This window comes from Hirsutella rhossiliensis, assembly GCF_020360975.1.
Source record: "Hirsutella rhossiliensis strain HR02 chromosome Unknown scaffold00016, whole genome shotgun sequence".
Classification (NCBI taxonomy): domain Eukaryota; kingdom Fungi; phylum Ascomycota; class Sordariomycetes; order Hypocreales; family Ophiocordycipitaceae; genus Hirsutella; species Hirsutella rhossiliensis.
In genome coordinates this window covers 428,553-674,950 of record NW_025408682.1, presented here as the reverse complement: position 1 = coordinate 674,950, position 246,398 = coordinate 428,553, and the positions used below count along the sequence as shown (strand labels likewise).

Below are 246,398 nucleotides of genomic sequence, written 5' to 3'. Positions count from 1 at the left end.
CCTCGCTGGAAGAGCACAAACGTTCTACATTGACAAGATCGAATGGACTACCACGTTTAGGAAGGCATACGACAGCATCAAACAACACTTTGACACGGAAGTTAACCATGTCCATTACTATACAGATTGGACCACAACCACTTTCAACTCGATTCGTGCCCAAGATGCTTCCAAATCCCTCCACGAAGTCCTTCAACTACTCTTCGATAAGCTACAACTCTGTCAGAGAGCCCTTGGCCCTGACTACGCAGGAAACATTCCACTGCGTACTACGCTTATCATCGCATGCCGTGGTGTACCCGAACTTGAACACGCCCTCTTCAAACCTGCAGCAAAGATCGAGACCTCTTTGCAGATCTACGATCTTCCGTTGAGACCCACCTTGCCCGACAGACAAACCCTCAGTATTTGCAAAGCCCTGACGGATCATTTGGACCAACGAATCCGAACAATCAGTACTACCTCGATCGCCGATACCATAACAACCGCGTACGAGGAAGATACGGATACTCAGGACAACGACCCAATCGCGGATATGGACAAGGCTACAACCGTGGAAGCTACAGGCCCTCAAGCCATAGCAACTACACCCCTAGCCACACCAATCGCAATTGGACCAAAAAGTGCTTTGTTTGTGGACAAGAAGGTTGCTGGTCAACCAAACACTCTGCAGAAGAACGACAAGAGGCCAAGGACCAATATGTCGCACATTGTCAATTCACAGGCATACAACCTCCAAACTTCATAGCCTATCTTATAGACTACGAAGGTCATGAGCTTGATGAACTCACTACCGACGACATATGGGAAGAACCTGACAATGGCACCAACAATCACCCTAGACAATGGAGAAGTCTACCGGACGGATCAAACCATTGTTCCCGCCTAGCAATTCGTCATTGAAGATCAATATTCAGTGGACAATTTCCCAGGCATCATGATTGACACAGGTGCAGCAAAAGTCTCTACAGCCGGTCACTCTCAGTACATTGCTCTACAACGAGAAGACCCTCTGTAGCCCTAGACAGCTCAACCTCCGGCCAGGCTACCATCACATTTGGACACGGCGAAGCCACTCACTCGATTGGTTCCATCGCCCTCAAAACACCAGTCGGAAGGATCACGTTCCACATCCTTCAGACCCCTACCCAGGAAGAAGAAGAACCCCCAGACCGGCATGAAACCCCCGCACCCCACAAGAGAGGACGCCCGCCCGGATCAAAGAACAAGCCCCAGCCCGCAGCACACGGAGCCTCGAGGACCGGCCGGCACACAAGAGCAAATAACAATATGTGCCTGTAGTCCCTAGAGGAGCCATATGCCCACAAAGAAGAAAAGCTCGAGGAAGCACAATTTCGAGCCAAGCCAAAGACCTCGATGACCACAAGTACAACGGTTGACTCCAACGCATTTGATTAGCACCAGCGCTACGTTCAAGCATCAGCGCTACGTTCAAGGTATACACAATCAAACAGTTCCTGTCACCGACAAGTCTTCCAAATCTTCTTCGACTGTTCACCTCTTTGACCCCAATACACTCTTTTCCCCTCTTTTCATTATGGCCCCACTTTTTGGGCCTGTTGACATTTTGCCAAAGCACAATTTCGAGCCAAGCCAAAGACCTCGATGACCACAAGTACAACGGTTGACTCCAACGCATTTGATTAGCACCAGCGCTACGTTCAAGCATCAGCGCTACGTTCAAGGTATACACAATCAAACAGTTCCTGTCACCGACAAGTCTTCCAAATCTTCTTCGACTGTTCACCTCTTTGACCCCAATACACTCTTTTCCCCTCTTTTCATTATGGCCCCACTTTTTGGGCCTGTTGACATTTTGCCACCACTGCAGCTGGTCTCTCCCTCTCTTTCCCTGCTCGTTACAGCGATTGCAACCACAAAGAAAAGTTGCCAGTGTGGGAATTGTAGTAATCCATTGTACCCATCTAGATAGGTCACGTGCTCTCACGTGTGCAGTTGAGGATAGCGGAGGACACATAGCTAGCTCCGTGCCCTTTGCCCCCTCTTCCCCCTTTCTAGAACAGACATCAACGATTACACATACCATTGCGATTTGCACGCAGGCCTGTGTAGAGACCTACCGACAATAACGTTAATAGTTATTATACTAGCGGTTGCCGCCGAGCAACCGTTGCGGTATCGCCTACGTATCGGCCGCGTAACTATAATATAAAGAGCGTACGTATATATCTCCTACTTCTTCTATTTTCTTTTCTTCTTTAACTCTTCCGCTTACGATTACCGTAGAGTTTTACGCCTTTTTTTATTAATCCCTTATACCTTTTTATATTACTTTTTATCGACGATTTATTAACGATAATACCTTCTACGCCGAAGAAGATAAAGAACCGTAACGCCGATTTCCTACGCCGTATACGGGAGTAAGTAGCGGCGGGTTCGCCCTCGAAGCGTAAGCGATCGGCCTAGAAGTCTCGCAGCGACGCTAGTTCCCCCTTAGCGAAGAGAGCTAAGAAAGGCATAGGGGAATCCTAGTCCTAGGAGACTTTTAGTCCGGGACCTAACGTTAGCGAGGGTCGTGCCCCCGTTACCCCGCCGAGTGCCCTAACTCCGACCGCTAATAAGCCTACCTCTATAGGCCCGGAAACTTATAAGTCTATTACCCCCGTTAGCGATACTAATACTAGCGAGGAGATCGTGCCTAGGCGCTCCTAGGTAAGTGCCGACAACCTAGCTACTCCGTCTCGATAAGGCGGCTCTAGCTAATAGGAGATTATCGCCTAGGCCGCTTCTTAGAATAAGTAGGCCGATATTAACGATAAGGCCTAGCTAAACGAGGGTTAAGACTATCCCGATGCCTAGCCGAATAAGGGCTAAGATAACGACAATGGTAATAACGGAGACGGCCGCGATCTAACTCCTCCTACCGATGAACCTAAGAACGGCGGCGCCGGAGATAAGGGTACCTAGGCGGCGGCACGAGGCGGTTACGCTCCTACGAAGAAGCGTACCCGATCTAAGGCTAAAGCCCGCCCGGTTAGGGCCTATAGGGTTATCCCTTATAAGCTCTAGTATATATATTATTTTAGGACGGTCGTTAAGGAGTATAGTACGACCGAGCCTAAGCCTATCGAGGTGCTCTTAATTAGCTATATTTTCTCGGGGGTTTCCTTAACGCGCTATAAGTAGTGCTATAAACGTACCGCGACCTATAACTAGGTAAGTTTCCCCTTAACTTTAAATATTACGATTAATAAGCTAATCCTTCTCGAGGCCGCTACTCTTATATCTAGTAACCGGGCTAATATAGTCGCTATCGTTAAGTACCTACGCGAGCTTAATAAGCTAAAGACCGGCAATAAGGATACCGAGGACGATAGCTCGGACGCGGGCGTGCTCGTTTTCGAGGAGGCTAATCGGCGCCGTCTCGCTATTACGGTATAGCATTTAGCCGAGGCTTTCGACGCCGCCGAGACGGCCTATCGTAAGTCCTTCGGGACTATAGGTATATAGAAGTCTACTATCGTAAGTTTTATCCGACCCTTTTATTAGCGACCGCCTAACGATATACTAGGTCGAGCGTACCGACTACCGTACGCTAATTAATAAGCGCCGCGAGCTTATTATTCGCCTTAACCCCGCGCCCCTATTCGATATCGCCTATATAAGCCCGGAGTACCGGGCCTAGGAATCTTAGTTAAAACTCCGCCTTATCGACGGCGATATAGGCTATACTTTATAGTAATACGCCTTACTATTTACTAAGGCTAAGGTAAGTGCCGTGCTAATAAAGATAGGTCTTAACGCGGAGGATAAGGAAGGAGCGAAGGATAGGGTAGTTCCGGTATTTCCGGAGGTATTTAGTATAGCGGAGGGGGCGCCTTAGTTAGTTCCCGCTACGCCGGCGAAGAAAAGGGGTAGTCGGAAGTAATAGATAGGTCTTATCTTTCTTTTATTTAGCTACGACTATCCTTCTCTCCTTTATTATTAGGGCCTTAGTAGAGTTACGGTTTAGTTTTATTTTCCTTAATAATATTTAATAGGTAGTATAGATAGTTTTCCCTATTCTCCTATTTTACTATTTTATATATAGTTATAGGACGTTCGGGCGTACTAATACGTTAACGAGTTAGTAGCGATTTAGTAGGGATTCGTTACCGATTTAGTAGCGTCTCCCTACGCTAGTAGGTTTCCCTACCTTACTTAGTCTTATACTTCTTTTTCCTAGTTAGGCGAGCAGTATATTCTTTAATAAGGTCTTAGCTATTTACTATATCTTTAGCCTCGACCTATTAGTTATACTTAGCTAGCTATCCTTTCTATTTAATAAGGAAAAAGGTATCGCCCTTAGATCTCTTTTAGTCTTTAATCTCTTAGACTTCCTATTCGCCTTCGTCGTCCTCTAAGTCTAGTATCGGTAGGGTTTCGCTATCTTTATAGGTGCCTTTACGCTCCTTCTATAGCTCTAAGAGACTAATATAGAAAACGTTATAGAGGCGTAAGTACTTCTTAGGGAGTATAAGATAATATACTTACTTTCTAATAGCTTATAGGACCCGAAACGGTCTAATATACTTAGGTAAGAGTTTTCTTTTTTCGTCCTTAAGGTATAAGTTCTTTATCGATAATACTATAAGGTCTCCTACTTTTAGTATAAGCGGTTAGTGCCTTAAATTATAGTATTTCGCTTATAATTCGATAGCCTTTCCTTAGTATTCCTTAAGCCTCTTTCGTAGCTCCTATAGCCTAGTAACTCTTACTCTTACTTCGGGTACCTCCCTTTAAATAATATCGTCCTCGGTATTAATATAGAAGTTTAGTTAGTAACCTATTAACGCTTTATTAGGTAATAACCTAGTTATCGCGTTCTTTGCATTATTATATATAAATTAAGTAATACGTAGGAGTAACGCTTAGTTAGTTTATTCTAAGTTAGTAAAGCATCTTAAGTAGTGCTATATAGCTTAGTTTATTCGTTCCGTTTGCCCGTCGGTTTACGGGTAAAATACTATCGATAGCCTACGTTTTACTTATAAGATAAAACAGAGATCTAACTAGAACTTACTTATAAATAGGGACCCTCTATCTAAGATAATGCCTTTTAGAGGTCTATATACTAATTTAATTTAGTAATAGAACAATTCTACTAGCTCTAGGGCTATTATTATCTTAGAGATAGGAAAGAAGAAGCAATACTTAGTATATCGGTCTATAATTACTAAGATCGCATTAATATCTCGTCTATTATACTATACTTTAGGCAGACCTATAGTAAAGTCTATTAATAATTCTTCCTATAGTCGTATAAGATATAGTAACGATTATATAGTACTATAGGGGCGATGCCTCCTAGATACTATACCTTAATATACTAGGTATAACTAGACGTATTTATTTACGTCTTTTATTATTCTATCCTAGTAGAAGTTCCTCGCTAGTAGTTCGCTAGTGCGTCGGGAGCTAAAGTATCCTACTAACGGATCGTTATAGAAGAGCTATATTAGCTCTTACTATAAGGCTGCCTTTAGAGGCACTACGATACGACCCTTCTATAGTAGTAGTCTATCTAGGCGTACTAACTAGAAACCCTTCCCTTTTAAGAAGTCTTTAGTCTCCTTTAGCCTACTAATCGCTACGTTAACCGACTAAGTGCGTTTTAGTAACTCTAGTAACGGTTCTAGAACTTCTACTATATAAACCTTTATATAGTAGGCCGCTTCTTTAGCGGTCTTCTTTAAGAGTAACTATTTATAACTAGCTCTCTCTTTAGCCTAATCGGCTAATCGTTTAGGTCTCGCGCCTAAATTATTATAGTTTCGCTATAGATAAGCTTATATATTTTCCTTATATAAAGGCACTTTACTACGCTTATATTAACTCGAGGTTAAGTATCTCTTTGCCTATAAAAACGCCTCGTTATTTCTCTATATGGATACGGTATTAATAGTAGCTAGCTTCGCTTATAGCTCCGGTAATAGTTCTATAGATAGGGGCTTCTCGCCCTTATATCTAAGTATTCTTAATAGCGCGTCCGCTAGGTTAAATTTGCCTATATAATGCTTAATCGTAAAGTTAAATAGTGCTAAATATATATACTATCTTACTTACCTCCTATTTAGGGAGGTCTAGTATATAAACGTCTAGAAGTTATAGTAGTCCGATAATACCTCTACTTTATATACTGCCCCTTCGACGTAATATCGCTAGTATTTAAATAACTTAACGATAGCGAAGAGTTCTTAGTTTAGAATACTATAATTAAGTTCGGCTCTAGTAAACTTCCTTAACTAAAATACAATCGGATAGTAACGCCCTTCGTTATTGGGTTAAGAGATAATCCCTACTATCGCGAATTGCGATATATCTATTTCGATGCGAATACGTCTTTCCGGATTATAATATCGGAGGAGTAGGGCTCCTTAAAAAGCATCCTTAAGAGCTTAAAACGCTGCCCTTTTAATAAGGTTTAGCTCTATACTCCTATAAAAGTCTTTAACTATTATAGGTGATAGGCTTAGGCCGCGGCCTAAGCCGTGTAGTCACGTATAGAGGGCCGGATCCCGTAAGTATAGGGGCGGGCCAGCCGCGCATAGAAGAGCTCTATATAGCTTATTAACATTATCCTACGGACGGCACCTACGCGCACGCCTCTGCTTACTCCGTGATAGTATAAGCTATTAATTAATAGATCTAATAGATGTCTCTCTAGAGAGGGCGCCTCCCCCTCGAGGAAGCACTCCGCCCCTCCCCGGACGGATAGGAAGTATCGCAGCTATCCTAGAAGCGATTAGAAGCGCGACGGCTAGCGAGAAGGACGAGGTTCTCGCTGCACTAAGGGAGCCGTCTACGAGACCGGCTTTAACCCCTACGGCCTCCGCAACGCCGGTTGCGGCGGCGACACCACCGACGAGGAAGCCGCTCCCTTAGCCGACTTAAGACGGCAAGCCGGAGTCCTTTTACTTCTTCCTTAGCCGGCTATAGATAAAGTTTATAACCGACGAGAAATAGGGCCTAAACGGCTATCGCGATATAGCGTGGTATTCGCTCCTCTATACGCTGCCGGAGCCCTAAATGCGGCGGATCTCCGGATTCTAGGATAAGGGCGGCCCTAGGGGTAGACGCGACCTATAAGACTTCTTCTAACACCTTATATATACGTTCGGCAACGTATAGGAGCGGGAGAAGGCGTAAGATAGGCTGCGGACCCTTAAGTAGAGAGACGGATAAACCTTTAGCGAATTCCTTCCCGATTTCGAAGAGACGCTCTCACGGGCAGCGGGGACTACGGTATAGGAAGATAGCGCGAAGCTTATATAGCTACGGAATTCGATCACGCCGGCCCTATGGGAGCTACTTATCCCCGTGATTATGCCTACTAACTACGGCGAGTACGTAAGCCGGTTAATAAAAGTAGCTTAGGGCTACGAGCAGACGCCGCGTTTCTAGAAGCTCCGTAAGCGCACGCTATATAGCGGCGACGGGATCACCGCCCCTCCGTAAGATAAATAACCGGCTATCGATACGGACGGGGACACCCTAATATTAGCTACCCGCACGGACCGGGCCAGACGCGGTAAGAAGACACCGTCGACTACCCCCTATACCGCCCCGCACTCTAAGTAGCGGGCGAAGTAGGTAACGAGCGAGGAAATCGGGAAGAGGAAGGCTAACGGCCGCTGCCTATATTACGGAGTATCTACGTACTTTATATTAAAATGCCCCTTCCTTTTAGCTAAGCGGCCCGTAGCGGTTCGAGTAGCGAAGATAGAACCGCTCCTCGCCTTAGACGATAAGGAGGACTCCGCCCCCCTAGGCCCGGAGGAAAAAGAGTAGCTCCGGAGCAAAGACGGGCTCTAGAGCCCTAATTGCTAGCACTAGCAAAGGAGAAGGAAGAATTATCCGCCCGTATAGAAGAGGAGCCTACTTTAATATAGGTTATAATTAATAACTCCTTGCCCGTTGCCGCCCTTATAGACGAGGGCTGCTAGTACTACGCCGTAGTTAACGAGGCGCTTATGCGAGAGATATAAGTGCCGGTAGAAAAGATCGCCCTAAGGCGAGTAAAGGGCGCCTTAGGCGCGATAGAGGGTGCGGTAATTAAGGGCATTACGTAGCTAGCTATAGAGGTCGACGGTTACTATAAGCTTATCGTGGCCTATATAATCCCCTAACTAGAGTTTCCCCTAATCCTCGGGAAACCCTAGTTATTATATATAGAGTTATACTCGGTTCCGCACTAAAGGAAGCTATAGTTTAGGCCTACGTAACGGTAGGTCCGCTACGACGACGGTTCCGTAGGCATAGGACTAAGCGTGCGAGCTTTATGCTCAGCATAAGAAGTCCTTGCCTCTATCTTTATAGGAACCGTGCGACGGGTAGAGCGGGGGTAAGGCCGGGTAGCGGCTAATGTAGCGGTCTACGTAGTTAGCTTAGCGGACATCGATAAGGCCCTCTAGACGAAGAAGCTAAAGTCGCCCTCTAAGCTACGGTAATAGATACCGGAGCGCTTTTATGACCTCCTACCGCTATTTAAGTCCTAGGAAGCGGATAAGCTTAACCCGTATAAGCTAGGGGTAGACTATAGGATCGTACTCCGCACCGATAAAAAGGGGTAGGAACTACCCATACCGTTCGGACCGCTATATAGTATATTATACGCGGAGCTGCTAGTGCTAAAGAAGACGCTAAGGGACCTCCTAGATAAGGGTTTTATTTAACTAAGTAGCTCCGAAGTAGGAGCGCTGGTCCTATTCGTGCGTAAACTAAGGGGCGGGATACGGTTCTATTACGACTATAGGGCCCTAAACGTAATCACGAGGCCGGACCGCTACCCCTTGCCCTTAATCTCGGATACGCTCTATAACCTTTCGAAGGTAAAGTAGTTTACGAAGCTAGATATAAAATAGGCGTTCTATAAGGTATGGATCTTAGAGGGTAACGAGTAGAAGACGGCGTTCCGTATACGCTATAGCTTATTCGAGTAGCTTATAACGCCCTTCGGCCTCTTAAGAGCGCCCGCTACCTTCTAGCGTTATATTAATAACGTACTTTAGGACTTCCTTAATAAGTTCGCCTCTATATACGTAGATAATATCCTTATCTATACGAGCGGCTCCTACGAGGACTATATATAGAAAGTACGGAGGGTCCTAGAGCGCCTCTAACTTTATAGGCTCTACCTCGACCTAGATAAGTGCGAATTCGGGGTTAAGAGGGTTAAGTACCTAGGCTTTATTATCTACGTAGGCGTAGGCATATAGGCGGACCCCGTAAAGATCTAGGCGATTTAAGACTAAGCTGCCCTAACTACGTAGATAGGCGTACGGAGCTTCCTTAGGTTCGCGAACTATTATAGGATGTTTATTAGGGGCTTCTCCCGTATTATAATGCCCCTAAATAAGATTACTAGGAAGCGGACCGCCTTTCGCTAGGGGCCCGTATAGGAAGGAGCGTTCCGTACGCTTAAGGACCTATTCTCTTAAGCCCCGGTACTACTCTAGTAGGACTTCGACCGGTCTACGTTAGTTAAAGCGGACTATAGCGGCTAGGCACTCGGAGGAACGCTCTTCTAGGAGGTAGACGGGCGGAAGCAACCGGTGGCGTTCTACTCCCGTAAGCTAACCCTAGCGGAGCGGAATTACGCTATTTACGATAAGGAGATACTAGCGATTATTAGCTACCTCGAGCAATAGTAAGCGGAGCTCCGGAGCTATAAGAGCTTCGAGGTTCTTATAGACTATAGGAACCTCGAGTACTTTATAACTCGCTAGCACCTCTCGGAGCGGCAAGCCCGCTAGGCGGAGTATCTCTTACGCTTTAACTTCTCGATTAAGTACCGCCCCGGGCGGGACTCCGCGGTCCTAGACGCGCTTTCCCGGAGGGATTAGGACCGGCCGACGGGAGCGGACATCGAGGCCCGGGATCTATAGCTTATCCCGTAGGAAGCACTACGGACTTATATAGGAGCTTCCCTAGTAGAGGAAGACGCGGTGCTAGCGAATAAGCTTCCCCCCGCGCCCTTGCCTCGGTCCGGCGAGGAGGGATAGACCGGCCTAGGGGCGCGCGCGGCGAGAGTGTTCTAAGATAAGGCCCTGCAACGCTTATAGGATAGGATGGCGGCTCTAGACCGCACCTACGAGGGCGTGCGCCGCGCCGTTAAGTCCGGCGCTCGACGCCTAGATCCGAAGCTAAAGCTAAAGGTATAGGTAGCCGACTACTATATCGACCTACGGGGGCATCTACGCTAGCGGGGGAGACTATAGGTACCGGGCGCACCGTATACTACGGAAGCTAAGGAGAAGGAGGGACCGCCGGAGCTAGACGAACGGAACGAGCTCCGAGGGAGGCTGGTTTAACTTATCTACGACTCTAGCGTCGTGGGTTACCTAGGTAGACAGGGCATAGTAGCAGGCCTTACGAGGGACTTTTACTAGCCCCTCCTATAGCACCACGTTCGTCGCTTCCTCCGCAACTACGATATCTACGGCCGCACGAAGATCTAAAAAGCGTAGCTTAAGGGGCTACTTAAGCAGCTTCCGGTACCCGACCGGTTCTATACGTATATATAGATAGACTTTATAACGGACCTCCTACTTATAGAGGGCGGCAACCGCTATATATAGGTAATTAAGGACCGACTTAGTAAGTCTATAGTATTAGAGCCGATACTATCTATAGATACGGAGTCCTACGTAGAGCGCTTCCTATAGTGCTAGGCCCGCTCGTATAGCTAGCTAGCCTCTATTATAAGCGATAGGGGATCGAATTAGACTAGCTGCTTTTAGTAGCACTTATGCTAGCTACTTTAGATTACGTAGCTGCTTAGCACGGCATATTACCTATAGACCGACGGAGGGCCCGAGAGGGTTAACTAGGAGGCGTAGGCTTACCTACGGGCTATCGTGGCCCGTAACTAAGTAGACTAAGACCGGTAGCTCCCCGCGGCCTAACTTACGTTAAATAGTAAACTATATACCTCTATTAGGATAGCCCCTTTCTTTGCAATATATAGCTTCGAACTACCCTTACTAGTTCCCTTTACCGTAGATATAGTAGCGGAGTAGTATAGCAATGCGTTACTAGAGGGCCGCGCCTCTACGTTCGTACGAAAGCTATAGGAGACCACGGATTATTGCTAATCCGCAATAGCCGCCGCGGCGTAAGATTAGGAGCGGCACGCTAATAAGACTAGGGCCCTAGTAGATAGGTTCGCGGTAGGAGATAAGGTATAGCTAGACCTCCGTAACTATAGGTCGGCACGACTAAAGAAGAAGCTTAACTAGCTATACGCGAAGTTTATAGTACGGAGGGTTATTAGCCTATAGGTTATAGAGCTCGATAGTCTCCTAACGGGGGTCTATAATAAGATTAACGTAGACCTCCTTCGTAGAGCCTCCTCTAACCCGCTACCCGGATAAGAAGTAGCGGACGCCTAACCGCCCGTAATCGAGGTAGAGGGAGAGGACGAGTTCGAGGTCGAAGAGATACGGGCCGCGCGCTAGAAAAAGGTCGGTAGGGGGAAACGCCGGGAGGTCCTCGTTAAGTAGCGCGGGTATCTCGACCCTATATAGGAACCCGTACGTGAGTTTACGGGAACCGTAGCCCTCGATAAGTTCGAAGCCTTATTCGGAACGGTAGACGAGAACGACGGACTAGTAGACCACTAACAGCAGCCCGGGCTAGGACCACGAAGTAGGCATAGCGGAGGGGGCAGTCACGGCAATATAGGCAATATAAGCGCAATAGTATAGGCGGAGATAAAAATAGCGTTTATTATAAGGCGAAGCCCCTAGACTACCCGGGCCTATTCCTTATCGTTATTATTATTATTATCTTCGTTATCGTCGTCCTCGTCGGCCTCCTCCTTCTTATTAGCGGCGGCGGCGGTCTCTAGGCGCTAAGGCGGCCCTCTAAGCCCGCAAGCTAGTCGGCGGCGGCGGCCGGGGGCAGAGGGGCGGCTAGCGGCGGCGGCAGGGGCAGCGGCGGTAGCGGAGGCGGGCACGGCCAAGGGGACCGCCGATAGGGCGACGGAGGCAGTGTCCCTAGCGCCGGGTACGTTAGAGGCGGAAATAAGGGAGCGGAGGAGTAGGACTTACTTAGGCATAAGGCCCTATCGCTCGAGGGCGCGGAGGTTACGGTAGGCGGCGGCGGCGGCGGTAAGGCGCTTCTTAGCAGCCCCCCGCGCCTGCCTATACGAGCCGGCCTTCTAAGCCGACGCCGCAGCGAGCAGGACGGGAGGCGCCGCCTCATAGGCGCGGCCGGCTCGCGCGCACTAGTAGCAGCTGCCGCCGCGGCGGCGCCCGGCCTAGTCGGAGCAGTCGAGCTCCTGCGACGCATAACGCACATAGGGGGCCGAGCGGGCGGCGCCGGCCTGCACTTAGCGCTTATACTATAGGAGGTTAGCGGACAACGTCTATTACGCTTGCCTAACTGCGGACTTACGGGGGTAGCGGAGACGGAGGCGGGGGCCGAGGGGCCGGGCGTTACGGGTAGCGGCGGGGACGGCGTCGTTACCCTAAGGGGCGACGTGAGCGAATAGCGTAGTAGAGGCGGCGGCGGCGGCGGTGGGAGCGGTGGCAGCGGCGCGGGTAGGAGCGGCGGTAGCGGCGGAGTCGTCGTCGGCCGCGGCCAGCACGGCGTCGACGAACGACTCCGCACGCTCCGAGAAAGAGGAGGTAGGAGAGGGAGAGGCGGATATATCTATCGCGGAAGTTAGCACGACGGAATACGGCCTCCCGCTCTATAAGGCGCGGAACTTACTAGTTAGAGTTATTGTTGTTATTAGGGCTATTATTGCTGCTACCGCTGCTACTACGAGCATACGTTAATAGAGCGGCCCGTATAGCTAGGAACGGACTAACGCCCTAGGTAGAGCGGAACTTACCTATTAATACTACTACTATGGTTAAAGAAGGGAGAGAAGGAAGGGAAGGGGGAAGGGGGGGATGCCGCCTTATATACCCCTTAGTAGAGGATGCTGCCTAAGGCAGAGGGGACGGGCAACCTAAGGCTTACGTAGGTCTAGACTAGCCGCCGGCCACCTAGGGGCGCATATAATAGGTTACGCCCCTATTTAAACGGCTAGCCGGCCGACGAGTATAGAGCCGGGTCCCGGCTGCCCGGGCTAACGGGCGCGGGGATAATAGGGCTAGTAGGGCCGGCCCTATTAATAGGAAAGGGCAGGGAAGAGCCCGCGGCACGGGCCTAATTATGCGGGAGCCGTTAATAGGGCAGCACTACGCCGCGCTCGAGGGAGGGCATTATATAAGAGTCTTTAACTATTATAGGTGATGGGCTTAGGCCGCGGCCTAAGCCGTGTAGTTACGTGCGGAGGGCCGGATCCCGTAAGTATAGGGGCGGGCCAGCCGCGCATAGAAGAGCTCTGTATAGCTTATTAACATTATCCTACGGACGGCACCTACGCGCACGCCTCTGCTTACTCCGTAATAACTCCCTAGCTTCTTCCTATTCTTACTCCCCTTTAGCAATACCGTTAAGGGCGCTATAACTCCTAAGTACCTATATATAAATCGTCGGTAAAAATTATAGAACCTAAGGAAAACCTAAATATTATAGTAGGTTATAGGTTTAGGCTATTAAGCTATTGCCTCTACCCGTCGAGGGTCTATCGATACCTTATCGATAGATAATATAAACCTAAGGAACTCGACTAACTATTAATAGAAGATATACTTCGATGGTTTTATATAGAGCTCTATAGCCCTTAGCCTTTCTATTACTTATCCTAAGTATTTAGTATATTCTTCTCTCGTTTTAAAGTATATAAGGATATCGTCGAGGTAGACTACGTAGATTATATCTACGAGCCCCTCGAGCGCCTAATAGATATAGCTCTAAAACGTAGTTAGTACGTTAGTAAGTCTAAAGGGCATTACTAAGTATTCGAAATATCTATAACGCGTTTAGAAAGCGGTCTTCTATTTATCTCCTTCCTAAATTCGAATACGTTAATATATATTCCGTATATTAATCTTAGAAAAATACTTAGCTCCTTAATAGCGGTTAATAATCTCTAAAATAAGGGGTAAAGGGTACCGATTCTTTTACGTAACCCGGTTAAGTCCTTAGTAGTCTATATATAGCCGTAAGGTACTATCCTTTTTTAGAACGAAAAGGATAGGCGCCCCGGCTAGGCTCTTTAACTCCTAGATTATTTTCCTTTTTATCGCGTCTTAGATCTAGTCGCGTAATACTTAGAGTTCCCTTTACGATAGAGGGTAAATCGGTCTATAAGGAGGTTCCGTATTAAAGATTAAATTAATTAAGTAATCCGTTCCCTTTCTAGCTAGTAATAAATCGGATTTATTAGCCGAGAAGGTATCTTTAAACCGGTAGAGAGTCGGTAGGATTTCGGCCTATTCTTCCTATAAAATCCCTTTATCTTTATCTTTATCTAGTAGCGGGATTAGCTTAGGATTAAGCGCTATTATATATACCCTTACTTTATTCCTATATTCTTAAAGGAATCTACGGGGATTCTATAGGGTTTCGCTGCTTAGTTAATACTTAAACTACTACTATCGTTTCTATAGGATAATATAGATACGTTTATCCTTTAAGGTAATAACTAATAAAAGGATTAGTACCCGATCGTTTAGCGTTAACTTATCGGTACCGATATAGAAATAAGTAATTATCTTTTTAGTGCCCCTTATATCTATTATTTAGAGCGGCACTAACTATACTCTATACTCCTTTGCCCTACTATTATTAAGCCCTAATAACTTAGGGTATAATAGCGCTACTTATAGTAATCCCTACTATCGGGTAAAGTATACGTCTACGAGGTTAATAGTACCGTAAGTATCTAAGTGCACGGGGACTTTAGTAGGGTTTCGCCCTAATATCGTTATAGGAGTTTTAAGTAACTATCCTATAGGTATTAAGTTTACTAAGGGAGAGGCGTTTACCCCGATATCTTACCTTTTCCTTATTTTACGGTATCGAGTCTAAGAGTCTTCGCTAGGGTTTCTACCTTTAGAGAATTAGTATATTTTATAGATAGGTGTCCCGGCTTATTATATTAGAAATATATAATTCCCGATTAAGTAGAAGATCCTCTTCCTCGATAACATCCCTTAGTTCGGCCCCTAGTAGGTATATCGCTAGCTTACTAGTTATCGGTCGAATCGGTAGTATTTCCTTAACGATTCGGCCTAGCTTATCGGCCTCTCTAATTCCTTCCCCTATACGTACCGCCTTAGGGTATAGCACTACTTCTATTCCCGGTTCCTCTAGGGGTAGAAGTAGTATTAGTACGTCGCCTCTTATTAGTAGTAGTATCCTAATATCGTTAGGCGACTTATATAAGCTCTTCCCGTTAGTAGGTATAGATAGGTGTTAAATAAAGGTTAATTTAGTCCCGAAGTTATAGCTCTAGCTTAGCGAAAAACGTAAGAGTACGCGCCTTTTCCGATAGGCGTTCGAAATGCCTCTCTAAGGAGTTAAGGTATAAGCTAAACTCTAGGGGGGACTAGCCTTCTCGTTAGCGAGCCTCCTTTAATTACGTCGCTAATAATATCTCCTTATTCGTAGTATCCTTAATTAAGACGAGTATTTATTCCTTAAAGTATACCTAATCTATACTATATTTAGTTCGGTTAATCGGCGTCTATTCTTTAAGGTATCGGCGCTATCTCGCTTTATAGTCGCTATATATATAATCTACCGCGTAGAGGATCTTCGTTTCGTCGCGACGAAAGCGTCTAGGCGCTGCCCTAAAGGCGTCCTCTAGATCGTAAGTCTAGTCTAGACGTTTCCGTGTATTAGTAGGTTAGGATAATTAAGCGATATTTTTAATCTTAACCTCGCTACCGCGACTGCCGTCCGATTTAAGGGAGTAGGACTATCGACGCTTCCCCGAACGGATAGCGATAGCACCGGCGCGTTTAGTAATTTCCTCCTCTAATTATGCAACGCGATCTTATAAGCGTTTCGTCTCCTCTAGCTCCTTAACGCGCGCTTATAGGGCTATAAGCTTTTCCTTACGAGACGGTTATCTTACGCCTACGGGTAGCGATATCTTCGATATAGTTATAACGCCGTCCGTAGTAGGGGTCTATTCCGAGGATATATCTTCCTATTCTTCGTCTCCTAAGTAGATACTCGATATACGTAACGAAGAGGCCTCGACTAGTTAACTACTACGTCGCGCTATAGGAGCGTTACGTAGTCTTCTCTAAGTAGCTATCTCTACTAGGTAACTAAAAAGGGAAGCTTTAGAAATTATAAGGGAATACGTATTACGGTACGATTAGTTAGGTAGTAGAGATAGCTAGAGGTACTACGCTATATATATTATATTCTCCTCGTCGTAAGACTAAAGCTTACGAGAAGAGGGATTTCTCCTCTTCGGTCGGAGTAGCGAGTGGTCTATAATATGCGAGCGGGGTAGGCACGATTCCCTGCTAATACCCTACCGATATATTAGTACTACGTACCCGAGTGCTTTATTAGCCCGTACCTCCTAGTAGCGCTCTTATAATAAGTTAAAAGTAAGGTTTAAACTTCTAGATATTTATTCTTTTAGAAGCTAATTATTTAATAGAATAGCTAACTATATAATATATAGGATACGCGGCGCCTACTCTTATTATTTAAGGCAATTTCTTACTATTAATAAGTCGCTATTAATAAGTTATATAGACCTTTTTATAAAAAGGTTAAATATAATTATAGATAAGCTAGTAAATATAACTACTATAATATCGCTTATAATATTCGATTTAATAGTATAATTATACTTTAAAGGACTACCTTAGCTCTCTAAAGATAGTACTTAGGTAATTATAGTAGCTTAAAAACTAAAAAGCTTAGATAAAAGGATCTATTATCCTTATAGGCCTATTAAAGCTTTATCTTACTACGCTAGTATTTAAGTTAATACCCTTAGCTTTTTTTAGATAAATAAAGATATTCTTACTTTAAATTAAAAAGCTAAAAGATTAGCTAGTAGGTATAAAATAAAAGAGAAAGGCTAGATATTATTAGATTAAGTCTATAGTCTAATAATTACTATTGACTTTCTAAATATAATCTTAAGGCTAACGCCCCTTTTATACTAAATATAGGTATCGAAACTATAGCTTTATATCTTAATAGCCTTATAGTATTCTTACTTTTAAAGTAGGAGTATTTATTTTATTTTACTAAAGAGATCCGCGGGGTATTTTAATTAACTCTATCTATTAACCCTAAGTCGGCCGCTCGATTAATATACCTTAATGCCTATATTAAGGAATCGCTATAGGTATACTCGCTAGTAAGTGGTTTTTTTCTACGTATAATACCCTCTCTTAGCACGACTATCGTAGAAAGCTAGGTACCCGGTAGTACTTATATTTTAATATCGCTATTCTCCTCTATGCGCTCTCCGGCCTATATTTATACCGCTAATTCGTTTGCCCTTAAACGATAGTTAGCTAGTCTAGATTTATTATTTTTAGGCGATCGGAAGGCTGCCTTTTAACCCTTTACTACTAGCGGCTAAAGTTGCATAGGTTAAGAGTAAGGTTTAAACTTCTAGATATCTATTTTTCTAGAAGCTAATTATTCGGTAGAATGGCTAACTATATAATGCGACTCTTTATATATAAATTATTATTCTACTTTGACGTTGAGCTCTGCTTAGAGCTGTCCCACTGGTTTTCGAGACAAAAATCGTGGTTAATTTGGGATCAGCCGCCGCAGTTTGTCATGTTGAGGCTAAGAGACTCGTAGCAGTCGCTGCCGCCTGTGCACCGGTTTTATTTTTGTTCATATAAAGGGCTGAAACTGTATCATCGGGCCTACTTATCATTCCCGGGACCATTAATATCTGTCGTCATCTATGAACATTGCAGAGTTGCTCAACCTCAGGCGATCCGAGACAAATTGTAAAGTGGGAAGACATCTCTTTCACATCTATCTACCAAGACTTCAGTCCTCCAACCGTAAAAACCTGGCCATATAAATAATCCTTGTACGTGCTCTTAAAAAGGCGTTTAGGAGCAACTATAAAAGTACAGGGCTGCCAGGTAATACACCGAAATAACGATATATATTTAATTACTACCCAAGGGGGAATAGGGCTATATTTATATGAAGTCTCCCCTATCTTACTGTGCCTTATATACCGGCTTGAAAAGAAGGCCATTAATAAGATTAATGCCCTATCACTTAAGCGATGTTTATATTTATATCATAGGAGGTTCGAGTCTTCTGTAAAGGGGTCTCTATACGAGGCCTCCGCCCCTATCCCTGCCTTATGCCTGCTCCACGGGTGTAGCTGCTGCACGGCTGTTACCGACACGCATCCATACATCATATCAGCTTCATTAATCAATGCATAATACGTAACCAGGGCCTCTCTTTTGCTGCCCTTACCTTCTAATCCACATGATCCCTGTACCTGTGCCCCATCAGGCAAATCTCCGAACCCTCATTCTCACAGTATTACTTGCACTGCATTTCTAGCACTTGATCGTGTTACGTACGATTTGCGCCCTGAATTAAAGTCTAAAGTCATACGATGCTGCTCCAATATAGGCATGATCGGATACGAAGATGGCAAACCGGCAGCCAGATGCCAACACGTGCTATCTTGCAGGTGCCAAAATATAAACATCATGAACGCCAGGGTATCAGTTTGAGAACGAAGTGATACCTCCACCATGTCTTACCTATTGTCTCTTTGCATTTTTGCCATGGTCGCTGTGGCGTTTACCGATTCTATTCGTCCATCTGAGTCGGACTTGGCTTGCAGCGCCAACGATCCGAGCGAGAAGCTGGTAGCCATTCACCAATACATTTATGCTTGGGGCTCGATCGGAAGACGCCAAGTGGATGAAATAATCAACGTAGACACCTACATCCACGTTTTCGCCGATAACAAGACATACGAAGGTGGCTGGCTGAATGTGACTATATTTGCTTTATTGGGCGTATTAATCGATATTCTAACTCTTTGTACAGGACACCATTATTCAGAGGCAGATGGAAGTGCTTAACGATGGCTTTGCTCAAAGTAATATCCACTTCATCCTCAAAGGCACAGAGAGAAACATCACGTCTCCCCCAAATTTTGGCGGACCCCCCGATCCCTTGACAGCGTTCTATGGAAAGATCCGCAAGGGCGACTATCGCTCACTTAATTTATACTATATGCCGAGGATGTACGGAGGAGAATGCAGCTTCCCCGGCATGCCTGGTGCAATCGATCAGTTTTCCACCGAGTTCATCTTAGATGGCTGCAGAATGGGTTCGGACACCACACCAGGCGGCAAGGAACCATTCAGTAGTGGCAAGACAACCATTCACGAAGTTGGTCATTGGTTCGGACTACTCCATACCTTTAAAGGCGGCTGTAACGCAACTCACGGCGACTACATTGACGACACACCGGCTGAGGCCGAGTACGTGCGAGAAAACATGGGCGACTGCCCCAAGGGCCGAAACAGTTGCCCTCACTTGCTCGGCCTTGACCCCATCGATAACTATATGGGCTACACATCTGAGTGAGTTTCCGGTGTAATTGTGCCTTACTAATTGATAACTGACGGAACGAACGACAGTGATTGCAGACGGAAATTCACAGGCGGCCAGATCAGCCGTATGAGGAAGATCTGGAAACTGGTCCGCATAGTTTGGTAGACATGAGTTTCGGTACTTTCTATGGATTTCAATTGTCACCAGGCAGCCGGTAACTGGCTTGGTAGGAAGAATTAGACCGCACTTCATGTAGCTCTAAAATGGGTCGACGCTGATAAGTCACCAGAAAAAAATGCATATGAGAATGAGCTGATTTTCACCAAAATAGAATACCTAGTATATGCAGTTTGATAGAAAAATATGTCCTGGAACTATAAACCTTATTACCACCAGACCAATACTAGCCAGTACTAAGCATCTCTTCGAAACCCTTAACAACATATGAAAGGATCTTTTGTTCTTTTGTTTACGCTCCTAGCCGCCCTACCAAGTTAGAATAGCTCATAACGTAATATATCTTCGAAGACGGCGTAGATGGAAATCTAATCCTTTAGCATGTCGCCGTCGAAATCCCCATTCCTTGCGAGCTCTCAAATCATGCTGTGATGCAAAACCCTGGTCGTTTATTCGCGAAACTGCAGCATAATCCATGACGCTAGACGATAGCAAAAGATGATGGAAATCATAATGCCTACGTTCTTCCCAAGATGGCCGGGCTCATAACCGTACTGGTCCAAGACCGCCTGTCCGGCAATCGAGCACTGATCTGCGAGTGGCGACTCATACATACAGCGACAGCCCTCTCCACAAGAATAGACGCGATCTGAAAACTGACTGATCATCATGCCCTCGAAGACGTACTTTTGGTAGTCCCAGTACTGGAAGACATACTTATAGAAGGCATTAAGGGCCGTGGGCGGGACCATAAAGCCGCTGACCGCCATCCAGAGGCCGTTGGCAAGGGCTACAAAAGCAAGGGAAATAACAAAGCTCGGGATGATCGAGGCGATAAGTACGATAAGTGACTCTGCCGCTAGTAGCTCGAGGAATAGCCACATAACATATGTAAAGAAGGCAGTTGCCGTCGGCTGGAAGTTGGAAAGCCAATAAGATATAATAGAAAATGAAATTGAAAAGATAAAAAGATATGGCGTGCCAATAAGAAAGTTGGAGATGATGAATTCCAGAGGGCTATAGAGGCCATTTCGATGTTCCTTAATGTATTGGAGGCGGTCTTCGAGGAATGCTGGCACGTAAGCGACCGCCATGAAGGACATGAAGGCAGAACCGAAGAAGAGAGCGTTTATACGTGGCTGGATGGAGGATTGTGCCAAGCTGAGTCGGACCCAGACCGTACCGATCAAGATGGCGAGGGCGGCGTACATGATGAGGCGGATAGCATAGACAATGCTGTCGCGGTAGCTTTTAATGAAGCCTCGGTGTAGGAGAGAAAGGTAGCGACTAGTCTTGCTGGGCGGTATGCCATTGTCGCTTAATTCGAGCGTAGGATCGCTGCCTGATTTTTCGATTGCTGTGATCGTGTCGTGAGTCGTTATAGACTGCGGAGAAGTTCTCCACGATTCGTGAAGCTCGTTGAGACGCCGAGCCGCCATAGTTTTATCGCTCACGAAGTCGATGTTCATCAGCTCCAATAGAAATTCTGCCGGGTTAATACGGTTCGGGACTTGTGTACCAATTGACTCAAAGTGCGACACGGCTCTGTCTACAGGACCGAAATAATATGTCTTGCCTTTGGATAAGAGGATCAACCTGTCAAATAGATTAAATGTTGCCGTCGAAGGTTGATGGATTGAGCATATAACGATAAGCTTGTTATCTCTCGCCACCTTCCGGAGGTAGCTTACGATCTCCCAGCTAGCAGCTGAGTCGAGTCCACTGGTTGGCTCATCGAGAAATAGGATCTTGGGGCCGGTGATGAGTTGGCTGGCCACGCCAACGCGACGTTTCTGTCCTCCAGAGATACCTTTGCGCATTGTCGTGCCGATGATGGTGTTGGCTTGATCTGCAAGGCCGAAAGAGTGCAGGAGGGCGTCGATTCGAAGAAGACGTTCTCGCCGGGACGGGAAACTAGCATTGAATTAATATAAGTTGACGATTTCGAAAATGAAGCATAGTGGCGACACACCGTGTACCTGCGAGACGCGAAGAGAAATCCAGCGTCTCTCTGACTGTGAGTGCCCCAACAAGAGAATCCTCCTGCTCGACGAAGCAAGTGATCTGTCGAAAAGTAGATGGAGAGAGTTCACTTCCATTGACGAGGACGGTGGACTTGACGTTGCTCCCATTTGGAAGCCGTCTGGCTAATACCTTCAGAAGAGTTGTCTTGCCGCATCCAGATGGTCCCATGAGAGCACACATCTCGCCTTCATTGCATACGTTAACGTTAGCTTTCCACGGCAGAAAGCAAAGAGAGCATGCCAGTTCATACCTGCTTGCACAAAACCCTCGACGTTGTCGACTATTGTCTCAATCTTCTTGGTCTCGCGGTCCTTCGCCGTGACACTGACGCCTCTCCAGGTGATGTTCTTGACGGTTGTGTTGCAATGGGCGTCGGTCATGGACCCCTGCTCCGAGTCTGCACTTGAGCTTTTGTAGGACTTCATTTTAAGATGGATATTTTTTTGAGGGTGGAAGGAAGTAGTAACTTGGAAAGACAAAGCAAGCGAGCTTTCTCTTTGGCAATTGTAGGTGTACGGACGGGATGCGGAGATTTATCAGGTGTCGAATTCGAGGTGACAGTTCACATAGGGCCCTCCTACCAGCACGCAGCCTTCGAGTTCATGTTACTAATTAATATCCGGCACACAAAAGTGGGGGATTGTGGCACGCACCCCTAAAGGGGGAAGGTTGGCAATGTGAACTAGATAGAGAGTCTGTGAGGAAACCACTAGGTTGTGCAGGCAAAAGTGAAGTGACACTCCTTGGGCAAGAGGGGGTAGCCGGTGCCACGCACTCAAAAGGCGCCTGGCTCTGGCTACCGAATCAGACCATCTTTTGCCTTATTTATCTTCTTTTTGCAGATACTGTCAGGAGCCCCCATCATGGGCCAGCCTCCTTGAACAGACGAAGTAGCCGAATTCAACATCGGAATAGCCTCACATTCATTAGATCGCACGCTCCTCTGCTTATTGCCCCACCACCTGCTGTAAATAGCTGGAAGGCAGAGTGGGCACAAGAGGCCAGAGTCATGCCCAGTGGACCCAATAGTCATGCACCAACATGACTCCCCTAGCCTGAGGACATGATGCAGGCCTGACTCAAGTATCCCTATCATCCCAATGCCCTCTTCTGGCTCGCTATTTGTGGTCACTGCACCTATATCAGCCCCTCTCTTGTCCCAATAGATAGACCAAGACATGGATCACTAAATTCACATTTCTGAGCCCCTATACCTTCCCTTATGCTCTCAAGCCCCTGCTTGAGAGAGTCCTTATAGATAAAGAGACCACATCAGCGAGGGCAAACCCTCGCTTTCCAGTAAAAGAGAGGAACGTATTATCTGCTTCGGCCTGCAGAGCTAAAAGGTCAATTGTCACTCCAGCGCAGATCATGCTGTCGTGCCGGACTTAAAGGGGCTAAGTTGGTAGCCAGGCAACATCATAATCCTCCACCTTTTGCGTGCCAGATAGTGTGGGCTGTTTGCTGTAAAGGGGGCCTTCACATACTAACCTTGACACATAATCTCAGTAAGACTTCGCCGACATTCCTACTCCCATATATTGATCGCAGCGTTTAGGAAGATGCTCCAACGTGGATCATTCGTCAGCATGCCGCAGCACTTCCACTTGGAGGCTTAAGGTGGAACATGGGGATTCCAACTTGCAGTTAGGAAAGGCCATTGAGTAAGCAGAAGCAACCTGCCATTGACGATCATCTTAAGTCAGGTTCTTACTCATAGCCCCTGTCTCATTAAAACGCATGAGGTGCCATGCGGCATCGCTCTTCCAGAAGCTCCTTGGCGTCTACCTCACCCGCCTCCGTCTCGTCCGTTGCCACCTCGCACTTGCCCACGACACCTCCACCTCCGCCTCCGCCTCCGCCTCCACCAATACATCCAACCCGGACTCGTGCGACAGTGACAGCCACGGCCAACGCCAATCCTGCGTACCCCTCGAAAACGGCTCGGCCCTTCCGCCGCCCGCTCCCTAGCGCGAAGCCGAGCCTGTCCCCTCAGAGTTGCAGTTGAATTCTCTGCGCGGGGCTGCCGGTTCCCCCGGACGCCTCCCGGTGCAGGCCCCTCTCTCCCCTTTCGTTCCGGTGCGAAATTCGGATCGCAGGACTACTTTGTCGACAGCCTTGTTGGTAGGTTTGCCGCTCATGTTTCTCAGACGCCTTGATCCCATGCTTAGTCCTTTTAGCAGACGCATCCATCCAGATCGCCGAGGCCATCTGGTTACATTCAGTCGTCTACCGCAGAGAGCCTAGAAGCAAGACCGCTGTTCCGTTCCGCACCTTCATCCAGATACTCCTTTGGCGCTCGCGCATCAGTCACTCCACGCAGCGGGTGGCCCTACCCATTCCCATCAAATCTGGTGTAGTGGGCACCAAGACAGTACCGGTACGCAGCAGCAGTTCCACTGAACTAGACCACTTCGTGTATTTTCTGACAGCATATTAATTTCTCGAACAATGATGTCGTGAGGGTGACAGGGTGCCCATTACCACGAAGGTCCAAGAGCCTGCAAAGTATGTGCGATTTATATGACTGGGACATGATGTTGCTACCGATGGCCAAGATGATGTTACCAATTTTGTTTGATGACTTTCTTCTCGTCCATCTCATTGATCGTCCCAAGGTGCCTCTGCCCCTTGTTAAGGAACATCGCCCGATATGCCGGCTCGAAGCTTATATCAGCGTTGAACACTGCCTTCTTCAGCTGGTGCTGGAAGTCGCTGCAGTTGAATGACATCTCGATCAAGCGAAGATTCTGCTAGTAGGAGCGTGTGTAGTATATCGACCGAAAGCCGCCAGAGACGTCTCCTTCTTCATCTGTGGCAAAGGCAAGCTGATTCTTCTGGTAGCCCGATGTCGGCTCTGCCCAGAGCCTAGATTTGAAGGTCGTCTCGTAGTGTCTGTCGACATACCTAGCTTCTATCACTGTGAGCCACGGCTAGATCGTTGTAGAAGGTGGCTAAAGGTGAACAATATGCAGGTTAGATAGTAGGGCCATAGAGTCATATTCCCATAGTTTTAAAATTAGACTTGCAAAAGTGACGTTTCACAATGGTAAGGGGACGTAAAACTCGATGCAGTTGACAGCAACACTTGGTTGGACTGGCAGGGGCGTTTCAATCTCTAGTTAACCATGATATCAGTTAGGCTTTCTTATCAATGTATCGCTACTTATTAAAGTCTTCTTCGTACTGGTCCGTAGATTTGTTAGCCTTCGTGGTGTTTCTCTTTTTGATGGCTCAAGTTCTGGTGCAGCTTCAACGTAGCAAGTCCGGCCTAGATGATTCTTTCTTCATCCGCGCTCGTAATAGGGGCTCTATTCATCGTCTTTTAGCCGTTTTGGCCATTTTGTTCTTACAGTACTTAAACTCTCACCCGACGTGAGAGCTGTTCTAAAGTACTCGAGTGATCCGGAGGGAGTTTGTCACGTGGAATAGCCACACTATACTCATGCCACGGCGTGCAGGAAGGCGTGCTTTCCTTGTCGATCAAGGGCCGATCCGCTCTTATTGGTTTCTCACGAATTAGGGTAACAAACCCGAGTGCAACTTGATGCTGCCGAGAAGAGAAGACATGTTTGACGGAGAATATGATTATCCCGAAGTCGCGACAGCTTTAAATCGATGAGAATAATAACAATAACCTACAATTCCTCTCCACTGTGGTATAAACGTGAACCTATCGGTGCAGAAGTTTAGAGACGATATATACTCCTACCACGCCAACTCGAAAGCCCACAGCTGTGGGGCTCCCCTGGACCCCAACCGTCCCTTAGGAGATTTCCAGTCTGCACGACGATGCAGAGATCATCCCCATCGTGAATCCAGAGTGCCAGTTTTCGGTGAAATCTACTCCGTATATGGTGGAGTCTGCCAAAAGGTTTGCCCCTTAGCGAGCAAACCCTAAAATCGTTGGGACGGCACCTACCTGACTAGGTAGTCGCCGCTCCGGTTGGGACTATTGCTTCTTATGGAGAGCACACTCCTTTTAGAATGTCTCTCCGGCGGTCGTTTCGGTGACCGAGTCGTTTGGTAGCTACTGTATGCTCTTTGAGGGCCTACAACGCACTCTATTGTTTCTATAAATCTGAGCGTGCGCCATGCATATATGTTTATACGGCTGTACCAGAAAGATTTGCTGGGCCCTGGCTTATGTCGGAAACTGCTCATGGCATCCCGTGAAGTGGTTATCCCGCGTTGCGTAGTTCTATAAGGTCCATCTCGTGCTACTCGAGACTCGAGTCGATATGCCACCGTCACCTTGATTTCTCAATCGGCTCGCATAGCCTTCGCGCCCGCATTCACATTGTATTACGGCTGGGCGCGTTTCTAAGGCCATTAAAACGCAATGTCTGCTCCTCAATGTGGGCACGTACCAAAGTCGTAGCCCTTTACGCCGAGCCGCGCGCTCTGGACCATCGTCTGTGAGAGGCACCTGATGTCTGGGACAAAGTCGTCGGCTTTTTAACGGCCCTGTAATTTGGTGCACCAAATTATATTGCCGCACGACGACCGCTCAACTCAACGCACGTAAGCTCGCACATTCCAGAGTCTCCTAATCCGATGGCGTTCGATACCCCATTGAAAGATGCCCGACGCGAGGCAGGGCTCTAAATAGCATGGGCGGTGCCGGCTTGGGGTTGTGATGATGAGAGCGTCTTTCCTTCATCATTTATGCCTCTTGCTGATGAGGGAGAGACTGAAAGAGCATTTCAAAGTAGATCGCAAGGCCTTTCTGAAACCGCCCCCCTTATATTAATATGGCAGCTGTACATGGAGCACGGCCATTGAGCTTCGGCACGACGTCTTGGCAGCCGAGGCGGGACGGGCATCCATCGGGCCGATGCGGGCCCCGGCAGATGTCCGTGCTCCGAGCTTGCCCACAATGGTGCCGCGGTCTTCGCGGGGGCATTTAGGGACCGTTCGCGGCGCTTGTCGACCGCTACAAGGCCCCGTACTCAGACTAACTCGGATGCTGGCGGCTGCACCAAACTTTGCACGCGCCCCCCCTCTCCTCTCCCCGTCAACCCTCGCGACGCCTCCAAACGCAGCCCTGCGTCGTCGATGGCTGCGAGGCTGGACCTTGTTTTGCGTCTTTGCCCGGTGTCGTGACGCCGTGACTCTTCGTCATGCAGGCCGTCAAAACCCTCTTGCCTCGGTGGCCGGGCGCGTCGTCGTCGCCCTCGCCCGCGACATATCAACCACTGCACCAAACCGAGGACGACGACGACGACGACCATCCGCACGGAACAGCGTCTACAATGGCCTCGCCTGAAGACGGCCCCGACATGCCCGCGAGGCACCGCGACGCCGCTGCTCTGCTGCTCATCAGACTCGGCCGCTCGCCCGACGAGCGCATCCACGTCTCTGCGGACGACGACGCCCGCATCTTGCGTCAGATCGACCTCGCCCTGCTGCCCCTGATGCTCGCCGTCTACTTCCTCCAGGCCCTGGACAAGGCAACGCTCTCCTATGCGTCCATCTTCGGCCTCATCGAAGACACCCACTTGGTTGGCAACCAATTCTCGTGGCTCGGCAGCATCGTCTTCCTGGCCCAGCTCGCCATGCAGCTTCCGATATCCTTCGCTCTCGTCAAGCTTCCCATCGGCAAGTTTACCAGCGCCATGGTCCTCGCTTGGGGCGTTTCCCTCACCTTCATGACGTGGGCCCACAACTTTACCGGCCTCATGGTCGCTCGTTTCTTCCTCGGTGCCTTTGAGGCCAGCGTTGGGCCCAGCTTCATTGCCGTCACCCAGATGTGGTGGAGACGCAGAGAGCAGACCATGAGGGTTGGCTCGTGGTATTGCATGAATGGCCTCACCTGGGTGGTGCGCTTCTCCCAAAAAACCCTCGCGGTAGCCTTACGCCTGCATCGGTGCTGACTCTGAGAAGTTTGGTAGTCTCATCACATATGGCCTTGCCAAGATCGATTCGGATATGAAGCCTTATCAGGTAAGCAGTCGTTGCCCGCTGTTGATTGCATCACCAACGAACTGCTCGTCTCGACGAATCCACGTGTCCATGGTTGGGAGTTGACTGACACCAGACGTCATGGTAGATCATCTTCCTCTTTTTCGGCGTCATCACCGTCGGCGTCGGTTTCCTCATGCTCTATTGGATGCCAGACTCGCCAATCGAAGCAAAGTTTCTCTCCGACAACGACAAGGTGCTTGCAATCTGGCGCCTTCGTCACAATCAAATGGGCGTCATGTCTCGCGAATGGAGGTCTGACCACTTTTACGATGCCCTGAGAGATGTCAAAACGTGGCTGTGGTTCGCCATGATGTTCTGCATCTCGGTCCCGTCCAACGGGCTCTCAACGTTTGGTCCCCTCATCATCAAGTCGTTTGTTTCCGATCCGTTTCACACGATGCTCTTCAATGTCCCCGTCGGCATCTTGCACGTCATTTCCGTCTCCTCCAGCGCGTACCTGTCCATGAGGTGGAAGTTCAAGGGCCCCGTCATCATAGCGCTCTGCGCTCCACCACTCATTGGCTTGGCAATTCTTTTTCACTTCCCTCACGATGAGGCTCACCGAGCTGTGCTATTGACCGGCTACTTTTTCCTCTCCACCTTTACCGGCATCAGTGAGTTTAGACTTCGCTTCGACTTGTTTTGCCGTCACACTAACCGTCCGTAGCGCCTCTCATCTACGCCTGGTCATCTCAGAACACCGCTGGCGATACGAAGCGCAAGACCACCTCGGCCATCGTCTTCATTGGGGCTTCTGCGGGCAACGTCGTCGGCCCTCTCCTGTTTCGGCCAGACGATGCACCGGAATTCACCCTGGGCATCCGCTTGAACATCCGCTTCTTTGCCGCCATCAGCTTGTTGGCAATCGTGACCATGTGCTACATCACGACTCTGAACCGCAGGCAGAGCGCACGCAGACTCTCCGTGGGCAAACCCACCCAAACTGTCGACTTGAGTCTGGAGACGGCTGCCAACGCGGAGCGAATAGAGAGGCGTGAGCGAGAGGCACAGGCTGTTCTGGCTGGGCCCAATGGGCACGTCGTAGACCATACCGACGGCAGGGGTGACAAGACGTTTTTGGACAGAACCGACCGAGAGAATGAGGATTTTGTCTACGTAAGCTAGAATCGGATTGCAGACGGGCAGCAGCAGACTTGCTGTACCGACGCAATCTTTGGGAGTGTTTCACTTTTTGCTGGTGCAATGGTTACTACATGTACTTCCTGGCAGTTCAAATATTGGACATTCTCAAAGTCGCGGGCGATTTCCCTAGCATGTGATGGCCTGTTATGGGGGGACGGTTGCCCTGGGTCGACAGGTGCTCCTGTCGAGGCGCTCGGGCATGGATCAACACAACCTACAGGATCCTGAGGGCCCAAAGTGAAAACACGTTACAGCTAGATGCCTACCTATCAAGGCTTCCTTGAACAAAACCCCGTCTACAATGATATACCCGTCGAGACTCAGCCCTGTCATCGACGGCTTGAGCAACGGCAGATAATGAGCGCCACACTCGAGATCAGGCGTGCTCTCAAAATCCCGACATCGCCAGCACCGCCGCAACTGACATCCAAAGGATCCAGATGGCGACGGGCCTAGGTCATCGGCTGATTTATTCCATGCCTACCTGGAAAAGACGCCGATGATTTGATGCCCGTAAGCCCCAGTCGTTGGTCAGCAACCCGGACTGAGGAGAATGACCCGGCCGCTGTATACGCGGTTGTCCGCTCAACTTTAGGAGAGTTGGATCGAGCCCGCTTCTTATACGCTACGATTTCTGACCATACATGAACGAACGATACAGTGCGCATACATGTCCGTTGTGTCCTCGGGGCGGAGGAACAGGAGGTCTAGGAGAAGCCCAGGGCGCCTCAAAGTTGCCGCCAGCCTCGGCGGGATCCAGCGAGGCCATACTATGTGTTGCACTCGTCATCAAGTACAGTACTAGAAAGATGCTCTGCTTTGTGTCGCGAACACGCGTCATTACACGGCCTTCCTCCCACGCCGTTACAAGCTCATTTCGTGCATGGACGGGGCTTCTCTCGCTCTATACCGGCCGAATCCCACCTGACAACCTCATCACCACATGACTTGCAGACCCAAGTCATTGTCCATAATTACAGCGTGGTCAGGTGGAAAAGGAGGGGAATCCTGGAGAGCGTCATATTCTCGGCATCCCCCAATTGGCACATCCATTCATTTATCGGCCCAGCCTGTCTCGGGCGCCCTCTCATTGCAATACCAAAGGGCTTACCGAGTCGCACACTTGACCGGGGTCTCCCAATCTTATGCTGAACAGGCCATGCCCGGGTGAGATGGCGAGCCAGGTGGCGCAACGTTCGGAGAAGGGGGGCTCTCACGGGGGGGGGGCGAATGGGCTCTGCGGTGTTACTCCTTTCATCACAAGGTTGCTTCCATGATGATTACGCGTTTTGCTTGGTAATCACGTAGCAAGACGGACAGGAGAATAGGCTGGAGCAGAGAGGCATATGAACTTATGAAGAGAGGGCAATTCTTGGCAAAGGAAGCTGGGCATCATCCAGGCTCAACGTCTTGTGCAAATGCCGAGCACTGGGCACGCTAAAGAGCCAATGCCGAAACTAACGCATCGTATTCCGGGAGCCGGGTTAAAGCTGGCCAGCGCGGGATATTCCCTCGATCGATATAGCTCCGTGTGTCACCCTCTGCTGAGGGCGAGTTGCGACCAAATGGGCCTGTCGTCGGGACCAGACGTCTCTCAACATGTACACCCAGTAACGTGTGCGCGCGCGTGTGTACGAGGCAAGCATGCATGGCCGGGGGAAAGTCGTCAATCCTGCGCGATCGACAGCTGTGCGCGATCCGAGCCGGCATGAGCATCGATCTTGCTGGTCGTCTCCCACAGAGACGACGGACGGTATGACGAGCATCTGCCGCATGGTGACACGATGCGTATCACGGCTCTGCCAGCGTCGGCGTCAATGGCTGTGCGATCGTGGCCCATTGGCACATCCCCATGCTTCTCTGGCGCGCGCCGTCACACGGCCTTTTGATGTTCCAGGCTGACGCCCTGTCACGAGTTTGCTGGGGTCCTCGTCGTAGCTCGACATTGGGAAATACGAGAAGCACGGCGCGAGCATGTCAGGCTGACCGCCGTCTTCTTCAGGCGGGACGCGACGGGCTTTGAACGACTGCGGCTTGAATGTGGCGGGAGGCTGCTGAGCGGCCGAGCCGTGCGGGACCGACGGGAGGACCCTTGTCTCGCGAGAGCGGTCGACTGCTTATCTTCGCCCGGGGCCTAAGGCTAAGGAAGAAGAGGGCGGGAAAAGAAAGGAGAGAAGAGAAGGGATGGCAAGGGTCCTTCAGCTGTTGGACCCAACAATAACACCAAACACACGGCAAGACATCATCATCAGCCTCGACGGGTCGAGAAACACACACGACCACGAATCGACAGCCGTACATTTGAGAGCCGGGTCAAAGCCAACCTCGTCACATAAACGTAGTCGTCACAAGCGCGTACGCTGCATGCTGTATGTAACGACATGCATGCAAACCAAGGCGTTGCATGGGCCTGCTCGCCGACCTTTTTTCGTTGCGCATGGTAGGTGATAAATGCTCCGTCCACCTCCCTCTGTCTCTCCTTTCTCTGCGGGACATGGCCCTGCCTGCGTCCCTCACCGCGGGGGCGTGCAGCTCGAGAGAGGCGATGCTTGGCAAGCGGCGATGACGGGCTCAAATCGGCCGCCGACGATGTTGTACGTGGACGCATGGGCTTGTTGATTTCATCAGGCCGCGCATTTCGTCGTCAAAGCAGCGCCTCTCCGTCCGAGGTCCATGTCTGTGTATGTAAGTGCCCCTGAGTGCGATAGGGGGGATCCGCGGCGGAGACATAACGGGCCAAACAGAAGAAAAGAAGCAAAGGAAGAACGACGGCCAACGTAACGTGCGCTCCTCGCTCGGGAAAAGACTGTGTGCACAAGCCCGCCTGAATACCCATTGTGTGGTTGGCCGCCTCCCGCCAATCGGCCTTAAGCTGCCTCCCCCATCTCTCAAGCCCGTCCCGCGTCCCAGCGTAGAGGGCCGCCGTCCGTCTGCCGCCCGGGCTCCTTTATGGCCCTTTCGATCCAGACGCATTCTCTCCATGTCTCTCCGTGCGTTTGTGCAGGGGTGGCCGGCGCAGATGGGACCGGCAAGACAGGACGGCGGTAGGTACTCACGCGTCTTTGGCCTTTCCTTGTTCAATTCTTTCTTTTCTTTTTCAACATGTACGGCCCAGTGCCCTGTACATGGCCTTCTTGCTGTACGTAGATTGGTCCCTCGTGCTCACCGGGACGCATGCCGGCAAAGGCCCTGTATAAAATGCACCACAAGCTCGACCATTTGGCCCGCCGTTGCTGATCAGGCATAGGTGACGATGCATGTCCCCCCCTCCTCCTCTTCGCCTTCGTCCTATCCCGCTAGGATACGAGAGATTCATCCAGGACGACATGAGGCCATCCCTCCTTTCCGTCGCCAACCGGATCGCAGCTCGCTTCTCCTCACTCGCCCTCCATCTCCTCGCCATCGTCGATGCCCTCAGCGGACCGCTGGTGGTTGACGGTCCCCGGACCCGTCCTTTCCAGGCCTACTCCTTGTCTCGGGCCTACCCTTGGTCTTGTAGGCCCTCGTATCTCCTGGGCGGACGTTGACCCGGCTCGACGACAATAAAAGTCGACAACAGAAGTTCACGACGACCATGGCGACCATATTGGCCGCATCTGCCGGCCATTACCTCCTGTCGCACTGGCCGGACGCGGGTCCGAGTGTGGGCGGGTGCCTGCAATGCCACCACCACTACCAAGACAAGATCCGGCCCTCGCACAACCAACAACAAACCCCTCTCGAGACGGCCCCTGGAACCCGCTGCGCCGAGCTCGGCTTCCCGACTCGACCTTCTTTCCAATCCCCCGACGTTGTCCTCGCCCAGGTCGCAAACGATGGCGGTGCCTTGCCTATGCAGCAAGGCGGCTGCGGCCTGTGTTGTCATGACGAGCACACGTTTAGCCCTCGCCTCTCCCTCTCACGTGTGGCCGCCTATCTCCTGTTGTCGTGTCACCCGAGCATGGATTCGAAAGACGGCCGCTTCGATATGGCTGTTCTGCTCGAGGCTCAATGGCGCGACTTGCTGCTCATCGGGCTCTTGACCATCGTCGCCGCCCTCCTGGCCCTCGTCTACCTCTGCGCCCTTCCGAAACCACTGCCCGGGATTCCCTACAACAAGCGCTCGTCCAGGCGTTTGTTTGGGGACGTCGGCGAGATCCGCCAGTCGACCTATAGGCGGCAGTGGATATGGAGCCAGCCAAGCGTCCACGGGGCACCCATTTCCCAGGCCTTTCTCTTTCCCTTCCGGAGACCGACCGTCATTGTCTCCGACTACCGTACCGCCGTCGACATTTGCTCCCGGCGCGTCAAGGAGTTTGACCGAGGGACGCGAAACAGGGAGTGCGTCGGCTTGACCGCTCCCAACTTCCACTTCACCATGCAGTCGAGCGACCCGCGGCTGAGGCGACATCGGGAGCTGCTGCGAGACCTGATGACGCCGTGGTTTCTCAGAGAGGTAGGATTCCAGATCTCAGGCGCGTGCAACATGTGCTCATCGTCGGTTCAAGGTCGCAGCCCCGCGCATATATGACAGAGTCGCTCTCCTGGTCGACCTCTGGAGCTTGAAGCAGTCCAAGGCACACTTGCGACCCTTTCCTGCCGCCCGGGACCTTTCCCTGGCGACTCTGGATATGATTTCGAGCGCTGCGTTTGGCATGGAAAAGTCCAAGGCCGCCCTCAGCAAAGAGGTGCTGCGGGTTCAAAGCTTCCACCCCGAAGCCGCTTTCGAGACAAACGAGCCCGTCGAATTCCCCCGTGCCACCCAAGAACCGGACATTGAGGCCCTGCTCGACATGGCCGACATGATGGCCATTGCGCAGGGCAGCCCCTTTCCGACTCTCGCTCAGTGGCTGGCTTTGCTCAAGCCCAGGCACGCCCGGGCCCACTGGCACCGACGAGCTCTCCTCCGCCGACAGACGGCAAAGAGCCTGCACAGGCTCGCGTCCGTGGGGGATGAGAGCGTGCCGGACAGCGCCTTGGACGAGCTCCTCCGGCGGGAGCAGCGCGCGGCAGCCAAGATGGGCAGGGTCCCCGACTTTTGGTCTCCCGCCATTCGAGACGAGGTAGGATCGTGCCCGCTGCGGGGGACTATCTTTGACTCGTGCGCCTTGCTAATACCGCAACTTAGGTTCTCGGCTATCTTCTCGGGGGCCACGAGACATCTGCCACTGCCCTGGCGTGGTGGGTAAAGCAAAATACTCGCCACCAACACGTTCAAGATCGTCTTCGGCGCGCCCTCTTTGACGGTCACCCTGAAGCCGTTGCAGAAGGTCGCTGCCCGACCATGGCGGAGATTGTCTCGGTTTCGATCCCCTACTTGGATGCGGTACTGGAAGAGGCGCTCCGCTGCGCCTCGGTGGCCACCTTGATCGTTCGGCAAGCAAAGTGCGACACGCATATCCTGGGCTATCCGATTCCAGAGGGGACCGACATCATCATCCCCTTGACCGGACCGTCCTTTACAGAGCCCGCTCTGGCGATCCCCGAGTCCCTCCGCTCCGAGGCCTGCCGCAACGCCAAAGAGCGCGTCCCCGCCTGGGGCGATGACATTGCCGAGTACAGGCCGGAGCGGTGGCTGAAGCGTGAGCGCAACGCGGCCGGAGAGACGGTGGAGGTGTTTGACGCGCTGGCCGGGCCGAGCCTTGTATTCAGCTGCGGTCCGAGAAATTGCTTTGGGAAGAAGCAGGCGTATCTGCAGCTGAGGACGACGGTGACGCTGCTGCTGTGGAACTTCGCCTTTGAACCCATCGACAAAGCGCTGGATGGGTGGGACATTACCGAGAGCCTCGTCAATCTTCCCAAGAGCTGCTATGTGAGGCTCAGAAAGCTATGACGGCCGAGGGATACCCGGGCTGCATGCGAGGGGGACGTGTTGGGAAGGGGAGATGCATGATGAACATACGATGACAGGATGATGTGAAACTGAATACCCCTTGGGCAGGAGGCAGTAATTGTAAATGGCATGCAAGATGCAGCAACTGACGGATGTGAGTCGGACTGCCCCTGATTATCGCAGCTTGTCCATGTCTTTTATTTGCGAGTTAATTCCCCGTCGTCGTGAACCGCGCGTAAGCGAGAAGCCCGCGAGTCTTCATTAGGGCGCAGGAGCTCTTGCAGCCAAGGCCCTTGCCTCGTCGCGCAGTTCAGCCTGGCGGTTCAGGTAGCTGAGGTACGTCTGCCAGCCCACGGCGACGAAATTGGAGACGAGGGTGCGGTACTCGAGGGGCAAAAAGGCGAGAGTGATGAAGACGGTGGCGGGCCAGACTTTAAACGAGTTGAGCCAGCTGGTGGGCACGGCGTCGCAGACTCGCTGCAGAGCGGCGTCGAGTCCGTCGCCGGCGAGGAGGGCGTGCGAGCCAAAGAAGTAGACGTTGAAGGTCGGGGTGAAGACGAGCTGGTTGACGGCGACTTTGGTGACGAGGGAGCGGACGCGAGAGGCGTAGTTGAAGTTCTTGGAGAGGAAGACGAACCTGCCGAGGGAGAAGTGAGTATGCGCCGAGGCAAAAACGAGTCGATGGACATGCATGCACGGCTCACCACTTATAAAACGGCACGGCGGCGACGAAGCCAATGACGAGGGCCCGGGCCGTCCGCGCGGCATCGTACTCGCGGCCTCCAATGTGCTGGGCGCTCAGGTCGGCACAGAAAAAGACGACGAGGGCGCCGACAATCTGCGTCCTGTACGGATGCGCGCGCTGCGCCCGGCCGTAGGCCTCGGCGACTGAGCTCACGGGCCCGAGAGCCCACCGGAGCCGCTCCTTGAGCGTCTTGGCTGGGGCGCCCCCCGATGCAGGGTGCGGCGTGGCCCGAGGCAGCGGGGGGGGCGGCGATGCTGGCGGAGACGGCTTGGCTTTGGCGTTGGGCTTGGCGACGGGGGGTTTGGACGAGTAGGCGGCCGAGGAGAGGACGCCGCGGCGACATCGGAGCACGCACCCGGGCGGCGCGGCGCGGACGAGCAAGGGCAGCGGCATTGCTCTCATGGTGGACGACGAGGGCGTGTGTGGTGTTGGGGCGATGATGTTGGAGGAGGCAGTTTTTCTCATGCCCCCTTTTTCCCTAGTCCTTCCCACCCAAGGGGCCCGCTGCACTGGATGGCTGACGGCCACGGCCAACACCCCCTGGTGTTTCGGCCTGGCTCCTCTGTGCGACTCACCCGCATTGCGCTTCTCAAGGAGAGCGGATGATGGAGAGCAGCATCATCATTCCGTCCAACAAAACATGCAAGTTGCCCTGTCGCTGCGAGGACGACACTGTGGTTTAGAGTTTAGACGATGGACTCATGGAGCATGCTGTCCTGCACATTGTCCAAATCAATCCACCATGTGCTGCTCCCAATCGCCTGCGGCTTCCAGCATTCCCCTTGGCCATGTCCTCCTTCCGGAAGAGGACTTGTCTAATACCACGTGTCCATAGCAAAGGCCTCATCAGGCCGGCATCAGGCGGCTTCAACCGGAGCGGCCAGCGCTGGCTTCCGTCGGCGAATGCTTGATGCTACGGCGTCAACCCCTCTCCTCCATGCCAGCGCCATGCTCCCTTGCTCGACATCGTCAACACAGCAGAGACTTGCATCACCATGGCACAAAGCCCGTCTCGAGACTCGCAAATGGATGGCACCTGGGTCACGCTGGCACACCCCGGCAGTCACCGGCAGGCCGAGTCTTTGCCCGACCGCGTTCGCCGCGTCGAGGCAGACCTAAACGACATCAACACCTTCTACAGCATCTCCATCTCTCCCGCCCGACACGAGCGTCTGCAGCGATTCTACGCCGACGAGGCGCGGTCGCTGCTTCGGCTTGACTTTGACGCCCTTGGCCAACAGGGCAAAGTCGACTTCATCCTCCTGCGGAAATATCTGCAGCGGAACACTCTCCAGCTCAGGGCCGAGCAAGATGGCTTTGTTCATCTGAAGCCGCTGCTGCCCTTTGGAGACATCATAATTACCCTCTGCGAGAAGCGAGAAAGGGTCGAGCCCATGGACGCCGAGCGCACCGCGCAGCAGCTCGACGACATCAACACCATGGTCGGCCGTGTCCAGCGAGACGTCGAGCAGGACAAGATCAAGATGGGCAAGACCAACGCCTTCAAGGCCTCCAACATTATCGACGAGCTGCGTGGCCACCTCGCCGAGTTCTTCGCCTTCTACGCCTCCTACGACCCCTCGTTCGACTACTGGGCAACAGTTCCCTACCGGACAGCCGACGGCGCCCTAGGCCGGCTTGTGCCGCTGATCCAGACACGCCTGGCGGGCGTGCGCCCCGGCGGTGCTGGCGATATCATAGGGGAACCCATTGGTCGCGAAGCCTTGTTGCGCGAGCTCGAGGCCGAGGTGGTTGCCTACTCGCCCGAGGAGCTCGTCCGGATTGCCCGTGACCAGTTCAGCTGGAGCGAGGGCCAGATGCGGCGAGCCTCGCGCGAGTTGGGCTACGGCGACGACTGGAAGAGGGCCATGGACCAAGACGTCAAGACGAGCTCCGTCCCGCCCGGCGAGCAGCCTGGCTTGGTGCTCGAGCTGGCGCGGGAAGGGGCGCGCTTCGTCGGCGAGCACGACCTCGTCACGGTGCCAGAGGTGGCTGAAACGTATCGCGCTACAATGATGAGCGCGCAGCAGCAACAGACGGCGCCTTTCTTCCTCGGCGGGCCTTCGATCCTGATTGCCTATCCGACTGCCGGCATGGCGCACCAGCTAAAGACCATGGTGATGCGAGGAAACAATCGCTACTTTGCGCGCGCAACCGCCTTTCATGAGCTGATTCCGGGCCATCGGCTGCAGCTCTTCATGCTGGAGCGTCACCGCAACTACCGGCGCCTCTTCACCACGCCCTTCTTCGTCGAGGGCTGGGCCACGTACTGGGAGTTGCTTTTCTGGCAGCGAGGCGACTTTTTCGTCTCGCCACGCGACCGCATCGGCCACCTCTTCTGGCGCATGCATCGTTGCGCCCGCATCCTCCTCACCGTCGGCTTCCATCTCGGACAGACGACGCCCCAGGAGTGCATTGATTTCCTCGTCGAGTCGGTAAACCACGAGCGCCACACGGCCGAGGCCGAGGTCCGCCGCTGGCTCTCGGGCCAGTACGGCCCTCTCTATCAGATGGCCTACATGGTTGGCGCCCTGCAGCTGCTCGCCCTGCGCTCCGAGGCCGTCGACTCGGGCCGCTGGACGGAGAAGCAGTTTAACGACCAGGTCCTGACCCTGGGCGCCATTCCAAACGAGCTGGTGAGGGCCTTGGTGCTGGACAAGGAGCTTGAGCCCGACTACAAGGCTAGCTGGAAGTTTTACAAGCTGTGAGGCTGGCTGAAGATGGGCAGTGGACAGGCTAGCTGGTTGTGTGCCAGAAGACCGCGTCACAGGGAACATGGATTGCGGAACAGGCTTGAACACAAGGGGTCCGTATTGGAGGGCCGGTACCGGCCATGCTGCTTGTTCTCTCAAAGATGTCGGTATCTGTGGTTATACTTGGCACTTAAATGGCACAAGGAAATGAAGAATGAATGAAACCTAGCCACCCAGCCATGTCAACGCCAAACCCTGTGGACAAGGGGCATCCTCAAATGTCGACCTCGTCCTCGTGCAGCAGGCCCATGCCGCTGTCATGCCTCCTCGCCATCTTCTGGCTGCCGCGTCGGACCGGGGCGGCAGCGAGGAAGCCTCCCGGGCGAACCACCGTCCTCGGCCCGCCGACAGACGAGCAAGCATTGTCCGCGGTCTTTGTCGAGCCGCTCTCCGCGCCGGGAGCCTCGCCCTCGGGAGCCTCGTCAAGAAACTGGCTCATCTGCAGAACGCGCTGTAGCTCGCTCTTGACGGCGTCCATGGCCGCCTTGGCTTTTTGCTTGTCGCCCCGCATCTGGGCCTCCATGTCGCCCTTGCCAACGCGCAGCTCGCGGATGATATCATGAGCGGCTCGGAGGGACTCGTTGAGGCGATCAATCTCGCCGCGCAGCTCCAGCACCCGCGCGTCACGCAGGGCAAGGGCGGCGCCGTGCTCCTTGTTGAGCGTTACGACGTGCCGCGTGCTGCTGTCCTGGACGTTGCTTATTTCCAGCTGCAGGCTCGTCGTGCGCCGCATCGCCGAGGCGAGCTTGCCCTCGAGCTCCGCGATGCTCGCCTCCTTGACCCCCAGGGTCTCGCGATCCGACTGCTGCCGGGCCTGATGCGCCCCTTTTATTTCCTGGCCTTCCTGCTCCATGCGCTCAACGAGCTTTTCGAGCTCGGCAATGTCGCGAACATAGCCGTCGACGGCGCCGCTTAGTCGTTGGTTGCCCACCTGCAGCTCTTGGATCTTGGCGTGCTTTTCGTTGAAGAGATGCTCGGCCGTGGACATTTCGAGCTTGAGCCCTTCGATGACGGATACTCGTGCGTCGAGCTGCTTGCGCAAGGACTGTTCAATCTCGTGGTACTCGTCAATGGTCGCTTCGTCTTCCTGCACCTTCTTGGCGAGGACGCGCAGGCGACTTAGCAGCAGGTCGAGGACCTCGGCGCCATGCGAGCTGAGCGGCAGGACAACCTCGCCGGGCGTGAGGTACTCGAGCTCGAGCCGTGCGGCGCGGAAGCCAGCGGCCAGCGCCACCACCATGTCACCGGCGTCGCTGCCGGGAAAGCCAATGTCGGCGATGGAGGAAGTCAGGAGGGCCAGCGCCGCGGTGCGGTCGGACATGGCCTGGACCAGACCCTCGACCTGCTGCTCCAGGCCGTGGACGCCCGAGGCCGCTCCAACAGCCGACAGTGTCACGGACGACAGGCGGTCAGCGACGCGTTCGCCGAGGCTTTGGTATGACTCGAGCGTCGCTGCTAGCTTGCGGACCTCGAGCCGCAGAGACGCCAGCTCCTCCTCCAGCTGCTCCTTGGCCGGGTCGGGAAAGCATGCTTGTACGCCAGCGTGGGACGGACCGGGAACCGCCAGTGGAGCGCGCCAGCACGGCGTCGCGGGGAGAGCAGGGCTGGTCGCGGGCGGCGTGGGAAAGGACGACCGTGCCCTCGACGGTGTACTGGCCGCGAGCTGGGCCATGGTGGCGTCGCCGAAGTGGTCCTCGTCGGGCGCCACGTCGGTGACATCGTCGTCGTCGTCGTCGACAAAGGGATCTCGCGCCGCCAGCGTCCAGTCGTAGCAGGTCCGGCCGGCCTGGCTGTCGCTGCGAGGAGTAGCCGGGACGTCCGAGCGCCGTTGAAGCTCATCCCTGAGCTCCTCGACCTGCTGCTCGAGGTCCCATATGCGGTCTGTGTCGATGACGACAGTGGCATTCTGCAGCTCGTAGATGTCGCGGTCCCGCATCTTGATCTCGGCCTGGAGGGCGCCAATCTCGGCCTGCGCCACCTTTGCGCTACGCTTCTTCTGCTGCTCCAGCCGGTTGAGAAGGTCGCGCAAGTTGCTGCGACGGATGCGTCGCTCCACGCGCCCGTCGGCGGTCTGGCGGAGGCACGCCGGCGCGGCAGGGGCTTCGAGGCGCGCGGCCACGGCGGCGTGCGGCGAGGGTCTGCATCTGCTCGGCGTCGAGGCGCGACGGCCGCGCGGGGTGCCGAGGCAAGTGCGCCGGATGCTGGGCGTCAGGCCGGTGCTCGGCGAAGGGCCCGGGTCGGAGAAGCGGACGGCCTTTCGGAGTCGGCGGGGCGTTCTGGGGTGGCGGCTCGGCGGCAGGGCGGCCGTCTCTTCGGCTTGGCTCGTTGGGCCGACACTGCGACGGGGCCGCCGGAGGGCAATGGGCATGTCGAGATCAGCCATGGCTGCGTCGCGAATCTCACACAGACGCAGGCTGACGGATGAAGGCTGGGGGCCAGAAACACGAAGCGATCAAAGCGAGGGCAGCCTGCAGCTGCCGAAACAAGTACGGGCCAGGCCTGTGTGAGGTTTCCTTTTATCAAAGGGGGACAAGGTAAACAAGCCCGTCTGAGGAGGCGTGTTGGCGAGACATGGCAGCTCCTGAAGCTCGACTTGTTTACTTACTTCCCATTTAGGCCTAGCCGCCGGTCGCGCTCAGCAGAGTGGGTCCCGCCCCGCGCTCTTCGGGGCCTGCTTCAGCCAACCGTTCGCCATGGTCCGGGTCTTGGCTCCGCGGCCGACGCGACTTGGCCCCTGTTTGTCCGTCAGGTGGGCCAAATCGGCACCTGCGGAGAAGGTGACCGTGAATTTCGGCATGCCAGCTCGGGCCAAAAATTCACGGTGGACCCTTCTCCTTGTCTGACCTCAACAAATCTGACAACAACCAACTACAAACGAGGCAGCCTGGCAACGAATTGATAGTGTCTCGACCGGATGGGCATGATCTACAGTCGATGACCATTCTTTCTTTCTTTTTCGCCAAGCAGCATGTTTTTGCTGTTGATAGTTGCTTAGCGATGCTCCGATGTCTCGTAGGCGCGCCCGAAGTCGAAATACACGCGGGCCTCATCATATCGAGCAAACGACTGCTCCAATTTTGATAGATCACGCCCAAACCTGACATCAAGGCTACTGTATAATTCTTTTCGGTATGATTAAAAACGGACAGAGACGCATCCGCCAGTCCTCCCATCGACCACTCACCCACGTCAACGCTCACCCCCACGCGTAGGCATCAACGACCCCTGCGCCCGCCACGTCCAGTCCTCCGTGTCCAGCCTGTAAATGTACACGTCGTCGCCGGCCGCCGCAAACAACACGCCCTCGTCCGTCGTCGCAATCGTCCGCGCCGCCATCTTGGTGTCGAGCCCGCGCCCGGCCTTCCTGCCCCGCGCGCCGGCCCTGATGCGGTTCTCGTCGACGAAGCGGCCCTCGGCGTCGAGGCTGACCAGGCTGAAGTCGTAGTCGGCGTCGGCGCCCGCCAGCTTGATCCAGCCCAGCTGGCGCGGGGGCGGCGCGAAGCCCATGTTTCGTCCCCTTTCGTCTACGTGTGCAGTGTGTCAGTGCCTTCGCTTTGTGTGTCACGGGAGAGGGCGGTGGCATACCTTGAAACGTGTCGTTGAGCTGATGGCAGGGCGCCTTGGCCTTGGGCGGTGGCCAAAGGTCGAGCGAACATTCCCAGGCAAAGAGTCCATCCTCGACCAGCACTGCCATCAGCACCCCGCTGGATAGCTTCCCCCAGTCTCCGGCCACCGAAAACAAGGGCGTTTCTGTCATTCCAGGGACCGGGTCCGGCAGAGACGCCACCTCCACAACCTGCCACGTGCTATCCTCGTCGGGCTTGTCGGTCATTGCCAGGCGCAGCTTCTGGGAGCTTGCGTAGGCGACGCCGAGCAGTTCCCTGCCCACGCTGCCCCGGTGCCAAACAGCCGACAATGGCGAGGATGACGAGGCAACGATGGGACCGTTGTTCTTCGTGAGCATGCTCCTCCTCCACTCTCCCTTGGTCTCCTCAAAAATGTGCGAAAGGGCGCCCTGGGTATCTAGGAAGAAGACATGAATGACGCCAGAGCTGCTGACCGTCATTGCCAGCGGCGTTCCGAGCTTTGCCTCGGGTAGGCGAGACTCGGCTTGATCTCGGATGCGGTAGTGCACTCTGCGACCGACGGACCACTCCGTGGCAATGAGGTCGTTCTTGTCGTCCTGCCAGACCAGAACTCTGCGGTGCAGCTCCGACGCGTCGCTCTTGAAGTACGCCGAGGCAAGCTGAGAGCTTTCGGAAAGTGTGAAGATCTCGGCCGCCGTCTTAGCTGGCTGCACGCTTGTCGAGGTTGAGGAAGATGACGATGGAAGGGAGACCGTCGACGTGGACGAAGAGATGCTGCTAGGTACGGACGACGAAGACGACGAGGACGACGAGGACGACGAGGACGACGAGGACGACGATGAGCTGAGCAATTTCTGTTCCGTGAAAGTCGCGAGAAAAGAAGACACGATTCCCATAACGGTCTCGTTTAATCGTGACGCCGAGTCAGTCGACATAGGCCCGGAGCTGGATCCCGAGGACGTCAATGAGGATGTCACCGAGCTGCCACTGCTCGACGAGGACGTCTGCAGCTTCGGCAAAGAAGAAAACGTCGACGACAGTTGCGTCGTCCCCTCATGAGTCGGGCTCGGGGAGGGAGTGCCAGCACCAGCGGTGTTTTCCTCGGAGCTCTGCGCACGCCTCTTGCCCAGCTCCAACTTGAGGACGACGCCAAGAATCACAGCCGAGGCGACCACAATTATGACGAGCACCAAGACGGCAAGCCAAAAGTGAAACTTTCGCCGGCGGTACCACGGGACGGCCGTTTGATCTGCCGCGTAATAGTGGTTATGGACGATTTCGGGGTTCAACGGCGGCGAGCTCGTGCCGCCGCCGCCGTTGAGCGTCGACGACGGTGCCCACGTGCCGGGCTCGACACCGTGGGTCATGCTTTGTTCTCGGCGTATAAGCCAGGGGATATCAAGGGGCATCTCTAGGTCGCATCGAAGGCGTAGCTCGACAAGGGTTGGAACCTAGAGAATAGAATAGTAGGGGCAAGAGTTCCGGCATCCATCTCGCTACAAGTGCTCTGTCATTTTATAAGAGGGGGTAAAGGCCCGGGAGGGACGCTGTGATGAGGACCTTACCATCGCCGGCGGATGAGCTGGGGTCACGCGGCATGCGGCGATGTGACTCAAGGGCTCGGCGCAGTGGGCCTGATCAGGCGTCTTGAGCAGTGCTTGTGTGTCAGTTTTGCGAAGCGTCGCCTACGGATATGTGATCAGTGGCGAGGGTTTTGACAGTGGCGGAGTGCATGGATATATCCGCGGCAGGCTGCACGGGCAAGAGGTTGCCTTGTGAGTTGGGACAACAGAAGTCCCGCAGGGAGCAGAGTCTGGAGAGCAGAGATTTGTATCTGAGACGTGTTGTCCCAACACAGAGCAAGCATCGTATGTTGTTTGTCCAAGCCGCCGAGGGAGTCAGTCGCCACGATGGCGCCTCTCTTGTGTCGCTGCAAGCACCTCAGTTTGTTTGGCATTCCCATTCGGGTTTTTCATCGTCGTCATCAAGGGTGGGGGCTTTCGAGGAAATGTCACTTGGCCATCCTCGAGGGGTCTCAGCCTCTAGGGCGCCGTTGGCAACTGGGTATCTTGCCACTGAATCGGGGAATACACCGAGGTATGCACTGCATTTGGCGATGGAAAGCTTGGCTGGCGCGGTTACCAATGTTTCTTCTGCAGTCGCCGGAGAGGTTTCGGCACGCTGTATAGACTTGGGGCTGAGAAGCGAGGTCGTCAGGCCACTTCAAGCGGCCCAGTTCTTGATATGTCAAATGGTTATCCTTCTCTCCTCACCTGAAGAGTTGGCTCGTCAGCGAATCAATCAGTAAGCTGGGGCCGTTGCTTGCCGCCACAGTCATGATCAACAACAATGCTTCGGCTGTTCATCCAGGCTAATCCCATCAGAGTCGCCGGCGCACATCCTGTGACAGGACTAGCTGCAACGTTGACGTTGCCTTTTATCAGCCCTCTTTTTTTGGGGAAGGGGGGGAATGTTTGCTCTCTCGGGGCAAGGAGCCTGCTTTGGGAAGCCGAAGAATCCGACTTCGAGGTTTCTGGGGCTTGCTGCCTGCAAGGTGGGAGGCAAACATTGACAACACATGCTAGGTACTCCTTGTTGATAGCGAATCAATAGGTATGGTTTGGACTGTGACTCCCAAGAGGGGATTCGAAGTAAGGGACTGGCCGAGCTTTGTCGCACCGCCAAAATCAAGGCTGCCCAGGCATAGGTTATCGACTGAGCAGCAAGCCACGGTCGGAGTGACAAGGCTTGGAACTCAGGACACCGGATCGGCGTGATGGTGGGCTGGCCGGCAAATCTCGTGGCCATCAGGCACAGTACATGGCTTCTATCCGTTTGCTCGCCAACAAGTGCTCTGAGCCAACCCTGCGATCGTTCTCGCGATGATTCGAAGCTCCCCAATCTGCGAAATGTGCGAGGCGTCGCTGGGCAGCGGAGTGCGATGCGTACAAGCCGGCAGTGCACAAAGCGACGAGCAAGTTCAAGTTCCTGCGGCATTTGAGGCCGGTCGGTCGGGAACGGCCAATCCTCGCGTCGGGTTACTGGATCGATTCGTTGAGCTGGCGGTCGTTGTTTCCGGCGCTCGTGATCGGGTGCTGACTAACCCGATTCGACTCCAAGCTGCGGCCGGCAAGAGTTGAGCGATGAAGTCAATTTCTCACGCCACTCCCCTTTGGTGGACGACGAGCGAATCAAGAATCGTCGGCATCTCTTCCCCCAAGGGCACCATCATGTTTCATGGTCATGCTCTCTTGGCCGGTCCAGATCGAAGCGCCTCGTCCACTCCCGCGACCGCCTCGGGCTGCTGAGCCACGGCCTCGCCCTCTCCGCCCTCGCCTGCCCGAGGACAAAATGCCACATCGCCAACCCCGGTGATGCCGCCATGTCCACGTCTGGAGCCGCCTCGACGCCTGCGCCACTCAAACAGGTCAAGTTTGTGGCGTCGGATCCAACCCGTGGTGGACTGCCCGTGAAGCGCAAACAGATATCGCAAGCCTGTGATGCCTGTCGACGAAAAAAGGTAGCGACTTGATCTGTACCACAGACAACAGTGGCTTTGTTGGCTGATTCACCCGGTGACGAGCAGAGACGATGTCTTCATACCGAGCAACTAGCGACAGACGATTCAGTCTCGGCCGCCGATGATCAGCACGGTCACAACTCATCCCCATCTCAAGCATCGTAAGTTTCATCATGCCTTCGCTTTCTTTCCTGTCCATGCCCAATGACAAGTCAGTCCCGCCACTTTGTCATCGCTCCCCACGCCTCGTGTTCGCCAGGCAGCCTTGCCGGCTGGGCATGGCATCAACCATACTAGCAGCCCGTCGGACATGGCGGCCGCGTCATCCTACGCCAGGACCCCAAGACCGCCTCACGACGCTTCCATGAAGCCACAGTCCTCCCGCTTCGTCGGCGACCTGAATCCCGAGGCCATGTTCGTTGAAGCAGCCCACCGGCAGCAGTCTCAAAATGGCGATGTCGGCATATGGCTTTCATCTGCCGCCTCGGGCACCAACGGCCAACTTTCGCAGTTCATCACCTCTCGACCGCCCCCCATGATGGACCGGTTCTTGCTCCCCTTTGTCAGGGAGCATTGCCTGTCATTTTTGCCCCCCGAGGAAGACTTTGCCAAGATCAGAGCCATTTTCATCAACAAAATCCATCCAATCTTCCCCGTCATATCCATCAACGCACTTGGCGGGAGCCTCGAAAATCCTTGCAACGTGGTCCTGCGCCAGCTCGTCTGTATGTCCGCTTCTACCGATCCAGAGTCGTCCCAGTATCTTCGCCTTCGGAGCCGGGGACAGGATCCACTTCCGTCCAACGAGTACTCGCAATCGCTCTCGTCAGCTGTCCGAGCCATCCTCGAGACGAGCATCATCACCGACAGGGTGTTACACATACAGGCGCTCGTCCTGCTGTCCCTCTACACCCAGCCGACTTGCGCCGAGGAGGCGGATCTCCCTGCACAGTTCGCAGGCAGGGCGATTCACCACATCCACACCCTTGGTTTGCACCTGCTAAGATATGACGCCCCCAACTGCGACGACCTCAACAACCTCTTCTGCGTTGTCTGGGCCCTGGACCGCATCAATGCCGCCGTATATGGGCGGCCGTGTCTCATACATGAGCGAGACATTGGTGCAGATCTCGAGGCCTGCATCAAGAAACGCCCGCCATGCTTCCGCCTGTTCTTGTCAGTCGTGCAATGGCTGGACCAAGTCATCGAACTCTACCGGCCGGGCCCGAGCGCCGAGGTTTCTGGACTTAACAAGATTGCGTACATTGACTTGCCCGTTCTCGAAGCTATGATTGTCGATGCCGATGCTCTCAATGTTCCGTCCTCGCTTATTTCTACCATCGAGGTATTATATCATGCCGTCGTCGTTTTGTCGTGTAGGCTACCGAGGCCTGGTACTATGCCGGCCGCCTCGACTTTGCCCCCTCCCTCGGCGAATGCTCGCCGTTCACTCGCTGCTGAGCGAATCGCTTGCGCCGTCCCGCGGGATCACCTCAGCCCGATGCCCTTTGTGCCATATGCCGTTTCCCTTGCGCTGAGCGTCGAGTATCGCAAGATGAGGCACAGCCGGCTGCCCATGTTTCGCGCAAGGTCGATGAAAGCCTTCAAACGCAACTGCGAGCTGCTGAGAAAATTCGGTGGCTTTTTTTGGAGCGCAAATGTGGTCGCCGGCCTGGGTGAAAGGGTCCTCAGGGAAATGGAACGGGCCGCTTCCAGTTTGACCAAGGAAGCGAGCCCGCCGCGATCAGATGCGGAGTCCCGGCCGCCTCTGACCAGTCAAGAGGACGCCGCACCCGCTCGCCAGCCCGAGATGGCTGTCAATAGCTCAACGGCAGTCAATTCGATTCCGGGCATGGATAATGCAGTTGACTTGATGCTTGTTGATGAGATGTCGGGGCAGGATGTCTTTAGTCATATCGATCCCAACTTCAACCTGGACGCCGTGGAAGATGCTTTGGAGGCAAATCTCGACATCTCATTGCCACTGAACTGGGGAGACTGGAGCCAGTTTGCGACTTGATATGCATGAATTCGACAAGAGGCCAATTATGTCAGTCGAGCATGGTGCTGGTCTATTACGGATGCAGGAGGAGGCTACGGCTCGGAATGTACTGTACAGTACTGGAAAAACCATCAGTCAGCAAAATACTGCTCTTGCTGCTGTTGTGTTTACTCACTGCCGTCTTGGTTGTGCCAGTCTTCCCTTCAGGGATATAGGCGCTGGGTGTCGACGAGCAGCTTCCCCGGAGCGGCAGGTATTTTCCCAGACTCGGAAACCTTGCCCGGGCGGGACCCACCCCGGGGCCTCGGAGCGTCGACGGAGTAAGCGCGGGCGGTGATGTAGAAACATTTCCCTTTTCGGCCTGCTGTCTGAAAAGCCTGGCGCCTTGGCGGTGGTCAGCAGTGGCGGTGTAATTGCTGCTCTAGAGAGGCGACGACGCGGCGGGTATGAGGATGCGAGGCTTCTATCGGGTGGTTCTTAAGGTCATTATCGGTGATCATTTATGTTCTCTGGATGTGTGTATATATATATATATGGCTTGTCAAGTCGTCTGCTTTTGCGCAGTCTCTCGATTTGGTTTCTCACAAACAATATACATCATACGTCAGTTGCATCAGACTCGAGGACCGCGGGCAATCAACCTCTGTTTCCTTTAACGGCCTGACCTCACGATATCTCAATCGCCTGCCCCAGCCAGCTCTCGTCAATTCTTACAGCCGACGTTGCAACGGGATCTCCCTCCACCACCTCATCCCAGCCTCCATGGCGGCACCGACGACACGTCCGCCCCAGCAGAGCCTGTGGCATGGGCACGCGCAGACGCAACACCCTTCCCCGCTTCCCCGGGTGACGCCCGAGGCCCGGTCCAGGTTCGAGGCGCTGTTCCGTGAACACAGCGGCGGGAGGCCGTACCTCACGGGCGTCGAGGCGGCTGCCGTGGTTTTTGCAGAGCGGCCTGGACAAGGCTGATCTGTCGCGCGTGTGGGAGCGGGCCGACGTCAATCAAGACGGACGATTCCGCGTGGAGGAGTTTGTCGAGGCCATGTGGTTGATTGATCTCCAGATGAGGAGTCATCAGCTTCGACCTGTTTCCGCGCCGCCGGCCTACAGCTCAGAGCCACATTATCAGTCCTTGTCATATCATAGCTCCGCCGGTTCTCCCCAGCCATGCCCGCAACCTCCATCCTCGTCATGTGAGGGAGTCAATACATCTCCATATCCCCCAGGCTACACTTGCGAAAATACTTCAGCTCGATATCGCACGCAGCAATATTATGTTTCCCCTCAAGCATGCGGCACGACGTCTTTGCTCCCAGCCCCGCCTTTCGTTCAGGCGAGTTGCCCTTGGGACAGACAGTACGCCCCCTCGAGCACTGCGCCGGCTTACGCTGCATGGCACCCTCAAAGCCTGTGGCAGGGTACAACGAGTCCCAGTATTCCCCTTGAGACGCCCGATGCCATGGCCATGTCCAAAGCCATGATCTGCCGGGGCTGCGAGGTCGGCATCCTACCGGGCGACGTCATCTTCCACTGCAAGCGGTGCAAGAGAGGCGGGCTCAGCTACTGCGAATCGTGCTACGCCCCCAGCAGAGCATGCGGCCACGGCATGAAGCGAGTCAAGCTCGAAGACGACAAGCTTCCCGTGCGCGACAAGGACGGCAGCCTAGGACTAGGGCTCAAGTGCTACAAGTGCAAGACAAAGATGGTGAAGAAGGAAATTTGCTTCAAGTGTAACAGCTGTTGGGATCCCGACCTCTGCGCGAGTTGCTGGCGGCAGCCGGGCAAGCGATGCAAACACGCGGGCAAGGGAAAGGTGAAGATGTGCAAGGTAGGGAGGAAAGGCGATGACGATGAGATGGCGGATGTGGTAGACGGCATCATATCTGTGTTTATTGGTTAATAAGAGAAGAACTTGAGAGCCGAGGAACGGAGAGCGTCACAATTTGATGAAGCATAGTCAGGAAGGGTATCCACGTCCTCTTCCCAAGGCGAGTACAGAAGGTCTCTGTCCAGCTTAGCCTAAGCCACCTCTCCAGACACGGCCTTGAGGCGCATGCCAGAGCCATGTTGTTGCGGTGCGAAGCATTTCGACTCGGTCAAGCCTGTGGTGGCTCGGGCTGCGTTCCTCGTAGAATGGCTGGAGTGTATGTTCAACTGCCCGCCGCTTTCATCGCCCCCCAGTCTACCACAGTCATGATGGGGGACCACTGGTATTCGCTAGGGTCGGGAGCAGAATTTTTGAGAGTAGCATCGTGACGGGAAGCCCAAGTGCAGGTGATTCCGGGCGGACAGGTGCGTCTCGGCAAGGTGACAGTAGTGACGGCATCAATCCGCCAGTGGCGTGCCTCTGACAGTCATTCACTTGGGCGGTTTGTCAGACAGGTCCGTCGGCTTCCCCCGAAACTGATTCCTGATCTCCTCTGCGAAGTGCTTGAAGAAGCCCCTGCTGGTTCCGGCAGGGGTAGGGTCGGCCGTGGCCTCTCCCGGGGCCAGCGGCTCGTGCGGATTCGAATTCCGGCCATGCTGCTTGTCATGGATTGCTTTGTGGATACGGCCGACGGCACGATGGAACCCGGGCTGTCGGAGGATCTGTACATGAAGATGGTCAGCCTGAAGATCGCTTCAAACGTTGATTCAAGACGGTGAGGCGCGTACGAGTGCGATGATGCGGTCCTGGATAGATTGCAGTGGTTAGCGCACGGAGTGGCGAGAGGAGAGACGGAAGGGGGCGAACCTCAAAGGCCATGATGGCACGTAGCACCCACATTTGCGGCGACATGATGGACACTGCCGGTGCGGATGTTATAGGGCGCTGCTTGCCTGAAGTTGGGAGTTGACGGTGATGGAGAGTCGTGATGACGGAGGTTTGTCGGATTGCCGGCAAACGACGTTGGTCAGCCATCAGCGGCTAGAGGCGGGCCGCACTAACAATCATTTGCCTACCCGGGAGCTACACCACACCTTGGGAGTCCACCTCAACCTGGCTCTTTAGACAAAAAGTTACGGAGAACTGTTCCCAGGTCCGATAGAACATACAATTGCATTTTTCGGCAAGGACGGTTAAGGGTCGGTGGATGAGATGATTCAGATGGGGGTTCCAACTTTGAACGTTGGATCTATCATCTGGCCAGAGACATGGAGTCGAGGTAACGGATTCGTTGGACGGATCGCAATGGAAAAATTACCAGAATCCCGCCCCAGAGCATTGACCGTGCTATTTTGATGTTGCAGCCTCCAACCCTCGTGCTGTCATTTGCTGCAACATACCCAGCTCTTTAACCGATATAATGTCGAGCAAAGGTCCACAAGAATCGACTCGCAGGGCCGAGACAGATGACATCCTCGATGAACTCGATGCGATTAAAGACAAGTTGACGAATTTCTGTGGGGAGATCGACTAGGTGAGAGCTTATGGTGTCGCGGTGAGCCGGCAAGCACTTTGGTCGCTGTCGACTTTTCGCTTCGCTTGTCCGCCCATCAGGATATCCTGGAGCGAGTCGCCAAAGGCCGTTTAGGTGGCACAACAGCCACTTCCGGACTCTGCTTGTATAGATAGCCTTGTGGATGAGGTAGGACCATCGCCGCTCGGGGCACAATTGGTACTAGGCCACTTCGGCTAAGAGTCGTCCTGCCGCGAGACCAGCGCGCGGGACGCAAAGGGACTTGGTGTGGACAGGGTTAATAAGAGGCGGGTCGAGCGGCTTTTGCCAGCCTGCGGTCTGCTCAGTCCGGCCCGACATGTAATGGTCGTGGCTATCTACTCGCGCCACCCCAGCGAGAAGGTGGACGGCAGACCACGTCATGGTGAAGCTGTATTCTCGCAGTGCTACCTGCCAGGAAGCTTACAGCTAGGCGATCAAGTAGCACTTACTTGTGTTGCATTGGTCGTGAAACCTGTCATCAGTTTCGCGTGGCAGAGATATCTCGAAAGTCAATGCTACGGCTCACACCTGACACAAGCCATGATCTCCAGACTGAGTTTGTAGCAAAGCTTGCGCGTACATCTCGCATGAATCATGCTTACTGGGGTGGTCAGGACGATTGTGTTTCGAAATGCTTCTTTTCATTCTATCTTGGCGCACTTCAGACCACGTTCGCCCTGTGTATGACGCAAGCTTTCCACACATTCAGGAAGAACCCACTCAGTCGTCCCAAGCTCATGCGGGGAATTCAAAGCCGGGCACGTGCGGGGCGAGGTAGGGCTTGAGGTAGTCCAGCTTGCCCAGGGGCACGCCCTCCTTGCGCATGATGTTGTAGGCCGTCGTGACGTGGAAGAAGAGATTGGGCAGGGCATAGCCGTTTGTGTATCCAAGGCCCGAGACTTGAACCTCCTTGCCCGGGCCCATCCCCAAAGGCACCTTTTCCGTCGTGTAGTTGTTGATGGCATCCTTGTCTGTCTTGCTCAGCATCTCCTGGACCTTGTCGATGCGGGCGTACATGTCCTTGAACGTCTTGAGGTCATTTTCCATCTTCTGGGGCTCCTTGCCCGTCAGGCGGGCCTGCATCTTTTGCGCCAGGTCGGTAACGATGTGTATCTGGAAGGTCAATGGCAGCATGTCGTCATAGATCCTGGCCTCGGGCAGCTTGGCGGCGTTGGGGTGGGCTTCGCCCTTCTTGAGGATGGCCGTCAGGGTGTTGAGCGAGTCCTGGGCCACTCGAATGGAGGCATCGTACAGCGTGTATTGCATAATGGCGATTTTGGTGTGGTGGTTTTCTTGGTCTAGGTGGGAAGGCCAAGTTAGTAATATTCATAAGACGAAATGGGAGCATGCAGCCGAGACAGACTGCTGGGCTAACAAGAGTCCAAGACGTCACCTTGCGCAAGCTAACCTTGTCTGGTTCCCTTGGGGGGTTGTACGAAGATGGCGCGATTGTTGCGTGATGGCAAGAAGGCCAAGTCTTGTCTCTTATAAATTCACGGCGTAGGCTGATGTGTCTGCGAGGTCTTTCATCACTGCTTCACGGGCGAGCTTTCTTCCTATATATACTGAAGTGACGCACACTGCATCGTCCTTCGGCCCATGATAACCTTGTTTCCCCTCCGCCTGCCACATCATCCACATCATCCACATCTCCGCCCTCTCCACCAGCTTTGACCCTTTTTTGTTTCCTTTTTGGTCTACACTGCTACAGGAGAAACTGGGCTAAACACTCGCTTACACAAGCCCACAGCACCCACTGCCACCCAATGTCCGACCCCTTCCCTGTCAACTCCTCTCTCCGCTTTCTCTCTTACGGCAAGGTGTCCGTATGCGCAGCTACTCATGTTGGTCGTGAAGCTAACGAACAAGCCGGCCAACGTCACATCCCGAGCTGATCTGGCCAACAGGGGCATGGTTGGGTCCAGTTCCAAGACCACGGGCTGACTAATTGCGGGCTCGTCGGGCATCGTCCATGAATTCAAGACGCAAGCGGCAAGGGCGTGTAGCTTTTCGCTCTTCGCTGTCAACGCTGATGACAAACCGACGAGCGAAACTCTCCGACAGGGCGGCGTCAGCTTACGGCACGGACGCATGAGCCTCTCACTCAGCCTCAGGGGCAACCAAAGTCCGCCTCCAAGAAGCTACGACAGAGACATTGAATATTGAGGCGGTCAGTCGGCCAGAAGAAACGGCTCGTCGGACACGGCTCGTCGGGCACGCCTCTCCACATTCAACAGATCGGTCATGGCATTGGGAGCCAGCCTTGTTACTCGGCGTGGACGGCGGACTTGCGGGTCTCGATTCCCCAGGTCATTTGCTGTTCCTGAAGTTGACGAACACCACCCCTTCTGCTTCTCGGGTTGTCGGCACTGCAAAGTCCACGTCACACTGGTCCCCGGGAAGGCCAGTGGGTGGTGGCATGCCGACAAGTCTTGGAGTCTTCGATAATGATCCCCCGGCCCTAGTCATCAAATCCCCGCCCGATCTAGTGGCCGCAAGGACCTTCAAAGGCCTCAATATCCGCTGCTGGGCTGACAAATCCGGAGCTGCGGTCTGGTGTCTTTGTCGTCATCCTACATGGCGCTTCTGCACTCAACTCCGCGCTATGGGACGTCAGCATGGGGCCTTGATCGTGTGGTGAGACTCGGCCCAGCATGGACAGTCCCAGATGGTCCTTCTGCGGGATTCGGATTTTATGCCGGACTTTAAGTGACGAGAAAAGAGAACTTCGTTATGGACGCGAGAGGAGACTAGAAGCCCAGGATTGCGTTCGCCTTTTCCACCACGTCCCTCTCTCCCGGCAGCGCACCCTCCCTCACGTCAAATTTCTCTAGCCCAAACGCCTGCCGGCCCGCCGGCGTTGTCCAACCCCGCATCATTTCTTCGGTTGGTCGGCCGACGTGCCGGGCTTCTCCTTCTCCACCTGGGAAGTCCGGGCCCGGCGTGCCCCGCCGGAAGGCGTCCCGCTGACGGGCCAAGTACTCGGCGTTGAGGGCCGTGACGGGGCACACGGGGATGTAGAGCACGCTGGAGTCTGAGCCGCCTCCGTGGACCTTGTCGACCGAGTGGATGGCTGCCGGCCGTGTTAGACTTGCGTCGCTTTAGGCACTCCCGATGTTGCCGGACGCAACGGGGAAAAGAGGCACTCACTATCGCAATGCCACGCGACGAAATCGCCGGGCTTGATCTTGGGCACGTGGATCATTGTTCTTTCCAGCTCCAGGTGCGGATGTAAGTCGTCGGTGAGCTCTTGGCCGTGGCCCGGCGACGCACCCTGAAGCTCGCTCGTCATGTCTGCCCTGCCGGTAAAAGCCCAGTTGCTCTCGTCGAGGAACCGCGGCCCCTTGGTTGCGTTTAGGGGTTTGAAAAAGGGCCGCAGCAGGACATAGGCAGTTGCCATGTGCATTAACGGATTGACGAGGAGCGTGCCCTCGTGAGGCCCGGATCGTGACATACTCATCCAGCCTTGCCACATGCGAAAGACGGAGCAGGCGCCGAGGCCGTCATAGAGGTTGTTAACGGCGTCGACGCGGCCACTTGCATCCCACGGATCGTGCTTTTCCCAGTGGCCCTCGAGGACGCGGTCGTACACGCCGCCGCGCCCATAGCCGTCCCGCTCCCAGCGCTCGACGCTGCCGCCGTCAATGTGAGGACCGAGGGCGAAGCTGGCATCCCCGGGCTGGCGGATGCGCAGCCTGTCGGCGTAGGAGAGGGGGTGGTCCAGCGATATCTGGGCCGTGGGGGATGACGTGTGCCACAGAAAGGACATGAGGTGCTTCTGGACCCGCAGGAGCGAAGGGTGAGAGCGTGCCTTGAGTTGAGGGCCTGACCAGTAGAGCTCGTAGACTTGGGGGTCTCGAGGCGGGAAAGCTATCAAGGGACGTGTTAGCACGGCTTGCTTGAAGCACAGAGTGACTTTGACCGAGACTCGAGAAGCTGGAATGCGCGGAGACAAGGCATGGATGGATCTGGCTGACCTCTGGTGTGGGGATTCTTCCTGACATAGTCCTCGATCTCGTCCTTGTACCCCCTGGCCTCGTCTTCGGGAATGACGCCTCGAACGACCAAGGCGCCGCGCTTCTTGATCTCCCCCTTCAACCTCTCGCAACCGGCCTCCAAGTCGGCAAAGTCGACCTGAGGGATGACATCAGAGCCCTTGGCGGCAATAATGTCATTCTCCCGCTTAAGTTGGCGCAACAGTCTCGACCAACTCTCGACAAGCTTGTCCTCCCGCCCCCGCACCAAGTCACACTTGAGCTGCCGATACCGGTCCGGAAGGGGCGCGCGCTCGGCTCCCGACAGAGACACGAAGGCGTCCGAGATGTCGCCCTCTTTCTTGGACGACGACTGGGCGGCCGCAGCGGTGGATGCCGAGCGGCAGAACTGCGGGCTGGCGCGCCGCGTCAAGTTGCTCAGGCCGGGGCGCAGCATGGTGCTTTGCAGAGAGTACGGAGTTGTGTGAGAGATATCAAGTCGTACAAGAAATATGTGGTGATAGGAGCATCGTCGAGTCGGAGCTGGGTGCCGTTCTGTTTATAACCCCCTCACCCTGGTGTAAGTTGGGCGGGGCTTCCCCTTTTAGGAAGTCCGCTTCCGCCTCCACAACCGGTTCAGTTCAACGGCGCAACGAACTTGCCACGCGACGCGACGCGAGACCTTGAACTCACTATTGAAGGAGACATGTGGCACGGCAATGTTCATGCGCAGCTTGGCACGCCTCCATCAACGTACATCATCGTCCAGCGGGTTGGAAATTGGCCATTCTTCACCACGTGCGACCAACAGACCCGAGGTCGTGGCGACTTGCATCGCATCGTCCAAATGCGGCGAGGCAATTTGAGATGAGAGCGCGAGTTGACTTTGGTGTTACTGGATCAAACGGTAGTGACTTTTCTGACACCCAAGCCGTCTTCAAAGCGGTTCTGGCATGCCTTGTACAAGCCGAGATCCTTGCCAGTCCGAGTCCGAGTCGCCAATGCGCAGCTCGCCCCTTGCAGCTGGCCTTCGAGGGGTCAAGACGTAGGACACAGATAAAGCACCGCATCCTCTGTGAACCGAGGCCACAACTCTAGACAGCTCGAACCTGCAACCCCGGAAACGAAAGGCCCATCCACCGAGTCAGTCGCCGAAACGGCGGGTGTTCTTGGGCGACGCCTAAGCCAGACCAACGAAAATCGAAGCCGGCCGGCACCAGTTGGCCCAGAGTGCCCTTTGCACCCTCAAGCGAGCATCGATGCCTCGACACGATAACCGCCCGGCGCTGATAGGCTGTTGGCAGTGCCGTAGCTCAACCGCAACACCATCAATGCCGCGATGAAGACGGCAGTTTGCACAATGCATCTCGTCAGGCCTGTCCGCCTGTGCGACGTTACCCGGGGCTCGGGCCACAGTTGTTAGGAGCCTGTCCCATTGAACGCTGTCAAACTTCGATTGGATCTGATTTTTGGCGGTGTGTAGGCCATGCTCCTTTGCCGTTCCGTTTGGTGGTTGGGTTCCGTTGAGCGGTCTGCTGCACTTTTCGAGAACGATAAGAAGCATGAGTAGAAGCAACAGGGCAGTCCTGTTGTTTGAGACATGTACTTGAAAACGGGAACAACGAGGCTTTCTAGGCAACGATTCTGGGCTTTGTGGTACCGACACCATCCGGTCCATGCTCTGTACGATAGACTCGCTCAACACTGAAACAATTCAGCATAACATGAGTGGGGAAATGGACTCTTCAACTACCATCCTGGCGCCGCACGCTTTGTGATCTGGGCTCTTCGATTGATGTTGGAAGGCAACGGCGTGAATCCAGGACGCGTTCAGTGTTTGTGACGCGGAGGGCTTCACCTCGTGACCAACACACTTATATCAGCTCATTCACCTAGCCATCGACAGAACCACGGCAGCAAAACTATAAATCGAGCTGTTTCCTCCTGTACGTACCGATCACCACCTCTCGCTCAAGCTTCACCAATCCGAAATCAAGGACGAGAAAAGAAGTCGCAAAGATGACGGACCGCAGCGTGGTTGAAACAGAGTTCTACTGCTCAGAGGATGAGGACGCAAAGACCCCGACTGCCAGATCGGGAGTCCTCCCCGACGGCGAGAGGCGACGACAGCTCGTCCGCCAAGGAATCGACAGCGACATCTTGGCCATCTTGGACCACAAATTCCTCGACGGCCACAACCGGTGCACCATTCTGAATTCCACGGGTCCCGATTTTTGCAACCCCCGAACCGGCCAGCCTGCTTTTGTGGTTATAACCGCCCTTCAAGATGCTCTTGACCGGCATTTTCTCAACCTGGACAAGAAGAGGACGCTATTCGAGATCCTGGGATGGAAGTTTGAGTGCCTCGCATGCCATGAGATCAAGGCACCAGCCGACTATCAAGGCACCTCGTACATATTTTGGGGGCCAGAGGTGCCCGGATCGTGCTATCTACGCAGCGGTCCTTGTGTGGCCTGCCAAGAAAAGGCGAGGAAGAGCAAACACCCGCAAGCAGGAATCGTGCCTTACAAGGTCGCTTATCCCGAATAAGCCACCACCCTACAGGGGCCTTGATGGGAGAGGGACGACGGTAGAGCTCATGTGGGCCCTTCCTCCGAGCAGTTGAGGTAGAGTTGACAATCTCATCTGACAGGGGCACTTCGGGAAAGCGGGTGAAACCGAAGGAGGGCTCGGTGGGTAGACTGGAAGCGTTGCCGAGGCAAGTAGTGCACGCATCTCCCAGCGGCGAGGCGCAATTTGCATCGCGCCAGACATGTCATGGGCTGGGCATGTTCCATAGCCCGACGATCAAAAGGTGATACTGCCAGGCGGCAAGAAGTAGAAACATCAACCAAGTAAGTCTATTCTCAAAAATCGTCTATTGCTAGCCAAGTAGCCCTAATAAAAGGCACCAGCTTTGCGTTCCTGGAGACAGTCCCACCTTGCATAGCCGAAAGGCTTGCAGCCTCAACAGCTCCTCATGTCCAGGGCATAACGTCAAACGACTTCTTTTCATAGTTTCCAATCATCTCCACGGTGTCCACGCGACAACATAGCCCAATCGCCTTTGCGGCCCTGGAACGAATCGACCGTGGCAGCCCCCGGCATGTTGACGAGGGGGGAATACTCGGGCCGCCTCCACCGCCGGGCGATGTGCTTGATATTCGCCTTGTAAGGCCAGATGACGATGACATGGGCGTCCAGTTCGGTGCGGTTGACAAGTCCATGATTCGAGCGCAACTTTGACTCGGCACAGGTGCTTCGAGACAGATTCGTCGGGTTCGCGAAGCAGGACAGCCCCTCTACATCCCCAGCTGCACCCGAGGACGGTAGACCACCCAGACGATCGAACTGAAGAAAACAAGCGTTCATTTCTTCGATGTTGGTGGGAACGTTCGAGCACATTCCCTGAACCGCACGAGCGCGCGGTTCAACAAGGAGACAGCCGGCAAGGCGTGACTCGAGCTCGGGACGACAGAGAATTTGAGGAGGTGCATACACGCACGCATCTCGTCCCTGCCGACCTGGAACCGGTCACAGAGCTTGCCGGGACCCAGCCAGGCTGCATTACGCACGCCCCGATGTCGCGCCCGTTGTTGTCCGCGGCTGCCGGCACCACCAGCATATCCGACCATATTCCATCGTCCGCCTCGCCCTCTTCCGTCACCCACGTCCATATGACATTGGCCAGACTTCTCGCGTCGCCCCGCTTCCGAAGCTCTTCTTCGCGCCAGCGTTTGATCTTTGGGCTCATGGCCTAGTCTTGCCTGGCGTTTCTGCGGGGTTATTGGGTTTCTCGCTCCCTCTTGGCCGCGCCGCTTTTCCTTTTCCTTTTCCTTTTCCTTGTCCCTGCGAGCTAATGGGGCTCGAGAGAGGGTCCTCGCCCTCGGACTCGGCGTCATCGGAAACAATCACTTTCGCCGTGTCGTTCTCGCGTTCGACGGCGGCATCGTCAATGAAGGAATTGTCGGCCGAACTGTTTCGGTCTGCCTCGGCCTCGGCCTCACCCTCGGACTCGGACTCGGGGGCAGGTGGGACACTTCTCGGGGGCGCGCCTGACCCACGAACAGGCAGCTTTCCGGGCGCCATGCCCGGGAAGCAGGCGTCTCAATGTCGTCGTCCTCTTCGTCGACGTTAGTTTCCGGTTCGGCGCCCTTGGCTGTCGCCGCTCGTTCCGCTGTCTTTCGGAGGGCTTCCACCTCCCGATAGAGAGGGAAGATCTCTCCAGCCGCAATTCCAGCGGCCACCAGGGAGCCATAACCGCCGGCAAGCAGCTCAGAGTAGCGCTCACGATACATGCGATTCCCGCCCAACCAAAGGCAGGGATCGGGGGTTGGAAAATACTCGGGGCCTGACGGCCGTGTAGTTGACGAATCGCTGGGCGTCCGACCACTTGTGTTCCTCGGTCGCTAACACCTGCTCAACGAATTCCTGGGCGACGTTGCGGGACTTAGCCCTGCCCCATCCCTCGGCGACGAGGTTGTCGAATTCCCTGGTCACGGCCGCCTTGCGACAGACGATATTGCGCAGTTTTGGCGGAGTAGGGAGGACCTCGGTTCTGCGGGGAGAGTAAGACGCGGGCCGAAGCCCCGTTTCACTAAGAGGTCGACGGGGAGAAGTCGGATGAGGCAGAGGCCTCTCGGCCTTTTCAGGCGCAGTGCGAGGGGTCGGCTTGGTCGAGTCGAGGCGGGGGCGCCAGGGAAACTATGCCAGGGGTCTTAACAGCCGTCTGACGTGGAAGCGCTCCCCGGCAGCAATACCAGCGGCTTCTCATCATTCCGGTGCTCTTTGAGACATGAAAGGGTCACCCTGGGGCAGTGACCTGTCCTGTGGTCATATACCCAACGACGTTTGCTTCGGAGGCGTCGGAGCCAGCGCTGGCCTGGCTCTGGTCACTGTCGGAAGAGCTCTCCAGCTTGTCTCTAACGTTTTTGGCGCTGGTACCGCTTTTGTTGGTAAGATACTTGGATTCAAAGCGCACTTTCTTGCCCGAGTTATCTTTGTCGGCCATAGTGCTGGGCTTCTTGGCGAGTGTTATAGTCATTCTGGCGGTCAACTTTTTAGTTATCTTATATACTCTGTGGGTCTTGCTTGTCCTTGTCGCCGGGCTTGTCCCCGTCCGTAGGCTCGGCCGGTTTCAAGGACTCTTTAATGGCCAACTCCTGCAGGCGCTCCTGCTAGTTCTCGGTAGAGAGGTCTTCGTTCTCGAGGATGGCATTGGCTTGGCTTTTCGTGAAGGTCGACCATTCCGGTTCATGGACAGGCGGTATATCCCCGTGGTGTAGGTGGTGCTGACCACGGCGCGTCCAGTCCAGACGGAATTTTAGCGCGGGTGCTCGACATGATCCGGGAGTTGAGGCCTGCGGCGGGCTTTGGTGCTGCGTCACCCATTCGTCGAGTTTGAGTTGCGGCTGGGGGGTCGAGTCGATGGTCTTTATCTTGCGGCCCGGGTTGGGACATGTCGTCTTGCTGCTCTGATACAGAGACCAGAGGTCGAAGATGCCATAGAATAAGTTCGAGATCTCATCGAACGCTTGGTTAACCGTGGCCGACGGCACGAACATGATACTGGGGGTAAACGTGCGCTCTCCGGGCATAAGCTGGAAGTCCGGATCCGACACCTGCTTTCGCGGTCGTCGCGCGCTGACGTGGCCTTTCTCATCGTGACTGATCCGTGTACCCCGAGGAGCTTGTAATGGAGACCTGCGAACACGTCCAGTCTGTTCGGCGGCGCGTCGGGGCGAGCGAAGGAGAACTGGGCGAGCGCCGAGTAGAGAAGCCCCTCTCGGTGGACGAGCTCGTCGTCCATTTTCTGGAACGGCACACGCGAGCGCGGATAGTGAGAGACCTGTCCGAGCTGCTGTCTGATGATCTCGGGTGCGTACACGATGCCGGGCTCGCCCTGGATTCGGTCGTCGATTTCGCCTCCGGTGGCGAGCGTAATAGCGTGGGCATACATGAGACGACCCATGGTCGGGTGTTCCATCGTGGTTTGGCATGCAACAAAAGACCCTGACGTCTTGGTCCCAGCGTTGCAGGTGCTGTTGAGGTTCTACTGTAAGACTGGGAGTAAGAGCTTCCAGTCTGTTTCTGGGTGTGATGAAGACCATTGCAATCGCACGCATTGGTCGGTCAGGGACGGGCACTGGCCTGTACAACCCTGCTGGTTGCTGCCTGTCTGTTTGCCCGAGGCAGCAGGATTTGCATCCGGCGATGTGATTCTGGGCAAATTTGGTGACTCCACGAATTGAGTAGCCTTCCAGTTCCTTAAGCATGCGTACCAACCCGAGATGGCTTTTGCTGTCATGCGCCGATTTCTCCTCATGGGGCATCTGGTACTCTCCGTTGATCCGATTAATGGGTCAATAGTGCGTGATGGAAGTATGCATAATGCATTACAAATGAGTTAACTTGTCCAGATCGACGGCCCTCAGAGCCTCGTCAATCTGATGCTGCCTACTGGCACGCAGGAACTCCTTGAGAGCGGCCATGTCCCCCGGGACAGCCAAGTCTTGCACCAGCAAGATGCAGCTTCCACGGACTTGGCCGGAGCTGTTGCATTTGGTTTGAAGACCTTTCAGGTCATCTATTTCCCGATAGCTCCAGTCGATGGCATCGCGAAGAGGATAACGGATTGAGGCAGGTTGGCAGTTATACGCATCGAAACCCACCAGGGCCGCGATGGGCAGCAAGGTACGATGGCCTTCTGGGCCCCCAAAGGTATACTGTTCCCGCAAGTTGGGGCGAGCAGTCTCCGCGGTCGAGCAGATAGAGCCCGTCCACAGGTTGCAGGCGCGACGACAGACCTTGACCTTCACCCACTGACCTCTGGGCTTGGGTAACCGGTGGTCGTCGACAAAGAAGGTACCAGCCCCGCTGGCCCAACCGAGAGTCTCTGCGTAGACCACGTTGTCCTCTCCCTTGGGGATCTCGCGATGGTCGACAGTTCGGATAGCTGAAAGGCTAGCAACACGGAAGGTCTTCATGTCAGGGTAAAGTGGTTCATCGAGCCCTGGGTGAGGGCCTGGGCCCTGGCTCAAAGGAGGGGGCTGGGGTTCCTCCTGCATGGTTCTGGGAAAATGAAGATGTGAGGTTTCCGCCTATTGTCCCAAGGACTTGGTTTTTGCAGCGCTTTCCTTTCTCCCCAACCACATAGTATTTGTATGCGGCATGATTGCGCACGCGGTTTGCCACTGTAGATGAGTCGAGAATGGATTGATGGTGAATTGGCAATGAATTATACATATGACTTTCGCGCTGCAAGAAAAGCTTTATCGAGGAAGAAGCAACCCCGGACAAGCGCTTCTGGCGTGCCGCCAATGTAAAGGAGGAGGGTTGAATCGTGTCGGCCACGTCGCTATAGTCGAATGGGAAGTCTTCGTTCCAGGTCCGCTCTTATGGTCCCAAGTGTGTGTGTTCTGGTGTTCTACTCCTCCACTTTCTCCTCCGTCTGGTTAACGGACGTCTCCAGGGGCTCATCCGGCTTCCAGGCCGCAGTATACGAGAAGCTTCTCTCCTCGGGCCTTACACTCCAGCGCCTGACGTAGGACCTCCGCATACTTGGTTGCGTCATGCACGACGTAGCGAATTTGGTTGACTCGGTCCGCATACCAGCTGAACCGTTTCCCGGGCCGTGTGGCGTAGAAGAGCCACTTCAGACCGCCGGTTGGGTCTGCGTCGTCGAAATTTTCCGCTTCGCGGGTGCCGGCGGCCGGGAGCGGCTTTGTCTTGCCAACACTGGCAGCCTTGTGGCTGATGGTGTCCTTGGTCGGGGTTGCTGCCCGATGTCCATGTCGTTGGCGTCTGGCAGAGTCTCAGAGTCTTCTGACTCCCCTTCACTGGCGTCAGAGGCGGTGTCGTCGGTGTGACTGTCCCCTTCTTCCTCCGAACCTTCCTCTCGCTGGCGCCGCCGCCGGCGACGGGGGCTGGGCTTGGGGTCACCGCCGAAAAGCTGGGCGGTTCCTAGGCCGAGCAATGCCTCGTCTTCGTCAACGCCGCCGCCGAGGTCACAAGGCGTCTGACAAGCCTGGCGGTCGGATCGGTGAGGCTAATGTTGGCTGAGGTCCGCGGACGCATTCTTGAGCCGGACGACTGACGCCCTCGATAATGGCGTCGTTGTTGTTGATCCACCCCTCACTGGGGTTAAAGGACATGCCGAACTCTTCGACCGTGGTTTTGGCCTCCCTTTCAACCGCCAACCCGGCCTTCCTGTCGACCGTCGCTCAGGCCTCTCCCTTCAGGCCAACCTCAGTAACGGGGATGTCTTTGGGCTCCGCGAGGAACTTGAGTCTTATTGCTAGGAAATGGTTGTTGGTCGCGGACCTTTGCAACAGAAATGGGGGTAAGCTACCGTCGGGCGACGGAAGATCCCGCCCAGTCCCTCTTTCGCTGCGTTATTGTTGCATGAGGAGAACTTCTATGGCACAAGACGCCTTCACACCCAAAGAGTCGACGAGACGAATGCCGCAATGGAAAGCGTAGAGACAGCAGGAAGAAGGCGAAACCGCAAAAGCTCTTTCTCGGTGAAAATAAAAGAGAGCATTCGAAGTATATGTAGGTGAAAGTGAGTTGATGAAGAATCTCGTTGAAAAAAGACCAAGCCTTTGCAAAGAGAAGAAGAGAAGTGCAGCTTCGACTTTTGCCTGCTTAAGAGGAGGTTATGGATAAGTAAATGTAGAGGCAACAAGATGCGAGAGATTTTGCGTTTAAATGAATGTCACTGGCGGCCTGACAGCCGCTGCTGCCTCGGAAGTAATTGGCCGTAATAGTTGGCAGTGCAAACCGAATGGATCAACGAGAACAATAGGCCGGAAGCTGCCAACTGATTCACCGACGCTCGTTTGCACGCTGAGACACTGCGCACGTGCCAATGCCTATTGCTTTCCAAACGAGCTTGGCCAAGGTATGGGGAAGGCGGAGGGGGATTGTTACGATGGCTCTTTTCCACCAAGGTTCCAGCAGCGCTGTTGAGCGGGAAGATGTTGGCTCTTTGACAATACGACCTTGGTCTTGCAAATGGAGGGAGTCTGGAGACTCGGCTAGGCGGATGAGAGTAACTCAAACGAATCCATGTGCGCGGTGATCAGGGGCAACTCACGATTTGACGCTGGTGTGAATTTGTCAAGAGGGGCTGTGAAAACACCATCCTGTGCACCCAGCGTGTTGCCAACGATGCCCGTAAAGAAACACTTGCTACCCTGAGTACCCTCAAGCGTCATGTGCCTTGTCGGCTCAATGAGAGTCCATCAAAGTCAATGTCCCCTCACCTACCCCCCCGTCTTCTCTGCCACGCTTTCGATCCACCGCGTGCTCAAATCCGGACTCTTGTCAAACGTTTGGTCAAACGGCCACATGGGTCGTTGTATCCGTTTGTGCCCCAGCCTTTGCAAGTCCTGATCCACGCCGCCGGGGGTCAACGCAAGCATCCAGCCCTTGGCCATGTCGAACAGCTCTGGCTCCAAGTACCCAATCTTGACGACGACAACGTCTGCACGTCGAGGGTCGAGGCGCAGGTCAGTGAAGTCCCTTTCCTTGTGATACGGCTTGCGAAGGCGGGTGAGGATGGCGTGGACGGATCCGACTTGAAGGACCACTTCTACCTCAGCGTCTCGATCACCGCGCTTGATTGCATGCACAACGCCCGTCATTGTCAGCGGAGGCGCATGGATCTTGTCAGCTTCCGCCCCTGCCGTGACCGTAACCGTGGCACCGACACCTGCTGCGACAGCTGTCTCGACGGCTTTTGGTCCCGGTAAGCTGGCGTAGATGACGGTGTAACCCGAGTCCGGGGCCTTGAACTCGGGGCGATCCAGGAGCTTGGTCAAGCCCCATGTCACATCGCCAGAACCACCGGCAGTAGGGTTATCGCCCGAGTCGGAGATGAAGAACGGCCGTTTTTCCTGGGGAGACTTGACGGCGGCGTCCAAGCATTCGGCAAGGGAGCCCGTGGGCGCGACAAATTTGAACTCGCCGCGCGCATCCCAGAACAGCTTCGCCAGTCGCTCTGCGCCCCAGGATACAGGCTCCTTGTCCCAGCCCGTCACCATGACCACCGCTCGATTCCTCGGCTCGTCAGCCCAGGCGTATCCAACCCAGATGGCAGCGTCAATGACGCCAGGACACGCCTCGACCTCGGGCACGGCCGCGTAGATGCGCTTGGCCGGCTCCATCCGAGTAGAGGTTTGCTCGCCAGGAAGCAAAATGGGGATGGGGATCCAGGCTTTCAACGGCCTGCGGTCGGACGAGGCTTGGATTAGGTTGACGAGATTACGACAAGCTCGCTCCTTGGTTTCTAGCACATCGGTGTGTGGTGCAAAGCGATAGCAGGTGATGAGGTCCGTCAAGCGAGCCAGCTCGCGTGACACATTGCCGTGCAAGTCCATGGAAGCCGAGACGAGGGTCTGGGGACCGATGGCTTCTCGGATACGCCTCAGCAGCTCCGCCTCGGCGTCGTCCATGCCCTCAACACACATGGCCCCGTGGATGTCGAACCACAGGCCATGGACCTTTCCCTTGGACATGATGCCACAGAGACGAGAAACGATTTCGCCCGCCAAGGCCTCGAAGGCGTCTCTTTTCACAATGCCCCCCGGGATGGCATGCCCGATCAATGCACCCTCCCACTTGGCATCTCGCCCGAGCGGCTGATCGGCGTGGAGGAAGGGATATCTGTTGATGATGTCGTCGCCGCGCTGGGGATGGAAAGCGGCGGCAAGCGTCCTCGACGGGGTAAAGGTGGACGTTTCGCAGCCTAGGCCTGCGACTGCTATGACAGGACGAGCAGACATGGTCTTGGCCGTGAATTGCAGAGCACGTAGGATTGAAGTTGGGAGGTTGAGCTGGCGCGGGGTTTGGAAGCCGATTGGATTTCCCGCCAACTAATTACATACAACCGCAAAGCTCTCCCTCAACTGCAGCCAAAAGGGGCCGAGTCAAGCCCATCCCATAATAGCATGTAGTAGGTGCGCCTTTGACGAGAACCGGAACCTCCGTCACACTCTGTTGACAAGAGATGCAGGCGGCGGCAAAGCATGACCCCGAGTAGGTAGGAAAGCAAACCCATTTCGCCAGAAAATATATATACACATAAACTGCTCGAGAGAGTTATGCTAGAGTACAAGTATGTTACATTATAAAATCATGTTTTATGTCCTGGAAGCAGCTGAGCTGCGCCATTCCCGCGCTGCCAATTACATGTATGTAGTCATGGAAGGACTTACTCTACCAAGGGAACATTCCAACAATTCGGACATTAATCTTCAATCGCTTCATCGCCATCTCATCCGCTCCTTGTCAGCGGTTCATGTCGTCGTCGTGGCATTATTCGAGTACAAGCTCATCCTCACGCCAGCGCCGCAGTAGACCTTTTTGTCTCCCGGGCACAGCATATCGCACTCCGTCTTCGTCACATTCTTGCCTGGCGTGGCGCCGTCGATGCCCGCAAGATTGAGCTTGTCGCCGCACCAACATTCCCGGCCATACTCAACCCCTGCCCACGAATAGCTCCAACACTTTCTCAAGCACCGGTCAATGGTCATGTTCTTTCCGTCGTCGAGAACTTGGAGTTCCAAAAGACGGCCATTTGAGGGCTCCAACACACAAGAGTAAAAGGTGAAGTTGGCATTCCCAGGCCAGACGATGGGGCCTGTCGGAGTCGCTGAAGCCAGCTGCGTGGTCACCTTTGTCGAGTTTGTCACCGTACTGGACGTCACAGTGGGCGTATCCGGTAGACCCTTTGAACTTCCCGACCCGGTGGACGACGTGTCGGGCGCCGTTGACGGAGATGGCGTTGCACCTTGGGTCCCTGAGCTGTCAATGGTAGCGTCGCTGAGCACGTCCCCAGCCAGGGAAGGGCTCGGCGGCGCCGTGGTTGCCGAATCACCTATTTTGTAAAGCTGAATTCTGTTTCCAGCGCCGCAGTACTCGGATGCATCGCCAGCACAGGGAAAAGAACAATCATTCTCATTGCTGGCTTTGACGCTTCCTTGCTGAAGGCTATTGCCACAGTAGCACTCCCTTCCATATTCGGTGGCAAAATACTTGAAGCCATCGCAAAACTTGGCGCATGACTCGAGCGTCATCTTGTCGTCGGCAGAACCGCTTCCAAGCAGAGCTCGGCTGTTTGTGGCTTCTGTCCAGCATCCTTGGGACTCGTACTTTCCGACCGTCTTCTTTACGGCCGGTCCAGTAGGCGTCGGACCGGCGGAGCTGCTGCTTTTAGTCGTGGGGCCTGGGCCGGCATCAGTAGTAGTCGTCGTCAACCCAGGGGTGGTAGTCGTAGAACTGGACGGCAGCGGGGCACCGAGCCTATAGACATTGAGTCTCGAAGGGCCACCGCAAAACTCGGTCGTGTTGTCTATCAAAGTCAATTTCTGCCAAGAAGCCGACCTCGAGAGCATACCTGTGCAAGTCATGCCACAATCCACGTCGGGAGCGTGCACCGAGCCGGTCCCCAGCTGGTTACCACACCAGCACTCCCCTCCATATTCCAGTCCTGCATAAGAATACGTCGCTCCCTTGCAGGCATTGACGCACATAGCCACCGTCTTCTTCTCCGTGTTCACGCCGTTGGGAAGCGCTCGGGCGTTCGGCGCTTCGGTAAAGCACCCCATACTGATGAAGCCCGATACGCCGGGGTTCACGACGGGCCCGGTGACTGGGGGCCTGGTGTAGTTGCCGTTCCACCGAAGCGAGTCGGCAAACAGCGACATGTAGGTCCCGCCGGCTGCGTCTCCTGCCCCATTGCCGCCGCAAATCTGGTTGATGTCTCCCGCACAATTGTAATTGCAATTCTGGTCATCAACCTTCTGCAGCGGAATCTGGTTTCCAGCCCAGCACTCGCGAAGATACTGTGTACCACAGAAGATGTAGCTGTTTTTCGCGCACGCCGCGATGCACTGCGCGTTGGTGAGTTTGTCGGCGTCGATGAGCTGGTTTGGCAATTGGCGGCCTGGAGTGTTGTCTTTATAGCATCCAATGTACCGAAACTGGCCTTGTCCGCTGGGCAGCAGAGGAGGTGCCTGCTCAGCGACCGCGTTGCAGAGGAATTGGATGAACTGCTTGCCAAAGCCGGGGTCATTGGTGTTCATGGTCCACTGCGCCGTGCCGTTGTAAGACGCCACGTTCCATTGGGACTTGGGCGCGGCGCAAGTGAGAACGGCAGTGCCGCTTTCGCCGGGTCCAAAGGACGAGCCTTCGGCCAGATCGACCTGGTTGGCTGCTCTCACTATGCTAGCAACGCCGAACGGAGGCTTCGAAACGGTCAAAGATAGCTTCACCCCGCCGGGAGGGGCATTGTTGGTGACTCTGAACTTGAGAGATCTCGACGTGTTCTCAGTCACGTTACCAAAGTTGAAAGGAGTGCCAGACTGGTACTTGACCCAACCTTGGCCATCGGGTGTCTGAAACTCAAGAAGCGCGATAGCTGCTGGCCCGGAGGAGCCGGCAATGGAGACTGTGCCATTGCCGCCGTCGGTAACAAACTTGACGAAGCCTGTGAAGGTGCCGCTGGTCGTTGAGTTGAAGGCGACGCTGACGGTCACGCCCGAATTGGCCGCGACGGCTGTCGGGACATTTTGGAGCGTAAACTTGCCGACGACAAGGTTGCCATGGCCATCCCAGGGCTGAAACGGTCCCGTCGAGTTACCCACCGAGTACAAGATGGATATAACGTTAAGCGGCGAACTGCCCCTGTTGGAAACCACGAGACTCTCCGATACGCCGCCGGGGTCTTGTCCGGTGACGATGCCTTTGAACGTGATGGTTGTTGGGCTCAGAGCCAGGAGCGCACCAACGCTGCGTCCCGTCCCAGTGAGCCTCGCGTGAGTCTCGGTGCTATAGCCAGCGATGCCGTTGGTGGTGTTGATCAGGAGGTCGACCGACTGAAAACCGACGCCCGTCGGACGGAAAACGGCATCAACGCTAAACGATTGTCCCTGCAACAGTTGAAGCGGCAACTTGGGCGAGTCAGAAATTCCAAAATGCTTTTTCTCTCCCAGCCCGATGCCTGTAACGATAAGATCGATAGTGGCCTTGCAGGTGACAGACTCGGTGCTGCTGCTGTTCTTGATATTGACGTTGCCAAAGTCGACAGGTGAAGAGCAGTTGAGCGGGGCATTGACTGGGGCACCGAAGCCGTAGACGTACCCAAGCGTGGTGCCGACATAGAGCATACCATCGCCGAAGACTGGACGAGTAAACTTGGTGATGCCTGGGACGTTGAAGGAGTTTAGCAGAACGAGGTTACCATTTTTTGGAACGGCATTGTAGACTTTGACCCCAACGCCCTGCACGTCTGTAACCCACAAGAGTCCTGTTCCCTCCTGTCCGTCGAGGGAGGTGACGGTTCCGTGGGAGACACCGAGGATGTAGGCGTTGGGCGTTGGCGAGACGGCCACCTTTGTGAAGGCAGGAACGCCGTCATTGCAGGAGAATTTGAACACGTTAGTTGGGTAGCCGACCACGTTGATGTAGATCCATCCCCCTTCTAGCGGGTAGACACCCGCCCCGGCATAGACTGAGTTTTCGTTCTGAAACACCTGCAGGACATCGTCGAGACCGTCTTTGCCGTTGCGATAACCACCCAGATTGTCCAAGTTGAGCCAGTAGGTTTTCCCTGTCTTTCCCGTAACCACACCGACGCGCTTGACATCACCGCACGCAAACTGGCTGGGGAGCATTTCGAGGGGCGAGGTGCCAAGGTCCTTGTCAGCCCCGTCCAAGGCCTGCTTCTCCCACGGCATGAAAAAGTCGACGAGGTTGAGGCTGCCGTCAGCGTTCATGGTCATGTGAAGTGCTGCTTCCTCCAGGGCTGTGGGCGGGTTGAAGCCCTTGACAGGAATGTTGCTAAGCTGGGACGCGTATCCGTTTCCCGTGGCGAGGTAGATGGAGCCGGCGTCGTCCGAGGAGAGACCGCCGCCACTCATCCATATGCCCGCGCCCGGAACAGTGTTGGGGACGCCCTTGCCCTGCGTGGACCAGCGTTCAATAACTTTGCCGGTGGCCTTGTCCCAGCCCATGATCCAGCCAGTGAAGTTGTACTGGACACAGTGGGATGCGAATCCGGCGTAGATGTACTGGCCGGTGAGCAGCAGGGCGGGTCGCTGGAGGTGGATGCCGCCGGTAAACATGCGATTGTCGCCGTTTCTCGATAGAATGCCCTCGAGGTCGACGGGGAAGTTGGGGCGCTCGCTCAAGTCATTTACGTCTAAAGCATGGAGATAGTAGCGACCGGCGGGGCGCCCCTGAGGCTTGTCGCCAAACTTTTGGTTGACATAGGTTTTGGCCATGAGATAGAGGGTATCTGAGCCGTAGTCAATTACACCCGTGGATGTGACTCCGATGGTTGGGTTGATGTCTACACAACCGTCGAGGTCGGCAGTGAGAAAGGGGATGTGGAGGTTTCTGGACGCGAGAATCTCGCCTGTTTTCGAATCAAGTCTGTAGACGTTGTTCTGCGTCGTGGCAAAATAGACGTATTGCTTTGTGCCGCCGTTGGGGGTGTACACGAGAGGTTGGGAGAAGATCTGCTCGGGCTGTCCTACATAGGTGCCGGGGAGAGGTGTGCGGAAGACTTGGCCAAACTGAGAACTGCCAACAATGGCAGGATCCATACGATGGTTTCTGGAGAAGTAAAAGTCAGCAGATATTCCAAGAAGAAGGATGGGCCACTCACGTCTGAAATCCTGAACGTGTATTGTCACCTCCCCATGTGATTGTGTCGGTCGAGGCCAGCGCGCCGACCAAGGCCACCAGGGCCGAGGCGACGACGGCGCCCAGCGGCTTCATGGCTGCGACGGCGACGGCGACAAGGTGGACGATTAGCGGTTAGTGAGACGAGGCAAGCTGTCGTCGACGACGGCGAGCAGTCGCTGGCCAGGCAGGGGCGGAGTGGAGGACGAGAGGAGGACTAAGAGAGCGAGAGGTGGCCATGCTGTGGTTGATATTGTCGCCGCCCGGCCAAGGTACCATTGGATCCGGCTGCAGGACCCTTGTAGCTGTCTTCCATTCTCTCTCTACCTGCTCTTCCAGCCCGGTCAGCACGTACCGTCAGGCCCTGGCACCGACATGCATGTAGATGGATACCTACCTACCTGAGGCTGGCGTGCTGTCGTCTCAAGACGGGCTGCCGAGTGAACCGCGGACACTCGAGGCACCCGATGAATGACGGACCGCTCGGCACCCAGACACTCGCTGTGTGGCGCCGAGCACCCGGTGTGTTCGTCATGTCGGGCTGCCTGGTCGAGGCAGAGCAAGGCCTAATGTCCTGCTTGGGCGGAGGTTCTGGAGACCTGTTCTAGAAGGCGAGCGGAGAGCGTCGGCAAAACGGCCGTGAAAGCGTTGCACAAGGGTCGAGCAGCCACCAACAAACAGACAGGCCTGGGCCGGTCCATCAAGCCAATTGCATGCATGGCGCCTAAAGGGCGGCGTTGTGATGGATGGATGCGGGAAAATGGCACCAAGAATAGGTCGACGTCTTTTTTTCTTTTGCCTTGCTCGGCCGCAAGGCACCCCGGCAAGGCCCCGCTGATCAATCGGGGCGGGGTGCGGTCCCTGATGGCTCAGCGGGCAGATCCGCTGAAGAAGTCCGCTGAGGAACCAAGCTGGCGCCTGGGTAGCAGTACCCAGCTTGCCTCGCACCTACATGCAATGACTGCCCCGCAGCTCTACCGTGTTCTGCTGGTTATAATAGGTAGGTAGTCAGGCTTCTCCTGGGATTAAACGAGGACCCGGTAACATCCAACCCCTGCACATGCTCTGCCTGATGCATGGCGCCGAGGACCGAGAACGCAATGCAGGGGTCATCCATCACCGTAGCCCAGGAAATGCCCGATGTCATGTTACGTGCACATGGGAGCAAGCCACCTTTTGCAATCTCTTGCCTGCCTCAGACCGGCCCGGACCTGGCGGCATGATGCAGCCAACTTGAAGGTGGTAGCATCAATTATTGTTATATTTTTATTCCCGGCTCTGGACTCGATGCAGCATGACCCGTCAGCCCTCGGCACGTCGTCCATCTGCCATCCTCACATGCCCAAAGTCCAGCCCAAGGCTATCGTATTGACTGGCTGCATCTCAGGTCCGCACTCGGCGTAGTTGCTCATCTTCTTTTCTCGTGCCTTGCATCCATCACCGCATCTTCCCCTTCCTGTCATCATTCACACCATTTCGCAATGGTGCTCGACTGCGCATACGAAAGCTGAGGGTAGGAGGGCAGCTGTTTATGTAGTATGCAAGCCTTGCTGCTCGATCCTGATCAGCTCTGCAAGGGGTCATGCCCTTTAGTGCCCCCCCTGGTTCATCAATGCTGTGTAACGTACGGGAGCAAATCTGGCATTTCAGCTCTACCGAACGTAGAGGTCAGCACTTAAGCTCTCACTCTTGATGCATTCACTTGACTTGGCAACTTGGGCCGTCAATTTTTTAGGCAAAATGCCGAGTGCCAACGAGTGTCAACGGGCAGCCTGGAGAAGGCCATTGATGGCACTTTCGGTGGCCTCGATGATGCTCAAAGGGAGGCAAGGCAAGGTAGACAGTTGGCTGGCTGTCTGTCTCGCAACAGTGACCATGTAGACAAGTGTCTTAATTCAGATCTCGGGTGCCACTGCTTGCGACATCAAAACGGCGGGTTCCGCACATACATCGTCTTGGCCTAATGCATCCCGCAGCGAAGACGCAGGTGACTGATGCCCTATCTTTGCGGGTGACCAGCCTCTTGGAACAAGGAGAAGAACACGGAGCACAACTGCAGAACATGAGGGACAAGCATTTTCTTCTTCACACCGCCCGACATGCCGGCGAATGCAATGAAAAGAAAAGGAGAGGCGTGCCCCCTCGAGGGAGTGTAATACCAGAGACACAGACGAATGTTGGACAACCAAAAATTGTGCCTAACGGACCAGCAGCACTCTGAGGGGCTAGTGGCCTCAAGGAGAACCTCGGAGATGCCAGTCCGTGTCCCGATCTCTTGAGCACCGGACTGGAGAAAGAAGGCACACGTCAGTGGGCTAGGAGAATCGGCAGGCACCTCTCCATGTACCAGGAGAGTTGGGCAAGCGGGTTGCTTGACAACGACCATCACAGCAAGTCACTCGCATCATGACGAGGCAGTCACGGGGCTGTCTCACTGCCTACAGTGTCTTTTGACAGGGAGAGAAGGAGACACTGCATTGCGACCGAGTAAGCGGGAGGAGCCAGACCGAAGCTGGGCAAGCTCCAGGGCGATCCTTGGTCAGCGACCGTCCTACCAGGCAAGCACAAGTCCTGACGACAACATCATCAACCTCGCCTAGCACGCCGCGCAAAGGTAAGCGAAGGAAAGAAACCGGGCCTCGCTTATCAGGCACTCCCACGGTGGAGCAAGAGAGGGTGATGCCATGGCCAGGAAACCAATCAAGCAGCATCCGAGGATGGAAAAGTGGCCCCGTCTTGACGGCCATCGAACCACACAGCGCCGACACGATTGTCATTCGCAGGCCCCTTGCTTGGCCGCACCCCCTCGCAGGACCCCTCTTTCTGCAGAGTCTCATGATAAGGGAGAGACCGCGGCAGTGGGCTCATGGCCCCAGGCCAAGCCGATGCTGGGCGGGCATCTCCTCTTTGGTACCAGCAGCCCCCATGGGTCCTTGTCAACCAGACTCTGTTGAGATGTCGACCCGCCACGGTTGAGTACCAGGTATCCGCGCATCACAGAGGTCCTCCACTGCGTCGTCTTCATGGCACAAGCTCCATTACTACTTGACATCGACCGCTCGTGACTATGAGGCTCCCAGTCCTTGGCCTTCGAGCCCTGCGCCGACCTGCCTCTGCCTGCTCCTCGCCTCCCCCATTTTCCTCGAGGACTTGTTCTGCCGGCCAGCCGCGTACAGGTGCTACCCTGGTCGACTCGCCCACGGCCACCCACGACCTCGCCCCCCCGCCCGAAGCCAAGCCAAGTCCCCATCGCGAGGCAGAGGCCGACAACATCTTCCGAGATGCAGTGGCCGCCAGAGCGCCGCGGCAGGACTGGACACGCGAGGAAATATCTGCCATCTACTATCAGCCGCTTCTCGAACTGGCTCACTGTGCCGTCAGTCTCCCCTGATCTGGAGCGCCTTGGTAATGCTGACAATGTGGAGCACAGAGCACCGTCCATCGGCGATTCCACAAGCCCGGCGAGGTTCAGCTCTGCACCCTCATGAACATCAAGGTAGGCGGCTGCACCGAAGACTGCTCCTACTGCGCCCAGTCCACGCGCTATCAAAAGGGCACTGGGCTCGAGGCCAAGCGCGTCGAGAGCGTCGAGTCGGTCCTGGCCGCGGCAAGGCGTGCGCGCGACAATGGCAGCACCCGCTTCTGCATGGGCGCGGCCTGGCGAGACATGCGAGGGCGCAAGAACAGCCTCTCCAACATTACCGAAATGGTCCGCGGCGTGCGCGCCATGGGCATGGAGGTGTGTGTGACGCTAGGCATGGTGGATGAAGATCAAGCGAGGCAACTCAAGGAAGCCGGCCTGAGCGCGTACAATCACAACCTGGACACAAGCCGAGAGTTCTACCCCTCTGTCATCACCACGCGCTCCTACGACGACCGCCTGCGGACCCTGGGCCGAGTCCGAGACGCCGGCATTAGCGTCTGCTCCGGCGGCATCCTCGGCCTCGGCGAGTCGTCGAGCGACCGCATCGGTCTACTTCACACAGTCGCCACCCTACCTGCTCACCCGGAGAGCTTCCCGGTCAACGCCCTCGTTCCTATCAAGGGCACTCCGCTGGGGGACACGCCCCCTCTCGCCTTCACCAGCATGCTGCGCACCGTTGCGACGGCCAGGATCCTCATGCCCGCCACCATCATAAGGATTGCAGCTGGTCGCAAGAGTATGGAAGAGGAGAAGCAGGCCCTGTGCTTCATGGCCGGCGCAAACGCCATATTTACTGGCGACAAGATGCTCACCACCGACTGCAACGGCTGGGACGAGGACAGCGCCATGTTTGGCCGCTGGGGGCTGACTCCAATGAAGAGCTTCGGCAAGACGCCGCCTGGCGAGACTGATGCTGCTGGACAGTAGGGGCTGTTTGTACGGTCATGTCTGATGATGAAGCGGAACAAGAATCAACAACAGCAACAAGCGGTCCCGCTCTTGCAAGTTTGCTTGGGATACCATGTCGTGATGGCTCTTGAATCTCTCTTCAGCAGTAAATGATCTACAGCTTGGGCGGCTCCAGCCGCTCCGCGCTCACCGCGGCCATTGTCTCTGCCACGGCGAGCGTCTTTCTTCCTGCCAAACACTCGCAGATCCATTCCTCTATGGCCTGGCACAGGCCCCGTATCTCTTGTGTGCTATTTCCTGCGTGTAGGCAAAGCCTTACTCGGTCAGTGCCAGTGGGGACAGTTGGCGCGACGATGGGCCGGACCATGAACCCCCTCTGCTGGCAGTGCTGGGCGAGGCTGCGAGCGTGGGCCGTGAAGAGGGGAATGATGGGCGACTCGGGCTCGTTGGGGCTGATGCGAAAGATGTGCGGTGGTGGCTGGTGGCGGGAGCAGAGCGAAGTCAGGAGGCGATGGACATGGCGCATCAAGGAGCGGAGATGACGTGTGTGAGGCTCGGCCTGGCCGCTCATGAGATACTCGTAGGCCGTCTGGATGCCTGCGAGAGAGTGGTAGCCCATGGCTGTGGTGTAGATGAGACTGCGGGCGTAGTTGATGAGATAGGAGCGAGTTGTAGGCGAGCAGAGGACGATGGCTGTTTGGTGAAAGTTGGTCGTGTAAGCCAGAGCAAGCCGACAGCACAGAAGGAAACGCACCTCCAGCACAGCCCAGGGATTTCCCAAAGGTGTGTACTCGCGCCCACACTCTTTCCTCCAGCCCGAGCTGACTGACCAGCCCCCGGCCGTGATGCCCAAGCAAGCCGGTGCCGTGGGCCTCGTCAACAATCAGCTGCCCGTTGCCGAGTGGGAGTCGCCCCTCGACGCAGTCGACCATGTCCCGCAGCTTCGCGACATCGCCATCCATGCTATACACGCTCTCGACGGCGACGAAGACGCTTGCCTGCCCAGTCCGGATGCAGCGACCCGCGTCTCCCTCGGCGAGCTCAGCCAGGACGGCATCGAGGCTTGAGACGCAATTGTGGGCAAACGGCACCGCGCGCGCTCGCCCCAGCCGTATGCCGTCGCGAACACTGGCGTGTATAAGCTCATCGAAGACGACGACGTCGCCGGGCTGCGGCGCGCAGCTAAACAGGCCCGTGTTGGCGGCGAAGCCCGAGTTGAAGAGCAGGCCGGCCGGCGCTCCGTGGAACGCGGCGATTTCTCGCTCCAGCGCCTCGGCCGTGGCCGAATTGCCGTCGAGGAGCCGGGAGCCGGCGCCGCAGCCCAGCAAATCCGGAGAGGCCGTCGACGACGACGCGTGTAGGCGGGCGAGGTAGGCGCTCTGGACGTCGGGATTGGTCTGCAGGGAGAGGTAGCTGTTGGAGGAGAAGTCGACGGCGCCGGGGGCGGGGAGGGTCAAGCGGCGGAGGCGGCCCTGGGATGCTCGGCGGGCGAGCAGAGAGGCGTAGATGTCGTCGAGGCGGTTCCGCCGGGGGGGCATGGTGACGATGGCACGTGCAAGGAGTCCATTAATTCATCCTGTATCTGCTTCAATTCTCACAAAACACGGGTGGCGGGACTACAAGATCAGGAGAAAGCTGCAGGCTGCTTGGAGGGCCTGCCTACAGCTGAGGCAGCATGGTATACTTGCTCTATACTTGCTCCTCGGCACAGGCTGTGGGCCGGGATATGGACCCGGCCCTGCCTACTTGGAGCGATTCGGAAGGTGGTGAAATGGGATCGCCCATGCGGATGCGCACACGAAAAACCCCTCTGCTTGGACTCTCCCGCGTCTGTGGTCTTTGGTCCCGTCCCGTCAGACTCCGAGGAAATTGCGCGCCTTGCTCCGCCGACGTGGACCTTGCTGAGGGAGCTAGTAGGTTGGGTGGAGTCGAGCAGGTAAGGGAGAAGAAGTCTGACTTCTTCCCAACCCAAAGCCTCTGACGAAGCAGCCCGCGTAGATCTATCTACTTTAGCCTATTGCCCTCCTGTGAGGTGGAATGGGCCTGACCACGGTACTATGCCCCTCATGTCTTGGCCTCGAAACCCGGCCATTTCGCCACGATTGGCGGCCCTGGATGTCTAGTCGACCTGGATAAAAATCGGCGGCAGTTCCCCGAGGACGTGGCCATGGCGTTGTTGAAGACAAGCCAGATCTCAACGCGCTCTATCCGAGTCATATCTTTAGCAGATCGGGTGCGCGGTGAGTCGAGCTTAACGGGGTGTTAGACGCCGTCGAAGCTTCGCCGAGGCTCAACCTATACCCATCCGTCGCTGCGCAGCCAAGTGAGGCCAATACCACGCGTATATCACGCGCATTTTGTCGTCAACGCAAAAAGCCAACTCATGCCGTAGAAATTCACTAATAAATTCAACCTGTCGTAACAGTCTGGGGCTGTGCAGGCCTGACGAACAGCCCCGCCCACAGGCTACTCAACCGCCTAGTGTCGCCTTAACAGGTCCCACTCAATTCCGTGTTGTCGAACAAGCAGCGGCGAGTGTTAGTTAGGGCCGGACTACTTCCAGTAGGCAGCCTGATGCGGCGCCATTGGGGGCTTTACCTATTGAGACTGCTAACTCTGTACTCCATACGGTATTCGTAGAGGTCTCCAGAGTCTCGGCGTATCTAGTGTCTTTCCATGGTTTCACTGCAACAACCCAACCACTTTAATTTAAAGAAGGGTCCAATAAACCCCAGATATGATCCAGGGGCTCATTCCTACTCCACAGAAGAGTTTTCCCGGGAAGAACCGCTTTCTCTATCGCGATGCGGGCGAAAGTATGTACGAATGAGCAATGGCTTGAGTGTACTGTACGCAATAGCTCGCACATGGAGTTCGTTTGGTTCGTGCATCACTAAACCAGCGGCGAGGACAACCCTGATGGAGCACCGGCCAGCCGAGATGCAGTGCAGAACAGCCTTATGCTCCATCCGCTGGCTGGGAATTCCAAAGGGCCATGCTAGAGTGAAGAAAAGTCGCCGCACATTTCACGGCCAATGGCAATTGGACAGCGCCAGACAGGAAACGGGAGCGCCCACCGACCACAGCAGCAGCTAAACCACGGTATTGGCAGGGGCCAAGTGGCCGCAACAAGTCATAAGGACCTCTATAGCACCTCTTATCTCTCTCATCGGGAAGTCGGAGGGCATTCCAGTGTCTCTACTACGAGCAACACATGAATCTGGGCGAGTCTGAGACAGGTCGAAATGTTGCCGCCAGGCCATGGGGTGGAATGGAGGCAAGCGGAAGCCCAATGGCACGGCGTATAAATTGAAACGCAGTTGCCGACGGACTTTTTTCGCGCGGGTTAATCAAGTATTGCCCGCGCCGTCTACAGCTCGCCAAAACCACCCCGTGTCGGCTTGGCCAGGGATCCTCTCCCGTGCGGAACAAGAAAGAAGGATAAGATGAAACTACAGCCAGGTTGGGCCAGTACATTATGCCTCTTGACCTCTTCTGCTGCGGCAGCCATAACCCAACCGAAGCTTGACCTAAAGGACCCGCGCTTTCAGAGCTGGTCCCGTCCTGGGGCCGGTGACGGTAAGATTTTGTTTTACTTCATCTCTCACTATCACTCTCACTCTCTCCCTTCTCTAGCAGTCTCTGTCGTCCTCGGTGCCTTGCTGATATAAACGCTTCCATAGTCCGCTGCGCGTGCCCGGCCCTCAACTCGCTCGCCAACCATGGCTTCCTGCCTCACTCCGGGAAGAGGATCAATTCGACGAACATCATCATTGCCGCCTTCAATGCCTTTGGTTTATCGCCCGACACCGCCGCCGTCATCATCACCGACGACTTGCAGAACGCAGGCGCCTCGTTCGACCTCGTCTTCGACCTCGACGACGTCCAGCGGGACAGCTGGAATCACGAGCACGACTGCAGCTTATCACGCCGTGACGCCGCGGAGGACCCCAGCTTCGCTTTCAACCAGGGCTCGTGGAACGATACACTCAACGCGCTTAAGACCTGTGACAAGATAGATGTCAACTGCTTCGCCAAGGCAAAGGTCGCCCGCATCAATGCCCAGAGGAAGAAGAGGCCGGCCACAAAATACAACCCTATCGCCGCCGCTCACGGAGCCACGGAGATCGGCCTGCTGCTTGGTGTCTTCAAATCGTCGGCGGAGAATATGCGGTTGGCACACATTAGGTCGCTTTTCGAATCCGAACGCATTCCGGTGAACCTGGGCTGGGTGCCCGTGGAGTTCGCGGCTGGAGTTGAGGACGTCTTGGATATTGGCACCCAAGTTCTCAAGGCGGACCCTGCCGTTTTGCAAAATGCCGGCGGTGTTAAAGTGATCAGCCGAGACGCAAGTCCTCCCCAAGCCTCGCATGTGAAGAACCGCGTTGACTCTAATGAATCACCATAGGATATCGTTAATGCCCTCGCGCCCCCCACTAATGTTCCCCAGGATCAAGTGAAGGCACTCATCCGTGCCGCCGGCTTCCCTGATCCTGACCATTTAGGGCCGCCTGGTGGTGGTACCACCACCACCACCATTGTCGCCCCCAAGCCTCCCGATAAACCAAAAATTCCTAGCAAACCGGCCGACCCCAAGGATGTAAAGCATTCCGATGACGATGGAGACGATAATGGAGATGATGATGGAGACGACGATGGAGGCGATAATGGAGACGATAATGGAGACGACGATGGAGACGACGATGGAGACGATAATGGAGACGATGATGACGACGATGGAGACGACGATGGAGACGATAATGGAGACGATGATGACGACGATAATGATAACGGTGATGACGACGATGGAGACAACTAAGACTCTTCCAGTGATCAAAATTCTTTCGACAAAGATTCTTTCAACGATTAAGATTCTCTCGGCGACTAAGACTCGTCCGGTAGACTAAAAAGAGTCAACTCTATTGCAAATCAATATGAGCAATAGTTCACCTTGTCCGCACACACGGACTGTGAAGAAGTGGATGGATGATATTGATGATGTCTCTCTAGCTATAGAGAGGTGAAGAAGACTAAGTCTTATATAGACGTAGTTGACAGGCATCGACATGACCGATTAGCCTTCTAGAGACAACCAGTCTCTTGCAACAAATTATAACGAGACTGCATTGCGACGGCGACATCAGGGTAAATAGCGGTCAAGACAGGATATCGAGAACTTGTGTAAGTCATGGCTGTCATAATAATAAGAACGGGATCTTATTGCCTTTATTCATAAGCTTTCGTCTTATGAGATTGCCCCTATCCTACCTATGATCAAGAACCTCGCTCAGGGAATTGCGAAAGTAGAGGTCGGGAAGGGTGATTGATTGAATGATATGCGTATTTTCCCTTGATGTCAAAAAGCGAGGCAAATTACATGCTCGGTGTATCGCAAAATGGCAAGCGATAAGTAGTTTGGTCCCGATGTCTCCATACGCCGCGGAGGGCGGTTCGTTGTCGGCCACCAAACACCATCGGTGTAGGGTAGGCGAGGTGGACTCGGAGGTATAATTATAGCGCCAAGCCCGGGCAGAGGTCCCAACAAGGAATCCCCACCGCACAGACTTGGCACGGCGGAATGAAGAAAAAAGCAGGGGGCCTCATCTCACAACGAGCAAGAGACAAAAAGACTGCGGCCAGTGTGACTCGAACACACGACCTTCAGATAGGTATCCGTAGGATTGAAGTATTACTTCAGTCTGACGATCTCCCAGCTAATCTATGGCCGCAGAGATTGGCTTGGTGACGGGGCAACTCGCATATGCCTTAGATAAAGGGAGCCAAACCCGTGTCTGCTCCACGTCGGCATCGATCACTTGTGGTTACCGAGAGACTGGACGCTCTGACTTGAGCCACTGCATATGGTAAACCTGGGACAGTTCCCGTCCCCCTGGTGAGTGAACTACGGTACGGGCCTGGACATGCACGCAAGCAGCCTGCAGGTCTGATCTTCTTCTCACCGTGGCTGTAAGCCCTCTCTGCACGGCTCATGTGCCTCTTGTAGCCGAGCCAGCGGGGTTGTATTAATTACTGGGCGTGCCATTGGTCCAACCGGCACTTGTTGGCCCCTTGGACTGGAGTACTGGAGCCCGACAGGAACCCCTTCTCGAATACTTGTAGCGCGGGAGACTCGTCCACGGCTTCAATGCTACGTGCGATAGCACCGAATGCTCCCGCGCAGCTCGAGTGCCATGGAGTCGCCCCTGGCGTCGCTGCTCTGGCGCTCACTCCGCGTCTACCAGGTGTTTGGCGCAAATACCGACGTTGGCAAGACCGTCTTTGCTACGCTGCTCGGCAGGACCGCCAGGAAGCTCTGGCGAGACGAGGCCGTGACGTATCTGAAGCCCGTGTCGACGGGGCCGGCCCATGAAGCGGATCATTGGTGTAAGTCGTTGAATCTATCCGTCTCTCATTCGACCCCTTCTTCACCTCAGCCTCGCCAGTACCTGGCTCTCTGCTCATGTGCTCTTTCCTGGGGCGTCACATAAACGCTGCGTGAAGCTGACTTGATAACAGACGAGCATCTCCTTGCGTCGCCTAGGTCTCTTCATCTCTGTCCGAACTGCCTGGTTAACACCCGTTCTCCTCTCTCCCTCCCACAAGCCACATAAATCGCTTCGTCCCTGGCGTCGCCTACAAAACGCTATTTCAGTATGACATACCCGTCAGTCCGCACAAAGCTGCACTGGCCTCGGGCAAGGCAAGTTGCTCAATGGCAGGGACAGACCTGGCCGAGTTGGTCTCTGACATGTTGCGCAAAGCCCGTCCCCTCAGAGGACGCCTTGCTAGCCAAGTGCCGCGAGTACGCCGCCGATTGCAATGCCCGGCGCGGAAAGGGCTGGCTGTTTCTCGAAACCGCCGGCGGTGTTCATTCACCCAGTGTCTCAGGCCGCACGCAGGCTGATCTTTACATCCCGCTGCGCATCCCAACCGTTTTGATAGGCGACTCTCGCCTCGGCGGCATCTCGCAAACCATTTCTGCCTTTGAGTCCCTGCTGCTGCGCGGCTATCAAGTCGAGTCGATCCTGCTATTTGAGAATGCCCGGTATGAGAATCACCGCTATCTCAGTGACTACTTCCAGGAGCATCACCGAGTCCCCGTCACCAGCGCGGCCGAGCCGCCCCGTAAGAGCGACGATGCTCGTCTCGACGCCGAGGCCATGGCCGAGTACTATGACAGGACGGGTTGTCGTGAGACCGCCGGCAGTGTCCTCGAGCACCTGCGTCGCCGCCACAGCGAGCGCATCGCTTCACTCGAGTCGCTACCCGAAAAGGCTCACCGGCACATCTGGTACCCCTTTACGCAGCAGAGCTTGCTCGGCCCGGCAGACATCATGGCCATTGACTCGGCACACGGCGACCACTTCCAGACCCTGATTCCCCAAGCCGCCACCGAGGACGCCGCGTCGGGCAAGTCGCTGCTTAGGTCCTCGTTCGACGGGTCGGCGTCTTGGTGGACGCAGGGCCTGGGCCACTCCAACCCACGCCTGACTCTGGCTGCCGCCTCGGCTGCAGGGAGGTATGGACACGTCATGTTCGCCGGAGCAGTCCACGAGCCAGCCATGGAGCTTGCCGAGACGCTGCTGCAAACCATGGGCAACCCTCGCCTCAGCCGCGTCTTCTACTCGGACAACGGAAGCACCGGCAACGAGGTCGCCCTCAAGATGGGCCTGCGGGCCGCGCGGCTGCGTTACGGGCCAGACGACGAGCAGCAGCTAGGCATCCTCGGCCTCAAGGGTGGTTATCATGGCGACACCCTCGGGGCCATGGACTGTGCGGAGCCGTGTCTGTTTAATGACAAGGTTGAGTGGTACGACGGCAAGGGTTACTGGTTCGATTACCCGACAGTTCTGTGCTCGAATGGCGAGTGGTCTGTCAAGATCGACGGTGGCGGGTTGCGAGCCGAGTTGGGCGACGCCAAGCGCTTCAGGTCACTCGATGAGATATTCGACATGGAGGCCAGAGAGAAACGTGGCGAGCACCAGCCGTACGAGAAGCACATTGTGGATATTCTAGATCGTCTGCATAAGCAGGGCCGCAGATTCGGCGCCTTGATCCTCGAGCCCATCGTCATCGGCGCAGGCGGCATGGCTCTCGTGTAGGTCGAGAAGTTCTCGCGAGCCCTTCGCCAGAGCTAACAGAACAATGCCAGCGACCCCCTCTTTCAACGCACGCTGGTCAACGTGGTGCGACGGTCAACCCGTCTCTTCAGCGCGTCCTCGGGCGCCGCCTCGCCTCCACCAACGACGGGCCCGCATGACTGGGCCGGCCTGCCCGTCATCTTCGACGAGGTCTTCACCGGCTTATACCGCCTCGGCCGGCGCACGCCGTCGTCCTTTCTCGGCGTCCACCCGGACATTTCAGTGCATGCCAAGCTCCTGACGGGGGGGCTTGTCCCCCTGTGTGCCACGCTGGCTTCCGAGTCCATCTTCGACGTCTTCAGCAGCCCAGACAAGACGGACGCCCTGCTGCACGGCCACAGCTACACGGCGCATCCCGTCGGGTGCCAGGTCGCGCTCGAGTCGGTGCGCGCGATGCAGGCCATGGAGCGGAGGGGGGATTGGGACTGGGCCAAGAATCAGGGGTGGACGGGGGCGGGGAGGCAAGAAGGCGACAACTTGAGCGAAGGCGTCTGGTCTGTGTGGCCGCGCGACTTTGTCGAGTCACTCTCGCGCCGGTCGCAGCGCGTGGATGGAGTATGGGCTCTGGGAAGTGTTCTCGCGATCCATCTTCGAGATGGGGCGGGCACCGGATACAGCAGCAACGCCGCCGCGGGACTCCGCGAGGCCCTCGGCCGCGGACGAGACGAGCCCGGCGTGCGAGGGCCGTGGAATGTGCACGCCAGGGTGCTGGGCAATGTTCTGTATCTCATGACGAGCCAGACGACGACGGAGAGTAGCATCAGACAGCTGACGGAGCTTGTCGAGGAGAGCCTGGCGACGTAAACGACCAAGCGTCGTACGTGTAGAAACCATTCCTCTTCCTATACTTTAGCCGAGGGCCTGTTCAAGGACTTCGTGCTCCCGGAGCAGAACCATGAAGTGCGCCTTACGGGGTGACGTGGGATTTACGCCACCCTTGCTGTTGCACACGTCCTCTGGTCTCGTCCTTGTTGTGAATTTTGCATAACCCAGTCTCGGGTAGATGCACAGATGCCATCGTTAGGCACCCATGTGGCTCTGATCTGGGATGGGCTGGCAGCCGGCTCATTGTCAGTCCACCTTTCTGATCGGACGAGACACGTCCTGTTCAGCGAACACGGTTGGTTAGCCTTTGTCAACACTTTCTTGCTGTTTGCTTGTCGCCCCTGGATATAAAGCTTTCTGCTCTTCCAATGTTGTCTATGAAGCTTCCAGTCGCGACATGACTCTTCTGCAACAATCTGCACCTCAATTTGTCGCCCTCGACTCACAAATCTGCTATTTAACTGCTCAAGACGTATGAGCCCTCGATCGCAAACACGACTTTGAAGCGAACTCGATGCGAGCCAGAGGGCCTGTGAAAGAACCTCGACGATTCAACAGTGCCTGCGGTCACGCCAGGGTATTGCATCTTCTCAGAAGCCTCCCCGGATCAAAGCTAATCAAATATTCGGAAGAACGCATGGATGACTTGTGAACTACGCCAGTCTACGCCCTTGTTCAGTGTTTGAGTTGCCCCGGTGCTTGCTGCAAGCATGCACGTACAGGAAGCAGGGCATGTCGGCCATGCAAACAGCCAGAGTGCCACAGCAACACGCCCCGTCTTCAAGAAGTGGTCGATTTTCGCCTCTTTGTCGCGCCTCGTCTGGCCGACGTGGAGTCCAAGACGACAAGACGCAGCGGCCAGCAACGTCAACACTCGCACATCAGCAGCTCACCGGCGTCCTCCGACCAGAGGGCTGAACTGGGTGACGGACTCTCGTGACGATTTGTTATATGACGAGTCAGAATTCGCAGTCGCAGCCGCGGCCGACGTAGACACTGTCCTGGGGACCTCGACGTGGGAACTCGTCATGGCGCCCGAGTCGGAAGAGCTTGATCGGTTGACGGGCTCCTTCTATCCGTCGGTTATCCACATGGCAAGGCGCGGCCGGTGCCGCTTTGAGCGGCTCGGCTGGGGGAGAGAAACGACGGGCGGAGGGGAGGAGACGGGTGCATAGGCTGTGCAGCTGGTGGTGGACTTGGTACGGGCATAAGATCGGTTCGATGATGCGATGGTCTGGTGAGAGTCAAGATGGCCGCAACGAAGCGGTTTTGCTGCGCTGACCGGATACTCGATAGATGGCTCCCGTTGTGAGTAATTAGCTCAACCTTCCTCAAAGAAGCCCGGCTCTACGCCGTTGCCATCAAACGTCTTGTGAACAAGATGATGCATCGTGTGCTTGGCGACATTGACGTCCGGTGACGCTGTTGGCCACCCGATAGCCTCGGCATGGCATCACGGCCGACTTCCAGCACTTGATGAACTCCCGAGACGCGTTGCCGCGATGATGAGCTGCTGCATGCACAGTGAGTAGTGGATACATACATGCACGAATGCATGTATGTGGCTGTCCGAGACAGCAGAAAGCAACGCCGACTCCCCGGGCCTGAGGTTCGGCAGCCGTCAGTCTCACGAGAACTGGCCCTTTCACTCAGCTCATCTCACCATGTAACGCCCCCTCGGGCGCATACAGCTGCCGGCTAGTTATGTTAAGTCGTCTCTACACGTAGTGCGTAGTCCTCCTGTCTCACTTCCCCGCCCTCCGGCACATCCGCCCAGGCATATTTATTCCAGCAGTCGCCAGCCGCCCTGTTGTCCGTCCGTCATCTCAACGTTGGGCTTAGCAGCTTGAAGCGCGGACCCAGACAATGGCCCTGATCGAGTACGCCCTGTCCTGGTGGACTGTTGCCGCTGCCCTCGTCGTCCTTGCGGCGTCCTACGCCTACGACCATGTCGTGACGCATGCCCATCTGCGAGGCATTCCGGCGCCGTGGGGAGCGCAGTTCTCCAACCTGTGGCTGTTGGCCACCTGCCGCCGCGGCGAACGCTACCGGCGCGTCGACGAGGCTCACAGCAGGCTGGGCAAGGTGGTGAGGATTCAGCCTGGGCACGTCAGCATTGCCGACGACGGCGCCATTGCTGCCATCTATGGCCACGGCAATGGCTTCTTGAAATCGTAGGCACATTACGGCGGCGAACCCGGCTTCAAGGGACTATCCTGCTCACCGTTGTTTGGCCACCAAGGGACTTCTACGATTGCTTCGTCTCGATTCAGCGCGGCCTTTTCAACACGCGCGTCCGGGCCGAGCACACTCGGAAGCGCAAGCTCGTTTCCCACACCTTTTCGGCAAAGTCGGTCGCCCAGTTTGAGGCATACATCCAAGACAACCTGCGCATCTTTGTCCAGCAGCTCGATTCACTCGTGGAGCAGAGCCGGGACCGCAACAGCGCCGGGCAGAAAGAGGCCCAGGTCGATTGCCTGCCGTGGTTCAACTACCTCGCCTTTGACATCATCGGTGATCTTGCCTTTGGCGCCCCCTTCGGCATGTTGCGCGCCGGTGCCGACAGGGCCGAGATCAGGGTGTCCCCGGAGAGCCCGCCCGTGTACGCGTCGGCGATCCAGGCCCTCAACCGCCGGGGCGAGGTCAACGCAACCCTGGGCTGTTTGCCGGGGCTCCGGGCCTATGCCCGCTGGCTGCCGGACCCCTTCTTCATCCAAGGGGTCGACGCCGTCCGTCAGGTGGCGGGAATTGGGATCGCGCGCGTCAAGAGCAGGGTGGAGAGCCCGCCGGACGAGCAGCGCAAGGACCTCCTCGCCCGGTTGATGGAGGGCCGTGACGACAATGGGGAGCCGCTGGGCCGCGACGAACTGACGGCCGAGGCACTGACTCACACAATCGCCGGCAGCGACACCACGTCGAACACGTCGTGCGCCCTGGCGTATTACCTCGCCCGCTACCCGCGGACGCTGCAGAAGCTCCAAGCGGAGCTGGACGCGGCCCTTCCAGATGACGTGCCTGTCCCGACGTACGACAAGGTCAAGGACCTCGAGTACCTTGGCTGGGTCATCGACGAGACGATGCGGCACCACTGCACTTCGGGCATCGGCCTACCGCGCGAGATCCCGCCCGGCTCGCCCGGCGTGACGCTCCTGGGCCGACATTACCCCCCCGGAACGGTCCTGTCGGTGCCGACGTACACGATGCACCACTCGAGGGAGATTTGGGGCGACGACGCCGACGACTTCAAGCCCGAGCGCTGGGCAAAGGCGACGGCGCGGCAGAAGAACGCCTTCATCCCCTTTAGCATCGGGCCGCGGGCGTGCGTGGGCAGGAACGTGGCCGAGATGGAACTGAGGCTCATCGCGGCCACGTGGGCGAGGCGATATTCGGTCGAGCTGAGACAGGGGGACATGGAGACGAGGGAGGGCTTTTTGAGGAAGCCCCTGGCGCTGCAAGTTGCTCTGTCTCGGAGATGACGGGGCATCATCGACCGCGACGCGTTGATGAAGGGCCGTTTGATTGATGAGAGAGAGAAATGTAGGAGGAGCGGTGAGCCCAGTCCGGGACGACAGCAAGCTCCATAGCAATGCTACTGATTAAAGTATGACACCCAACCCGATGAATTAATGGGGCAGGCGGTCTCATGATTAGCCTAGCTTAACAAAAAAGATTTGCCCCAGCAGATATTATCAAGTTATATATTTATCATGCCAAAAAGAAAGTGATCTATAATCCCACGTCTTCGAGGCAAAAATTACCATTTTCATGGGTGAAACATGACCCTGCCTGCCCTGGCTTCCTGGGCAAGGAAGAAATTGAGAGGTAAAAAGATTGACAAGACAGGGATTCGAACCCTGGCGGATTGCTCCAGCAGAATACAGACTCAGGTATCCTGAGCAAGAGTCAAGATCTACGATCTATTTCTTGAGTCTGCCACCTTAACCACTCGGTCACCTTGCCATTCAATTCACGGACTCCTCCGCTTCATTGTACCTTTCGTTGTCTATACATACTTATGTACCGTTAATTTAAAGCTGTGAGCAAACCCTGATGTATTGACGCCGTACAGTGACGCCTGCAGGCCATCTTGCCATTGCATCTACTGTTCACTGTACAGACTACAGCATATATACCTCTACTACAATCAATGCAAAGTCTTCGCATTCACAGGCTGAATATTTGAGGCACTCCTACCGACCATTCTTGGACGGTGCCGAGGGCATCAAGCCAAGATCCTCCATCCGTTGTCGTCAGCTTCCGTTCAAAGGCCACCCCAGGGGATGACACACATGCTGCATCTCTTTGTGGATATTATCAATCTTGCCGGGCTCATCACTGGCATGGCTCAACATCTTATGCCCTATTTCCTGCAGTCTAGCACTGCATTGGGGTTCTGTCAGCAAGGGGAGGATATATACCGCACCAATGGATGCGAGGATGGCAACCGAGACTCTGGATCCCGGTATCAAAGTTTGGCATTCGAGGAAAGAGTTTTCGAATGACGATGACACTCGCAAGTTGGGGGTGCTTGCGAGATTGCTGACTTATGGCCTGCTCTTTCTATTACAATGCCTTCCTCGATGCCCAGCCACCAGGCGGGCAGAATCGGCTAGACAGGAAGACGAAGTCCCGACCAAGGTCACCAAGCGAACACACCAACTCTCCGACGACGATAGGGCATCAGGCCAACGACACCGCCACGAGGCCATCTAAAGGCGCGAAAAGGCTTGGGGGAGAAACGAGCAGGACAGCAAAAGGTGCCAGAAGTAGTCGCCCTTGATGAGGGGGGCCGTCGTCATCCTAACCAGGCAGAAGACCGCAGCTTGCCACAAGACGTGATTCCCCTCGGCGATGAGGATCGCGAGATTGTCACAAGCTTCGTCGCTGTCAGGAAGCGCACGACGAAGGATTCGTCCCGGATGAGATGACTGAGCTGGCGAAGCGTCAAGTGGAGCTTGAGATGCTCGATGAGGATCCCGAGGACATCGATGCCACCGGGGACGACGATAAACTCAAAGAATCTTTGACAGAAGGCTGCACCAACATTGACGGTTCAAACGAGCGAAGAGCCTGCAGCGAAGTCGCATCATGCCGAGCCTGGTTCCAGGAAGATGCGACCGCTCTTGCAGCCAAGGTCCAGAAGGGAGGAGGCGTTCAACATTTTCCCGAGGCAAGCTGTATCCTCACGTGGTTCCTAAGTCGGCCGCCAAGGACAGTCTGAGGCAGATTTGCATGTGGCAGCTTTGCTTGACGTTTCCTGATACCTAGTCTGGCCATTCGGTCACCTAAAAGAGGGGGATTGTGATATAGCCAGACTGGGTGGCCGATGATTCTCACGACAACCCTCCTAATCGTCCACATCGGCGCACTCCCGTGGCTCGCGCTCCAAAGTACTCACTGTCTCGGTCGTGCGTTGCCTCTTACGCCGCTTTTTGCGCTGATTTTATGCTGCGATGTTTGCTACCTGGCGCTGCACGCGATGAGTACTTCAAGAATGTGCTGATGGTTGCCGGGGAGAGAGATATAGTTATGGGAATACTCGGTAGCATTTACTCTTAAGATACTACTTAGGGATTGGATCCAGACCTATCTTTAGTACCAAGTCCATTAGCCTGATCTTCTTTCAGGGCGTAACATCTACCTATAATAATGCCGGCCGTTGCCTATAGAGGGCAGGTGTGGGTTCTGATCCGACTCATGTCCTAGTTGCCAAGTTTCGCGCCAACGTTGCATGAAGAAGGAACTGACTTTATTGAGGTCCACACAGGCGGATTCCTTCGCCGCGCGCCCTGTCTCCCCCCGTCCATCTCGGGGCTCGACAACTTTTGAACTATCCTCGTTGACTTGTCGCTGAACGACGACTCTATCCTTCATCCAATACCACAGAAACGAGACGCTCAACATGGCGCGCGACGCCAACGCCCTTGTCAAGACGCCGGCGAGCGAAGCCGACAGCCTGGACCTGCCGGCTGACCAAGGCCAATGCCTCAGCATACGCTGCGAGCAGTGCCAGGGCCGCGATAGCCACATCCGGCTCGAGTTTACCATCGCGGACAAGACAAAGCTGCTGGCCAACGGCCTCGAACTGTTCCCGAACCCCGGCACAGAGCACGGGCTGGAGATGACAGCCTCGGTCAACGACGACGACGCAAAGAAGGAAGATCCGCACGACCAGCTCATCAGCTACGGGCTCAGCGTCGCGCTCGAGGACAAGGACGCGACAGAAAACGTTTCGCTCATCAACGTCGACTACAAGATCCGCGAAGTCGACGGGGCCGTCGTTCAGGGGGTTCCCGTCGTGCATCTGAAGCTCATCGAGCTCGGCAGCGACGAGCTTCTTCTCGGCAGCATCACCACCATGGAGAATGACGACATCAACTGCGGCGCGGTCCAGTGCTGGGCCTACAAGCTGACGGGGGCGACGTTTGGAGGGCCCGGCGAAGAGGCCCTGCTCCGGTGCTGCAATCTGAGGAAGCCCCAGAGTGAGCCCTCGAGGAACACGACGGCCCACGATGCTCACGATTGGTACGAGACGGTCAAGCTAAAGACTCCGCAGTCTTTTCAGCCCATGCTGCTTGGCTTCGTGGCTTTTGCCATGCTCGCCGTGTAAGTTCCTTTTTTTGTTTCGTTGCCTCCGCGCCATGTACGCTTTCTACAAGCAACGACTAATGCGACCGGGCTTAGATTTGCCGTAACTTGCTCCAAGGCCATCTGCAGGCGCAGGAGTCGCAGAGCCGGCGGTGAATTCGGCAAGAAATACGCGTTGTAATGAAGTGGACCGGTCCAGCTTGAGCCGAGAGTCCTGTCTGCTACGCGTATTTAGCTTTCCTGGAGCCCGGAAGACATCTATTTCCCGTTCTCCGACCTCTCTTCCTTTTGTGTTAATTGGAGCTGGGCTGCCAGAGTCCTGGCCGAGAAACATTTGACCGCAAGTTAGCATTCGGACCTCCGTTCATCTGCATTTTGCAATGGAAACGACGCTCTGCGGATGCACATCATGGAAGGTAGGATGCCTTCAAATTACGTACCGATGCGATGCAACCAAGAGACAACAAGACGGTCGGTCATATGGGACCAGAAGCGTCCCAAGTGTCTAAATGTCGAACGGTGCAGTTTTCATAGAGTTGGCTCTAAATGAGCCCTGCGCAGCAGTACTCTTGTCGATGCCAAGGTGCAGAAATCCTGCGCAAATATGGAGGCTTTCAGCCATCTTCGGCTTTACGAGAGCCGTGCTTTCAAGGATTGGATATTGTGGCAGATTCCTCAAGTTTGGATACAAGAGGTCAACGTGAGGGCAACATGTATCCAATAGAGAATGACCAGAATCAGCGAGCCCGACTTCGGCGAAACTAATATATACGGTTGAGCCATTCAGACTGAGGCAGCGGAAGAGATGAGGGCTGTGATATGTGCCCATCATGAGTGCTTGTCATGCTGCCCCCAGTAGTGTTTGCGTGTGGCTCAGAGTGAAGATTGAAGCTCTCATGCCCTCGACGTGTGACCCGGTGGCGTCCACCCTCCGAGTTAAGGTCGCGAAATTCCAAAAAGCCCCCAGCGGGATTGTACTTGAACACACAAAGATCATGCCTTGGGTGCTTGGTCTGCGCTGGTCGAACTCGCCAACAACGGACATGGCCTGAACTGGACTTGGGACACCCGCGCTTTATATGGCGGTGCTCGTGGTCAGTACTTGGCCTGTGTCCGAGTCATCTGGGAACTGTCCAGTTGAGCGACTCCCGACCGAATCATCGACGGGCAGCAAAGATCTCTTTGATGTCTCGCCTCGGCCTTCTTAACTGTCGGCCCCATCGCAGTGAAGCATCCTATGCCGGGACCAACACCCTCCTGATGATTTCCTGCAGAGTTAGGCAGCACAGCTTGCGATGCAGGCGTTATCACACGCGCCTTTGTGCTGCATATGAGTCACACTGCCAGCCTACTAGCTGCAGTGCTGGGGGCTGCGAAGAATTCCACGGGACCTCCTGCATACATCAACATGTAGAGGGCATCAGCGCCGTATTTCAGCCTGAACAGCTGCAAAAGAAAACACAGGAGGAGTCGTTTCACGTTCAGCAACGCACTGGATCGTGTGTGAGAGCATCGGACAAGGCACCGAAACAATCAGCCCCCTTTTGCCGTGACGCGGATTGGGCTCTCGAGCAATCGCCTCCCTCCACGGCTGGCCCGAGAACTGAGTTGAAAAGAGCCAGTCCTTATTCGCACGACTCAGTCCAAGCTTGCACTCGGTTAAACACCATTGTGGTGGCCTTTACGCCGTATTGCCAGACGGCTCCCGTCGTCTTTGTCCCGGAGAACAGCAGCAGCCCACGCCTTGAACCATCCAGCTGAGCGCAAACATACGAACAGATCGCGAAGCCGCCCAGAAAGCGTCTCGAGACGAAATGGAACAGAGTCGAACACAGGCGACCCAGGGCCGGCGCTGCGATCCGTGCTTGTTTGTTGTGTGTGTGTGGCACCGGAACACAAAGTGAGCAGCAGCTTCATCGGACCGTCGTAATTCACAGCTCCGATTCAGTTCAATTTCCGCGGTGCTTAAGTAGCCAACGACTTTGGCGGCCGCTCTTCACAGAAATTCCTGGCTGGCTCGTTTTCCGTCCCATCTGTTGCCGATGTGAACCTCATCCTCCATGTGCAACGGTCCACTTTGATCCTGTTCCTGCGCCCGAACAGCTCTCTGTTCTCTCACCCTTTCTCTCTCTCGTCACACCCCTGGTCAGTCGTCAAGTACAAAAGGGCAGCGGCCCGTCACCCCCCTTGAAGACGAGAAATGCCACCAGACGAATATCGGCGCGGCGACAGCACCAGACGCAAGAACGTTGCCAAAGACCATCTGAGTCGAAAGGCGAGAAAGACCAAGCGACTAAACAGGGCGGCCACCATGAAACGCCTTGCAACCCTGCGTAAGAAAGACCACGCGCCGGCCGTGCCGTCGCCCCTGGGCAAAAAAAACCTTTCTATCGACAGCGTGCCGACGCCGACACCCCCGGGGAACGACTCGAGCGCAAAGTCTCCCAGTCCGACGCCTTCGCCGGCTGTGCCCTCGCCGCCCGGTACGCCGTCTCGCGAGACCTTGGATTGGGACAAGTGGTATCGTTCCCAGGGGCCGCGGGCGGAGAATTGGGAGGAGGACATTCGCCGAAGCATCAGTGAGCTGTGGAACGATACGGAAGCGGACGACAACAGTGGCCGATCCGGCGATGTCCCTACCGTATTGCAGCCCCCGGTCGGGTCGCAGAGGCCTTCAAGCGGACCGTCGAGCTCAGAATCGCACCACACCGAGTACGCGGCTGCGTACATGGCTTCCGTTGGCGGCCGTTCCGCCTCGCCGCGTCTCGGCAGACAGCAACAGCGGTCAAGCTCGGACTCTCGCGAGAGACCATCGCTGCGACGTACCAAGACTCGTCGTCCTGATGCGATGGATTGGGAGTCGGACGCGCCCAAGGAGCCGAAAAAGGAGTGACGCTTTGCCCATGGGCGGTGAAGCCGAGATTGTTCATCTAGTCGGGCGCATATCTCTGTGGATCTTTCTTCTTGAAACAATGGAGACTCGGTCAGCGGCGCCAGGCATAGCGAACAGAACGCCGCCAAAGACGGAGAAAGTAAGGGTTGGTTGGTTGAGAGCATGCAGAGCAGGAACGATGAAAACATGAAAACTGATAATTCATCCGAGAGCGCCGAGTGAGATTCGTCTGTGGTTGGAGTAGAGTCGCCGGTAGAATTGTTTTGCAAGTCAGGAGATCTGGCGTAAACACTCCGCCCTGAAGTGATCCTTATGGCTCGAAGCCACAGGCTGCAACGGGCAGAGGACACGACGTTTCTTGCTCTTATCAGCTAAACATGAGATATAATTCGGGGACTAGAGGGAAGTAATTGCTCCTCTTTCGGAGCTGTTCGGACAGCCTGTTGTCCCTTGACTGTCAGAGACCCAACCTTATGTGGCGATTGTCGAGTGCTTCAATACTAAGCTGTAAGATGGCGCAAGGACCTTGATTCGCTTAAACTCTGTCTATTGTCGCAGAGCCCGTTGGCCGGAGCCACGATGGCGCTGGGGACAAAGTGTCCTTGTCCGTCTAGTGACAGAAACGACGTCTCGGGCGACAAAGATAGGGTCTGGTTGCGAGGCAGAGGTTCCGCACTGCCTGAAAGCAATCCATGGCTTCTCGTGCCGACGAGTATAGCTGTATACAGCGTTGTGCCGTGATGACAGGGCATATGTACAGACAAGGCCTAGACTTGCCGGCGCAAGATCGACTCTCAACTTCATCTTTGCCCTTTACTTGTCCAGATTCGGTAACCTGCCGTGGAAAACGTTGATTCAATAGTCAATGCTACTTCCGAGAGCAAGTATGTCCGTTCTCATGCATGTATGGCCCGCAGGTTTTCGCGGTAGGTAGGAGTCAGGTCTAGGTCGATTCGTCGTTCGACCGAGAGCGCGTCGACAAGGATCCCGCGAGAGGTGCGGGCATGAATTCGACGAGCTCTAAGTTGGGATTGGGTCAAATAAGAGATGATGGTGTGGATATTGTGGCGCAGGACTGCACCTGAGTGAATGTTGGACACAGCTTGGTTGCTCAGGGGCACCAGGCCAGACGTTGTTGGAGAGAAGCCCCCCGAGTGTGCGAGGGGGTAGTTCTTTAGATTGTCGTGTGGGCAAAGTCAGGGAGGGAACTGTCCTTTGTCATGGCCTTTGACTGGACAACACCGAGGACAATGAAAGACGCATTTCGACCTGGCCCCCTTTCATCTCCTCGAGTGTGGAGTGCGGATACTCGCCCATCCAGTGCCCGCCGCCATGCATATCGATGCTTGACCCCTTGAGAAAGAAGACAGTGAATTTCGACATGCATTGTGAGACACGGCGGTGGCTTTTTCATTCACGGTGCTGTCGGGGAAGTGAGGCGGTTGAAGGATGGTTTGTCACAGCACGCACCGTGGCTATACAACTCGTTACCTGACTTTAACTCCAGATGGCTTCGTGTCACTTTCATCATAGCCTGCTGGATGCTTTGAAATTCTGCAATCTTTGGCTCTCTCACATTGCTTTGGAATTATGCTGAGGCTCACCAGGTGGCTATAGCAACGACAGTGAAGAAGGGAAAGAGTGAATAGCCAGACAAGGAGTGAAAATCGACTATAAATCCGACACGCCAATCGCATTTTAGATGGCCTCATGTCTGCAGCAGTCGGAGAATTTTACAAATACAATTTTACCATTCGTCATGTCCACATGATGCAACTCCCAAGCTCCCATGTCGTCCGCAAGACGAGCCAGGTCAGGCTTCTATGCTCGCCTTCTTCTCCACGTGCTGCTGGGTGACGTGCTCCCCCTCGGCGGCGCGCTGCTTCTCGTCGTGGGCGCGGTCCTGCTCCTCGGCGTGGCGGTTGCCGTACAAGCCGACCTTGTACCAGGGCAGATCAAAGAGGCGGTCCATGCTCTCGAGGCTGCGGCCGCTCGTCTCGGGCACCGAGAACCAAACCCAGATGCCGCCGAGCAAGGTGACGGCGGCGAAGCACCAGAAGGTGCCCTTGGGGGAGATGCCGCCCTGGGGGACGGGCAGCAGCATGTTGGGCACGGCGCGCGAATTGCCGTACTGGTTGGCAAAGTGCAGCGTCATGGCCCACGAGGTGGCGAGGGCGCGGATGCGCAGCGGGAACAGCTCGGCCGTCAGGATGTACTGCATCGAGTTCCAGCCCAGCGCCCAGCCGCAGCCCGAGAGGTAGATCATGGCAATGGCCCCGCGGCTAGCGGCCCTGTTCGACTCGGGCAGGACAAAGTCTTCCTCGACGCCCAGCTGGGGGACGGCCGTCAGGAACGAGGCCACATAGATCATGGCCACGGCCTGGAGGACGATGCCCGTCAGGAGCGAGCGCTTGCGGCCGATGACGTCGACGAGGAAGAGGGCGCAGACGAGGGCGGAGACGAGCTTGACGATGCCAAAGACTGCGGTGACGAGCAGGCCTTCTTCGCTGCCGGTGATGCCCAGGATGCGGAAGAGATCGGGGGCATACTACGACACGGCTCGAGTTACTAAAAGGGTCTAGGGGGCCTTGACAATAGACGTACAAGCGTGATGCTTCCCGCGCCACTCCATTGGGAGAGCAGCTGCACCATTGTGGCGAGATAGACGCGATACAGGTTGCTGCGGTCGAGAAACATCTCGCGCAGCTTGCCAAGCAATCCGACGCCGCGGGTGGCCTCGAGCTCGTGGTCGAGGGCCGCCTGTATGGCCGACACCTCACGCGTGACGTATTCGCCGTCTGCGGGAAGCCGCCGCAGGTGAGCCATGACCTCGGCCGCCTTGTCGGGCTGGCCCTGCTTGACGAGGAAGCGCGGCGACTCGTATTGCAGAAAGGTGAGGATGAAGATGATGCCGGCCATGGTGATGTGCAGGCTGGTCGGCACCAGCCAGCGGTTGTGGCTATTGGGATCGAGGTTGACGGCGCAGCCGTAGTTTGTAAAGTAGGCCAGAACTATTCCGAGGTAGACGAAGCCGGTGAAGATGGCTGTGCAAAGGCCTCTGATGGCCGATGGTGCTATTTCCGAAATGTAGACGGGGCTTCATCACGATGAGTTCAGTCGTCCTCTGTTCGGTGAAGGAAAGGAACAGACTCACCCGACGACAGGAGTCTGGCCAACGCCCAGGCCGGCAATGAAGCGCCCGGCATAGATGGCGCCCAGGCTCCCGTTGACGCCGCCGGCCATGAAGATGATGATGCCCGTCACCCAGAGCACGCAGAGGAAGCGCGTGGCCATGATGCGGCCGATGCGGTCACAAACCAAAAAGGCGCTGCGACATTAGTTTGGGTCAGCTGAATCCACTGGAGAGAACGGCGACAAGGAAGGCAGAACGGAGAGACAGAAGGACGCGCACATCAGAGCACCCGCGACGGAACCAATCTGGACCATGGCCGAGACATTGGCTTTGATGTTGGCCTGCTCGACCGACGAGTACTCGCCATAGCGAATCGTTTTCTTGAAATCGGGGGAATTAAAGGCCCCCGAGATGAGGCCCTCGTCGATGCCCCGTGCCGCCCCGAGCAGACCAAACGACACGACGGCGAACCACAGCCGCCAGTTGAAGACACCCTTGGGCTCGCCCAGGTCCTTGAGCCGAAAGATGTTGACGGGCTTCTTGACGCCGCCCGCCATTTCTGCTGCGTTTTCTTCTTTGTCGTCTTCGTCCCCAGGTCAAACGGCCTTCGCTAGGTCTAGCTCTTCTTCTCGTGCCTTGAGCTGACGGTGTCTTGATCTGTTGCAGATGGCGGGGTGAGATGAAGCAGCATGCCCTCGCAAGCCACAGGCGAAATCAGGAAAATATCAAAGACACACAGCCAGTCACAGGATCGATGGCTGTATACACCGCAGGGGAGGGGAGGGGAAAGGGGGGTTGATGAGGGGTATGCGACAGAGCAGATCATGTCTCGCCTCAGCGCGTTCATGGCTTCTCATCCTTTTTATCATTTTTTCTCCATCCCCACCAACGCCCCGAAACCCGAAAGCCGTCCTTTTAACACGAGGCTTGGGAAGGCGCCTCCCTGCAAGGCGGCTTACTAGCAGCAATTCGAACCGAGGCTCTGAGTTCCGGTGAGTGGGAAAACCGACGTGCGGGCACCCATCCACGAGCTAGCAACCGACGGCTCAAAGCCAATTTTTCGGCAATCGACTGGCTTCATTGGCTGCCGTCGACTTGTACATGGAATTGCCTCCTCCGGTTTACGCCGAAAAGGAGAGGACCTCTCCTTGCTCACTCCCCGCCTGGGTGTTGACTCGGGGTCGTGCGTGTGGGGGTCCAGGTGACCGTTAAAGCGCTGAAAGACAAGCCACTGAGACCAAAGATGCAGGTTTTTCGGGCTGGGGCAGCTTACTCTCGGCCAAGGTGTATGGTGTTAGAGCCTTGGTATGAAGACAGCCCAGAACGTTGCCCGCGGCGGCATGGCAGCGTTATCCATGCACCCAGCACCCATGCACGCTTTCTGGGGTATAGATGGGGAAAACGGATGATGAAAATTGGAGAGAACAGTCTCGTGACTCCTCTCCCCAGGAGACCGTCTCCCCATATTCATTCCCCGGATCTCGCTCGACCTCTGGTGCCGGCAAGGGGAACCCCTGTTCCTTTGCTTTCCCCGCGCTCCGCGCTCCGCGTTCCGCGTTCCAATCCTTGTTGTCTGCCGCCATCGGCCTTTCCTCGATTAGGCTTCTCCGCTCGGCGTCGTAGTTGTTGCCCTTGCCTTTCCGGGCCCGGTTGCTGGCGGTCCGTTCGCGATATCCGGAGGACGGGTTGCAAGGCTCGACCCCTCAGTCTTGCGTACTCCGTACTTCAAGTCGCCTTTCTTCTTCGCTGAAGGTTGCCTTGCCTGGCTTGTACTCTGCTTTTCTTTCTTCCTCTCAGTCGCCAAGTCTCCAGAGTCCCAGGAGCGCACCAACCTGCAACCCACTCAGCCGCTGGCAGCCGTCGGCTAACCTCCGACGGGGCGTTCCGGCTCTGTCTCCATCCCCATCACTCGGGGAGGTGCGCGGCAAAAGTGGGCTCGACCCCGGAATTAATTAACCTTGTGCGAGGCACAAAGAAAAACGGGGTCGCTCTCGTCAAAATATAAATTTCGATAGTTGATTTGAATGGGCGTCGGTCGGCGATGCTCAGCTGCGCCCTTCTCCGTTCGAAATAGTCATCCTATTTCCAGATGCAAAGCAGGGATCCATTGGTGTAATTCCCCCGACGCTTCGACGGATAATGCCCGCCACGACTCATGCCGATTCGCACGGCGCCGGGCTTGGCGAATTGTCAGCTGGCCCACTGTCTCCCTCCCCCGCTGCCGAGTCGAGAATCCGGGGCAAGGTCGAAGCAACACCGAAGCGAGCCCGTGGTCTCGACGCACCACTGCCCTCCTTTGCTGTGTCATGGACGCGAGAAAAAGGGAGATTAGGCAACCCTCCCTTCACAGCCGCACAACACCGCCCAATCAGACGGCATGCCAGTTCGCCCAGCCGCGGAATCCTTGCCGCTTGCTTCGAGCTGGCGCGGTGGCTGTCACCCGCCATGTCATCAAGGTGCAACGATGACTCCCGGTGGCAACCCCCGCAGTCTTCAGGCCAGTCTCGGGCTCGTGTTATGTCTGCCGTGCAGGGCCTTGTGCGCCCCACGGCCGCGGTTCGCCCGATTCTCTAATCCAAAGAGGGTGGTTCGCCAGCCCCAGAGCATCTGTGCATGTCCAGAGTCGCGCGGCTGCATGCAGGGTCTGCAAGTCGCCATTTTGGCCCTCGGAGATGCAGCGCAAGTCTTGAGGCTTGGTAATATCTTCCTCGGTCGGGCCCAAGTCGACTTGGGATCCCGGAGGAAGCCAGCTCCCCGAGTTCACGTAGTAGACTGATCTGATGCCTGCCCCGCGTCTCCTGGAGGGTAGCCGGCTCAATGGAGGGTGTAAGTTTGCTGTTCATTCGAAATGTGTGGGTTGGGCTGCAGCAAGGCGTTTCCCATGTGCGCCGAGCAATCGTCTCGCCCGTCTCGTGGTTTACCAACATATCCAGCAACAGGCCTATCGTATCTCTCCAAGCTCCCGAGCTGGCGACCGTTGCGACTGTGCTTGGCCCATGCTCAACGCCAGTCCTTCGGTACTCTTCTTCGGTACCCACTCCCTCACGTCCAATATCGTCCCCATGTGTCAAACTCTTCACGTGTACCCCGAAACTTGAAGTGAATCTCGGTGACATCTTGAAAGCCTTCCTGCACCTTGGGCTCCTTGAAGCGTGATGCGAAGCCCGTAAACGCCAGCTTCGGCAGCCCTTGCCTCGCCTCCGGGTTCAGCACCTTGTTGTGTGCCCGGACAGCGTCGTTGTGCTCGCAGAGGTGCAGCGGCGTCCTGAACCACAGGCATCGGATTGGCAGCTTGGCCTTCTTGGCCAGGTCCACCCACACCGCTCGCACGTCGGGGTCGGGGTTCGTATTATCTGTCTTTCAGTTAGTTCCATGCCTCGCACCGTAGCCGGGATGGCAGAGCGAACCAACGACTATTGAGCTGCCCCCGGCCATCAGTTCCCTGGCTGCCTGGACACACTTGTCCCGAGATTTGAGCGTGTCTTGGTTGACCCTTTCATAGCCCAGCGGCTTGAGATGCCTCCAGTAAAACGTGCTCTTTCCGGCTCCAGGAGGACCGCAGTACAAGACGATGTCTTGCTTATTCTTCTTCTCGAACAGACCCGATGCTCCCAGTGATGCCTCCTCGAATGGATGACTAGCCAGGTCAAAATCTCGATGAAAGTCCCTGGGCTTTTGCCCCAGGAAAAACTCCTCGGGCGTTTTGTAGGCGATTCCGACGTTGTGGGCAAAGTTCCTGTCCGAGCAACTAAAGTCTTTGGCAATAGCCTTGACGTTGCCGCCCCCAGTGCCGAGGCCCGCGATTCGGCCGCCAGCGTCGCCGACGAAGAAGCTGTTTGCCAGGTCTACCTCGTCTTCTGCCAGGCCGTAGTCGTCGCACACCGCCCTCCACATCCCTGGTCTTGGTTTCCTGTACATGTCCCTCCCCGTAGCTGCGTATACGCTTGTCGGCAGATCCAGGCTGCTGAGAACAGCGCTGCATTTTTGCTTGAATTCGTTGACACGCTTTTGCGCAGACGCCTTGGGGCCCTTGTAGCCGGGTTCAAAGTGAAGCATCAACCCACCCTGGTTGGAAAGAATGACAATTTGATAGCCTTGGGCTTGGTGCAGCTCGCGAAGTCTGCCGGGCACGCAGCTATCCCACCATTTCCAGTCGGTCGCGTTGCCTGCATGTTTTTTGCCCGACGACGTGGCGATCAGGGTTGAGTCGAGGTCGAATGCGGCTATCTTGCGGCGCACCGAGCCGTTTTCATCATGCACATCGGGTAGATAGCGGCCAACGAGCAGGGTGGCCGGGGCGGCGTCGTTCGGGGCCCTCTGGGACCATGCTGTGCGGTCTTTTGGCTTCTGCGATGTCGGCGTGAAGAAATTGGCGACGGCGGTCTCTAGCAGGCGGATCAGCACTTGCACAGTGATGCTTGGGGCCTGGGACTCACTTGTGGTGCCGCTCTGCAACGTGCGTTTAAGTGGCGGCGGAGAAATAGGGACATCTGTGGCATTTCGCTTCCCTGGAGGGCTCGAGGGTGGCATTGTGCGTCTGTCAACTACCTGTGTCGCAAGCTCATCATCGAGAGACGTGGAGCTTAAGGGGCGCGCGGGTCTCTCGGCGGAACGCGGTGGAGAACGCGAGGTCACGTGCCTGTCTGCAGCCTCTCCCAGACGCGATACTTATGCTCGTAGACGGCTCGCTAGCAAACACCTTACCAGCTCTTGGTCTGTGGTTTTCTCCAACGACGGCAACAACACTCTCGGCTTCCTGCCATTGAACAAAGCTCTTCTACCTGGCCCTGACGCCTCTCCCCGGGGCACATCCCTGGCTTCTCCTCGCCTCCAACGTCTGAATCCTCCACGTCTGGCCAGCATGTATGAGCTGTTCCTCACGGCCCTGGTCGAGCAAGCCGACTTTCACGCGGCCTGTGCCGTCTTGAGCGGCTTCTGCGCCATGCCGCCGTGGGAGACGGTCGGTCGCGTGCTCTACTTCCAGGGCCCCCCCCGGGCGTCTGGCATCTCCAACCAGACCTCCATCGACAAGCCCATGCGCAAAGATGTAGCCTTTCTGTGGAAGGACCTTCACCAGAGCCTCAGTCGTCAGTCTTTTGTCCTTCAAGCCCGGTATGAGGTTGCCAAGGAACGAGACATGGGCCCATCCGGTGTCGCAGTGGAACTCGACAGCACGCCCGGCATCTTGCGGTGGACGGACTTTCCCGATCCTCCGCATGGACGGCCGCTCCTCACTCAGCGCAAGATTGTCGAGATCTGGGAGCAGAAGAAGCTGCCGTCGGTGATGCGCGACAATCACTACCAGTGCGTCGTTGCCCTCCCTGGCCTCCGAGGCGACCGTGACTGACGCGACCCAGGTTTAAAGCCGAAACCGTCGAGGAAGTGTACCGCTTCTTCCGGGATGACATGGAGTTCTCCTTGACCAAGCACTACTTTCTGCAACCCATTAATGACTACACGCCGCTCGAGTCGAGAGCGCAGCCGTCTGGGCCGTCGACGACGCTGCCAGCCTGGGACTCGTTGACACCGGTGGACATGCAGAGTCGATGGATCCTCCACGTCAAGTCGCATGTTCTCCAGGACAACAAACCAGACGAGATCCGCAAGGCGCAGGACCGGCTCATGTCCATCCGCAGCGAGCTCGAGGGCATCTTTGACTTTAAAGCCATCGACCGCAAGGTGCACGACACGCGGGTGGCAATGCAGCAGCAGGGTATCCAAGCTCTGCCTCAAAAGGTCATGCTAGGAAAGACTTGAGGACTCGAGTGTCGAGATTGTATAACCATCGGGCAGAGTTGAGCGCTTCGAGCCGACTCTACCGCCTGTCCAGGCATATTTGTTTGTCTTTAGACCCGGCGTTGGCGATACCCAAAGGACGATTCAATTTCAACGCAACCTGCTTGCTCATCCTACGTGCTTTTCTGCGCCAGTGCCGTCAATTCTCATGCGATGCCTTACTCTGAGCTGTCTCTGCCATGTACCTTATGCGCAAGACTTGGTACGCCAGTGGCGGGTGCATCGAGGGTAACGAATCTCCCAGGCCGCCTACATGACACCTACGGACTTGAATCAGGTTCGCTTCCATCTCATGAGCGACTGTCCATTTCAAGGCGGCTGTGTCTGCCTGGTTCTGCACATCAGGAGCCCGGGTTGATCGACGCCCGTCAAGCCACTTCGCACTCCGGAACAAGTGTACCATGGGGTAAGCGCTTGAGCACCTTGGACGTCAAGTTGACGATGCCCAGATCAGTAATTGAAAGTGGTTTAGTGTCTGCAGAGGTCGCATACGATCCAGCCCTGCGGCATTAGTTCAACTCGGGTTTCTGACATGGGTCCTCACATCCGCCGGTTTATGCTCAAGTCACTGAATCACTCGCATGTGATGAGCAGATGGTTCTCCCCATCTGGGTCAGATCCGGGCTGTACGTAGCCGAGCGTAAGCACTCAAGACAGTGGCAGAATCAGAATCACGCAGTCGATGTCAACTTAATCTACAATGCAGAGGCTACAGATCAGATCTGCAAGGTGTCTGTAAGTGGCCCGGGGTAGCCGGGCAAGATCAGCGTGAGGCCACGTGGGTTTCGTCTTTTTCTATGAATTACCGAGGACGGCTGCCTATCTAGACCTTGACCATTGCTTGCCTTTGCTCACTGGCATCTTCACGGGCATCCTCATCGACGTTGCTCGATAGGGTTGAGGGAGCGAAAGCGTCGATCTCTACGCCTAGAGAGCTTTAGGTAGGATCCATCTGGACCACGAACGACGCTGGCAACGAGGGTCCATGTCTTGCCACGGTTAGCAGATCCCGCAGGCTTCGAGCATCCTGAATTGGAGCGCCAAGCCATGGGCGGCAGCTTTCCTCCAACGCCTCAATCGAGTACAAGATCGAGCGGCGACAGCCCTCACCATGACGGCACCGCACATACTCGCCTTCCCTCCCGCCCACCATCGTAGGTAGCGACGGCCCACGCATGCGCAGCCGGTCAGTCGCTGCCTGGGTGGCACTCGCGCAAAGCCCGCAAAACGACGTCTTGGCCCCTCTCTCTCTCTCTCTCTCTCTCTCTCTCGCCATCTGTGCATGTACATGCGCCAAGCAACACGGAGGGGGAAGGGAGGGGGGGATCACCAAGTAGAGGCCGGCTTTCGACGGCCGATCGATCGGCTACATGTGATGGGAGTGGAATGACACGAAGGAACACAGGAATGGAGGCGCGGGAGCGGGAGCGGAGCGGGAGAGCAGGGAAAACACTAGACTGGGCGAACACAGGGAGTAAGTGGGTGAGACACGGGCTGAGTCTGTGTCTCTCCTTGTCCGTTTCCCCCATCCCCCTTTTGCGCTCCCGACAAGAGTCAGTCAGTCCCGAGACGGAGCAAGACGGCGATGATCCCGGCCGGGCCACGCGGCGGAGGAGCCGGGTGTGGGTGGGCAGGTGGGGAGTGAGGGAGGGAGGGGCCGGACCGTCCCGTGCTGGCCGGAACGGGAAAAGGGGGGAGGCGGAAGCCAACCAGTTGGAGGTCGCTCAAGCGTGATATCGCCACATCAACGATGGCGGCTCGCGAGGAGGCGCGGAGTGTCCAAGAAGTGTTTTATCGAGCGGCAGACGACTGAACTTGAAAGGACGAAAATGAATAAAATGGTTATATACATGCACTTCGTATATATGTGTACTGTGCCTATGACATCGGCATAGACAGAGGAGAGAAACGGTCTGCTTCTCCAAGGAGAGCGCGCATGCATATACATACAACACACACACACAACACACACACACAACACACACACACAACACACACACACAACACACACACACACACACATGCATGACGCCTCAAGCCTGAGAGGCAGACGCCGACGACGAGAAAGGAGGAGGCGTGGGCCAGCGGTGACCTATCGCCATGCCGTGCTCGATCCTCCCTCACACCCCCGCGTCACCAGCCAGGCGGTTGCACATGCATACTGACCCTTCAGGCCCGGGCTCGTCCCACCGACGAACTGCATGCGCCGCCCCCTTCGTTTTCTGCGTTGCCGTGTTCCCGAGCAAAAAGGACCCTGCACCAGAAAAACGCGGCCATCGCATCGTTGATGCTTGACGCGGCGCACGTCCAGTACGTGCCTTGGCCGAATAGAAGGCGACTGAGAAAGGGGAGGGGAGGAGAGAAGAGGAACAGAACACGCCATTTTTTTTGGGGGGGGAAGGGCTGCTTCCCGTGTCAATGCCGTGCTCCGACCTGTTCAGTCGAGTCGCCGAGGCCCGCACGGGAGAGCTTGTTGAAGCAGAGGTCAAGGAGAGGTCGAGGATGCCTTGTCTCCTTTCCCATGCATCGTCGCCTCGTCCAGCAAGCAACCCGTACAGTCATCTTTCATATTTCCGTTCCTCTCCTGTTCAAAACACGGTCTCTCCCGCGGCACAGCCACTGCCGACCCCACGGCAAGGCTGAAGGAAGCTGAGCGAGCAAAGTGACTGATCACGATGCACCTCTTCGCGACGGTGCAGTGCAGCATAGACCAGTAACCGTTTCCGTCACCGCCAGCCTCTCCTCCTCCGCCCCGGCCGCTCACAAGGACACAACGACGCCGTCTGTCCATCTCCCTCCCATCGCCACGTGGTTTGTTCAACCTGCCTCTCCACCTGCACACACCGCACATAGATACACGCGCACGGCACACGTCGTGGCGGTTGTAGCGAGAGGTCGGAGTAGCAACAGCAGTCCTCGTAGCATACACGGCTAACGACGAACAAACACTTTGCAAACCGAACAAAGAACCTGAAACCCGTTCCTCTGCAACCAGATGCCGTCTCCCTCGTCGGCGGTGCTACTACCACCACCCCCTCCTCCCACCCGTCGTCCGATCCCCATGCTGCAGAGAAACAAAGGAAAAAACCTGTGAGACACGGGGCGTACGGGGTACATACATGGCATCGAGGCCGCGGCACCGCCAGATGGAAAAATAGAACCGTATCCCGGCTTTATCCCTAAAATAAATCTAAATCGTCTGCCCCCCCCGCGCGGGGAAGTCAAGCCATGCCATGCCATGCCATGGATCAGCTTGTGCCACCGACCAATCGCCTCGTGCGACATCGCCTAATTGGACCGCGTGGCCGTGTCGCGTACCGTAGGGCCCTCACCTGCTCAGCCTCTCTCCCTCTCTCTCTCCCTCTCTCTCTCCCTCTCTCTCTCTCTCCGGAGCAAGGGGGCCCATGTTGGACTGGGGAGGAGCAAGGACATTCACGGGCTGATCTTGGAACCCAAGTGTTTTGTCGTCTTTCTATTCGTTCTTGCCAGCGCTTCTCTGCGCCGGAAATATTCTGCACCTGCTGCCACCTCCCTGTCATCCAACCCGCTCTCGTCTCCCTCCCGCCCTTGGGCTGGACAAGCTGTGCGAGGTCAGTGCCCAAAGACCGCCTCCACAGCTTTCCTGCGCTGCAGCAGCGGGAATTCATCCTCCTAACCACGTCCAATCGCGGGCAAATCATGCATGTGCCCGTACCGTTCGTGACCCCTTCGGGGTGCCTCCAGCCCGGCCAGCAGCCGAATAGAAAGCATGTCATTCGTGGCTCTCGTCCCGAATCCACAGGATCCATTACCAGCCCGGACGCATCCTGTTGCGTCGCGCAATCCAATTCCTGGTCTAAACTTTTGTTCCTGAAGGGCCCCTCGCGAAAACAACCAGGGGTTCTTCGGGCACGTTCAACGCCGTAAACTGTGACATGTACAGATGTGTCTAGGGCGTGAGATGAAGTAAATAGTCGTGCGGCGACCCGCAGCCCGCTGAGATTTCTGAATGCCGTTGAGGCTTCAAAGATCCGGACAAGTACATGAAGGAAAAAAAGGAGTGACGGCGGTAGGGGGTATCTTTTCGCATTATCGCATAGAAAAAAAAGGGTACTTTTCTTGTCGAATAGTTGAAGACAAGTCGTGCGTCGATGTCGTGAAACCTCGTCGGGGCGGAGGCCAGGTCGCCCACGGCTTGCTGCCGCGGGCGCGTGCCGCCCAGCATTCGTCACTTGCGGAAACCGACCTTGTCGGCCAGGCTCCTCCAGAAGCGGCCCTTGGCGTCCTCGCTTCGAGTTCGAACCATGACGGCGTCCCGCTGCATGGGGCCGACAATGTCCTCGTCGCCTCGGCAGGGGAACTTGCCCTGCGCGTCCAGGGACTCGAGCATCCGCGGCACGACGCTAGGGAGGCAGTCTTCCACGCGTCGCCACTGCAGGTCGTCGAACGAGTCGTCGTGGGAATGCATGCGCCCGACGACGCCCACGGAGCTGCTGGAGCGGCCGCGCCCACGACCCCGGCTGTGACTGCGCGAGTGGCTGGCGGAGCCCGGGGCGGAGCGGCTGTTTTGGCGGACAATGTCGCTGTAGATGGTTTTCCACCGTCGCTCCGTCTCGGCCCACTTGGCCTCGGTCAGGGCATAGATCTTGCTCGTCTGGCCGTAGTGCTCGCCTGTCCGCACAAGGTGCTTGGTATAGTTGACCCGCGCCGCGTCCCAGTCCTTTCGGAACTTGCCCACCGTTTCCGCCGAGAGAGTTTCCAGCTCGTAGGGCAGGGGCGTGATGGTGAAGTTGGCGTGGCCCAGGCGGTCGGACCATTCGTCGTGCTCCTGCAAGATGGCAGGCAGCGGTAGGGGGAGCTCCGTGCCCGTGGGCACTTGGCGCAGAGACGTGGTAGACGGCCGGCTGCTGAGCGACGGGCGCGAGTAGGGCGGCGGCGGCGGCTGGGGCGTGGTGGGAAGCGCCGTGGCCGACACGGGCGCCACAGTGGGTGACTGGAGGGGCGACTCCTGCGGTGGCTTGCCGAGCGGATCGGTGAGAAGAGGGGGAAGAAGAGGCGTCGTGGCCAAGGAGCGGTCGCGCTCGAGGCTCGACTGCTCCTCCAGGGTCATCTCAACCATGGATGACCTGCTGAGGTCCTCGGCACTGCCATAGTAGGACATAGTAGAGCTGGAAGCCATACGGGGGGCAATCGAAAAGTCCTGGAAACGGTCGGGACTCTGCTGGTTCGAGGCCGACATGGACGAGGAGCGGCTGGACGAGAGCACGTTCTCGAGGCTCAGGTCGGCAGTGGGCGAGGATTTGAGATTGGCACGCCTACTCGACCGCCAGCGCTTGATGGTGGGCAGACGCGAGCCGAGGCGAGACGTCAGGCCGGCAAAAGGCGAGTTGTCGCTTGACTTCTTCTTGGCGGACTGGCGAGGGTCGGTTGAGCAGTCGCCGTCGCTGAGAAAGCCCATGTCGTAGTCGATGTCAAAGTCGCCCGTCATGTCGTCGGAGAACAAGCCCTCGGAGCTGTTGCGGTGCTGGCAGTCTGCATCACCTGCGACAGCAACAGGTTAGCGGGGTAGGGGTCGAGGGTACACGGCATCGACTTACAAAGACAGCTGTAGAGGCCAAAGTGCTCTGACGAGGGGCTGCTGTCGTCCTCGTAGAGCTCCATGGGGTCTTCCTGGACGTCGGGAAGCTGACGCTTCTCAGACTTGGCCGAGACATATTGGGCCGAGGGCGACGACGCTGGGCTCTCCTGCGGTGGCTGCGGCAGCAGTTCGAGCGACGACGAGGAGCTCGGGAAGCGCTGGTGGCCTCGGGGGGAGAATGTCGGGGTGACGGGCGAGGCGACATCGGACGAGGAGGAATTGGTCATGTAGTAGACGTGCGACAGGTCGGCGGCGTCGGGGCTGGCCTTGCTGTCGAATTTGCGGCGCTCTTCCACGAGCTGCGGTAGCAGCAACGGCTTGAGGTGCGGCGACATGCCTCGCGCGGGAGGGTCTGCGACCGCAGACTGTGGCCGACAGAAACAGTATGAGCGAGAGACGGTAGGCTAGGGCGAGTCGAAGGGGGAAGATGAGGTCGAGGTTGAGATGGGGGAGAGGCGAGGAGTAGAAAAGAAACGGAGACTGGAGCGGACAGAGGTGGTGGTGGTGGTGGTGGTTGGCAGCAGGCCAAAAAAAAAAAAGTACTTCTGGGGACCTGGCCCGTAGCTACCTGTAGAGGATGTGCTGGAGGTGCGGGAAAACAACAGCGGCGGCGCCTCAGGTGGTGGTGGGTGGGGACAGGACGAATGGTGGCAGGGGAGGGGGGTGCAGGGGGGTGCGGGGGTGTTTGTCAAGTACTGGCAGGTCGTCCAGGTGAAAGGCCGTACTTTTGTTGTCCAGGGCCCAGGTTGGGTATCGCCAGTACCGGGCTGGGGTAGGTACCTGCTGGCGTGCTGAGAACCGCGCGCCTCGGCGGTACCGGTACCTGGCGTTTGTAGCGGGGTGTTTCTTTCTGTGTTTCGTTTCGCGCCCCACCGGGGGCTGGTGGGTGCAGGCGGCGTGGGGCCCTGTTAGCGCCAATCGCCGTGGAAGCAACCTGACTGTATCCGACCCAGCAGGCAGGCAGGGCTTCGGGAGGTACCCGGGAGAGCTAGTGCTCTGGAGGACCTGGAGGGACCCCAACCGAAACTGGCTGACGAGGCACCACTTGCAAAGGCCCACGCCGCTCAAGCGCATTCAGGGTGGTGGTGGCCGTCGGGTACGGACGGTGCTGTCCCGTTGATAAGGATGAGGATGAGGATGATGTCTGCGGTGCCACCAAAGGACCTGGCGATGAAGGAAAGCCCGTGTCTCGGAGCCAAAGTCGGCCGAGGGCTTCGCGGAGGCTGGGGCTCTGATTTTCCTTTTTTTCTTGGTTCTTTAGCCTTGCGCCGACGACGGGACGCGGGAGGCTTGGCCGGGACGGACAGGGGCGGCGCTGAAGAGGCAGACTGCTGTGGGATATATAGTAGACAGACACTGGGTAGCCAAGGGGGGCTGCACCGGGACTGTGAAGTCGGCCGATTTCCCGGCATGTCTGGCCACGAGCAACGCCGGCCCGGGGGGGGTAATGATATTATAATATCTGACGACATTCAAGGGGACGGGGGCTTTTGATATGTACCCGTTGCTACTGGATGGGCGAAGACATTTCACGTAAGGCGCAAATGTATGTACAGTATGTATGTATGTAGATATGCAGGTGCCGTCGAGATGTGTCGACACGCGTTGAGACAGCGGGGTTTGGGTGGTGCGCAGTTACCCCGGGCAGGTTCCAATAGGCCCGTGGGGAAGCAGTACGATTGACCTCTTTTTCCTTTACTGTGCAGACAAACGAGCAATGGGTCCCTTGTACGGCAGTCGGCTGTCTGTCTGTCTGTCTGTCTGTGTGCTCGGGAATGATTGCACCACAGTTGACTTGGGATGGCAGCCGCCCTCTCTGCACACTGTTGGGCGCCATGGTCGACGAAACGGTCCACGTGTGGTTGAAGCAACAGCAGGTTGGGCGCCAAGCGGTCGGGATTCGACAACAAAGCCGGCAACGAGTGCCAAAGACGGCTGCTGGACAACAGCACCGCCGTTGCTGGTCCCTCTGCCGGTGCCTCTCGCTCTGGCTGTCTGGCTGTCTGTCTGTCTGTCTTTGCCTCGATGCACACGCGCGGAAAGGCTGCCTAGGCCGCAAAGGAAAAGCTCGCCACCCCGCGGAGGGGGGGGGGCTTGGCTTGGCCGCGTTACTGCTGCTGCTGCTGCTGCTGCGGTTCCAACGAATCTGGACTGCCGCTCGGCCACCTTTTTCTGCTCTTCTGTCGATTCCAGGCGATTTGGCTGCTGCTGGCAGGCCGTCCCAGGAAGCAAATGCGACGACGCGCGGCACGTGAGCTGGGGCCGAGGCTTGCCAGTCTGACGTGGTCTCGGCGGGCTTGGCTAAGCCTAGTACTTTGTACCTCGCGCACGTGCCGAGTCTGCGCCTCTGCCCAGGTTCCCGATACCGGGAGGACGAGTCATGTTTTTCTCTTCAAATCCATCGGCCATTGCCGATGCTGCTGCTCGACGAACCGCCCGGCGCAGGGTCTTGAACGGCGGCGGCGACACGACGCTGTGGATGAAAACGCTATGCATACATGGTCCGTTCATTCGGGCCATTGCTGGCAAGTTGCATGCAGCGTCGTCCTCGACAAGCACACACAGTGGCAGCCCATCAGGCCGTCGCACATATTCGTCTCGGACGGGCATCACGCTCTCTCGCGGCGAGTCACGATGGCGAGCCCAAGCCCGAGCGAGCGAGCGAGAAGCCTCTGGCCGGTCCCGGCTCCTTCTGACTGACTCCTCTCCGGCCTTGTCAGCTCCAGCGCAGGACTGCGGAGGCAGGCCAGCCAATGGTCGGGCGCGGGCGGGCAGGCTTCTCCATGCGGCCGGCCTCCGGGGGAGCTAGCTAGTGCGTAGCTTGTCGAGCTTCCCTGATGCTACCGATTGGGAAAGGCGAGGGCCCGGGGAGCAGCGAGAGAGGACTGCAACATGTGCGCTCCAAGTCCGCACGCGAGTGACTCCGCGCATGCACATACGGCACATGTCATTTTCCCACCTGGCTCGGGGCAAGCCGACCATGATGCCAGCACTTGGTGACAAGGAGAAGCGAGAGACGACGGCCTCGGCCGACCCAGCAGTCGTCTTACTAAACTCGTGCGTCCAAACAAGGGCCAAGGGCATCTAGGTAGGGCAGAGCCCCAGGCGAAAAGGTGCTTACAGCAACAAACTAATGTACAGTACATAGCTAGTAATCATCACCGCAACCCTGGCTGCAGTGTCCGGACAAGGAAATGCTACTCATCACTCATCCAACCTCGGTGCATGTGCCTCCTGCTGTATACTGTTCAACTATGTTAAATCCTTTTCACTCCCTGTCTTTTTCTTCTCTCTGCGCCAATTGGGAACCCGTTGCCCTCTGCAGACAGTACGTCTCCCCTCACGCGGAGGGGTGGGAAAAGCAAAGACATGGCTCATGGTTGGCCAGTCCCCAAAAGAAGACAACACGTTTCAATGCCCCATCATGCCCCATCATCAATAGGGCTTGGTTGTGCGTGATGGATCTGGCGCGGGCGGGCTACGACCGAAGAGACAGTGGCCCCGCACGCCACGCTCGGCTTCCCCAGGCGCCTCCTTTGCTTTCTTTCTTTTTTTCCTTTCTTCATTCATCTGCTCTTGCTTCTTTTGTTTGTTTTACTTTCCGCCCTGCCTTTCGTAGACGTCAATTCTTTTCCATCAACGTCAGAGCCTGCCGCTTGCCTGATTGCTTCTTCTTCCCCAACCCCACCGGCCTGGAACCCTGGTCCATGTCAATGTCAATATGCCTCTTATTTATTTTTTAGAGAGCTCCTGATGGCCGTGTTTCCTTGCCGTGCCCTGCAGGTTCATGTTCCCTTGTTCCTACGCATGCTCCCAGGTCCGGGCCCAGACGAAACAAAGAAAACACCGGGCGGTGTCAGTACACGTGGTGGCCGAGACGTAAAAGCAACATATTGCCGAGTCGAGTCGACAAAGAGGCTGTTGGTTGGCCGGCCCTTTCTTGTCTCGACCGTCGACCGCCGTGTCATGATCCTTCTCCCTGCCTCGCCCCCTTTCTCCCCCCCTCTGCCCATCTGTGCGTTGGGCAAGGGTGCGGCCTCGAGCCACGTCCGGATTTGACCTGTTCGTTGGTGTTCAAAGAGGCAAGCAAATACGAAGCAGGGTCTACTGTACATACCGAGTACGGATAGCTACAGTGTGTGTTTGGTACGTGCACGCGGAACCTTGCAGTTGCCCCGTTTGCTCTCCCAGGACAGGACTCGCGGGAGTCGACCAGCTTTGCAGAGACTGCCTTCATCCTCCGCCTACTTTCTTCTTCTCCCCGTTTCTTCCCCTTGGAACAGAACTTGTAGGGAAAAGTCAATTGAGCGAAGAAGGAAGACCGTGGGGAAGTCCCTTGGTCAAGGATACACGACATGGTGGCGCCACCGTCGACAAGCGTCGGGCGTTTCTTTGCCCTCTGCTCCGGGTGGTTTCACTCCCCCTTCCGAGCCTGTCTGGTTGATTAATTGCCATCACCCTCTGTCCCTTGCTTATATTAAGCACAGCACGCTTTCCTCGCTTGTTTCGTACCGCGATTCATTCATCGCTACCGAATGGAATCAGACAGTCCGTGTCGTCATGATCCCTTGCCCTGCCCCATCCTTGTCGGGATGGATGGGGCCCTCACGGGACCCCCCGGGCGATCTCTGGTGACCTGACACACACCCCTGGACGCTTTCTGGCACCTTCGGTTTGCGTAGGACCAACAGGCCTGGCCGGGACGGGACGAAGGAGAGTTGGCCTTGACCTCCCCTGGCTTGTTTCGTCTCGCTTGCCTGGACCATGGAATTTTCTGCTCCGTTGACCTTTGGCAACACTCGCCGACGGGATGAGAGAAACCAAAAAGAGGCGCGACGCGATCCTGGGGGGCATTGCCTGCCTACTTGAGACCGGGGGGCTTGTTGACTTCTAGCAAAGCGGAGATGGACGGATCCAACGCTTTTCTCGGGTAGACCGCACAAACCCTGGCGCCTTTGCTGACTGAAGAAGAGGAGGGAGCAAAACATGGCTCGGCAGTTGTTGGCGCCATTCGAGCCCACAGCTTCACTTGCCTTGTCTGGTCCTCGGGATCCGTGCTCGATTTTAGAACATTCTTCTACGACCGTCTGATAGACAGCGGATAGCTCTCTATCCTAGATTCCGGAGGTACTTGGACAAGTGGAGAGGGTGGTGTCTGCGTCCGGGAATTTTCCTGCTCAGATCGAGGCCGGAACTTACCGTAAGTTCCTCGTGCTGACGAAGTCTTTGTGCCCTAACAATTTGTCTGTACCTAAAGGTAGCTACGGATGTTACACCCGTGTGGAAGAGGATGAGTGTGTCTTCGCCGCCGCGCCAGTGTCGTCCTCAAGGCCACCTTGTCACCAGCAATTACCCGCCCCAAGAGCCAGGGTTGACTTTTGACATCTTGAAGCCTTGTCACCCAAGAGCTTACTCGTTAACGAGCTTCCCCGTTGAGCAATTGACTTTCTTCCGCGTCTCGGCCCGTTTAGCAACACCAAAAGAGTAGCGCCAGCGGCCCCAACTGGGAAGCTCTTCGCATATTAGCACGCTGAAGGCGGGCATGATCACTTCAGCTGAGCTCCAAGGTTGGCATGGCGTTTGCCCTTGGTGTCTACTTTGCGATGCACCGGCAGGAAACAGGTAAGGTCGGCCAGTAGATCCATCATCCAGGCCAGACCGCTCGCTCCGTGCTCAAGATGGTTGAGTACAGTACAGTAATTGCCTACCTGTCTGGCCAACTGTACCCAGCGGCCCTTGCTAATGCTTATGTACGAGGAGGGTCCTTGCTCATCAAGGATTTGACGGCGGATGGCTCCGGTCATCCTGGCTGTTCGCGATAGATGACCTTGCTGTGGCCTGTACAGGTCACTGACACGTGTGCGGGTGTTTCTACCGAAAACAAAGCAGCAATTGCAGCAATTGCCCGTACAGTACATACTGTACAGTGCGTTGGCGCTTTTCTCGTGTGTCGCCAACGAATCGAATTCATGATTGCTTCTTCCATTCAGCCTGGCAAGCGTCGGAGTCGGCATCCAGCCAGCTGGCTCGTGGTGCCTGGGAAAGAATATATCCGGCTGCTCGCTCATTCGTCCCTCGACCCAAGACGTTTCTTCTTTTAATTGATTAAAAGCAGGCGGGAAACAAGGGCGCCGATTGGGTTCCGTCTTCCCCGGCCTTGCCTTTACAGCAGTAGGGCCCAGGAAACAGGTTTCTCTCTCACCTAGCACCCAACCACCAGAGACTGGGGAGGGAACCCTGAATGCTGTCCCTACGTCAATGGGAGGAGGTTGGCTCGTCCATCAAGCCCGTACGGTGTTCCTTGACTGTACTCACACACGAACCATCGAGCTGCGCGTTTGCTTCGTTGGCGGCGGCGGTGTTGCTGGCCGAGACCTACCACCCCAAGCTCTCTCGCTCCCTACTGGACATGGACAGGCGCAGTATCATTGGAGAGGGTCGGCGACACCAACATCTCCGCGCACTGGACTTTTTGTTATCGACCAGCAGTTGGATGCTGCGCCTCCCTCGCCGCGGTACGGCCCGCCAGAGCCACAGCGTCTGACGGGAATCACGAGAAGCATAGCGCTTGCCGGTAGGTATGGCGTGCCGGGGGAGGGGGGGACAAGAGAGACGAATGGGCGCCACACACACCCTTGGGAAGACTTGCACAGCGCGTGCTGGTTCCACGGCAGCAGGACATAACACGAAGGCACAACTCGGCACGCGGGGGAGGGAGAGAGACAGGGCGTGGGAGATGGTTCGTAGATGATGATTATCTGACAGATGGATGGGCAATATCCGCAGGCAGTGCGACCTGCAGGGACAGGAGAGCGGCATGTCCAGTCGACAGCCAGCGTAGAAGCCCTTGACTGTCTGTCCCCTTGTCCGTACTCCCGCACGCACGCACGGCCAATCTCTCATCCCCTCCTCATTTGCAGAAGCCGACATTCGCCGTCCCGGGAATGCCGCCGCCGCATAGGGACAGCCTTCGGATTTGCTGTGTCCTGGACGGGACGGGAGTGAGCGGTGCCGCTGCTGCTGCATCGCCGGTAAGAGATGGGACGGGATGGCACTGATACATGTCTTGGTGCAGGCACGGCGTCATCATGGCGTGCCACCGAGCCGCGGAAAACGGCCGCGAGGCTCATGAGCGAGCCGAGTTGAGCATTCCGTTTTGTTTTCTTGGCGGGCTTCCTGCAGGACGGGAGATGCACAGGATCCTGCCCAGATGGCGATCTTGATTGGATCCGGTGCTTGGCATTCTGCTCGAGCCCAATGCGCCACGATAAAAGGGGGCACTTTCTGGAGAGGCATTCCGGTGGGTAGCTTGCATACATACAGTACAGCCCTTACGTGCATGCGCGCGTACGTTCTTGTAGATGCACTCATACATGCAGACATGGAGCGAGAGAGGCGGCCCTTTCTTACCTACAGCACTCTCAGGGTCAACAATATCTACACTGCTCCGTGCTCCTATCCAGGAGCTCCCGGCCTGTTCAGGCCAGGTCAGGTTTGTGTTTAAGAGCAGCACGTGTCTCGTCCTCCGTCCAGGATCGGCGAGTTTGTGTCCATGCCGTACAATGGGCTCTTGTCTCGGCGGCTAAGGGATTGTCTAACTGTGTCCTGTCTAATTCCGCCTGACACGTCTATTTTGGCACTCCTTCGGTGCGTTTCGGCCGCAAGTCTCACCTTTTCATGCTGTCTCTGTGCCTCCGGAGAGCGGCAAACAAACGCAAACCCGGCCGTCGCCCGAAAACCCCGAAGACAGACTACTGTAGGGGAGGCAATGGCTTGAATCCGATCGAACGGGCAGCAGGTCCTGCCGGGAAGAGCCCTCCATCCCATCCGGCCGGCGAGCCTTGCCAGGAACATGGGCGACCGGCCGCGGACCCCGTCCCCCGACCAACAAGAGGAGCGGGAAGGAAGAGGGAAGAAAGGGGAGAAGGAAAAAAACTCCGCCGCGAGGCATTTTCTGCTGCGTACCTTGCATTAGTGGCCCACCCTCTTCTTGTCCTGGAGGAGGGATCGTTTGCCGCGCGGCGTGATTTGCGATCCACGACGGCCGGCCAAGAACGGTGGGCAAGGCCGAGTTTAAAATACAGTAGGAACGGGTCATGTTTACGGCTTTTTCTACTGTACATACATGCTGCTGGATTGCTGTCGATGGCAACCCTGGCCTCCGTGTTAATGGGTGGGGTGTTGTGGGGGACGGGAGGGAGGGAGAGCCCGGCCACGCTTCGAGGCCCTTTGTCTCGGCTGATTGTTCAAATTACCGCTCCTGTGGGCTGTCGTTGATCCCCCGGTTGTTACATGCAGCTGACGTTGAGTTGATGACTTTCTTCCACACGCGGCCATGTCAATCAGGGCCAAGAGAAAGAGGCCAGAGAGTGGCATCATCTGCATGTAAGTCCATCTTTGTCGTGCTTTATCACGACGTTGCATTGCCATCTCTACCCACTGTTTCCGTACCTACATACACGGGCGTATGTCGGTACGCATGCGAGTAAGTATGTAGATGCAGTCCATCACCCCTGTACTCCGTACAGTAGCTGTAGATACTGTCGGGTAGTGGCAAGATGGATGGGAGACAGTGTGCCTCGAAGACGTCATTTATCGCAAGTCTTTCGTCTTTGCTTTCTTTTTCGGATTCTTTTCAGCTCCACCGTTGCTGGGTTGGTTAGTTGCTGCCGTGGACGTTGCACCGTTCTTCCTTTCTCACCCATTACTGTACAAACGGCTTTAGCTTTCCGTCTGAAGGAGCAAATCTGGCCAAACGGGATGGCGGGCCGATGTGGTAATAATTACAGTGCGCTCGGTTTGGGTGTAGGGAGGTTCCGTAGATACAAGCACATGCAATGCACGCATCGCATCTTGAGAGCCATCGTGGACCGGGCCGCGGTGTCCGTGTCGACGGCAGCACGTGCAGTGCATTACACACAGACATGCCTTGGGCTCGTACTCGTAACCAAGGCTGGGACAAGACAGGAGGGGCCGTTCACATGTCGACGATGCTGAGTGGGATGCAGCAGCAGGCCGATGAGGACGGCGACGTGGGTAAGGTATGGACGAATCGTGTCTGTTATCTGCTCTTCATCTGGTTCCTGCAGAGCACGCAATAACGAAGGGTGAGTCGATGGCTAAGAGCTGCCCGGAAAGTGGGCCGGATAGTGTTGTTTTTCTTCAATGCATGTTGTGTGCTTCTTGTCTACGAGTAGCGGGCCTCTTGTTTCCACCGCGCGAGAGAAAAAGAGTGGCGACGTGTGTTGTTGCTCTTTGGCCAACGGTGGAAAACCCTTCAATATTGGCGATCGAGACCGTTTGCTCGACCACACGCCCCCTCCACCTATCTTCCACCTACCCTCCACCTACCTCGGCCAACGAAAAGCAAGCCAGGAAACAAAAGAGAGAAGAATAGAAGACGCCAAAGAAGACGCCAAAGAAGACATGCTCCAGCCATCCACCCCACGGCTAGACCGCTCGACACAATGCTCTTGTGTTGGGAGGGCGCCAACGTGAGCAAGCAGTCACACGTGGGCATGTACACACATGTAGGAACGAAACGTCCTCTCGGTCAATTGAGTTTAGGCGTGGATCCGTCTCGTGGACGTTAAACTCGTAGACGATGGCGGCAGGCTATGCGTAGAGGCACTCTCGCACCCGATGACAAGACATACAGTCCGGCGTGGGACGAGGTGGGCAGCATTCATCCTGAGTTTTGCTTCACCGAGGCTGACCTGCATAGAGCTCGCTGCCGCGAACGTCGACGATCCATTCCAAACCATCCGGCCCATCTGGGGCCAGCATTGGCCAGGGGAAAAGCTTTTCCCTAGGATCTGCCCCGTGGTTAGCGGCCGTTTCCTTCCTGGACCCCGGACAAGCCAATCGTTTGGCCGACCACGTTGAATGCCAAGGCGAACTGCTCTGGGTCAACTAACTCTCGCTCGGTCTCTGGCTCTCGGCACTTTTCCTCCATGGCCGGAGACGTTTCTGTGTGAGTCTCGACGGCAAGCCAAGGTTCAATACGGGGGGACTTGTTTAGAGTACCAATGAGTCGTTCCCCTATGGCCGTGCTGCATTGTCGAGGCAAATGCCACAGACAAACACCAATATATGGGCCACCCCGCCCAATAAATCCCCTCCTTTGCCACGCCGCGGCGCCGCAACGGCTCTCGCTCGCTCGGGCGGCCGAAAGGAAGGATGGAGGCGAAGCCCGTCACGGGAGGCGCCGGTGTGGCCGTCGCTCCCATTCGTCGGGCCGGGTCTCATCTTTGGGCCCAACGCCGATTCCGGCCTTTTGGTCCATTGTGCGCCCGTCTTGGATTTTTTTTTTACATCGGGTTTCTTTGCATTGTCGATAGACTTTCTTTTTGTTGTCTTATTTTAGGTTTCGACGGCTCTGCTTTGAGTCTATTCTTGCTTTGGCCCAGACAACATACCCAACCAGGTGATGAGGAGGACGAGGGAACGATCGCCTGCCGGCCTTTGCCCCCTCCTCGCTCTTGCTCACCGAGGCTAGGAATGTGTCAGGCTCGGCTCGGCGGATGCGGAGGGGACGCCCAGAGGGCCGAGCAGGCAGACTGCCGTCTTCACCGATGCTGCCCATGACGGGCGGTGTGCGGTTTACGTGCATACGTAGGCCAACGGCGAGCTTGGACTTTTCCATGGATGCATGGACTGACTAACCTCTCGCTTCACGGAGCGACGATGACGAAGCCAGCTCGAGGCGTCTGTCTGTCAGATGCCTCGTGCCCAGGCACATGCTATAAGTGCCAATGTACTACTTGGGTTGGCAAATCACCAACCGACAACATCGAACCAGAGCCGACATGCATAAATACATACGTACAGTGCAGTAAATACGTGGATGCGTGTGGTTCGACCGCACCGTCTCCCTCGTGGCGCCAAGTGGTTTGGGATAGAGAGAGACCTTGGACGTGCGGCCTCTAAATCCAGCGGGCATTTTGAGCTGCCGCCGATGAGAGCGTGCATCTGAGACAACAATGACTTGGCGGTGGCTTGGATCGCACAGCACTGACTACTCCGTCCTACTCCCATGGCATTATCGCCGGCGGTCAGAGGACAGGAGACACGGTGCGACATGGCCCTGGGCAGCGGGCAGGGCAGCGGCTTTTCTTTGAGATGAGAGGTCACTTTCCTTCCGTCCGTCTCTAACTGGTGCGAAATACGGCCGTGTCTGCTGGAAAGCACCGAGTCTCTACCCGTGGGGGATCAACAAGCCTTGTGCTCGGCAGACGTGATGTTCTATGACGGGCTGACCACTATGCTAAGCCTGGCTTGCTCGCTGTTACCAGAACCTCATGCTAACTTCCAGATGCCAGTGGCAGAGATGAGCGGCATCTGGCCCAGCGGCTTACGGAGGCTCGGCTCCAGGGGCAAATCATTCATTCTCACCACGCTGCTTTGCAAGCGCCTGTTTGCAGGTCGATCCGTACTATCTACCCTTTCCACTAAAGAGATAAAAAGAATCGTCCTTGCAAAGTATGACCGGTGCCAGAGCCTCGTACGCACCAGAGAGTGTCTCGCAGTATCTGACTGAGGCTGCATTGCCGACACGTCTCGTAGGTCGACTCACCTTTGTCGCCATGTTAGAATTGTCCATTATAAATGAAATTTGTTCATCACTCTAGCACATACGGTCATACCTGCAAGAAAGTACCCGCTCTCGTCTGCTCGCGGTTAGTTAAGCTTGTAAGGGGCAGATTAGTAGTTGGATCGGAGACGGCCAGCGAACACCGGCTGCTGTATGTTTTTTTTGCCCATCTTCCCCTTCGCTATGACGGGCTCGAACCTCCTAGCAGTAAATCACCAGGCTGCAGGCTGATGAGTGTACAAAGAGCCTGAGAGCCAATCTTATGCCACTCAAATGTTCTGGTCCCGTTATTTTGGTCGCTTAGAACTCCTTTCTCGCTCCGTCCATAAATGTACATAGAACCACCGAGGGGCTGATCGGGTCATGGATGTCGACACTCACAATCCCATCAAGATTCCCCATCAGACTGCTGCCGATATCTCTCGTGTTCCGGTTTCACGCGCCGCAATCTTACTGTGCCGGCTGACGGTGTTCAGCCATGAAGCAGCCAGATTGCCGTGACGCCTGCCAACCACCCAGACATGCAGCATGGGTGGGAATCAAAAGGCTCATTCGATTTCCTATTATGGCCTCGAAGAGTCAGAGAGGACAGACGAGGGTTCAGCCTTTGTTTCTCCTCCGTCTGGTTCGTGAGAGGCACCGCCAAAGCAAATATCGAGACATCCACAGCTCAACCTTGTCGGCGGCTGGGCCATGCCTCGGATGCCTGGCCTCGCGATGCTTCACAGCCGGTACCAAACAATCTTCCTCGTCCTTGGTGAGACACCCGAGACACCTCATCGAGCGCTGCCTATAAACGCCAGCCAGTCGACAGCAAGGAAGCAAGCATCATGTGGTTGAAGACGCCATCCATGGCCGGTTCCCTCTCTTCAGTCCGGTCTTGTCCATTCGCATCTCGCGTCGAATGCTATGACTAACAGGGAAAGGCGACTTTGCATCTCACCGCGATTCCCTTGGCTTAGACCGGCGCACTTGCATAGCGCTCGCTTGTCTCCCAAGCATGGCCAACCGCGGCGTCTGCACAGCCCAACGGCGAGGCCTGGAAGCAGCTTCGTCACCAATTAGGAGCCAACCCGGTTTGGCTACCAGGTGCTGGGTACTATTCATGCCGTGGCACTTGGTCGTTTCCGCGGTTCTCGGCCGCGACATGGGTCGCTCACCTGGTGCCAGCTATTGGCAGTTGGTGCTACGAATACCCATAGCCCAGGTGAGATGGTTGGGTATGAAGAGAGCTGTTGGTTGCACACACACCCGTTTCTACCCCCTTGGAAGGGAAAGACGCTTACTGGACGAACACGCCGCCAAGTGGCCCATCTGATCGACGAGACCTGTGACGTCAAGTGGATGTCACAGGTCCGGCTTTGGTGGGCGGTCAGCGGATTACCCCGCAGATTACCGCCGATTACCCGCTTGCCCTTGACATCACCTCTGCCGGGTTGATGTCATCTTCGGAGCGCCATAAAGCGCGAAAGCCGGGACCGACGACGAGAAAACCAGTTCGACTGGATAGCCTGCGTTTGTGCGATCAGAATGCACCCTGTCTAAGGTCCTACATCCTGTCGGTTGCGAGGTTGCGGTGATTTGAAGCATTTTCTAGCCTTGACGCACTGGAGCTACAGCGGCGCTTAGCGGATGCATACCCTGTCTACAGGCCACTACCGCTGACTGTAGCGACGCAGCCCCTGACGGCCTGGGGCACTTTCGCCGCCAAGGTCCTCGTCATTCTATCAGACGGGTGTTCAAAATCACTGCGCCATCGACTTTTCGCTACCACCGACGTTGAATTGCCCCGACGCACGTTTGTGTCCTTTTTCGCCTTGCCTGTCCTTTCGGATGGCCTTGAACAACTTATCCAAAGAGCTGGGTCCACGTTCTTCGTCCATTTGCCTCGCCACGATATCTTCAGTTAAGCCGTCCGACTGGGCCCGCCTCCGAACCTCATCGACGATGATCTTGCGCGTGGAAAGGTAATTCTTCTCTGCAGATGGCCGCCATCGAGCACCCCAGTCTCGCTCAAGAGAATCCACAGAAGGCATTTCGCCCCAGCCCTGCCGCCAGAGACGCAGCAGCTCCTGTACAGATTTGACAGAACGGGGAGCTTGAAGCTCGGAGGTTCGCGCGGCCCAGGCGGCTCGCCATGCGCTCTTCCTGGGGGCTTGCCCTGGCCCGCTTGCACCATTCCTGCTGCTGCTCTAGAGAGCGGAGCGTATGTCGGACCGCCCGCTTGCGAAGGGCCTATCTCGGACCTGAGGACCGTCTCTCGTGGAGCGCGGCGCCTCTGTTGATGAGCTCCGCGATCTCCGCATGTTGACCTGCAGCACCTTGGCCGGGGCTGAAGGTGACGGTGTAGGTGGCCTGCGCAAACTCATCCAACTTTGTGCATAGTTCGTAAGAAGCCCCCAAAAGGTCTAGATGTCTTCGCTCAGCTAACTGCTCGGCTGCGACCTGTTGAGTCAGTACTGTGCGCAGCTTCTCCGCAACCACCGGGATCGCTTTTTGAATGACCGTGGTATGGCTGTCTTCGTGGTCCCGTGTGCATGTGTCTTGAACTTTGCTGGCGAACGCTTCAAACTCGGGGCAAGAGAAGACCGGATCCTGAAAGATAGGATGGTCGGGGTAGGACTCGCGAAGGAAGACAGCGTCCTGCAGGAGCACCTCTCGAAGCCACTCCAGGAGTTCCAAGAAGGCGCCGGCGGCCATGTTCTGCTCCACCCGAGATCTGAGAAAGGGCTACTGTGGGCCTCTTTCCATTTGTCGAGTTGAGGCCAGACCTGCACGAGTAGCACCACAGGCGGCCTCACGGTGGCCCGGGGCACGAAATAAGACCCCGACCATTCAGGGTCAAAGTCGGCCACGGCCTCCTGAATTCGAAAGGCAGGAAGTCAGATAGCAGCCGGTCATTTGGTCTCCGTTATTCCAACGACCGGCTCGGCGGATCTGTATAGTTCGGGTCAGCCCAGGCCAGGGGTTGGCGGCTTGCCTAGGGCAGATGACATGCCTGGCCTTCATCCACCCGGCCATGTCGGCGTTTTGCGTCGCGGCCACTCTAGGCGCGTGGCTGACCTTGGAGACCTTGATGCCGGCCTTCTTGTAGAACCTGGACGTCCATTCTCGGGCAGTCTGGCCCGACAACGGAGCTGTATATTCGGTGAGTGAAAGGGTCGATGCACCCTCTGAGTTATGGGATTCCGGTGAATGCCATCACGCTTACCTTGAGGCTCCTTCGCCGATCGGCGGAGCACCTTCGTTTCATACCAGTCTTCGCTTCTTTGGAAGACGGAAACCTTTCCGCCTTTTCTACCTGCCAGCGCCAGAAAAGCCAGAACGCGAGGGCGCCGATGAGACAAGATCGCGGATCTCGATGCCGCAAAGCAGATCCATACTCCATGCGGCCGTGCTGGTTGGTCTTCCCACAGTTCATCACGACAACCAGCGCCTTCGTGGTATACCCTGGGCCTTGAAGCCCTCGTTGGGTAAGTCCAGGGAAAGCAGTCTGCCAACTCCATCGGCAGGCGGTTGCCGGACCGCAGCAGCATGTGGTTCCCGAGCAGAAAGTCCACCTGCGTCCTCAGGGCGCAGGCGATCTCTCCTCTCGGACCATGCCACGTTGGTGTGGTCGGGCATCTGCGCCGGCGCATACACATCTCTCAGAGTTCCAACTCCCTGTCCATGTATTCCTTCCTCTTCCGGCTCCAAGTCGTTGCAAGAATGCTGCGTTTGAGCGCCTTCAGTGCCACCCCGTGGCCGGGCCGCAGGATTGACTCCCGGCTCTTCTGCTCGTCGTAAAGCTTCTGTATGGCCGAGACGTAGCCCCGTACAGTATTATACTGTAGTTTGAGCGTGGACTCATACAACTCCAAGTCGGAGTCTGACTCGTATTCGCTACCTCCGCCGCCTACAACGATGGTATCTGCTGGGGGAAGCTGGGTGTTAGTATGATGGGCTGGCTCAGTCCGACGACCACATCCCGTGATCAACATCTGTTACCTGATGGTGCTCTGCGTCTTTTCACGGCCCTCTTGGCTTCCTGAGCCTCGAGGTGTCGTTTTCTTTCATCGGCGACCCTCTTTCCTTTCTTTGGAGGACGTGATGCCACTACCTCCTTCATGAAGAGCAAGAGCTTTCCTTCATCGACCAGGTCTCCCGGTAGCTGTTGGCCCTGTGGTACCGAGGCCGGCCAAACGTCCGGGATCGCAGGCCAGTTGGCTTGACACCACTCCTGTGAGGCAGTCAATGCATGGATCTACATGAAGATTGCAGGGCGCGCATGCGGGCTTGCCTTCCATTCTTCCTGCTTGGGACGATAATTTCGCTTCGTATTCTTCGGCTGGGTGTTCTCCAGATCTAACAGGTAGTGCTCAATGGCCGCCCTGACCCGGGGATCCTCTATCGCGTTCGACATGGTGCAGGCGGTCGCCGTCGCGACGGTGGCAATGGAGGAGGTGGTGGAGGAGGTGGGAGGAGGGAGGTGGAGCGCAACGCGCGTGAGCGAGACCGAAATCGAAGGTCTCGCGCAGGGCCCCGCGGGCGTGGACCTTCGATTTTGCCGTCCGATGGCGGTAATCCGACTAAGAAAACGCCAGCCCCGCAGGGCCGGGCCTTCGAAAACGACATGGTTTTGCGTGGGGCGGGGCGGTAATCCGATTACCGGATGACCGGTCAGCCGGCCCCGGGACCTGTGACACCACCCGTTACTTTTCTGGGTCCCCCACGGGTACCCGTGGGGCCCCAATTTACAAGTCTAGCCCTGACGCAGTAGGCATGGGGATCTGAGTCTCGGTCTCGGTGCAGAGCGCAGTGTCAAGGGAAGAACCACACCATCCAACTTGTTCCAAGACAAGGGCTGCCTTCCAACCCATGTCTCTCATGCGCGTTTCAGCTCTATACGAAGCTGACGTGGTGAACTGCGACAGACCGCTATTTCAGCCTGTTACACAGCTCGTGCCGGGACATGAGCATGCTTAGCCGCGTCTTGGGTATTTAATCCTTTCAGGCACGTCACTGTCACTACTCAGTTTCGTCGTTACTCCATGTTCCAATAACAGCGTTTAACAGTTGAAATTCAAAGAGTGACAGACTACAAACAGATCACTCAAGCCCGCTAACATGGACATACGTACCCTAGGTACAACATTATTTTCGCTGCTCCTGGCTTACAGGGCAGCAATTATTTTCTACAGGCTCTATTTGCACCCCCTGGCCAGATTTCCCGGTCCGAAGCTGGCGGCAGCCTCAACCCTATACCGCGCATACTACCAGTGCTGGAAGCATGGGAAGTTGCTACACAAAACCATTCACCTGCAAAAACAATACGGTAACTCCATATATCACTCAGATAGATCTTGTCTAAGAATCATTTAGGGCCAGTTATTCGCATTTCTCCAAACGAGGTAACCGACCGATGCACGGTTTGTAGTATGGTATTTTGGGCAGCTACTTACAATTGGTAGCTGGAGTTCTGCAGTCCGGCAGCATTTTACGATATTTATTCTAGCACATTCAATGGAATTAAAGATCCAAACTTTTACGCTCACCTTCGTGGCGAGACCGACTCATTCTTCAGCATGAGTGACCCGGCACTGCACAGAGCACGCTTTGACCCGTTGTCCTCATTGTTTGCAAACAGGCATGTTGATCGGTGCGAGCCTAGTATCAGAGAAAATGTAAGTTCTTCCTGAGCGGCCCTGGATTGACCTTGTCTTGCTGATTCTAAGGAGGTGGAGAGGTTCAGCAGCCTCCTCTCACTGAGGGCGCAAAACGGTCTGCCCTGCAATCTGGCCAAGGGCTATCGTTCACTTTTTCTGCGCATAATTAACGAGTTCATTTTCAGTTACATTCCTATAGACCTGAGATCCTTAGCAAGCGAGGACTTTGATGATCCGGTTACTGTTGCCATTGGCAACGCAATCAACTGGACACTGTGGTTTGCCAGGAACTTTCCAAGATTAAATGCTGCTGTTAATCACCTACCCCGCTCATTAGTGTCATTGGCAACTGGCGCTTTTGACGGGATGTATCAGGTGTCCGACGTAGGTTCTTCAAACCTCAAGGTGTTCCACAAGCACTTACATCTCATACAGATTGTGGCAGATCTTGTCCGCCTTGAGAAAAGACAGACCGCACAGAAAAATGCGGACTGCATAATGCAGCGCCTCATTAACGCTCATTTGAGAAGTGAGTCAAAGATGGCCACGCCTCTTTCGGATGCGGTCCTGCGGTCTGAGGCTTTTGGAGTTTTGCTGGCTGGTGGCTTTGACCAAGCAAATATTCTGGCTTTCGGCACGTTCATGACGTCGCAGGACCCGCAACTGCAGAAACGTCTGTATGAGGAGCTCCAATCTGCTTGGCCCGACGTTCGCACTTCTGTGCCGCCATATGAGATTTTGCGTCATCTTCCCCTGCTTGTGGGTATTCGCTGTATACGACGCACAAATGCATTTCTAACGAAAGAATACAACGAACACAGAACGGAGTAGTTAGAGAGAGTATACGTCTAAATGGTTTAGCAACTGGGTTTGCCCGATTAGTCGGCCCAGGTGGTGCCAAAGTCGACGGCCATAGCATCCCTGCAAAGGTAAAAGCCCACTGTCTCGGTCACATCGCTGTTCGCCTTTTATAACCCCCTACAGACTGTCGTTGCCGCGTCTTCGTATTTTGTACATATGGATGCGGCAGTATTCCCTGATACGGATAAGTTTAAACCCGAAAGGTGGACCACCGCGGACCAACCTAATTCGCTCGTGGCCTTCTCGAGGGGACGAAGGATGTGTCGCGGTGAACGGTATGCCGTGTAATGAATCGTATTTTCCTCTACCGCAGCTAACTTCCACGGTAACCTGACAGCTTCGCACTTATTGAGATTTTCACTACATTTGCCACTGTTTTTCGGAGATTTCACGTTGATCCACATAACATGTCGTCAGTACCCCAATTGTCACTTCGAGGATCTTGCTTGACACGTCTCAACAGGGAAGAAGACTTCGCATGGGACCAATACTTCGCCATAATATATACAGGGAAGCCCCTGGAAGTCATTTTGAAAGAAAGGATAGACTAGAGGCGAATTGGGAAGCAAGCCATACCAGCGACATTCGACGGTGTGCGTCTGGTTATAGCATTTCTTCGGTTGCGGCGGCGAGTATCCACAACGGTTCTAGTTCCGAATATAAATTGTCGTTACTGTTACTCTCAAGCATAGGCTTGAGAGCACAGTAGAGGAAATAGGGGCATAGAAAGGTAAATTTAGTAATATATATCTTTGTTGAGGAGAGAGAGTGGGCATAAGAGGCCACAGTCATGCTCAGTAGACCCAATAGTCATGCACAAGGAAGCCTGCCTGAACAACATGACTCCCCTAGCCCAAGGACACTATGTAGGCCTAACTCAGGTATAGGAATATCCTATTGCCCTCTTTTAGCTAGCTATATATAGTCACTGTACCTATATAAGCCCCTCCCTTGTCCCAATAGATAGACGAAGATATACATCACTAAATTCACCTTTCTATGCCCCTATTTCTTCTACTATGCTCTCAAGCCACTGCTTGAGAGTTATAAGCCCGGCCTACACGGCTAGACTATCTTTTGCCCGCCGATATTACCTTTAAAGCTATTTACGAGCTATTAACGCCGTTATAACGCTTAAATTATAGTATTAAGGCAAGGAACCTAGCTATACTAAGGGGCACTACTAGAAATACACGAATTATACGAATTACGTATCCCTTAAAGAAGGATATTACTTATTAAGCTAGAACCCCTTATTTTCCTAAGATAACGTTAAAGGAAGTAAGAGGGGATAATTATATCGTAAGACTAAAGGAAAGCCTTAATTAGACCCTATAGATTAGGGGGATTAAATCGTGGGCCTAGACTCACGAGATTTAGGAATATACTAACCTAGACGGCATAAAGGAGCTTAAATAGCCCTAATAGCCGGACTAGGAGCAATTTATTGTTAACCTTAGAGGGAGACCTTCTTAACGAGAAGATAAAACCGAGGCTACGTTCCTAGCGAGCGAATAGCTATAACGAACGATACTAGGATATAAAGGACTTTCGCAACCTTAAGAAAAGGTTCTAGCTATAATTCGATCGCTATAAGGTCTAGTAGAAAGCCCTAATCGCACTCGAAGAATTAATTAAGAAAACGATTAGTAAAGGGCTTTAGGGGATAACCCTAATATATAATAGCCTAAGAGAGAAAATTATGGAATTAAAGAAGTAAGCCCTACCTTTAGGGGTAAAGGAGAAAAAGCTAATTTACGAGAGATATACGACCTTTATTAATAAAAGAGGCATACGAGACTAGAAAGCATAGGTAGAATAGCTCGACTAAATTATTATAGATTTACGAGACCTTAAGGTCGATATACTTAACGATATAAGAATTAGATAAGACTTTCTTATAGCGGTAGACGAGTAGGACCTATATTAGTCCATAATAATAAGGGCTCTCGACCTCTATAATAAAAGACACGGTAAAGATTAACTTCCCCTAAGGAACCTAATCGCTAACTTTAAATAAGAATATACCTATAGAAAGAAGTCGTAACTACCCGTAAAAAGGGGAAGCGCTAATTAAATTTCTAGGAAATTAGACACCTAAGCTAAATGCGCTAGCTATAAGTAGCACGTTAATAGCTTAATAAGCTAGTAGGAAAATTGCTACTTACTATAGGTAATATATAATAAGAAGCCCTTAATAGGCTAGAAATATAGTGATCTAGCTAAATAGAATATCGAAAAACGGCTAAAGGACTATTTAAACGAGAAAGTAAAATGCATAGCCTAGACCCCTAATTCCTACCCTAAAGGAAGAGAACTAGCAGATACTATTATTAGCAATAACGGGCTAGGAAAGACTATTAATATAGTTACTTTATCTAGGGTAAATACGGCTATAAAGGGAACGCCGTTACTTACCGATAAATTAATATATAACTTAGGGGCCGATATTAACCTCTTTAATAACCTAGGTTAGTTCTAGGAAGGAACCTTTAAGTAGGGTTCTACCGACGAAGTCTAGGTTAGAGACTAAGCCTTTAGGGTATAAGGAATAGGAATAGCAGTTATCCCTATAATTAATAGTAGAAAGATAACCCTACTAGATGCCTACTTTATCCTAGAAATGCCGATAAGTGTCTTCTTAGCTAGGCTAGGGATAACGGTAGGGATATTCTAGAACTAGCTCCTAGGATACCTTTATTTAGAACCTATAAAGGAGGTTCGTATTAAACTAACCGACTTCGAAGGTTAATTCGTAATAGGAATACTCCTATAGCATAAGCGGGTATTCGCAGTTATATAAGCGCCTAAGCCGCTAACTAGGGGGGTAGGTAACCTATAGCATCGCCGCCTTAGGCATCCTAGTCTAAAATTACTAGAGAAGCTATTAGAAGCCTGCTTAGGTACTAAGCTTTAAGGCCCTATAATATATAGCTATTAGATATACGCAATAGGGAAAGCTAAGAGGGAAGTCTTAAAAAAAACACTATCCTTAAGGCCTAAAGGTCCGGGGGTATAAGTTAGCTTCGACCTTTACCCTAGCCCTATAATAGTATATAACGGGGAAAAGAACTTCGCTCTATTTACCTATATAGATATATCTATAAGGTTCTATTACCTAATAGAAAGAAAAACGGGTATTAGGGATATCTTTAATAACTTCGTAGCGTTACTTAAGACCTAGTACGGAGTTAAAATAACTATATTAGTTACTAACGGGAAAGGGCTCTTTTAATAATAGAATAAATAGATTATATAACTAATAGAGGGATACGAGTTATATAGTTAGCCCCTTTAACGCCTACGTAAAACGGTTACGTAGAGAGATTAGGGGCAATAGTAAAGGAAAAAGTAAGGGTTATAAGGCTTAACTTAAAGCTTCTAGAAGAGCTATAGCTAGAGATATACTATATAGCGGTATACCTACTTAATATAATACCCTTCGAATTATATAATTATAGCTAGCAGAGCCTATATAAGCGTTAGTAGACCTAGATAAAAGAAAATAATCTACTATATTACTATATTAAAGATATTAAACTAGATATTATATATTTAAGGGTCTTTAGCTATATAGCGTTCCTAATAATAATTACGGTATTAGAATATATTAAGTTATATAAGACGTAATTACCCCTTAAGTAGAGAGCTTATATCGGCTACCTAGTAAGCTATAGGTCTACTTAATAATACGTCGTATAGATACTATTAATTAGATAGAATAAACTAATAGTATTAGCTAATATATAGTTTAACGAGTCTATAAGCTACGATATAAAAAGAGAAGAGTAAGCCTAGCTAGTCTAAATATATAGCTACGATATCCTTAGAGATATAGCCGTAACCGACGTTATAGATAGCGGGGAACCTAAAACCTTTAGGGTACTAAGTTTATCCGACGATAATACGGATAACGGTTAGACGCCGGAAGAAGTAATTACCCTCTTATAGGACCTATTGCCCCTATATACTCCGGAAGATTAGGGATTAAAGACGCCCTTATAAGGATTACATAGATATATATATCTTTCCCCTCTAGAAATAGTAGGCCTAGGGATAGAGATTTTAACGTTACCCCTTCTACCTAATACTATATTTAACACGGAGTTACTAAGCTCTATGCCTCCTACGCCCGCAATAGATACTATAGCTAGCAACCCCTCCTATATCTCGTTAGGGAGATAGCTTAAAGATACGATACCTATATTAATCGACTCGTCTCCTTAAGACGAACGCAATAATATACCTCTTAACCTAGGGGGTAAAGGAACGATTATAGTATAGGTTTAAGAAGATAACCCCTAGTCCGAACCCCGCACCCTTAACCTAGCGGTTAGTAGGGCCGGCTTAAGGACATTATAAATATAAGAATAACGTAGACGAAAGGATACGTTATAAGGGATTAACCTAAGCAACGTTATTAAAGGAAAACGGGCTCGTAGGCCTAAGAAATCCCTTATTAATAATATTATCGTAAAGGTAAGTAAGTATAAGCTTTACGTTAAAGATATACCGCCTCCCCCTACCTCCTTTAACGCGGTAATAGCTTTAGAATTCGTATACGAGTAGAAGGAAGCTATAGACCGCGAAATAGAGGAAAACCTAGTAAGGGGCATATAGAAGACTATCCTAAAAGCTATTATTAAATAGAAAGGTTACTTCCTAATCCCCTTACGTTAGGTCTTTATATATAAGACCGATAAATAAGGGTATATTATACGCTTTAAAGTATATATTATAGTTCGTAGAGACTTATAACCCGAAGGTAACGAGGATATATATATAGCTACCCTATAAGTACGAATATTTCGACTACTAATAGCCTTCTGCTGCCTCGAGGACTTCGAGACGGAATAATACGACGTAAAAACAGTATTTCTATACGCAATCCTACGCTAAGAAGTCTATTGCTAGCTCTACCGGGATTCTTAATGCCTAGGCTATGCCTAAAGCTATTAAAAGCACTATACGGGCTCTATATCTCTCTAAAGCTATAGTTTAAAGAGATATCTAGTTTCTTTACTAAACTAGGAGCCTAGCAGCTAGTAGAAGACGCCTACGTACTAGTCTATAAGGGCGTTATTATCTTTATCTTCGTAGATAATATCGTTATAATATATCCAAAAAGGCAAAAATAAGATTAGGAAGAGCTATATAAGGCTATTATAAAGAAATATACCGTTGCGTATATAGGAGAGCTACGCTAGTCCCTTAGTATCGAGATTATTAGGGATAGGGATCTTAAGAAGATATAGCTCTCGTAAGCTTCCTATATCTCTAAGACCGCAAAGAAATATTATATCCTTAATAATAATATCCTTCGTAAGCCTAAGATCCCGCTAATAATAGAAGAGCTTGTCCCCTACGAAAAGTAGGCCTTAAAGGAAGAGATATATAAATATCTCTCTCTAATTAGGTCGCTTATTTATCTAGCAATTTATACTAGGCTAGATATCGCATTTATAGCCGGAAAGCTAGCCTAATATAATTATAACCCCGGGCCGCGCTATAGGCACGAAGCACGTAAGTGCCTAGCTTACCTCTATTATACGAGAAACCGCTATATCTACTTTACTACGATAAACCTAATAAGGCGGCTAATATATATATCCGACTCTTATACGCCGATAACCTAGAGACTAGGAAGTCCTTATAAGGATACGTATTCCTACTCCTTAGTAGGCTAATTAACTAGAAAGCTACTAAGTAAGCTACTATAATAACGTCCTCTATAGAAGCTAAATTATTAGTACTCTTATAGATAGCTAAGGAATAGGTAGTATTTAGCCGACTAATTAAGGAGCTTAGTATTAGTATTAAAGGGACTATAGAGCTCTAATATAATAACCTTTAGACTATTAGTGTTATGCACTAGTCCCTCAGTACGGGGCTAGTACGTTAACCTTGCCGTCTGCCCGGATCCGGTGCGGGTCTAACGGGTAATAAAACGGACTGGCTACCGTACGTAGGTTTTAAACGTGTTATACGGACTAGCTACCGTACGTTGTTACGCGCGTTGAATACGGACTGGCTACCGGTCTTGCGAGTTAAAGTGAGAGTAGTAATGACTGTCTGTATTCTTCTCTGCCCGCCTAAAATCTAGCGGGTTCTCTATCCTCTATATATACCATAGCGAGCGTAAGACCTTACTCGGGGCTTTAACCGAGTAATGTCTTAACCTTGTGATCGTGCGACAGTGGTGCGGTGTCTTAGTGGCATTTCCCGGTGTTTTCCCCGGGTAGGCACGGGTATTTCTCTATAATTTCCCCGCTATGTTCTCGTGGTAACTTCTTAGGGAAATATCGGTGCAGTCCCTAAGGAACTTATTATTACTCGGGAAATTATAGTGCATTCCCCGTGCAATGTGTCCCTAGGGGAAATCTCCGTGAAATGTCCGTGCAATCCGCTTGGTTGTCGTTTCCGGGAATTCCGGGTGATTTCCCGGAGTTTGCCCGGTGGCTTCCGGGTTCCTTCTTCCGCGGGGAGCCTTAGGGAGTTAGGGGTGTCTTCCTTAGGGGAAGCAGATGTCGTTCCGGGTACCTGGATTGTCGACCGTAAGGTGTCCCGTAATAATTAGGCTTCTAACTAAATTAAGCGCGAAGCTTAAGACGAACCTTAAGCACGTTAACGTTTATAGATACTAGCTTCGTTAGGAGGTATAGTAAGATCGGATATAAGTTAGCTAGATCGTATTAGCAGATAACCTAGCTAATAATATAACGAAGGCGCTTATATACTAAAAGCATTAGAGCTTTATTAAGCAACTAGGACTAGTAATACGGCCGGAAGATATATTAAGAGATAATATATATAACTACCGTACTAAGGCGTGATATCTCCCTACTATAGCGAACCCGATAATCGCCGGATCCCGATAATAAGAGCACTACTATATATACTAAGATTAGGGGATTCTAACAGCGTAGTTAGATCTTAATTTAGTTAAGAAACTATAAAGATCTAAGGGGTAGAAGTTAGCCCTATTTACTACTAAGAAGTAAAGCTATTACTAGACTACCCCTTAATTAGAATAATACTATAGCGCTTAAACTTACGATAATCGCGATAGCTTTACTAAATTAAGACTAATTAATATAAGGAATATATTATTAGAAAGCCTACCTTTAGGATTACTTTTATCCTAAATAATAACGTCGCCGGTAAAGGTACTACGGTACCTAGGCCACCTAAAGGGATGCCCCGCTATCCCCCCTCCTTATAAGGAAGGTTATAAATATAACTTATAACTACTAGTTAAACGGTAAGAGTAGGTTATATAACCCTATTAATCGTAAGTTCGACTCCCCCTAGGGCGGAAGAGTAGGTTATATAACTACGCCCTAGGGGGGGCGCGGTTAACGAACTTAGGGGCCCGAGGAGATAGGATATATAGAGGAGGGTTCTCCTTATATCCTATCCTCTCGGGTCCCGGCTTTTGCCTTTTGCTGTATTTACCTTCCCTTTTTTTTTATAGGATATAATTAGGAGCCTCCCCTATTTTTAGACAACCTCCTTAAATAGACAATAAAGTAGCCGAATTTAATATCGGAATAACCTTATATTTATTAGACCGAACCCTCCTCTACCTATTGCCCTACTATCTAGAAGCTAGTGTAATAAGGGGGTGTATTAAGGAGAGAGAGTAGGCATAAGAGGCCACAGTCATGCTTAGTAGACCTAATAGTTATACACAAGGAAGCCTGCCTAAATAATATAACTCCCCTAGCCTAAGGATACTATATAGGCCTAACTTAGGTATAGGAATATCCTATTGCCCTCTTTTAGCTAGCTATATATAGTCACTATACCTATATAAGCCCCTCCCTTATCCTAATAGATAGACGAAGACATATATCACTAAATTCACCTTTCTATGCCCCTATTTCTTCCACTGTGCTCTTAAGCCACTACTTAAGAATCTTAGTCTATCTATTAGGATAAAGGAGGGGCTTATATAGGTATAGTAACCATATATAGCTAGCTTAAAGGGGGCATTAAGATATTCCTATACTTAAGTTAGGCCTATATTATATCCTTAGGCTAGGGGAGTTATATTGCTTAGGCAGGCCTCCTTATATATAACTATTAGGTCTACTAGGCATAACTCTAGCTTCTTATGCCTACTCCTTAACAGGACCCTAACTCGTCGATATCGTGGGCAACCCGTAGATGGAAACCGACATACATCTATGTTTGAGGCTGCCTGCGAACGATGCTGTTTTCCGGCGCAAAGATGAGCGCCGAGCTATCTAGCTGCAGAGGCGCTTAATCGATGTTGAACCGGTTGTGGCGGATAAATCGCTTCGGGTCGTCGACAAAATCGTAAATCTCTCGGCGAGAACCACCCTACATCTCCTTTAGCCGACAGTCGGGCTGGCATAGGACCTCGAGCACTTGGTTTAGCCCCGGAGAAATCGCTAACAAAAGACCTTAGAGATTCTGCATCATCAGAATGCTGTCGGGTATTCGCCGCATCAAGCATAGCGCCTCGATCTAGTGCAAAAAGTACTGCTTCAAGAAGACGTGGATCTGCTTAAAGTCTAAACCACGCATCAAGGCTCGGGCGCCCTGAAAGTGGAATACCTCATGCAGGCAGGCGTATTGGACCTCGGCCGGAATGTGTGACTCGACTTGCTGCTCGTTGATGGTGGAGTCGAGCACTCCTATTCGCTCGAGCCCGTAGATGTCTTTACGGAGGAGCTCCGTCATGAGTTGTAGAAAGCGAGTTGCTAGCTCGAGGTGGGTCTTTTCCTCATCAACCAAAAGGGACTCTGACCCTTCTTCTCGGCATTGATAAGAAAGTCGCAAAACGAGAGATGGAGGAGCCTTACCGGAGACTTGGCCGACTGCGGGACGCTTAGGACCGAGTGAAGCATGCGCAGCTAACCGTCGACGGTGCCCTGGCTAACACGGAGGATCCGCGAAAGACTTCTCGTGGAGAGGGGGTTCGCGAGGATAACAATGGAGCCAACGATGCTGCGAAACTTTTGGAGAACCCCATCTCTCATCTTAAAGCTTAAACCCGCAGTCAAGCTGGCTAGCATAGGGCGATATGTTTTGTCTAGTTCTGATTCCTGACTTAAAGTCCGATAGCGTAGCACCTCTTGCAGCCGCTCGTCTGGATTCCCGCGTTGAAATCTAGCGAGAAATTGACAGATGGTGGCAGCAAATATGAAGAGGGGAATGGCCACGTCCACCAGGCATTGCACCTGCGACGGCTCGGGCCAATCTTGGGCCAAGCGTCCCTCTTCTGGTGCTAGGACACTCTAGTCTCTGCTGATCCTCTCCAACTCATTTCGGAAGTAGAGGGCCAGGTCGCGCCTGATTGAGGCCTGAGTTATTTCCTGGAGGATTATGTCCTGGTACTTGCTCTTGATGGAGACGAATCTAAGACGAATTGGCTCCTCTGGCCGACTGGTGATGAAGAGCTGCAGCCCTAGATTCTGGTAGCTGCGAAAGATGCGCAGGACCAGCTTGGCCCTATCCGCTACGTCGCACTTATCCAAGGCATCAACAAGAAAAATGATACGTTTGCTCTGTCCGGGAGGCGAGCCTGCCAATAAGGGTTGTCGAATAAGCTTTTCAAACTGCTCTTGAGCCATTTTCTGGGGGAGAGAAGGGTCTTTGTCCATAGCGCTCTTTATATAGGGCGCAACAGCCGGTCGTCTTGTCGCTAGCTGAGAGGCCATTGTCGTGAGAAGTTTGGATGGGTTATCCCGATGCTCCTCGCCCCTCTTGAAGAAGAAGCTGGCACCTAGCTTCCCCGCTTGATCAGGGGCGTCAGCGACGGAGCGAGATATGGTACACTTGCCGGTTCCTGCCATGCCGTTTAACCAGAAAACTGACTCGGCGTCTGGATCTCCGGCCTGTGCCATAATCTCATCGAGGAGCTCGACGCGAGTATTTGGCAGGCACCTCGGATTGTGCTCGTCGGCGTAAGATATAAAGGCGGCTTGGGGGGCAACTGGCAGGCGCTCTAATACCGTCTTCTGGTTGTCATCGAGCACTGCCTGGCTAGAGAGTCGAGAGTTGATGAGCCGATAGAGGAGATAGCATGAGGAGCACGACGTATCTCACCGCAAAATCTCAACCTCCTTCTTGGTTCCGCTCGTCGCCGTTCCGAGGCCTCGGAGGTCCTCGTCAACTTATAGTCGGTTAACAGCGCCGACGCCAGTACGCGAGATATAGAAAGGTCTAACTCTAGTCGAGCAGCTGGCCAATGCCCTTGCCAGCTTCCACCTGGTCCGGCATCATCTCTTAGATCAGCTCCTTCGCATCCGCGGCAGCTTCCATAGCTGCGTAGCCCTGCCACTTCTTGAACCAATGCATGTCGGCATAGTCGCATATGCCACGCACTACGATGCATGGGAAGTTGTTTATCAAGCCCGCTGCCTCCATCTCAAAGCACAGGACGTTTAATTCCTTGGCCAGAAGATCCCGAATCTCTGCGTTCTCTATGAAGTTGTCGGCCGATGCGATGAGGCCGTAGTGGACAGTCGGGTCGTCGTCGGACGACCGCCGTGGACGAGTCCCCCTGGTATTGGGATCCACGGCTTGCGTAGAGTCTGTCCGTCTCTGGGCCCGGCCGGCTGTATTCCCTCCGCATCCTCGGCCTTTGCTGGAATATCTCCTCAATGGTCCTATTGATGGTGTTGCCCTTTCTATTATGTCTTATGTGGATCCCGGGCGCTGCGCTTAGGAGGGCATCGGGCGGTCGACTCAAGTATCGCATGCTCTGGAACCTTTTTGCCTGCATTGTCCTCGCGTGGTCATACTGGATCACGCCGCCGGGGTTGCGGCTCTCGGGATGGAAGCTCGGCGTGCTGACAACGACATCTCCAAGGCGAATATCATGATCCTCACTAGGTGCGCCGCCTCCGATGCCCACCATGAGACAGGCTCGGACGTTGGGGAAGGTGTGCCTCATGTCCTTGGCCACCCTCGCCGCAGCCGCAACGCCGTGCTCTCCCGAAGGCAGGACCGCCATAACCACGTTGTGCTTGCCAATCCTGCCTAACGTATAGTGGTTCTCGTCGTGGCGATGAATTCTACATCGGCGGCTCGTGCTCGTCGTCGAGAAACTCTTGTGCAGCGGCGTATTCGACATCGATGGCGCTGATCCATCCGATGGTATAGCTGTTTGGATCTGACATGATTGCTCCTGTCTGTTGCTTGTATATACTTTCCGCGTTGATGTCTGGTCGATAATCATCGGCGGAAGGGGACGAGACGAGACGAACAGACCGAGCCTCCGCCGTCTCCAAGTACGAACGGGATATAATTGCCCTGACTTCCGTGGCCGCTTGGTTGAGCCGCTCAGCTGACAGGGATCATCTAGGCAGCCATGCCTCTGTTATTAGTCCGTAGGCTGAAACAGGCGACGAATAGCGAGCTTTGGATGAGCACAAAGTCAGCGAGAACGAGAGTGGCATTAGGTCGCCCTTCCACTTGCTTTGCTTGGAGGCATAAGGTTGAGCCACCCATGCATGACTTTGATGGGAAACCACCACCAAGTTCTGATCTGGATAATCATGAGCACGGCAATGTGTTCAAATCCTAACTCCCACGCCAATGCGGTCGTCAGCGGAGCGGATGGAACCTTCATGTTGGTCACTGTGGCCGCCTCCACAAGAACGACCCTGGTATCAATCATGCGTCATGGTTTTACCCGTTCATTGGTCAATCTCCTCGCGCAACAGCAACAGCACAAGTCCGCCATAGTAGAATTGGGAACCACTCACTCCCATTGGCAAAGACGAAAGACCCTGACGGGAGCAACCCCGCTCCATGGCACGACGCAAACGTCTCCAGGTAACGTTGTGCTACGTGCCGCCTGCAGGCCGCGGCTATAAGTGGCCATTCCCCTCAGCAAGACTTCGGTATCACCTCATGGTGCATATCGTAGGGGAAGTCATCATGCTTGGACCCACGGTTGTGACAAGCCTCTTCATCGTCGGCAGTGCTTTCAAAGAAGCGGCGACTTCCAAAGGACCCTCTGCGCAGCCCATCACGTCGGCGCCAGGCCAGAGGGGCGTCATCCCTCACTGGGACTTGCAGTCTTCGTCCCTTGTCGAGAAGGACCTCGCCCGGGTGTCCGAGCCTGGCCATGATACTTCGGCATGGTACCGCATCGGGACTTCGCGATGTACAATCATGGGGTGCCTGTTGGCTGCCGGCATCTACAACGACACGGACCTTTGGTACTCTGACAACCTCAGTAAGTTCGACGCGCGCCAGTTCTCGGTGCCATGGGTCTATAGAAACGAGTTTTCGCTCGCGGCCAAGGACGGCCAGCACTTTATGCTAGAAACGCACGGCATCACGTCGAGGGCGGACATCTTTCTCAACGGCAAACAGGTCGCCCTTCACAAGTGTCAGGCTGGCTCATACGGGGGCCACACGTACGACATTACCAGCCTGGTGGAGGATGACAACGCCCTCGTCATCAACGCTCATCCCGCTGATTTCAACTACGATCTCGTCCAGGGCTTTGTCGACTGGAACCCGCCTCCGCCGGACAATGGCTCAGGTGTTTGGCGGGACATAGCCGTCAAACAAACCGGTCCTGTGTCCATGGGCCGTGTGAGTGTGTCGATAGACATGGAGCCACCCGTGGAAAAGAGTCCTGCCAAGGTTATTGTGCGCGCCATGGCACAGAACTTGGAGGATCATGCGGTGCAGCTCAAGGTCAAGTCGACTGTCACGGGCCCTTCTGGCTACGGCGAGTTGTCGAGTTGCCAGGATGCAGTGGTGAATTTCGGTCCCGGAGAATCGCAACCTGTCGAGATAGCTCATATGATCGACAAGCCGAGGGTATGGTGGCCGAAGCAATGGGGCGAGCAACCTTTGTACGAGACTAAAATGACCTTTATGGTCGACTCAAAGGTCTCGGACGTGTCCCGTCAATCATTCGGAATCCGAACCGTGACATCAAAAGTAAACGGCCACAACGACACCATGTTTACGGTCAACGGCCACCCGTTCCAGGTCATTGGAGGTGGCTACACTGCCGACCAGTTCTTCCGCTGGGACAGAGAGAGATTCCTGGCGATTGCAAAGTACAGCCTCGACATGGGTCTCAACACCATCCGATTGGAGGGCATGATGGAGCATCCCGAGCTGTACGAGACTGCCGACGAGCTGGGAATCATGATCATTGCCGGTTGGGTCTGCTGCTCCAAGTGGGAAGCGTGGAAGCACAACCACGACCTGCAGCTCGACCCTGTTCCGTATTGGGTTGAGAATGATTATCAGACGGCAAACGCCAGCATGATGCACGAAGCGGCGATGCTTCAGCCCCATCCAAGCGTGATGGCCTTCCTCGTCGGGAGCGACTCCTGGCCCAACGACAGAGCTACACGCATCTACGTTGATGCGTTGAGAAATGCGCATTGGCAGACCCCAATCATTGCGTCGGCAGCCAGGCGGGGGTATCCGGAGATCCTTGGACCCAGCGGCATGAAAATGGATGGGCCGTACGACTGGGTCCCTCCCAACTACTGGTTCGATACGGAACCTTCCAAGGACCGGCTGGGCGCTGCTTTCGGGTTTGGGTCCGAGCTGGGCGCTGGCGTGGGAACCCCTGAGCTGGGGAGCCTGAGGAAGTTTCTCTCCCAGGGCGACATGAACGATCTCTGGGCGCGGCCCGACAAGGACTTGTTCCACATGTCTTCCAACAGGTCGTCGTTCCGGAACCGCAAGATCTATAACCAGGCCCTTTTCCAGAGATACGGTCCTCCGAAATCGTTGGACGACTACCTGCTCAAGGCTCAGATGATGGACTATGAAGCGACCCGGGCGCAGCACGAGGGCTACTCGTCACGATGGAACGCCAACCGACCGGCAACGGGCACGATCTACTGGATGCTCAACAACGCCTGGCCCGGCCTTCACTGGAACCTATTTGACAGCTACATGCACCCGGCAGGATCATACTTTGGCACGAAGATGGGGTGCAGGATCGAGCACGTCGCGTACGACTACGTCGATCAGACTGTCTGGCTCATCAACCACTCCCTGGTCCAACGAGGCAAGCGCAAGATTGTCGTTGAGCTGATCGATCTTGACGGTAATATACTGTCTACGCAGAGTTTCCATGCTCGCACCCAGGCAAACACAGCTGAACGAGCCGGAAAGGTATCCAAAGTGAGCAAGGTTAGCAATGTTGGTTTCCTGCGCTTGATTCTGTTCGACGAGCAAGGCGTCACTGTAAGTCGCAACGTGTACTGGCTTTCCAATTCTATCGACGCGCTGAGCTGGAAAAACTCGACTTGGTATCACACCCCAGTGTCGGAGTTCGCGGACTTGACTGCTCTCAGCAGCATGAAGACGGCAACTGTCACCCTGCGCCCATCGTGCTCGAGTTCTGGCTCAGGTGACTCTGCCCAGAAGTCGCAGCTTCTGGAGCTTGAGAATCAGTCCTCGACCCCCGCCTTCTTCATTCGCCTCAATCTAGTCGACGAAGCGGGAGTGGATGTAAATCCCGTGCAGTGGTCAGACAACTATGTCACTCTGTGGCCAAATGAGAAACTCCAGCTCCTAGTTGGCTACTCCGACATGGAAGTTGAAGGCGGCAAGGTGACAATAAGTGGAGGAAACATAAAACCTTCCGAAATTTTGCTTGGGGGGTGCAACAAGTGACGCTTTGCTCGCAGATATTAATGCACGCTGACTTGTGTGAAGCTACTACATGCTGTGGGAATCATCATCTGACTTAACTATTGGGAAGCCAAATCGTATATGCACCTTTTAATGTCGAGTTTGGCTCCATGCTGCAGACACCCAAGCTTTTACGCCAAAGGCTACGATACCAGGCAGAACGTTAGTGATGAGGATGGGAAAACTCAGCACTGTGAATTGAGTCATATTCGACACAGGAGGCTCTTTATCTCATGATGAAGCTTGAGTAAATTTTGCAAGATCGGTGGTGCGACTGCAGAAGACAGATGTAAGTAGAGGCAACAAGCAAAGGACCACGATGGACGTGTAGGGCAAGGAATTTTGATTAACGAGCCAAGTATCACAAAACACTGTCAGGGAGGAAACTGTATGCAGTGTGCCTAGACGCGAGTTGGCCATTAGAGGCTCTCTCGACCCCTTTCCCGCACTCAAAGGTACCGTCGGGGTCCATGGCCTGAGGACTCCCATGGAAGGTGTGCAGCGTGCGGAGCGTACCAAATCGTGGACGAGGGCGGCGACAAGTTGTCTCCCGGTGTGTTCAGGGCAGGCCAAGGAGAATTGACGGCCGCTTCTTCGCCATAGAGTCTGAGCTTGCGCTCTATATTCGCGTATGTGGTTGAGATTAAAAGATTTCCAGATTCTCCGCTTGGGATGCATTCGAAGGGCTGTAAGCTCTTCGGACGAAGTTTTGCCCTTATTCATGGGGCCTTGCTGTGCAGTCATGCTCAATCACTTGGCTCCTCGTCAATCCTCTCCCCGGAGGTGCTGGTCCACGGCTCAAAAAGCTGCGCCCCCTTCATCAATCCGCCAACGGTCTCCCATAGAGTCAAAAAGGCAAACAGCGCCATGACCACGGCCATGAATTCCGTCGCGTTCAGGTGACGCACTGTTGCCGACAAGATGACGAGGATAATGGCTACAACCAGCCGCATGCCGATTCTTACGTACTTGGGCATGACCAGCACATTCTCGTCCTCTGATCGAAAGAGCATTCCGAAAATCCATAGGCAAAAGAGACCGACACCAAGACCGCCGCCCAGCAGCCAGCGCTCGCCGTCGTTGAACTCGTGCAGCTTGGTGCTGATGGCGCCAACGTGCCCGCCGATGAGCAGCGACGCGGACAACGGAATGTGAAGAGAGAAGAAGGCAAATGCCGTCCAGACCGAGCGTCGTATTGGATGTGTCGCTTCTAGGCTGCCGTCTCCGCTGACATAGAGCCAATTGAGGCAGAAGGCGATGATGAGGGTGAAGACGGCCTTGACGTATCCGCTCGTGAGACCGACTCCGGCCGGGTCCCCGACAATGACGCTGTAGACAAACTCGCCCAAGATGATGATGAAGAAGGCCGCCATGCGGTCAATCTCATGGGCAATATCTACCGCGGTGCTGTACTTGAGCCTCAGGCGTTGCTTGATCCAGGGACTCAAAGCGAGGGCCCACGTGCCCTCACTATAGAAGATAATGACGACGGTGACGGCTGCCTTGGCTTGAATGCTAACGTTCTCGAGGAAGAGCGGCGCCGTTAAGACGAGGCCGACAGTCATGAAGCCCGCCATGATGCGCGACTGGATGCGGTGGTGGTGGCTCGCGAAGGAGCTGATGACAAAAACCGACAAGGTCGTGAAGCGGGCAACGACGTAGGCACCGACCGTAGTGCGAAGGGCACTGAGGTCCTCGTCAACGAGGCGAGCGTTATTTGCGTAGAGCACAAGGAGCGCCATGATCCAGAGGATGATGAGACGCTGTGGAAGGTCATCCGTGTAGTAAGAGTTCATCAACTCCCGCGTGTCTGACCATATATGCCACGCAGGCGTGAAAATGAGGAGGAACTTGGCTAGATGAGCTCCGTCGGGATGCTCGGCGAGGTCATCGCTGAAGTTGGCAACAATGGCGACGTCTGGTGAGGCGCGACGAGGACGGCACAAATCGGGTCAGATTATTGCGAATGTGGCTTTGGCGCGGAGGAAAGAAACGGCAAGCAGGGACATGCCATGTCCCTGGACCTTTACTCACAGAGCAAGTCGAGGAACAGCTCGAAACGGCCGGCCTGCCGCTCCTCATCGCTCGCCTTGTAGAGGCGGCCGTCGTAGAACCACTGCAGCGCTTTGGGGCGCTTGACGACATACCGCGACCCCTTGGAGCCCTGTTGGAGCTCATCGAAGTTCATGGTAGCAGACCAGAGGACTCTTCGTATAATAGTGCGCACCCAGAGTCAGATCGAGTATCGACTCCTGTCAAGCGAAAAGACGGGAGAGACTGTACAGAAGCGGGAGAAGGGGAGAGGGAATGCGGGAAAATTTGCCGCCTGAGCTGGACCAATCGAAGTGATGAGAGTGTCATAACTCTAAAGTTTAAGCTTAGGGCTCTCAGACTTGACTGCCGACGGGCCTGAGAGCCAGGCTGAAGCGAGACTTGACTGTTTCGGTCTTTTGGTAGCGCTTTTGCTTTTGTCTTGGTTGATCAGCTCCACCAACCGCCGGCTGGTACGGAATCACAGATCATTGGCCGGGTAGTCGATCAGATGAGCCCAGGCTAAGAGCTAAAACCTGCCTGCGGACTGCTACTTAGCCCGAAAGCAAGAGAATATGGTGCTCGGTTCAAATTCTCCCGGTTTCGTGTTCTACAAGCCTAGTGCGATGCGAAAAGGAGTATCCTCGTTTCCGCACATTTGGGGCAAGGCAAGTAAGTATTCGACCCTCCCAGTCAGAGACAGCTACTTCGACAGCATCAGTGATGCTGAGAGGCTGAAATGGGCGTTCCGGAAGGCTCTTCAACAGGATTGGATTCTGGTACAAAAGGCATTCGCCCCTCCTGAAGAAGTGCACGTTCCTACTTGTCAGCTCGTCGATGAGCCACGGGATGTTGCTCAGCTGGAGCACGCTTGAGGTAATGGCTAGCGCAAGCCGGACTCTTTGTGCCAAAGATGGCAACGGTGGCAGTTCCTTTTTGTGCTCTAGGACATCGCGAAGAGTGACGACAGACCAGATATCACTATCGCCTGTCGTTCCTATCGGGAATACCTGGAAGTGACGGTTGGTGCATGCTCCATCAGTCAAGTGCCCGTAGCAGGCTGGTTGTGCTTGCTGCATCTGTTGCATCCGGACTACAAGTAGCTGCATGTACCGTGCTTTTGGTATCCGGATCGTGGCTTGGAAGGATCAATGAGAGAGATCGTCTGAGTCCATGCGAAGGAGACGTCCCTTTTTTCTTCGTCTTGCTGGTGACTGGAGTCAACGTGGGCGGTGGCGTTCTCAGTGACGGCGCCGTCTTGATATTGACCTCGTCCCAGAGCCGCTTTCTCGCTGGACCATCAGCTACCTCAAAGGATATGGCGATTGTAAAGTGTATCTCGCTCAAGACCTTCTCGTCTTCGTCCCCGTACCCGACATCGATGGACCGTGACGCTAGCTCAAGGCTGACATCGTGCAAGTCGCTGCATTGGAAGCTGGAGCGGAGAGCTCGATAGATGCTCGTCAAAAGGTCTCGCAAAATTGTGAAAACTCTGCCACGGGACCGCTTCCGTCAGGTAGGCTCCAGGGTGACACTTAGGCGCGCCAGTTCCTCAAGATCGCTAATGCCCCTGAAGATGATGCCGAGGGAGTCCTAGTAGTCTTTTCTATTCGAGCGGTGCAGGAACTTCTTGAACTCGTGTGTCATTCGTCCCCAATTCATCCACTCGACCTAAGCAGTTTCAATTAGCAGTTGCCATGGTAAAGGACTGGTCAGGCTCACCTGTCCGTCGCGCGTGACCTTGACGCTGAGTCGTCCTGTCACACTTTCGAGTGCTTCTCCAACCTGCAACACCGTCCTCTCAAATCAGTCGTAGGAGTTCCAGAGCCTCCGCCGGATCCTGTTGTTTGTCTCCGTTGTCTGCCATATCAGTCCAAATGGCTGCTGCAAACATCAACTCGGTATCTCGCCATGGCACGACGTCCACCAGCCGCTGGTTGCAGACATTGTACAACTTTGACCGCTCCGTGGTAAGTTGTCGATTCAGGCTCTTCAGCTCCGAGGGAGTCTTGCCCCAATCAGCCAGGAAACTGCTGTACGCCTCTAGGGCTTTGACGACGAGGGGGATCGCTCTCAACACGATGCCGGCGACCTCGAAACCAGACATGCCGAGATATGCCCCTCTTCTGTTTCCGTGGCTTTGTTCAGATATCCAAGTAAAGGCACCTTAGCCAGCCGTTGATCATGATCACTTGAAGCTATCAGTCCTCAGCGATCCGCATTGAATCCTTTACTTATTACCCCGCCCGCAGTTAATCTTGGCCAGCTGGTAACACCTGACTGTGCTCTATAAGCTGGTCTCTATTGGCGGATTCAAGAGTGGCAAACTGAGATATATTCGACACTCAAGAAAGCTTGACGCGAAAACAGCTCGTGCAGGCTGCACTCACAGCCATCCGGGCTCCAGGTTTGTTGGACCCGGCTCAGATCACATGAACCACGACCAGGGAACAGGGGCATTTTCTCGCAATTTCCAGGCCGTTTTGCAGTCTTTCCGGAGTCTTACCGGGTCTCTTATCGGCCATGATGACTCTACTGATCTGCGTCGGCTTCTACCGAGATTTGAGGACGAGACCGCCCGCTTCAAAATGTGGTCTGGGAGTCTAGGAGCGCACCAAAGCGGACGGGCCTCACTCGATCATCGACTAAGAGAGACACCTCATCTACGCGAACAGGTCATATACCTTCTCCAGGATTTTCCTCAAACCCTGCTGGATACCCTCACGCTCCTCTACCACGAGCAACCCTACTGGCAGAAATTCCAGGCCAGCGAGCACGAATTGGTGTTCTCAAAGGGTGACTTGAATGACAGCGATGACAGCAGATTCTCGGACTCCGACAATGATTATGCATCTCCAGGGGAGAGCCTTTCGACAATTTGCACTGATGTAGGAGAGGCGACCGACTGTCTGCTGCGGCTCTCCGTTGCCATCGCGAATCCGGCGCCGCACGAAAGGGCCCACAGACTCGGCACCTGCCCTCTCGAGGATATTTCCTTCTACGAGAAGCACGATATCAGGAACGCCCAAGATAAATTCCCCAACATGAGTACGGAGCTGGCCGAGATCCTGGGAAAGCCTATCACCCGGCGCCGACAGTACTTCAAGTACCGCAAAACACACATGCCGAGCTCCCTTCAGGCTTAGGCATTGGGGTTTTTATTGGCGACGACGACTTCACAGAGATGGTCCCAAAGACCGAGGCCTCGTCATTACCAGAAAGCCCGAAGAACCTCGCAAACGTCGATCCCGGAGTTGATGTGATCGATGAGCATGGCCGGTCCGAAATGGGCATGTCGCAAACTTCGTATGATACCTGGTCTAGCTTCCTTGCGGAAGTAAGGGATGGTACGCAAATACAGCCTCCGCCTCCGTTAGAAGTGCCGCGTTTGCCTCTGGCCACGAGACGCAGAAGTTTGGAGTGCCCGTTCTGGTACGGGGTGGTCTCCGCCCGTAGCTGGGAGGGATGGAAGTAAGTGTCTCTCGTCAGGTTTCGTCCGTCTCTTCATGCTCTGACTTCCCATGTACAGACGCCATGTCTTTGAAGACCTACGACCCTACACCCGTCTCTTCCAAGGCTGCACTATATCAAACATGAACTTTTGATAGTCGCGACCAGTAACAGGCGCACGTTTCACAATACCACTGGCGGTCATGGTCTTGTCCCTTCAAGTGCGACGGTGCTTTGCCGTCCGCAACGGAGCTCGGACATCACTTGGGCTATCGGCATCTGTCTGGTGCCCCAGACGAGCAGCTGAGCACCGCGATAGCCCTCGGTGAGGGGGCCGCCTCAAAGTATGCCGACAACAAGTGTCCCATGTGCTTGAATACCATGTCGGGATTAAAGCCATATATCAGGCACGTCGGCCGCCACCTGGAGCAGTTGGCTTTATATGCCCTCCTGAGCATTGGCCCAGGAGAAGCCGTGTTTCCAATTGACGGCTCAAATCCTGGGGCAGATGGCGTGGCAAAGGATCCGGTCGCGAGTGAGAACAAATTATGCAGGTTCACCGGTGCTGTAGGTCGGAGTTTTACGTTACCGCTGCAGGTGTGTCGAACCTGGAAGGTACGTGAAAGCAAGTATTATGTATTGGAACTTGCTTGAGACGGCTAACCAGGGATTCATCTTGTATGGTATGAAAGGTCTCATCAAGAAGGTTGTTGTCAGTATCAATGCTCTTCGTCCAGCGGTTGAAGCAGACCTTTACGACCTCGTTGGTCCCGATGGCATCATCCTTCCAAGTGATTGGGAGACGATTGAGCCTGGCTGGTCTATCGCCATGTCGCTGTGGCCCTTGGCCCTGGGTCAACATGGCGATGGCTATACTCGGAGTATTCCCACCCCGTCGCTGCCAGGAATGGTGCCGCCGCCGCCACCAGCTCCCCGAGTTGCCAAGCCCGTGGCCCCCACTGGAGGCATGAAGGAGTCGACTCAGAACATTTAGCATCCATGGACGAAGATGTAGTCGATTATCGTTAAGCTCCCGGTCATTGCTTGAGCGCGGGAAACGCGAAGCGAGCGAAAGATGATGTATCAGGCCGCGATCATAGCAGCGGATTCATTAACGAGGGGGCCGACTGGAATCGCGCTGTCAACTCAACTTGCATATACGGAACTATTAATCATTAATTTACAAACTCAACTGGCGAGATAATGATGTGTGAGAGTTACAAGATTGTCCATTTCATTGGCTCGTCGCCATTCAATCCTGAAGCAAGCAGTCAGCCACACGCCCAACGAAGGTATAAGCTTCCCCTGCTCGGTGCCACAATATAACTACGGAGTTGCGCACAGGGCTTCAATCGTTGATCGTGGCTATGATAGAGCCTCAAGCAAATTAATGGGGGGGGGGCAAGAGAAGTACCGACGAGTGCAAGACCTCGAAATACAGTAATTTGCCTTGAACCCTGGCTCAGGAGCTGGAGCATTTTGACCTTTGTACATTCTGGTCACCAGACAACGGCACTCTTGAAATAATTTTGCCGCTCGAGGTAATTAGAAATAGGGATGTGTTTAAATAAAACGAGCAATTTATCGTTCCGACACGCCTTCTTTCAAATATAGCAGAGTGTAGAATTCAAACTGCTGCCGTATTGGCTTCCATTACGCTATGTCGGTTTTTACGCGAATTCCGTTGACCTGCCGCGTTCAATCACCGATCACGAGTGGATTACGCATGCACCTTGGGTTGCTGGCGGACTCTGACTCTGCTTATCTCGGCACCCCTGGCCACCTCTTGGTGGGCAAGGGTGACACTTCATACGAGCCATATGTTGATTCAATGAGGCAACTGATCGTGTATTCTCTCTTTGATGGCTTTGGGCCGGGCATCTATCTATCTGCAACGTGATGGCTTGCACAGCCATCATGTCCGAGTCCTTGCAGGGTAGGGCAGCCATCTCAAGAAGATGGTGTGAAGCAGTCCCTTCCGGCTCGTCGTGAGTCCCACAGGCAATGCTCGTCCTGGGCCGCAATGGCAAGGGGGAAGTTATTGTTGGATCCACCTGTGCACTAGGCACCGATCGCGCACGTATAACTAATCGACCGCGCTAGTCACGTGCGAGTAAGAGGTGAGACACAGGGAGGAAGGTCTTTGCACACAGTTTGTATGGGACACGTTTCCCTAGTTACACAAGATATAACCAATTGAACCAGTTCGAATAACCTCACTGCAGTGAAGAGCCTGTCCACACTGATCAGTGTCGCCCGGCAAAGGTGACACAGAACAGCAAGACGGAAGAGAGCTAACCTATCGTCACGCTCTGCAAAGCGAGCTCCCTGACGGTAGGATAGTTGCTACAACGCGCGGATTGCTACGAAGACTCTGCATCAGAGCCCACTCTAGTTATCCAACCGTGCCTAAGCTTTGCTGTCATCAGCGACCCTTAGGCGTGCCCTATCGCACATTGATAACCTCATTGACACCCTGTGCCCTGTTTCTCAGCACACAGCCTGTCAATATGTCTGACAATTCATCTGCCGCACTAGCCCGGCAACAGCCCAGGATACCCCGGCCAACGTGTCTCTCGAAGACAGGCAACTCGTTGAACGGAACCTGACGATCGTGGAGCTCCCTTCACTCCCGATCAGGCATTTCGACGCGGATTTCCTCAACGAACCTATCACCCAGAGCTCCTCCCTTGTCCACCGCAACAGCTTCTTCTTAGGCTGTGTGGCAACATACACGGTGGATAAACGTAACCACGGAATTGCCCTGCTTGGGGATCTGTATAACGACTTCACGGGATGGAGCTATGATGACTTCGAACTAATCAACCCACGCCTTAGATCAAGACTCCGGACGCTTCTCAGAATTAGGGGGATCTATATGGGCAAGGCCAACTCTAGCATCTCTCGAGCTTTATGTGGCCTTCTAACAAGTAACGAACTTCCTGAATGGGATGAGAACGAGTTGCTTGGTCAAGAGGTTGCTGAAAACACCGTGGCATATAAGGTGAAACAGAAGCTGCTCCAAGGAACTGTTAAAGCGGCTATATCGTCACCGGCACCGGTAGTAATCCAGCAGCCAACTATTACCCGACCGGCGGAACCGGAATCCCTCAGATCATTGAGACCCATCAACCCGCTCAGCAAGAGCCTCAGCATCAATGGCGCGAATCCCCTCGGTATCAGCAGACGCTCCCGTACGGACTACCAACTTCCGAGATGCATACACGAGCATTCCACCTGTTCGATTCGAGAACGAGGAAGTTGAGGCCGATCTCACGATTAGATTCATTAAGATATGGGACAAGAAACTAGCCTATACCGGCGAACCATACGATATCTTCGATGACAAGATCCGGAAATTCATGAGCGTGTGCCGTCAAGCAAACATTCCTCCGTCTAAATTCCATGGTGTTTTCCCTTCGATTCTGGCCAAGGAAGCTCAGTCCTTCTTTCTACACGAAATCAGCACTGATTTAACCTTCGCTGAGATGTATCAGAAGATGAAAGAGCACTTTGACACCGAAATCAACCAGAAGATGTATCATACCCACTGGAGCACCCTCACCTTCAGCCGACTTCGGGCTGAGATGCCCGGTAAGTCATCTGACGAGGTCCTCCAGGCCCTTCTTACGAAATTGCGGCTCTGTAGGAGAGCACTCGGGGATAAGTCTGGCGGCGAAGGTGGCCTGATCGATGCAACGCTCAGGGCGTGCCGTGGTGTGCCTGAATTCCGACTCGCGATATACTCTCCCGCACCTACATTTGAGGGATTGGCATCACAGCTTCGATCATCGCTATCTGCCATGCAAGATGAACGATCTGAACAACCCAGTGGCCAATATCCCCAAGACCTGGATAGAGGACATGATCAGCACTTCGTGGATCGCAAATTTCAGCGAAATTCCGGCGGAACAAGAGGTCAATCACAAAGGCGTCAGCCAAATTGGAAGAAGAAATGCTACGTTTGCGGCAAGGAAGGTTGTTTCTCAACGAGACATCCTGAAAACGAGAGAAAAGCAGCCAAAGAGAAGTATCTACGAGAGAGGCTTCACGGTCAATCTCGTTCGTATGCTATGTTCTTGGCTGACTATGAAGGGGAATCACAGGATCAGGATGACTCGAGCACCGAGGAATCCGATGATTCTGACTCCTCTGACCCTTATGAATCGTTCTACGCTGCTGCGACCTTTCTGTCCAACGAAGCTTTCCATCATCGGATCTCCAGTAGGCATCAAGTTATTCAACAGTGACGAACCCACACAATTCATACTAGATCGTTACTCTCAAGACTCGTTCCAAGGAATCATGCCGGACACAGGTGCGGCATGCATATCGACGGAGGAATCGAACAACTGCGTGCTCTCCAACGAGAGATGCCCCCAGTCCAATTCCGTGATGATCGCAAGCCCGAACCAGTTAGATTTGGTGCAGGAAGATTGGAAACACCACTTGGCGTGATCACCTTGAACACACCAGTGGGAGAGGTTGATTTTCATATAGTCAACGTGCCAACGCCATTCCTCCTATGCCTAGCTGATATGGATCGGCTCGGCGTATATTTAAATAACGTCACGAACGAGCTCGTTGGCAATGGTGTGAGCGTTCCAGTGATTCGAAGATGGGGTCACGCGTGGTTCTTCTTGCGGAAACAAGAGGCATCAGTGGCATATCTCACGGAGGCTGAATTGCGGCGCCTCCACACGCGTTTTGGTCATCCATCCGTGTATCGGCTGCACAAGCTGCTGAATTCGGCTGGCCATGATGTGGAAATCGAAGCTCTGGAAATGATCAAGAAGTTCTGCCACTACTGTCAGATGAAATCCGACCCGCCACGAAGGTTCAAGTTCAGCTTGAAGGATGATTGTGACTTCAATTACGAAGTCATCGTTGATGTCATGACATTGGGTGGCAGACCAGTCCTCCATGTTGTTGATCAAGCCACTGCCTATCAGGCAGGAGATTCCTATCCAACATGACGGCCAAGGAAACGTGGCTCGCGTTGAAACAATGTTGGATGGATACATACCTTGGACCACCCGATGTGATCACTCATGACGCAGGCACGAATTTCGCTGCTGCCGAGTTCCAAGCAGAAGCGAAATTGATGGGAATAACGTGTCATCAGGTGCCTGTGGAAGCACATTGGGCTGTTGGGAAGGTTGAGAAGTATCATGTGCCCGTCCGAAGAGCATATGATATATTAAAGGCAGAGCTGAAGGATACCGTGAGCCCTGATCAAGTCCTTCAAATGGCTTTCAAGGCTGTCAACGACACAGCCGGTCCGGATGGCCTCGTTCCAACCCTCCTCGTCTTCGGTGCTCTGCCTCGAATGACGATGGATTCGCCGCCTACACCTTCCGCAATGGCAAGAGCTAAGGCGGTGTGGCGAACGATGTCAGAGCTGAGGAAGATCAACGCCCAGAGGAAGGTTCAGACCGCGTTAAATACGCGTAATGGGCCTGATACAGCGTTGCGCCTGCCCTATCCCTGGCGCTAGGAAGCGAAGTTCGCGTATTTCGCGAGAAGCACGGATGGCAAGGCCCATATAAAGTGCTCGAGGTGACGGATACGGAAATCGCAGTTGACCTGGACAACGGACCAGCGAAATTTCGCAGTACATGCGTCCAACCGTACTATCGTCACCCGGAATCGCTCCTTCCTCAGTTGCAACCCGACCCTAGCCCTAGCCGCACAGACCCATCAACACAACAATCACTCCTTCCTCAACACAATCCGATCAACAACATCCTCTTCAAAACCCTCTTCCCTTCCACCCACAACTCAACAACCTCTTCCTCTTCCTACCACAGAAGACCAACCCAAACCTTTCGAATACCCTGAGCCAAAGAGGCCGCGCAGGCGTGGCCGACCTAGGAAGGATGCTGCACAAAATGGCACATCAGAATCCACTATTGTTTGCTCACCCGTTCAATTTATCGTTCATCATGAAGCTAATGCGTTTCTTGTTCGAAAAGAAATGGAACATCTCGGCCTAGCCAAGCGGCTACGAGCTGAAGGAAAGATCACAAGCACCGGTTTCCCATTTGAAGCTTCCGACACACTCGAGCTCACGAACCTCCTCGCCGCTGGGGTCATTGTACCCGAAGAATTCGATGCGAATAAACATGGTGGATATCGTGTCTTCAAATCACGAATGGTCAGAGAGGTTAAGGAAGAAATACTGCAACGCCATACGAGAAATCACGCCTCGTTGTGCAAGGATACAATGATGATGGGAAACGTGGGATCCTCACACAAGCCCCTACCATCAGCCGGCCCGCACAACGCGTGGCCTTGGCCTTAGCACCGTTTCTCTGCACACGGGATATGTTCATCATGATCAGAGACATCACGATGGCATACACACAATCCCAGACCAAGCTGGCCCGTGTCATCCTTGCAGCCCTTCCTCAAGAACTCAAAAGAAGATATCCAGAGGAACAATCCTGCGAATCGTGAAGCCGCTATATGGCATCGCAGAGGCAGGAGCCCACTGGTTCAACACATATCACGACCATCACTGCCGCAAGCTTAATATGGAAACCTCTTCGTTTGACCCGTGCCTTCTGATCACGGCAAACAACATCGCCGACAAGGACCTGTTTGGCATCGCGGCCTTGCAAACGGATGACACATTCATTGTTGGCACAGATGCATTTCTCAAGATCGAGGAGAAAGAACTCTGCTTTAAGGCCAAGCCAAAGAGATTCTCCAAGAAGGTTCCATCTGCGACTTTAACGGCAGCCGCCTGACCATACAAAATGGCTGTGTCATCGTCAGGCAGAAGGGCCAAGCCCAAAACCTCGAGGAGATCAATCTTCAGGCATCAAGTAGGCATCAGGATTATGCTGCTCAACGCGCCCGGGGGGCATATATCGCTTCGATTTGCCAACCCGAAGCAACATACGATTGTTCCGTTGCGGCACAAGCCCAAGAGCCCGTTAATACCGACTTCAAGGCTTTGAACAAGCGGATTGAATGGCAGATCAACAATCCCGACCGTGGCCTATGTTACATACCCATCGATCTCGAGAGCGCGAAGATCTTTGTGTTCACCGATGGATCATTCGCCAACAATAAGGATTTAAGCTCTCAAATCGGCTTTGTGATTATCATCGCCAATGAGACCGCGCAATCAACCGATTCATTTTCCATCCGCGGAAACATTCTTCATTGGAGCTCAACTAAATGCAAGCGCGTTACTCGAAGCGTTCTTGCATCAGAGATCTATGGATTGACATCGGGCTTCGATCTCGCATTTGTGATCAAGCAAACGGTCAATACGATCGCACAACGCCTTGATCTGAAGCAAATCCCGCTCGTCATTTGCACAGATTCATATAGCCTCTATGAGTGCCTCGTCAAACTTGGCACCACAACAGAGAAGCGACTCATGATAGATATCATGGCGCTGAGGCAGGCATATGAATCAAGGGATATTGCGGAAATCCGTTGGGTCAACGGCGCAGATAACCCTGCCGATGCTATGACGAAGGCATCACAAACAGCACCCTCACGCAGTTTATTAGCGACAATCAGCTAAACGTGAGGGTGGAAGGATTCGTTCATCGCAATAACACAACAATTCTCGACGAGATTTAATCGGTTTTTCGTTCCCTTCTTCTGCTTTACCGTCGTTCTTTTATTCCATTCACATTAACGAGGAGATCCTCGTGTCCATATTCCAACGTGGGACCGATGGAATCAGCTAGCGCATCCGGCGCTCGAAATGCGGCCCATGATGGCGTGTGGCAGAACACACCCAGTGTGGGGGAGGGAGAGCTACAGTCAGAGCACACTATCCAACATAGTGATGCATCGTGGTAGGAGTTTGTTGGTGTTCTTGTTCGTGTTTTCCTATCTCATCTTAATTCGCTGTGTTTGGTGTGTTTTGGTGGATTGATTAGTGCGCGATCATCGATTTAGAAAGAGGTTCCAGTGTTGGATCCACCTGTGCACTAGGCACCGATCGCGCACGTATAACTAATCGACCGCGCTAGTCACGTGCGAGTAAGAGGTGAGACACAGGGAGGAAGGTCTTTGCACACAGTTTGTATGGGACACGTTTCCCTAGTTACACAAGATATAACCAATTGAACCAGTTCGAATAACCTCACTGCAGTGAAGAGCCTGTCCACACTTTGATGGCTTTGGGCCGGGCATCTATCTATCTGCAACGTGATGGCTTGCACAGCCATCATGTCCGAGTCCTTGCAGGGTAGGGCAGCCATCTCAAGAAGATGGTGTGAAGCAGTCCCTTCCGGCTCGTCGTGAGTCCCACAGGCAATGCTCGTCCTGGGCCGCAATGGCAAGGGGGAAGTTATCGATGCTGGTCCCAAGATGTAGGAATCGTCTTGTAGGCGACGTCGAACGAGGGCTTGACGCTCGTTCTGGGATACTGGGTGGTCTCGTGACAGACCCATCCTCGGGCTCAATAGATGATTACCGTCTACTCCCGTCATTTATGATAGATTCCACAGTGCAGAGTCCCGATACTTCCGGCTGACATGAAGCTTTGAATTCCCCGACACCCCCGAAGTGGATGTCTGGAACTGTAGAGAAGATTGGATACAGAAGATGCAGATGCTTGTGTTGGAGGCATGGTAGCAGCCTGGCAAGCAGCGTAGTATAATAAGTTGGGCTCAAATCATAAGACCTTCGATTTCAGCCACGAAGGGGTCAGACAACAGCAAAGAATGGCTTAGCTCGGGTAGAGCCGACGTTGGCAGCGTCTATGACGCAGATCGCAGGCCCATCACCCGCGGAAGATTGGTGCCTGGGTCCATATTGCCCGTGGCCTGGGGGAGGGGGAAACTCGAGCAGACGAAAGAGGCAAGTGTTCGTGATTCGTCTGCCTAGGACAGGACAAGAACCCGGCTATCGTGGAAGGCTATTCGCATGTATGTACGAATATGTACGCTGCATGTGCTCGCAGTGTGATGACAAGGATGCCGGCACGTGCTGGGTAGACAGCGCACAGCCAGGTATTGCGTGACTGGGAGAGGTAACCGTCGTCTGCACGGTCATGGAGGGCTAATATACAGTCCATGCATGTGCTGTAATCTACCTTTCAAGGAGCTCGGCCAACGAGCAAAAGCCCAGTTGCCGCGTCCGGCCACGCAAATGCAATCCGCCTGGTAGGCCGAGGCGGGGAGCCCGGAGCTTGTGTATGGATCAGGCAGTTGGCCGGGGGGCCTCGTGCATCGATGGCAGAGAGTGGATGTCCATGGCTCGTCGTCTGCAGAGGGAGAGGTGCGAGATGATTTGCAGAATGCAAGACCGTCGACGTGACCCAAAGGCCAGGGAGGAGTTGATAAGCAGAATGGGAAGCGGTGAGTGGAGGTGCCGCGTCGACGAGCCTCACGCGTCCCAGCATCTCTCGTTCTCCAGCACTAGTACACGAACCATTGTGCCGGCAACACGTGTGAGTTGCAAGAGGACCTGCGCCGTTGGCTCCGGGCCCTGATACGGCACTGCGATTCGCACGAGACGTAAATTAGCTTCATGGTCCGGCATTTCCTTAGCTGCCCGCTGGACCGGCTACAAGCGCCAGACACGAGGCCGGCCGGGGGCCAAGCGAAAGTAAGGATGGGCGTCCCCTTGGTCCATGTAAGCCGGCGTTGGCAAGCCTCCAGGCCGTAAGAGGATGGAAGCCGGGGCGAACTTGAGACGGGGCCGATACGGGGGACGCCACTGGCCAAAGATGGAAGCTCGGCCGAATCAGATGACAGGAGCCGGCCCTCGACGGCGACACACACACACGCCCCCCCGCCCAAGTGATCGGCAGTTTCGTTGCCCTGATGCCACACCAGCGTACAAGACTCGGCAATAACCTGGGCTTGGAGCGTCTTCCTTGGCCAGGATGCGACTTGCTGGGTTGGGAAACCGATGAGCCCAACCACTAGACGCTTTTGTCCAATCCCATCTGGTCTATCCACCAAGAAGCGGTTGCGTTATATCGTCTTACACGCGCCATCCGCGCGTCGTGATAGGTTGCTTTTGTCAGTCTCCAAGCCAAACGCTGGAAATTGCCCAACCCTTGGCCGCAAAGTCAAACCGTCTGCGATTCCGATGCAGATTTCCCCGTTTTCGGTGGAGTCGGCAATGGGGCCTGGCTTGTCTGAGCCAATGTCGACTCGGTCCCCTTTAACCATCTTTCACCACCATGTTCCTTTCTTTTCACTGTTTCCGATTTTTACCTTCACCTTGCTTGGACCGTCGTCAGCAGGGGACTGCATCAAGCAGCCAATTACCCCCCCGGCATCAACCCTCTGGACGCAACTCACCACTCAACCTCCTCACATGTTGGCCAACGCACGGAGCATCAAGCAGTGAGGAAACTCGGTGTCCATTCAGAGAAAACGGGCTTCCGCCGCCGTGTCCTCCGATGGGGGCGCGTCTGTCGGGTCCGGCAGAAGTTCCTACACACCTCTATTCTCCATTAGGTAGGTAGGTGATTGTGCGACGATCGGCCGAGGCAGGAAATCAGGGTCGTGCCAGATTGGCCAGATCAGCACCCGCGACGCCGTTTCGGGGAGGCGGCCCTAGTGATTGCCACCCTCACGAGATAGCCAGGGCCGGCGAAGCTTTTCCGTCACCTACTCGATAAGGGGGGCCGCATGGCATGGGACAGCGATGGCGCCATGGGCGACGACGGCCAAGCACGGAGGCATGGTGGACATGGTCACGATGTGTCTTCCTTCTTTTGGATCTTCCTCCAGTTTCTGGCCGACGCTCGAAACGCGGTCGAGGAGACCCCCATGCTCTGCTTCATGATAAATAGACAGCTTCTCGTCCTCGCAAACATGATCTCGGCTCTCTTGTCTCTCCAGCCTCATCCGCAGCCTTCTGTCACCGAGCCAACGAGCCAGCCTCGTCCCCCGTGAGCTCTTGCCACCAACTCTTCGTTTATCTGCTGGTTTTCAGACTTCTTTCTCCGTTATTCGCATTCTCTTCTTCGCACTCCAATTCACTAGTTTCAGTTTCATCCTCGACAACCTCGTGCCAGGACGCAAGCCAAGATGCATTCCGTCGCTCTGCTCGCTCTCCTCCCGCTGGCTCTCGCCGCGCCTTCCAAGCGCGCCACCCCGGCGCCCGTCTTGGTCCCTCGCAATGCGCAGGCCGTAGAGGGCAAGTACATTGTCAGGATGAAGGGCCAGGACAAGGGCCAGGCCGTTGCCAGCGCCATCAAGGCCATTGCCGCCGACGCCGACTACACCTACAGCCACGGCTTCCACGGCTTCGCCGCAGCCTTGACGGCCGATGAGGTCGAGAAGCTTCAGGGCAACCCTGATGTAAGCCGGTTCCAAGACCCCTGGCCGAGCCTCATGACGCTGACTTGGACTTCCATGCAGGTCGACTACATTGAGCAGGACGCCAAGGTCACCGTCTTTGCCACCCAGGCTGATGCTGATTGGGGCCTCGCTCGTCTCTCCAACGCCAAGGCCAACGGCACGACCTACAGCTTCGACGACAGCGCCGGCGCGGGCACCTGCGCCTACATCATCGATACTGGCATCGATGCCTCCAACCCCGTGCGTCCTTGGAGCCCCTGGATGATGAGTGAATCCTTACCACTGACTCATTGCTCAATATAGGAATTTGAGGGCCGTGCCAAGTTCCTCGCCAACTACGCCGACGACGACGACACTGATGGCAACGGCCACGGCACCCACGTCTCCGGCACCATTGGCTCCAAGACGTATGGCGTTGCCAAGAAGACGACCCTCTTTGGAGTCAAGGTCCTCGATGCCAACGGCTCGGGCCGAAAGTGAGTTTGAGCTGGACTCTGCACCCAAGTTCGACGCGCCACAGCCTGCTAATGATGCCTTCTCAACGCAGCTCCGGCGTCATCGCCGGCATGGAGTTTGTAGCCAAGGACGCCGCCGGCCAAAAATGCCCCAAGGGCGTCGTCGTCAACATGTCGCTGGGCGGCGGCTACTCCAAGACGGTCAACGCTGCGGCGGCCAACATCGTCAAGGCCGGTCTCTTCCTCGCCGTGGCCGCCGGCAACGACGGCCAGGACGCGGAAGGCTACTCTCCAGCCTCTGAGAAGACCGCGTGCACCGTCGGCGCCACCACTCGCTCCGACAGCCTCGCCACCTATTCCAACATCGGCAGCCTCGTCGCCGTCCTCGCGCCCGGCACCAACATCACCAGCACCTGGATCGACGGCAAGACCAAGTCCATCTCCGGCACGTCCATGGCATCCCCCCACGTCGCCGGCCTCGGCGCCTACTTCCTGGGCACCGGCCAGAAGGCCGAGGGCCTCTGCGGGCTGCTGGCTCAGAAAGCGCTCAAAGATGTTGTCTCTGACGTTCCCAGCGGCACTGCCAACCTGTTGATCAATAACGGCTTCACGAAGCAAGCTTCAAGCCTGAAGTTCAAGCAGGCCCGGAAACACTAAGCATCCCTTTTCATGTCGAGCTTCATGCGGCTTCATGTATATATTGCGCCACCGCGGGAGCCGGGCGCCTTTCTACACGGTGGATCACGATTGTTTACATTGGATGACGGCTTCTGTAGAGCAGTGGCAAGGAGGCTTTTTCTCACTTCTTTCTTTCCTTGACGAGACTAAATTTATATGTTTTCAGTTTGAGCGAGACGTTTCTGATCTTTGACTGTCCTGAGTGCACTCGCTTACTGCGGCAAGTAAATGCTCATTTCGAGCCCATTGCTGTAAGGCAGCGTAACGTTGATAAAAGGACTGGCCGGGCCGCGCAGGTGATTCAGCAGCTCTTTGTAGCCCTCGGCAGCCTTTATGGTGTTGTCCGTGATGATCACGGCTCCGCGACGCATTCTGGGCTGGACAAGCTGCAGCGTTGGAAGGGCCATGGGCGTCCAGACTATTATATGTAAGCGTCAGCAAGTGTGCAACGATGATGAGCATTCGCAGGCCCATCGATCCGGCTTCAGCCACTGCCATATCCGCCTGTACAGACGGAGATGAGAGAGGCCTTACTGTCCAGAAGCAAAAAGTCCACCTCGCCCAGATCGTCCTTTAGCGTCTCGAGCAAGTCCCCCTCGCGGAGCTCTATGACACTGCCGACGGCATCGCCACACTGACGCCAGTGTTCCCGAGCGCGCACCGCCTTGGTGGGCTCGTGCTCGGTCGCAATCACTCTCGCCGAACGGCTGTCGGCAGCGCTCGAGGTGTTGGCAGCCGCAGCCAAGGCGAGGTAGATGGTGCTGACGCCAAACGACGTGCCGGCTTCGACGATGGTGCGGGCGCCGATGGCACGGCAGAGGGCATAGACACACTGCGCCTTATCCTGGTCGAGGGCAATGAACTTGTCCCGCGTGGTCCCGGCCAGCGAGTCGCCATGGAGCTCGTCCGGGCGAATCCGGGCCTCCTGCTCCGCAGACTCGGCGTGGAGCCGGCCCAGGAGTCGCAGAATATGCTCCGGGACGCCGGCCATGACGTTGGAGGGGGGGACAGATGCCTCGCGCTGCGCTGTGGGAGAAGACATGGCGTTGTTTGTGCCGCGCTCAAATCAAGCCGTTTCTGGCCACGTTGTGGATTGCAAGCTGGCAACATGAAGTGAAGCTGCAATGATCCTGAAGCCACGGGCGGGCTCCGGTGCCGGTGCACTTGACTCCCCGCATGGCCGCCGCGTCATGCGTCGGAGCCCGATACAGCCGACTTACAAGTACTGATGGCGAACCAAACCAGGAGAGCTTCCTTTTCACGTAAATGTGACACAGAGAAAAGCCACTCACAGAAGCTGGCACCAATCCAAGCTGGGCCGTTTTCGCGACGGCACTGGCCCAGGAAACCTCAAGGCATATAAGTAGTCTCGAGTCGGCCCTTTCCCGGTGACGAGGGGATCAGATGAGCTCGAGCCCGCCTTTACCCGCGAGATCGCCCCGAGAGCCAAGTACACGTCAGGATCCAGTAGAAGCGCCATTCATGCAACAAATGTACCCGATCCGGAAGCCTGGCATGTGATGGCGAAGCGATAAAGCAGGTAACGGCGCTCCTGCTCGCCGTGCGTATCACATGGCTCGAGGGGGAGAAGCACTCATCGGAGATTGTTCAAGTATATGATTGAATCGCGACTAAACGACGTGTCGCGGTAAACTGCGGGTTGCCAAGCTGTGACGACGAATGACGATGGACATACGGCGGCCGTTGAAGCTCAGGTGCATGTGACCGATCAGAATGCCGGAGCATGTCTCTTTTTTGGGACCGGGGTCACTCTTTAGTGCTGCCGTGAAAATAAACGTGGTGGAAGCTTATCGTGGCCAAGGTTGAGCGCTCGCCTGGTAACGTGGCCAACTCAGGGGGTAAAATGGTTGCGGTTCCCGGGTCTAACACCGAGGGCCATCCCAAGGCTCTGCACCAACACCAGCTTTTCTGCCGTCGGATATTTCACACATTAACCGTCGGCTAGAATAAGTGGACCTGGACTTGGAATGTACGCTGACGGAGCCGACGCTTCTTATTGCGCCCTTGGCATCGTACATACTGCACATACGGGATCCCCTACTGGGATGGACTGTGCATACACGACCTGATGGGCATTCTTGTCTTGCGACGGCAAGCCGCGGATTCGGCATGCTATCTGGGCACGCGCGTCGTATAGACAAAAGGCATGCCTTGTGGTCGGTAAAGGGCCTATCGAGCCCTACTCTCCGTCACTGACCCCTATTCGCACACGCCAGGTATATATATGCCTCGCTCGATCTACGTCTTGTACGAAAATCAGAGGCCTTGGTACTCTCTCCTTCTTCGATCATATGGGCGACACTTGCAAGTGTCTCCTACATCTGCTCGGAAAGGCTCAACCCGTGCTTGAGATAAAAGCCTCGAATCCCACCCTTCCGTCCAGCCGCCTTCCTCGACATCGCCGCATCCGCATGCTGCCACGGACGTCCAGGCACTGATTCGATTCGCCCGGCCGCTCGGCAGCAGGGTCGTACAAGGCGCTGCCCCCAGCGTAGATGACATGACTCTCAAACCCAGCTCGCAGCATGGGCCGCTCGTGGACAAAGTCTTTGCCATCACGGGCGGAGCGAGCGGCATCGGCCTAGCGACGGCAAAGATCCTCTCGGATAGGGGGGCAACCGTCTGCATCGCCGACGTGGACCGCGATGGCTTGCGGGCGGCTGAAGCCCACTTTGGCTCGCTCGGTGCCCCCTTTACGGCCACCGAGGTCGATGTCTCGAAGCGCAGCCAGGTCGACGCCTGGATCGACTCGATTATCGCGACGTATAGTCGCCTGGACGGTGCGGCCAACATTGCCGGCATCATCGGGACGGCACACGGCGTTGCGGCCGTCTCGGAGCTCGACGACGGCGAGTGGGACCGCATCATCGGCGTCAATCTCACGGGCACAATGTATTGCCTGAGGGCAGAGCTGCGCAACATTGTCGACGGCGGCTCCATTGTCAACGTCTCGTCGGTCCACGGCCTCAAGGGTATGTAACCAATCTGTGTTTGCGTGTGTGTGCATGCAGACCACGTATGGACAGCATGTCCATGGAGAGCCAATCCTAGACTTACACGGGCAAGCCGCAGGTTTCGCGAGACACGCCGCCTACGACGCGAGCAAGCACGCCGTCATCGGGCTCACCAAGGCGGCCGCGCTGGAGAACGGCGAGCGCGAGGTGCGCGTCAACAGCGTCGCCCCGGGCGCCATCTACACGCCGCTGATGCTCAAGCACTGGCACCTGAGCGGGCGGCCCGACGACGCGCCCTTTGACGAGCCGACGGCGTTTAGGCGGCAGGGCACGGCCGAGGAGACGGCGAGCGTCATTGCGTTTCTGCTGGGCCCCGAGAGCACCTTTGTCAGCGGCAGTGTTTATTCGGTGGATGGGGGTTGGATGTGATTTCGGCCATCATGCTATCCTCGTCTCGAGGGCCGTGAAGGCGCTCTTGCTGCGACCAAGTGTGCGAAATGGCGTGTCGGATCTGGGTCAGGACGGCTCGACATTGGAGTGTGGGAGGCGGCGCATGAAGGCTCGAGGGCAGCGATAATGATGTGGAGCGAACCGAGATGAAGCCATCGTCTTAAGAGCAGAGGCGCCCATTTTCTAGTCCTGCTCCTTGGGCCAAGCAGTCATCTTCTGAGATTTCCAATCGCGCAATACCGGATTAGAATGCTGCTTCAAGACGCGAGACGGGGTTAAGAGACACGATGGGATACAAACACAGGGGCCAAGTAGGCGAATCTGTCTCCTCTAAGACGTTGGCCCGGTCGACTTGATGTGTTCCTCAGATATGGCGACTCAAGGTTTCCTCAAGCCCGACCTTTCCATGCGTTGACTCTCCCCGGATGCCAAGGGCGACGCTAGCACGAGTGTCGGGTGGAGAATGGCAGGCAGGGGTCATCAAGGTGCTCGGTTTATCGGATCATATTCAGCTGATGAGATGCGTGGCCGGGTCAGTCCCTCCGCTCGTCCCCATGCCGGAAGGCCAGCGTCTTCGCCAACCTTGCCAGCCATGACTATTTGCGCTCCCGTATGGCCGAAGGTGATGAGGAAATATGGAAAAAAACGTTGCATGAGCCGGTTGACCCTGCTTCTCGCAGCGTGGCAGCAAAGGATGTCCTGGCCCCATTCAAAGCTGGAAGCATGAAGATGCGTGTGCCATGCATATAGCCAACTGAGCCTACCTGCCATCCATCTCCACGGAGACCAAGACGAAGTCCCCCCGGCAGAGGGCTCGGGACGCCGCCCGAACAGCGGAGAGGGCCAAGCAAGGGGGTCCGGGAAGCTTAACCGGAGGAGTTTTTTTTGCGCCGGGCGGCGCACCAAACACTCATGGACCTGGACGGCGGGAGCGCGTCTCCAAAGTGCCCGTCGGTGGAAACTGTCCGTGATTCCCCGTCGCACAAGGCCAAGGAAGGGAGTAGGAAGCCGGTTGGGGGCAGCTCGTGGATTCCCCTGGCATCGCCGACGTTGCAGCGAAGGTTCTTCGCTCCGCTACCCCGTCGCAGTGGCATTCCGAAGCAGCCCGGCCGGATCCGTTGGCCCACGGTGGGGACCGGGCCTGGGTAGACTTTGTGTGTCCATGGGACTGAAGCCACCAGAAAGCCAGTTGCATCCACGTGGGCTGGTCTTCTAGGGAAGAAGCCGGCCCTATTGAAGACACAACAGATATATTAGACGCAACCCGCAAACAAGAAGAGCCACTCTTTCCCCTCTCTCTTGCTTATTAGTAGGGAAAATCGGTGCCCGCCATCAGGCGGTTAAACGTTGCCGTATTTCTGCACCGCCCCCCCTCTCCGTCGCCGGTGAATATTGACGACTCAGGCGGCAACCCCGGGGTATACTCGAGGTAAAGGAATGCGCAGACGGCGTCGGGAATATGCTCGCACGACAGCACTGCAGTCCTGTACCGCAGCCAAGTCGTCGTTGGACCGCACGTGTTGACGATGCCTTGTGACACGGACAGACAAGACTCGCGGCCGCGGGTGTCTGACAGACGCATGGCTGAAGCTGATGGACCCCCCGATTCCCCACAAGCAGCAGTCGTCGATGCTACGCCTGTGCTACCCAAAGGAAGGGCCGAGGAGCTCGCACCGACTCGCGACATGCCGTCGTTGCGTATACTATTTATACATGACCGATTGATTTACTCCTTGCACGTGTAACACAGAGTCATCCGCGCCCTGAATCTCGTTTTTTTTTTTGGAAGCCTCGAGACTGCGAGTCAGCATCGTCTCTCCCAAGATGCGTTTCGCTGTACAAGTAGAAATGGACTTGCCTCAAGCATCTCTCCACATCCTGTCCAGGTCCAGTGGTGTCGTTTCCACCCAGGCCGGCCTCCACCGGAATCGACGATCGATGGCCCCTTTGTGTCGTTGGGGTGGGGGAAGAAAGAAAAAGGAGACAGGCAGAGAGGAGGGAGGAGAGGTGAGGGTCGGATGATTTGCTTGGCAAACCCTCACCCCAATTCGGCCAGCCCACCCGAGATTCCCAGAACCTTGAGCTTCCTTGCTCGCAACATTTGCCCCCCACGATTTTATTAAGGTTTATTGCCTTCGATCCCGAGGCGGCAGCGCAAAAGGGCATTACTCGCTCCGTCGTCCGTGCCTCCGAACTCGCATTTCCGACTCCCTCGCCCGCCCGGCGAATAAGGCGGAGAAGACCATCAAATCGTCGCCAACAAACAGGCACATGCTCCCTCCCCTACCTGCGTTGATCGAAGTGTGCTCCCGAAGTCAAGATCCGGCTCCGGTGCCAGCCTCAAAGCCCGTTGGCTTGCGCGCTTTCTCTCCCTTGTCCAAGACAACAGTCGTAATCAACCTCCTCCCCCGCCATACCCCCCCCCTCCTCTCCCCCACCCCGCCAGCGCTCGTGCTCTCCCTCTCACCCTCCGTCTCCCCGCATGGCGACAGGAGGGCCCGGCCCCCGAGTCCGGACAGTGGAAGCCCGTCTTTCATCGCAGACGGGCCCCCAACGCGCATCCGCCAATCGCAATGGCGCAGCCCGAGGCCGGCGACCGAGATGGCGCGGAGAATGCGCCGCGCTCTCCCAATGCCGATGCCGATGCCGATGCCGGGCCCGTGCCGGACCGGGCTCAAGTCCAAGTTCAGCCGAATGCGCCGGTGCCGATGCAGGTTCAGGAGCAGGAGCAGGAGCATGCGCGGCCGAGGAGACGGACGAGGCGAGCGTGCGACAAGTGCAGCACATCGAGGACGCGATGCGACGGCGAATCGTGAGTTGGCCCTTTGGCTGTGTCCCTTTGGCTGTGTCCCTTTGGCTGTGTCGTCTTTGGTGCACGTATGCTGGCTCGCTGACACGACTCGCGGAATGCGGCAGCCCTTGTCGCCGCTGCCAAGGTGAGCCTCTCCCATCCGCCTCCCTCTCGCGCAGTCGCCTGTTCCATCCTCATGACCAGCCAGAGGGCCTGGAACTTGAGCTACGAGCTGCTGTCCCGACCAAACCCCTCGCAACAAGCTGACTCGTCGGTCAATGTCTCTCTCCCACCGAAGAATACGGATACACCTGTCGGTACACTCGTGAGGTGAAGAAAAGGGGCCGCCTGCCTGCCTCTGCGTACGTGCGAATCCAGCCCTCCCTCGGCTCGCCATGGAGCAGATCGGGCTCACGCGGCAGCGTCAGCCGTGATAGCGACCAGGCCAGCCACTCCTCGCCGCCTGCGACGCCGCCCGCGTCCGCCATCAGCGCACCCGCGTCCGCCCCGAGAAGCGCCCCCAAGCCCTCGCACGAGCCGACCCTTGGGCAACCGGAGCCGATGGATCAGGACCCCCACCCTCCTCGAGAGCCCCCGCGGCGCGATAGCGACATCAACATCCCGCAGGCGACGATGCCTCGCTCCATGCACGCCATGTCGATCCCGTCGCTGACCCAAGCTGGCATCCAACGGTCGCCGCGCCCGCCCCTTTCCGCCGACGGCCCCGCATTCCGACTGCATGCCGCCCCCTCTTCGGTCAGCGCCCTGGAGGGTCACATGGCCGAGTCCGAGATGCTCATCTCTGACGAGAGCGCCGGCTACCCTTCGCCGGCCACCGGATCGCAGTCGGCCGAGTTTGCCCGGACCCGCCGGCGGCGGACTTCCTTTCGCTCGCTTGCCAGCACCGACAGGCCGGGGGCGTCCGTCAGCACGGCCACGACGGCCCCCGATGGGTTCCTCCCGGACGTCATGCCGCGCGCGCCGACCGAAGAGTGCTGCTACAGGTTCCTCGATCCGGTGCTCCCCTTTATCCGCCGCATCATACCCGCCTCGGTGGCGTGCGAGCTCCTCGACATATTCCTCACGGATCCGGGCAGTTCGCTCTTCCGGGGCGCCTCGCCGTACATTCTCACCAGGATCTTTCGCAAAAAGTCCATTACGCATCCGACGAACCCGAGACACACGACGCCTGCTCTCCTGGCCACCATTCTCTGGTGCGTTGCGCAGACGGCCGACGTCATGCTGCTCCATGTCCCGGGCACTCGCGCCAGGGTGGTCAACGACCTGTACGATCTCGCCACCTCGCTTGTCTCGGAGCGAGACCCGGACAGGTGGAGGCGCATTCATGGTAGGCATTCTACCGAGCCCAGTCCTCGACTGCTTCGTCGAAGCTCACAATCAAGCTCAGGAGGTTTACGAGCCGAAAACGAGACCCCCCACCCCAGTCTGCCCAACCCGGCTTCGGTCCCGATGACCACGGCGGCTAACGAGCCCGCGGGGGTGATTGACGACGTGCTGACCTTTATCCTGCTGTCCATTGCCGTGTCCGGGGGCGACTTCAAGTCCGACTGCTACAAGTGGTGGTCCAAGGCGGTCCGGCTGGCCTTCTCGCTCCGGCTCAACCGCGAGGACGAGCGGTGCTCGGCTCCAGTCTCGCCGTGCGCAAATCCCCTCTGCCCATGCCACAGAGACAATGGAGACACGTCGTTGGCCAACCTGGAGCGTCGCGAGGAGCGCAGGAGAGTGTTTTGGCTCCTGTACAGCCTCGATCGACATCTCGGTTTGTCCTTTAACACCGTGCTCTCCATGCCAGATTCGTATTGCGAGGTGTATGGTGAGTCGTTGCGGCCCCTACAATGAACGGGGGACCGCCTCGGTGAAACATGAGCTTACCGAGTCTGTAGCCCCATTGCCGGAAGCCGTGTGGGAGAACCTCGACGTGATTCTGGCGAGGGACCTGCCCATGAGAACGGTAGGGCCACCGACACTGGCCAGCGGTACGGGCTTCTTCGAGTACTTTCTGCCCATGATGGCGATTCTCGGCGACATCATCGAGGTGCACCACCGCCGTCGCCACCCTCGGCTCGGCGCACAGCAAGACGGCCATTCCGTGGCCGTCGTTCAGGAACTCCTGGCAAGCTACGAATTGAGCCTGGCCTCCTTGACGGCCGACGCCCCCTTGAACAGTCCTCTTTCGTCGCTCGGCACTCCCGTCCATGCCAATAGGGACCTCGTGACCGGGCTGTCCACGCCGGCGCTGTACCAGGAGGGGATGCGAATGGCACACGATGCCACCGACCGGACCAAGGTGCGTCTCGTCAAGGCGTACAGCACGCACATTCTGCACGTTCTCCACGTGTTGCTGCATGGCAAGTGGGACGCGATATCTATGCTGGACGACGGCGACGACTGGATCACGTCGAAGCGGTTTACCGAGTGTGCCGCCCATGCCATCTCGGCATCGCAGTCGGTGTCGACCATCCTGGCCCTCGACCCGGAGCTCACATTCATGTCGTACCTGTTCGGCATCTACCTCTTGCAGGGCAGTTTCATCCTCCTGCTCTTCGCGGACCGCATGCCCCAGCTGGGCCCCAACGAGTCGGTCGAACAGGCGTGCGAGAACATCATCCGGGCCCACGAGGTGTGCGTCGTCACCCTGAGCACGGAGTTTCAGGTAAGAAGATGAGGGGCGTCGGCATCGGGTGCAAGAGGCTGACGCGAGGAACAGAAAAACTTCCGCAAGGTTGTGCGATCCACCCTGTATAGCGTCCGTGGATCGGGGACGACCAACTGGGAGGAGCACCGAGCCAGACGCAGAGCGCTGTCGCTATATCGGTGGACAAAGGGCGCCAGGGGACTGGCCTTGTGACGAAGCCGAAGGTACGACGGTGTGTAAATTCTTCGACTTGTTCCTGCTTCCTGGAGCCTGTATTGTTAGCGACATGAAGCCCTGATGAAAGTGCCGAAAGTCGGCGGTTCGTGATTGCTTCCGCTCGGTCGTGATGAATGTATCAGGTGCTCCGTGTAAGGTACAGTGCCCATTTGCATAGAAACGCACTGTCTTTGCGGGAGCACTGTCTGCGGGCGGGAAAAAGTTGATGCGCCATCCGCGCGTCTTGGTCTCCCACCGCCCGATGGCACCTACGAAGTGACGGGTGTGGCACAGCGTCAGCATCTCCAAAACGCGAGGCCTGGCGATCCGTCACCACTATCGCTTGCCTCCCACCCCCTCACAAACCTCTGCCGCCTGCGGCCGTTGACGCCCAGGAGGCTCTGCATCTCCGCCATGGTTCTCCAAGATCTCGGCCGCCGCATCAATGCGGCCGTCACCAACCTGACGAGGGACCAGAACCTCGACGAAAAGGTGAGGAACTGCTCGGCCGCCTGATCCTGGCCCTGTCGCCGCGTGCCGCAGACTGACCGAGCCTCCTCACGCGCAAACAGGCCTTCGACTCGATGCTCAAGGAAATCTGCGCCGCCCTCCTCGAAGCCGACGTCAACGTGCGACTGGTCGGACAGCTGCGCAAGTCCATCAAGGGCGCCGTCAACTTCAAAGAGCTCCCCCCGGCTGTCAACAAGAAGCGGCTCATCCAAAAGACGGTTTTCGACGAACTCGTCCAGCTGGTCGATCCGCACACCGAGCCGTTCAAGCCCAAAAAGGGCAGGTCCAACGTCATCATGTTCGTCGGCCTGCAGGGCGCCGGCAAGACGACGACGTGCACCAAGCTGGCACGCCATTACCAGACCAGGGGCTTGCGCTCGTGCCTCGTCTGCGCCGACACGTTTCGAGCCGGAGCCTTTGATCAGCTGAAGCAGAACGCGACCAAGGCCAAGATTCCGTATTATGGCTCCCTCACCGAGACGGACCCCGCCGCCGTGGCCCGGGCCGGTGTCGAGCAGTTCAAAAAGGACAAGTTTGACATCATCATTGTCGACACGTCGGGTCGGCATCGCCAGGAGTCGGCTTTGTTCCAAGAAATGGTGGACATTCAGCGGGCAATTCGGCCCGACGAGACCATCATGGTGCTCGATGCATCCATTGGTCAACAGGCCGAGTCGCAGGCCAAGGCCTTCAAGGAGGCGGCCGATTTTGGAGCCATCATCATCACCAAGACGGACGGCCACGCGCACGGAGGCGGCGCCATCTCGGCCGTCGCCGCGACGCGCACGCCCATCGTCTTCATCGGCACCGGCGAGCACATGCTGGACCTCGAGCGCTTCGCCCCGCAGCCGTTTGTGCAGAAGCTGCTGGGCATGGGCGATATGGCGGGCCTGGTGGAGCACGTGCAGAGCCTCAACCTGAACCAAAAGGACACCATCAAGCACATCCAAGAGGGCATCTTTACGGTCCGGGATCTGCGCGACCAGCTGTCCAACATCATGAAGATGGGCCCCCTGTCCAAGATGGCGGGCATGATTCCCGGCATGAGCAGCATGATGCAGGGCATGGACGACGAGGAGGGCGGGGCCAAGCTCAAGCGCATGATTTACATCTGCGACTCGATGACGGACAAGGAGCTGGACTCGGACGGCAAGCTGCTGATTGAGCAGCCGAGCAGGATGACGAGGATAGCACGGGGCTCGGGCACGTCGGTGCGCGAGGTCGAGGACCTGCTGACGCAGCAACGGATGATGGCGGGCATGGCCAAGAAGATGGGCGGCAACATGAAGAACATGCAGAGGGCGCAGCAGGCCATGGGCGGCGGCAACAAGGCGCAGCAAATGGCGGCGATGCAAAAGCGACTGCAGAGCATGGGCGGAGGCGCCGGCGGCGCTGGCGGGGTCCCGGGCGGAATGCCGGACATGGGCTCGCTGATGAGGATGCTGGGCGGCGGCGGCGGCGGCGGCGGCGGAGGGATGCCTGGCGGAATGGACCTGCAGGGCATGATGCGGCAGATGGGCATGGGCGGAGGGATGCCAGGGATGCCAGGGATGCCAGGGGCGCCCGGGGGGCGGGGCCGCGGCCGACGGTGAGACGGGGCAAGGTGAGGAGGGCGGAAATGCAAGACGACGGGTGTGAGTCTGACACGGTCCAGGTCCAGCGAGCCGTCTGCACGCGAGGGGACCGTACCTGCAGCGACGGCCCATTGGAGGCGGACGAGGCCGGGGTGCATTGGGATCGGCGTTTTGGACTCTAAAGACGTTTATGGCCGGGATGAGGACATGTGGACGCAGTAGGCCTCATGCAGAGGGGGAGAGGTGTGACGACGGCCGTCACTTGAGCAAGGCGGACAGGACAAGTGAACAATGGCAGCGCGGCAGCGTCACTTGTCGAGTGTCCACGAACAGCCGTCAGAAACTACAGTGCTCAAAGGCCGCCACTCGAGTAGAGGGGCGAGCCTCGGCTTTCTCATTCTCATTTCCTGCCCTCTCCTTTTCCGATTGTTGGGACCAGAAGTGTTTTGGAGCCACGCAGAGAGGCCGGTGAAGGAAGGCGTTGAGAGGAAGACAACAGAAGGAGGAGGAAGAGGAGGAAGAGGAAGAGGAAGAGGAAGAAGAAGAAGAAGAAGAAGAGTGAAGCGAGAAGAAGTAAGAGAGAACTGACGTGACAGTGACAGCGGAGCAATGTTTCCGGCGACTGGCCCGAGGCGGCAGCTCGGCCATCTGCCAAGGCATTATTCGGGACGGCATGACGTTGCCATGCAGCAAGTTGCCAGGGTTGAGGACTCGGCCAACAGCAAAACAGCGTGAGAGGAGAAGAGACACGGCGCCGAGGCGGGTCGGTGCGACGATGAGACCAGCAGGTTATTCGGGGGCTTCATGTCGAGTGACGGGGTCCCCGCTCGAGTCCTTGCTCTTCTCCCCACTCACTCGAGAGAACGCGAGAGAACGCGAGAGAGTGACGGGAGAGGGCCGAGGCGCGTCCACGGTTGTGCAACGTCTGGTGACGTCAGTCAGGCCGGCACAGGCTCGAAAACCAAGGCCGGGGGGCCGCCGTTGCTGGCCGCTTGCTGCTCCGTGCCCTGGTGATGATGCACAGATGCCGGCAGAACGAGGCCTAGGAACATTCATCTATAAGTTGAGGCTCGGCCGCCCTCCCCCCCCCCCTTTCGCTTCCTCAACCATCGTCTGCCCTTTGCCAGAGCCCACGGCTTTCTGCGCCAACACACCCCCTACGCAGAGATTCAGACACCACGCTGCGAGTCCCCGACGCCCGGCCAGCAACGCGTCCAGCATCATGGGCCTCCTCAGCCGCGGGAGCCGGGCTCCGAAAAACGGCGCCGTTGACCCGGCCGTCTCCGGCGGCGAGCGCGCGCATCCCACGCGGGACCAGCCTGCCTCGATGACGACGCGGCCGAGCTTTGGGCAGTGGCTTAAGCATACCTGGCTCGATCTGCTGACCATGGCGGCCATGGGAGCCGTCGGCCTCGGTGTGAGTGCTCCCCATCGGGACTCTGGAACGAGGCCCCTGGCTGACGTGTCCCCCTCCAGGTCTACAATGCGCATCCCGCCCCGTCGCGGTCCTTTGCCGTGACCTTTTCCGACGGCGAGGTTGTGTATCCCGAGTTTGCGTACCCGCTGCGCAAGGAAATCATCCCCATCTGGCTGGCCGCCTTCCTGGCCAGCGTGGTGCCCATCGCCATCATCCTCGCCATGCAGGTCCGCGTCCGCTCCTTCTGGGACGTCAACAACGCCGTCATCGGCCTGCTCTACTCGCTCATCGCCGCCGCCGTCTTCCAGGTCTTCATCAAGTGGCTCATCGGCGGCCTGCGCCCGCACTTTCTCGACGTCTGCAAGCCCGACCTCGAGCGCGTCGCCGCCGCCGCGACGGCGTCGGCGTCGGGATACAACTACAAGGGCTACCGGCAGATCTACTTCACCAGCGAGGTGTGCACGGGCGACCGCAACCAGATCAACGACAGCCTCGAGTCGATGCCGAGCGGCCACACGACGGCCGCCTTTGCCGGCTTCGTCTACCTCTACCTCTACCTCAACGCCAAGCTCAAGGTTTTCTCCAACTACCACCCGGCCATGTGGAAGCTGATTGCGCTGTACGCGCCGCTGCTGGGCGCCGTGCTCATCGGAGGCGCCCTGACCATCGACGAGTTCCACAACTGGTACGACATTGTCGCCGGCGCCGTCATCGGCGCCGTCATGGCCTTTTCCAGCTACCGCATGACGTACGCCGCCGTCTGGGACTTTCGCTTCAACCACGTGCCCCTGAGCCGCGGAGCCCCCTTTGCCTACCATCTCGGCGGTGGCGCGCAGCAGCCCCTCGACGCCGTCTTCACCAGAAAGGCCGGCTGGGGCTCCGGCGGCGGGGGCGGCCTCCTTGGCCGTCGCGGGGAGAAGGCGACGACGGGCGGCCCCGGCGGCGGGCACTTCGATGGCCACGACCATGGTCATGGCCACGGGCAGCACGCCGCGGGCCCGACGATTCCCCGGCGCGCTGTGGGCGGAGGGCAGCACGCCGACGACATGGTTTAGGCCCCGGAGGCTGCGAGCCTATCCGACGAGCTTGTTCGACGTCTGACCACCTACCGATACAAGGTTTTGTACTTAATGGGCCTGACGAGAAAAAGAGAAAAGAACCCTTGCGGCTCCGAGTCTGTTGCTCCATTGCAGTGAATGGTTTCCCACCACGCGCCTCCTTCTGCCTACCACAGTCTTGTAAGCCCCGCGCCACCACTTTGCGCGGCAGAGTTTGCCTCGCGAAGCCATCGTCGGCTCCAATGCCTGCGCAGACAGTCAGCCACATCCCATTTTTTAAACCACGGTGAAACTTTTCCTCAGAGTTTTCATCTTGTTTTCCTTCGTAGCAGTCTTTTCAAAGGCAATCATGGGGTCTGTTTAAACTTGGCTGGTGGAGTCATGGGAGTGCTGCGGCGAGGGTATAAAGCCAGTCGTCTGCTCCCAGACTGACGGGCTGGAGAAGAGGGAAAAGAGACTCACCATTCATACCAAAAGGCTTGTAGAGCAGCATCTCCCGGTACTCTCAGAAATCTCAAACCACAAACCTCCCCCCTCGTCGACCAAAGATGGTTCTGAACACCACCGCCAAGGCGCTCCTGATGGCGTGCACCCTCTCGGCGCTGTCGGCCGGCATGCCGCAGCTCGTCTACCCCGGCACGGAGACGGCGACGCCCACCCGGCGGACGCCCGGGCTCGAGGCCAGCGGCGACGGCAACGTGCTGCACGGGCGCGACCCGGGGCTGCCGCCGCCGGTCCTGACCAAGCGGACGAGCACGCGGACCAGCACGCAGACGGAGACGGAGGCCAGGGTGGCCGTGTGGCCCCGCGGCGAATACAAGGCGGTGCAGACGCCGAGCATCCTGCACGACCCGAAGCTCAAGCAGCAGAGCGCGTCCCCCGTCCCCGGCGCGACGCCCACGCCCATCTTCGTCCTCAACCCGGTGCTCAAGGGCCCGCACGTGGCGGCCGTCAACGGCACCATCCTCCCCATTTCGCTGTTCGCGCCCAAGCGCCCGGGCGTGGCCAAGACCAACGGCACCCGGTGCATACCGGTGGTAGCCACCGGCTGCGCCAACCCCGGGGGGTGGCCGGGGGCGAACTGGGCCTGGCTGGTCTCCAAGCTCCGGGGCTACCAGAAGAAGGGCCCGTGGGGCCAGGGATACCAGAAGAAGGTGCAGGGCGGGGAGAAGAAGACGGAGGGCGGGGTGAAGAAGACGGAGGGCGGGGTGAAGAAGACGGAGGGCAAGGAGAAGAAGACGGAGGGCAAGGAGTGATGGGCGGCTGGGTCTTGATGCTTGACGCGCAGTGTTGCTCTGCGCTGTTGCTGTGTGGTCTTGTCTTTGGTGGTGCGAAACGAAAACGTGAAGGACGGGAAAGGGGGGGGAGATAATACACACACGCTCACTCAGTATAGACGGAGAGGGGGGCCGAGACTGGGGTGGATTACATTACGCTCTTTAGCAAGCAACCACACGTTCCTTACAACTGGGTCCCTCACAAGTGCGATCCGTGACAGTCCGGAGCCGGGGCGCCGCCGGCGCAGCAGCATCCACGTCCCGTCAGCAGGCCCCGGGTCCGGAGGAGGGTCCGGAGGAGCGGCAGGACTACCGCGCACATGCGTCCCATTCCACCCGTGACGGCGGCCGCAACGACACCGTGTGCCCTCCCAACCCTGCCCACGGCTTGCCCATGGTATTGCCATTACATACAAAGGGGATACGCAGCCCGGCGAAACCCATTGCCTGTCTTGGCTCGCCCCAGCCCCAGCCCCAGCCGCAACCCCCGAGACACCGAGGCCGACCGAGCCAAGTCCGGGCTCTGCTCCATGGCCCTGCTTTTACTGCCCCCCCTCCGCTTTATTAGTTTGCTTTTTAGCTTTGGTGTTATTATCGCGTAGCAGGGCGTGCCGGACCGTTAAAGCACGGGGGGATGGATCATGACTAGCGGTGGTTCGTCTGTGGAGGTGGTAGGACCTTGAATTTTAAAAAGACTGGTTGGTTCGACGTAGCCTGTTTGCCGTCGCCATCATCACTGACTCCTCCCCCGAGATCGGATCTGAGCGTCGAGGCAGACGGCGAGCGAGAGGCCATAGAAGAAAGGAGCTCGACTCGGGACACGCCCGGTCTCAGACCAAAAAAGCCAAGTAGCCACCCATAAAAGACTCCTCACCGCCCTCATCCGCCCTCTCTCCTCGTCCCTCTCTCCTCGTCCCCTCTCTCCTCGTCCCTCTCTCCTCACCCACCAAGACCAGAGGAGCAACCACCATGGCCGACGACCACATCCTCACGCTGACGTGCCCCGACAAGCCGGGCATCGTGCACGCCGTCACGGCCGTCTTCGCCTCGCACGGGCACAACATCCTCGACCTGCGCCAGTTCAGCGACCCCGCGTCGAGGCGCTTCTTCATGCGCGTGCATTTTGGGCCCGCCGGGGCCTCCGGGACCGCCGACGCCGACGCCGACGCAGGCTCCGGCTCCGGCCCCGGCCCCGGCCCCGGCGCCACCGACCACCTCGCCGCGCCCTTTGCGGCGCTCGCGGCCGACTACGACATGAGCTACGACATCCGGCCGACGGCGCGGCGCACGCGGGTGCTCATCATGGTGTCCAAGATCGGCCACTGCCTCAACGACATCCTCTTCCGCACCAAGGCCGGCCAGCTGCGCATCGAGGTGCCCGTCATCGTCTCCAACCACGGCGACTACCGCGCGCTGGCCGAGAGCTACGGCATCGAGTTCCACCACCTGCCCGTGACGGCCGACACCAAGCCGCAGCAGGAGGCGCAGGTGCTGGAGCTGATCCGGCGCCACGGCGTCGAGCTCGTCGTCCTGGCCCGCTACATGCAGGTGCTCTCGCCGACGCTGTGCGCCGCCATGTCCGGGCGCATCATCAACATCCACCACAGCTTCCTGCCGTCCTTCAAGGGCGCGCGCCCCTACCACCAGGCCTACGAGCGCGGCGTCAAGATCACCGGCGCCACCGCCCACTTCGTCACGGCCGATCTCGACGAGGGCCCCATCATCGAGCAGCGCGTCGCCCGCGTCGACCACGGCATGGGGCCTCGCGAGCTGGCCGAGCACGGGTCCAACGTCGAGAGCCAGGTGCTCGCCGCTGCGGTCCGCTGGTACGCCGACCGCCGCGTCTTTCTCAACGGCGCCAAGACGGTCGTCTTTGACTGAGCCGGCCGCCGAGCCCACTTGTCGCTCGTCACGATCCCCCTCTCGCACCGACTTTTCTGTCCTCTGTTCCATCCTCTTTCTCGACTCCTTCTCTTTTGCTGGGAGCGTCTCCAGGTACGGCTTGGAGCGCCGACTCGGGTCATGTCCATCGAGAAGGCGCCCCAAATAGACCGTGTCGCCGCCTCCTTAACTACCGTGACCTCTTCACATCTTCTTCTTCTTCTTCTCCCCTTGCCGGTGAATCAAGAAAGCATATGCAGCGTCCATGTGCTATACAGTACATCCGGCGGTGGCACTGGCACTGAATCCAACCGCTTGCTGTTGGATCCCATGGGCAGTAGTCACGGGAAGAGTCGCGTGTAGGGCCAACAAGTGGTAGATAGCCGCAGGAAAGGGCCCAAGGAACGATCGATCTTTACAAAATGCAGCTAGCACTAACCAACTAGGTACCTACTGAGTTACATAACTTCCTGTGTGTCTTACATGGTGACTGTCGCATTTGGTGCCTCTACAGTACAGTAGAAGCATCCCTGATGCCCTCGTCTGCTTCACAACTACCGTAGTAATAAGTATCGCGATATTGGATCAACGAGATCTCTGCCTCGCTTCGTCACCAACCCGCCCCTAACACGGCTGGACTACGGGCGAGTCCCCCAGCTATTATAGCACCCCAAGTCTGAACACACTCACCACTCGCCCTCCCATACTCAGTGCCACCCCCTATTAGACCACCACCCTCACCGTCCTGCCCGCCTCCCCCCTCTCAACCTGCCGGACCCTCCCCTCGACCCTCGCCCAGACATCCTCAGCAACCTCCTCCACGCTCGCGCCCGCATCCACAACCACCAAGTCCTCCTCTTCCTGCTTCCACGCCAGCGCCGACCCGCCGTCACCCCCCCCGCCCGGCGCCGTCGCCGCCTCCCCCAGCAGCAGGCCGTGCCGCTCGTGGCGCGCGCCCCGGCTCAACGCCCAGAACAGCTCCTTGACGCGCCGCTGCGTCTCGGCCCGCTCGTACACCTCGCCGCCCCAGCCGCCGCGCGCCCGCGCCTGCTCCTCGTCCAGGTCCAGGAACAGCACCATGTCGGGCCGCGGCAGCCCCCGCTCCGGCGCCCGCGCCCACGCCGCGCCCAGCGTCGGGTTCTGCTTGGCCGCCGAGTAGACGATGCCCGAGTGGTAGAAGCGGTCGCAAACGATGGTGGTGCCGGCGGCCAGCAGCGTGTGAATCTGGTTTCTGGCTCAAGGTTGGCTCAAGGCCGCGAGGAGGATGACAAGAGGGGGAGAGGGGGAGAGAGAGGGAGAGGGAGAGAGAGAGAGAGAAAGAGAGAGCGCGAGGGAGAGAGAGAAAGAGAGAGCGCGAGGGAGAGAGAGAAAGAGAGAGCGCGAGGGAGAGAGAGAAAGAGAGAGCGCGCGCGAGAGAGAGAGAGCGCGCGCGAGAGAGAGAGAGCGCGCGCGAGAGAGAGAGAGCGAGACAAAGTATAGACTTACGCCGCCTCCCATCGGTTGGCGCTAAAGAGCAGGTGAATGACGTGGTCCTCCATCTCGACATCGCTCTTGAGATAGCCATCAATCATGACCCCGATGGGCGTCGTCCTATCTGTTGTGTGGCCGGCTCAGTCCTCGGCCTTCTCTGCTTGAAGAGACGACATGCACTCACCCGGAAACCGCATGAGCTTGACCGGCCTCCCCTCCTCGACGAACCGCTGCTCCAGCAGCTTGGCCTGCGTCGTCTTGCCGCTGCGGTCCAGCCCCTCGAGCACGATGAAGGCGCCTCGCTTGGTTCCGGATGCCGCCGCCGCTGCTGCTGCTGCCGCCGGCGCCCCCTCGGCCGCCGACTTTGGCGACGACGAGCTCGCGATTGCCGCCGTCGCCAAGTCGTTGATGGACGCCATGGATTGCTGGGGTTGGAGATGAGCCTGCGTAATGGCGGCTGAATGGGGGTTATGGATGAGCGAGCATTACCGTTTGAACACAAGGAAAACTCTATTCGTACAGAGGCCCTGGTTTTTCAGCAAGCACCCCGCATGTCCACGCCGCGCCACCAAACTGTATTGCGGTGACACGACCGTCCCTTTAAGCCTCACGGAATATAACAGGGCTCTGTTTTCCTTGTACAGTAAATAGCCCTATTCGGCAACCTTCGTACAGTACACGCTTGCCACTCACTCATCGGCCATGTCCAGTCTGAGCCTCGAGCTTTACCTCAACGCCCTCCAGTCCAAACCTCGACCGAGTGCTAATTGACGGTCATGACAATCCCGGGACTCAACGAAAATAAAGACTCAATTAGGCCTTAATACTATGCCTTACTCATAACGCGCCTGCACGGCCGCGCAAAAACGAAATGCGTCGAAGCCGCCTGGTAAAAGGCACGACTGGTCCAAACCCTACCCAAACACCACGGGACACCGCATATCCTGCGGCTCCCCCAGAACAATTAAGAGAGACCCAGAACGCCGTCATCAAATGTTTCGCCCCAAGCCAGTTGCCTTGTCCATTCCCTTCATGTCACACAGGTATTCATGTCGCACAGGTAATCATACCGCGTCCAGTTTCATAAGCCTTACTCCTGGTCAAGAGTCTGCATTATTTTTCTCCTTTGCCCTTGCCGGTCCGTCATGACTCGGCGGCGGGCGCTTCCGTCTCGTCCTTGGCGCTGCCGCTCTCCCAGAGCTCAAAGCTCTCGCCCGTGCCCTCAATGGGCTGCAGAACAGCCGCCTTGGACGACCCGTCCGACGGCGACGACATGAGCAGCTCGACGTTGCCGACGGCGTCCGTCTCGGTCTCGGAGTCGCCGGCCAGAGGCGCACGCTCCGGTGCGTGGGCGCCGCGTCGAAGCTCTTGCGGCTCGTCATCATCGTCGCCCGGCACAATGATGACGGACGACTCGTCGCAGCCCTCGGCGTAGAAGTCGGCCGTGTTCATCTCGCCTAGGGCCATGCGCTGCTTGTCCACCAGCATGTCGTCGGCGGACAGCCGGGCTGCCCTGCGGGCCGACGTCTGGGACACGTCGTCCGAGGGCGGAATGTTCTCCTTGTCGCGGCCCTCGTCCCGATCGCGCCTGGCCTTTTGCTCGCTTTCCTCGTCGGACGAGATGTCGAGGACACAAGTGCTGTGCTGAAGGAGATTGGTCATTTCCTGCTCGGGGCTGTCCTCGTGGATGTCAAAGAACCAGCTGGCCTTCATCTCGGGCTCGCCCAGGGGCTGGAGGGTCGAGGTGGCAGTGGCCTTGACGCTGGTGCTGTTGGCCACGGATGGACGGGCACCATAGGGGGCAATGGTGGCCCTGAGGGCAGCGTCGAGGGAAAACGGAGCAGCGGCGTCGAGGTTGAACGAGGGAGGTTCAACGCGGGCGTAGAGGCCCGAGGTGCGGCGGCGGCTGGAGAGGATGCCGGAGCGCTTGCCGCGCGTGGGAGAGCGACCAGCAGGGGCAGACATGGGCGACGATTTGACGATGCCCGAGTGGAGCTTGGCGACGGGCGACTTTGGCTGCAGGACGCGGCGCGGCGTCGAGGCGGGCTTGGAGGGGCTGTTGACGAGACGGCCATCGTGGCGAGGTGTCGAGGCGGGCCTGGTGAAGAGAAAGGCCGAGGGCTTCTTGAGAATGTCCTGGGAAGGGGAGCTGGAGTTGGATCCCTTGGAGCGTTTGAAGGCGAAGGGATCGACGTTTTCAAAGTCGTCGGCGTCGAGCAGCTCAGCCTTGCGCTTTCCATGGGAGCCAGAGAGAGTCAAGGCTATGGATATGTCAGCGTCTTTACTCGCAGGCACTTTTCGCAGAGAGAAGCGGGTGCAAACGAGATGATTCGACTCGGCTACCGAGACGGCGCCCGTCTCACAGGACGGGTGAAACGGACGCTTGACCGTGAGGCGACGGAGCACGAGAGGCGGACGGGGAGACGAAGCGTGATTCAACGTACCATTTTGTCTGTTCTTGAGGCTCGTCAGGCTCTGGAGACGGGCTCCGTCGAGGGGGGCGAATGGCTGGCGGGTCATGGCAGCCATGGCTGAGGAAGAAGCGCGGGATGAGCTGATGGATGAGGCGCGGGGAGTGTTGGTCGAGCGCAGAGCACCGGGGCCAAACAAGGGAGGTGGCAGTGTGTTTGTTGTTGATGATGATGGTGGTGCTGGTGGAGTCGGGTGGCGGCTGCTCGTGGGCGAGTCCGAGTTGTTGGTGTTGTTGTTATTGTTGATTGATCCTGGTTCTGCTCTTTGGCGTCCCACGGTCACCTTTTGTTGTTTACGGCGGCCGGCGAAAAGCGATGATCAGGGCGTGGTTGCGCCCTGGATAGCGATTGATGGATGCACAGGGCTAGTGTGTGGTCGAGGAGAGGAGACGAGGAGAGGAGACGAGGAGAGGAAATGAGGAGTCGTCGGGAGCGGGCAATAATAAGAGGGCAGGGCGAAAGTGGCGGTCGGATAGAGAGAGGCGCAATTATTGGCAGCGGGAGGGGGAGGGCAGTGATGGATGGAGAGTGTGTGAGAGAGAGAGGAGGGGAAGGGAAGAGGAGAGAGGGATTGGCTGGAGGGAGGGGGATGGGGGTTAAGCGCCGAGTCGCGCAGCGGTGCAGCAGAAAGCAAGGCAGCCGACGAATTAATCTGTGGTGGAGGTGGTGGTGATGGTGGTGGTGTGCATACAGGCACGCAGCAATGTACAGGACAGTACAGGGCAGGGCAGGGCAGTGTACAGGCTGCCGAGGAGGAGTGGTGATGATGATGTGGTGGTGGTGGTGGTGGTGGTGGTGATGGTTGATGCGACGACAACGACGACGACCTTGGATGCTGGGCTTGAACCAGGCGCGACGCGTCTCCACTCTCTCGCGCGATCCGATGAAGGAGTGGGGGATCCCGGTTGGTGGATACGATCTAGCGACACGACGCGCTGGCCGGGGGCTGACGATCAGGGCTGAAGAGACGGACGGATGGCTTAAAGGGAGCTCGAAAAGACGGTGGTGGTGTGCAGTGGGTTTGGATCAAAGAAAAAAAAAAGTGGCAAGCGGAAAAAGGGAGAGAGAGTGCAGAAAGGGGGTAGAATAGAAGCGAGACAATAGAGAGTGAGCGTCGATGGACGGGCAACGAAAACAGAGAGAGAGAGTGTGTGTGAGCGAGAAGTCGAAAAGAGTGCACAGCGAAGGTCAGAACAACGACACGAGGGAATGAAAGGGAGAGAGAGAGAAAGGGAAACAGGCACCGGCCGCCGGACAGAGCGCACTCACGCAGGCAATATAACAGCATCAAGTCGAGGTCGGATGGGAAAAAGCAACCGGCGATTCCATGCAAGGCGACACCGACACGGGCCCTCTTTGTTTCTTCTCACCACGATGAAGCTCCGCCCTGCCTAAGGTTTGACTCCAGGTGCCTTGCCTGCCTGCCTGCTTGCCTGCTTGCCTGTCTCCTCTGCCGGCGGTGCACGTACCTGCCATGTACACAATGCCCTTTCTTCCTCTAGTATTACAGTACCACCTACAATGGGTGCTTAGTACTACTTAACTTGCGGTCTTGGTAAGGTAGTAACTTAGTATCCCTACAGTAGCATAATCGACATACGGAGAACGGATATTTAGGATATAGTTAGGTGGGCAGTTGATGCGAAAGATATTTTTTTAACAAAAAACGCACTTTCGCGTCCTTGAAACCCTCCACACCAAGCAAGCACCCTTCAGGTGCAAGGAACAGGGACGGACGCGCTCGCTCGCCTCTCTCCCATCGTCTCTCCCATCGTCTCTCCCATCGTCTCTCGCGCGCGCCACTTGCGGATCCCCCCAACCACGCACAGCAGCCACTACTGCACGTGCTGCAGGCGGTTGCACGGGCGATTACAGGCGGGTCCTTGGCAGCGCAGTGGTATGTATACTTGCGAGGTACATACCATCTCCTCTCCTCTCCTCGCTTCTCTTTGCTCGTCTCCTTCATATTAATTACTCCTCTCTCTGCCCGTCTTCTTTACTCCCTCTTCGTCACTCTTGATCCTCGTATTCAACTCCAACCCCGTTACAATACCTACATCCCTCCACCGGCGTCGGACAACCATCAGCCCGCCAGGCATGCAGGCGCCTCGCCGTGGCATTGTGTGAGCCCCGGCCGGCTCCTCACAGGCCATGTTCCCTCCTCCTCTTCCTCCTGCTCCTCCTCCTCTCCTGCATAGATAAGTTAAGTGCTTGCAGCGCTGACTCGTGCAGCTGCATGGTTGGGCCCTCTTTTCCCCTCCTTCAGCCCGTTTTTCTCTCTCTCTCTCTCTCTCTCTCTCTCTCTTTATTACGTACCTCAAGGCTTGGCCAACGATGGACGAGCAGAGGGGAACATGTTACAGCACTGAACTCTTCCCTTCATGTTATGGCGGCAATTTGCTTCAATAAGTCCATTCACGCCTCCCATATTGTATACACAGTAATACAGTACCTATCATGTCTGACAGCTCGTCACCTCTCCCACACCCACCTCACACCCACCTCACACCCACCATGCCAGCTTCCCCATACCAATCTCCCTCCCTGCCTCGACACATTCCTTTTTGCCAGAGCCTCATCTCGTCCCAAGTATCCAGGGACCTGCCATCTCTATGGGAGACTGGGCGGCGACTGAGTCAAAGAGACATCAACATCACCTCACTCGTTGGTCACAGAGTCCCCCGTCCTGCCTCCCCCCCCACATCACGGCCAACATAATCAGCCCCCCCCCCGTCCATCGCATCTCATTCGAACCCCGCAGTCTCAAAAGAAAGCAACGGAAAGCTACGACCGGGCCCCCCAGGTTGACGGCGGGAGCGACCAGAAGAAGAAGCAACGGTAATTATCGTACCTCTCCAGAGAACCAACTCTCACCGACTTTGACCTCCGAGATGCGCCGGCCAGAAAGCGGCGGCCCACGACGCGGTACGCCCTACCTACATATACGACATGAACCGGCCCTCGTCCAGCGGCCACCCGCGTCCTCCTCTCGAGTCTTCTGCGCCCCTGATTCGCCCCTGCCCCGCGACTCGTCGCCCGGACCCGTAACCCGCACCGACCCGGACGGACCCGGCCCTCCGTCATCTCTTCATCATATTCGTCCCCCCGTCCTCCGTCTTCTCCCATGATGTGTAGTAAAAATAGAAGCGACCTTTGTAGTCCCAAGAAGCCGCTTCTTCACTCTCACCCCCCTGCTCATCGACCTGCCCGGCCTCGACAACGCCCCCCCTGATGCAGAGCTGCCCGATGCCCAGAATGCACCGCGTCCAAAGGACGAGACGCGGACGTTCAAACCGGTCAATCCTCCAGGTGCATGTGGCGCCCAGCCCTCGTCCTCCGCTTCCATCCCGAGACGCAGCCATGGCCTTGCCACCCTCGTCCTCGCCAATTGACTGGCTCTGCTGTCAGCCCACCACGGCCGGCGCCTAGCTATCCTCCCGCCCATTCACTCTTGGCCACCCTCCAGGTCAGAACCGACAGAAGGCCGCCCTGGCATTCCTCGTCAGCTCCAATGTCTCATCTCACATGTCCCTTGAGCCTACCCGGCCACCCTCCGGCCCCCGTCGCCGGCCGCCCTGTGGCTTGACCGTCTTCGGCGGCTCCCCCCACGCCGCTCGCCCATCAGGACCACTCGCCGCCCAGCCGTGACGCTTCTCCGCGACCCGAGGCCCCATCTCCAGCTCATCCCGAGCCAATCTTGTCCCGCAAGCCCGCGTAGAGTGAGGCATCCTCATGCCTTACAGACGGATGATGCCAGGGCCGCATTGCGCTTCTCGCGCCCGCGAGTGCCAAGTAATTAGAACCATGTCTCTGCCGCTCTCGCGCCATCATTGATGTCTTGCCGCACTCCCGACACGTCACTGGCCCGCCAGCCCAAAGGCCAACCATTGCAAACACGAGGCGCAAAAAAGTCTTTGCATTTGACGGTGCTAAAGCTGCTTGCGGCAGTTGCCGGATACTGCTATTCAGAGTCTACTCAGGGTCATTCGTCGTTGAGAGCACAAAGCTCTCGCTCGTCCATGGCCGGCAGCTTGGCCAGATGTCTTCCCATATGCCATGTCCACTTCACTGGCCCCCCGACGCCTGCGGCTTCCTCAAGGGCAGTTTCGTCTTCACCTCCTTGTCCGATCGCAGGCCATGCTTTGTGTCCGGGCTGGCCAAATCCTCCTTGACATCGTGGTCGAGCCCATGGCCGGCACTGCCGCTGCTGGCAGCAGCCGTGGTGGCGTCGTCCTCGAGGACGTGCGGGTCTTCGCGTCCAGGCGTGCTGACTGCCGGGTCCGTCTCGAGAGGGTGTTCCCGTCCAGCTTCCTTGGTCGCGAACGCCGCGTCATTCTTGAGTGCATGAGAATGGCTCGCGGTGTCCGCCTTGACGGCCTGATCGTCAGTCAGTTTGTGCTGGGAGGCGGGCGGTTGTTGCGCCGCCGCGGGGTCGCTGTCCAGGTGGTGCACAGCCAGTCCAGATGTGCCGGTGGGGGCGAGCGCATCACGCTCCAGCACGTGCTTGCCTGGCTTGGGCTCTTTCTGGGTTAGAGGAAGCGGCCTGAGGTCGTGGGCCATGTCTGGGAGGCTGAGGGCGACGAGCTGGTCGTGCGTGAGCGAGTGTCGCCCAACAAGTGCCGCGGCGATGGGCACGGGCTTCTGCGGGCTGGCTTCATCCACCCTGCTCTGCAGGCTGGCAGCGCTTGCTTTGTTGTCCTTGTGGTCGGCAGGGACCAGGTACTAGTTCTGATCTAGACACTGGACGAGAGGGACAACTCGGCCCGTCTGCGAGGCGGGTGGCTCGGCCTTGTCCTTGGTGCCTGGAGCGGCGACTTTGCGGCCCTTGAGACCCTGGTCTTGCCGACCCGAGAGCGGCGAGGACCGGTATCCCGAACCGCCCCAAGACATGGGTGCCTGCGGCTGGTACTGGCTCCGGACCGAGGAGCCGGGGTCGTGCAATTCCTTGAGGCGGGAGTGCTGCTTCTCTCGCAAGAGAATCTCTTGCTCGTCGCGCACCAGGGTCAGGCACGGACAGCAGCAACCGTCGTACCAGTCAGAGACATCGCCACCATCAATGGCGTAGAAGGAGCGGACTGTCGTTTGGAGGCGGGCAAGAAAACAGCCGTAGACTGTATGTGCTTGTCAGCGCGGGTGCTGGCGGGCAGAGCGGAAAAGGGGGCGTACAGGGCAGGCAAATGGCAAACTGGGTACACTCGGGATTGCAGAAGCCCTGGTCGGGGATTCTCTCCGCGTCCTGACCCGAGAGGGCGGAGCGGAGGCGAGAAGAGGTGCGGGAGTAGGCGCCGCAAGGCCAGCACGTGGCCTCGAGGCAAGACTTGTTGAAGGTGTCGCGGGCGCCGTTGGCAGCCTGCCACTGCCACTGCCTCTTGCGCTCCTCGGCAGTCTGCTTCTCCATCCTGGCGGCAGGAGTGGGGGTGTAAAGGGGCGTGGTGCGGCGGTGATACCAAGCAGGAGGGTTCCGCAGATGGCTGAACCGAGGGTCCTGTGTCCAGTGAGGGTGAACCTGGTGAGCCATACTCGACCGGACGGACTGACCCAGGGTCAGACAAGGGCCCCCTCAATCAGTGGCAAGCAGGCGGCGGAGAAGGCCGATGGTTTCGCTGTCGCAGGCAAGCAACAGTTGGGTGCGTCGTGAGCAACAAGGAACAGCGTGGCGGGAATGAGCGTGGGCCGTAGACGAGGCCAGCGGCGAGTAAAAGGATGCAGAAGCAGAAGATGTTTGGCCTAGAAGATGCAGAGAGAGACAAGACGAGAGAGCGAGAGCCAGCGCGGCGAGAGAGACGTGGGACGGGTTGCGAGCAAGAAGAAGGCCTGGGCGAACGGAGGAGGAGAAGAGAGGGAAGACGGACGTTGAGAAGCAGACAGAGATGGCTGGATGGCGGCCGAGGTCGAGGGGGAAGGAAGGCTTGGGAGACTCCGCTGAGGAGGCGGCTCTTTCCAGCTTGGACGGGGCCTTTGGGAGTGCATTCTGGCCATGGAAGGAGATGCAGCCTCGAGGCCTTTCTTGGCTCCCGGGACTGGGCCGAGCCTGTGGGCAAAGGAGGAAGCCATCAGGCCGGAGAGAGGATGATTGGTGCCGGGGCTCCTTGCCTCGACGGGGCAGCTCGCTGGAGCGACACGGCGCCCAAAGGCGGAAGCCTCCCGCATACGGTGCCGAGTCGCGATGCCCGACTTGCGGCTGCTTTGACCTCGGGCGGGCGACATTGTCGTTGGAGGTCGTTGGAGTTGCTCGTCGGTGCAGACCGACCATTCGGCTGGCTGCCTGCTGCTACTGACCCCCTACTGGCCCCCCCACTGACCCCCGCTTATGGGCTGGCCGAGAGCAACAACGGCTTGCTGCTGTGCAGAGCCTTGCATGGCAGGTTGGAAGGCTTCAGCCGCTGCATTGCGCACGTGTATGCGCCAGCATGCACGTCTAGACCTAAAGAGACAGGCAACTAGCCGCTGTGCAGTCAAGGCTCAAAACGCGAGCTCCCGTCTCGGCTGTGGTAGGCCAAGCGATGCCGTTCTCCAGGAAGACAGACTCGAGTGAAAAGCCGGGCCCGAGTCGAGCAGCAGTGACGAGCTGCAGTGGCGAGCAGCATTGACGGCAGCGCAGCCATCCGCCGCCACGGTTGTGTGGAATTTCGCCCATCCACACAGGTTTGCATGGTGGTGATGGAGTCAATTCTAGTGACTGTCGGACGGGCCGAGTGTCAAATGGACGAGGGGCGTGACGCAATGACAAGGATAGGTAGGTACGTACTGTACGGAGTACAAAACCTGGGGTCTTTTTGTTTGGATGCGACTGAATCAAAACGTACATGTATGTACAGTACATGCAGTACATGCTTGAAGGGGCATGATGAGCCTGTTTCCTGGCCCCGTACGGAGTACAGACAAGCACAGTGCGGTACAGACATGGATGCCTCCGCCTCGACGGAATGCTCCGCTGCACAAGGTGCCCTGAACGAGTCTGAGTCTGCATGCAGTGAGTGTCCGCATGTCCGCCTCGGGTCTGTCCGTCTAAAGACTCTGTACAAAGCAGCGTCTTTGTCTACAGTACGGGTACAGCTGCGATGGGCGCAAGTGGCAAGCTAGGGCACAAGGCTGGTGGACCATGACGTTTCCATCGTCACCCGTGTCAATGCACGCGGCCCTGCTGTTTATGCTGTTTATGCTGTTTATGCTGTTTATGCTGCCGGCATTTTGTGCGCAGCGCAGGGTTTGAGCATGGAATGGATGGGGATGGATGGACATGGGGCATCCACGCACAAACAATCTCCGGCACGCCCAAAAGGGGCTCCGTCTCGGCAGAGTACTCAAGGCAGAGTACGGAGTACTGTAAGGTAGGTAGGTACTGTACCTACCTAAGGCACTGCAGGTACGGAGCAGAGTAAAGGTAATAAACCCCCCGGCCTGGGCGCCATGCGCCTCGAATGTTTGTTCTAGACCCCTGCCCTGTTTTGGCCCTGGGCTTGGCACCAGGAACCCATGGCCTGATGCGGTGCTAGCCTGTTAGGCCATCTTAGTGGCCGCGTCGGCACGCCCGCTGCCTCGCTAACGGATCCCACCACGCCGCTTTTTGTGTGTGTTTTAGCGCTCCAGCTGTCCGTCCCTGGCCCAAGCGTCTGAGCTGTGGCTTGTACTGTACATGGGTACCTGATGGACTATTGGCCGCAGTGACCGGCAGCCAGCGGCCAGCAGCCACTCTCGTCCATTGGCAAAAATGGATCTCACAATTCCCCTCTTGTCGCATTGTCACAGCTTGCCTTCTTCCCTCGCCCCCTGCTCTCTCCTCCACTGAATCTCCTCCAACTTCCCGTACCGCGCCTCTCTCTCCCTTTTGTCCCCTCTCCCCTGTCTCCCTTTCGCATCCAGCTCGTCGGCAAAGTCCATCTGAAGATTCTTCATCTTTAGCCTTGGGCCTCCCCTTCCTTCACTCCGTTTCGCCAAGCCTCACCAACATCAAGAGCTTCCTTTTGGCCTCTTCAACCCTCGCATCATCCATCGTCGTCGTTTCTGCACACTCGAATCGGCCCCAGGGAGCGAGCAATGCCGATTCGCTGATTCCTCCTACAAGCGCCGCAGTCGGGGCTATCCAAAGGGGTCCAACGCCAAGCTCCCTAACTCTGACCTCCTTTGATCCGCGCGCCCACGGCCGACTCTCAACCACGACTCTACACACGGTTCCGGAAGCCCGTCTGGTTGGGAAAAGTCGCCGCTGGTCCGCTGCCCTTGAACTGGTAGCAGCATCGCCCCCCGAGGTCAGTCAGTCAGAGCCTACGTAACTCACATGTTTCAACTGGCTTGCGTGTGCAGGAGCCAACACTGCCTGTCTTGGCACTGAAACCCACCTGTTGCTTTGCATTCCTCCCCATTTCGCCTCCTCGGCCTTGAATGCCAGCCACCTTGCCCGCTGACACCTCGTCCTGACTGTAGGGAGTTCCCCATCTCATCGTTGCTTGACATACAACCATCAGGTCGCTCGCCTCTCTCGCAGACCGTCGAAAGCTCGACATTGCCGACGACCAGCAACAACTTCGCGCCGCCGCAGCCATGGCGTCGCCCACCACCAAAGACCAGCCGCCTCTGACGGCCGGCATTCACATCGACACGACGATTGCGACAATGGAAAAGGCGACGCTCGCGACCACGCTCGGGTCGTGCCCCAGCCCCTTTGACAGGTCGCCATGCCCCAGCGGGCACACGTCGCCTCGATCCGAGCGGAGCGCCAACCCCTTTGACACGGATGTCGAGGCCATGATGACCAACGGCTCGACGGACAAGTGCCCGCGCTCCAGCATCGTCTTGACTAGGAGGAACGACTGCCAGGTCTGGCCGGGCAAGGACCACTGGAAGCAGCGGGCCAAGGCGGCCAAGAGGCAACGCAGCTGTGCCTGCCTGGCGCGCCTCGACCGCCGCACGCGAATCGCCGTCAAGATACTCATTGTCGTGCTCGTCGTGGGAGTGGCCGTCGGCGTCGGCTTTGGCGTCAGCAAGCCTCTCGGGGCTCCCATCTGGGGCAAGAACAACTCATGAGCGCCCCCGACCACACACGACCGTCTCTACCTTGTGGGTGCTCTGTTTTGGGCGTCTGGAACTGCGCATGCGCACAGGCCGGCCGCCTGTGCCTCGGCGACAGGCAGATGGATCGTTGTATATACACCTCTGGGGCTCGACGCTGGCCAGTCGGTGGACCAGACGGGGCAGCCGAGGATTCGCAAAGACAGCACAGCCTGGCGTTTACGGAGTTTTGATTGCGAGGGGGACCTTGAACAGTTTGAGAGACAGACACAGCCGGCGCATTCGCTCTGGGGCCAGGGTCAAGAGCTGGAGAGCACGGACAGGCCTCGAGAAGGCGTCCATCTACGGTGGGAGAGCTAATACTTGTATCGGGACAGGCATATAGTTACATAGCGGGCACCGATGGACAATGGATGCTACACCGTTTGTGGTTTTGACCTGCACGGCTTATCGCCGTCGAGATGGCTGTCGTGCCGCCGGTGAGCCTGGGCTGTCGGCCAGCATCTGATTGGGCCGAGGGCGTGCGGTTCCTGCGTAAGCGCGGCCCATGGATTATGTTGAGAGGGTGTTTTTTTCCTTTTCTTTGTTCATAAACTCTCGTGGGCGTGGCAAGGGCCGGCGGGGAGGCTGAGCGCGCCACACGACGCGCGCCGCCTGTTTCTTGCATGGCGCGGCCAACGGATGCAATCTAGCTATTGGACGGGGAAAACAGACGCATTGTCTATGGACTCGGTGGCGAAACGGCACATTTGTCATATACCGTGTCGCATATATCCATCGATTGACCATTGATTGACCTGCCCGGCAGTCCTTGGGCGATACGAATACGCCTTGGGGAGAAAGGGGGAAAGGCTTGTGCAGGCGTGGCAGGGAGAGAGAAACATGTTGAAGTGCTGCCTGGTGGTGGGTAGTACCTACAGACCTGCTGTACGGATACATACTACGGGCGTTATCAGGTGCTTGATGTACTGTACTTTGTAGTCACTAGTACGTACTCCGTAGTACCACCTAAGGGATAGGCGGGTCGGGATGAAGTGCACTTTGCGACTTGCCTTGTGCGACAGAACGGTTATCTGCTCCACCCGTCGTGCCTTGTGTGGGACTGTGCATGCTCGCTCGCGTCTGCACTGTATGCACGTGTCTCGGTGGGATCGGATTTGTGCATGCACATGTGCCGTGTGTCCTTGCCATGATGCCCCGAGGGGACGTGTGTACGTACTGTACGTATATGCGATTATGGATCGGCGTCGGCGACGGACGGGTCAATGCGAATGCGGCGTCTATTAATGGCATGTCCGTCCCCGGACAGCAGCTCCACGGCGTCGCCCTCTCTCACCGGGCACTGAAGCCAAGAACTCAATCTCACTCTCAACTCTCACTCCCTCATCCTCCGCCCTCCCCAATCCACAGAGCACCGTGACCGACTGCTTCGTTTCCTTTCGTCTCGTTTGCTTTCTTTTCCCCGGCCGCGCCCCTCGGCCCTCCGGGTCTCGGCATGCCCACCACTGCCTCTCTCCCCTGAGCGCGGCGGGAGGGGCGCCAGCCTAGGGCGCGCGCAACAAGGGAGGCAGGGTTGTGCATTGACGTATGCAATGTGTGCCAGTACCCATGCCTGCCTGGCCTGGCTAACAAGGTGCCGAGGCACGCATGTCTCTGTGTACATGCCTGGTCTGTGGCCGTGACGGGGTTGTGTCAGATGGAGGACATGGTGCGGAGTACGACAAGACAGACTCGGAGCGTCGACGGAGAGGAGGGGCCGGTTCCGGTTCCGCCGTCGTGGCTCTTTTGCGTCACCCATCACCGTGAACAAGCGAGACGGAAACAGCGTCCTACGCCGAGCCTGGTTGAGCATCTCCCACGTCTGCAATCTCGGCTCCCCACGTCACTCGTGGCCTCCGTCACCCAGCACCCAACCGTGACAACAGTCTTCTTCTTCCGTGCTTTTGCTACAGACACGAGCGTGGCCAGGTGCGCGGCCAACGCCAAGTCTCGCCGACACCGCTGATTCTTCCCCGTTGCGAGGCTGTCCGTAGACCACGCCTCCCGCGTCTCCCGCGTCCTCGCGCAACCGTTGCCCTCCAATCATCTTCACCACCTCTCATCACAAGGCTTTCTCTTGACAGGCAGAGCTTCCCTCCGGACCACCGCCCTGATCCAAACAACGGGCGCTGCTCCCCGCCCCGTGCCAGGCAGCTCCATCTTCCGTCCCGCAAGCCACAATCGGTTGCCGCCAAGGGCTCCCGACGTCATCATCCCAGTCGTCCCGCTGCTGGCAGCCGTCCAGTCTCCCGCCGTATTCCTCTATTAGCATAACATGCCCAGGTGCCGGTAACCGCGACCAACTTGAAGGAGGGGCAAGTTGGGCCATGCGCGGTGTGGTAAGTAACAAAGGAAAACCCAAATGTGCGTCATCGGTAGGGTTACAAAGAGCTTCAACATGGCATCGTGCACGTGATAGATGCTAAACCAGAACCCTCGCCGGCCACGCCCCGGCGCCGTCATGTCTGCCGGCGAGATGCCGACGCCCTAGTCAGATCCGGCCCGTTTTCTGGAGCTCGCAGTCGAGTGATTGTGCAGCGCCCTCTCTCCAGTCTCCAGCCATATGCCCGAGGGTCGGCCAGATGGCGAGCAGTCACCGTAGCCAGCCTTCGAAAATAGAAGACCGGCGACTTGGTCAGACGTTTTGGTACAGCAGCAGCGGCTCGCCGACGTTTTCGATCTCGGGTATCGTGCACTTGAGATCAAACGCTTTCGATAGGACAATCTTGAAGATCTGCACTGGTCTTGTTAGTGCCTGAATACAACGCGGTGACGTCCACTCGACTTGAGACGACCTTTTGCACATTGATGCTATGGCTAGTGCTCGAGAAGATCAGAGACGCCCTCATGGCCTTGGCGAACCGTCTCGCCTAGGTTTGTCAGCATAGCTCTTTTCTGCCCACGTCATTGGCTGGCCTACCTGGTTTGAAATCTCCTCCTGGTCCTGGATGGGAAAGTTGACAAAGTGGTCGTACTTTGTGCCGACGAGGATGGGAATGGCCGTCTTGTTGAAGCCTCGGCCCTGGCGGTACCACTCCTTGATGCTGTTGAGGGTGCTCTTCCGCGTCAAGTCAAACATGAAGAGGATGGCGACGGCGTCGTTGCAGACCAGGGGCAGCATGTTGACAAACTCGCGCTGGCCGCCCAGGTCCCAGATGGAAAAGGTAATTTCCGTGTTGCGGATGGATATCGTCTTTTCCATAAAGTTGACGCCCAGCGTCTGGATGTAGTCCTCGTCCCAGCTGCCCTCGACGTACTTGACCATGAGAGAAGTCTTGCCGATCTGGGCATCGCCCACCATGCCGACCTTTATGACGACGTGGTTGCGGCCGTTGGGGGGTTCGCTCGAGGCCTGGCCGCCTTGGTCGCTGCCGTGGGCCTGGTGAAAGGGGTTTGAGCTCGAGGGGTTCGACATTTGGCTGCCGGGCCTCGAGATGGAGTGGGCGCCAGAGACGGGCGGCGTGTGGCGGCTGGCGTGGTCGTCATCATAGCGGGGGCTGTTTGGCGCGGCCGGGTCGAGGGGCTGAGGCTGGCCGTGGTGATAGCCGTTGCTGCTCGAGGCCACATGCGGGGAGCCCTCGATGCCGCCGAGGGTATCGTCGAGGCTGTCGTGCAACGAATGTGGCGGCGGGAGGGCTTGTTTGTCGGGCGGTTGCTGCTGCTGATCCATCTCCATGTTTTCGACACCGTCGTCGAGTTGGTCGGGTGTTGCCGCTGGCTCGGTGGGTGGATCCATGGCGGAGGAGCACGACAAACGTGCCTGGCCTGGATCAATAGAGGGGAGGGGAAAGGCGAGGGCCAGATAAGGCTTCAGCTGGCGGACGGATGCATCGAGAAGAGCAGCGTCGTTGATACCTTGAGCAGCGGGCAGCGGCGGAAGAGTGCACGCTGATCAAAAGCCCCACCGAGGCCGAGGGACGATGGAAGAGGGGAGACGCGCGCCGGGCTGATGGCGAGTCCAAGTCGGAGGGCGGCGAGAAGCCAAGATGAAAGCAATGCTGGCTGGATGGGGATATGGGACGAGGCGAGGTCGAGTCCAGCCAACAAGGTGGAATGAAGTGAAGCCGGGCTGAGAGAGCGAGAGCAAAGGGGGCTACGGGAGCTGGGAGACGGGTACATGCAGCGAGGTACCACGCAGCTGCTGGGATAGCTGACGAAGCCAAGGAGCGTGTACCTTTTTGCCGTGAAGATGGTGGGCGAGGTACGATAAAGCAAACGGAATCGGCGATGGAGTGTGCTCCGTGATCCAGAAGAACCTGCTCTCGAGTATCTTTTCGTCGGACCCTGGTACCCTCAGCTGTGGGCATGCGGTCCAGGTACCGAGCCCTCGTTACCTCATCCCCAGGCGGGGGCCGGAACTTCCAGCGAGCCGCGCCCAAGGCACGTGAGGACGCTGTTTCACTTTCTCAGCTGCCACGGTTACGGCTGACTGTGGGCCCAATTCGCCGTTGCAAATGGTCCTCAGTTCGTCCGATGCGCCTGGCGACGTTGCAGATTGTCTGCAATTGGCAGACGAAGCCCGTGCCGCTCGGGCAATCGCATGTCGCAATTGATTGGAGCCGCTGTGGACAAACCTCGCCTCGGCACTGACTCCAGGCACGCTGTTGAATCTGCACTCGCCGCGACGGCCCTGAAGCTGACGCGAGCCTCATGGCGCCAAGAAGCTGAGTGTCGAAGGGTGAGAACCTGAACCGAGGCTGTTCGCCATGAAACGAGAGACAGAGGGCCTCGGTTCATTAAGAGAGGCGTCTTGTCACGAACCGCCGGTAGAAGTAAACCTTGGGCAACCTCAGACAAGACCATGAGCATATCCTGGACCAGAATACTCTTAGCCACGCCGACTACTCCAACGTGCACGTTGGGATGCATGGAGCTCAACACCGCCAACCAGACTGCATTGGCGCGCCTTTACGGATACTTCCCTAAGAGCTCCCTCTCTCGATGGAGGCGCGGTCCGAGGCCGGCGACGGCTGACTAAGCTAAGCCTCCCAAAAGTCGCCGGCACCCGAACGGGGTAAGTAAGTAGCCGCCTCGGCAGGCTGTCGCCCCATTTCTCGTACCTAATCTTATCCACACCCAACCGACGCCGCAGCGCGGGACGAGGTCCGTCTCGCACCACTTGCACATCACCAGTTTTTTTCCTTCCTCTCCGCCCAACCTCGCACAGCTCGCCCGTCTTGACACCGCCGTCTCTCGGATCCCGCTACCATGGCCTCGATTGCTCGCTGCCTGCGCACCGGCGCCCCGCCCGCCGTCTTCCGCCTGGCTGCTGCTGCTGCGCCCCGTGCCACTCCCGTTGCCACCCGTTTGCCCGTCCGGAGCTTCTCGACCACGAGGATGGGTACGCTCGCGCTTTCCCCGATTCTCATCCCTTACATTCTCCTCTGTCCCATTCAGGCGTGTCTCGAGGCCGTCGGCAATACTCGAAGACACCGTCGCAACGGCCACCATCATAGCCTCGTGTTCGTTCACCGCTGACTCTCACATTCTCGCCTGCAGGCCTGGCGCGCAAGTACACGAAGGACCACGAATGGGTCGACCTCTCGGCCGACCGCAAGACGGGAATCGTCGGCATATCCGAGTACGCCGCCGAGCAGCTCGGTGACGTTGTCTACGTCGAGCTGCCCGAGGCCGGCGGCTGGATCGAGCAGGGCGACAGCCTCGGCGCCGTCGAGTCGGTCAAGAGCGCCAGCGACATCAACTCGCCCATCCGCTGCAAGGTTAGCCAGGCAAACGTGTTGCTTGAGGAGAAGCCCTCAACCATCAACTCGGTCGCCGAGGACGATAGCCACGGCGGTGGCTGGATCGCCAAAATCGAGGTGGATGAAAAGGGCGCCGAGCAGTTTGACGAGCTCATGGATGCAAAGGAGTACGAGGCATTTACTGCCGAGTAAGATACACTGCGTTTCTTCTTAATTCACATTAAAATGCGAGGCTCGGATGGGCGGCGGCGGGATAGATGCTTGATGAATTCCCTCTTTTCACCACCCTCGGGTTGTGCGCTCAATGCAAGGCGGCAGGGGCGTGTCAGTTCAACCTGGCGACGGGGCGCGGCGGGCAACATGTGTACCATACGTAGCATCTTCTTGAACATGGATGCAGTGTTCTGGGCGGCAGTTCGACTGCGCTCCGTAGTGTCTGTTGGTGGCTTGTGACAGCCTCTAGATGGTCGTGTCTCGTGCCCATTTTTGCTCTCTTTCGCTGCTACGTCCACCCTGATCCACAGGGCACAATGACATGCCTTGGCCACCCTGTGTGTTCATTGCCGAGCTCGCGGCTACTCGGTCGTTTCTGGCGCCGGCCGTGTGGCGTTGATGGAGTCTAGAATCTTGTCGGCCCCCCGGCGTACGAGATCGAGCGCCACGCGCTTGCCAAGCTCTTCGGCGTCCTCGGACGTGGTAATTGACTCGGTCACGTCGGCGTCGACGGCCTCTGTGCCCGCGGTCGACACGACCGTGGCGCGTAGCCGCAGCTTGCCGTCGACCCAGCGCGTCTCGACGCCAATGGGCACGCTACAGCCGCCCTCGAGGGTGCGCATCAGGCTCCTCTCGGCGGCGCAGGCGAGGGCGGCGTCGGGGTCCTGCAGGCGCGCCAGGGCGCGCAGCACGCGCTCGTCGCCGTCGCGGCACTCGACGCCCAGGGCGCCCTGGCCGACGGCGTGGAGGATGCCGCCGTTGTCCATGTCGAGGTACTGCGAGATGTGGTGGCCCAGGTCCATGCGCTGCAGGCCGGCGGCGGCGAGGACAATGGCGGCCATGTCCGGGTCATCGTCGAGCTTGCGGAGGCGCGTCTGGATGTTTCCGCGGACGTCCTTGAAGCGCAGGCGCGGGTGGCGGCGGGCGAGCTGGGCGATGCGGCGCACGCTGCTGGTGCCGATGACGGAGCCGGCGGGCAGGTCATCGAGGCGCGTCCAGCCGTGCTTGTCGGCGAGGGCCTTTTTGATGACGAGGGTGTCGCGGGGGTCGTCGCGCTTGGTGACGCAGCCGAGGACGCAGCCAGCGGGCAGGGTGGTGGGCATGTCCTTGAGGGAGTGGACGACGAGGTCGAGGTGGCCGGCGACGAGCTGGTCCTCGAGCTGCGAGGTCCACAGGCCCTTGCCGCCAAAGTTGTACAGGGCCGTGGTCTGGTCGCGGTCGCCCGTCGTCGTCATGCTGTGGATGGGGAAGCGATGCGTCGGGAAGAGGGCCTCGAGGGCCTCGACGACGATTTGCGTCTGTGCGAGGGCCAGCGGCGACTTGCGCGTGCCCACGTTGATGACGCGCTCGTCATGGGCCGGTGCCTCTGCCATTTCGTTGTCGCTATATCTCGTCCCGCCTGTGCGTCTTAGGGCGAGGCCTGCGGGCGGAAGAGCAAGGAACGGCGTGGTAGAGGAGCTTGGCGGTGCCGGGTCGTCGTCGCAATTATTAGGGAGGGAAAAGCTGCTGCTTCTAGAGGGGCAGCAGGCAGCTAGAGCCGCGGAGCTCCACAGAAAGGGAGAAGAGGTGTCTTGGCCATTGCAGGCTAGCGTGGCCGTAATTACGGGGTACATAAGCTAGGTAGGAGCGTGAACACGATTTGTAAGCATGGCTGGCATCGTCACTAATTACCAAATTGCCTCAGTTTGTCCAAGTCAAGCCTTGCAAGTCCTGTCCTACGCCATGCCAGCACGGATCGCCTCAATCTCGGAGCCTGAACTCGTGAGATGCTGAAGAAATCCCTTGCCTGGATGAAGCTGTCGAATCGTTGATAATAGCTTGTACTCGGCGTGGCAGAGGCAACGGAAAGATTCGTTTCGAAAACGTGCAAATCCCCACAAGGCTAGAGCTGCATGGGTTGACCAACGACCAAAGACGAACCAAGTTCGAGCCTGGCCGGGCGTCATGGCCAGCACCTTGCCATGTGCGGTGGCCGACTCCGATAACACGGCATACCGTTCTGTTGCAGCCCTCCAAGACCAAGATCCTGTCCACGATTCCACACTGCAAGGCCAAAATGGCCATCGCCGCAATTTCCTGTCTCCCGTGACAGTGGGCTGACGCGGACCCTGTTCCCTGGTGGCATGACTTCGGTTTGGCCGAGCCACAGTCTGGTAGCAAGCTCGTGCGCCTCGAGCACAGGTGATACCGTTGAATGTTTGCAGACGGGACTTCCTTTCGTCCATCAGCATACATCTCCCAAGTCCAGAGTCGAGCCGCCGAGTATAAAAGTAAAAGCACTGCCACGCCGCTCCGCCTCTCCTTGCCGAGACGGATAAAGGCCTTTGCAGCTCTGTCATCGCGTCCCTTGCTTTCGACCGCCCTCGCTGCTTATATGGTCAAGATGAACTCGCTGCTCATCGCCCTCGCCGCCTTGGCCCTCGCCCAGCCCCAGGTTATCACCCCGGCATCACTGCCGCCACCCCTGTCCCCCGTGTCTGTTGCTACGATCTTGTCGCCCGACCAAGCGCCTGCGCCGCCAAAGCCCTCGGGGCCCATCTGCGAGTGCGGCTACACCTACTGCGCCTCGGTGCTCATGAAGATGAGTACGCTTCCCCTTATCTTCTTCCCGCCTTTCTCATCTTCTGGTCATGGCCACGTTTCAAGCCTCGTCTGCTCCCGTCTGACAACACAACTGGGCTCTAGAGATGCCGTGGAACCAGAAGCAGCTGGCCGAGGCCTACTGCAAGACACCCAACGCGCCCTGCAGCGGCGGAACCCCCGGCACCGACGTCAAGTCGGCGCTGTACCTGTGCCTCTGCAACGACGCGAACCAGGGCGTCGGCAACGAGCTGCACCTGCTCTGCGGCTGCGACAAGTGCTTGGTTATCGAGCCCGACTTCCGTGGCCGGTGCGAATCGCCATGCCACGCCGGGCCGTGTGGCAAGTGAAGGTGTTTCTTGTCTGAGTTGGCCGCTTGGCCGAGTCTGATCCCTTTCTCTCTTATGGATGGGGAGCTGCAATGTTGGACCAGAGGATGGCGCTCTTAGTCGAGGCTCTGGTCGCCCAAGGTCGGGGTCTGGTGCTGCATCCAAGGCAGAGAGAGGCTTTGGTGGCTGGGGGAGAGAATGCATACCCCGTTAGCCGTCGCGAGAGAATTGAATCAGTTATCCTGATAGCAGCGCCAGGTGAGTGCCTGAAGCGAGCGCCTGTTGAAGACCAGACATATCAAGTGCTTTGAAGGCAGCAACCAGCTTCATCCAGCGTATGATATGTACTTCGTACCTTGAATTGACTTTCACGAAAGGCCGTGTAGTCCCTCGTTGCATGAATCCCGAGATGAAGCCACGTTGTGTCCCATCCAGCTCGAAATCCATGCCGTGGCTTGTCTTTTCTACGTATAAGCGCGATGAGAATGCCAACCGACCAGTATTGTGGTCTCACTAGCCACACACATTTACGTTCTTTACTCTATGAGAATCCCCTTCATTGCAGCGAACCCCCATTTAAAGGAGTTGGAGCAGTTGGTAGGTACAGAACGCTCCATTTATATACAAAGATATTATCTCCTTATATTTATCAAAGCATGCACGAAACAAAACGAAACAGTCACCCGCTGCTTCATGTCGTTTTGTCATAAAACTCCCAACGTCACTTCCTGCTAAGCTGCCCGCGGGCTGCCCCGGGAACCGCCTTGCTCGAGTGGACGTCGGCCAAAAAGGCCGCCGGGTTCTTCTCAATCTTCCGGATGTGGCAGCCCGCCCCAGTGTCCTCTCCGCTGGCCATGAACCCAATGAGGAAGGGTCCCTTGACACAGCCGTAGCTAGCCCACATCCAGCCCCCTGGCCCCCGGGGTTGGGGAGAGCGATTCTGCGAACGGATCGCTAGCGTCTTTTCCGAGCACATTTGCATTTCAATTAGAAAACTCAGGGGCTCAGGTTTGCGATTAACCCTGGGGGCCCTGACTTGCCGGTCGGTGCCTCGTGGATGTGGGTGGCAGTCATGGCCGGGGACTGGTAGTTGCCGCGGAAGTTTGTCGAAGATGATGTTATAGCAGATGACGTTCTCGTACGAGTTGATGGCGAACCGGAAATGGTCGGCCGCGCCTTCGAGATACCTTGTAAGCTTGTTTCCACGGGGCTCCGACAATGATGGCTTCGGTGTGCAAGCCAGCCAATGGAGTTGAGAGTTTTTGGGTTTGACCGTGTCTAGAAGCAGCAGCAACACCGTCGTGATATAGATGGCAGAATCGCGCCGTGACGCCTGGCTGCATCTCTAGAGTCGATAGGTCGTCATAAGCTTACACTTAGTCGCCTACGAGCCAAGCCGGATAGCCACTGAGCCGAGGAATTGCTTGACGCTACTAACCAACATGAAAAGAGCCAAGTAAAATACATGGAAGCCGGGTGGAAGTCAAAGAAAGAGGCCGATAGGAGGCGTCATGCCACGTCTGCTAACCGGCGTCAACCAGGCGTGCCCTATCTATTTTCATTTTACGATTAACCTCACTGGCCTACCAAAGTAGGGAACAAAGATTATCACCCAAGCAAACCAGCAAATTGTACGTACATGCCGAGTGGACGCATCTCTACAACCGTCTGATGGATGTACCCAACCTACGCGAGTGAACTTGAACCAGTCTAGAAGGAGCCCTGGCGCCCCCCGGGCCGAAATAGCGCAGGTCGGGGCTGTGTCTGTAAATTCAAAGTCGGCATGTGATGGACCTTGAAGCCATCTTGGATGTCCTTCAACATGCTGCGCGCCTGATGATGCGGCACATGGGCCGAGTTGTGTCCAACTGTTCGTACAATGGCGTACCGCTGCGCAAGCTTTTACATCGCGCCGGATCGTCCGAGGGGGTCGAGAAAATATTTTCGACGTGTATTTCTCTCTCGAATGTGGTTCTCTCGAAGAGAGATGCAAAGAGTGCATATAAAATGCACGAAGGGGAAATTAATGGTAAGTCGTCAGACAGGCAGGGAAAAGTTGTTTAATTCTTTAGAGGGCAATAGTAGTGGCAGAAAGTTAATTGTTGCATGTTCATATTCCCTTCCGTTCCTCTATCGAACGCCTATCTCTATATCTCCATTGCTTTAGTAACAAGGTAGGAAACTCTTTACAGCCGAGATCTCGATGTATGATAGATAACTGGCCTTTTTGCCTCTTCTTTCTAGCCGTTGCCGGCGGTCCCGTCTTCTCTCTCGCTACTTTCATGGGAAGCCATCGCCACCTCTTGGCTCCCTGCAGTCCGTTTTAGCTCTCGGCGCCTCCTTTCTCCTTCTTACACCGCCCCTTAGCTTCTCCTATAGCTCCTCTTGCCAAGGGGTATCTCCGAGAGCTGCAAAATCCGTGCACGATTCGCGACAAGTTTCAAACGCAGGCGTTGACTCTTGATGCCTCGCCTACGATTTACCATTTGGGTTTCCCTTTGCCGTTTAGGGCGGTCAGCGGACGTTTGGGCCATCTGGACTTGGCTTCCTCTCCAGGCGGGTTTTCGAATACATGTAATAGACTGGGTCTACGAGCAATCGGCTACTCTGGTATCCGCTGTATAGAATCTTTTGCTTAGCTCAGAGAGCGAATTAAAGCCGGCGACTTACATGAGGCTAGGTTGACGAATCGAAAGGCGGCACCAAATGACAGGTCAAGGCCAAGCGAGGATAAAGAACGAAATTGATCTCTTGTCGAGCGGGATTTGACCTTGGCAAAGAAGGGGTTTCTTGAAGTAGGCAGTGCGTCTTGGGTTAGATTTTTGGTGTTTCCTCGCCCAAGTCCTCGCCTAAGGAGGGTGGCCATCGGCATTGGGCGTTGGCGGTGGCATATTGTGCATAAAGAGATACAATGCAGTACTAGTACTGTACGTGGCACCTACTTGCACAAAGAATGAGCTTGCTGACTACGCATTGAGGCAAGTAAGGCTCTGGCCCCCACGTGGATTGATGCGCCGCCAAAACGACAGCACCAAGAGCCCCTACCCACCTCCCCACCCTCCAGGGCGTCAGAGCCCCACTCCAGTGTCCATTCAGGCGCCAACGGCGCCTTCATTGGTCTGGAGGAGCTGGTCGGCGGCATCGCGGGGGCTCTGTACGGAGTAATTACAGCCCTAGCCCGAGGTAGGCAGGAGAAGGCGGGCGTAACGTGGACCATGTAACTTACGGATAGTTGACGGCACCTCCCTACTTTGGCCAGAGTGAGCGGCCTGCAGCCAGCAACGGCCTGAACTGCAACCCTCGAGAAAAGCACCCCAACCCACTGTAAAGGTACCTAACCCACTGCACCTAACCCATCGGGGGCCGCAACTAAACCTGTCATTCCTGAGAGGTGAGAGAGGGTGATGGAGCCTGTTGCCAGTCTTTTAGTGAGTAGGCAGTACGCGGTATCCGTACTAATTAGTTAGTAGTAGCATCAACTCGAGTCATCTCCCCTCCTGACGTGGTGAGACATGGGTGGCAGGGGGGCTTGCATGGCGCGCCAAGCCGGCTCTTCAGCGCTCTTCAGCAGTCCTCAGCAGTTCCCAGCACTCTTCAGCACTCTTTAGCACCCTGAACCGCCGCTCGGCCGACAGTGGGAGCGGGGAATCGGTGCCGCGATGGATGGCCATGAAACCCCCACGACGGCCCGTCTCTGGTGATTGATTCCCCCGCATCTCCCCACTTCCTCCCCTCCGCCTTCTCTTCCTCCTCCTCCTCCTCCTCCTCCTCCTCCTCCTCCTCCCCCACTCGTCGTCGAGCCCTCCTCGCCCAGACTTCGCTCCCCATCGTCGGGGTCTGCCTCGTCGCCCTTCCACGAAGCCGACCTCTGCACTCGCGCGCATGCTCCTCCGAGCTGAACTGGCCTGGCCCTCATGACGGGCTGAGCTCCTCCTCGCCATGGCTTCCAACCTCGTGCGCTCGCTCGCTCCCCGCCTCTGCTTCTCGCCCTCGTCTCTGGCCTGCCGCCGTCTTCAAGGTGCTCTCGTCTGCCATGGTTCGGTGCCAAACGCACCCGACCGCTGACCGTCTTAGCTACAAAAAGCTCCCTGCCGCTTCTGAGCTCGAGGCTGCAGTGCCTCGTGCCCGCCGCCGCCCCGAGACCTCGTGCCCGGCTTCGCCATGCCTCGCCCGTCACCTCTCCGCTCCAGCTGTACTCGACAGCCCAGGTGCCGCCCACGACCCCCTACCGCGACCTCTCCGTCGGCGTCCCCAGTGAAATCTTCCCCGGCGAGCGCCGTGTCGCCCTGACCCCCGCCAACGTGGCCCTCTTGCTCAAAAAGGGCTTTGCCAAAGTCCTCGTCCAGCGCGGCGCCGGCGCAGCTGCCGACTTTCCCAATGAGGCCTATCAACAGGCTGGCGCCACTCTGGTAGACGACGCTGCCGCTGTCTGGTCCCAATCTCACGTCGTGCTCAAAGTGCGCGGCCCGTCCGTCGATGAGGTCACCTTGATCCAGAACCACCAGACCGTCATCTCCTTTCTGCAGCCCGCCCAGAACAAGGACCTCGTGCGACGCATCGCCGAGAAACAGGCCACGTCCTTTGCCATGGACATGATCCCCCGCATCTCGCGCGCCCAGGTCTTTGACGCCCTGAGCAGCATGGCAAACATTGCCGGCTACAAGGCCGTCCTCGAGGCCTCCAACGTCTTTGGCAGGTTTCTCACCGGCCAAGTCACGGCCGCCGGCAAGATCCCCCCCTGCAAGGTGCTCGTCATCGGTGCTGGCGTCGCCGGCCTGAGCGCCATTGCCACGGCTCGCCGCATGGGTGCCATTGTCCGCGGCTTCGACACGCGATCCGCCGCGCGGGAACAGGTCCAGTCGCTGGGCGCAGAGTTCATCGAGGTCCATGTCCAGGAGGATGGCTCCGGCGCTGGAGGCTACGCCAAGGAAATGAGCAAGGAGTTCATCGAAGCCGAGATGAAGCTGTTCAAGGACCAGGCCAAAGAAGTCGATATAATCATCACCACGGCCCTCATTCCTGGCAAGCCCGCCCCCAAGCTCATCAAGATGGACATGCTCGACGTCATGAAGCCCGGCAGCGTCATCGTCGACCTGGCCGCCGAGGCCGGCGGCAACTGCGAGGCGACCAAAAAGGGCGAGCTGGCCGTTTACAACGACGTCAAGGTCATTGGTAAGCACCCCCAAACCTGATGCTCTCCAACATCGAGGCTCACGGTAGCTTCAAGGATATACCGATCTGCCGTCTCGACTGCCCACGCAATCGTCGACCCTCTACTCCAACAACATCACAAAGTTCCTTCTCTCCATGGCCCCCAGGGAGAAAGAGTTTGGCATTGATCTATCCGACGAGGTTGTGCGCGGCTCCATTGTCACGCAAGACGGAAATATCGTCCCTCCCGCTCCTCGCCCGACGCCGCCTCCTGCCCCTGCAAAGCCAGCCGCTGGCGAGGTCGCCCCCAAGCCCGTGGCTCTCACCCCTTGGCAGAAAAAGTCTCGCGAGGTGGCAGCCGTCACGACCGGCCTGGGCAGCGTCCTGGCCCTGGGCAAGTTCACCGGGCCACTCTTCATGTCCAATGCTTTTACCTTTGCGCTCGCCAGCTTGATTGGATACCGCGTCGTCTGGGGCGTGGTCCCCGCCTTGCACTCCCCTCTGATGAGCGTCACAAACGCAATCTCCGGCATGGTCGGCGTCGGAGGGCTCTTTGTCCTCGGCGGCGGTTACCTGCCGGAAACTATCCCGCAGATGTTCGGGGCCGTGAGCGTCTTGTTGGCTTTTGTCAATGTCGGCGGCGGTTTCGTCATTACAAAGAGAATGCTCGACATGTTTAAGCGTGAGATTTGAGCCGAGGTCCCGACGGTATTGGAAATGCTGACAGCTCGCAGGACCGACTGACCCCCCCGAGTACCCGTGGCTGTATGGCATCCCCGCCGTCTTGTTTGGCGGCGGATTCATCGCGGCCGCCGCGACTGGCACTGCTGGCCTTGTGCAGGCAGGCTACCTCGCCAGTACAGTTCTCTGCATTGGATCTATTTCTGGTCTGGCGTCGCAGACCACGGCGCGGATGGGTAACATGCTGGGCATGTTCGGCGTTGGCACCGGCGTCCTGGCAAGTCTGCTGGCGGCCGGCTTCTCTCCCGAGGTTCTTGCTCAGTTCGGTGGCCTTGCAACCATCGGAGCAGTGGCAGGTATGGCTTGCTTGCGAAAAGGGCGGATCCAGGATGGACACTGACGAGTTGCAGGGCTCCTGATTGGCAAGCGCATCACGCCAACCGACCTCCCACAGACCGTGGCCGCCTTGCACTCCGTCGTCGGTCTGGCGGCTGTCCTGACCAGCATCGGAAGCGTCATGGCGCATATCTCGGACCTGTCGACGTTACACATGGTCACGGCCTACCTCGGTGTCGTAGTCGGTAGGTGGCTCTCTTTGCTCGCCCGAGACGCTGTCCGCGGGTGTCGGCGCAGAATCTTGAGTTGCGACAACTGCTGACACGGACGAGGTGGCATCACGTTTACGGGATCCATCGTTGCCTTCCTCAAACTCGCCGGCCGCGTGTCCTCCCGCCCCAAGATCCTGCCGGGGCGACATGTCATCAACGCGGGCTTGCTGGCTTCCAACGCCGCCACCATGGGAGCCTTCATTACCATGGCCCCGGGCAGCCCCATGATTGCCGCCGCGGCGTTGGCGGCCAACACGGCGCTGAGCTTCACCAAGGGGTATACCACCACCGCTGCCATTGGAGGAGCAGACATGCGTAAGCCCGGAGCCCGTGCCTCGAAGCCGAGAGATGAACTGTATCTAACAATGGACAGCCGTCGTAATCACCGTCTTGAACGCCTACAGCGGATTTGCACTCGTCGCCGAAGGCTTTATGCTCGATAACCCGCTCCTCACGTCGGTGGGGGCCCTGATTGGAGTTTCCGGCTCCATCCTGTCGTACATTATGTGCGTCGCTATGAACCGGTCGCTGACAAACGTGCTCTTTGGCGGCCTGTCGACTCCCACGGCCGTCCAGGAGTACAAGCCCGAGGGCCAGGTGACGCAGACGTCGGTCGAGGACCTGGCCGAGGCCCTGCTCAGCGCCGAATCCGTCATTCTCGTCGTGGGCTACGGAATGGCTGTGGCCAAGGCGCAGTACGCCATCTCGAGCATCGTGTCGCTGCTGCGGTCCAGGGGCATCAGGGTGCGGTTCGCCATCCACCCCGTCGCCGGCCGCATGCCGGGCCAGTGCAACGTGCTCCTAGCCGAGGCCAGCGTGCCGTACGACATTGTCCTCGAGATGGACGAGATCAACGACGACTTTCCGGATACGGACCTGACGGTGGTGATTGGCGCCAACGACACCGTCAACCCGATTGCGCTGGAAAAGGGGAGCGCGATCGAGGGCATGCCGGTGCTGCACGCCTGGAAGAGCAAGCAGGTCGTCGTCATGAAGCGGAGTCTGGCGAGCGGCTACGGTAGGCGGATGCTTCCTCCCCGTGCGGGTGAAGAGTGATGATTTCTGACCTGAGCGCAGCCGACGTGCCGAACCCCATGTTTTACATGCCAAACGCCCGAATGCTTTTTGGAGACGCGCGAACGAGTTGCGAAGGTATGTCTTTGTAAACGAGGGGGTGGAGTTTCAATCACGACTTGCTAACGGCCGCACAGCGATGAAGACTGCGGTGGAGGCAAAGCTGCAGTAGAATTTAGCATTGAAACATAGCATTGTCGATTGCCTTCACACGAGCGTTGCATCTGCTTGAGAGAGGACCATGACAAAGCTGGCCATTTGGCGAGTTGCGGCCGCGCATTAGATGAGTTGGGTGCATCTGGTCTTGGGGACTTTTCTTCGGCATGCGGCTTTGGCCGATATATCTAAGGGCCCGCAATATAACCAATATACGCAGACGTAGTGATCCGATGTCTGACGAAGTGCCAGGACAGGGAGCACAGGCAGAGGGGTTGCGCACACATTCAATGCGGTCGGACAATGCTGCTGGCAGATGGAGAGAAAAAGACACTCTACTTCCCGTAATCAAGCCTTCATATGTACAGCGGAGCACCACGGCCCCCGGATATTCCCTCCTTTCTGTCGGTAAAGAACTCTTCATGTCCGCTGGGCAGCCACGGGCTCCCACGCCTTGATCTTGGGCTTTGTCCTGCACGAAATCCTGGGTTAGCATGGCAGTCAAGCATGGGGGTCTCGGCATGCCCCTGTCTGTCCTTGTCAGCCTGGAGACTCACGTGCTATACGTCTTGAAGGCGCCGCGCGTCTGGGTGTAGTTTGGGATGGCGACGGGCTTCTCAAAGGGGCGGGTGCCGGTGACGAGAAGGGGGTCCTCGGCGGGCGGGCGGTCGACCATGTAGCTCATCCAGGCGTGCCAGCCGGGCTCTATCTGGGCGGCGTCATAGTCGTGCTGGGAGAACTCGACCCAGCGCGTGCGCAGAGGCAGCTCCTCGTTGTTCTCGAAAAACTTGTTGCCCGCACGGTCCTGTCCCACGAGCCGGCCGTGCTTGGTGTCGCCTGTGAGCAGGGCGCGTCAGTCCCAGCAGCTTGGTTCTGGAGGCGTTCGATGGGCGGGTGTCGTCGGCATTGACGGGGGTTGTTTTCTCACGTACCGATATACTGAAGGACGGCGCATTGGCGGTCAGCCAAGGCTGCTATTCATACCGTCGTGTCCGCGGTCACGGTAGCGGCTGAGGAGGCAAGCGATCACGTACCAGCATCTGTCGAAAGTAATCCTGTTGGAGGGGGAAAGGAGACGGTTAGCGAGGCGCCTCCGGGCGATGCAGGGCGGCGGTGTCGATGGCGTACCTTGATCCCGACCTTCCGCAGGTTGTTCAGCGTCCGCGAAATGGTCGACATGGCGGGCGACGGTGAGGCAACTCGGCTTAACGAGCTGGCAATGACGCGAGAGGTGGTGGTTCAAGACTGATTGAGCGAGGGAACAGAGAGCCGGCAATTCCTCGGCAGCGGGAGAGCTATCGATATGCCGGTCACGCAGCCAACTTCAAGCTCTACCTTAGCTTCCTTAAGAAGTAATTCATTTCGTACAAGAGCAAGCAATCCCCCCCGACACCCATCGTCCAAAAATCCCGCCATGCTCTGCGACAGCAGCCTCGAGACGCAGAGCCGGTAGCCGTCGGATCCAGACAAGGGAGGCACGAAAGGAATCGAGGTTATCAAGGGGACTTGGCGAGATGCTCGCCCGGCGCTGCACTCTGACCTGCGCCGCCGTCGGCAGAGCGCTCAGGCCAGTTCCGAGCGTCAAGTCGGCCTCGTCCTCAGTGCGCGTCACCTGCAGGCGATACACGGCATCGGCAGGCGGCGGAGGTGCCTCGGCCCCGGCCAGCCCGGGCAACGGTGCGGGGGCCCTGGCGCCGATTGTGAGCGAGCTGGACCGCCTGGCGCCCAGCTTCGACGTCGACCACGAGAGCATCCGAATTCTCCAGACGCCGGCCGAATTTTACGAGACGCTCAAGGTGAGACGAAATCTCCCGGGGCGGGACGCGGAGTCGATTGCTGCGGGGGCACGATGCAGACAACTTGCCAAGACGGGGGGGGGGACTGACCAACTCGGGCGCCCGACGACTAGGAACGCATACGCAATGCCAAGCGGCGCATCTTCCTTTCGACGCTGTACATTGGAAAGTCAGAGCGCGAGTTGCTCGAGACGCTGCGCGACGCTCTGCGGCGCAACCCGGAGCTGCGGCTTAGCGTGCTGACGGACGCTCTCCGGGGTACGCGCGAGGCGCCGCAGCCGTCGTGCGCGTCGCTTCTGGCGCCCCTCGTCGCCGAGTTTGGGGCTGCCCGCGTCGAGGTGCGCATGTATCACACGCCCAACCTGACGGGCCTTCGCAAGCGGCACATGCCCCGGCGCATCAACGAGGGCTGGGGGCTGCAGCACATGAAGCTCTACGGCGTCGACGACGACATAATCCTGTCGGGGTGTGTGATGCCACCTCTCTCTCTCTGCTCCCCTCTCCCTCTTGTGTACGAGGTCTTGCGCCTGGACGGTTGATCGTGGCCGAAGCTCGAATTCTCAGGCTGACGTTTGCGTGATAATCAGGGCCAACCTGTCGACCGACTACTTTACCAACCGCCAGGACCGCTACCACCTCTTCTCCTGCAAGCACGTCACCGACCACTTCTGGCGCATCCATAGCGCCGTCTGCTCGTGCAGCTTCCTCGTCGAGCCCTCGACTACCGACGCAGCCGGCTTCACCCTCGCCTGGCCCGCCGCCAACGCGGGGCCCTCGCCGCTGCGCGATCCGCAGGCCTTTGTCGCGAGCTCGACGGCCCTGCTGTGCGGCCTGCTGTCTCCCCATGGTGGTGACGGGCAAGGAGGCGGCGGCGGCAAAAGAGCGCCCCCGGGCCCTCTCGCCGACACGCGCGTGTACGTGCTTGGGCAAATGTCGCAGCTCCTCCGCCCCAACACGTCGACGGAGCTGCCCGCCGTCACGCGCGTCCTCGAGATGCTGGCGGCGCCCGCCTACCGCGGCTCGTCGTGGACCTTCACGGCCGGCTACTTCAACCCGGCCGTCTCCCTGACGCGCCTGCTGCTCGCCACGGCGTCGACGCGCAACACCGTCATCACCGCCGCCCCCGAGGCAAACGGCTTCTACCGCTCCCCCGGCGTCTCGGGCCTGCTGCCGGACGCCTACGTGCTGCTGGCCCGGCGCTTCCTCGACGGCGTGCGCCGAGCCGGCCGCGGCGGCGACGACGGCGTCATCCTCAAAGAGTGGCGCCGCGGCACCGTCGGCACGCCCGGCGGCTGGTCGTACCACGCAAAGGGGCTGTGGGTCACCATGCCCGGCGACGCCCACCCGGCCCTCAGCATCATCGGTAGCTCAAACTACACCAAGCGCAGCTACTCGCTCGACCTCGAGGTCGGCGCCCTCGTCGTCACCCGCAGCGACCGCCTCCGCCGCCGCCTGGCCGACGAGCAGCAGTGGCTCCAGCACCACGCGCGCGCCGTGTCCAGGGACGACTTTGCCCGCAACGACCGACGCGTCGGGCTTCACGTGCGCGTCGCCATGTGGATTGTCCGGCTGCTGGGGGGCGCTCTGTAAGATGAAGAATAGAAGCGTGGAAAACGTGTACATGCATACTTTAGAGGGCGATGATGATGGCGGGCGAGCATCTGTCCATCCTCTCTGCAACTTCTCTCAAGATACCCAATATACATGCGAAGTCAAGAGTTGGTCAAATATCTGGCTCGGCCAAGCAATTTGTCTGGCCAGTTTGCTCCTATTGGAGAGGTCCCAGCACTTTTCGACAGGTATTTGGTACAAATAGCTATACATGACATCTAAGACATAGCTGCTGGTCTCGGTGAAGCCCAGCGAGCAGGCTTACTGCCACAAAACCCTCTCACCCATCGCCGGGGCGGGCTGCACCAGGCCATTGACGACGACGCTGCTCACGAGGTCGCTCTGATGGCGCCGCAGCAGCTCCTCGAGCACGCCCCGCTCCATGATGACCCTGCCCGTCTGGAGCAGGTCCTTGACGTCCACGTCGTCCATGTCGAGCGCCATACCCTCGGACGGCACTAGCTCCATGGCCTCGAAGAGCAGGTCGCGGCGCTTGCTGGTGACAAACAGGGTGCGGCCGTAGTCCCGTCCGAGGCACAGCCGGTCCATGAGACCCTTCATGTATTTCTCGAGGTACGCCTCGCGCAGGCCGTCCTTGAGATGCAATTTGTCGGCGGCCATGAGAAAGTCCCGGGGCGGGTTCAGCTCCATGCCGTTGCTGCAGATTATGAGCTCGCCCTGGCGGTAGCGGTGGCTCAGGGCGGTGCGCCAGGCCTTGTCGTAGACCTTGCGGTTGAGTTTTGAGCTAAAGTCGCGCGGGCGGGGTCCGAAGCTCTTGCCGCCGCCACGCAACAGCGGGCTCTGTTTGTCGCCGCGGCGGGCGCGGCCGGTGCCCTTTTGCGCGTACATCTTGCGGTGGGAGCCGTGCACCTCCCAGCGCGTCTTGGACGAGGCGGAGCCCTGGCGCGTCTTGTCGCCCTCGTAGACGACGGCGTGGTGGAGGATGTCGCGCCGGAGGGGGAGGTAGAGGTGTTGGACTGACCACCGCTCGAGGTGGAGAGGCTCGAGGGAAGGGAAATTGTGGATGGTGACGGGCACGGTCGAGACTGGAAGTTGGGGAGTGCCACGTCAGCGCTGAGCCGGAATCGGGAGAGGCAGAGATGGGCCGCCTACCTGGGTTCCACGACTGCACCACGGAAGAGCGCGCCTCGCGCACCGGATGTTCTACCCGTACACGTGTAGGGCGCTTGACCTGTGCAGTGGCAAGGGGCACCGATACGGGCGTGGAGACGGCCATTTCGTTCATGAAGTTGGACGTCTGCGGTTGTCCATGTCAGCCTCCGGGCCCGAGTTTGCCCGCGGCAGCAGGATTCGACTCACCAGTGCCGCCGAGGCCCTGATGGCCGCCATGGCCTCGCTGAGAAAGCCGAGGCTGAGGCTCCTTGACGCCATGACGGAGTCGACTAGGCCACGTCGGGGCCGCTCCGACTCGGGGATGGGAGGGGAATCAGCGAGGCCAGAGAGAGCGTGTGTGCCGCGGCGAATCGGTGGATGAGGAATTGAAACTGGCCGACACTGGAGTGACGATGAAGTTGCGTGGTGGTTTGTCGAAAATTGTACGGGGCGGCTTCCCACTTGTTCCGCGCCGCGCCGGGGACCCGCCTGCGTTTTGCTCCGCCGACGTGGTCCGTCCGGTACAGGATGAGGGCCACGTGACTCGGCCTATTTTGCCTGGTGTAGCCGGTATGGCGGTATCTGTCAGCTGCCACCAGCCCAGCACCCCCATGGCATATAGTTCAGTTAGGGCCCGCTTCCATGTCATTTGTCGGAGTGTCACTTCACTTTTGTGCCTGCGCAACACAGTGGTGGTTTCCAAACTGTACCTTACCAGCTTGACAGGGTCAATACGCCGCAATGCCCTCATAGAAAAATATGTCTGCGCAGTAAGTACATAAGCCTATATCCAGAACTCTATACCTATATATCGTCTATTTAGTATAACTCTTTTTTGCTTTATTAGTCTGCTGGACATTAAGCGGACTTAGATATGTCGTTGTCGCTAGATATTAAATACCCACGGGTAGGGACCTCTAGGTTCAGCTACTACGTAAGATACCTGGGTTGCCGCCGAATACGCCGTCACAGGAGTAAGCAAAGCTGTAAATTTATGTGCTACGAAGGCTGTGCTTGGAGAGGATTGCAAGCAAGCCAGCAATTCCCCTTATTAATCGTCATCCAAAAGGCTCCTGTTCGCTCCTGTGCATATGATCAAATGGCTCAGACTCTCAGTTAGAGAAAACCCCATCCCCGTTTTTGCTGACCCATAAGAGAGCCAAATTGTCACATTGAGAGTTTCTGCAAGCAGGCGAATGTATGACCAGTCAATTCAATGCTTCCTGGGCAGTCACAACCTGGCCAGCACGCCGGGCAGCGTCAGCAGCCCGAGCAGCCATAGAGCCATCCGTGCGACGCCGGATATCATTGAGATCAAAGGACGCATCAAACATGATGCCATTCAACGTCTTGGCGCGCGAGACGGCGACGTAGGTGAGGCCAGACTGGAAATCGCGATGGGATATATCGGCAACAACCCATTCAAGCGTAGCACCCTGTGCCTTGTGCACAGTGATGCTATATGCAATTGTCAAGGGAAACTGAGTGCGAGAGCAGGGCATACTACCCTTGATGAAGTCCCGCCAGGAGCGAAAGATAGGCTGGACGTTGGCTAGCTCAGGGTCGTCGAAATAAGGGGGGCCGGTATAGCGATCGAAGCGGACCATAATGACAAAGGGATGATGAGCTTGAGGATCCTGTACGTGATCCTCATAGGCAAAGTCATATATGGTCCCCAGTGCACCATTAACAAGGCTAACATCAGTCCAGACGTTCTCAGTCAACATAACTCTTGCCCCAATGCAAATGGGTAACTGGTTATGTAAGTTGCCAGCAGTCATAGAGTCAGCTTCGGCGGCTTTTGGACCGACATTTGTTGCCCGAACCTGTATGCAAGGCACAGCTAGGCGTTCCATATGATCCCTATTGAACTCGCGGACCTGGGCATTCGTTGTGTAGATGCGTACTGCCCCGTCAAAGCACGTAACCTCGGCTAAGGTCAGATTGGCCTGGACGCGGGTGCAGAGCAGCTCCCAGTCTAGGACAGTAGGAGCATTTATACGTAGGCTCTGAAGAGCAGTGCGAAAAGGAGCCTGCTCTTCGCCCTGCTGACGCAACACTTGTCGTAACACAACTGTCTTGTCGAATGCCAGGTAGGCATTGCGGCCATTGATATCAGGTAAAGCCGTGAGCATAGACGTAGTAAAGAGCGGCTTCTCCATAACAGGTGGAAGCTGGTAGAAGTCGCCGAGCGACAAAACGCTACGGCCGCCGAAAAGGTGTCTTGATATTCGGGAAATATTTGTCGGAGGCGGCTATCAATGTAGCCAAAGTACGCAAGCCAATCATTGACTTCTCGTCGATAATGAGGTAGCGGAGGTTGCGTAGCTTTGACTGTAGGTTGGCAATGTCTGTAGGGCCTAGCAACGGCAGCTCCGTTGAAGATTTGGTAAGAGGGAGTCGTAGAAGGAGTGTAGTGTAACGCCGCCAATTGCATTAGCAGCCACACCGGTAGGGGCAGCCCGAGCGAAGCAGGTTGAGATAGCTGCCCAAGACGTGCACAGAGCGCTCTGATCATAAAGGATTTACCTGTGCCACCTTCTCCGTCTACCTGCACAAGGAGCGGTGCCGGGTTTGGCTGTTGAGGGTCGAGAGCCTTCTCAAGATGTCGAGTAAATAGGTCAAACACAGTGCGCTGCTCGACGTTAAGCTGATCAAAGAGGCCATCAGGGACATCATCTTGGTTGTTGCCTAGGGGGTGTGAAGCTTTAAGCTCCTTCCAATAGTCATGCCCCAGAATGGCTAAATCCGGATACTTGCCAATGTAGGGCTGCCAATCGTGAGCAAGGTCAAAATCGCGATTCCCAGTAAGTCAATGTCATCTTCATCTGGACCACGATTTGGAAGCACTGCAGCAAGCTCTTCCCATCCTCAGCCGCAACATCTTCCTCGTTACGCGGTTCTTCCTGGAATTCCTCTTCGACTGGAGGAGGGAGGTCCCCGTAGTAGTCGTCTGGATGAACGTCGTGGACAGCAGAGCAATGGTCGTATGCCCCAGAGAAGGTGTCGAAAAGGGCGCCATCTACCTCTTTGAGTTCCTGAGGGTCGCGATGAGGATGGTGGAGGGTCAACTTGACACGACAAAAGTCCTCGTACTGCTCGTTACCGCGGAGGGCCTTGTACCGAGGGAAATAGCTCAACACACGGTCAGGGGCTCGGCTGTAGTAGTGCCAGGCTGCCGGGCGTGTAAAGTCAACTTTGGTGAGAAGCTCAAAGTAGGTCAACTGCGCCCATTGATCGTTGCGAGCGAGGTATTTCTGATATATATTCCTTGAGGCCCGAATACCATCAGCAGCTTCATCTACAATAGCTGCCTGCCATTGCTCTTGAGGAGGGCGGCAGTCAACCGATCGTACAGTCCTCGTGCTTTGCTGGAGTGGTAGGCTGAGCAGCAGGTGGTTAATCTCCATAGCAGACCAGTCACGCTCAGCCGTAAGCTTGTTCATGAACTTGGCGACGAAGCTGACGAGACCCTGTCGTGCATTGACTCTAGGCAAGATGGCCCTGGCGACGTCGCGGTAGCTCTCCGTCTGCTTCTCAGCTTTAGAGCAGTACTTGCCGAGATAGTTAACAACTGCATGAAAGGAGGTGCAGGGAGAAATGTCATGATTTGCAAGCCAGCCAATAGCCAAAAGGGGATTGAAGTTGTTAAGCAGAGGGTCGTTGCGTGCGCCATCATACACAAGGAATGTCGGGTTAAGGCCATGTGTGACGTGGGCCTCGGCATGGGAGGCGCGAGGGAAGTGGAATCGACATAGCTTTTCCCTTGACAGAGAGTTGTCAGGCAGTCGGCGGTGTCGCAAGCAATAGAGCTCAGAACAACGATGGCGTTGTACGCGATTAACAACCTCAGCGAGGAACTGGAAAGTAGGCGGCGGTCGGACTAGTACCAATGGATTTGCGTCGCCTTGCTGCATCACACGAAGCGGCTCTGGGTTAATGGCAGAGACATAAGGGGGCCCAGAACCGGGCAAACTCAGCTTTGCCTTCGAGAGTAGACATATCAGGCTTTGGTGTATCCCTAACCCAATAAAGGCCGTGCACATGCGTGCTGCCACGGGCCTGCCATTCGTAGCGAAACCAATAGTCGGTAATGTTGAACTTTGGCATCGATACTATCTTAAGGAAGCTAGTAAAACGGCTGTGAAAGTGATATGCTGCGATATGAGGGTTTTCAAGGAGATTCCGGAACGCAATAGCACCCTTACCACGGCTATCAGCCTCACGCCATTCAACATATGACGGCATGTGTCTCTGGAGGCTATCCCAGTGAAGATCAGCAGCTGAGAAGGTGAGGAAGACACCAGGACAGGTAAGGCCGTGGACGAGGGCCTCAAGCTGATGTCTCTGGCCGCCCCAGTAAGCTCGTGTGCCTTTTAAGCTGCTTGAGAAGCGCACAATAGAGCTCAGGAGTGCGCGAGATTCCGGGTATCTTCCTCAAAGGCATTGCGTAATTCATCCATGTCAACTCGCTGCTGCAGGCCAGGCCTCTTCACAAAGAAGGAACTGTGAGAGTTAACCTGTTGCCGCATAAGTGTGTTAAAAGCAACATATCGAAAGCGTGGATGCCTAGCAAAACGACCATCATGGTATCTCACGGCGTGTGCGATATACTCATCGTACCGAATTGTCCTCTGACGAGGTGCCACAAAGTCTGCCTGCCCAGTAGGGTAAAGGGTAGGAAAGGCGAGAGACAGCAGAGGCTGGGAACGATTGAACTCATTGAGAGGCGTAGATCGGATATTAGGCATCTCGATGGGCCTGGCGCAGAGGGATCTGCTCGGGCGGTACGGGTTCGTGATCCTCAAGCTGAGCCCGGAGACGCTCAAGGTCAGCCTGCGCTGCAATGAAGTTTGGGACTGCTGCTGCATCGTAGTCGTCGATGCCAGCTGCATCAGCATTCTCAACAGCCTCAGGGTCAGGGTGCTCTATAGGATGTTGCTCTGCTTGCACGCCCTCAGGCACAGCGACTTCCTCGGCAAGCATTTGATCAACCACATCACCGTCGTTTGGTAGCTGACTTAGGCGTTCAGCGTCAATAATGATATCTCGATAGCCAGGGTGGTTAAGTTGAAGGTGCTCCAGCCAGACGCGAATGTGACCTTGCCGAACACGGAATTGACGTCGAAACTGCCGGACGACGTGTGGCTGGTTCGTTGAATCCCGTGGGCGTAGTATGATGATGTCCAATTCGCGCGGCAGAAGAGGAAGCTGCGTATAGACGTGGCCAATATCCCGTAAGAAGTTAATGACATGACCACGATACTTATACTGCTGGCCACGGTACTGGAAAACCTGGATGTGGACATGCACCCGCGCAATGAGCATCTCCTCGACTTGGGATAGTTCTGGGAGCTCGTTGGGAACGCTGCCGAGATCCAGGTTATTTTCCTGGGAGAAGAGGAAAGGTTCGTGAGGCTGCCTTTCCCATCGGCGTCACGACGACGGCAGGCAGAACAGACATCATTCACAAGGACCAGGTTGAACCAGGACTCCTTGCATCGACTGCAATACTCAAGAGACTCAGATTCAAGCCTGTCGTTCCACAGATTAAGGAGGTCCTGATCACTCTGAGAAATGGCCTGTGCGTTGAGATCGCCGGCAAAGGGCCCAACGATGTCCAAAGGAGGAACGTCTTCATCGGCCTCGTTGCCTTGGATAGATTGTAGGCTTGCAGGGACAGAAAGGCCAATGCGAGGAACCAGGGACAGATTCAAATCGCCTGCTGCAAAAGCAGAAGAGGCTGGAGACGACACGTTAGAAGGGCTGCTTGACTGCGGATAAGAGAGATGAGAATGTGTTGCTGACCGCGGAATGGAGAGCGCAAGAAATGAAGGGACGGGAGACGAAGGGGCCGGCTGCATAGAAAGCAACTGGGAGGTGCGTTGCGTTGCGGATGGCTCATGGCCTTGCCGTCTCTCTATACGATGATGTCGACTGATGGCAACTTGGCGGGCGTGTGCCCTTGCATGGCCTGGACTATCCTCTGGCCGAATGCCCTGACGAAAGAACCTCCTAGGGGTCCGAGTGCGAGGCTGTAGTGGAGGTAGGCGTAGCGGAGGCGGGGCAGGACGAGGCTGCAGAACAGGCAGAGCAGGCAGAGCTGAAGGTGTCTGTGTAGCTGTAGGCCTACGCGCCGTTGGACTCTGCACATCCACGCTTGCATGTCGTTTGTGGATCGCTGAAAGGCCTCGAGTAGCTGCCATTAAGCGTTGAGCCTAGGTGAAGGAAGATTAGCAGACAAATTGGGGGAAAGGAGGCAAAAGGAGAAACGCACACCACGATTATAAACCTGACGACAGGGGAGACATTTTCTAGTGCGCCTAGACGGGTCAATCAGATGAATGAATTGATCGTCTTGCTTGAACTGGTGGCATTGAATGCAAAGACGATGGGGAAGGGTATTGGGTAGATCTGAAAGGCCCCCAGTGGGAGGAGGATCCCTCGGAGGAGACGGAGACGGCATATAGATGTCATATAGGCAACTTTCTAGATGATTAATTTACCAGATTTCGAAAGGAGGACTAACGTCAGGAAACAATGCCAAAGGATTCGAAAAGAAGTTCAATGTCAAAGGATATCAAGAATCGAAATTTTCAAGAGTAAATTGGGACTTTCCCCCTGCGCGGGGGGGGGCCCCTGCAGGGGGCTACGCCTGCGGCCGGCATTTCGCCTGCAGCGGGCTTTTCGCCTGCGGCGCTGCATGCCACGCGATTCTTGCGGCGTGATTCTTAGCATCATATTTGCCAACAGCAGGCATTTCTACAGCTCAAGCTCCAGATGCAACAATGCATTAATATAAGGCGCGCGCTGTGTGACGTCTGTTGCGGCAAAAGGTGCCCTCTCCACGGCAAAGGCACGGGTAAACTTTTGGGCCAATCAGAGCACTCTTTACGGTGTGAATAAATTTACTGCGTACAGTATACATGAGCTCTGACCAATCATAACGTTGCCCACGGATAAACTCTGGGTAAATCTGACCAATGATGGTTCTGCAAATTGTGAGTAGGGCCAATCAAAACGCTGGGCTAGCAAAACAGTGGAACGCACTTTTTCCTCAGTAAAGAAGCACAGCTGAATCTGCGCACTGCGTGTACTTCGTCACTTCGTAGCACAAATTTACAGCTTTGCTTAATTATTAACCCCGTAGGCTAAAATAGGCGCCCTAAAAAAAGGTATAGGTCTAGGGTAGTACTTCTTGGTACCCGTTAGAGTGCTATAGGTAAACCCGGGTATTATGTTATCTTTATCTTATTAAGAAAAAATCTTAATAAATAAAAAGCTTATATAGCTAATAGTAGTAGTTACCGTTACGTTGTTTTATTTTTAAAGCTAGGTTTCTATTAGGAAGCTAAACTGGAACCTATAGGTTATTTGGGGCTTTTCGAATAGCGCCGTAAAATCCTACCGGTACCCGTCACCTTCCCGGGTTAGCCACGGGTACTGTCAGCAGGACGAAGACTTATAAAGACTATACCAATAACACCTCTATTAGGGGTGCCCCTAGTTTGCCGGTGGTCAAGTGGTATTTGCTATGTTTGACAGGTACATATGAGCCCCTAATTTGCAAGTCTAGAACTTGTCGCAACGAGTCAACAAGTAGGCGCTTATTCTTAAAAAGTTGAAACCCCTAATGTGCGGTGTGGAACCTAAGTCCGTCGATGGCATCTCTCGGTACTGGAATCGCGAGCTTTACTATCTATCTTTCCGCTAGATCCTTACTGCTGTCTTTCGGTTGCTTCGTGCAGATGGCGGATGGTTAATGGGACGATGACGCGCCATATAGGGAGCATGTTCCCTTACTAGAATACTAGGAAGGTGACGATGCTGAACTTGAACGTGGAGCAGGACGGGGGTATTGGACGCAAATTTGGTGGTCTTCATTTTGGGCTGTACTGAAGCTATCCAAGGGTGACTGGTGCGCGTTGTCTGCTTGTTTGGAAGGTCGTGAGTCTAGCGGATGTCTGACCTCTTACGCCAGAGCCGATAACGGGGCTTAGACCAACGGCTTTGACGATCCGGACCGTTTCCAGATTCCCGCTGGATATATCTGAAGAAATCTACCCGGGGTCCCGGGGCTAATGCACAATGCCACTCTTGTGTAGGCATTCAAAGCGCTGACGTTCTACACTACTTTTCAATGCAATGGGGTGACATTCCAGCGAGTTCTGCAGTACGGAAGTTTCTCGACGAGATGCAGTTGGCAATTGTAAGTTCTCAAAAGTTTCTCTGTTGAATACAAGCAGCCCCGTGCATCCTGTGGCATGATAAGAGTTGTCGGACGTCCAGGAGCGGTCAGACCAGCAATCTCTATTCACAACGCAGCCTCCTGGAATAACGCTCCATCCGGTGTTGCCGACGAGTTGTGTTGCCCAGGTCATTATAATATCCGCAAGGGCATCTCAGTTTGTCAGATATGTCACCGCATCGTCCGCCAGCCATGTCTTCCACATTTCAACCCGAGCATCCCTAGCAGCTCTATACGCCAGGGTGGTATGGCGAGGTTCGAACACCCGTCGATGCCAAGTATTACGACCGCGCCGCAGGCGAGCTGCGCGTTGCGTCCTGACATCAGGAGTACTCAGGCCCGCCAGCAGTCGGCATCATCCTGAAGAGTGTTAGAGCACAGACAGGTCCGCTCGCCTCCTCTTCGTTCCGTGTCGCTTCCCGTTCGCTATAAGGGTCCGTGATAGATGCTCGCCTCGCTCGTTGCCACAGTAGACTCGATCCTCTCGTCTTGACTTCCTCTTATTCGTACACCGTCCGTTCTTAATGCTCCCTCACGGCCAGTCCGCTTATCGTGTGTCTTCAGTCTGTTTAATGGCGCGTGCTGTGTCACTCTCGTTCATGCTCACTCTGTTTCGCGCCCACTCCCTTCGTGTGTCTGTAGCACTTCACTCGTGCATCTACTGTGTGTAGCCGGGGCAGGGGCAGGTCCCTTGACCACAGCCCTTCGCTGACGCTCCGAGGTGCAACGCTACGCCTGGATTCTATAGTCTAGAAGGAGGCCTCCGGCGGTGGACATTAGAGTCTTACTCTTGTAAATGGAGCTGGCAAACGCGTTGGCGACTACGTCACTCTGATGCTCAATCAGTAGCCGTGACTTGACACAAAAACTGGACTTGTATTACAACATGAAGCCATCATGGCGGCTCAACCAGGAAAGTGCGAAAAACCCCCGGCGTTTATCCTTGTCCTTGACCTTGGCGCGGTCCTTTCTCCGAGTACGCTCGTACGAGTGGGCCTCAGACTGCAACGTTGCAAAGAAACAAGAAAGAAAAAACCTGCTCGGTTCCATAGTGGTAGGCGACCCTTAGGTCTTTATACCTCTCGGTGGCTCCCCCTGTCGTGTCCGTCTAAGTGTAGGTATAGCAGAGCTACAAATGTATAATTCTCCGCATATCTCCCGTTTACTTAAGTCTATCAACTGCTTTTACTCCTGCCTGTCGTCTTCGGCCCGGCCACTAGCCCGACTCGATTCTCTTATAGACCTTTATACCAAACATAGATAGCTCTCTTGCTCCCCTTACTGTCGTTCGTCTCACTCCCTCGCTATTTAGGCTCCACATGTACGCGTAGATGCTCCTATTATCGCTTCCAGACTGTCACTCGTTCCCCTCGTGTTCACTCCATTCCCATTCCGGTTTGCTCCTCTCGTCCCACCGCCCGCTCTCTTGTCGCTTTGCTCTATGTTCACTTCTTTCATCGTGTGTGCTCATTCATACTATTCATGAGCACCTCGCTTGTCAAACTCTCTCGTCACAACTGCCTGTTGTGTAACTGGAGTCTGGATGCTTACCATTGCGTGTCACTTCGCGGTCGTTGCGGTGTGAACACCACCGTCGCCACGCTTCCTTGTGCAACCCTTCGGGTAAATGACCATAGTCATGAAATGGGCCTCCGGCGGTGATCATTCAGTCTTTTCCTTGTGAACGAGGGCTGTTCCACTATCTGGGCACTACATCAATTCATTTGTGGAACTCAGTCGGTAGCCAGGGAGACATTACAAACAACGTCGGGATATGGCCAAGGCGTGTGCTAATCTGCTATTCAATCCGCCCCGTCTACTCCGGCCCGGCAACTCCATCGCTATGCATGTCCAAGTCGAAATTGTCGTTTCAAACGACCTGCATCGTCACCCCGACGGCGTACTTTAGCCACCGTCTTCTGTCATCCACTACGCCTTGCACCAACTCACCAAGCCGTCTCAATAACGCATCCACCTCACGGACCAGACGCAAAGCTTCGTCAATTACCTGGACACTCGAGCCCGGGCAATTCAGGGCAGACTCACTGTATTGTTGGATCTTGATAGCCCTCGTTTGGCGAAATTACGTACTTGATCAAATCCCGGGGCTCGCTTGCTAACGGCCTTGAATCTTGGGAGAAGGAAAGAGTCGCATTCGATGCCGGCGAAGCTAAATGCCTCATTAAGGCGGTTGAGGTAATTAAAGACCTACTTATCGCCCCTGAAGAAGAAGATAGAGAGGTTGATCGGGGAAGATAATTTAACGATACACGAATGAAGATTTATCGATACTTCATGATATATAATGTTCGGAAATGCCTTGATCCCTGTCATTTCGAGTCGATATGGGGGTGAGAAGTGCAGGCTGGAATGCTCCAGAAGCGCTCGTCACCCGTCAATGCCTGCATCGGCGCAATTCTCCCGCGCTCGGAAGAGCAGCGCTGGACATGAATGAGTGAGGTTGGGTACGAGAATGAGGAAGGTTACAAGCAAGAATGCGAGATCAAGCACAAGACGCGCGATGTCAAACTCGGATGGCCGTAGTAGGAGGCAATATTACTGCAACTTGCCAAATCCAACTCAGCCAGAATTGAGTTTTGGCATTGTCTACTAGAGGGGGGTGTAATATTTTTATTGGATTTCTTGTGTTTACGGAAGTTGGCCATCCAAGCTAGGAAGAGGCTAATTAGCTCTTAGGAGGTAGCACGGGGACAATACCGCTCAATATGACGGCCTCTTTTCTTTGGGTTCAGAAAAAATCTAAGGAGGATGAGTTGCTAATACATTCCTACTAGAAAATCGTCGCAGAAATCTGAAGCAGCCAAAAAGGCTGTGCCTTCTAAGCCTAACCGTCGGAAACACAAAAATCTTAAATGGAGCTGTGAGTTAATTAGACTATTGTTACGCGCCCGGGGAGGCAGACCTCCCAGACATCTCGGCGGTAAGCCGTCGGGAAATAGAGGATGCTATTATATCAAAAATGGCATTTATTCTCAAACTTCAAAACAGGCCCCTTAGGGATGAATCAACAGTTAAACCATTAGTCCCTGTTCACTCTTTGCTTGGCCGTACTTTTGCTTTTTTAACCATTCATTTTGCAAAACCATCTCCTAATACACCATAACCGCCTCTCTATAGCCCCTCCCTTTCCGTAGCGTAACCGAAATATCCCTATAAACACTCAAAGTATTAGAATCTAATAAGGCAAAATTCAAAATTATATTATTGATAGAGATATAAACACTTGAGTCTATTTCCAAACTCTTTTTTTGTTCCCCTTAGTTTAATAGTCGTACAATAATAATTTGACAGGCATGATCGTCCCGCTCCAATAGTCCTCACTCCTGAGATGACTCTGCAGCCTGAGGCCGGCTATAGATGTACTTAAAGGACTGGAGGCACTTAGATTATCTGATTAGGATCATTTTACTCTCATCTTCCATGAATTTAAATGTTCTTTTCCCTCAAATATGTCTTGCTAATAGAGCCACTCTTAGCTTGACGGTCATAAAGTAAAATACCAAAGCATTCATCAGAGCGGTCTCTTAATCATCTAAGCAAGTGACCCACTTGTCCGTAAAGACATTAGCTAACTAATCTAGCTACCCGTAGCCGTGTATTTGCTCTATGGCATTACATTTCTCATAATAAGCACCTTAGCAGCTGCCGACCTTGTATAGCGTTTGCCTTACCGCTTGAGGCTTAACAGCAACTACATTGCGCTGGCTATCAAGGTGGAAAACAAAGTCATCTAAGCCGATTCGCCCGTACTCTGGGGAGTCTACCGCAATCCACTGTTCCGCGTTGGGATCAAATATGCGCCGGATGGACGCGTTATAGCCAGCCGGAAGCGTCTTAAAGGCGGCGCGGAAGGCGGCTGAGCGGGATCCTGTACTGTTGCCGAGTGAAACTGCCTCCATCGTCGGGTAAAGCCTTACAGATGTGATGATTCCACTTTTCCTCGTGTCCGAGTACGCCTGCAGCGTCCGCAACATGTCGGATCCATTGCTCGCCCACTGCTCGACGAGCAGCCCCGGGCCGTTGTCGTCTGTGGATAGCACCAAAAAGGAGCCCGACCCGTCGGAGTACCTTCCGCAGAAATTATGGCATGCCTGGCCCTGGCCGAGTCTGTCCATGACGGGTAAAAATGCCTGGAGCGTCGTCTCAGTCGCTATATGGAGCGCCTGTCCACTCTCGGGACCGGCAGCTAGCACGGCGAATGCTACCTGGAAATCGGGCACGAGGACCAAGACAGAATGATACTGATTGAGACTGCCGGTTTTGGTGTACAGGTCGACGACGTACCCGCTGCTGACTTGGCTCCTTGTACGTATTATCTCCCATGGGGCGCCGACCGAGAACGAGAGGGACGCGGTATGTGCCTGGGGCTTCATCCACCGGCGCGTTTCCTGAGGGGATAGTTGCTGGCTCGTCAGCAGTGCGCGGCCAAATGTGACCAGATCACGCGAGGAGGAATATAGGCCGCCGTTTCTACGAGGCGCACGTCGAACGGTCAGTCTCGATGCCACCTAGCGGCTGCGGACCTATGCATTGCACGTACGGATTGTCGTCCCCCAGAGTCCAGTTCCATCCCGAGTCGCCCCGTGGGATGACGCCGATGCCGGAGACGCAAGGACGGTCTGTGCTCGTCCTCTCCAAGCCCAGAGGCTGGAAGACGTCTTGGGATAGAACTGAAGTATAGGACGAGGCGGCGATGGCTTCCAGGACGTAGCCCAGGATCGTAAAGGCCGAGTTGGAGTACGTCGGGCCTGTATACGGCAGGAGGACGGGATGTCGCTTTATAAAGCCCTCCAAGTACTCTGCGGCCAAGTCAGCTCCAGACTTCTACCCGGACCTAGGCCGGCCAAGTAGGTGCAAGCAGACCCTTGCGACTGCATGGACGGTAACTGCTGTTCGCGCCGCAGGTCGGAATATCGCTCTGAGGCAGAGGCGGGAATCCGCGCTCGGTCCAGGGGAAGCTCTCGGTAGCCAGATCGGTGTTATCTAGGCGAGAATCATCATAATTGACAAGCGCTCTGCACATACGAATAGATGGTCGGCATCCAACAGCCACGCGTAAGCCTTACAGTCTTGTCCTATGCCAGACAGCTGCGACGCCAGGGCGCCAACCGTGACGTCGTGCCACTGCACATGCTCAAATGGAAGTTCTGTGTCCGCCTTCGAAGCCGCGTCCCGCAGCTCCGGGATGAAGTCGGTGACTGGGCGGTCCCAATGTTTGGCTCCGCCGTGGAGGAGGAGCGCATATACGGTGAAGAGCTTGGAGATGCTTCCAACTCTATACATGGTCTCTGCCGTTACCCTCGTGGTGCTTTCGGAAGACAGGTTGACACGCGCAGTGTAGTGGAAGTCAACAAAGGGCGAGTCGTCGAGGGCCGACAGGGCAGTCATCGACAACGACGTCGATTTGCCAGTTAGGTTCCCGAATACGGTCTGCCCGCCTTCCAAAGCGCGACCCAGGGCAGCCGAAACATCGGCAGCCGTGGCCCGGATCGAAGCGTCGGCGGCGACGTAGGAGGGGGCCGGGTAGGCCGGCCCCAGGAGCTTCTGATCGAAGACAGGCAAGGCCGAGGTCGGCGATGCGACGGCCAACATGGCCAAGGGATACTGATGAGCGTACATCTTGGGGCCTCCTGCCGTCGATGACGCTTTCGGGCCTGGTTCCCTGTGAAGAAATAGGCGACATTGACCGGCTGATATACCTTGTGCTCTCGCCAAGGCGGTGAGAGCGGCCGAATGACGCGGCGGCGCGCTATGCCTGCAGTCTCTGCGTGGTGAATTGAGGGGGCGTGTATCACTCGTACTTTGCAAAGAGAGTCGCAAGTGGCTATGCTGGACGGGCGGCCACTCGACGCACTTAATCTAGGCACCATGGCGCCTTCTGTTACATGCCAACCTGGCCAAACGCAAAGGCAGAGAAGAAAATGAAATTGCTATATATTGTGTATAAACTTATGACACACTGTCCTCCTGAGTCGAGGGTTCGGTGTCAGCCTTGCTGCTTCCTACGATCCCGTTTCCTGCCCTTGCAGACGTCTTTTCCCACTTCTCTTCTCGGCTTGCCAGTGAACTGTCACCCATATCTTTGGCCATCTGGGCTTTAACGCGTTCATCCTTTGTCTAATCTCTTGACCCTGTCCAAGTAATGCAGCGCTTACACATGTGTTGGCAGTCTCAACGCCACTTAAAGCTCTAATGCTCTACCTGGAAGGCTGGAACAAGAGCTGAGGAAGAAATCGGCAGCATAGATTGGCGAAGCAGTGCACGAGTTGTCCTAAACAGCTCGACAACTTCCTCGTGGACAAAGAGGGCAACGCTTGGATCACCGATTTGTCTTAGATCCGTAGCTGGTTTGATCCGGATAAGGCAGGCACCGTAAAGGCGATCTGGAACGAACCACGACGTCTTGGGCAGTTGCAGGGTCACGTTCTGCCCATACCGCAACACCATCTGCACGCCCCGCCGAAGCTCTAATCGAGCTGCTGCTGTCAGCCGACCCCAACGCCGCGACTGCACGTGGTCCACAACTTGAGCACCGCCTCCCCCGCTAATGCCTCTTGCGTATGAGCCTGGCGAGACCAACGAAAGGCCTAGACGGAAGCTCGCCGAGCCACCATGCTAGCTGCAACTCTGTCCCTCCTCCCTGAAAAGGATGATCCACAGCATCAAGGCTGAGGAAGGTATGGATGGGATTTGACAACGAACAGAGTACAGTACGTCTTTTGAATGGGCTTGCCCCAGAAAGCCCCCCCTAGCTTCTTGTTCCCTGCTCGTTCTGTCACGTCAATTGATAAAGGGCGGTTGGGGGGGAGGGAGTGGAGGGGAGGAAGGAAGGGGCGTGGACGGATGTCGCGCGTGTCGTGTAACCCGTAGATAAGCGGCGTCTCCTTTGGCTTTCATGGGCAGACGATTGCGTGGCAATGCGGGGCACTGACAGAACGTCTGAACTCTGAAGTGAGAAGTCCGTGGAATGAGACATTCACCATCCCCTCCCCCCCTCCCCCCCTTTCCCCCTTTTCTTCCTCCCTCTCTTCCCCTCCTGTGCAACAACCTGCGTGAGGCTGTTCGCCGCCCCAGTTGGCCCTAGCAGATAGATGGCGCCGTCGCGATTGTCGATGCCCTCGCTTACACTTTTCGCTGTTGCCTATGACGACAACAAGTCTGTCACCGAACCAGATCTAAAGGAACTATCGCCGGCCGTGGCACGAGACAAGGCCTTCACACCTTCTATTCTCGTGTTCTCGTGTTGAGCGCGAGGCTGCGAAGCGCGGCCGACGCGGCTACCTTATCAATGGCCAGAAGACGCAGGCCTTGGCTACGTGGGACCCCCCCTGTGTACCTGGCCGCGCATGATTGGGCTGAGGGGGTGAGTCTTATTCCGGCCTTGTTTAAGCCTCCCTGGCTGGTGATAAGTCGAGCTCCGGCGCCCATTAGGTTCGTGTTAAGAGACCCGCGCCCCGAAGGGCCCCAGGGCCGCATGCCGGAAAGGGATCTTGGGGGCCAAGATGACACTCCTAGCGGACGGGCGTGCGGAGGACATGACTCGTGTACAGGGACATCTTAATGCCCTCCTTGGGCAGTAACCGGGGGTATCTGTACTATATAGAGCCCCTCGCTCGTCCCGATAGACCAAGACATGCATCACTAAAGTCGCCTCTTCAAGACCACTACACCTTCCTTGAGAGCACGGAGAGTTCGATTTTCGGGCCTCGTGGCCAGCCTCCTCTGGCTTTGGCTTGTGACTGCGTCTTTGAGGCTGCCGTTGGTTAACGGCTCGTTCTCCTCTAGTGTGTGCTTCCAGAGGGCGCATGACTTCTCCGAGCCTATCGCGCCGTCGCGCTGGATACCCACCATCACCGACACCCACGGCCAACGAATCGATCCATCCTTCCAATTGCCAACAGTTGCGTATCGAGTATTTTCAGTAGGAGATGGCTGCAACTGGCTTATCGCCATCTGGTTTGCGTACACTCGAATTCTCCGTCTGCAGATAGACGTGTCCATATGCCACTTCCCTATCACACTGGACTTACTGATAGGTTGCCTTTCCTTGTCACACACTACAGACAGAATCATGTTTCTGGTCTAGTATCACTGCCACCGATCAATCTGCTCGACACCACCATTGTGGGCAAGGGGTAGGTGCCGAGCTAGAGCCATCTTCTCGTCTAGCCCTCTATGGGCGAAAAGCCCTGCGGATAACATCTCCGCGGCTGCCCATTTGACCCCTGGCCTGCCTTGGCCTTGGGGTGGATAAGAGATCTGGCTATAAAGACTTGGCATTGCTTCGAAGAAGTCGCCGCTCGCTTTCCAAGATCCCAGAGTCCCTTGTCACCAACGACCCAGAACCGAAGTGAGTGAATAGCTTGGGTACCGCTGCCATCATGGTGACCTTATCCGGCGCACTCGTGATGCCGGGCGCTCCTCGTGGCCCCCGAAACCAGAGGCGCGTAGGCAAGCTGGCCACGGCCGTCGTGGCTCTCCTCTGGGCCTCGGACTATGTGCTTGGGCACAATATTCGGACATATCCGGGGGAGAAGATCGGCTGGCGGCTGTGTGGACAGGTCAAAGATCGCGAGGTGGAATGCAGCGACATCAACGTGCCCATGGATCAATTCGACGCTCATAATTCTGGCGACAAGACGTTCAACCTGCCGCTCATCCGGATGCGCGGCCACAATGCCACGGAGAATCTTGTCCTCAACCCGGGCGGCCCCGGCGAGAGCGGGCTAGCATTCATCTACACAAATGGAGCTTATCTTCACGACGTTGTTGGCGACGGGTTTCACCTGTTGTCCTTCGACCCACGAGGCGTCAATAGGTCACGGCCTGCAGCCCGATGCTATCCCAACAAGGAGACACGCAAGAGCAAGTTCAGGATCAATGACCCAGACGCCTTTACCCAAAGCAAGGAGCGGTATGCCTGGACGCACAACTACGTTCAGGGCTGCGTCGACAACATGGGAGAGCATGGTAAATACATCAATACGCCCCAGACGGCTGCCGATATGAACAGCATCCTTAATGCCGTGGGCCAGCAGCGGATGGTGTTCTGGGGCTTCAGCTACGGCACCCTACTAGGCCAAACATACGCCGCCCTCTTCCCAGAACGTGTCAGCCGCGTTATCATCGACGGCGTTACCGACTACTTTGACTGGTATGAATCGCGTATCTTGCGGGGCGACTTCATAGATACTATGAATGTCTTTGATGGCTTCTTTGAGCAGTGTGTTCAGGCTGGCGATAGGTGCGAGTTGGCCTCCCGGGCCCGGAATAAGGGGGAGCTGCGACAGCTAGTGTTGAGCTTCCTACACCGCCTCAAGACGCATCCTATCCCCGTCTACATCAACGCCACGACACAAGGTATCTTAAATCACGCAACAATGCTTAACGGCGCCATATACAGTCACCTCTTTAATCCGAGCACCTGGCACACGCTGGCCCACAATCTGGCGCAGGTTATGGACGGCAATGTGACCGAGGCATACCTCCGGTACGGCAGCGATGAAGCATCAGACACCATCGATGAGGCCAACGACATTATCGACCTCAATGACGGGTTATCGGGACCTGCCTACTGGCCACAGGGAAGGCAGGCTCTCATTGACTTTCTGATGCCTTGGTATAAGTCATCGCCCTTTTTCTTTCAGATGAACCGCGAGTATTATGCCAAGCAGCAGTGGCCAATTCCCAAGACACATAATTTTGTGCCGCGCCGGCTGGTCCAGACGTCGCATCCGTTGCTGGTTGTCTCCACCACCTACGACCCCGTCTGCCCGCTGGTGTCGGCTAAAGTCGCCCGCGAGGTGTTCAGGGGCTCAAGCCTCGTCGAAATCAAGGGCTACGGGCACTGTTCCCTGGCCCTGCCATCCTCGTGCCTGGCCAGGCATGTCCGCGCATATCTCCAGGACGGCACCCTTCCGGACTACCACACCACCTGCGAGCCCGACCGGCCCTATTTCCACCAGCAGGAGAGGGGTGGGGCAGCACAGCTCCCGGAGGACCGGACGGGTCAGGAGAGGATCTTCCCTGCGCAGGTGGTGCTTTCCGACGTGACGCGCCGGCGCTCGTGATGACCATTGGTCTCTCGGCATCATGACAAGGAGGACTGGCGGCCTGTGTGCTGCAATTGCCGTCGTGATGTATTTGTTGCCGACCGTTGTTACTTGGATCGAATCATTGTGGTTCTAGGTACGAATACAAGGTGAGACTGCGGATCGTCTTGAAAGGTAGAGGTTCTCGGATGGTGGAGGTCAGCCTGCAGAATGCCTGGCCATTCCGCTGGTCAAAGAACTGGGCTCCGCACTTCGAGGACCAAGAGTCGGATTTATAGCCACAGCAGAGGGCTGGTGCCGACCTCATCTTTCGTTGTTGTGCATTCATCGGTATTGGTCCCTCATTTCCGCTTTTTAGCATGCATCTCCTATGTCCTCTTTGTTTTTCACTACTTCTATAACGATTCCGGCCGCGGGTTCAACTACAGCCCCGGCGGTGACCCTTACCCTTAAATGTTCTAGGGAAATCATCTTCAAGTATACAAAATCTCCGTGTTTCTGCTGTCATGCTTAGGAACGCGTATCTTATTAAAATCTGGCCAAGTGGAAGTAGAAAATAGTATATAAGCCCCCCTTCCCCCCTTAGGCAGACATAAAGCCGTATTCGAAACCCCCAGGTTTTAGATCACTATGTCGAGACGGCTGTTATACATTTTCAAGGTCATCGTGTCTCCTGTTCTCTTTGTATAGACTGCAGCCCCATGTTTCTGCGGCTCAACCCTTCCGTTTATGCACCGGACCAGCGCTTGGGACCTTCCTTTCTCTTGAGCCCAACGCATGCCCAATTCTTTGATTGTTTCCTCGACCTACTTGACTGATATGCCTCCTTTCATTTAGTCTTTCAAGTCCCTTGGTGTTTTACAAGTCGACACACTTGGCGCGGCGGCCTTTAGCTCTTCCCCAATGGCAGGCGATTGCCTTGTGCAAACTGGCACAAGATACTTGAGCTTAGGGCCCGGCAGCTCCTAAAGCATTATATAGACTTACATGGAAATAATAGTTCATCGTTATAAAATGCGTACTTATTCTCATTGATAATGTCATCTTTCGGAGGCTTCATTGTGTCCCGTATTGCTCTTGAACACCTCGCGTACGGCCCCAGGCGACCCGGAGACATGGGTAAGCAGTGATTGGCGCAGCAAAACGTGTTCTTTAATCTTGGCATTGCATGGTATTCGGTGGAACCTCGCGTCGCACAGAAGCACGTGAATGGCCGCTTGGCATCCCCCGTCTTGAACCTCCCTGGCATCGCGACGTTTCTGTAGACTTTGCAGCCTCGGGCAGTCCCTTGACATGTCGATGCGTAATCACGCCGCCCTCGTACTGCTCCGCGCGCACTGAATCTGCCGTGCGCAAATGTCGCCGTCAATGCGTCTCGACCTGACGCCGCGGGCCTGCGAAGTCTGCCAACGCCGAGACGGCCTCCTCCGCTGTTCGGGCTGCCAGTCGGTTTACTACTGCGGCCGAGACCACCAGGTAGCCGACCGAGACGGCCACAAGGAGGGATGCGTGGCCGTCAAGAGGGCGCGTGCTCGCTTGAAGCGCGAGGAGCAGATGCTACGCGACAATCCGGGCGACATAATCACTCCGGCCAATGTCTTTGACTCCGGCGTCGGCCGTTTCTGGGGCATCTTCGAGACCCGACCCTATATGCGCGCGCGTTTCGGGCTGGTGGATATACTTCTTCAGCACTTTGGCTCCGCCGGTGGCCGTGTCGATGTTGTCCGGGCTGCTTTGGACCACCTCCTCGACATGCTCCGGCTCTGTCGCTCGGATAACATGGGCCTTAGGGACCTGATCCCGGCGCTATACATCCGTCTCGGCAGGGACCAGGCGGCCTATGACTTCGTCAAGTGGTATGCAACCACCGGGCAGGACTCTTATTATAATTGGGGTGACGTGGATCTGCCGTTCCTCGACGTCAAGGATGCCGATGTGCTTGAGCCGTCCCAAGGGCTATGGTTGGAAAAGTCTTGCCTCGACTTGAGCCACGCCGTTACCGTGGCGTTGCTCAAGGTGCGGGTCCTGTTGGATCTGCAGGCGGTTCAGAACGCCGCCAGGATGCTCCGTGGAACCGTCCCGCCGGAAATCATTGATCTCATCCGCGCTCGGCTTGTCGGCAGCGTCGTCGAGGCGCGTCCCGAGATTCTCAGGAGCACCGCAGAGGAGATTGCGCCTCTGGTCCAGGAGATCAAGCGTCAAGTGAGACAGCTTTATACATCCATCAACCAATCCAATCCCTATTTTTGGCAGTCGATGCTTAATAATCCAGCTAAAGCAATTGCCGCCCGGCCAGAGGCCTACTCACAAGGAACACAGGAAGAGGCTTGCTTGATGCTGGGCTATACCTTTGCTGCGTGGGCTGAGACGCCTGGGGCGATTGATGTCGTCAGGAGCCTGAGCAAGGCGCCATGAATCTTAAAGAAAAGGCACACAAAAGATGGACGTTATATGTTCGCAGGGATTTCGTCGAGAGGCGCTATGGGGGATTTGCGTTTCGGTCCAATGCAATAGTAGTTGGCTACGGGGTTTCCCTTTATAGCCCTCAATCACACTTTTGCCCCAGTTGCTCTTTCGTATGGTCATAGCGCCGTTGTACTTGCTCGCTATAAATGCTCAGAACGCCGTCTAGTACCAGACCATGGGCCAGTTGATGAGTGAGCGTTATGCTGGCTGCAAGTGTACGTTCCAGCGATGAACAACGGTGGGATATTCCTTTCCTCATGCTTTAGGTACTCTGGCTATGCGAAGCAGACTGGACCGTCACTAATTGGGATTTGACGAAGTGGCAAAAAGAGAATGAGGTCAGCTGAATCTAATGCGGGCAAAACATGTTGTTTGCGCCTCGTCCGTTAGCCAGATGCAGCTTCAGATTGCCCACCCATTCAGTTTCAACCAGATAGTAGAGGCGAACCCATCGGTAGAGTATCGCCGTAAATTTTCAAGATGCCACATGGCGCACATATAGCGTGAAGTTAAGATGATAGCAACGCTCATGCTGTAACAGAGGGTGACAGTCTGGATACGCGAGGGCGCGCTTTGGATATCAAAGGCTTTGTGTCTTTGGATCGCTTGCTAGAAAGCTGCTCTTGGAATACCAACGCATTCTAACCTCGCGATGACGGTGTATCATGGCCGAGAGTTAAAGCGACTCGTAGAGCGCAAAGAAATAGGTGCTAGCCACCTAAATAATAGACGATTACTCCATTGCTGTGAAGCTACTGCCATCTTCGTAAAAACTGAAAACTAGACCAGAGCTAGTAAGATCGTGTAAGGTGAAAGTCACTTAAAGGAACCTCTCACAGTTGTCTCTAGACCGCCGCAGCGCCAATATCATACTCACGTCATATATGGTTCCTTGTGGCAAAATGAAACGTGGGGAAACTAAGCCTTCGCACGGAGGTTATGTAGATGTCATGAAACAGGAGGCGTTTAATAACAGACGTCACCCATTATGTCGCCTGAAGAATGTCGTCATATGCCTTCACCCCAATAACATCTACTGTGCTCAATAGCGGACTAAATTGCCACCAACATGCTGCTTCGTCAGGTTCAAGTATCTTACATGTTCCTGCCACTATGCTGAAAATTAGAAATAACTGCGACTCGGAGAGCATGAAGCAAGAGCTTGCTAGTAATCGCGCGTGAGTCTGTGCTCTATGAACGATACTTCTTTGGCTTATGGCTTATCTTTGCTGGGAAATGCTGAAATTGCGCAGCATTGTGCATGAATCATGGGACGAGTCAGAACATTAGGCAGCTGCCACTGGGCGGGATCCAGTCGCGGTCGCGGGTGTTTGCTAGTTGGCAGGTGCTGTAAAAGGCTAGCAGCCCTGGAGATCCTCTTACACGTCTTTGTTTGATCGGTCAGTCCGTGTCGAGTCGCAAATACTACCTATGAGGGCTAGTGAGAACTCCTGGCCACCTCCATCGTGGAAATGGGCAAGTGAATTTAATGCAACGAGACCCGCCCCAGTTGGGCTGTGTGCCTCCTCAAGTTTGCAAGCTTTCTCGGCCAACATTTGCAAACCAGATGCATTCCTTTTCCTCGGAATGGTCTGCCTACCTCTATCTACCAAGAAACTCAACGTCCTCGTTTTCCTGCCTTTGTCTAAGATAACGCGACGAGCACGATTCCTCTACTGCCGGAGCTTCTACGAACCAATCATCGCGAGTGAGCTGGCCTCGTGCCGCGTTGCCCGCCATGCCGTCGCTACTTGACCGAGTCTCTCCCCTACTTGTTCGGGTAGCCCTTCTGGTGCCTCTGGTCTTGTCCCTTATCACTGCCATTTTGACGGCCGTGACCGTATCCTCTGGGACTAAACCTGGCTCTCTAGAGGATCTTGCCATCTTCAAGGTTTGACATTTTAAGTCTCCCAGCGAATATCAAGCGGATAGCTAACGGCGCCCAAAGTTGAACATTTCTAAGCTGGACGTGGGCTCTGGCATTACTCCCGAGACGAACAGAGCGCCAACTCCCAGAAGAGATCTCATTAGCGAGAGAGGCATAGTCGACGACATCTTAGGCGCATTGCCAGGCGGCCAACCGAGCAGTAATGGTCAGAGTCCGAGCCCTACATCAGGTCTGGGAAGTCTGCTGGGCGGCGAGGGGAGCGATCAAAGCAGCAGCCTACAAGGGGCAATCGCCAATGCCCTGAGCGGCGGTGGCGCCGGGGGCCTGATATCATCAATCGTGAGAGAGGGCGCCGAGGATATTCAGGCTAGGCTCGGCCTCCCGGACTGGTTTTCGCTCCATCCGAGGACTCTCTGCAATGGCAATTTTACAAATCCAGATGATCCAAAATCTGGCGTCATCGTCAGATCTTGTACTACACCGGGCAGTAAGTTTGTCCTCCTGCACATAGCCGAATGGAAGTTTGGGACTGAAGACTGATGTTTTACTAGAGCGCGTGAGCAACCTTCGAGAGGCTCTTGGACTCGATGGGCCACTGCAGAACATTGCAGACGTGGTTCCGCTGCCGAAAGTCCTCAACGAGTCCAGTGCACTCCTACTCGATGTACTCCATGCAATCATGATCCTGCTCACAGTAGTATTCATCCTCGCGACGGTCGTCAGCTTCCTCGCAATGCTTGCGACTGCCTGTGCCGTCGTCGTGCCGAACAACAAGATTGTCATCGTGGCAAACGCCCTTCTGGCAGGTACGGCCGGGGCGCTCGTTACCGGCGGCTTCATTGGCAGCTACATTATTACGATCGTTGCCTCTAATAGACTCAACAGGATGTTTGAGGATTTTAAGATTGCCTCGCAATTGGGGCCCCAGTTTCTGGGCCTTGGCATCGCCGCGACCCTGTTATCGCTTGGGGCAGCCGGAATCTGGGGCATTGTGTTCGTCGTCCAGTTCCGGGGAACCCTACTTGTTCTCTTCAAAACAGTGTTCGCCAGATCCCGACCGACCGCCGATACCAAGGTCTATTGAGAGTCTACTAGCAGCGCGCCCAGCCTGATATCAAGTTGACCAAGAAGCCGCATATTAATACCTGGCATCAGCACGACGGGAGGGCGGGCGAGGTTGATTGCCGAGCGAGAGCTGGCAAATGCATCGAGAAGTCCGAGTTTCAATTCAAACGTCCAGGGCAAACAGAACCGGCCATTCGATTTGTCCACTTCTTTCTTCAGACCGTACCATAGCTTGACCAGTCTTGCGCTTTGAAAGAGTGCATACAGACTTTGACAGTAATAAAATGAAATTTTAATTATTTTACATCGATTGCATCGTTTATGTTCATACCTCAACACTAACTACTTATCACAATGGCAGGAATGCTAACATTCCGGCAACCAGCTTCGATAACCCCAGCTGCTTTTATTAGTGACAAAGCTGCGAAAGGGGCGTTGAGTTGATTGGCTCGCAGACTAACAGCAACTGCGAATGCTTCTGACTCCCAAGCGCTCGTTATTCGGTGTCTTGTGGGACTGTCGAGAGACTCAGCTAGCACAATTAAAACGAGACAAAGTAGGTGCCCCTGGCTTTCACTTGGTCGAGCCACAAAGGGCAGGCCCGCGAGCACCTTTTGACGGAGAATATTGTGGAGATTGAACAGACAGGGGCAACATATTTACTTTATTGGGGAGTCGCCAGCAGCCCTAGGCTCTAAACGGAATGGAACTGGGAGGTTGAGATTCGCCAATTAGGGAGAGTTTTAATAGTTGCCAACCTCATTCGCAGCTTGTCCCACGGAATCTGGGTTGCTGTTAGCATGGATCCAGCCCTTTGAGAAGAGGGACTCCTTTAACCTGTACCTACCTTGCCCGTCAAGTCGCCCGATCCTCGGATTCACGGCAATGACCGTCTCTGCATCCCTCACAAGCCCTTCTAATGTGGTGGCCCTTGCCTTCACCCTTGCGAGAGGTTAGGTTCAGCTTGACACCACACCACGTTTTGATTCGATTGGCGACCCGTTCCGAGTAGGAATCGTCCAGGATCGGTGAGCTGACCAGGTTGTAATGCTTGCAGCGCTGAGAGTACACTCTCGCATTATAGGTTGCACCACGATACATTCGTAGGGTGATAGCAATCTTGGTGCTTTCCCATCCATATCTCTCTGCGGTGCATGCGCGATTGCGGCAAACAAAACGACACATGATTTTCGTGTCGTAGGATTTCATGCAAGTTTTGTCGTCATCGTCATCGTTGAAGTCGAAAAAGAGATCCTCCTGTGCGAGTAAGGATGAAACCTGACCGTGACATCCTGGATACAAGGACCATTTCTTAGCCGGTCGGGACTTTTTGCGCGCCATGACGACGCAGTCTAAACAGACGAAAGCTTGAGAGGGTAGAGTCCCGTGTAATGACACTTAGGCGTTTGGCAGGACTGGTGAAAGGAAGAGACGCAGTCGTTTGGCAGAAGTAATGAAGAACTGGGAACAAAGATCAGAGGAGACACTGCGGTGATCCGAGGGAAAACATAAACAGACCTGACATGGGTGGCGAAGTGAATCCAACAAGACTGTGCCAGTGAATTTGATGGGATATATGTCCCCGAAATTTTCTCCCAACTCAATCTCATGTCACGTAACACTAATAATTCTTGCTTGTGCTCGGGTTTGTCGTTTTGAGCTTAGATCACAAGCCTCAGCTCCAGCCCAGCTCCGTTTGCATTCTGAACTGCCCACAGCTTTTCGGGCGAAGCATGCACTGGTTCGGACCCGATGGCTCTTCCGAGGCTATGCTTGCACCCTCGATTGACGCTCCCTTTGGGGCTCCCTTATCCGCCCTTCGCTTCTAACCTGAACCACCCTGTCATTGGCCGGCAAGGCGGTGGTGATGACAAGATGCCGCTCGGCGCCACTGTAAAGGACTTAGACGTCAGTGAAACGGAATATGCGGCAATGGCCAGATCAGCAGTCGTCGTTAGCTGGATGACGACGGGCATTTTCTTGACGACGGCCGCCCCGAAAGTGCAGAGGACAGACACATTTGGAGAATGAGACCAGTCTTGCGTCGTCTTGGCATTTCGAATTTCCATACAAAGGATTCAGGAAAGGGGTAGATAGGTCGAATTGGAAAGTCGTGGGAGCCGACTCTACAGAGCAAAGCGGCGCCATGTTGGACGTATTGGTGAAATCCGAGTATGCCCACAACCGCAGCGTCCCAAAGAAGACAGCTCCTGCTTGCCCAAGTCTCTAAACTATGTGCTCCTCACCAAACTTCCCAACCCTCCATTACGGGTTTATTCACCCGCTTACAAGCCAGTTTCGCGGTCTGGCTTCAGGGCGCACCAGAGCCGCCTGAGCCCATTGACGCATGACTCGTCTATGACGCCGCAGCAACGCGCAGAATCCGCGCCTAAAAAATAACAGAGCATAGCGTGTGCGTGCCCTGGCTCGCAAAGATGAAGACAGCTTGCCGCCACATTGAGTCAATGGGCCCCCACTTGACGTGGGCCCAAACAGCCTAGAACCTGACCGACCCATGGGCAGACCGAATTATGGAAGCGGCACGCACGTAGGCAAGTTGACGGCATTGAAAAGCTTTTCCTCGAGGAATTCGTCGACTTGTCACGCCGGTTCGGGAGCGGTGGGTTTGGCATAATAGCAATCTCATGATTTGGCGGTGAACTTCTTGTTTCCTGGAGCTTTCAGACTTTGTCGCGCCATTTCGTGACACGCTCGCAAGTATTGAGTAACTTACAGTCTCCGCCAAGTGATTTGATGGATTCAGATCCCTGCGGCACCGGACAGCTGGGTCATTTCTGCAGACTCCTGTCACGTTGACGTGGGCGGTCCAAAGCTCGATCTAACATCTGTACAAAGGCGGGCAAGCAACGGTGGTTAATTCCACACCGATACCCGAATTCCACCCGTCTTTGACTAGAATGCGATGCCGACACAGCAAAGCCCTTGTTAGAGTCATTGATGGGGCTCTATGTCCTCAGATTCAGTTAACCGTCCAGCCAGTTGTGGTGCTGTCGACTGACGGGAGACTTTGCCCAGTCGAGTGATGTAAAATCACTCTTGTGCGGGTTGCTTGCTCTACACACTACATCGTCCTTGATCAAGATTTTTATTTTAATGAAATCTTTGCCGCTTCAGTCGAGGACGTATCACCCCTTGGTACTCCTTATGGCCTTTGCCCTTGGGTGCCCTAAAAAGCTAATTGTCAGCTGCCACCAGCACCTCCATGGCATATAAGGTCCACTACCAGGTCATCTGTTCGAGTGTCACTTCACTTTTGCCTGCACAACCAAGTGGTTTCCTCACACTAACTCATATCTCTATCCTCGATAAATGCAGTTCTCACGGGGCAAGCGCCCCACACCGGAGCACAAGTACCTACGCTCTTTCCACGTACGCTTTTGTCGTCGAGGGGGCCCATTGATATCAAAGAGAAGATTTATCCACAACCCCTATTATTATATAAGTAAATGCTAAGAAGTAATACTTTTTACACTTATATATATCTCTATCTATACTTAAGACCTACTTTTAGGCCCTGACTAACCGGCATGCAGCTCTAGCTATTCGGCATGTAGAAAAAGTAGGTAGTGTGGCTGGTTAAGGCGCAGCGCCGATACCGTAAATTTAAGTGTATATATTCCCCGCGCCTACCTTACGCACTACTTAGATAGAATTTATATATCACTAATAATATCTAATTAAAGCCATTTATATCGCCCTTTCTATAATAAGCCGCCGTTATAATAGAGTCTCTCTTAAGCTAGACCTTTCCCTCCCTTTAAAAGGCTTAAGCCGCCTATAACGTAACGGCACGAGCGTATAGCTTTGCCCTTACTATAGCTATAAAGAGGCCTAATATAGCTACGCCTACCTACGTTAACCTTCGCTGCTTAAAGGGCCGGAAATACATAGACTACGGCGATAAGGCTATCGTTTATTACGACCACGGTTAGCGGGCCGCAGGAGAGCCGGCCACGTTCACGTGATAAGGCGGCTCGGAACAATAGTCGGGACGAGAAGTCACTTAGGCTTAGCTCACCTAGAGCGTACGTGAGCTAAGTAAGCCTTATATAGATAGATTACTACTTAGGAGCATAGCTCACGAGTAAGCTATAGTAAGCCACGAAGGGGATCACGGCTAAGACCGTGATCTAAGGATAGTCTCTATAGGTATATATAGCTACCTACTTTTACTCCTTTAGATAGATAGCTCGATAGCTTTTAATATAGATCTTTATTACGATTCTATCTCTAATTCTAATTACCTAGTTATAGTCTATAGTCTATAACCTCTAACTTATTACTAACGTAATATACTTATTATTACTTAGACTACGCCCTATTATATCTATTAATATAAACCCCTCGATAGGTTTATCCCTTAGGAATAACACCGGTCGTTATATATTAAAAGCTCTTATTTAGTATAATACCGCGTTACTCTAAGTAATATTATAACTATCGATATACCTATATAGTAAGCTAGATTAACTAACTCTAGAGCTACTATATCGCCTTAGGATATAATACGCGAGATTATTACCCTTCGATATAAAGTATAGTTACTTAGGAACGGAGGAAGCAATAGATAAGTTAGGGACCTTAGAAAAGTAGTTAAACTAAAATTATAAGAATATACCCTTATATTCCTATTTTACTGTTATAAAGAAATAATAAGCATAGGGAGGCTTTATAGAATAAGCTAGTAAAAAGAGGCTCTATAATATAGTCTAAGGGAATAACCCTTAAAAGATAAAGACCTCTACTAGACATCTATACCTTCCTCTAGGAAAAGCGGGTTAGGATAAGCCTATCCTTACAAACAAAAATATGCATAAAATGCATAAGTTAATTACGAGCAGAACGGATACCCTATTGCCTATTTTGGCCTAGCGGTTCCGAAGATATCCGCGATACGAGAATAGGTGGGGCATAGAACATTCTAGTTAAATCCACTACTTATGCCAGAACCTATAGTCTTACGTCAACCATCACGCCACAATCAGACCACCTACTAAGTTAGGAAGATATACTATAGATAGAGCTTTTTAAGCACTATAGAATGTGCTAGAAAGCTAACTAATTGGTCTACTAGTAGGCGAGCAATGGTCTATAAAAGACGAAGGATTTCCCTGGGAGTAGTAGATAGAATAAGCAAGTTCGCAAGCATCTTTTACAACGCTATTCTTTTAATATATTATTCAGCCCCTTATATACTCGTTATAAATTTCGGACGAAATCCTACCCTATACTCCTTCGACCGATCTTTCCGCTTATATTATCGATTACCCGATTCTACGCTTATTGCTTATACCTTCTTATAAAAATAGCTAAGACTATTCGACGGTACTTATAGCATGCTTCGAGACTTTCTTACCTAACTTAAGGCCTACTACTAGTTTTACCTTACTAAACTCTTAGACCTAGTCGAAAAGGTACTCTACGTAGGAAATTATTTATCTAGAATAGTACTCGCTTAGTTTAGACCTATTATAAGGGACTTTCTTAATAACTAACTAGCGCGACGAGATAACGAGATAGATAAAGTCTTTATTAGTCTCTAAGGATTTAAAGAAGTTATTATAAAGGTATTTAGAATAACTAATAAAGAATAAGAAGCTAAATAGAAACTTTAAGAAATCTAATAAAGGATCTTAGTATTAGATTATACTATAAAGTTCTATTAAGTTACCTTAAAGCTTAATTAAGATAACGAACCTCTTATATTATAATTCTATAATAGGCTTAAAGAAGAAGTTAAGGACGAGCTCTATAAGGAAAATCGACCTAATAACCTCTTAGACTATATTACTATAGTAGTACGAATCGACGATAGATAGTATATATAACGCTAAGAAAAGAAATAAGGAAGAGGAAACTAAAACCCTTCTTATAAGAATAACTTTAACTAACGCGCTAACTATAAAAAGAAGCGCGAAACTCTTATTACCTATGCCTATATAACTAACCTAGGTAAGATAGATCTAAATATAATATAGAAAAGTAAAGGATAGTATTTTAATTATAGGAAACCTAGATATTACTCTAAAGAATATAAATAACCTCGTAAGGAGAAGAAAACCTATTAAGTACTAGCCCTAGAAAGTAAGAAACACCTAAACGCTACTAATAGATAAGAACTAAAGTATAAACTCCTTAGTTAGACTATATACTATAACGACGAATATATAGTATACTTAAGTAATAAAAACGGTACTAGATAGTTCTTAAAGCTATTAAAGAAAACACTTATAATAATATAATAAAGGGATCTTAAAATATAGAAATAAGTTAAATTTATAGAACTAGAATACCCTTTTCCTAAAGAAGTCTCTTAAGACTAGATTAGGAAGAACGGTAAATAATTCTAGGAAGATATATAAAATAAAAATCGATAATAATAATAGGTAGTTTATAAATAATATAATAAAGAAGATATAAATATAGCCCTTATACTTATAAAACTTAGATAATAACCTAAGGAGGAATAATAAAGTATTAACGATATAAGCTTTAAAGAATAAGAAATACTTAGAGAAATAAAAGACGAGAACGAACTTATACTATTACCCTTACTACTAAGGGAGAATACTACGATTAGAGAATATACTCTATACTTTAAAAAATTTAAAGAAATACTTATAATTAAAACCTAATAAACGCTTTAAATTCTTATAGAAAACTAATAAGCTATATTAATTTAATATTAACCGGCACTACGCGGAGGAGACTATACTATAGCTATCGCTATAGTTAATATATTTATAGCTCTATAACGAGAATAGTAACTATAAGGAGAATTTAAAGATAATCTATAAATACTACTTACTTATAAGCACTATAAGTATATTTTATAGATATTATACGTTTACCTAGATTATATAATATACTTCTAGATAAAAGTATAATATAACGCCTTCTTAGTTAGGTTTAAGGGATAAGTACTTTTAAAACCCTACTTAAGTATAGAACTAGACTACTAGAAAATCGATTAACGCTACCTAAATAACTAAGTTATATTATTAGAACCTAATTATAGCACGCTACTTAAATACCGCGATAATTATAGTTTATTAATAAGATATCTTTTAGAAATATATAAAATCTATAAATACGTTAAAATAAAGGAATAGTATAACGCTACTCGCTTTAAGGTATCCGAACTACTAATCTTTTAAAGGCTTATATAATAAGTTAAATATAATAAAGAAGATTATAACGAATATATATACTTAAACTATAGAATTTATAAATATAAAAAAGCATAAGTATAGTATAAATAATATAATAGTATATTAAAAGATTATTAGTAATATATATAAAGGCTATAAGCTATATTTAACTAAGGAAAAATCGATATAAAAATACTATATAAAAAATAAAAAGACGCTAAATAAAAACTTAACCTTTAGTATAAAAACGAATAAAATTATAAAGTATAGTATATAATTAACTATAAAGTAGTATAATATAAACGATATAGCGTCGAGAAATAAGAAATCTTCGATTAGCTATAAGAAATTAGTCTCTTAAGCCTTAATATAATACTATACGATAAAAATATAAAGAAACGATATTAATAATAAATCGAAGAAGAATACTTAAATAAAATAAATAAAGACTAAGTAAAAAACGAGGTACGCTATCTATAAAAAGGCTATAGACTAGCACGATATAATAAGATCTAAGGACCTTATATATAGTAATAGTAAGCTATAGTAACTAAATAGTATTAGATATCTAAATCGCGGGATATTATATATATATACTTTTAGACTATAGTATAATAGGTAATTACGTTTTACTTAAAGTCGTTAATCGTTACCGACTTATATAAAGATATAAGATAGATCTATATAAACTTATAAATATTAAAGGAGAGGCCTTTAACTATAATAATAGAATTATTAATATAGAGATTAATTACCTCGATATTAATATCTAGGGCTATAATAAACGAGTTAACTTTAATATTATAGATATTAGAAAATATAACCTTATATTAAGACTTCTATAGCTATAAGAGAGCAACCTACTAATTAACTAAAGAACTAGCTAGCTACGTTAGAACAAAGATATAAGTTTCTAGGACTAGTAGATTTAAGAGAAAGTAAAATTTTACGATAATTTAGCTACTAAATAGGATAAAAGGGATAACTATTTAAGTAAATTATTATAGGCTTTAGCGATATAAACGAAAATAGTAACTAAACTAGTAGATATAATAAAATCGACTAATAAGACCTATATACTAACTAATATAGCTATATAACCTAGTATCTAATATAAATAAAATAAAGGATATAATATAAAGATTTAAAGAGTTATTACTACTTTAAGGAAAGACCTTAAATAAATTAATAAAGAGCTTAAGTTAAGAGAAACTAGCTCTTAAAAGAAAGAATAAAGCCTATAAGATAAAATAAAGAATATCCCCTAAGAATACCGGAAATATAATAAACTCTTTAAGGAAGAACTTAAGATAGGGTTACCTAAATATAGCTAATAAGACCACGAAATTTATCTTAAAGATAGAATAACGCTAACGTTCTATAAGATCTATAACCTAAATAAAAAGCAACTATAAACGCTACGCGACTACCTTAATAAGAATCTATAAAAAGGATATATATAAACGTTAATATCCGAAATAAGCTACCTAGTTATATTTATTTTAAAGAAAAACAGTAAGCTATAACTAGTTATTAATTATAGACGCTTAAATAATATTATAATAAAGGACTAAATACTATTACCGCTTATATTAGAACTATAAGATCGACTATATAGTAAAAAATAATTTATAGCCCTTAACCTTAAAGGCGCCTATAACTTAATATATATAAAAAAGGGATACGAATAAATAATAGCTTTTAGAACGAAATTCGGACTATTTAAATATCTAGTAATACTATTTAGACTTATAAATATACTAGCTACCTTCTAATAGATAATTAATAATATCCTATACGAATACTTAAATATCTTTATAGTAGTATACCTAGATAATATCTTAATCTTCTTAGATACCTTAAAAGAATATAAGGAATACGTTTATAAGGTACTCCGCGTACTTTAAAATATAAAGTTACTAGTTAAACTAAAGAAAAGTAAGTTTTATATATAGGAAGTAGACTTCCTTAGATATATAATCTTACTAAGAGAGATATAAATATAATAAGATAAGATTAACTCGGTTAAAAAATAGCTAATACTAAAGAACGTTAAGGATATATAAAGTTTCCTAGGATTTATAAATTACTACTAACGATTTATTAAAAATTTCGAAAAGATTATAATACTACTATATAACTTAACGAAGAAGGAAAAAGAATTTATATAGGATAATAAAGCTAATAAAGCTTTCGAATATATTAAAACTATAATTATATAAGAACTAGTCTTAACTACCTTTAATCTAAAACGATAAATTAAGCTCGAAACCGATATATTAAACTTTACTCTAAGAGTATAAATCGGATAAAAAGATAATAAAGGAAGACTATAACTAATTATATTTTACTTAAAAAAGCTATATAGCGTAGAACTTAATTACCTTATTTACGATAAAGAATTCCTTATAATTATTTAAGCTTTTAAGGAATTTCGATACTACCTTTTCGGAAGTAAATATAAAGTTAAGGTCTATATAGATTATAAGAATATCTTATATTTTATAATAACGTAATAGTTAAACGGACAATAGATCTAATAGGCCGAATATTTATTAGAATTCGACTACGAAATAATCTATAGAAAAGGAATAGAAAACGGTTAAGCTAATACCCTTAGTCGATAAAGTAACTATAATATAGGAGCACCTATAGCGAAAGGATAACTCCTTAAGCTTAATAATAAAGGAAATATATAATAACGATAGCTTAACGTAATCTTTAAGGTTAATCTAGACGAAAGCCTAATAAAGAAAATCTAATAAGCCTATAATAAGGTTAATTAGGAACTACTTTTAGTTATCTAGGAAGATAGGCTAGTAAAGTATTAAGGAAAGATCTTTATACTAAAAGAACTTTAGGATAAAGTTATACGCGAAATCTATAGATACCTAATATATAGATACTAAGGAATCTAAAGAATAATAGAAAGAATTTAATAAATCTATAACTTTCTATAGATAAAGAAACAAATTAGCGAAACTATTAAAAATACGAACTTTATATATAAAGTAAAGTAGAACGATATAAGCTATATAGAGAATTATAACCGCTACTAATACTAAAGAAACTATAGGACTTAATAGCTTTTAACTATATTATAAAGCTATTATCGTTAAAAGAACCTATAACTAATATTAAGTATAATAGTATATTCGTTATTACTAATAGATTAATAAAGTATAGGTACTTCTTACTATATAAAGAAGTAAGTAATATAAAAGAGCTAGTATATATATTCCTATAAACTATTATTAGTAATTACGGACTACTAAACGAGATTATCTCTAATAAAGAAAGTATATTTATAGCTAAGTTTTAGTAAGCTCTTATAGTATAATTAAGGACGAAATATAAGCTTAGTATAGCTTATTACCTATAAATAAATAAATAAATAGAACGACTTAACTAAACGCTTAAATAATATTTACGATACTATATTAGCTATAAATAAAACGATTAAGTTAAATAGCTATTAATAGCGTAACTAGCTTATAATAGCTTAGTTATAGAAATAACTAGGCTCTTACTAGTATATACTAATTATAGATATAACCTAGAAGCATTTAAGGTTACTCGGTAAGAACTATAAGTAGAACGAGCGATACTATAAGTAGATTAGCTATAAAAATTATATAAAGAAATATAATAAGAACTTTAATTTATTAAGGAACGAATATCTACTTATTATAATCGGAAAAGATTATAGGGACTAATCTTTTAAGAGGGAGATATAGTCTACCTTATATAACGAAATATTAAAATAAAATAACTAAGCAATAAATTAGATTTTAAGAAACTTAGACTATTTAAGGTTAAGAAAATTATTTTAAAAGTTAACTATAAACTTTCGCTATTAATAATAATATAGATATACCCGATATTTTATATCTTATTATTAAAACTAGTACTACGAAACGCTAAACTATAGGAAAAAATTAAAGTCGACGATAATTAAGAATATAAAGCTAAATAAATACTAGATATAAGAAAATAAGGTTAGTAATAAGAATACCTTATTAAGTAAAAGGGATATAGACTAAAAGAAAATACCTAGGAACTACTTAAGCACTTAACCTACTATAGTTCTCTACTTTAATAGTTCTACTAGTAAAATCTACCCTAGGTATTATAAAATCGCCTAATAAACTAATAGCATTCTAATTAATTATATTAAATCTACCTATAGACTAAATATCGACTACCGCTTTAGATTCTTAGCGCTTAGCCTCGTTAAGGTTATCTAAGGAATAAAGGCCTTAATAGACTATCTTAGTACCCTTTATCTTTAGCTAGCGCTTTTAATAGCGAAGCTGCGCTAAATAAGCTAAGGCTTTATTTAGGTTAGCTTAAGCTTTTAATATTCGCTCCTTAGTAATTTCTTCTTCTTTATTTAATCGATCGGACTTTAGATTTATTCGGGATACTAAGATATACGTTAGCTATAAATAATAAGTAGGATAACGAAGTTACCTATAAGAGCTAATCGCTACGCCTAACGTATCGTAGGAACGACCCTACTATATATATTTAGTATACTTAGAAGATTTCTCTAGTATTTTATAGCGGAAGCCGCGTAACGAATAAAAAGAATATAGTATAACGTCGAAACTAAGACGATTAATAGACTTAGCTAAACGAATACGCTTAAAGGTCTTATAAGAACGATCCTTCGATATACGACTAGATATACTATTAGTAGTATATCCTAAGGGATAGAAAGAACGAACGGGGAATATATATACGCGCGATAAGGGTATATTTATATACGGCGGCTAAGGCAGTAGTAGGTCTTATAGATAAGACTAAAAGGAGGGGAGATATCGTATTATAACTATAGTTAGCGGGCCGTAAGAGAGCTAGCTACGTTTACGTAATAAGGCGGCTCGGAATAATAATTAGGATAAGAAGTTACTTAGGCTTAGCTTACCTAGAGCGTATATAAGCTAAGTAAGCTTTATATAGATAGATTACTACTTAAGAGCATAGCTTACTAGTAAGCTATAGTAAGCTACGAAGGGGATTACGGCTAGGACTATAATCTAAGGATAGTCTCTATAGGTATATATAGCTACTTACTTTTACTCCTTTAGATAGATAGCTTAATAGCTTTTAATATAGATCTTTATTACGATTCTATCTTTAATTCTAATTACCTAGTTATAGTCTACGGTCTATAACCTCCGACTTATTACTAACGTAATATACTTATTATTACTTAGACTACGCCCTATTATATCTACTAATATAAACCCCTTAATAGGTTTATCCCTTAGGAATAACACCGGTCGTTATATCGTTAAACGCCGCTAAATAAGTATATAGATAACCTAATATCCCTTTTATCTAGTTATTAAGTTAAACCGACTTTAGGGTACTTAGTTAGTTACGTACCCTTTTACTAGCGCCTATAATTACCCCTTTATTAAGCTAATAGTATAAGCTAAGTATTAAGGGGAGGTTATATTAAAATACGCCTCTAAGATTATTTAGCTATATAATAATAGCCTATAGCCCGTTTATATTATAGTATAACTTCGATTACGCTTTAATAAAGACCCTTACCTTATAGGCGTTAGTACTAAGTAGATATATAACGCCCTTACTTAATATCGTTAATATAAGCTTACTAGGTATACGCCGCTTTAATTCCTCTATAATAAGCTAAATAAATCCGACTTCTTTATATATAACGCTCGCGATTTAGCCGGCCGACTCTCTATACTCTTTTTAGCCTTAAAAAGCGGCCTTAAGCTACTCTATTAGTTCCTAGCTATCTAGTAACTAGACTATATATATAAGACTATCCGATTTAATATACCCCTTTTAAATATATATAGTATTATATATATAAAGAAGACCTTCTTAATAGCCTTAGTCTTTCTCTTTAATAAGGGTAAAGCTTAATACTATTAAGCGATCTTAGCTTTACTTATAGTAGCTATATTAATAAGAATTCTACCTCTATAAGTTACTATTATAGACCGCGAATTTACTCTTATTAACGCCCTTATAAGCTTTAAAGAGCTATAGAATATAGTCCTATTACTCTACTACTAGTATATAAATAAGAACGTGCTTACTAAGATAAAAGGTATACTTCTTTAAGGCTATAAGGGACGCCTAAGGCCGGACCTAACGAGTACTAAGCTTTAAGCTTTTCCTCTAAGAGTAAGGTGCCCTTATTAGCTTAAAGGATATAAATAGCTTTAAATAACGCTTCTATTTCTTTAAGTAGCCTAGGCGGTACCCGCTAAGAGCTATACGCTATATACTTTAAACGTAGCTCGACCCTTAGAAGGAATAGCTTATTACTTACTTTATTAATTAATATTATTACTTTAAGTATATAATAACCTTTACTATTAAGAGACTATATTCCTTAATAAAGAGGTTCCTTTAGTCC

At 54.7% G+C, this 246,398-nt stretch overlaps 67 protein-coding genes and 2 non-coding genes across 69 annotated transcripts; 32 read left to right on the top strand and 37 right to left on the bottom strand.

Moving 5' to 3' along the window:
* Positions 1-18,683: 18,683 nt before the first annotated feature.
* On the top strand, positions 18,684-19,629 carry HRG_10575 (pregnancy-associated plasma protein-A domain-containing protein; the record flags this gene model as incomplete). Its single annotated transcript, XM_044869046.1, has 3 exons — positions 18,684-18,896; positions 18,952-19,493; positions 19,551-19,629. The coding sequence occupies 3 exons, from the start codon at positions 18,684-18,686 to the stop codon at positions 19,627-19,629; spliced, it is 834 nt and encodes a 277-aa protein (XP_044715788.1).
* A 461-nt stretch (positions 19,630-20,090) lies between these two features.
* Positions 20,091-22,046, bottom strand: HRG_10574 (ABC transporter domain-containing protein; the record flags this gene model as incomplete). The annotated part of the gene is made up of 7 exons (XM_044869045.1): positions 20,091-20,233; positions 20,315-20,431; positions 20,825-21,026; positions 21,333-21,555; positions 21,614-21,705; positions 21,751-21,851; positions 21,917-22,046. 7 exons carry the CDS (start codon positions 22,044-22,046, stop codon positions 20,091-20,093), a joined length of 1,008 nt encoding a protein of 335 aa, XP_044715787.1.
* A 4,743-nt stretch (positions 22,047-26,789) lies between these two features.
* Positions 26,790-28,758, top strand: HRG_10573 (major facilitator superfamily domain-containing protein; the record flags this gene model as incomplete). Its single annotated transcript, XM_044869044.1, has 5 exons — positions 26,790-27,488; positions 27,553-27,612; positions 27,719-28,247; positions 28,301-28,627; positions 28,679-28,758. The coding sequence occupies 5 exons, from the start codon at positions 26,790-26,792 to the stop codon at positions 28,756-28,758; spliced, it is 1,695 nt and encodes a 564-aa protein (XP_044715786.1).
* A 3,592-nt stretch (positions 28,759-32,350) lies between these two features.
* HRG_10572 (cytochrome p450 domain-containing protein) lies at positions 32,351-34,588 on the top strand (the record flags this gene model as incomplete). Its single annotated transcript, XM_044869043.1, has 3 exons — positions 32,351-33,211; positions 33,264-33,818; positions 33,884-34,588. 3 exons carry the CDS (start codon positions 32,351-32,353, stop codon positions 34,586-34,588), a joined length of 2,121 nt encoding a protein of 706 aa, XP_044715785.1.
* A 261-nt stretch (positions 34,589-34,849) lies between these two features.
* Positions 34,850-35,735, bottom strand: HRG_10571 (mpv17 / PMP22 family domain-containing protein; the record flags this gene model as incomplete). The annotated part of the gene is made up of 2 exons (XM_044869042.1): positions 34,850-35,225; positions 35,293-35,735. 2 exons carry the CDS (start codon positions 35,733-35,735, stop codon positions 34,850-34,852), a joined length of 819 nt encoding a protein of 272 aa, XP_044715784.1.
* Positions 35,736-36,328: 593 nt separating this feature from the next.
* On the top strand, positions 36,329-38,041 carry HRG_10570 (X-Pro dipeptidyl-peptidase; the record flags this gene model as incomplete). Its single annotated transcript, XM_044869041.1, has 1 exon — positions 36,329-38,041. One exon carries the CDS (start codon positions 36,329-36,331, stop codon positions 38,039-38,041), a length of 1,713 nt encoding a protein of 570 aa, XP_044715783.1.
* A 259-nt stretch (positions 38,042-38,300) lies between these two features.
* On the bottom strand, positions 38,301-40,469 carry HRG_10569 (uncharacterized protein; the record flags this gene model as incomplete). The annotated part of the gene is made up of 1 exon (XM_044869040.1): positions 38,301-40,469. One exon carries the CDS (start codon positions 40,467-40,469, stop codon positions 38,301-38,303), a length of 2,169 nt encoding a protein of 722 aa, XP_044715782.1.
* An 806-nt stretch (positions 40,470-41,275) lies between these two features.
* HRG_10568 (uncharacterized protein) lies at positions 41,276-43,040 on the bottom strand (the record flags this gene model as incomplete). The annotated part of the gene is made up of 2 exons (XM_044869039.1): positions 41,276-41,610; positions 41,672-43,040. 2 exons carry the CDS (start codon positions 43,038-43,040, stop codon positions 41,276-41,278), a joined length of 1,704 nt encoding a protein of 567 aa, XP_044715781.1.
* Positions 43,041-44,555: 1,515 nt separating this feature from the next.
* Positions 44,556-47,213, top strand: HRG_10567 (fungal specific transcription factor domain-containing protein; the record flags this gene model as incomplete). Its single annotated transcript, XM_044869038.1, has 4 exons — positions 44,556-44,584; positions 44,938-45,193; positions 45,260-45,354; positions 45,410-47,213. The coding sequence occupies 4 exons, from the start codon at positions 44,556-44,558 to the stop codon at positions 47,211-47,213; spliced, it is 2,184 nt and encodes a 727-aa protein (XP_044715780.1).
* A 1,441-nt stretch (positions 47,214-48,654) lies between these two features.
* On the top strand, positions 48,655-49,095 carry HRG_10566 (uncharacterized protein; the record flags this gene model as incomplete). The annotated part of the gene is made up of 1 exon (XM_044869037.1): positions 48,655-49,095. The coding sequence occupies one exon, from the start codon at positions 48,655-48,657 to the stop codon at positions 49,093-49,095; it is 441 nt and encodes a 146-aa protein (XP_044715779.1).
* Positions 49,096-49,553: 458 nt separating this feature from the next.
* On the bottom strand, positions 49,554-49,974 carry HRG_10565 (MIOREX complex component 7 domain-containing protein; the record flags this gene model as incomplete). Its single annotated transcript, XM_044869036.1, has 2 exons — positions 49,554-49,784; positions 49,930-49,974. 2 exons carry the CDS (start codon positions 49,972-49,974, stop codon positions 49,554-49,556), a joined length of 276 nt encoding a protein of 91 aa, XP_044715778.1.
* Positions 49,975-51,352: 1,378 nt separating this feature from the next.
* On the bottom strand, positions 51,353-51,883 carry HRG_10564 (helix-turn-helix domain-containing protein; the record flags this gene model as incomplete). Its single annotated transcript, XM_044869035.1, has 1 exon — positions 51,353-51,883. One exon carries the CDS (start codon positions 51,881-51,883, stop codon positions 51,353-51,355), a length of 531 nt encoding a protein of 176 aa, XP_044715777.1.
* A 1,484-nt stretch (positions 51,884-53,367) lies between these two features.
* Positions 53,368-55,048, bottom strand: HRG_10563 (uncharacterized protein; the record flags this gene model as incomplete). Its single annotated transcript, XM_044869034.1, has 3 exons — positions 53,368-53,690; positions 53,768-54,487; positions 54,595-55,048. 3 exons carry the CDS (start codon positions 55,046-55,048, stop codon positions 53,368-53,370), a joined length of 1,497 nt encoding a protein of 498 aa, XP_044715776.1.
* Positions 55,049-56,610: 1,562 nt separating this feature from the next.
* Positions 56,611-57,141, top strand: HRG_10562 (uncharacterized protein; the record flags this gene model as incomplete). The annotated part of the gene is made up of 1 exon (XM_044869033.1): positions 56,611-57,141. One exon carries the CDS (start codon positions 56,611-56,613, stop codon positions 57,139-57,141), a length of 531 nt encoding a protein of 176 aa, XP_044715775.1.
* A 1,737-nt stretch (positions 57,142-58,878) lies between these two features.
* On the bottom strand, positions 58,879-59,602 carry HRG_10561 (uncharacterized protein; the record flags this gene model as incomplete). The annotated part of the gene is made up of 2 exons (XM_044869032.1): positions 58,879-59,149; positions 59,433-59,602. 2 exons carry the CDS (start codon positions 59,600-59,602, stop codon positions 58,879-58,881), a joined length of 441 nt encoding a protein of 146 aa, XP_044715774.1.
* Positions 59,603-59,768: 166 nt separating this feature from the next.
* HRG_10560 (uncharacterized protein) lies at positions 59,769-60,562 on the bottom strand (the record flags this gene model as incomplete). The annotated part of the gene is made up of 2 exons (XM_044869031.1): positions 59,769-60,212; positions 60,272-60,562. 2 exons carry the CDS (start codon positions 60,560-60,562, stop codon positions 59,769-59,771), a joined length of 735 nt encoding a protein of 244 aa, XP_044715773.1.
* A 424-nt stretch (positions 60,563-60,986) lies between these two features.
* HRG_10559 (uncharacterized protein) lies at positions 60,987-61,658 on the bottom strand (the record flags this gene model as incomplete). The annotated part of the gene is made up of 1 exon (XM_044869030.1): positions 60,987-61,658. The coding sequence occupies one exon, from the start codon at positions 61,656-61,658 to the stop codon at positions 60,987-60,989; it is 672 nt and encodes a 223-aa protein (XP_044715772.1).
* A 408-nt stretch (positions 61,659-62,066) lies between these two features.
* Positions 62,067-62,744, bottom strand: HRG_10558 (uncharacterized protein; the record flags this gene model as incomplete). The annotated part of the gene is made up of 3 exons (XM_044869029.1): positions 62,067-62,368; positions 62,482-62,638; positions 62,688-62,744. 3 exons carry the CDS (start codon positions 62,742-62,744, stop codon positions 62,067-62,069), a joined length of 516 nt encoding a protein of 171 aa, XP_044715771.1.
* Positions 62,745-63,857: 1,113 nt separating this feature from the next.
* Positions 63,858-65,378, bottom strand: HRG_10557 (metallopeptidase family protein; the record flags this gene model as incomplete). Its single annotated transcript, XM_044869028.1, has 1 exon — positions 63,858-65,378. One exon carries the CDS (start codon positions 65,376-65,378, stop codon positions 63,858-63,860), a length of 1,521 nt encoding a protein of 506 aa, XP_044715770.1.
* Positions 65,379-65,891: 513 nt separating this feature from the next.
* Positions 65,892-70,377, bottom strand: HRG_10556 (WSC domain-containing protein; the record flags this gene model as incomplete). Its single annotated transcript, XM_044869027.1, has 7 exons — positions 65,892-66,235; positions 66,293-66,385; positions 66,473-66,820; positions 66,893-66,946; positions 66,992-67,084; positions 67,448-70,212; positions 70,265-70,377. 7 exons carry the CDS (start codon positions 70,375-70,377, stop codon positions 65,892-65,894), a joined length of 3,810 nt encoding a protein of 1,269 aa, XP_044715769.1.
* A 2,971-nt stretch (positions 70,378-73,348) lies between these two features.
* Positions 73,349-74,632, top strand: HRG_10555 (biotin and thiamine synthesis associated domain-containing protein; the record flags this gene model as incomplete). Its single annotated transcript, XM_044869026.1, has 2 exons — positions 73,349-73,657; positions 73,712-74,632. 2 exons carry the CDS (start codon positions 73,349-73,351, stop codon positions 74,630-74,632), a joined length of 1,230 nt encoding a protein of 409 aa, XP_044715768.1.
* Positions 74,633-74,768: 136 nt separating this feature from the next.
* Positions 74,769-76,152, bottom strand: HRG_10554 (aminotransferase class I and II domain-containing protein; the record flags this gene model as incomplete). Its single annotated transcript, XM_044869025.1, has 3 exons — positions 74,769-74,876; positions 74,934-75,307; positions 75,369-76,152. 3 exons carry the CDS (start codon positions 76,150-76,152, stop codon positions 74,769-74,771), a joined length of 1,266 nt encoding a protein of 421 aa, XP_044715767.1.
* A 1,908-nt stretch (positions 76,153-78,060) lies between these two features.
* HRG_10553 (peroxidase, family 2 domain-containing protein) lies at positions 78,061-79,433 on the top strand (the record flags this gene model as incomplete). Its single annotated transcript, XM_044869024.1, has 3 exons — positions 78,061-78,193; positions 78,298-78,947; positions 79,023-79,433. The coding sequence occupies 3 exons, from the start codon at positions 78,061-78,063 to the stop codon at positions 79,431-79,433; spliced, it is 1,194 nt and encodes a 397-aa protein (XP_044715766.1).
* Positions 79,434-80,245: 812 nt separating this feature from the next.
* HRG_12137 lies at positions 80,246-80,343 on the bottom strand. The gene has a single exon. It is a non-coding gene; the product is annotated as a tRNA-Phe (tRNA).
* Positions 80,344-80,805: 462 nt separating this feature from the next.
* On the top strand, positions 80,806-83,559 carry HRG_10552 (aminotransferase class-III domain-containing protein; the record flags this gene model as incomplete). Its single annotated transcript, XM_044869023.1, has 4 exons — positions 80,806-80,996; positions 81,218-81,314; positions 81,376-82,712; positions 82,767-83,559. 4 exons carry the CDS (start codon positions 80,806-80,808, stop codon positions 83,557-83,559), a joined length of 2,418 nt encoding a protein of 805 aa, XP_044715765.1.
* A 1,887-nt stretch (positions 83,560-85,446) lies between these two features.
* On the top strand, positions 85,447-87,056 carry HRG_10551 (cytochrome p450 domain-containing protein; the record flags this gene model as incomplete). The annotated part of the gene is made up of 2 exons (XM_044869022.1): positions 85,447-85,754; positions 85,823-87,056. The coding sequence occupies 2 exons, from the start codon at positions 85,447-85,449 to the stop codon at positions 87,054-87,056; spliced, it is 1,542 nt and encodes a 513-aa protein (XP_044715764.1).
* A 356-nt stretch (positions 87,057-87,412) lies between these two features.
* On the bottom strand, positions 87,413-87,540 carry HRG_12136. The gene has a single exon. It is a non-coding gene; the product is annotated as a tRNA-Leu (tRNA).
* A 1,942-nt stretch (positions 87,541-89,482) lies between these two features.
* On the top strand, positions 89,483-90,190 carry HRG_10550 (uncharacterized protein; the record flags this gene model as incomplete). Its single annotated transcript, XM_044869021.1, has 1 exon — positions 89,483-90,190. One exon carries the CDS (start codon positions 89,483-89,485, stop codon positions 90,188-90,190), a length of 708 nt encoding a protein of 235 aa, XP_044715763.1.
* A 2,178-nt stretch (positions 90,191-92,368) lies between these two features.
* On the top strand, positions 92,369-93,061 carry HRG_10549 (uncharacterized protein; the record flags this gene model as incomplete). Its single annotated transcript, XM_044869020.1, has 1 exon — positions 92,369-93,061. One exon carries the CDS (start codon positions 92,369-92,371, stop codon positions 93,059-93,061), a length of 693 nt encoding a protein of 230 aa, XP_044715762.1.
* A 1,813-nt stretch (positions 93,062-94,874) lies between these two features.
* HRG_10548 (sugar transporter domain-containing protein) lies at positions 94,875-96,751 on the bottom strand (the record flags this gene model as incomplete). The annotated part of the gene is made up of 4 exons (XM_044869019.1): positions 94,875-95,609; positions 95,666-96,158; positions 96,216-96,389; positions 96,474-96,751. 4 exons carry the CDS (start codon positions 96,749-96,751, stop codon positions 94,875-94,877), a joined length of 1,680 nt encoding a protein of 559 aa, XP_044715761.1.
* Positions 96,752-99,236: 2,485 nt separating this feature from the next.
* Positions 99,237-100,724, bottom strand: HRG_10547 (polynucleotide kinase 3 phosphatase domain-containing protein; the record flags this gene model as incomplete). Its single annotated transcript, XM_044869018.1, has 3 exons — positions 99,237-99,547; positions 99,602-100,579; positions 100,631-100,724. The coding sequence occupies 3 exons, from the start codon at positions 100,722-100,724 to the stop codon at positions 99,237-99,239; spliced, it is 1,383 nt and encodes a 460-aa protein (XP_044715760.1).
* A 331-nt stretch (positions 100,725-101,055) lies between these two features.
* Positions 101,056-101,951, top strand: HRG_10546 (med18 protein; the record flags this gene model as incomplete). Its single annotated transcript, XM_044869017.1, has 2 exons — positions 101,056-101,498; positions 101,552-101,951. The coding sequence occupies 2 exons, from the start codon at positions 101,056-101,058 to the stop codon at positions 101,949-101,951; spliced, it is 843 nt and encodes a 280-aa protein (XP_044715759.1).
* Positions 101,952-106,197: 4,246 nt separating this feature from the next.
* On the bottom strand, positions 106,198-107,942 carry HRG_10545 (only proline and serine are matching in the corresponding protein; the record flags this gene model as incomplete). The annotated part of the gene is made up of 2 exons (XM_044869016.1): positions 106,198-107,510; positions 107,567-107,942. The coding sequence occupies 2 exons, from the start codon at positions 107,940-107,942 to the stop codon at positions 106,198-106,200; spliced, it is 1,689 nt and encodes a 562-aa protein (XP_044715758.1).
* A 9,491-nt stretch (positions 107,943-117,433) lies between these two features.
* HRG_10544 (uncharacterized protein) lies at positions 117,434-117,562 on the bottom strand (the record flags this gene model as incomplete). The annotated part of the gene is made up of 1 exon (XM_044869015.1): positions 117,434-117,562. One exon carries the CDS (start codon positions 117,560-117,562, stop codon positions 117,434-117,436), a length of 129 nt encoding a protein of 42 aa, XP_044715757.1.
* Positions 117,563-121,435: 3,873 nt separating this feature from the next.
* Positions 121,436-123,602, bottom strand: HRG_10543 (centromere DNA-binding protein complex CBF3 subunit; the record flags this gene model as incomplete). Its single annotated transcript, XM_044869014.1, has 8 exons — positions 121,436-121,573; positions 121,661-121,919; positions 122,214-122,337; positions 122,412-122,501; positions 122,650-122,824; positions 122,938-123,110; positions 123,188-123,419; positions 123,480-123,602. The coding sequence occupies 8 exons, from the start codon at positions 123,600-123,602 to the stop codon at positions 121,436-121,438; spliced, it is 1,314 nt and encodes a 437-aa protein (XP_044715756.1).
* A 1,609-nt stretch (positions 123,603-125,211) lies between these two features.
* Positions 125,212-125,676, top strand: HRG_10542 (cytochrome p450 domain-containing protein; the record flags this gene model as incomplete). The annotated part of the gene is made up of 1 exon (XM_044869013.1): positions 125,212-125,676. One exon carries the CDS (start codon positions 125,212-125,214, stop codon positions 125,674-125,676), a length of 465 nt encoding a protein of 154 aa, XP_044715755.1.
* Positions 125,677-134,199: 8,523 nt separating this feature from the next.
* HRG_10541 (uncharacterized protein) lies at positions 134,200-134,415 on the bottom strand (the record flags this gene model as incomplete). Its single annotated transcript, XM_044869012.1, has 1 exon — positions 134,200-134,415. One exon carries the CDS (start codon positions 134,413-134,415, stop codon positions 134,200-134,202), a length of 216 nt encoding a protein of 71 aa, XP_044715754.1.
* A 557-nt stretch (positions 134,416-134,972) lies between these two features.
* On the bottom strand, positions 134,973-136,813 carry HRG_10540 (phosphorylase superfamily domain-containing protein; the record flags this gene model as incomplete). The annotated part of the gene is made up of 5 exons (XM_044869011.1): positions 134,973-135,311; positions 135,363-135,720; positions 135,784-135,803; positions 136,063-136,240; positions 136,293-136,813. The coding sequence occupies 5 exons, from the start codon at positions 136,811-136,813 to the stop codon at positions 134,973-134,975; spliced, it is 1,416 nt and encodes a 471-aa protein (XP_044715753.1).
* An 809-nt stretch (positions 136,814-137,622) lies between these two features.
* On the top strand, positions 137,623-140,346 carry HRG_10539 (glycosyl hydrolases family 2 domain-containing protein; the record flags this gene model as incomplete). The annotated part of the gene is made up of 1 exon (XM_044869010.1): positions 137,623-140,346. One exon carries the CDS (start codon positions 137,623-137,625, stop codon positions 140,344-140,346), a length of 2,724 nt encoding a protein of 907 aa, XP_044715752.1.
* A 764-nt stretch (positions 140,347-141,110) lies between these two features.
* Positions 141,111-142,552, bottom strand: HRG_10538 (bacterial low temperature requirement A protein (LtrA) domain-containing protein; the record flags this gene model as incomplete). Its single annotated transcript, XM_044869009.1, has 2 exons — positions 141,111-142,282; positions 142,399-142,552. The coding sequence occupies 2 exons, from the start codon at positions 142,550-142,552 to the stop codon at positions 141,111-141,113; spliced, it is 1,326 nt and encodes a 441-aa protein (XP_044715751.1).
* Positions 142,553-143,988: 1,436 nt separating this feature from the next.
* On the bottom strand, positions 143,989-144,502 carry HRG_10537 (uncharacterized protein; the record flags this gene model as incomplete). Its single annotated transcript, XM_044869008.1, has 3 exons — positions 143,989-144,066; positions 144,118-144,142; positions 144,348-144,502. The coding sequence occupies 3 exons, from the start codon at positions 144,500-144,502 to the stop codon at positions 143,989-143,991; spliced, it is 258 nt and encodes an 85-aa protein (XP_044715750.1).
* Positions 144,503-144,827: 325 nt separating this feature from the next.
* Positions 144,828-145,541, top strand: HRG_10536 (uncharacterized protein; the record flags this gene model as incomplete). Its single annotated transcript, XM_044869007.1, has 1 exon — positions 144,828-145,541. One exon carries the CDS (start codon positions 144,828-144,830, stop codon positions 145,539-145,541), a length of 714 nt encoding a protein of 237 aa, XP_044715749.1.
* An 11,325-nt stretch (positions 145,542-156,866) lies between these two features.
* HRG_10535 (subtilase family domain-containing protein) lies at positions 156,867-158,251 on the top strand (the record flags this gene model as incomplete). The annotated part of the gene is made up of 4 exons (XM_044869006.1): positions 156,867-157,139; positions 157,200-157,379; positions 157,443-157,615; positions 157,687-158,251. 4 exons carry the CDS (start codon positions 156,867-156,869, stop codon positions 158,249-158,251), a joined length of 1,191 nt encoding a protein of 396 aa, XP_044715748.1.
* A 233-nt stretch (positions 158,252-158,484) lies between these two features.
* Positions 158,485-159,314, bottom strand: HRG_10534 (methyltransferase domain-containing protein; the record flags this gene model as incomplete). Its single annotated transcript, XM_044869005.1, has 2 exons — positions 158,485-158,690; positions 158,807-159,314. The coding sequence occupies 2 exons, from the start codon at positions 159,312-159,314 to the stop codon at positions 158,485-158,487; spliced, it is 714 nt and encodes a 237-aa protein (XP_044715747.1).
* Positions 159,315-160,793: 1,479 nt separating this feature from the next.
* HRG_10533 (enoyl-(Acyl carrier protein) reductase domain-containing protein) lies at positions 160,794-161,676 on the top strand (the record flags this gene model as incomplete). The annotated part of the gene is made up of 2 exons (XM_044869004.1): positions 160,794-161,265; positions 161,366-161,676. The coding sequence occupies 2 exons, from the start codon at positions 160,794-160,796 to the stop codon at positions 161,674-161,676; spliced, it is 783 nt and encodes a 260-aa protein (XP_044715746.1).
* Positions 161,677-164,270: 2,594 nt separating this feature from the next.
* On the top strand, positions 164,271-167,357 carry HRG_10532 (fungal specific transcription factor domain-containing protein; the record flags this gene model as incomplete). The annotated part of the gene is made up of 8 exons (XM_044869003.1): positions 164,271-164,509; positions 164,614-164,633; positions 164,787-164,850; positions 164,893-165,342; positions 165,391-165,836; positions 165,897-166,322; positions 166,393-167,162; positions 167,217-167,357. The coding sequence occupies 8 exons, from the start codon at positions 164,271-164,273 to the stop codon at positions 167,355-167,357; spliced, it is 2,556 nt and encodes an 851-aa protein (XP_044715745.1).
* A 417-nt stretch (positions 167,358-167,774) lies between these two features.
* HRG_10531 (SRP54-type protein, GTPase domain-containing protein) lies at positions 167,775-169,462 on the top strand (the record flags this gene model as incomplete). Its single annotated transcript, XM_044869002.1, has 2 exons — positions 167,775-167,852; positions 167,933-169,462. 2 exons carry the CDS (start codon positions 167,775-167,777, stop codon positions 169,460-169,462), a joined length of 1,608 nt encoding a protein of 535 aa, XP_044715744.1.
* A 1,204-nt stretch (positions 169,463-170,666) lies between these two features.
* HRG_10530 (PAP2 superfamily domain-containing protein) lies at positions 170,667-171,916 on the top strand (the record flags this gene model as incomplete). The annotated part of the gene is made up of 2 exons (XM_044869001.1): positions 170,667-170,861; positions 170,921-171,916. The coding sequence occupies 2 exons, from the start codon at positions 170,667-170,669 to the stop codon at positions 171,914-171,916; spliced, it is 1,191 nt and encodes a 396-aa protein (XP_044715743.1).
* Positions 171,917-172,467: 551 nt separating this feature from the next.
* HRG_10529 (uncharacterized protein) lies at positions 172,468-173,175 on the top strand (the record flags this gene model as incomplete). The annotated part of the gene is made up of 1 exon (XM_044869000.1): positions 172,468-173,175. The coding sequence occupies one exon, from the start codon at positions 172,468-172,470 to the stop codon at positions 173,173-173,175; it is 708 nt and encodes a 235-aa protein (XP_044715742.1).
* A 990-nt stretch (positions 173,176-174,165) lies between these two features.
* HRG_10528 (ACT domain-containing protein) lies at positions 174,166-174,454 on the top strand (the record flags this gene model as incomplete). Its single annotated transcript, XM_044868999.1, has 2 exons — positions 174,166-174,312; positions 174,368-174,454. The coding sequence occupies 2 exons, from the start codon at positions 174,166-174,168 to the stop codon at positions 174,452-174,454; spliced, it is 234 nt and encodes a 77-aa protein (XP_044715741.1).
* A 1,346-nt stretch (positions 174,455-175,800) lies between these two features.
* HRG_10527 (thymidylate kinase domain-containing protein) lies at positions 175,801-176,966 on the bottom strand (the record flags this gene model as incomplete). Its single annotated transcript, XM_044868998.1, has 3 exons — positions 175,801-176,308; positions 176,563-176,671; positions 176,732-176,966. The coding sequence occupies 3 exons, from the start codon at positions 176,964-176,966 to the stop codon at positions 175,801-175,803; spliced, it is 852 nt and encodes a 283-aa protein (XP_044715740.1).
* A 724-nt stretch (positions 176,967-177,690) lies between these two features.
* On the bottom strand, positions 177,691-179,076 carry HRG_10526 (thymidylate kinase; the record flags this gene model as incomplete). The annotated part of the gene is made up of 3 exons (XM_044868997.1): positions 177,691-178,603; positions 178,646-178,808; positions 178,992-179,076. The coding sequence occupies 3 exons, from the start codon at positions 179,074-179,076 to the stop codon at positions 177,691-177,693; spliced, it is 1,161 nt and encodes a 386-aa protein (XP_044715739.1).
* Positions 179,077-183,083: 4,007 nt separating this feature from the next.
* Positions 183,084-184,416, bottom strand: HRG_10525 (PLAC8 family domain-containing protein; the record flags this gene model as incomplete). Its single annotated transcript, XM_044868996.1, has 3 exons — positions 183,084-183,706; positions 183,758-184,129; positions 184,185-184,416. The coding sequence occupies 3 exons, from the start codon at positions 184,414-184,416 to the stop codon at positions 183,084-183,086; spliced, it is 1,227 nt and encodes a 408-aa protein (XP_044715738.1).
* A 3,143-nt stretch (positions 184,417-187,559) lies between these two features.
* HRG_10524 (uncharacterized protein) lies at positions 187,560-188,042 on the top strand (the record flags this gene model as incomplete). Its single annotated transcript, XM_044868995.1, has 1 exon — positions 187,560-188,042. The coding sequence occupies one exon, from the start codon at positions 187,560-187,562 to the stop codon at positions 188,040-188,042; it is 483 nt and encodes a 160-aa protein (XP_044715737.1).
* Positions 188,043-190,701: 2,659 nt separating this feature from the next.
* On the bottom strand, positions 190,702-191,802 carry HRG_10523 (ras family domain-containing protein; the record flags this gene model as incomplete). The annotated part of the gene is made up of 3 exons (XM_044868994.1): positions 190,702-190,800; positions 190,862-190,936; positions 190,987-191,802. 3 exons carry the CDS (start codon positions 191,800-191,802, stop codon positions 190,702-190,704), a joined length of 990 nt encoding a protein of 329 aa, XP_044715736.1.
* Positions 191,803-193,274: 1,472 nt separating this feature from the next.
* Positions 193,275-193,960, top strand: HRG_10522 (glycine cleavage h-protein; the record flags this gene model as incomplete). Its single annotated transcript, XM_044868993.1, has 2 exons — positions 193,275-193,407; positions 193,566-193,960. 2 exons carry the CDS (start codon positions 193,275-193,277, stop codon positions 193,958-193,960), a joined length of 528 nt encoding a protein of 175 aa, XP_044715735.1.
* Positions 193,961-194,343: 383 nt separating this feature from the next.
* Positions 194,344-195,354, bottom strand: HRG_10521 (porphobilinogen deaminase, dipyromethane cofactor binding domain-containing protein; the record flags this gene model as incomplete). Its single annotated transcript, XM_044868992.1, has 1 exon — positions 194,344-195,354. The coding sequence occupies one exon, from the start codon at positions 195,352-195,354 to the stop codon at positions 194,344-194,346; it is 1,011 nt and encodes a 336-aa protein (XP_044715734.1).
* A 1,010-nt stretch (positions 195,355-196,364) lies between these two features.
* On the top strand, positions 196,365-196,911 carry HRG_10520 (uncharacterized protein; the record flags this gene model as incomplete). The annotated part of the gene is made up of 2 exons (XM_044868991.1): positions 196,365-196,566; positions 196,667-196,911. The coding sequence occupies 2 exons, from the start codon at positions 196,365-196,367 to the stop codon at positions 196,909-196,911; spliced, it is 447 nt and encodes a 148-aa protein (XP_044715733.1).
* Positions 196,912-197,611: 700 nt separating this feature from the next.
* On the bottom strand, positions 197,612-197,964 carry HRG_10519 (uncharacterized protein; the record flags this gene model as incomplete). Its single annotated transcript, XM_044868990.1, has 2 exons — positions 197,612-197,830; positions 197,905-197,964. The coding sequence occupies 2 exons, from the start codon at positions 197,962-197,964 to the stop codon at positions 197,612-197,614; spliced, it is 279 nt and encodes a 92-aa protein (XP_044715732.1).
* Positions 197,965-200,829: 2,865 nt separating this feature from the next.
* HRG_10518 (NAD(P) transhydrogenase beta subunit domain-containing protein) lies at positions 200,830-204,576 on the top strand (the record flags this gene model as incomplete). Its single annotated transcript, XM_044868989.1, has 9 exons — positions 200,830-200,908; positions 200,965-202,062; positions 202,118-202,723; positions 202,776-203,078; positions 203,133-203,303; positions 203,391-203,645; positions 203,704-204,348; positions 204,408-204,482; positions 204,542-204,576. The coding sequence occupies 9 exons, from the start codon at positions 200,830-200,832 to the stop codon at positions 204,574-204,576; spliced, it is 3,267 nt and encodes a 1,088-aa protein (XP_044715731.1).
* Positions 204,577-204,980: 404 nt separating this feature from the next.
* Positions 204,981-205,739, bottom strand: HRG_10517 (NADH ubiquinone oxidoreductase subunit NDUFA12 domain-containing protein; the record flags this gene model as incomplete). Its single annotated transcript, XM_044868988.1, has 5 exons — positions 204,981-205,032; positions 205,118-205,397; positions 205,493-205,499; positions 205,595-205,615; positions 205,701-205,739. 5 exons carry the CDS (start codon positions 205,737-205,739, stop codon positions 204,981-204,983), a joined length of 399 nt encoding a protein of 132 aa, XP_044715730.1.
* A 235-nt stretch (positions 205,740-205,974) lies between these two features.
* Positions 205,975-207,946, top strand: HRG_10516 (PLD-like domain-containing protein; the record flags this gene model as incomplete). The annotated part of the gene is made up of 4 exons (XM_044868987.1): positions 205,975-206,009; positions 206,119-206,356; positions 206,470-206,822; positions 206,944-207,946. The coding sequence occupies 4 exons, from the start codon at positions 205,975-205,977 to the stop codon at positions 207,944-207,946; spliced, it is 1,629 nt and encodes a 542-aa protein (XP_044715729.1).
* Positions 207,947-208,228: 282 nt separating this feature from the next.
* On the bottom strand, positions 208,229-209,359 carry HRG_10515 (ribosomal protein l4/L1 family domain-containing protein; the record flags this gene model as incomplete). The annotated part of the gene is made up of 3 exons (XM_044868986.1): positions 208,229-209,013; positions 209,081-209,225; positions 209,288-209,359. 3 exons carry the CDS (start codon positions 209,357-209,359, stop codon positions 208,229-208,231), a joined length of 1,002 nt encoding a protein of 333 aa, XP_044715728.1.
* Positions 209,360-210,288: 929 nt separating this feature from the next.
* On the bottom strand, positions 210,289-211,242 carry HRG_10514 (uncharacterized protein; the record flags this gene model as incomplete). Its single annotated transcript, XM_044868985.1, has 4 exons — positions 210,289-210,621; positions 210,685-210,834; positions 210,892-210,906; positions 210,961-211,242. 4 exons carry the CDS (start codon positions 211,240-211,242, stop codon positions 210,289-210,291), a joined length of 780 nt encoding a protein of 259 aa, XP_044715727.1.
* Positions 211,243-220,984: 9,742 nt separating this feature from the next.
* Positions 220,985-222,968, bottom strand: HRG_10513 (beta-lactamase domain-containing protein; the record flags this gene model as incomplete). Its single annotated transcript, XM_044868984.1, has 4 exons — positions 220,985-221,819; positions 221,890-222,148; positions 222,213-222,332; positions 222,416-222,968. The coding sequence occupies 4 exons, from the start codon at positions 222,966-222,968 to the stop codon at positions 220,985-220,987; spliced, it is 1,767 nt and encodes a 588-aa protein (XP_044715726.1).
* A 2,762-nt stretch (positions 222,969-225,730) lies between these two features.
* HRG_10512 (alpha/beta hydrolase fold domain-containing protein) lies at positions 225,731-227,419 on the top strand (the record flags this gene model as incomplete). Its single annotated transcript, XM_044868983.1, has 1 exon — positions 225,731-227,419. One exon carries the CDS (start codon positions 225,731-225,733, stop codon positions 227,417-227,419), a length of 1,689 nt encoding a protein of 562 aa, XP_044715725.1.
* Positions 227,420-228,769: 1,350 nt separating this feature from the next.
* Positions 228,770-229,816, top strand: HRG_10511 (MYND finger domain-containing protein; the record flags this gene model as incomplete). Its single annotated transcript, XM_044868982.1, has 3 exons — positions 228,770-228,877; positions 228,923-229,603; positions 229,721-229,816. 3 exons carry the CDS (start codon positions 228,770-228,772, stop codon positions 229,814-229,816), a joined length of 885 nt encoding a protein of 294 aa, XP_044715724.1.
* Positions 229,817-232,434: 2,618 nt separating this feature from the next.
* On the top strand, positions 232,435-232,839 carry HRG_10510 (uncharacterized protein; the record flags this gene model as incomplete). The annotated part of the gene is made up of 1 exon (XM_044868981.1): positions 232,435-232,839. The coding sequence occupies one exon, from the start codon at positions 232,435-232,437 to the stop codon at positions 232,837-232,839; it is 405 nt and encodes a 134-aa protein (XP_044715723.1).
* An 836-nt stretch (positions 232,840-233,675) lies between these two features.
* On the bottom strand, positions 233,676-234,161 carry HRG_10509 (zinc-binding domain-containing protein; the record flags this gene model as incomplete). Its single annotated transcript, XM_044868980.1, has 1 exon — positions 233,676-234,161. One exon carries the CDS (start codon positions 234,159-234,161, stop codon positions 233,676-233,678), a length of 486 nt encoding a protein of 161 aa, XP_044715722.1.
* Between the last annotated feature and the right edge of the window lie 12,237 nt (positions 234,162-246,398).